The sequence below is a fragment of the Marmota flaviventris genome, chromosome 18, assembly GCF_047511675.1.
Source record: "Marmota flaviventris isolate mMarFla1 chromosome 18, mMarFla1.hap1, whole genome shotgun sequence".
Lineage (NCBI taxonomy): Eukaryota > Metazoa > Chordata > Mammalia > Rodentia > Sciuridae > Marmota > Marmota flaviventris.
Window position 1 is genome coordinate 13380715 of NC_092515.1, and position 279557 is coordinate 13660271.

The window sequence follows — 279557 nt, forward strand, 5'->3', positions numbered from 1 at the left end:
CCAAACCCCTGGAGTGGCACCTAAAAGTCCCCAGTCATTGCCCTACACTTTCCAGGAACAGGGGAGCCTTTCAGGAATGTCCCCATGATGAGACTGCCCCCACCCCCAGCAGAAATAATCATATCCTAGGAACCAATTTGTCTCTTTCTCAGGATCACAGTCTTGATAGACAGATGTCCTAAGCAGCTAATGGAGATCAGCTCCTCAAGCATTAAGGACTTCTCCAGAGCCACCTTAGAGAAACATGGCAAGACGCCTTAATTCTACATAGCTCTCACCCCCTGCCCCAGTCAATCCTTTATTTAAACCTATAGCTCCTTTAAGTACCCTGAAGACAGGGTTGAGATGCTGAGTCTCGCTTTGCCTTCCCAGTAAGACCATATTGATTAAAGTGCCTTACTTGCTTTTTATCATTCTTTTATCTGTTTGGTTTTGGGAGCAAGTAGACCTGGTTTGTCAACACCCCCAGAGTCAGGTCTTAAGCATAGAACTCTGATAACAGCACATCTATTACCCAGATGTTTAGGGGCTGTTCTTAACGACCACCCTTGCTCACCTTCCTTGCCCTTTCCCCAATCTACAGATGGAAAATGAGGGCACAGAGGTAAGAAATTCAAACTCCAAGGTACTTTCCCCAACACAGATCTCAAGTTGCAAACATTTCCCAATATGTGTTAGCAGCTTACATGTCGTTTGTTGGCTGTCTTCTACCCAGTAGCAATGGGGGAGGGAAGTATTGGGAAATGCTAAAGCATGTCATGTTTTGAAACTAGCACATGAATCAAGAAATATTCAGGTTGGATGGTAACCATCCATGTGTACTTTCTCTTGGAAAGAGACCAAAAACTTTGTTGTTGTTGTTGTTGTTGTTGTTGTTGTTTGGTGGGGTGGGGGGTACCAGGGATTGAACCCAGGAGTGCTTTATCACTGAGCCACATCCCAGTGCTTTTTATTTTTATTTTGAGACAGAGTCTTACTATGTTACTGATGCTGGCCTCAAACTTGCCAATCCTCCTGCCTCTGCCTCCTGAGTCAGTGGGATTATGGGTGTGCACCACTACATCTGGCAAGCCAGAAAACTTTTCACTCAGAGGTTCTTCAGTATCAGAAATTTCATGAATATTAGGACCACAGTCCCAGGATCAAAACTTTAGCTTTGAAGATCACTGGGCCCAGAATTGTGGTCTCTTTAAATCAAATAGAAATATCAAAAATCTTATGTAAGTGTTATGAGGTGAGGAAAAAAATACAGTCACTGATCATCTGTCAATCAGTTTCTCAAAATCCAGAGATAAATTCACCAGTGCTCACTCACATGCTCTCTTTCTCTCTCTCTCTCTCACCCCACTCCCCGACCATATACCCCACCCATGTTTCTCTCTCGTACCCCTTTCTGCAACACCTACCCCAGAGGTCCTGGAATGTAGGACTTTATATTTATTTCCAAAGAGCAATCCTTGCTTGCAATCATGAATAACAGAAATGTAAATTGGTACAAGTTCAGAAGACAACAACGCAACCATATTTGCCTAAATTTCATGACTGTGTAACTTCATTGCTTCTAGTCACATCTCCTATGATATACTTAAAAATGTGCAAAATGATTTCTGTGTAGTTATTCATCACAGGGTTGTTGTTCACATAGTAAAAAACTAGAAACAACCAAAATGCTTATCAAAGGATACTGGTTAAGTAAATTATGATACATCCATTCAATGAAATATGTTCATCAGAATATCAGCCAAAAATATGAGAATTTAAGGAAGGAACTATTTACAAATTTGAGGACAGTGTTGAAGGACATCTACAAGATGTCAAAGCACTCTGTGACTTACAAGGAGACATTGCCATCCTAGGCCTTAAGGTGTAGTGAGAGGGGGCAATTTCTGAAACTGAGACTGGCTCTGTAGAGGTAAAAGAAAGTCCCCCATTTGCAGTCTGTTCTGGCAGAGGACTTCAACTACCACCACTTCATAGTCCATCAAAAATGAAGCTAGAGAACAAATAATCTGCTATTGCTCTCCTCTCAACCATCTATTGGCCAAATTCAAATAAGAGCAGAGCTCAAGGGAGCTGGGGTGATAGCATTCATTTCACCCTTCAAAAAGTCGGACCTTGGTGGAGAGTGGAGAGAGCAGAACAAATAAAATATCCAACACAAATGCCAAGCAACTGCAAAAATGATTGCAGAAAGGATGCCTTTTCCAAAATATTCTACCCAGTGAACAAAGCCAGAGGCAGAAAAGCAATGTACAGTCCGTAATGCCATTCATCCAATCTGATTCTCCTCTCCTTCCAGGCGTACAGGAAACTGAACTTCCTGGATCTGTGTCATTTAATAAGGCCATGGGGCTATTTCTGGTTGGTGGGTAGTGAGTAATAATGTGTGCATTTTGAGCCAGAGAATTTAATTGCTGACCCAAGACCTTCCAGCATCCTCTTGCTCCTGTGGAGGTGACCATGGCAGTACGTGATCAGATGGAGCCTAGGTAATCACGAGCAGTCATGGACCACACAATTCAGATTTGAGTAATTAACTTTTGTTGTTAGACAAAAATTCAACCATTTTTGGGCTGGGGATGTGGCTCAAGCGGTAGCGCACTCGCCTGGCATGCATGCGGCTCGGGTTCAATCCTCAGCACCACATACAAACAAAGATGTTGTGTCTGCCGAAAACTAAAAAATAAATATTAAAAAATTCTCTCTCTCTCTCTCTCTCTCTCTCTCTCTCTCTCTCTCTCTCTCTCTCTTTAAAAAAAATTCAACCTCTGCTGACAGAGGCATGACTGGAAACGGAAAACATTAATACCCCCTGGGCAGGGTTAGTGGGTGGAACAGTTTTCACTTTAAATCACTTTGTACTTTTGGAATTTTGGATCATGTGAATGCATTACCTGTTTGAGAAGAGAGGGTGGGGAGGGGAGTTAAGCCTGGTAGAAAGGGAATCTACATCTGCTTCCAAATTTAAGCCAGGAGAACAGCAGGGCATGACCAGCACAGTATTGACATGTATCTGTCACAGCTTAAGTTTCTGCTCACACAGGCTAAGGGACACTTTCCATTCACACAGGCTGAGGGACACTTAGTCACAGTGATAGTGAGCGTCATGTTTATCTGAGAATAACTAACATTCACAGAACTCAAAGTGTGTACGTTTAATGTGTTTGTCCTGCCAGTCCTGTCAATATCCCTCTAAAGTAAATACTCTTACATCCATCTTCCAAATAATGACATTCCAGTACAGAGATCAATTTGCCCAAGTTCACTCAGCTAGCAAGTGGTGACCTAAGCAGCTTGGTTCCAGAAGCTCAGCCCTTAACCACTATTTTTTCATCTCCCCCAAGCCCCCCGACACTTTTAAGTGATACCTGCCCCCCACCAGCATCTTTCTTGCAGAAGTTTCCAATCTTGCACTTCCAAGGTTGGTGTATTCCCATATCTTTAGCTATGGTTCCCAAACCCATGACTTTAGCACAAAAGCTTGGGTCTGAAGATTTTCAACCTCAGCCTCAGCCTTTGTCTATGCCAGCATCTTCTCACTAACTCTCAAGCCCTTTTTTTTAAGGGAATTCTTTCCACATTCAGAACTATGCCCTATCATTTCAAGTGACAACAGAAGTTCTAAAAACAGTAAGCTTCAAAAAGTAGAAGCTATAATTTCAATTCTGAACAGGATGTAGCAGGTAGAAGCAGTGCAACACTCCTACTTCAACCAGTAGTAAAAGTCCACACGACATTTTTCTTTTTTTGAGAAATGACAAACTGTGGAAGAAAACAAGAACAAAATGAATAGGGATTCCCGAGGTGGAGTGTTCCAATTACAAATTGTCTTTTTTTCTTGGTGTTTTTCAAATCTATCTAGAATTCAGGATCAGACTTGGCCCATGGATCCATGCAGAGGATCTTTATTAGGGAAAAAAAAAAACAGCAATGCTTCCTTAGAAACACAGAGATGGTATGACAAGTTAGAAATCTGGGGAAACACAAACATAAAATCAGTGTTTCACAGGGAACATTTGCTGAATTCAGGGGTCAAGACAAAAGGATTGGGAACTAGCCTAACAGCAATTTTAGAAGTGAACTCTCATGTATTCTTGTAATGTACAAAAAATATCACTATAGGGAAGGATTCTACCTCAAACACTCAACTTAGAAGTACATATCTAAACACAAATATTCCAACTGAGAGCATTAATGCAGAATTTCAGGGCTTAAGTAGGTGGAAACCTTTCAGATGATGATCAAAAGCCCAAGGTTTAGAATGAGATCCTAGTGACCCTGGATGAAACAACAGTAAACTCAGTCTTACTAAAACTGGAAATCTAGTTTCAACACAGATCAATTCCTAATCACATTAATAAGATCCACTCTTCCTCCTATCTGCCTAGAAGACAAATGTGAAACCCTCTCTATTGATAGCTAAAATCATCCAGTGTGTACCATCAATTCATTTATTCATAATATCTGTCAGGATAAAAATAGCTAGATATATGAAGACGGAGAATGAACTTGATAATTTTAAGGGAGAAACAAAACTAAACTAAAAAAATAAAAAGCAAACCTATAGGGCTGGGATTGTCGCTCAGTGGTAGAGCACTTGCCTGGCATGTGTGAGGCACTAGGTTCAGTCCTCAGCACTGCATATAAATAAATGAATAAAATAAAGGCCCATCAACATCTAAAAAAAAAATTTAAAAATCAGACATATAAGCAACCCAGACAAGTAGTATAATGTGGCTTTAATAAAAGTGGTGAGGAAAATATGGAGAAATATATAAAAAATTAGAGATTTCAAAAGAGAATTAGAATTTACAAAAAAGTCAATAAACTATCATTATTATGCAATTCTCTTCATAAAAGTAGAAGTTAGGAAAGAAAAGGTAGTTCTGTACTTTAAACATTCTTGCCGAATAGATTTTATTCATATTCTTTATTTCTTTGTATTGATTCAAATTATCTCCTGGCATTATTTCCTTTCAACCTAAAGAATTTCCTTTAGTGCTTCTTGTAAGGCAAGTCTGCTATCAATGAATTGTCTGTTTTGTTTATCTGGCAACATCTTTGTTTCACTTACATTGTTGGAGTTAGTTTTTTTGCATATAGAATTTTTATTCTTGTACAGGGTCAGAATCCAGGGGTGCTTAACCACTAAGCCACATCTTCAGCCCTTTTAATTTTTTGAGACAAGTTCTCACTAAATTGCTTAGCCCTCACTAAATTGCTGAGGCTGTCTTTCAACTTGAGATTCTTCTGCCTCAGCCTCCCCAGCCACTGGGATTACAGGCATACACCCCAGTTGTATGTAGAATTCTTGATCCACAGGGGTGTTTTCCTTTCAGTTCTTTGAATGTCAACCCCATTGCTTTCTGGCCTCCAGAGTTTCTGTTGAGAAGTCTGCTTTTTATCTTATTATAGTTTCCTTAATGTTGCAAATTAGATTTCTCTTGCTGCTTTCAAAATTTTCTCCTTGCCCTTGGCAGTTAACAGTTTGTTTATTTTATATATACACATACATACACACACACACACATACACACACACACGTGTGTGTGTGCAAATCTCTTTAAATGTATACTACTTGAAGTAAATTAGGATTCTTGTATGTATACATAATGTTTTCCATCAAATCTAGAAAGTTTATATTCATCATTTCTTCAAATATCTTTTTCTACCCCTTTCTTTCTGAGACTCTATGGTTTCCATTACAGATTTGAAGTTTATATTCATCATTTCTTCAAATATCTTTTTCTACCCCTTTCTTTCTGAGATTCTATGGTTTCCATTACATGTATATTAGTTTCCTCCTCCTCCTCCTCTTCTTATTCCTCTTCCTCTTCCTCTTAGTCCATCAGGTTGAATAATCTGTATCTACTTTCAAATTTTAAATTCACTTACTCCTTTTTCTGCTACCTTGTATCTTCTATTGAGTCCCTCTACTGAATTTTTTCTTTCACTTATTAAACTTTTCAACTCAAGAACTCCATTTAGTTCTTTTTTATAATTTCTCTTCGCTACTAATCTCTACTTTCTTATTACCATACTTTCCTTTAATTCTTCAAACATGGTTTCCTAAAGTTCTTTTAATAGCCATTTTGAGGTCTTTGTCTGCTGTGTCCAATATCTCTGTGCCCTGCAGAGATAGTTCTTATCAAATGGTTGTTTTCACACTCCCATTTCTTTGAATGTCTTAGAAAGTTTTGCTAAATCCTAGATATTTTATATTATATATTAATTAGCAACACAGGATTTTGATCTCTTTCCCTGAGGGTGGTTGTTGTTGTGAGTTTTGTTATTGGACCCAAGTCTGTCTGCTTGCAACTTGAGAGTCAACTCAGAAGATGAGAGTTCATAGGAAATAAATCACACTTTATTCAAATGGATTGGCACCCTGAGAAGATGGGGGAGCTATTATCCCCAAAATAATGACCATCTTAGGAGACTCAGGTATACAAAAGAGTTTTTATAAGGAGGGAAAGGAAGAGCAGAGAGGCAATGGGCAGGAAAAGCACATGCTGTGTTGTTCATCCAGGCTTGATAACCATCTCTGTCACACAGGGTATGTTTTACTTTCTCTTTTCTGCTGGGACATCCCTGTGAAAATAATTGACCTTTATCTCCTAGACCAGTCCCTGTAATTCTTTATATAAAAACATTATTTCCCCCAAGTTAACCATTATTTATACTTCCTCTTTCAATTAAAGAACAGAATTGGCGTGTTGTGTATCATTTGTTAGGTGATGCACATTCTGGTGTTATCCAAAGATCATCAGATGTTCTGCGTTTTTACTATTGGTAGTTGTTTTAGTCAACTTTTTCACTGCTGTGACTAAAAGACCTGAGCAGAAAAATTGAAGTAGAGGAAAAGCTTATTTGGGGAGTCACAGTTTCAGAGGTCTCAGTCCATGGATAACAGGCTCCATTCCTTGGGGCTCCAGGTAAGGCTGAACATCATGGCAGTGTATGAGGGAAGCAGCTCACATGATGAGCAGAAAGCAGAAAGAGAGGTCTCCACTTGGCAGTTACAAAATATATAACCCAAAGCCATGCCCCCAATTCCTACCTCCTCCAGTCATACCCTACCATTTCAGTTAACACTCAGTTAATCCCTAGCAGGGGATTAATTCAGTGATTGGGTTAAGACTCTCACAAACCAAGCATTTCTCCTCTGAACCTTCTTACATTGTGTCACACACATGAGCTTTTGGGGTCACCTCACATCCCAACCTAACAGTAGTTTCTATGACTCATGTCTTTTTAGTTTATTTTCCCAGGAAGAACTAACCTTGAAGTTCAATATACAAAACTAGGGAGGAAAGCAGAAAGCAACTTCTGTTGGAGAAGTTTTAAGCCTATATATGTTTCAATCACATGTGTTATTTACAACAAAGCTAGTGGGAGATTAATAATATATTGCTTGGTTGTACAGCATCCAAAATTAGTGTCATTTAAAGTCAAATAAGTGCAAGTGAACATAGAGGGCTTACCTAGGTTTTCCCTCAGCTACAGTTTTGTTTACCTATTGTCTGGATTAATCTATGGAGTCTGTTTTTCTCACAGTGTGTGGCTGTCATATCTGTTCAATTTCTTATTTTAGTCTTACTTTTATATACCCAGCAAGAGCTCTCCTATCACTCACACCAGAGCTCAAATAGTAGGGGGGCACTGCAGAGCTGGGCCCTAGAGAGGCAGGGACGTATGCCCTTCCACCCAGCTACTTGGGACACTGAGGCAGGAGGATTGCAAGCTCAAAGCTGTTTGGCAACCTAGTGAGACCTATTGCAAGGTTTAAAAGGTGGGAGTTGGGAACAAAACGCAATGGCATGTGCCTGTAATCCCAGAGACTTAGGAAGCTGAGGAAAGAGAATCGCAAATTTGAGGCCAGCCTCAGCAATTTAGTGAGACCTGTTTCAATATAAAAAAGGCTGGAGATGTGGCTCAGTGGTACAGTGCCCTGGATTCAGTCCCTAGGACTATAATTTTTTTTAAAAAAGTGGATGGGGAGGTAGTTTTGTTTCACCCCAGTACCACAAAAAAAGACATACTCCTGTTGCAAAGCATGCAAAGCATTAGTAATACTAGGTAGCATTTTTGAGCACTGACTGTGCTAGGTACTCTTTGTATGTGTGTGTGCATAATTATACACAGTACTGGGATTCATTATGACATACTGATACATGCACATAATATAATTTGGTCAATTTTATTTCCTAGGCATTAATTTTTTAATAAACACTATTTCAGACATGATCTCATTTAATCCTCATGATAGTCATATCATGAGTCCCATTCAACAGATGAGGACACTGGAACACAAAGCAAAGTCACATATTCAAGGTCGAACATAGAACAAATGGTAGAACTGGCCAAGGTTCACACCCAACCATTCTGATGCCAGAGCCAGCCTCTGACCACTGTGCTGTCCTGCCAACTAAGTGGGCTTGAAAGGCTCTCTTAGTAAACGCCTTTGAGGCTGGGTGAGCAGGGGGAGGTGGCGAGGCAGTGCCTTTTTGAAATGTTAGTAGAAATGAACAGGGTAAGGGAGGGTAGGATGGCTTTTCCAAGTCATGGTGACATGGCATGACCCTAGTTGAGGCGAGGGGCCATGACTCAACCTCAGGGTGGCCAGGCCCCTTCATCAGGCATTAGTTAGAGCTGCCATGGAATGTCACAAGTGTCAGCAGAGTGGGGATGAAGCCTGTAATCCCAGGAGTGCCCAGCTCTCTGGTACCATGTGCACATCAGTTACCCCCCCACCCCGCCCAGGCTATTTTCCCCACAGTTAATGTCGATGTCTTGGTCAGCCTGCCTAGGAACTCGTAACAACCTGGGAAGATAGAAAGATAGGAGGGCATTTCCAGGGAATTCTGGCAACCTGAGATGCCTTGGACCTCCTTTTCCAGTCTTAGAGCACCATAGTTCCTGGATCCCTGTTGGGAGAATATATTAATAATGACAATTCTAGTTTAAAAATATTGGTCCCTGCCAGGCACAGTAATATATACCTGTAATCCCAGTGACTTGTGAGGTTGAGGCAGCAGGATGGTGAGTTCCAAGCCAGCCTCTACAACTTAGCAAGGCCCTGTCTCAAAATAAAAAATAAAAAAGGCCTGGGGATGTAGCTCAGTGGTTAAGTGCCCCTGGGTTCAATCCCCAGTACAAAAATTAAAAATTAAAAAATACTGCATGTTGGGCTGGGGTTGTGGCTTAGTGGCAGAGTGCTTGCCTAGCATGTGTGAGGCACCAGGTTCAAGCCTCAGCACCATGTAACAAATAAAATAAAGGCATTCTGGGGGATATGAATGAGTTGGTAGAGTGCTTGCCTTGCATGCATAAGGCCCTGGGTTCAATCCCTAGCACCAAAATAATAAATAAATAAAGGCATTTTATCCATCTACAACTACAAAAAAAATTTTTTGTTTAAAATACTGCATGTAATTAATTGTATATTTCAAAATAGCTAGTAGAGAAGATTTTAAATTTTCCTAACAAAAAAAATGATAAATGTTTAAATTGGTAGATACGTTATGGGAAACAAGATCTACTACTTGTTTAAATCGCGCTACTTCACCAAAGAATTAACAGAATAAAGCATCAAAATTTACCCGAAAATACTGATAAGATATGGGGCTGGGGTTGTGGCTCAGTGGTAGAGCACTTGCCTAGCATGCGTGAGGCACTGGGTTCGATCCTTAGCACCACATAAAAATAAAACAAAGGTATTATGTTCACCTACAACTAAAAAATATATTTTTCTAATTGATAAGATATACTGATTGCTCTGATCTGATCATTACACATTGTACAAATTCAATGAAATGTCACAATGTACCACACAAACATGTATAACTATTATGTACCAATTTTACTTTTAAAATTTTTATTTAAAAAGAAAAAAAAAGATTTCATGAGGATGTACTCTCAACTTCTGGTATAATTCTTTTTTTTTTTTTTAAGAGAGAGAGAGAATTTTAATATTTTTTTTTTTTTTTAGTTATTGGCGGACACAACATCTTTGTTTGTATGTGGTGCTGAGGATCGAACCCGGGCCGCACGCATGCCAGGCGAGCGCGCTACCACTTGAGCCACATCCCCAGCCCCACTCTGGTATAATTCTTGTACCCACACAATTAAGTTCTGTGTCTAATTTTCACCCTGTAACAAGAAGAAATAAGAGATTCCTATAGGGTTAGATAGAAGCTGCCTGGTTCACTGACTTCAACTGGGAACTTAAAGCTGAACTTCGCTTTTTCTTCCTATAATCCTTAAATACACCAGAAACAGCCACTATAATCCACTTCTACTATCATTGTTATTATCATTATTCCCAGCTTTCAGGTAAGAAAGCTAAGTCTCAGAGGCATTGACAGACATGTCCACAGTTACACAGCTAAAGAAGTAAAGCAGCACTCAGAGCTGAACCATGTATGGCTGACTCTTTCCTGCTTTTCCCCCATTCTACTGACAGGGTAATAAAATCAAATGTGAAGTAGCCAGGCGATTCAGGAGGCTGAGGCAGGAGGATCACAAGTTCAAAAGCCAGCCTCAGCAACTTAACAAGTCCCTAAGCAACTGAGCAAGACCCTGTCTCAGTATAAACCAAAAAAAAAGGGCTGGGAACCTGGGGTTATGGCTTAGTGGTAGAGCATTTGCCTTGCATATGTGAGGCACCAGTTTAGATTCTCAGCACCGAATATAAATAAATGAATAAAATAAAGGTCCATCAACAACTAAAAAAAAAATTTTAAAAAGGACTAGAGATGTAACTCAGTGGTAAAATGCCTCCTAGTTCAACCTCCAGTACCAAAAACAAATGTGAAATAATCTAATCCATAAAGCCCTGTGTATTTCATAATATGCCACCGTAATCAAGTTCCAAACACTTTCAGATTTGTGTTGACAGCTTAGATTCCACTATTGGCTGCTTTTCTCTAGCTGCAGGGAGGTATGGAAGGACAATAGCGAACCTAAAAGTCACTTGTCATGTTTCATAGCAAACACATTAATAGCAAGTGCACAGACTCCAGCCATCCATGGGCGCCACCCCTCGGGAGGAGGCTGAAAATCTTTGACTTATATAATAAAGATTCATGCACTCTTGGAAACCAGTATCAAAGATCTGAAATATTACAATATTACAATCCCAGTATGTAGAATCATGGTCTCAAAACTTTGAGAATCAAAACTTTCTAATATGAACCTTTAAAAACTTCTATAACTCTTATGATCAGAGATTCCAAGATGGAAAACAAATAAAATCACACATCTCATGTATTCATTTAATTTTTCAAGGTACACTCTCCTAAACCTATCAGCCAGAAATCTGGTTCTCTGGTCTTGAGTACTCTCTTGGCAGCCCTCACGTGTGGTTGTTGGAACATTGAGGGCTCTGGGTTTACCTCAAAGGACCAATCCTCACTCTTACTCAGCTCTGGTGGGGCTGGAAATTGGTATAGTGTGATCTGACACTAGGGTCAAAATTATAAAGGAAATGTGTCATTTGACTCAGCAATTCCACTGATAATAATCCATCCTATAGATGTGCTCAAGCAAGTAAATGTAAAAAAGTTAAATGACCTACATACAAGCTATTCACTGCAGCTTAAACAGTGAAAGATTGGATGTAACCCACATGTTCATGATAGATGAGTAAATAGTGGTTTGTGCATACAGTGCAAAGTGGTACCCGTTAGGATCCCAGCAGAAAAAATAACATATACACAAATGGGATAATTGAGAGTTTAAAAAAAGTTGAGGGGGGCCAGGGTTGTGGCTCAGTGGTACAGCACTTGCCTAGCATGTGTGAGGCACTAGGTTCAATCCCCAGCACCACATAAAAAATAAACAAATAAAGGTATTGTGTCCATCTAAAACTAAAATATATATATATATATAAAAATTTTTTGAAGGCCAGGTTAAGGGAAATCCAAGAGGGGATGGTCATGCCTAGGAGCTAGCAGCATTGTGATTCAGTTGCCACCCCTACCCCTGGAAAGGACAGCAGTTACCCAGGGAGGAAGCAGTTTCTGGAACCCAGTGAGACCCGTAGGTTTAAAATGAGAAGTCCTGGCCAAAGCCATTGTACGGCCAAGCTTGTCCCTGGGGAGGGAGGAAGTATAATCCTAAGGAAAGGACCAATGGGAGAAGGAAATATTTTTTGAACAATTGAACCCACCACAGACAAGGTCAACACAGACTTTCAGCAACCCTCCTGTAACTATGAATATAGTTATATTCTCCTATAACAAAATCATGTCAAAGAATAAAACCATAGGCTAGGTTTGTAGCTCAGTGGTAGACAGCTTACCTAGCATGTGCCCTGGGTTGAACCACAGCACAAAGAAAGACAGAGAGAGGGGTAAAAGAAAAAAGGAGAACACATTGAGAGAAATTGTTCTAACATCATCATTTAACGACTGAATCTAGCATTTCCGCCTTGGCCTGCCCACCGGCTCCCAAAAGTAGATTCCCACTTCTACTTAAACTAGTTTGAGCTAGACTCCAACCACTTCAAAGGCAGAAGTCCTAACCCAGGAATGTTGGAGAGAAAGCCTCCTCAAGCTCTGTCACACCCTCCCACCAGACTTGTGTGGTGACTCGGCCCACATTTGGATTCTCCCAAAGGAATCAGCTAGCCCCACTAAGAGACATGGAAACATCCTATTTCCCCAGTGTCGTACTGTGGCGATTTGGAAACGTATAGAAACATTGAAAGAATTGTCTGGAAAACCACCCCCTAAATTTTATCATGAGCATTTACTGTACAGTGATGCTTAGGGACACAGCAGTCAATGAGGGGCCACATATACAACTGTGATCCCATAAATTACCAGCACGCTGAAAAGTTCCGGGTCACTGTGGTCATCCTAAAGTCACAGCACAAAGAATTCCTCACAGGCTTATGGAAATGCTGGTATAATCACACACAGTAGGCAGATGGCAGTCACACATACAAGTATCGTGGATAACATTTGATAATGGTGATCAGCAACATGTTTGTAGACTTGGGATGCTATGTTATCTTAGAGTGAACGCCTTCTACTTATTTTTTTTAAAGTTCACTGTAAAACACTAGGCGTGTCACACAGGCAAGAGCCTTACACATCTGGTGTTTATCACGTCCTTTGATGTATCAAGAGGCTGCACTGAATGATTGACCTACAGCACCTAGGCTGTGATGTCCCCACAATGACAGACTCACCTCAAAACGCATTTCTCAGAATGTGTCCCTGTCATTAAGTGACGCACGACTGTCCTTGCTTTGTTACCTGTGTATCCACCTGTCCATCCTACAATCCATCTGGGTTTTGAAGTAGTTCACAATACACTGCAGACATGACTGCGGCCCATCCCTTGAACAATTCCGCAAATAGCATCGTTTAACTAGGATACGAATATGAGAATCTCAGACTCCCCAAATCTTAAAAGTCAGCGACACCACAAAATTTTAAATCTGAGATTCTTCTGCATGCTATGGCTGGCATCCTCAGCTACCCCATGGCAACAAGGCCACCCTGAGAGGGCGAGACTTCTTTCCACCAGTAATGGTCAGTCACTCCAGCCACAGCTTGTGAGAAAGAACTAGCTTGTTTTAGGTTTGTTTTATTTGGAGTAAACAGTTCCTCCAAGGGGAGGGTGTGACGGTGGCAGACTGCCACACAGAGAAGTGACAGAGGTGGAATAGTGACAGAGGTGGAATGAAGGTTAATCCCCATAATCACAAAGCTAACAGAGAAAACGGGCCTGACTACAAACAGTACCAGAGACAACAACAGGAATCTCCATCTGCCAACTTCCCGGTTTCACTTGTCCAAACCCATGTTGTTGAATCCCCACCCCGGATTCTGAAAGGATCGCTTCCCACTCAGCAACCAAGCCAAACTCAGCTCTCAATTGAGAGGCATCTTTAGGATCTGGGAGAGGCAGGGAGTGGGATTCTCTGCCCAATTCTGGACCTCATTGTGGGAATGGTGTTTGCTGTGGCTCCCTCGTTCATAGGCACACTACAAAAGCCAACAGAACATGTGGACGAGAGCTTGGAAACCGTCAGGGGCTGCAGAGGTTGCAACAGATGGCCTGCGCTGAATGCTCCTCAGAGGTCAAACCCTGTTCTAAGCACTTTACATTTTTCAATTGATTTAATTCTTACAACCACCTCACAAGTTGGATGCTGCTCTTATCCTCATTGTACAGATGAGTAAAATGAGGCAAAGAGAAATCAACTAACCTACTACCTGATGTAGTCTGGCTCCAGAGCCATGCTCTTACCCATTATGCTATCCTGAGATAATACTGAGCAAAAGAAGAAAGACACATGAGGATATTCTGCATGATCCCATTATATAAAGGACAGAACTGGTTAAACTAATGAATGATGCCTGAAGCCAAGACTGGGGCTTCTGCAGTGGCAGGGTGGGGAGAGGGAGCATTTGGGCATCTCAAGTGCTGATAAAAAGTGTTTCTTAGCTGGACACAGTAGCTCACACCTGTAATCCCAGCAGCTTGGGAAGCTGAGACAGGAGGATCCCAAGTTCAAAGCCAGCATCAGTAATGGCAGGGTGCTAAGCAACTCAGTGAGACCCTATCTCTAAATCAAATACAAAATAGGGCTGGGGTTGTGGCTCAGTGGTCAGGTGCAGAAAATCAAGGGCAGGAGCAGGAAAAAAGCAAGATGATCCAGAGACTGTGGTTCCACATAAAAATAAATAAATAAAATAAAGGTATTATGTCCCAACTACAGGTTAAAAAAAAAAAAGTAAGATGATCCAGAAATATCCTATAGTCTTACAAAGTAGTGGTCAAAAAAAGGATGGGGTACATCAAAAGGACATAGGAATCAACAGAAAGAGCTCCTCGTGGTCAAAGCTATAATAACCTGAGCAAAAAAAAAAAAAAAAAGATAGTATTGGATTATAACTCATGAAATAAAAGAAATACCCATACAAAAATGATAATTGTAAGGCAGTACATACAATAGTAATCTAGATTAGTCATTCAACAATGTATTCTTCAAAACAATATGTTATACCTGAAAAATGCATACAACTTTATCTATCCATTTTTTAATAAATAAATCTTACATTATCCATTAACTTCTCATTGCTGTGACCAAATACTGGACAAGGATGACTTAGAGGAGGAAAAGTTTATTTTGACTCATGGTTTCAGAGATTTACTCCATGGTCAGCCAATTCCATTGCTCTGGGCCAAGTGAGGCAGAACATCACGGAGGAAGGATGTAGCAAGGAGCACTGCTCCACTCAAGGTAGCCAGGAAGCAGAAAGAGAGAGGAAGGGGCTTCAGGAAAGATGCACCCTTCCAGGGCTTGCCCCCAGTGACCACCTCCTCCAGTCACTCCCCACCTAAGGACAGTTACCATCCAGTTAGTCCGCTCAAACTAGGATGAACTGATTAGGTACAACTCTCATAATCTGATCGTTTTACTTCTGACTATTCTTATATTAACACAGGAGATTTGTAGGGATAACTCATATCCAAACCATAATGCACACCTTAAAATAAATAAATGAATACCCAAGAGACCACAGTGATATAATTGGATAAACTGGGAGCAGTGGTCAGCACACCTGTAATCCCTGCAACTCAGGAGGCTAAGGCGGGAGGATTACAAATTCAAGGTAGACTCAGCAACATAGTCAGATCCTGTCTGAAAATAAAAAATAAAAAGGGCTGGGCATGTAGGTCAGAGGTAGAGCACCTCTGGGTTCAATCCCCAGTACCAAATAAATAAATAAAAATAAATAATTGTATAAAGAAATAAACACAGAAGAAGAGACAATTATATCTTACAGAAGGATTCCAATTAATAAATGCAAAAGGAATGAGACAGAATGGTGCACACCTTAATCTCAGCAACTCCAGAGGCTGAGGCAAAAGGATTGCAAGTTTGAGGCCAGCCTGGGCAACTTAGCAACTTAGTGAGACCCTGTCTCAAAATTTTCTAAAAAGGACTGGGAATGTAGTTCAGTGGTAAAGCACTTCCTTAGCATGTGTGAAGCCCTAGGTTCCATCCCCAATGCCATTTAAAAAAAAAAAAAGACTAACCTTCAAGGATAAGTTGAACCTTTTACAATCCCCTTCTGTAATTTAGTTGCATGCAAATAAAAACACAACTGATCAGGAAAAAGATAAAGATGATATATAAGTGATAACTTAAAGAAATCTCTCAATTTATAGGAAATAGGCTGCTGAAAAGTTTGAAAATACAGAAAAATTTTAATGCTTCAGTCCTTGAAGACAGAACTTCAGGACTTGGAGACAGGATATATGAACTTGAATATACAGACTGCAATAAAGGGAAAAAATGATAGAATATATAAAAACTCTGGGATAATATCAAGAGATCAAACCAAACCTGAGAATCATCAGGATAGAGGCGAACATGGAGATACAAGCTAAAGGCTTTAATAATTTTTTTTTGATACTGAAGATTGAATCCAGGGACATTTAACACTGAGCTACATCCCCAACCACTTTTATTTTTTATTTGAGACTGGATCTTGCTAAGTTGCTTAGGGCCACACTAAATTGCCCAAGCTGGCCTCAAACTTGAGATCCTCTTGCCTCAGCCTCCAAAGCCACGGGAATTACAGGCGTGTGCCACCATGCCTGGCCACTAAGAACATTTTTAATGAGCTAGTTACTTTAGAAACATCCACATCCATGAGGCATACAGGACCCCAAATAGCCCTAAACAAATGACACATCCTCCAAGACACATCCTAATCAGAACACCTAACATAGAAAATAAGGAAAGAATATTAAAAACTGCAAGAGAAACATCAGGTCACATGTAAAGACTGAATGGTCCAGGTAAAATGTTCTTTGTACCTGTTTCACTCTCAATGATTCAGACACCCTCCAGGATTTTTGTTTGTTTGTTTTTGTTTTGTTTTGTTTTTTGTTTTTGTTTTTGTGGTCTGCTGGTAACTTCCTTATGAAGTCCCAATCCCCGCTTTGTTAGCAGCTGCCCAAGCTATGCAGGCAACAGCTTTCAGCTTTCCTCACCTACCCCTCAGAACACTTCCCCTACCAACTCTGTGTCCATTAAAATCAGCCTTCCTTGCAGGGCACGATGGCGCATGCCTGTAATCCCAGCGGCTCAGGAGGCTGAGGCAGGAGGATCGCGAGTTCAAAGCCAGCCTCAGCAACTTAGTGAGACCCTGTCTTCAAATAAAATAAGAAAAAGGGCTGGGGATGTGGCATACTGATTAAGTATTCCTGGGTTCAATCCCTGGTGTATGTATGTATGTATGTATGTATATATATATATATATATATATATATATATATATATATATATATATATATATATATATATCTTCTTCCTCTGTAAACCACAACCTTCCCCAAGTCGATTTCTCCTCATTTTTTAATTTCTTGGTCCTCCAGCCACGCGCCTCTTGCCCGCGCTGGCGACGGGCGCCAGGGCTTCCCTAGGGTTGTCCTTCTGCTCCAGTTACCCACTTTCGGCAGCTCTGGGAATTGGTTTGTGTGGCTCAGTGTTGTGTCTCAGGCGGTTCCTCGGCTACTCACCTCACGAAGGAGCCTTCCCGGCCTCCGGCTCCCTGCGGCCGGTGCTGAGGAGCTTCCTTTCTCCACTCGGCCATCTTCTTTTTCTAGATTCTTAAGGAAGAAATGGGCACTGGTAAAACGAACGGCGCGAGGGTTGACTTGAGGCTTTTCCTTCCCCGCCCCCCATTGAGATTATTTTTAAGCGTACATGTTTAGGGGGTTAAAAAAAATGGGGGGAAAAAGAACTGTCCAAATACCTGTCATTTTTAATCTTCCCTCAGCCTTTCTGTGAGAAATAAATTCCAGGGGTCCACTTTCAGAATACGGTGTTCAGCCGTAATTGGATCCCTTTTAACTGTAGCCCTTTCCTTTTGCCCGCCCTAATTTTAAAATTAGCCAATCGCATACATTGTGCCCATGAGTCCTCCAATCAGGGCAAAGGGCGGTGCTGCAGTTAGGTATATAAATAGGGGACAGCGGCCTACAAGGGATAGTGCGGCATGGTTTTCTTCAGAAGTAGAAGTTCACCTTGCCCTCCCACTTTCAAGCAGGTGTTTGACTTCTGTGTCACCTCAGTAGTATTTATAACACTTCACGCTACGTGGATGCTTTTAATTGGACAATAAAAAGGACTTCCAAAGCTAAGTAAAGTCACATCTGTCATTAATCACCCACCCTAAGCCATAACTCCTTGGTTTTTTGCTTGTTTGTTTGTTTTTTAGGTGTAGATGGACACAACACAATGCCTTTATTTTTATGTGGTGCTGAGGATGAACCCGGATCCCGCCCCTGCTAGGCCAGCCATCTACTGCTGAGCCACAATCTCAGCCCCACTCCTTGGTTCTTAACTGCACCAGGAAAGTCTAGTTATATCTGAAGATGCACTTTTGTACTTTTTAAATTGAAGTACACATATATGTAATAAATATACCATTAAGTTTGCAGCTTAATGAATATGTGCATATGTATATACCCCCTACAAAATCATTTCACAAATCAATCCATTAAGCATTTTCAACCCCCAGAAAGTTTTCTTACACCCCTCCTCTGTCACCCCTGACGAAGGAATCACTATGGTGATTTTTGAAATTCCCTAAAATTCCAAGCTTTTGTTGTTTGTTCCCCCACTCCCATCCCAGTACCAGGAATTGAATCCAGGGGTGCTCTATCTCCGGACCAATCCCCAGCCCTTTTTAATTTATTTTGAGACAGGGTCTCACTAAATTGCCCACACTGACTTTGAACTTACCATCCTCCTGCCTCACCCTCACAAGTCACTGGGATTACAGGTTTGCACTACCACACCCAGCAAGACTAAATTTTTAAGCAGACCATCCTCTGAACTCAATCCACGCACTTGCTTAGATGGTAACTCAACGTAGTTACTGGTCATCTACTTCCTGTTCTTGCCCTGTGAGCAAAACAGATAAAAAGCATCCATCCTCCCCGTTGCTGGGAGGCTGAGGCAGGAGGATCACAAGTTCAAACCCAGCCTCCACAACAGCGAGACGATAAGCAACTCAGTGAGACCCTGTCTCTAATAAAATACAAAATTGGGTTGGGGATGTGGCTCAGTGGTCCAGTGCCCCTGAGTTCAATCCCTGGTACACAAAGGGGGGTAATCCATCCTCAGGGAGTTAATATTTTAGTGTGCTTGAAATTTACTGTCTTAGTTATTTTAAAATATATAATACATTACCATTGGCTATAGTCACCCTGCTGTGCAAGAGAGGGCAAAATCTATTCCTCCTATCTGAAATTTAGTACCCTTTGATCAACAATTCCCTATTCTCTCACTCCTCACCCCTGCCCAGCATCAGATAACCATCATTCCACCCTCTATTTTTGCCTGGGAATGTAGCTCAGTGGCAGGACACTTGCCCAGCTTGCACGAAGCCCTGGATTTGATCCCCAGCACCAAAAACAAAGAAAAAAGAAAAACACTAGTCTTTACTTCTATGCGTTCAACTTTATTAGATTTCACATATAATTGAGATCATGTGGCATTATTATTTTCACTTAGCATAATGTCCTCTGAGTACCCCTATATATATGCAGTTATGATGTCATTCAAAAATAATGCTAATAATAAAATTTTAAAATGATATTAATAACACAAATAACATAGTAACAATTATTATGAAGAAAAAAATAAAAGAAGCAGGGCAAGGGGAGGGACAACAACAGAGACTGATCATTTAGGCAGCGTCACCAGGAAAGCTTTTCTGAAGAGGAGGTGTTTGAAATGAGGCTCAGATGATGTGAGGGAGCAAACTGCCAATATCAGGGGGAAGAATGTGGAAACAACAATTGGAAAAGGCCCTGGGCTTGAATCAGCTTCACACATTGGAGAAAGAATAGGAATTTCATGTGGAAGAAACAAACAAAAGAGGATAGACACAAATCCAAAGAACTTGAGAGGGCCCAGATGATGAAAGGCTTTGTGGGTTCCATCACTGAGAAGAAACCTGGGGAAGGGGAAGTGGTAGGTGAGGCATGGGGAGTTCTGTTTGGGGCAGATATTACTTAAAGTCATAGGCCTGGAATAGAGCAACCAAGGAATGAATATTCCTGGGAAGAGAAGATTCAAGGGCTGAACTTCAACATTTGGAGGTTGGGAAGATGAGGGAAAGAGGATAAAGGGCAGTACTGATATAGAAGAATAAGGGCCAGGCACAAAGTGAACCAAGCAGGAGGGAATTGTGTTCAATAAAAAAGCGTACACCCACTTTACACTGAAGAATCTTGGCAGTCTCCACCTTAGCCACGTGATCAAAGTTGACATCACCAGTAATTGATCAAACCTTCCAATAGGACGCACAGAGGAGAACCCAGCACTTCCGTGATTTTTTCCTACCCAAATTGCATCATCTGAATTTAACTATGAAAAAATAATTCAGATAAACCCAATAGAAGAGCTGGGTGTGGTGGTACACACCTGTAATCCCAGCGACTCTGGAGGCCGAGGCAGGAGGATCACAAATTCAAAGCCAACCTGGGCAATGTTTTGAGACCCTGACTCAAAGTAAAAAATAAAAAAGTACTGGGGATGGAGCTCAGTGGTAGAATACACCTGGGCTCAATCCCAAATATCACAATAAATAAATAAATACTAAAAATAAATTGCGAGCATCTAAATAAGTGCAGGTGGATGTTTCTCTGACAAAAATCCAACATCCAAACTCTCAAACTAGGGCTGGGGCTGGGGCTCAGTGATAGAGCACTTGCCTAACACATGTGAGGCACTGGGTTTGATACTCAGCACCAGCCCTTTTTAGTTTATTTGGAGATAAGGTTTTGTTAGAGAAAATAAATAAAGGTATTGTGCTTATCTACAACTAAAAAAAAAAACCTCTCAAATAGAAGGGAACTTTCTCAACCTGGTGAAAAAGCATGTATGAAAAATCAATCACTAACACTTTATGGTAAAAGGCTAAATAAATTGCTCCTAAGATCAGGAACAAAGTGAGAAAAAAGCAAAGAGCCAGACATGGTGGCAAATGCCTATAACCTCAGTGGCTCAGGAGGCTGAGTAAGAAGATTGCAAGTTTAAAGCCATCCCCAACCACTTAGCAATGCTATAAGCAACCTAGCAAGACCCTATTTCAAATAAAAAATAAAAAGGGCTGGGGATGTGACTCAGTGGTTAAGCATCCCTGGATTTAATCCCTGATATCGAAGGAGAAGAAGAAGAAACAGCAAAGAGAGAGTACCTACTGTATACCTTCATTTACATAAAACTCTAGAAAATGCAAACCAAGCAACAAAAAGCACATCTGTGGTTTCTCGGGGTGGGGGAAAGCATGGAGAAGTGTCTGAGGGAGGGATTACAAAAGGAGCATGAGGAAACTTTTGTGGATGATGGATATTTAGGTGATAGTTTCAAAGGAGGGTATGTGTATACCATGTTCATGGTAGCACTGTTCACAATAGCCAGCAGGCAGAAGCAGCCCAAGTGTCTTATCAGCAGATGACAGGTAAGCAAATTGTGTCATGTACATATAATACAATATGATTCAGCCTTCAAAAGAAATTCTATACAGGCTATAACGTGGGTAAACCTTGAGGACATTACACTACGTGAAATAATCAGTCACAAATACTGATGATCTACTTGTATGAGGAACGTCGTTTGGTCAAATTCATCAAGAAAGAAAGTAGACTGGAGGTTTTCCAAGGGCTGCAAAGAAGGAGATATGGGAGCTGTGTTTGATGGGTATTGAGTTTCAGCTTTGACAGTAAAAAGAGTTCTGGAGATTGTCTGTACACACTGTGCAGGTAATAAACACTATGCAACTGCACACTTTAAGATGGTGAAGATGTATCCTGGTGCTGTGGTGCACACCTGTAATCCCAGTGGCTTGGGAGGCTGAGGCAGGAAGATCACAATTTCATACCAGCCTCAGCAATTCAATGAGGCCCTGTCTCATAAGTAAAATAAAATTAAAAACTAAAAAGGACTGGGGATGTGGCTTAGTAGTTAAGCACCCCTGGGTTCAACCATAGTACCAAAAAAATGTGGGGGAGGGCAGGGAAGAAGTAGGTGAAGAAATGAAAGAAGATCGGTTGCACCTTGAAAAATAAGGGATGGATTGGTTCGTGGGCATTTGTTAAGTTTTTTCCTGCCTTTGTATGGCTTTGAAAATGTAATAGAAAAAAGCTGAAGAGGGGCTGGGGTTGTGGCTCAGTGGTAGAGTGAGCGCTCACTTAGCATTCACAAGACACTGGGTTCAATCCTCAGCACCACATAAATGTAAAATAAAGATATCGTGTCCACCTAAAACTTAAGAATAAATATTAAAAAAAAAAAAAAAGAAAAAAGCTGGGCTGAGACTGTGGCTCAGTGGTAGAGCACTTGCCTGGCATGTGTGAGGCACTGGGTTCAATTCTCAGCACCACATAAAAATAAATAAAATAAAGGTCCATCAACAACTAAAAATATATATATATAAATTTTAAAAAAAGAAAAAGAAAAAAAATCTGAAGATTTATAAATAAAAAAGATGAGAGAACTCAGCAGCAACTAAAGGATGGTACCAGGTCAGGAGAGGGTCTTGTAAATTGGTAAGCCACTTTGAAGAACCGTTTGGCAGTATGTTTTATCCCTTTGGAATTGGTGGATGGAGCTGCCCCAAAGGCAGCCGAAGGGAGATTCCCATAAGGAGTGCCCCAAACCATCCCAAGATAGGGCCCATTGGGATTCCAAAGAAAGAAGCCCTCCATACCAGGGCGATTCTTGCAAAGCCTTTTTAGGAAACTCACTTACAAGTGAGCTAAGATGTCCTCACCACCAACAGCAAGAGAAAGGGATATTGTACCTACGTGGGTCTGAAAGGAAAGTGACCACAACACTCGGAGTGACCAAGATGTCTTTATTGCTGCAGTGAGAAAGAGGAGAAAAGAGAGAGAGAGAGAAAGTGAGAGAAGAAAGAGAGAACAAGAGAGAGGGTGAGAGGGAGAGAGAGAGAGAGAGAGAGAGAGAGAGAACAAAAGCAAGAGAGAGGGGCCCAGCAGGAGGGAGTTTTTATAGCCAAAGTCTAATGGGGTCTCTGGGTCTGCAAGCTGCCTTGTTGGCATACAGTGATTGGATCATACAGTAGTTGCTAAGGGTGTCATCTTCTGCCTTCAAGCAGACCAGGTAGGGGTAAGATGTGGGTTTCCGTTGCACCAAACGGGTGGGGGTCAAGTGTTCAGCCTTCAGTGGGGTTGAGTGTTCAGGACGCAAACAGGTGATAAAGGACCAGACAGAGTGGGGTTTGAGTGTGTGGGTTATCCTGCAGCTAACATTCGTTCAGCCCACCCAGCAAACAATTTAGTTCAGCCTGCCCTGCACCTAACAGGGTCACAGCGAGTGTCAGTGTACAGACAGCATTTGTATAAAGGCTTAAGGACTTTGGCTCAGGGTCAGGGACAGTTTCTTTCCGTGCTTTGGGCAACTATCTAAATTCTTTTATCAATGCCTGGGTGTTAAGGCCCCAGGTTGGGCTCTAACCAGCCAGGAAAAAAACATTCCACTGGCAGGTCACAGAGCAATCAAAGCACTCTGACTTTTGGTCACAGAAATAAAGCAGGGCAAGGGACAGGGTGCAGCTCAGTGATAGAGCACATGCTTAGCGTGCATGAACCCCTAGGTTCTATCCCCAGTACAAAACGATAGAAAGGGCGGGGGAGTAAAGAAGAAAGAGAGAAAGCAGGGTAAACTGAGGGAGCCTCCATCCACTTCCCTGACTGGCTTTTGTAATTGCACATGCCCACCTCTTCCTCCATGATCCCAGTGGACAAGTAAGAGTGGGGTCGCTTGCAAAGTTCTTTTCCCCATCTTACGAAACACTGCAAACAAAGCCCACACCTACTGTCAATACAGGTGCACAGTGCAAGACCTGAAATCACAATATCTAAAAGTTTACCAACAGAGCTTCCATGAAGAATGCCTACCAAAAACCACGGTTTTACTGTAGACTCTCAGGAATCAACCCCACCCCACCCCTGTGGGTCAATTAACTATAACTGCTTTTACAAATAAAAGAGGAATTGGTTAACTTCAGCTTCTTTATCTGGGACATATACACAACATTCAGTTTTCAGAAGGGCCCAGGTTCCCCCTTAAGCAGCAGTCAGCATGGCCAGAGCGCTCTGATTCTGTAGAACTTTCCTCACTACAGCTTTTTGAATGTTCAGGGCCTCCAAACCAGGCTCACTGCCACTCACAGTTGTGGAGACAAATCTCTGAAGGACTTTCCACCTTTTGCATGATATCGATGAATGACCCAGAGGCACAGATAGAATTAATAAGACATATCAGACCTATTGTGCCCGCCCCTCCAGAAGGGCTCATAGAGGGTCAGGGATGGTGTCAAAGGCTCTAGAATTACTCACAGGAAGTTAAAGGTGCACTATACAAGCCACCCAGGGGACCACAGAGTTACTCAGTGCCAAGTGGGGCAAACTAGTATATACCTGGACCATGAGACTGAACTGTGGCAAACCAATCTATGTCATTAAGTGTAATTATGTACTGACATTGGGCTTAGAAGGGACCCTGGGTACCTTATCCAGGTTTGCGCAGAGATCCAGTCATTGCCCAGTAGTGGCTCAGTCAATCAGGGAGTCACGAAGACTTGAGATCAGCCTTACAGACAAGTTGTGTGATGGGCCCAGGCCAGCAAGATCTTCTCCATGGATATCCAGTTGCTAGTGGGAATGTTTTAACAGCAAAGGAGAACGCAGCTCAAGTTAGCAAGAGACAAAAATTCATTAAGAGTGCTTAGGAAAGTGGAGTTTCTTGTCCCCCTTGTATAATAAAACTGGTATTCAATACCTCTCCACTCCTCTGCAATAATCTTGACAACCATGTGAATCTTCCTGGGAGGACTGTACCAGCCCTTCTGTCCCCAAATTGAAGAGCTGGGTGAAATCCATCTGTGGGTGGGGGGCACTGTCTGCCCATGGCCAAAGTGTCTCCCTGGACCCTTTATCAACAAGGAAAGTGGGGTCATGCCCAGGGTAGTGGTGGCCTCCTGCCTGAATCCAGCTCTGTGGAACCATTTACCCCAGAATCTCTCAGAGTGCCCAGCCCAGATATTATAGGAGAAAGGAGTGCAAAATCAAGTGTCCCTTGTGGAACTGAGTTCTGACTTTCCTCCATAGTCATAGCCTCATTCAAGGCACATACAGCTTCTGTTAAACCACAGCCCAATCCATCAATGGGGAGATTCCTGTCAAGGTCTTAATTTGATTCTTTAAGAGGTCATTTTTCCCCTCTGTAAATCCTGCTGTCTGTGGGTTGTAGGGTAGATGAAATTGCCACGGAAGACCCTCCTTTTTTGCCCAACCTTGAGTTAGAGAGCCTAGAAAGGTAATGGTTTGGGGTACCACATATTAGTTGTAAGCATTGCAAACCTGAAAAGGTTTATTCTTCCTTAACCATTTGAGGTCATGGGTAGGCCTGTATCTTTCCAGTCACACTGTCAGGTCTTATCCTACCAGACCAAACCCATCATTTTATAGTGCTCCCTTGTCCAGGACATTCTGTGGGTTGCTCATCCATCTTGGATGGCAGATGCTTTAGGACTTTCTGGGTAAGTTTCTTCTAAAGATTTAAATATGTAGAGATGAGCAAAATATCACCCACATAATGTCCCCAATGAATTTCAGGCAAGTCACTCCAAGTGGCCAGGTCTCTTACCACTAAACCTTAACAAATAATGGGGTTGCCTAGGTTCAACTTAATAAGTGTCCTGGGACTTCAGGACTAAGAGTACACTGCAGAGAGCATTTCCAGATCCAGGACAGTGAACTAAGAACCTAAACAAGTTGTCAAGACTTTCCAGAATTTGAGCCACCTTTGGGATAATAGCAAGAATGATGAAAGTTACTTTTTTAAGTTCCCAGGAACCAATCATCACTTGAGACCTGAAGCTGCTGCTGCACCCTAAAAATACCCAGGTAGCACCACTGATCCTGTGGGAAAATCAAAATCAAACAGGTAAAGGCAGAGGAGGCACCCCAAAATACCAGGCCAAGAGGACCTGCAACCAGGCATCAGCCATGGCTACCTCTGAATAAATTTCTGACCCTGTGCAAGTTGTACATCCTGTCATTTCTGTGCTGAGAGCCCTAGTTTCCATTAGAGCAAACAGTCCAGTCCCACAGATAGTCACCAGCGTTACATCACCTCTCACTTCCTTCTTTTCCCAAGAATTTCTTTGTCCTTGTCCATTCTTTTAATGATTTTTATTTGCAATGCAGCTTCAGTGTAAAAGCAAAGAAATTCACGTTTTGTTCTGTTTGGAATTTTCTCAAGCATCATTCACCATTGCAAAATGAATAGCAGGAAGAAAATAATAAAACATACATGCATACAAAAACAAATGAAAAAATGGCAGCCGGGCATGGTGGCACACACCTGTAATCCCAGTGGCTCGGAGGCTGACACAGGAAGAATTGCAAGTTCAAACCAACCTCAGCCAAAGGGAGATGCTAAGCAACTCAGTGAGACCCTGACTCTAAATAAAATACAAAAAAATGGCTGGGGATGTGACTCAGTGGTTGAGTGCCCCCAAGTTCAATCCCCAGTACCCCACCCCCACAAAAAAAATGGCAGCAATTTAAAGGTCATTCATGGTTGCTTATGTTACTCACATGGCACGCCCACGGGGATCTGCATTTATAATGGTCTCATTTATGATGTATTTATATTCAGGGACAAACCCCTGACTGCTTTATTTTGATTCAAACACAAATATATATTTGCCCCCTAATAATGAAATATTGAGTTTTGTTATTTTATATTACTTTTTTCTCTATGTATATAAATAATTAAATTGTATTGATTCTTTTGCAATCCCATGCATATTGATTCAATTATTTTTTAATATTTTTTAGTTGTCAATGGATCTTTTTTTTTTTTTAAAGAGAGAGAGAGAGGGAGAGAGAGTTTTTCAATATTTATTTTTTAGTTTTCAGCAGACACAACATCTTTGTTTGTATGTGGTGCTGAGGATCGAACCCGGGCCGCACGCATGCCAGGCAAGTACTTTACCACTGAGCCACAACCTCAGCCATGTTTTTTTTTGTTTGTTTTTTGTTTTGAGACAGGGTTTAACTATGTTGCTCAGACCAGTTTTAAACTCCCAGGCTCACTGGGCATAATGATTTATGCCTGTAATCCCAGTGGCTTGGGAGGCTGAAGCAGGAGGATCGCAAGTTCAAAGCCAGCCTCGGCAACTTAGCAAGGCCCTAAGCAACTCAGTGAGACTCTGTCTCAAATAAAATGCATAAAAGGGCTGGTGATATGATTCAGTGCTTAAGTACCCCTGGGTTCAATACCCCATACCAAAAAAAAAAAAAAAACTCCTGGGCTCCAGCAATCCTCCTGCCTCAACTTCCCAAGTATCTGGGTTTAATCCACAGTACCCAAAAAATATAGAAATAAATAAACAAACAAACATACAAACACATATTTCTATATATGCATGGTGGTTCACGCTTGTAATCCTAACGACGTAGGAGGCTGAGGAAGGAGGATCAAAAGTTCAAAGCCAACCTCAGCAACTTAGCAAGGCTCTGAGCAATTTAGCAAGAAGTCTCAAAATAAAAAGGGCTGGGGATGTGGCTCAGTGGTTAAGAACCCCTGAGTGTGACCCCCCAGTACCATCAATAAATAAATAAATACCAGAGGAAGAATGGGGGTCGGGAGAGGGGGAGGTGAGGCCCTGGAGACTGAAATGGAGTAAATCAACTTCTGTGCCTGTGTGAGTTTGTCAAAATAAACCCAACTATTATGCATAAATATAATGCACTAATCAAATAAAAAATAATAACTTATGTAATCCTCTTCCCCATTTGTAATATTTGCCCTTTAAAACTTGTTTTAAATCTGAAAGACCCCAGAGGACATTTCAGCCTGCCTGAAATTTGTGTCTTTCGAGTTGCAACTCTTTATCAGCCCAGATAAACTTCACTGGATTTTTTGTTGTTGTTGTTGTTTGTTTGTTTGTTTCTTTTTGTGGTGCTGGGGATCAAATCCAGGGCCTTATGCATGCTAGGCAAGTGCTCTACCACTGAGCAACATCCATAGCCCCCTCTATTTCTCAATCAATTTGTGTCTCAGTTTCTCTAAAAGGTTTAGATTCTCAATGTAGTCAGCAGGATCCAGAGTGACCCTACTTGGAGACAGCTAAGACTGAGTCTCTACAATTCCCCAGGAAATTCCTCTTGGATTTGGGCCTCCCAGTCTAGATTTCTATATTTGACTCAGGCTTTCTAGGACTATTCCATTAGGGTAGAGAGTCTATCTCTACAGCAGAATGTTTGGGTAAAAGGCTGACTTCCAACTCCCAAGAGGATACTCAGGTTGTGGGCACTGATGAACTAAGGTACTTACTGTTTTAAAACTTGTGATATGGGTTGGAGGCGGTGGAGCGCTTGCCTAGCACATGTGAGGCACTGGGTTTGATCCTCAGCACCACATAAAAAATAAATAAAGGTATTGTGTCCAACTACAACTAAAAAAATAAAAAACAAAACTTGTGATGCATCAAACTAAGAATGCTGAGGACCAGCCTGGCCCCCCAGAATCCTACTGGTCTTATGCATAACACCTATGGGGCTTCTTTCTGCAAAATCATAAGGAGAGGAACCCAAATAACCTGGGACAATTTAAAATTACAGTGGGCCAAAACAGGGGATTTTTATCTCCCCAAGTTTGTTTATTTGCATGCACAACCCAAGAGAAATGAGATTTTAGAACCACACAAATTGAATTGGAGTGTTACTTGCAGTTGTACTTAGAAGCTTCAAAACCCAGGGCAAAATAAAATTGCTTCTCTCTCCAAGTAGGAAAATCAAAAATTAATTGAGGCTATTTCCGAGTTAAAGAGATATTCTGGAGCCTCAGCATTCCCTCTGTCCCCTTCCTTGGGGGCACCTCGTAGCCTGCCCCTTCCTCCTATCACCCAGGCTCCTCCTCTTCCTACTGCCCTGCTGTGCCCCTCTGTTTTGCAGCTTCTTTGCCTTCTCCCCCAAAACTTCCACCAATACTGTCATCTCTGGACCCCACATTCCACCACCAAACCCACCCTAACAGTCTTGTCCACCCAATAATGTCTTGAAGGACAACTCAAAGATGCCCCCTCCCTTTTTTTGTTTTTTCCTGATACTGGGGGTTGCACCCAGGGGTGTTTTACCACCAAGCCACATCCCCAGCCCTTTTCATTTTTTATTTTGAGACAGGGTCTTACTAAGTTGCTTTGGGCCTCGCTAAGTTGCTGTGGCTGACTTTGAACTTGAGATCCCCCGTCTCAGGCTTCAGAGCTGCGGGGATTACAGGCCTGCAGCACCACACCCAGAATCAAAGATGCCCCTGATTCCTCCATCCTTGCAGAGCTTTTCAAAGTCAAGCTGGTAATAGCTGAGGCGAAGCTCCTATTGTGTGTACTCCTTGGACAAAAGCTGAGCTCAGGGCATACTAAAGAATTCCCCAGTGCTGTTACACACCCCAACAGAGAGAGCTAAAGAATTTAATCGGGTAATACAGACCCATGGAGGGAGTTTCTCTGACCTTTATTACTTTGTCCCCACGCTGGTAACTGAAGACAGAGCAAATGAATGGCTAAATGGAAAAGCTAAATAGGTAAATCCTATGGGAGGATTTTAATAAATATACACCCAAGGACTGAACTGAAGCCCAAGATCTAGCCCAGACTCTTTACCAGGTCACTCCTCAAATTTTTCCTAAAGTAATTGATTGGATTAAAATTCAGTGGTGTAGGGCTGGGGGTTGTGGCTCAGTGGTAAAGCACTTGCCTAGCATGTGTAAGGCACGGGGTTCTATTCTCAGCACCACATATAAATAAATGAATAAAATAAAAGTCCATCAACACCTAAATTTTTTTTTAATTTAGTGGTGTGCTCAAGGACCTGATGAATCTGTTCGTAACTATTTCAGAAGGTCTTTAAACGCTCTTCAGGAGTGCAAGGCATAAATTTCCAAACACTCACAACATCTTTCTTTTTAATACCACCTTCTTAAACCAGCTAGACCAAGAACTTGCTATACTTGTAAAGTGACAGCATTAAACTGGGCCACTGAAAAAACCCCAGCAGTTGTTGCTGACAGACTTTGTACAACCCTCCAAAGATAGCAAAGAAACAAGCCATTCGGATTATGAATTTGTAAACTCCAACAATTTACGTCAGGCTAAATCTCCTGTCCTTTCCAAGGGACATAAATCAAAGGGAGAGGCTGCTTTTATTGCAAACACCTTTGCTACTTTAAGAAGGACAGCTGTTGGCTTCAAATAGCAGCCAGGGCAAACACAGCTAAAGTCCCTTCTCCCACCAACACAGCCCTTTAAAACACCCCAGGGTGCCCAGGGATCTAAAGGGGACTTCCTAAAATCAAATAAATAAATAAATAAAAAGGGAAGTCTCTGTCTTCTCCTTATACCTTAGAAGAGATTGACACGTTTGTTAAAAACAGACTCTAACAGCCACTCTGTTCTCCACCCCACCACCTTAAAACGTCCCCTTCCTCCAAGTACTGAAACTATTCCCATGGTGGGGTCTCTAATCACCCAGTAACCATTTGTAAATCTCAGCCCATGACATTCCAAGCAGGGTCCCTGGTGGCCTCCCACTCCTTTCTGCTGGCTCCTTCCACAGGACACCTCTCCTTGGAAGAGATTTTTTTAGAGGTTCATAATGCAAGATCTCCCTCTCTCAAAAGGAGAAATGTTTTTAAATCTTGAACAAGCAGGACAGCAAACAAAGCACCTAGAATTAAACTATGAGCCACAGAAAAGATCCCTTCCTCAGGCTGCTGTCCATGTGCAAGAGCTTCTGTCAAAATGTCAGAAGATGGTACTTGACAGATCATTTGCAGTTCCAATCTTTTACAGATAGTGGGAGAATTCACTCAGCCGCCCCAACTAAGAGAGGAGTTCATCTGTCCAGAGTCCTTCTTAGTCTTAAACAGTATGGCTTCAACGCAGTTTCCTTTTGTTCACACATAAATAGGGAGAATTGCAATTTATAGCTGAGTTGTCCTATTGTTGGGGTGTTAGCAAGATTTTTTTTTCCTTTTGGTGCCAGGGATTGAACCCAAGGGCGCTGAACTACTCAGCCACATCCCCAGTCGTTTTTATTTTTTATTTGGGGACAGGGTCTCACTAGGTTGCTTACAGCCTCACTAAGTTGCTGAGGCTGGCTTTGTAATTGCAGTCCTCCTGCCTCAGCCTCCTGAGCCACTGAGATTACAGGCATGTGCCACCATGCCCAGTAATTTTTTTCTTAAATCTGAGATATTGTAGAGTGGTCTCCTATAATCCATTCAAGAGGGTCAGGTGTCAGGTTGTATTTTTTTTTCTTTTCAGTATTGGGGGTTGAACCCAGGGATGCTCTACCCTTGAACATAACCACAGCTCTTTTTATTTTCTGAGAGAGGGTCTTACTAAATTGCCCAGGCTGGCCTTGAACTTGAGATCCTCCTGCCTCTGCCTCCGGAGTCACTGGGATTACAGTGTGTGCCACCATGGCCAGCCCAGGTTGTCCCATTTTGAAAAGGGAATACAGTGGTGGAGCCGTTAAGGAAAAGTTAGGAATCAAGTTTCTGTAATATCCAGCTAGTCTGAAAAACTCAAGGGTTATTTCTTTGTTTGGGGGGGGGTTTGGGAAAACTAAACTTTCTCCTGAATTTCTCCTTAATTCTTTCTCTCTTAAAACTGTCTCCTTAATTCTCCTTAATTCTGATGAATCAATTCCCTTGCTGAAGCTAGTAGATGTTCCGAATATTTGACTTGAGTCTGGTACAACTGAAGTTTATCTCAGGAGAGCTTGTGTCCCTTTAATGCTAAGTGCCATAATAACACATGGAGGCTGTCCTCTAGAGAGGTAAATAGAAGAGAAGGTCACACACGTGTTCCAAGAACATGGATCTTTAAGGTCACACACGTGTTCCAAGAGCATGGATCTTTAAGTGAGAGAAGTTGTGGGTACAGTCCTGAGCTTGCAGAGCTATCCAGAGTAAAACCAAGGAGGTTCTGGCTACATGGGCCCACAGGTTGCTGAAGAGGCTCTCTGTAGATCGCCTGCTGCCAATGGCTTGCTGTCTTTTGGGATGGCAGATAAGAGAATCCAAGGTGTATACTGGGTGCTGGGGTATAGACGATGTTGCTAATTGCTCTCAAATCTTCAACAAAATATCTCTGCCATTTGACTTTTTAACATGGAGAACAGGAGGTGCAACAGGGCCTAGTGGATGGAATTGTTAGTCTCTGTTTAATATATTCTTCTATGATGGGTTTGATCCAGCAAACTGTCTTCATTAATCCAGACATAATTAAGGAAGGAAGTTTAGTTTTCCCAACCCCAAGAGTAAACAAACAACCCCTTGGGTTGTTTTTGTGTTTGGTACCAGGGATTGAACCCAGGGGCATTTAACCACTGAGCCATATCCCCAGTTTCTTTTTTATCTTCTTGAGAGACAGGGTCTTGCTGAGTTGCTTAGGGCCTCACTAAATTGCTGAGGCTGGCCTCAGACATGCGATCCTCCTGCCTCAGCCGCCCTAGTCACTGGGATTACAGGCCTGAGCCACCACGACTGGCCCTCTTGGGTTTTTTAAACCAATTGGATATTACAGAAACCTGATTCCTAATTTTTTCTTAATGGCTAAACTACTGTATTCCCTTTTCAAAATGGGACAACCTGGGCTAGCCAAGATGGCACACACCTGTAATCCCAGTGATTTGGGAGATTGAAGCTGGAGGATTAAAAGTTCAAGGCCAATGTGGGCAATTTAGTGAGACCCTCTATCAAAATAAAAATTAAAAAGAGCTGGGGATGTAGCTCAGAGGTAAAGCACCCATGTTCTATTCCTGGTACTGGGGGTTGGGGGAAAGAAACAACCTGATTCCCTTGAATGGACTCCAGGAGACCACTCTGTAGTGTCACAGATTTAAGAAAAAAATAAAATAAAATCTTGTGAACACTCCAGGAATAGGGCACCTCAGCTATAAATTGCAATTCTCTCTATTGTACATGAGCAAAAGGGAAATATCTGGGGGTACTAGTCCAAAAGCACAGAGGTCAAAATAAAGCAATAGGATTCTATAGTCAACAACGGGATACTGTGCCGCAGTCCGGCTGCAGCAAACTAACCGGGGGGTGACGAACAACTTGTGTAGATTGATAAAGCAGGAGTGGAAGCCCTTTATTGTAGGACAGGAGCAGTATTTATACATTCCACACAGCTTATCTAATTAGCATAAACTAGATACATCAGTCAACCAATAAGGAATCTCCACACTTAATGGCTCGCTTTTGTTACTTCTCAAACCACTCCCTCTGGCATTTTACCAGGCACCATCCAGACTTGTTTACGAACTTTAACATTCCCCTGACAAAATGCCAGGTGTTATTTTGACTTGTTTACAGACTCTAACAATACTGTTTCTAGGGATCCACTCCCATGCATGAGAGCTACCTCAGCCTCCACAGGCCCCTTAAAGCCGCTCAGGAATTTGCCATGGGGTCGCCCTTAACATTGATGTTCCCCATTGAGCAGAATCCCTCCCAATTCTCATCAGACCCAGCATTTCTCTGTCAGCTGAGCAGCCTCTTGTGAAATCCTCCTGTCATCTTCTAATGTTGCCATCTGTCCTTAACAGCTGGCCTTAACCCTGAAACTCTCGTCCTTGCCTTCTGATGAGACGCCACGTGACTGTATTACTCTGACTAACCAACTTCTCATTCCAAGATAGGATTTACAAGAGATGCCTATAGATAATGCTAAGATAATTTGGTTCACCAATGGGCTTGATCTTAAGGATGTCACTGTCCCTTTGAAAGAAATAATTGAAAGTATCCCTCTCCCAGAAACCCAATCAGTTCAAAGGGCTGAATGGCTGGCTCTCACAAGGCATGTCAGTTGGCAAAAGCAAAATCCGCTAACATTATACAGATAGCAGATAGGCTTTTGGTACAGCCACATGATTTCAGAACATTATAGAAACAGCAAGGATTTTTAACCTCTATCAACAATCTATTAAAAACAACCAACGAGTTTTAGAACATTAGTAACTATTTAGGAGACAAAAACTCTGAGCACCATAAAATTTCCTTGGACATTCCAAATCAGACATACCAGAAAACACAGTTAATTATTTTGTTGATAACTCTGCTAAAAAGGTGACCCTGAGGCCCACATCTAACTCTTTGGGGGGGGGGGGGGGGGTTGTTTGTTTGTTGTTTGTTTTTGTTTTTGTTTTTTGGTACTGGGGATTGAACTCAGGGACACTCAATCACATCCCCAGCCTTTTTTGTACTTTATTTAGAGACAAGGTCTCACTGAGTTGCTTAGCGCCTCATTATTGCTGAGGCTGGCTTTGAAACTGCAATCCTCCTGCCTCAACCTCCCAGCCTCAAAAAAGGAATAAAAGCACTGGGCAAGTCAAGGGTAGATTTTTTTTTTTCCAAAGGAAAAGACATCTGGTATGGCCCAAAGGGCTAACCTGTCCTCTCAGAGGGACACAAACAACCTTCATCAAAATATACATGAGAGCTGGGGATATAGCTCAGTTGGCATTGTGCTTACCTCGCATGCACAATGCCTGGGTCCAATCCCCAGTACCACAAAAAAAATATATATATATATATATATATAATTTATACCATGCCCAGTGCAGTGGCACACACCTATAATCCCAGCTTGGGAAGCTGAGGCAGGAAGATCTCGAGTTCAAAGCCAGCCTCGGCAACTTAATGAGGCCCTAAGCAACTCAGCGAGCCCTGTCTCTAAATAAAATACATAAAAAAGCTGGGGATGTGGCTCGGTGGTTAAGTGCCCCTGGGTGCAATCCCTGGTACAAAAAAAAAAAAAAAACCATACATGACGTCATTCATTGGAACCCAGACCAAATGATTGCTTAGGGTAAACAGTATTACTGGAAGCCCTTTCCAGGAATTGCTCAGAAGGTATATTTAAAATGCCAAATATGTCCTAAACATAATCCTGGTAAGCCATGATGACATAGCTCACAAGGATACAAACGTCTTTTTTTGGGCCCTTTGAAGTACAGCCAATAGACTTTATCCAACTATCCCCATCCCAAGGATACAAATATGTTTTGATAATGGTTTGTATGTTTTTTCATGATCGAAGCATTTCCATGCCAAAAAGCTACAGCCAACATTGCAGGTAAAATTCTTTTAGAAGAAATACTAATTCTCCCTTTAACTTGAGCACCTCTCTCTCAGTCGCCAGATGAGCATCTGACAAGCCTGCTGTGGCGCTTGGAGCACCTCCACATTCCCCAGGCAGCCTGCAGTCACCTAGCATGCAGGTCACAGAGCCCCCACATAGGCCCTGCAGCCTCCCCAGGTCTCTCTGGCCCATTCCTCTTTTCCCCAGTTCCTTTCTTTGGCATCCTGCCATCTACATCAGTTGTCTCATCCCCCACCAACTGCTGATGGAGTCACCACAGAAGAGGGGCAAAGGAGTGTTCCCACCAGGCAGTGCCCTAAACCATCCAATACAGGTGGTCAAGATTCCAAAGATAGGGGATCCGTCCAAAGCATGCATTAGGGGAACTTACTTACAAAGTGGGCTACAATGCCCTCATTAAGGACAGCAAGAGAAAGATGTCCTCCTTAGATATCCTCAGGTATTCCATACTCTGACAGCTATGTGACTCCTTGGGGTCAGTGTGTGGGGTTTATCTGACGGTTTCAGCAAATTGGCTCAGAGCCTCAACCAGATTCTGTCAGTGTTTGGGCAACAAGCTAAGTGCCCAGATTTTATCAGTGTCTTGGAATGCTCAAAGCCCCAGCTTGAACTTGGAGCTGCCATAAAAACATGCAGCTGGAGGAGTCACAGTGAGGGGGTGCTTTTCCAGGAAGCCATAGAAGGAAAGCAGGAGCAGCTGATAGACCCCTACTCAGGACCTCCTAAGTCTAAAACATAACCTGTCATCCAATAATTCTACTTTGTACCCCAAAAAAACTAAATGCACAATTTCAGAAGGATCTGTAGAAGGCTGTTCAGAGCAGCTTAGGGCCAAAAACTGGAAAAAAAAAAAAAAAAATCCCTTTCACAGGCAAAATGAAAAAAAAAAAAAAAATGATGACACAGTCAACCTGTAGAATTCTATTATCTTCCTAGGGATTTGAACTACACACAAATATGCACTCAAAATTCAGGAAGTGTTTGCTTAAGATTTATGTATTTCATCATTATGTACATTCTACCTCCAAAAAAATATACACAGACAATAATTCATCCACACAAAGCATAAGAAAAGTCAAGGGAAGAAAGTCCTCTGGTTGGTTGGGTGGGGTTTGAGCAGGGAGGGGCTCAGTCAAGGTGGAAACTGGAAGGAAGGCCTCATATGTCACCCACATGCTAGTAGGAGGCCAGCACAGCAAAAATACATAATCCAATTAATAAATGGGAAAATTAAGCAAACAGATATTTTTCCAAAGAAAAAATACAGGGGCTGGGGATGTGGCTCAAGAGGTAGCGCGCTCGCCTGGCATGCGTGTGACCCGGGTTCGATCCTCAGCACCACATACAAACAAAGATGTTGTGTCCACTGAAAACTAAAAAAAAAAAAAAAAAAAAAAAATACTAAAAAACCTCTCTCTCTCTCTCTCTCTTAAAAAAAGAAAAAATACAAATGGTCAACAAATTTATGAAAAAATATTCAACATAGTTAGCAATTAGGAAAAAGCAAATCAAAATAATAGTGAGATTTTATCTCACTCCAGATGAATGGCAGCCATTAAGAATACAAACAATAAGGGCTGAGGCTATGGCTCAGTGATAGAGAGCTTGCACACATGGGGTACTGGGTTTGATCTCCAGCACCGCGGACAAAAATAAACAAATAAAATAAAGGTATTTGAAAAAAATACAAACAATAATAAATACGGTAGAGGATATGGAGAAGAGGAACACTTTTACATTGTTGGTGGGATTATAAATTAATACAACCACTGTGGAAGTCAGTATGGAGGCTCCTCAAAAGATTAGGAATGGAAACGCCATATGACCCAGCTAGACCACTCCTCAGTATAATCATAAAAAATTAAAGTCGGGCTTGGGTTGTGGCTCAGTGCAGAGTGTTTCCTTGCACATGTGAGGCACCTGGGTTTGATCTTCAGCACCACATAAAAATAAACAAAATAAAGACATTGTGTCCAAGTATAACTAAAAAGTATTTTTAAAAAAAGAATTAGGGCTGGGGTTGTGGCTCAGCAGTAGAGCGCTCGCCTTGCACGTGCGAGACCCTGGGTTTGATCCTCAGCACCACATAAAAATAAATTAATAAAATAAAGGTATTGTGTTCAACTACAACTAAAAAATTAAAAAAAAAAAGAATTGACGTCAACATACTATACTGATACCTGCATACCCAGGTTTATGGCAGCACAATTCACAATAGTCAAACATGGAACCAGCCTAAGTGTCCACCAATGGATGAATGGGTTAAGGAAAATGTGGAATATATGCACAATGGAGTTTTATTCAGTCATGAAGAAGAATAAAATGATATTATTTGCTGGGAAAAGGATGAAACTTTAGCGAATTGTGTCAAGCAAACTAAGCCAAACTCAGAAAGTCAAGGGTCATAGGTTTTCACTCATATCTGGAAACTAGAGAGGAAAAGGGGGGAAAAAAATCAGTAGGAGGTGAAGAGGTGATCCCACGAAAATAAGAGGGAGACCCAAAGGATGGAGGAAGGGGACCAGTAAGAGGAAAAAGGAGAGGAAAAGGGAAAATACTGGGAATCGATTTTGACCCAATTATATCTTTATATTGCACACGTGTGTGAATATATAACAACAACCTCCACAATGCATGATTATAATGCACCAATAAAAAGATATGGGGGAAACCTCATCAGCTGATGCCAAATGCCATGTTCTTGGGCTTCCCAGCCTCTAGAATCAAGATCCAAATAAAGAGCGTGGGGGGCTGGGGATGTGGCTCAAGCGGTAGCACGCTCACCTGGCATGCGTGCAGCCCGGGTTCGATCCTCAGCACCACATACAAACAAAGATGTGCCGAAAACTAAAAAAAAATAAATATTAAAAAATTCTCTCTCTCTCTCTCTCTCTTTCTCTCTCCCTCTCTCTTTTTAAAAAATAAAGAGCGTGGGGTGGTAGCTCAAGGGTGGAGCACTCACCTGGCACATGTTACGCACTGGGTTCCAGCCTCAGCACCATGTAAAAATAAAATAAATGATTTGTGTCCACCTACACCTAAAATATATACTTTTAAAAAAGTATTTCCAAATAAAGTACTCTTCATAAACACAAAAATAAAATTAAAATGGATACAATCTTCTGGGGGAAAAAAAGAGCCACCTTTGGGTCTGCTTTGTTTGGGTCTAGTATAACAATGGTTCTCAACTGGGTTAATTTTTTCCCCTAAGGGGACATTCAGTAATGTCGAGAGCCATTTTTAGTTGCCACAGCTTGAGAGAGAGTTGGTGAAAGGGCTTCTGGAACCTAGTGGTGGAAGCCAGGGATGGTGCTCAACACGCAACCCTGCAGGGCACAGCCTCCCACTTGAATTATCAGGCCCCAGATGTCAATGGTTGAGAAACTGCATTACACTCCTCCTTGGCCCCATTCCCTCTGTAGCGGGGAGCAAGTCAGACTCTAAGAACTGAAAGCCCCCCAAAAAATCTCCTTCTGGTGAGTTCCTGGTTTCCCCAATGAGGCAGTTTCATTAGGCACCTCTCAGCCCAGCTCCAGGGTCAGGGAAAAGCTGTTCGTGGGGCTGGAATAGATCCAGCCCTGCACCCTTCTCAGAAGTAAGAGGTGATGCCAAGGGAAATTGAAGGTGTGTAATTCCATAACCAAGCCTTCACGCCTCTCCCAGAACCTGCCCTAACCGGCCTGTCCTGGACTTGAACAATAGCATTGCCCACCCAGCATCTCACCGTGTGCCTGGGACCAGGGTGTCAAATTCCCCAGGCCCTCCTAGCACTTCCTCCCCCACCCCATAGGAACAGCAGATTTTGTGCACACCCAGAGGCCCAGGGAGCCACACCTCCACTAGGACTCCCAGACCCTTGGCCTCTTTCTCCCACCCCACCCCAGCTCTGCTTTTGACAATCTGCCCTTCTGACACGAACAGAAGTTGGGTAACGAGGACCAGTTTCTAAGACGGGAGCCAAGAATAGACATGGCTGAGGGGAGCTGAGAAGGGCAGGAAGACAGTATATGAACTTGGAGGAGAGAAGGGGGAGGCCAGTCATTCAAGTTTGAGGCCTTCCTCCCCGTAGCTTCCAGCTGCCTGTCCCTCTAACTGTCCTTCAACTCCATCCTGGCTTCAGTCACCCTGGCTGCAGTCTGAGTCACGGAAGCATGAGAGAGACACCACAGGAGAGGTGGGAGAGGGACTTACTCATTGAGAAAGAGATGAGGTTAGAAAGAAAGAAGGGAAGACAGGGACCCAGAGGCACACAGGGAGAGGGAATAGAGACAGAGACACTTAGACAAAAAGACACGGTGATAGAGATCTCAGAGACAACGGCAAAGTGAGACATACACAATCTCAGAGATAAAACCTAAGAGATGGAGAACTGGGGGGGAAAAAAGACAGCCATAAAAAATAGACCCCACCCCAGACCTGAGAAAACTCCAGAGAAGGTAAGGTGTTTGCCCAGTATCTCATGACCAGTCAGTGCCAGGGTTGGACTTGAACCCAGAGAAACAGAACCAAGCACCCAAAACACCAGAGGGACTCAGACCCATCATTTTGCCAAAGCCCCGCAACCTCACCCCACCCCTCCTGGCCCTAGAAGGGAACCTTTGCTCCATTCCAGGGCAAACAACCACCACAGGCCACAATGAGGGAAGCTGAGGTCAGCCTGAGGCCAGAGGCCCCGGCAGGAGGAGGAGGGTTCCCAAGGTGCAGCCCCCACCCACTGGCCGGGAGCCCAGGGGCCACGTGAAGGGTAGAGTGAGAAGGTGGGAAGGTGGAAAGATGGGAAGGTCCACCTCACCCGGAGGACCAGGGAAGGGGGTAGAGCGAAGGAGGGGTGTGGACAGAGGCAACTTAAGAGCAGCTTCTCCAAGCACACTCAGAGCTCGAGAACACACTTCAGCTGTCCCACAACAGGTAAAGGGCCCTGAGTAGGGGACACTGGGAGCCTCTAGGGAGTCCACGGGTGTGTGTGTGCACGTGTTCCTGTGCTTGTTGCTCCCTCTTCTGAGTGCCCCCTCCCTCCCTCCTGTTTCTATCCTGTGGCCTCCACCTGTGTCAGCCGGTGAGTGCACAACTCTGTCTTTTCACCTCAGTCTCTCTGTGCCTCTCCAGTTCTGCCTCTTTCTCTAGTCTGCGTCAGCCCCTGTCTGTGATGTTCTCTCTGCCTGACTCTGTGTCTTGATTTGTGTCTCTGTGTGTCTCTATCATTAGCACTGTCTCCTGTGAGAGAATCTTGACAGATAGATGATTGATAAATAGATAGATGATAGATAGACATCTAAGGATATAAAGATATTACTCTGTGTTTTTCTGTGTCCCTCACTACCTGTGTGTATCTCTCGGTATCTCTCTCGGTCTCTGTCTCTATATCTCTTGTCTCTGTCTCTGTCTCTCTTGCCATCTGTTGTCTATTGTCTGTCGTCTGTCTATAGATTTTGTGTCTCCATGTCCATCTTCATCCCCTTTCTTTCTCCTTCGTCTTCATCCCTCCATCTCTCCCTAGCTCTCTTTCTTCTTCCTGTCTTTTCTCTACCTGCCCCCATTTCCAGGACCTGGGGGAGGAAAATTCCAGAAGGAGATGAAGAGTGAAGGGACCCTACTCTCTCCCTAGCTCTGCCCTCCGGACATCCGTGGCTGCCTTCACCATGGACAGTATGAGCACAGCCATCCTGCTCCTGCTCCTGGCTCTCATCTGCCTCTTCCTGACCCACAGCTCAAGAGGCAAAGGGAGGGCTGGGGATGTGGCTCAAGCGGTAGCGTGCTGGTCTGGCATGCGTGCGGCCCGGGTTCGATCCTCCGTACCACATACAAACAAAGATGTTGTGTCCGCCGAGAACAAAAAAATAAATATTAAAATTCTCTCTCTCTCTTTAAAAAAAAAAAAAAAAAAGAGGCAAAGGGAAACTGCCCCCAGGACCCAGACCCCTCCCGCTCCTGGGAAACCTGCTGCAGCTTCGCTCCCAAGACTTGCTGACCTCCCTCACCAAGGTGCAGAGGCCTGCCATGGGCGGAGGGGGTTCCATGGCCCTAGAGCCTCCCATAACCTCTGCTTTCTGCCCCAGCTGAGCAAGAAGTATGGCTCCGTATACACAGTGTACCTGGGGCCCAGGCAGGTGGTAGTCCTCAGCGGGTACGAAGCTGTGAAGGAAGCCCTTGTGGATCAAGGGGAGGAGTTCAGCGGCCGAGGCAAATACCCTGTTTTTTTCAACTTCACTAAGGGCAATGGTAAGCCTGCTTCCCATGTCCTCCTCTCCTCCCACCTCTTCCACATTTAGGGAAGAAATAAGAGTGCACGACTCTGATCCTAATCTTGGTGCCACTCAGGGTCACAGATCTCACTGATGACACCAAGTAGGATGGAGCCAGACAGTCCTTCTTTAGGGTGAAGTTTGTCCCACCTTCCCCACCTCCAAATCCCTCCACCATCTTGAATTATATCTCCATACCAGTGCCCATGTTCATCTAACCCAACCCCATTCTCATCCAAATCCCTACCTCTATTCAAACCACATCACCTAGTTTCCAACTCAGTCAAGCAGCCAAGTCATCTGGGCCCAGTCCCCAGGATCCAATTTATCCCAGTCCCAATCCCCATTAACCCCATCCCCAGTCTCCATTCTTAACCTTCATCCCTCTACCTTCACCAAAACCAACCCCGTCACAGATCTACCTGACCCCAAGCTCTAACTCATGACTAATCTACTGGTCCTTCTCATTTTCCCCAACTCCATCTCCATCACCAGCCTCAAACCTAATTTATCATCAGTCTCATAATCTTCCCTCATATACCATTGTCACCTTCATTCCAACCCATGCCCAGCTCTGTCCCCACCCAACCAGCAACCTACACCATTTTCTCCAAACCTCTCCTATGACAATATTCTGCCCTCCTTAGGCCTTGAAATCACCTATGTTTATGGTTTTCAATCTCCTTTTTAAACAAAATTCTCTATGTGCTGGGCATGGTGATACAACCTATAATCCTAGTGACTAGGGAGGCTGAGACAGGAAGATCGAAAGTTCAAAGCCAGCCTCAGCAATTTAGTGAGGCCCCAAGCAACTTTGCAAGATCGTGTCTTAAAATAAAAAACAAAAAGGGTTGCGGATGTTGCTCGGTGGTTAAGCACCCCCAGATTCAATCCCCAGAACCAAAAACAGTAAGGAAAAAAAAAAATTTTTTTTTAAGGAAACTAGCCAGGCACAGTGGTGCATACCTGTAATCCCAGCAGTTTAGCAGGAGAATCATGAGTTCAAAGCCAGCCTCAGCAATTTAGAGAGGCCCTAAACAACTCAGTGAGACCCTGTCTCTAAATAAAATATAAAATAGGGCTGGGGATGTGGCTCAGTGGTAGAGTGCCCCTGAGTTCAATCCCCAAGTTACCACCCCCAAAAAAGGAAACTATGTGACAAGGCACTATAATTGAGGGGGGAAGCTTCTCCAATTGAGAAGGGGTCCTGGAGGCTTGCATCCTCTACTACACATCCCCTAAAGAATGCCTAAAGCTCCCCCTGCACAGGATGAATCCCAGATGACCCAAACTTGGAATCAGAGAGCCCTGATAAAGTTCAACTACCATGTATTAAATACACTTTCTACTCTTCATTCCCCTTCCCTGGGCTTGATTTTTTTTTTAAACCAGGGATTGAACCCAGGTTAACCACTGAACCACAACCCCAGCCCTTTTTATTTTTTCTTTTGACACAAGTTCTCACTAAGTTGCTTAGAGCCTCCTTAAGTTGCAGAGGCTGGCTTTAAACCTGCAGTTCTCCTGCCTTAGCCTCCTGAGCCACTGGGATTCCAGGTGTACACCACTGCACCCAGCCTGGGCTTGATCTTATAAATTCACCTGTCAAGGTACACCAGATGCAAGGAGGTGGCAGACAGGGCACTTGAGAAAGTCATCTTACTGCTTCTGTACAGAAAACTTCTGAATGCATACACCATTTGTTACTAAAAAATAGCCAACAAGCAATCAGACAATACACAGCACAGAACAGGACAGCAGGGTTCTGCTACTTACTAGGTGAGTTCAAGCCTTGGACAAATGGCCTCCCTTCTCTGACCCTCAGTCGGCTTCAAAGAAAAGATTGTTACAAAGAATCAATGAGACAATGAATACAATGCAAAGAAATATACTATAGGGTTTCTCTCTCTCCTTTTTAATTTTTTTTTAGTTTTTGATAGACCTTTTTTAAAAAAATGTGTATTTTTTTTAATCAGCCCCATTTGCAGGAGAGAAAACCAAAGCACAGAATGCTAAATAACCCTCTACTCTGATTTCCAAGTCTTACTGGCTTTGGGTAAAAATAATAATAATGTGGCAGGTGATAATTAAAGAATTAAATGATACACTGTAAGTGAAATTCAAGGACATAATACCTTGATTTGATTTTTTTATTTATTTATTTTTATGTGGTGCTGAGGACCAAACCCAGTGCCTCACTCTTGCAGGGCAAGAGGGCTACCACTGAGCCCCAGCCCCAGCCCCTCTCTCTTTCTTCTTTACATCTAGATCTCTGGTATGTAAGAGAAATCAGAGATAAAGGGGAAAAAAATCCAAGTCCTTATCCTCTTGCAGCTTCCAGATCAGTAGGCAACACAGGCCATCACTAGACTATGACATCCCAGAGTGCTCAGGGCAGGGATCAGGGTAGCCTGGGAGCTGGGGAGGCCGGAAGTAAGTACCTGACTTCACCAGTGAGAGAGGAGCCAGGGAAGGCTTCCTGGAGGAAGGGAACCCAAACCTGAGATCTGAACAATGAAGATGAAGAGTCAGAAGAAGACCAGGGGTAGAGTGTTCTAGGAAGACCAGAGGACTTACAAGAACAGGGCAGGGACCCAGAGTTCAGGCTCATTCTGCGATGTTCTTGGTGCCCTAAGGTTCACTGCTCTTGCTTAACTCTCATATTTGCACATTCAATGAGCAATCCCAGCACTACCCATGTAACAGGATCTGCACTGGGCAATGTCAAGGTCACGCTGGTGACTAACACGGGCCCTCATCCTTCCCTCCCAGTTCAATGAAGAAGATGACCTCATCAACAGACAGTGCTGTCACTGGTCCCCCAAAGGGACCAGATCCCTTAAAGAGGGAAACAAAGGTAGAGAGATCAGGACCATGGAGAGGCAAGCCCAGAGCCCATGGAAGTTCAAGGGAGGCACCTGACCCAGCCTGAAGGGTCAGGGAGGGCTGGCTGGAAGGGGCTGGGGAAATTCCAAACATCAGGAAGGGGTCCGCCGACATTCATCTTGGAGATGAGTTACCAGTGGAGCTGGCCCTTCCTCTTCTCCCCAGGCATCGCCTTCTCCAATGGCGAACGATGGAAGGTCCTGAGAAGGTTCTCTGTCCAGATTCTGCGGAACTTCGGGATGGGGAAGAGGAGCATTGAGGAGTGGATCCTGGAGGAAGGCGGCTTTCTGCTGGAGGAACTGCGGAAAACTGAAGGTCAGGGTCCCTGAATGCAGTCTGCACTCCCAGTTCCCATCCATCACGGGTGGGCAGGGCTGCCAGGTACCAGAGCATGGTGTGAACCCAGAGCTCCTTCACTTGGCCCACAAGGAGCATGGTGTCCACTGGAGGTGGGTCTGCTTGTGGCTCTGTGTTCCTCTAGGTATGGTGGTATTCCTGAGCCCGGTTTGTATAATCCTGGTAGACGACGATGATGATGACATTCTTTTTGGGGGGAGGTGGGTACCATGGATTGAACTCAGGCCACTGAGCCACATCCCCAGCCCTTTTTTGTATTTTATGTAATTTAAAGACAGGGTCTCACTGAGTTGCTTTATGCCTCGCTTTTGCTGAGGCTGGTTTGAATGCAATCCCCCTTCCTCAGCCTCCTGAGCTGCTGGGAGTGTACCACCACACCCAGCTGATGATGACATCCTTAAGAACTCACCTACAGAGCTATATGCTAGCACATTTTCACACATGATCCCCGTAAGCTTTAGAACAATCCATTTTGCACATGAGGAAATAGAGGCACAGAGCAGTTAAGCAAATACCTTGGAGTAATCAAGCTAGTAAGCCGAGGAGTCAGGATTTAAATCTATGTCTGACACTTGAGTCCATTTTCAATAAACTAATGTCATTTATTGAGTGCTTACTGGATACCAAGCATTGTGATAACTCTTTCTGTGCTTCACCCACCAGCAACCATACAAAATCAGTGTTATTCCAAGTGAATAAGAAGAGGCCCAGAAAGGTTAAGTCACATGCCCAGAGAGTGAGTTGGGATAGAAACCCAGGCTGAGGCCTCTGACCTATGAAACAAAGTTACAAAAAAAAAAAAAAAAAAAACAGAGATCTGGAGATGCTATAGCACACTTGTCAAGCATGCCCTGGGTTCCATCCCGGCACCACAAAAAGATACATAAATAAATAAAATAACATAAATAACCAACAATTACACAATGCCCACCATATACCAGGACTTTTGCAAGAACTTTGAATATCTCTTTGAAAAATCAGTCAAGGGGCCAAGTGCAATGTTCACAAATGTAATCCCAGTTTCTTGTGAGGGAGGCTGAGACAGGAGGATTTCAAGTTCAAGACCAGCCTGCACAATCCAGTGAGGCTCTGTCTCAAAACTTTTTAAAAGCCAAATGCAGTGTTGCACACCTGTATCCCCAGAGACTTGGGAGGCTGAGCCAAGAGAATCACAAGTTCAAGGCCAGCCTCAGCAACTTTATCAAGGACCTAAGCAATTTAGTAAGAACCTCCCTGAAAATAAAAAATACCAAAAAAAAAAAAAAAAAAAAAAAGGCCAGGGACTTAGCTCAGTGATAAAGTGTCCCTGGGTTCAATCCCTAGTGCCAAAACTTTTTTAAAAAAATTTAAAGGGCTGGGAATATAGTTCAGAGGTAAAATATTACGAGGGTCAATCCTCAGTACAAAAAAAAAAAAAAAATCAGTCAAGCTTAGGAAGCAGGTCCTGTAATCAGCCCCATTTTGCAGGAGAGAAAACTGAGGCACAGATTGCTAAATAGCCCTCTACCCTGATTTCCAAGTGGGCTTTGGGCAAAAATAATAATGTGGCAGGTGATAGTTAAGGAATTAAATGATACAATGTAAGTGAAATCACAATAGCTGCCTTATTAATTTATTATAATTATTAACACACTCATTGTACATCTTGATGGGTTCCACTGTGACATTTCTGTGCACATATATATCCTGCTTTGCTCATGTCTACCTTCTCTTCTGCCCTGTCTTGTCCTCCTCTCTCCTCCTGCTCCAGGCTAGAACTTTAGCTAAGGACATATTAATTTCTCTCTTCTTTTTTTTTTGGTATCAGGGCTTGACCCAGGGGCACTTAACCACTGAGTCACATTCCCAGACCTTTTTTATATTTTATTTAGAGACAGGGTCTTGCTAAGTTGCTTAGGGACTCACTAAATTGCTGAGGCTGGCTTTGAACTCATGATCCTCCTGAGTTGCTAGAAATACTGGGTGGGCCACCCATGCCCAACTCCATATTAATTTCTTATTGCCGCTGTAACAAATTGCCACAAATGTAGTGGCTTAAAACAATATACATTCATTCTCTTATATTTCTGTAGGTCTGAAGTAGACAGTGGGTCAGCAGGGCTGCACTCCTTGAGAAGGTTTTGGATAGCATTCATGTCCTGGCCTTTTCCAGTTTCCGCATTACTAGGACCTTCCTCTATATTCAAAGCCATAAAAGGTAGTAGCAGCTTCCAGTCTCTCTCTCATCACATAACCCTTATTTATTTAGATGCACCTACTTTCCTCTTCTAAGGAGCCTGATAATAACATTGGGCCCACCTGGGCAATCCAGAGTCATCTTCTCATCTCAAAATCCTTAATTTATGGCTGAAAAATCCTTAATTTATGGTGCAGTGGTACACACCTGTAATCCAAGTGACTTGGGTGGCTGAGTCAGGTCAGCCTCTGCAACTTAGCAAGGCTCTGTCTCAAAATTAAAAGGGCTGGGATTTGGCTCAATAATAAACTGCCCTGGATTCAATTCCCAATACAAAAAAAAAAAAAAAAGTATTTTTTTTTTTCCAAGTAAAGTAAATTTCTATTCACAGATTCTAGGAACAGGAATGTGGACATCTTTGGGGTGGTCATTAGTCAATCCATCGTAGCACCACAGTTTGTAACAGCCTCATAATGGGCCAGACCTTAACTAAGGACTTCCCAGTCACTAACTTATAACAACCCCATGAGGGCTGTCATTGAGCCCATTGTATAGATGTGAAAATTGAGGCTCAGAAACAGGAATCAGTAGTCCAGGTCGCATAAAGACTAAGAAGCCAGTTTCAAACTAAGTCTATCTAATCCCAGCCCTGGTTTTCTGGCCTGTCCTATTGTGTCTTGGCTGCTTTGTTGAAATGTGCTGCTTGTTATAATGTTTTCTGTAGTCTGGTTGTTGGATTGTGGGGTGTTAGGTGTGATTCTTTGGGTTATTTCTGGATAAGATTGTAGTGTTATCATGCCATGATTGATATGTGGTATTGCAGTATTATCTGCTGTGCTGCCAAAGATGTTGTGTTGGTGTGCATGGTGTGTCATCTCTTCAGTTGCCTGGTTATGTGTGTTGTGATGACACATCCTGTGTTCTCTACTGTCTGCTGGGTTGCTGTGTTTTATTGTTGTGCATTGTGTCAAAGGAAGATTTAGCTGTGAGCTGGTATTATGTGTTTAAGTATATTGTTACCATGTCTTGGAATGTTTCTGAGTGGGCTATGTGTAGTTTCTAAATCGCTATGTGTAGTTGTGTGTGTTGGCATGTATTGTGGTTGTATTTACTGGGTGTTTTATGGCAGTGTCTATGTTTTCTGTGATGCCTGATGATTGCACTGTGCTGTATTGTGTGTGTGGTGTACTGTCACCGAGAATAGCCTGTTCTGTTACTGAGTATTGAAGTGGATGCGGAACTGCAGGATGTTGTGGGTTCTATGCTAGCTGTTGCGTTATGAAGTACTTGAGGTGTTAGGCTGCAAGACGGTATCATGGTTGGGTCAGATGCTATGCAAATTAGAGCTGTGTCTGCTGCACCATGGTCTGGTGCGTTTGAGTCCCCAGAGCTGGGCCCCTGACCCATTCCACCCCTCCACCTCAGGTGAGCCCTTCAACCCCCTGTTTATGCTGAGCCGCTCAGTGTCGAACATTATCTGTTCGGTGATATTCGGCAAACGTTTCGACTACGACGATGAGCGTCTGCTCACCATCATCCACGTCATCAACGACAACTTTCAAATCATGAGCAGCCCCTGGGGCGAGGTCAGCAAGACTGAGTCCTGTGGGAGACAGGATGGCAGCGGGAGCAGGAGGGGGCGTGGCCAACAGGGTCTAGGGGTACCTGGGGATGTCAGTAGGCCCTGACTGGTCATGCGTTTTCCTTCTGACCCCTGCCCGCCCCCTACCCCGAGTTACATGATTCAAGAAGACACACAGCCCCCTTCCCCTGCCCCTCCGTCCCACTCCCCTCCAGCCTCTCCAGAACTCCATTGTCCTCCAATGCCCCGTCCTTGCCTACCGAATTCACTTGCCTTACCCTACTTAGCCCCGAACACATACCCTGCCTGCTCTTCCAAGCCCCTCCAACTCTGCCCGCTCTCCAGCTGTACAACCTCTTCCCGAGCCTCCTGGACTGGGTGCCTGGGCCGCACCAACGCATCTTCCAGAACTTCGGAAACCTGAGAGATCTCATCTCCTGCAGCGTCCGCGAACACCAGGCCACCCTAGACCCCAACTCTCCCCGGGACTTCATAGATTGCTTCCTCACCAAAATAGCACAGGTAAACTCTGTCTGGAAATTGCACCTCTGGCCTGACCTGAATGCCTCCTGCTGCTCCTGTCTCAAACTCAATAGGGATCCCAGATTGGGCAGGACTGGCCCAGATTGGGCAGGACTGGGGGATTTTCTCCGGGAGAAGCTGGGGCACCTGGCTGCTCAGGGTTGTTGCCCAGAGCCACCACCAATTATCAGCTCTTGAAGTGATTGGGTTTTTTTTGTTTGTTTGTTTGTTTTTTGTTTGTTTTTGGCGGACACAACATCTTTGTTTGTATGTGGTGCTGAGGATCGAACCCGGGTCGCACGCATGCCAGGCGAGCGCGCTACCGCTTGAGCCACATCCCCAGCCCTTGAAGTGATTGTTAAAGTGCTAAAATATTATTTGTCCGCCCTGCGGCAGAGATTTTTCCCTACCCCACCATTCCACGCTCCCCAGCTTCCCTGAGGAAAGGAAGTTAAACAGAGGAGGGACCGAACTGGCACCCAGTATCAGTTGCGCAAGTCTGGGGTGAACGGTCGCACGGACTTTGAGTCCACAATATGCATCTGGTCCTGGTTCATATCCCCACCGCTCAACCCGGGTAGGAGAAAGAGAACCCGCTGAGCCACTTCCATATGGACACCCTGTTGATGACCACACAAAACCTGATCTTCGGAGGCACAGAGACGGTGGGCACCACGCTGTGCCACGCCTTCCTCGCCCTCATGAAATACCCCAAAATTCAAGGTGCGCCCGCAGCTACCTAGCCCTGAGACCTGCCCACACCGCGCCGTCGAGCCAACCGGCCCGATCCAGAGGGTCGGTCAGAGTCTAGGTGGGAAAACCAAACTCACACATAGCTCGACCCCAACCACATACCCCTTAGGGTCCACACAGCATGCCCAATCCTCCTCCAGATCCCTCCCGCATAGTCATGACCCTGCCTGCACAGCTCGCATCCAGCCCCAGAGCTCTTCCTTGAAGTCCCACCCAGAGCCACTCCCCAAGCTCCAGCCACTTGATTTGCCCAAGACCCCAACCCCTCCTACACAGACTGACCTGCCCATACAGCACCTTCCGCCGGTCCACCTCCTCAAGCCCCTCCTCTGGATGATGTGTCCCCGCCCCTGATCTCCAGCCCTTTGCCCACTGGATCCAACAATCAGTCATCCAGGTCCCTGTCACCTCTTCCGAAATCCCATCAGGGACCTGAGCTACTGAGATCCCTGAAGCCCTGACCACATAATCTCACCCTCTGGAGCCCTTGCGCCAACCAAAATTTTGCCCCCCACCTCCCCAAGATCTGGCTGATCTTTACACGCCCCTCGGCAGTGGGCGGGGCTCGCGATGGGAGGATTGGAGCCGACTCGCGACAGTTCCCAGCTTAGTCTCGCCTACCGATACCCTCAGCTATCTTCCTTCTCCACCTCCAGCCCGTGTGCAGGAGGAGATTGACCGCGTGGTGGGACGCTCCCGGCTGCCCACCCTGGAGGACCGCGCAGCCATGCCGTACACAGATGCGGTGATACACGAGGTGCAGCGTTTCGCAGATGTCATCCCGATGAACTTGCCGCACCGCGTCATTCGGGACACGGCCTTCCGCTGCTTCCTGATACCTGAGGTGTGCTGGGCACCTGGCAAAGGACCTTGGGCATCCTAGGAAGAAGCATCTCATTCTTGCAACCAGCAAGGGGTACCTTAGTCCCTGGCTGGGAACTCCCCAAGCCTTAGCAACTGGCATCACGAGCCCTAGCAACAGATATTTGAGATTATAAATCCAGAACTTCAGCCCCTTCCCAGGCCCCCCCATCCCATATCATAGCGGACAAGACCCCTTCCTGAACCTCACACCCCTTCCCTACCACAAGACCCATCTCAAGAATCTCCCAAGTATTGCCGGGCGCGGTGGCACACGCCTGTAATCTCAGCGGTTTGGGAGGCTGAGGCAGGAGGATCGCGAGTTCAAAGCCAGCCTTAGCAGCTGCGAGGCGCTAAGCAACTCAGTGAGACCCTGTCTCTAAATATAATACAAAATAGGGCTGGGGATGTGGCTCAGTGGCCAAGTGCCCCTGAGTTCAATCCCCGGTAACCGTCCCCCAAAAAATCTCCAGAATATAGGGCTTCATCCTGAGGTTCCCCCCTGTAGCCAAATACTGCCCTCTGAGACCTCTTGCCTTCCCAGAAATCCCTCATCTGCTTTCACAAGGAGGGCGAGGGAGGGTGGGATGCTCGTTCCTTTCTCAGACCCCAGCAACACAGCCTCTAGCAGACATCACTGAAAACCCCAGATGGGGTCCTATGCCCTCTTCCACCCCTTTTTCCAGTCCCCAGGACCTCTAATTTGGAAACCTCCCAGCTCTTTTATACCACTAACTCCGCTTTCTCCTTTCCCCACACAGGGTACAGATATCATCACCCTCCTTAACACGGTGCACTATGACCCCAGCCAGTTCCTGAAACCCCAGGAATTCAATCCCGAGCATTTCCTAGATGCCAATCAGTCTTTCAAGAAGAGCCCTGCCTTCATGCCCTTCTCAGCTGGTGAGGGCCACGGTCTTTTAAACCCTAGTCCTAATTAAGCTCTCCAAAGCCTCTCACTTCTTTATCCACCCCATCCTCAGACTTGGCTGCACAGACACACTTATTCCTTCCCTTACCTCTGCTTCTGGGGCTGGGGCTATAGCTCAGTTGGTAGAGTGCTTGCCTCACATGCACAAGGCCCTGGATTCAATCCCCAGCACCAAAAACAAAAAAACAAAAACACTCCGCGTCTATAGGCAGATAATGACTAAAAACCTTTGTTGCGGGAGGTGGGGAGATTATTAATTTAATTTGGGAGTGGTCATTTGTCAGACTTTCCACTAGGTGGCGCGGTTGAAATGGTTCCAGTTTTTCGTTACCCTGCTTGGGGGGGGGGGGGGGAGCACTCCTTTACTCAGTAACAGGAAAAACGGGAGGAGGGTCATAATAGATAAATTACCACAGTGCCTACTGTGTGCCAGATGCTGCCTCTGAGAATAGTTGTAAGGGTAATGACTGAATTCTGCAGCCAGATTGCACAGGGTTTGCACCCCAGCTCCAGTCACCTCCTAGCTGTGTGACCTTGGTTATGTTATGAACTTCTGTGCCTCAATTTTCAAGTTTCCCTTTTTTTATTCTTTTGATGCTGGGTATTGAACCCAGGGCCTTGTGCATGCAAGGCAAGCACTCTACCTTGCTAAGCTATATCCCCAGCCCCTCAATTTCCACTTCTATAAAATGCAGATAATATTAAGACCCACCCCTTGGAGTTGTTGGGAGGATTAAGTTAATTAAGAATAGTATAAAGCTTGGAGAGCGCATGGTACATGGTTAGAGTTACATTAAGGGTTTTTGTTTGCTTGCTTTTGGTTTTGTTTACATTGAGCATTACGTTCTCACTGCTATACCTATACTTACCATTCACAACAACCTCCTAAGCTACAAGTATCGTCCCCATTTCAAATACCCAGAAATTGCGGCATTCCAAGAGCACAAGACCAGCCTTAACAGAGCAGGATCTGAACCCAGGAGGCTGCACGTGCATTGGCTGACTCATTCTGTTCTGAAGTTTACTCAAGGCATTCTTTCCAAACTTTTAGCTGCATAGGTCTTTGATGTCCCCAGTCATTATCTTCATGTCCTCATGTTTTCCTCAAAAAATTTGGGGCGCAGCTCCTCACCCACTTTATCTCACTGCTCCTTCCCCACCCTTCCCAAGGGCGCCGACTGTGTCTCGGAGAATCGCTGGCACGCATGGAGCTCTTCCTCTACCTCACCGCCATCCTACAGAGCTTCTCATTGCAGCCGCTGGGGGAACCCGAGGACATCGACCTGCCCCCATTGGGGTCAGGTCTGGGTAATTTGCCACGGCCTTTCCAGCTCCGCCTGCTGGAGCGCTGAGCCCTCGGCCCTTCACGATTAGCCTGTAAGCGCCAGGCCCGCGCCCACGAGTTGCTCCGTTTGTTGGCATAACCACAGCCATCTTCCTTTCCCCACCCCGACTTTATGAATACTGTTCTTATTCTCTAGGAATAGAAACTTGCCGGTCTCTATTGTCTCCTTGAGAGATAAAGACTTTCTGGTCTCTGTCCTCTCCTTGAGAGATAAATACTTGCCCATCTCTGTTCCCAAGAAACAGTAACTTGCCTTCCGCAAAATCAGGTGATGCTTGCTATGCCAGTCGCAAGGGCTAAACCGGCCCCTAAGGGGCGGCCATGATTCTGATCTATAAAAGGTAATCCTCAAGAGGGAGTTGTTGCTGCTCTTTCTCTCTCTGTGCCAAGCAGCCTGTCAGGGGCCCCACAATAAATCTGCTTCTGCCTCTGTCCTTGGTGAGTGTCTGTGTGATCAGCCCTGTGCCAGTTTTCTTTCACCGTTGGTGTGTTGTTCACTCTCTGTCACCCTCTGTCTGGCTGCCACATTCTCTTCCCTGTACCCTGGGCCTGCTTACCTGCCAGTAACTCAACTTTTCTTATTTTAAACCGACCTGCACACAAAGAAAGACATTAGGGATGGGAATTGTATGTCTTGGACCCAAAGAACTTGTTCTGTGATGTGCCTTTTCTGGGCTTTTTGTATCATTTCCTAGAAAATTATCTTTATAATAGTCAAACCTATTTAAACTGAATTAAAGTTTTTCTTGCATCACAAACTGCATTGAGCCAGATGAAGACAGTATCTAGGAGGCCCTAGATATTTCCCCAAAAGTCATTCAGAGGCGAGAGTGCTTTCCTAGTGTGTACAGGGCCCTGGTTTTAATCCCCACTACTGGAAAAAAGAAAAATCTTACAATCAGAGGTCATCCAGAAGTTGAGACAGGTTGTGCTGAACACATCATAGACCCACATGTGACATCAGCCCTTTAATCCACACAGGTGAAGCATAGAGTCTGCCCCAGGGCCCAACCAGGGACAAAAACACAGGGAAAGATGGAGAGAGTCAGCTCTCTCCCGCAGATGGAGAACCAGCAAAGAGAAACACATGGAGTTACTGAAAAGATGGAGAAAAACCCTGAAAAACAAAGACTGGGAGTGAGACAGAGAAAGTGAGAGGAAGACAAAGAGAGGCACTGAGCAGAAAGAGAGTCAGATACCCAGGGAGAGGGAGGACAAGAAATTCTAAAACAGAAATTAAGAGAGGGCGTGTTCATTCAACACATTTCCTGGGCACCTAGTATGTTCTGAGAACTATTTTAGGGCACAGAAGTGAACAAGACGGAATCCCTCTCTTAAAGAGCTGGGATTCCAGGGGCAACCCTACAGAATTGGAAGAAAATCAAGAGGGTAGAGAAAAGGCTCTGACCCTAACACAGAGCACCCATCATGGACTTTACTGCATGCAGATGCACCCCAGCCATTAATGGAGTTAGCACCTCTGAGAAGGGGTCCTGCCCCTCAGCCCCTGCCAGGTAGGAAGACCCTGCAGAGGTAGAGACAGAGAGCTACAGAGAGAGACATAGACAAACACTGGAAAGAGAGAGATCTCACAGACATAGAGACGAGACGAGCAGGGACAGAGAGGGAGACAGAGGCAGAAAGAGTGAAAGATGAACAGGGGAACAGACAGACTGAGGGAGATACTGAGAAATGAAACAAAAATAGAGATGCTGAGAGACAATCCCAGAAAAAACTCCAGGCTCAGCCTCTGCAGACTTCCCCCATTTAACTCCACCCAGGTCTGGGCCCTGAGCCAGGCAGGAAGGCTGGATCTGGCAAGACCAGGAGGGGTGGGAAGGTGGGCCATATTCTGGAACAGCCTGTCCCAAGTCCTAATTCAACCCCCACTCCCACCCCTGACTCCCTGACTCGTCAGGCTGGAGTCAGACCCCTCCAGCCTGTGCCGCCCAAGCAAAGGGGAAGATGTAGGTTCAGTTTGCCTGCTGTCATGGCCTGACCTCAAACAGTGATGTCTACTGAGGGATTTGGGGGACTGGACACCAAGGAGCACAGCAGCAGTGTCACAGGACATTTGAGAATCACGATGACAGGAATTCTGAGCAGGACATAGGTAGGGGTACCAAGGGGTCGACATATGAAAAGGCACCCAGAAGTCACAATGATAGGCACAGAAGTTCCACGCTGATGGGCACCATGAGGTTGGAGGAGTCAAATGCAAAGGAGACCAGTGCAACATACTGGGTTCCAAGAGCGATTGAAGTGACAAAGGCTCAAGAGTAAGTCCTTGAAAATCACAGGCATAAGGTAAAGGAGTGTCAGGTCAATGGACACATGGCCAAGAATGGTTTTAGAGACATATTCTGGATTCAAGAGTGTATTTAGCCACAAGAGGTACCGTGTACAGCATTTGGGACACTGGTCCAGAGGTGGTCAGGGGATTGAGGAGTACACATCTACAGGCCAAGTAAGATGGACCCAAAGGTGACAGGGGCTCAAGAGGGTGCACTTGGTCAGTTGTTTTGAATGAGAATGGCAGACTGACATTAAATGGGGAAGCGGGGGTGTGGCTCAGTTGTGCAAGTGCTTGCCTCCTATACAGGAGGCCACGGGTTCAATCCCCAGCACCACATTAAAAAAAAAAAAAAAAAAAAAAAGTCAAAGAGACACACATCAGCAGGAGCCAGGACACAGAAGAGCTAGTGCTAGGGCTGGGGGTGGGAGTGGAGTGGAGACTGGGGATTGGAAAATCTTTAGAAAGAGCAGCTGCTGAGAGACAATCCCAGAAAAAACTCCAGGGCTCATCCTCTGTAGGCTTGCCCATTTTACTCCACCCAGGTCTGGGCCCTATGCCAGGAAGGAAGGCTGGATCTGGCAAGACCAGGAGGGGTGGGAAGGTGGGCCACATTCTGGAACAGCCTGTCCCAAGTCCTAATTCAGTTTTTTCCGGGATTGTCTCTCAGCAGACACTTGCCCCTCCCACCGCCAATCAACCTAATAGCGAGTCAACCTAATAGCAGCGAAGGATCTCAGGCAGGTGCAGGCGGCAAAGGTCTCAGGCATGCTGATCACTGGAGTCGCAACGTTGCTATTATCACTCCTGGTGCTGGCGCTGGCCTGGTGGGGTTGGGGCATCCGCAGAGTTCAAATAGGGAGGGGCTTACCCCCCGGGCCCAGGCCGCTTGGATTGCTGGGGAACTTGCTGCAGCTGGAGTCCGGAGGCCTGGACCGTGCGCTCATGAAGGTAGCCCGACGGCGGGTGGTGAAACAGAATTCTGGATTCTTGGAGGTGGGATTGAGGGTTACAACTCCTGGTCGGCTGAATGAAGACAGCTGAAGGGATGGGGACCTGGACTCTTGGATCCGAGGGAGGAGGAAGTTGTGGAGCTAGGGAGCTGAACTCCTCGACCCGCGGAAAGAGGGGCTGAAATGGGGACTTCTGGGTCTGAGGGAGAGAGATGGGGTCTTGGTGGAGGGGGAGGATCAGGAGCCTGGAGCACGTCTCGCTGAGCACTGATTCCCCGCAGCTCTCCCGCAGCTGGGGTCCAGTGTTCACTGTGTGGCTGGGCCCGCGCCCTGCCGTGGTGCTGTGTGGCTATGAAGCGCTGCGGGATGCATTGGTGCTACAGGCGGATACCTTCTCTGGCCGCGGAGCCATGCCGGTCTTCCAACGCTTCACACGCGGAAACGGTGAGGCCCACGGGGTAGAAGACCTGGACCAGCCAGTTTGGGTGGATAAAGGGTGCAACCGGGCAACTGGGGCGGGGGCCAATAGAGAACGATGGTAACCAAACAGTGCAGACAGGGTGGGGCACACGCAGGGGCCCGATCTAGGTTCCTCATGCCAATGGGAGAGAAGAGGCAACGAGTCAAAATTTAAAAGAGCAAATCCAGATCAAGGATCCAGGTGGGATCAATATGTAAATAGGGCCCATAAGGTTGACAACTGAGTGGTCTGATACAGAATCAAAGCAAGACCTGGCGGTGTCGTCAGTGTAGAGCGCTCTCCTAGCGTCTGTGAGGCCTTGGGTTCCATACCTAGCACCACAAAAATAGGCGCTGCGGGCTGGGGTTGTGGCTCAGTGGCACAGCGTTTGCATCACACATGTGAGGCACTGGATTTGATCCTCAGCACCACATAAAAATAAATTTTATATATATATATATATATATATATATATATATATATATATTTTTTTTTTTTTTTTTTTTTTTTTTTTTTTTAATCAGCGCTGCGACGCTCGCCTGGAATCCCAGCACTCAGGAGGCCAGGGCGGGAAGACAAATACATGAGGCTCTGGGTTCAATTCCAATATAGGGAGGAGTGGGGGAACCATGAAGTATTATGAGGAAGTAGGATTATCCTCGAGTTGGAGGCCCCAAAAGGGGCCTAGTAACTAGTGACAGGGCGTGTCCTAGATGCAGCGAGGCCACCACCACCATCCCCACCTCCCCTTTTTTGTAGTACTGGAGGTTGAACGCAAGGGGCACTCTACCACTGAGCTTCATCCCCATCCCTTTTTAAAATTTTGAATAAGGTTCTCAATAAGTTGCTCAGGCTGGTCTCGAACTTGTGATCCTCCTGCCTCAGTTTTCTGAGTCTTTGGGATTACAAACTGCATCATGCCCAGCCACTCCCCCTTTTCTGTCTTCACCTTAGGCATAGTGTTTTCCAACGGACCACGCTGGCGAACACTGCGCAATTTTGCACTTGGAGCGCTCAAGGAGTTTGGGATGGGTACACGATCCATCGAGGAGCACATCCTGGAGGAGGCGGCTTGTCTGCTTGGAGAATTTCAAGCTACCTTTGGTGGGGCCTGACAGGAAAAGCAGAAGGGCCTGGGAATGGGGGGTGGCCAATGGACTGCCAAGAAGGTTAAGAAAAGGTTTGGGTAGAGCAAGTTCAAGGAGCTCCTGTAGGCCCAAGGAGCTAGCTGGTGGCTGCACCAGAGTTATTACCCATGGTTCTTCCCATCCAACTCCAGGAACCCCGTTCGACCCCCGCCAGCTACTGGATAATGCTGTATCCAACGTTATCTGTTCCGTTGTCTTCGGAAAGCGCTATGGCTATGGGGATCCAGAGTTCCTGAGGCTCCTGGAGCTCTTCCATGACAATTTTCGAATCATGAGTTCCAGATGGGGTGAGGTGAGAGAGTATGCACATAGCCTTACCTACAATGGATCATTAGAATGGGAGTCTTAGATTCTTGGAAGAGTTCTAGAAACCTACTAACACCAAAGTCCTGGTCCAATCTCCCCACAAGGGAAACGAAGGCCTAGCGGCCTTGTCCAAAGCCCTGTTGAGCCCTGTCTCCCCAGATGTACAACATTTTCCCCTCCCTCCTGGACTGGCTTCCTGGCCCCCATCATCAAATCTTCCGAAACTTTGAAGAGCTTCGAGTCTTCATTTCTGAGCAAATCCAGCAGCATCAGGAGACAAGACAGTTTGGGGAGCCTCGGGACTTCATTGATTGCTTCCTTGATCAGATGGATAAGGTGCTGGCCCCAGCTATCCTAAACTCTATCCACTGGGCCCACCAGCAGATATCTGACACATGACAGCACTCATCTGTGCCCACAGGAACAGCAGGACCCAGAAAGTCATTTCCAGGAGGAAACCCTGGTGATGACCACACACAACCTTTTCTTTGGTGGCACGGAGACCACTAGCACCACCCTGCGCTATGGGCTCCTCATTCTGCTCAAGTACCCAGAGGTGGCAGGTCTGTGAGCTGTAGATACCCAATATGAGAAGCTGGGAGGGGGGTTGACTCTGGGTCTGGATAGTGTGTCTCAAACATCTGTCCAGCCAAAGTGCAGGCGGAGCTGGATGCCGTGGTAGGTCGGGCCCGTGCCCCCCGCCTGGAGGACCGGGTGCATCTACCCTACACCAATGCAGTGCTGCACGAGATTCAGCGCTTCATTAGCGTGCTGCCCCTGGGGCTGCCTCGCGCCCTCACACAGGACACCCACCTCCGGAGCCACTTTCTGCCCAAGGTGAGCTCAGAGCTTGGGACTTCTGTACAGGACTGGGCAGGGTAAGCACCTGTCCTAGACTATTGTGGGAGTGACTGTTTTCAGAGGGTAGTGTCAAATGACACGCCAAAAAACAGGAGAAAAAAAAAAAGACAAGCTTTCCCGCATACTTGTTTTCATGGGGTTGGTGCTGGGACTGAACTCAGGGACTCTCGCACACCAGACAAGTGAGGGGCTCTCGCACACCAGACAATTGCTCTACCACAGAGCCACATCCAGCTCCCCAATGGGGTTTTTAGAACCAGCCTTAGGACAGGCATGGTGACCTGTACCTGTAGTCCCAGATAATCTGGAGGCTAAGGTGGGATCTGAAGCCAGCCTTGGCAACACAGGGAGACCCCCCCCATCTCTAAAAAATAAAAGGGTCTTTTGTGGACTGGGGACGTTTACAGCTGTGGTAGAACCCGTACCTAACATGCATGAGGCTCTAGGTTCCGTCCCCAGTAGGGGCAGAGTGCAAAAGGATGAGGCAAGGGCAGTGGCTAATTCTGCTGGTAACCTGAGCTGTGTGAACCTCCTAGGGCACCGTGGTGATTCCCTTGCTTGTTTCTGCCCACCGGGACTCCACCCAATTCAAGGACCCTGACTGTTTCAACCCCAACAATTTCCTGGATGAAAAGGGAGAGTTCCAGAGCAATGAAGCCTTCATGCCTTTTGCTCCAGGTCTGAGTGGGTCTGGGCCAAGAGGGGACCAGCCTCGACAGGCTCTAGGAAGCATGAGATGCTCACCATGCACCCATGTCCCTAGGAAAGCGCATGTGCCTGGGCGCAGGCCTTGCCCGCTCAGAGATCTTCCTCTTCCTTACGGCCATCCTGCAGAGGTTCCGCCTGCTCCCTGTGGAGAGCCCCAGCAACATCAACCTCACCCCACAGTGCACTGGCCTGGGCAACGTGCCCCCAACCTTCCAGCTCCACCTGATGGCACGCTGAAGTCAGATTCCATCCCACTGGCCTCACTGGCCCTCACATCTCTTTCCCCACCTTGGTCAATAAAGGGCCCAAATCACAGATGGAGATGGTCTCATTATGAGGGAGTCAGACATTTGCAGCTCTGAGGTAAATTTTTATTTATTTCTTGGCTGTCAGGACTTCCATACCCATGCTCCTCTTGGCACCTTATCCTGCCCAAGCAGTGGCAGCCCAGTCCAAAAGGTGCCATGACCAAAGGGATTGGGGAGTCACTTCACATTCCAGGCTGGAGGAATGGGGGACTTGGGGATACCTCCCCAAACCTTTGCCAGCGAGAGGCCATGACTCACCTCAACCCCAAATCCTGCCTCTTCCCAGCTCTTACACCCAGTAGGGTAATGACCACACAGGACAGGACACAGGTCTCCGCTTCAGTAATGGTAGCCCCCAACACTGGCCACTGCCCAGGTCATAACCCCAGCTCTCCTCAAAGAGCAGCAGAGATCACTCCTCCTTCTTGGTCCTCAGCGATGCACAGAGCCCTCCATGCCCGGCAGGACAGAGGCAAGCCAGAAGCAGCAGCAGTGGCAGGGAAGGAGCAGGCACTAAGACTGTGGGCTGCCGCGGGGCCCGGGCTCTCCTGAAGTCGGGCGAGCTGTCGGTCCATGCAGCTCCAGGGCCGGCCACTAGGTGGGCGTGGTTGACTGTGATACAGGTACTTGAACACCTTTCTGTCCAGATGCTGAGGGTGACAGGGGGACAAGAGAATGTGAGGCATCAGGGAAGGGTCAAAGAGGCCAAGGAAAACCCTGGAAGACAGGGAGAGGATCAGGAAGAAATAAGGCACATTTTGGGGTTACCAGGAAAGCAAGCTAAGGAAAGATGAGGAAGAATGAGTGTTGGGACTCAAATTTAAGAGACTCAAAATTGGGCTGGGGTGGTGGCTCAGCAGTACAGCGCTTGCCTAACACGTGCGAGGCCCTGGGTCTGCTCCTCAGCACCAAATATAAAATAATTAAAATAAAGGTATTGTGGGCTGGGAATGTGGCTCAAGAGGTAGCGCGCTCGCCTGGCATGCGTGCGGCCCGGGTTCGATCCTCAGCACCACATACAAACAAATATATTGTGTCCGCCGAAAACTAAAAAAAAATATTAAAAATTTCTCTCTTTAAAAAAAATAAATAAAGGTATTGTGCCCAACTACAATTAAAATAAATAAATAAATAAGACTCAAAATTAGTGGGGCAGGGGATGCAGCTCAGTGACCAAGCATAGGTTCCACCTCGAGCATCATCACCACCAGCAGCAAAAAACTGAGAAGGCATATGGGTAGCTTGAGGCCAAGGGGGTATAGGGAACAGGAAGGATATGAGGGAAGAGGAAGCAAATACCTAGCTGATACTTGTCTTTGGCTGCTGCCCGCTCCTTGGCATCAAAATACCAGACAGTGATGGCGTACCTGGGGACCAGGACAGTTGAAATCAGTTTTCTTCAATTTCAGTCACCATATCCAGTGACGCTGGAGTCCACCCTTTTGAGCCACCTGCTTCTATTCCCACCTAGGACTTCTCTCGGCAATTCATCACTCCCTGGTCACTCTGAGAGACAGTGAAGACTGGCACAAAGGGAGTACAGGTGGAGCACTAGGCACATCCCCATAAGTAAGAGTCATACCTGGTGGCATAGGCTGGTTTCACCTCATGGGGGTTCCGTCGATCAGACCAGAAAATGAGCAACCGATCAAAGAGAGGCTCGATGTTGGCTACCACAGGCCTGCCCTCAGGAAAGATCTGCAGCAGGCCACCATGCACCTGGGGGGGGAGAGGACCAGGCTGGCTCATCTAAGTTGGAGCCTCTGCTTTGCACTGCACCCAGGTGCCCACAAGGGGGCGTAGTGCCAGCACATTATCACTCCCACCACTCAGGCTCTTAAAAAGAATGACAGCCCAGAGTCTGCATCACCATGGAGATGGGCAGGAAGCTACTAAAGACAGGAAAAGGGGGAGAGAGCTCACTACAAGGTTGGGTGGGGCTGGGCAGACAGCACCATTCCCGGAAAGGGGGGGAGTTCCCACCACACAGTTAGCTAGGGAAGGAGGTGCTATTTCCCAGGAAGAGCCCACAGATTGTACCACCCCACCTGTAGGCTGAGAAGAGGAATAGAAGGCTACAATCTGAGCTGGGAGTGGAACGGAGTGGAAAGCAAGTCCCACGCCCACATCCTACCTTAACATCCCAGTTCTGGTTCAGGTAATAGATACAGGTGATGCAGCGCCCATCGCCGTGGGGATTGTCAACGTGCCTCACGTACCCTAGCCCGTTGCCTGGGTAACACGCCACCATGGCCTGGCAGAGATGGAGGGAGGTGGTTTACTGAGACTAGGCAAGGACATCTTGGGAAACAGCCTTGTTCACGCCATTCCTGCTCCTTATCTTCCCCTGGATTCCTTGAGTGTACTGGGCTCCAAGGACTTTCTTCTATTTCCGCCAAGACTGCATTCCCAAGTCCATCAAAAGCCTCAGTTCCCCCACCACACACACACCCAGGACATGGTACCCAGATGGAGTCCAGTAAATAAATATGGTATAATTTCTTAAAGATATTCTAACCCTACCTCAGACATTTCAATATAGCAAAAACCAATTTAATCATTTTTAAATGGGCCCAAACACAGTCTCACAGCGCTAGGCCACGGCATCTCACCCTTTGCTGTGAAGTGCTATCTCCTCAGAGGCCTTGAGACACAGAGGCCCAGGTTGCCCTAATTTCAGAAGTTTTGATGGTTTGGTCTAAGATGGGGCCTGCAATTTTAAAAGTTCCTGGGGGTAATTCTAACATACAGCAACACTGAGAACCACTGCCCTTGACTACAAAGAATTTGGCTAAAGTGATCCGTTTCATATATCTGAACAGGAACGAAAACCTTGAACCTCAAGAAAAATGAGACCTAATTCCAATTCCAAATTTGCTAAGTGACCCTGGAGAGTCCCACCATCTGAATGGGCCTCAAGTACAACTGTAAAATGGAGTTAATCAACACCTTGTTTCCAGCAACACAATTAATCTCTCCGAACACAGAACTTTGCAAATTCTAGACCACAGATCTAACAAGACTCGCCCTGGGTCTTGGCTACTGAGGGCACTGGTCTAGCTACAGAGTTCTTGCTTCCTCTGCCTGATGGCTACTAGTCCCCTTGCCGAGGCCTCACCATCTGTAGCCAGTATCCTGGGATCTTTGTCACTAGGGAGCTAAGAGGTAGGTGTGATATAAAGGAAAGGGTCATACTACTGCTGCAGACCCAATTCCCATGTTCAAGTCTCAGTGCTGCCACACAGGCTGGGACTTCAGGAAGGTAACTTAGCTTCTCTGCCTAAGGTTACACAGCCTGGGAATGAAGCTGACTTCACAGGTTGTTGTGGGAATGGAATAAGATAACCAATGTCTAGGAAGACACTCAGCACCTGTGGCCACATGATGGAAGAACTAAAGAGTACAGAGTGAAATGCCACTTAAAAAAAAAAAAGTCCCTACCCCCCCCCCCTTCTCCCCAAACCCATTCCACTGGGAGAGTTGGAGGAGGTTTTAAGCAAATGGGAGAACTAGCTAAAACAAGACCCTTCAGCTTCTTCCAGGTCAGCACCATCTGTCTTGACCCCACCACCCAGATACAACTCTGCTGGCTAGGGCACCCCACCAATGCTCAGCTACACCTACAGGCCTCACCCGGAAGGACAACCCTGAGATAAACACTCATAATCAAACAGATCAGCATCTGCTGCCAAAACAGGTTTGCCAAGCACTCCGTAACAGGCCAGTTCAACTCAATCCCACTTCTTCCTCCCAGGACCCCTTCTCAAATATTCCCAGGGCTCATCTGGAATATGTGTGGATGTTAAACTCTCTTATCAAACATGTGCACCTGATCTAGCACAAATGCTGCCCTGGGAAAGAGGCCAGGAGGGATACCACCACCTAAGGCTCCCCAGCAGTGGAGAACCAATCTTCTCTCTGGCAGCACCGGGGTACCACAGTGAAAAGAGGCCCCCAGGAAAACCCTGGCCCCTGGGCCCACAAAGAGAATCCTTTTTGTGCTGCTTACTCCCTGCAGATAGTATGACACTATGAGTGACCATTCACTGGCAAGAAAGAACATGGCTGTGGCCATGGCCTGGTGGCTTGGAATCAGTGAGTCACTGAATAGAGATGGACAAGGCCTGCCCATTTGGGAATCCAACCAGAGATCATGCTGGTTCTGCACATGGATGGATGGGGGAGGACAGAGCATACCCTCTTCCCCACACAGCAGTCAGAGACCCTTTCCCCCAGCTCTCCACCGTATTCTGAGAAAAAACAAATTCCCAATTGTGACCTCCACAGCCACGAAACTGTGTGTCATCCCCGTTATCTGCCCCAAGCCTCAACAGATCTACCTCATCCCCATCACAAAGCCTGTATAGCACCTGACTGGAGCACTCTTCCCCTGGTGGTCCTGGCTATTCAAGACCTGGATTGAGTCACCTGAAGTACTCTAGCTGACTGTCCATTCCACTCCTGTCAACGTGAAGGCAGCACAGGTTCCTGTTTACCTAGTACTGATCTGAAAAGCAGCCCCATTAGGCCTCTGGGGCCAGGCCTGCCTCCCGGGTGCCTAGTGCTCGTTCTGCTGACTGGGAGCACTCCCCTGAATCCTACTCTCAAGAGGAAAAGCCTTGCCCACAAGGACAACATAGTGGTGGTGAGGAAACTTGCTCTTCCATCTCAGGGAACAAGCAGGTATAATCTCAGCCAGGACACTAAAAGTTAAAAGACTACTGATGACAAGAACCCTACCACCACCAGACAGACACACAGAGATACACACACACATGCACGCGCACAAAGTCCAAAGCAACGAACCCAGCTAATGACAGCAGGTCCCATATCCAAGCTGCTCTTAAATAGGCAAATAGGGGCCAGCTAGACCTTCCCTAGGGTCTCCTTGGGTAGCCTGTGATGCCAGCAGGAGCCAACTCTCTCCCAGCTGCAGGTCAACCGAGCAGTGGGACCAAGGAGAGAAGGCAAGGTAGGACAGAGGAATTCTACTCAGGAATGACAGAGGAACAGGTTACTACTGGCTGTAGCCACACTGGTGATCTATGTTCCCATTGCCACCCACCTCAGGACCCCACAGTCTCACTCCAGAGCCTAGGGAAAGGAGCCCAGACATGGTCCTTTGGAGGCACTGGGCTGGCTCCTCCCCTTCCTTCCCCACCAGCTTGGCCTATTCTTACCTCCACAGGAATAAGGGTCACCCAAACCTTTAAAAAGTCCAACAACTTCCTCCCCCCTAATCCTAGCTGAGGTCCTGTCCCCAAGCACATCCAGATGGGTTCCAGAGGCAAAGAGAAACAACCTGTTCCCTCAAACCTTCTTCCCCAAACTACCTGGGGACTAGCCTGATTTTCCTATTGAGTAAACTGGGGCTTGGAGCAGTGTCCCACCCTAGGCCACTCGGCTCTCCTGGACTTCCCTCCTCCAAGGGCTGACACCAGAGTGAAGCTGCTGAGACAGGAGGCCCCATTGATGTGGCCTGCACAGGAGCCAAGCCCAGGGAGGGGCCGATCTGGCTCTCCAGCTATCAAGTAACGGGAGGGAGAGGGAAGTAGGACAAGTTCCAGCTGGGGTGGGGAGGAAATAAGCCTGGGCCCCGGGGGAGCCCTGGACCCTGAGCCAGCTCTAGCCTGAGAGGAAAGCCACAGAGGAAGAACCCAAGAAGGGACGGACATGAGAGGAGAGAGGAGACGCAAGGAGCACAGCCTCCCACTCACAGGGCAGAACACAGTCAGCGCCATCAGCCAGGATTTGCCAGTGCTGAGTAGCGAGCACTCCCCATAGACCTTGTCCAAACAACACCAAGCCTTGAACTCAAGGCCAGGGCCCTCATGCCCTTCCAGGGAGAGAATGATCACGTCAGCAGGCCAGAAAGGCCTATGGACCATTGTCTGTACAGGGATCCTGACCCCTGGGTCTTGAATGGGCAGCTAGGGGCCCATGAGGCCCTGACAACTGCCCACAAACTCCAACCAAATGGGCACTTTTCTTAAGGGAGGGTCTGGAGCTTTTGGCAGACTTTCAAAAAGGCTCAGACTCCCAAAAGAGAGGACTACTATACTACAGCAAGAAAAGACACATAAGGACAGAGGGTCATGGGAGGAGACCAGAGACAGACAAGTATGAAGTGACACACAAGACAGAGATGGAGGAGAGAAACTAGGGCAGGAAGGGCTGGGAAAGATGGTAACAGGAGGCCACCATGCAGTCACCCAATGCCATCTACAGAATTAGAGTGGCACTGAGTCCTCAATGCAGCAGGCTCACAGGGCATAATGCAACCCAGGGTAGCCTGTCAGAATGGCAGGCAGTGCCCCCTCTTCGGCCAGGGTTCACCTTACCACTGCCACCCTCCAGCTCCATCTTCAGGTATTCCCACCTGGGAGACAGGATGGACGAGATAGGCCAGCAAAGGGGCAGATGAGAGGACAAGACAACAAGGAAGGATAAGGACAGAGACTGCTAGAGGCAGGAACATGGGACTGTCTACACTGATTATTTTCAGTCTGTGGCCCCACAGTAAGACACTAAGGGCCAGGGACCCCAACACGGCCCAAGTACAGGTACGAGTCGGCAAGTGTCAGTTCTCATTGGGTCCTCCAGGAGGATTCCTGGAATATCAAGAACCATGTGGCTTTAGGTCAGATCTCTGGTTGGTAAATGCACAAATCAAGCCCCCACAGGGAAGGCAGAGACCCCTCCCCTCAGCGTCTTCCCCACAGATGAGTATGTCCTTTGTGCTGTAGCTGCCTAAACCTACGGGGTCCCCAGAAGTCCGTGTCCAAATCCACTCATTGCCACAGCGCTAGGCATTCAACAAACAAAAGTGCTATCAAGTTCCTCCACAGAAGGCTCAACTAGCCTTACCTTGGTGCGCCCATTGATGACGTAGCTGCCCAGCCGCCCAGCACAGTGGCGGATTACAGCATCCACATGGGACATCAGGGCACCGATGCTCCGACAGCCCGGCTCATGGCCTTCCACCCAGGCAATCTGGTCCCCACGAATGCTGCGCGGTGGGATTGCCCGCTGGCTCACTAGCTGCCCATCACGCAGGCGCCCACCCCACTTCAGGGCCTCCACCTCAGCCAGCACACGGCCTCCCAGTGTTGCCCCCAAGAAATTGTCCTTGACGCAGATGCCATAGTACCGCATGCAAGGCACAATGTAGTCCAGGGCCAGGCGTTCAGGTGTGGAGGGCAGGGCTTCTTCCCTCATCCTAGCATTTGTCTCACGGCTGCCATTGCCACTGCCACTGCCACTGCCACAACCCCTGACATCCTCCTCCTTTGCCTCCTGGTTCTCTTGCCTGGCCCAGGGCCGCTTGCCTGGTGAAGGGGCATCCCCACCATCCTCTGCCCATTTCCGTTTTGGGGCCTCAGGTCGGGCTCCCTGGGCTGCCAGTCGCTGGCACTCCTTGGTGACCAGCGCCGCAGCACCTTCACTCTGTAGCGGCCACAGCTCACCACCATCATGTCCACCAAAGCCCTCCTGCAAGGGACTGGCAGTGGTGGAGGTGGCTGTGGCTCTGGAGGTCCCACTCCCTGCCGAGGCCTCAACAGGCGCTCCTGGACGGTGGTAAGAGGGTAGCAGAGAACAGGGCAGGTAACTCTCTACCCCCATCCTGACTGGGCTGGGCTCCAAGGGCTCTGACACAGACCCCGGCAACTGAGGGAGAGCCTGACTCAGGGGCTGCGGCTGGCACGGGCTGTCCATGGCAGCAATGTCTTCATCTCCCGGGCATGGAGGGCACGGCCCAGGCCCATGGTGCCACCCTCCTCCGCCTCCTCCTCCTCCACTTGATGCAGATGGGGGCCCCTGGGCCTGGTGTGGGGCAGGGTGAGGCAGGGCAGGCAGCAGAGGCTCCTCTTGTGCCCTGGGGGTGCTCGCTGGTCCCCAAGTCCACTGTTGTCCCTAGAGGCTTGGGAAGGGACACGTCAGGGTGGCTGGAGAGAAAGGGAGAAAAAAAGGGAGGTGAGACGAGTTAGAGGCAGGTAGGTTGGGGAAGGGGTGGAAATGCTGAGGGCATTAATGAAGATGCCAGGAGACTTGGCTACAGAGACCCCCCACAATCTGAGGTCAAGTTGGGGAAAAGAACAGTGAGAGGCGAGAGAGTCTGTGTAGATGACCCAGAGAGGACAGCAGCGGGAGGTTTGGGGGAGGAAGAGCATCCACAATCAGAGAAGAGGGAGGGGACCCGGGATAGAATAGGAATGGTGGAGGGGGGAGTAGAAGCCTGGAAGCTTCAGAGACACAAAAATGTGGGGTCTACGGAAACAGAATAGGGGAGCTGGATAAACTCAAGAGTTCAGGGGATCAACAGGCAAAAAAATGAGGGAGTCCGGAGGCAGAAAAACAGACCGGAGGGAAACTGGGAAGGAAGGCCCAAGACGACCAGACAGAACAAGGTGGTGGGGTCGACCTGCGCCCAAGAGGAAGCCTGCTGGGGGCGGACACACACCCAGACGGAAGGGAGGTCCTGAGACAGGACGAAGGGAGCCTCAAGGAGGGTCCACACAGCGACAGTCGCAAGGACAGAGAAGAATGTCTGTACTCGGGTACAGACAGGACAAGGAAAAAGAGTCCTGCTCCCAAGCCCCTTGGGTGCAAGCGCTGAGGCCCTTCGGGGAGCAGTGGGTGACGAAAGCAGGGCCTAGAAGTCACTCGGACCCCGTACCCCTCCCCTTCCCCCACCCCGTACGCATTCCCCGCCGCCCCCCCCCCACAACGGCCGGCACCCAACGTGCCCGGCGCGCGTTTCCTCCCCCACCCACCCTCCCCCTCCCCAGGTCGCCGGGGCTCGCCACCGCGTGTCCGGCGCGCGTCCCCACACCAAGCCCCGCGCGCGCCGACGCCCCGACTCCGGCTCCGGCTCCTTCTCCTTTCCTCTCCGTTCCTCTCCGGAGACCTCCTCACCGAGCTTTTTCCTCCGACCCCGGCGCCGCCGTTTGTGCCAGCCGCCCAGCGCCGCACAGCGCGCCATACCCCGCCCCCACCACCCGCGACGCTCCGCCCCCGTCTCGCCCGGTAGGCACGTGACCGCGCCCCGGCGAAAGAGACGGTGCGTGCGCAGGCGCAAGCTCCGCGGGGCAATGCGAAAAAATCCAGAACACCCCTCTCCAGAAAGTAAAAGTGGGCCGGTCGCCGACGCCAGACTCATTTGCATTCTCCGCCTCGCCCCTTTCTCCTGGGAGGAGTAACAGTCTGAGGGGAGGGATGAGGGAGGGGGCATTTCTGTGCTTGTTAAAACCAGAGTCATGGGCGGGGCATGCAAATGAAATTATTTACATGGCAGGGCCCACCCCTCCCAGCTGAGATACTGCGGGAAAAGGAGCAGCTGGGTTGGTCAGCGACTTGCACATAACTCACTTACATAGGCAGATACCTCCTTCTCACAGCCTAAGAATGGGGATACTGAGAAATGGCTGTGCAGCTAGTTGGAAAATGCATGTAAATTTGCAAGTCACTTTTTATATCGGAGGGGGAAAGTGCGGGACGTCCTTAAGTAGACTAAAACAGATGTGCAAAATGTATATTTCCATGACCCGCTGCGCCCTGCCCTCTCGGAACACTTGTGAAAGTCGGAATAAAGAAATCTGGGAAAGCTATGCAGAGGAGACATTGGTACAACCAAGCCCATCTTTTTTATAATATTGGGCCACACCTCCCGGGAGGAGTACTCAGATAAGGTTATTTGAATGCTCCACCCCCCTCCGCCAGCGCCCTGGCAGAGCAACTGGGGAGCTCAGGCAGGGGGCCAGGGGGGGCAAGGGAGGCTGGATAAAGCTGACTAGGTGGGAGAGCAGCTGGCACTGTCCTCAGAGGGCTACACCTTTCTTTGGCAGGCCACAAGACGGTGTCAATGATTCATCTGGACCGGGGGGGGGGGGGGGGGGGGGGGGGGGGGGGATACACACCCATATCAAGTATGCTTATGAGTCAGGGTTGCACAAAGGTCCACGGTCCTCAGATACACACACACGGTGTATAAGAGAAACTAAATTCACACCAAAACACACTCAAGACTTCATGTGGCAAGGAACAGAACAGTGAGTCACTGCCTCCAACTTTCAGGCCTCGAGCATTCATATATAAAACCAGGCACACACCCAGGGTGCACTCATAGGCCCCAATTCCCCTACCTTGGCCTTGGTTTCTCAAACTTCACCTATATAATCACCAAAGATACAGAATACTCACAAGCAACAGTGTCACACATTCCAAAGACGCTGTCCTCCACACAGGACTCACTCACACATCACAATCACAGCAACATTAGTGTTACACACGTGATGCTCAAGCACTATCACAAAGTATGCCATGACAAACTCCCTCCACAAGGAACATCTAAGCCATGGTGCAAGCAGTGTATCCCACACCATGTCCAACCCAGAGACATGGCTCCCAAAATCACAACCCAAAATTCTTCCAACAAGACCTCTTCCCAACATCCCAAAATGACAGAGGCCAAGACACAGGTGTAAACAATGCTTTATGGGGGTAGGATGGGGATGGGACAGGCCTCCAGGTAATAAATAACACGTACTCGCAACAGCAGGGCCAGGCAGGAAGTTGGGGCCAAATGGCCCTGGTCTCAGGCTTTGGGAGCTCTTGGGGTATGGTTAGGGGCTGGGGGGTGGGGGGCAGAGGTTAGCCAAGACAGAGGAAGCAGCAGCAGGTATGGGTTCCCCCTTCCCCCGTGGCTCAGTCTTGCCCCAAAGCCAGGCCCCACCAGGCCAGGGAAGGAGGACAGGTGGCGGGGCAGCTTCTCCAGGGCTGGGGCAGTTGGGGCACGGCCTCCTGGGGCCTGGGTCTAGGCCCCAGCCGGAAGGGCAGGGCTGGTCCTGGAGAACAGGTGAGCTGTAAGAGAAGGGTGTGATGATCTAGAGAGGCCCTGGGTCTCTCCAGCTTGTGTCTCTCTCATTCCTGGATATCTTCCTGACTTCCCACCTGTATCTGGTGGCCCATACCACTCCCCCACCAAGGGTGTCTTTCTCCTCTGCAGGTCATTCTGAGTTCTCTCTCTCTGAAGACACCTGTACCTCCTTGTTTTTTTTCATCAGAAAGCTGTAACGGGACATTTCAGTGTCTAAATATCATGTCCCTATTTCTGTATTTGTATCCCCTTAACATCCCTGATCATCCTGGCTTTAGGCCTCATTCTAATGTTTCCAAAACTAAGAGACATATTAGATTAGTGGGTTTTGCTTTGGCTGTTCATAACATTACCTAGCAGCTTCTAGAAATTCTGAAATTACTTCAGAATCTCTGGGGTAAGGCCTGGGAATCGGTATCTTTTAAAGCTCTCCAGATGATTCCAATATCAGCACTGCATGTAAGGGGGAATTAATTTGGTAGGACTTTACTATTTTTTATTCAAATAGAAATAAAGTAGAAAACATAGGAGTACATCATATGAAGTAAGAATACTGATCAATAGGAACAGAAAGCAGATTGTGGTTGCCAGGGGCTAAAGGAATGGGGAATGACTGCTTAACGGGTGTGCAGTTTCCTTTCAGGATAATGAACATGTTCTGCAACTAGACAAGAGGAGGTGGTTGCTCAACCTTGTGAATGTACTGAATGCCAATGAACTGTACACTTTGAAATGCCTAAATTTATGTTATGTGGGTTTAACCTCAACTAAAAAAAATACTGATAGCAGGCAAACATGAGCTGGAGTTTTATATGTGGGTGTGACTGTATTAGATCAACATATAAAATGGCTGCCAACAAAGTTTGTGAAAGTATTGCTTATTGCATCTGATCCACTGAGAGCAAATCCTGAAAGAAAATATGCTAAGCCCCAAGGTGAATAATATATTCCCATACACCTCTGCACAGCCCAGACTCCTTAAGAAGGATAAGAAGAAAAATAAGGAACAGCCCTATGATAAATAGTCTTTTTTTTTTTTTTTTTGAGATAGGGTCTTACTATGTTACTAATTGCCCAGGCTGCTCTCAAACTCCTGGACTAAGTTTACAGATAAGGAAACTGAGGCCCAGGCACAGCAGGTAAAGGCCTGGAAGGATAAGATAGCACTGTCCAAAGATCTCATCCTTGTCTCTCCTCTCTGTCTCTCCCTCCCCCACCCTCACTCAAATTCCATATTCATTCCATCAGGAAACAAAGTGGTTCTACCTTCAAAGTGGGTTCAAAGGGCTACAAATGGGGCTTAGTGCTAGAGCACTTACCTAGCATGTGTGAGGTCCTGATACCATCCACATACCACAAAAATAAAAACAAAAAGCAGATCCAAAGTCTAACATTTCCCCCAGCCACCCTGGAGATGGAAGGGGGCTGGGCATGAAGTACAAAGGGGAGAATTGGCAAGACACACACATACCCACAGAGATGGGGACAGGACCAAACTCTGCAGGGTACTGCAAGCCTGTCAAGGAGTTTGGATCAAGCATAGAAAATGAAACAAGGCTTTCTGAGAGGGGAGGTGCTCACCAGGGCAAAAGGGAAGGAGTGGTGTTCCAGGCAAAGGGCACAGCATGAAAAAAAGAGTCAGAGAAACAAAATGAATTCAATGTGGCTGAAGCAGCTAAGGGGTGGGGAGAGGAACACGGTGAGGCTGGGGAGGCTGGCAGGAGCCATTCCTGCACAGGGTCAAATGCCAGGCTGAGCAGCTTCAGGTGTGTCCAATGGACCCTGGGAGAAATGGGTAGTTTTAAACAGGGAGGAACAGGAAACAAATTGTGTTTCAGAAAGACCCAATGGCTGCATCAAGAGGGGACAAGCTGGGCATGGCGGTCTGTGCCTGTAATCTCACTGACTGTAATCCCAGTGATTCAGGAGGCTGAGGAAGGAGGATCATGAATTCAAGTCCAGCCTGGGGCACTCAGCAAGACTCTGGCTCAAAGTAAAATAAAGGGTTGGGGATGGATATAGGGATACAGCTTAGTGGTAGAGCACTTGCCTAGAATGCACGAGGTGCTGGGCTCAATCTCGTAACCAAAAAGAGAAAGAGAAAAGGAGGTGGGTGGAGACAAGACTGGAGAAGACTAGCAAGGAAAAAGAACCTATCTACTTCTCAACAACCTGTCCACCATCCACTCTTACCTCAGATTAGCAGCAGCCCAGCCCCCTCAATGATGTCTGTGCCCTTCCCTACCTGCAGCCAGAGTGACCCTGTGAATCTATGAATCGGCTCCAGTCCCTGCTCTGCTCAGAAGCTTCCTGTGGCTCCCATCCCACCCCCAGTATGAGTTAAGAGTCCTCCCCAGGGCCACAGGCACCAACTGATCAGCTCCCTTCTCATCTCTGGCTGTTCCCACAATATACACACACTCTCCATTCCAGCCACACTGGCTTCCTCGGTCTTCCTCACCCATGCTAGGGCTTTTGCATTTGCTGTTCTCTCTGCTGAGAACATTCTTGGTTCAGATGCCCACAGGACCCTCTCCCTCCGTCCTTCCGGTTTTGGCTCCAATGTCACCTTCTTGGTAAGGTGTCCCTCATTGTTGTTTAGAAGTGTATCCACTCTGTCCACTTTACCCGACTCACAGTTCCTCCATAGCTCTTATGGCCCTATTATATAATTTACTTAATGTTATGATTTGGATGTAAGGTATCCCCAAAAAGCTCATGGATGAGACAACGCAAGAAGGTTTAGAGGAGAAATGCTGGGTTATGAGAGCCTTAACCTAATCAGTGAATTAATCCTAATGGTTTTAAGTAAGTGGTAACTGAAGACAGGGAGGTTGTGGCTGGAGGAGGTGGGTCACTGGGAGCATGCCTTTGGGATATATAGTTATATCTGGCAAGTGGAGTCTATCTCTCTGCTGATGCCTGATCATCAGTGAGCTGCTTCCCTCCATCACACTCTTCCGCCATGATGTTCAGCCTCACCTTGAGCCCTAAGGAATGGAGCCTACTGTCTATCGATTGAGACCTCTGAAAATGTGAGCCCCCAAATAAACTTTTCCTCTTGTATGATTGTTCTAGTCAGGTCTTTTAGTCACAACAGTGAAAAAGCTGAATAAAATATTTATATATCTTGTTTCTTGTCCATCTCCTCCCAAGAGAATGAGGGCTCCATGAGGCTGGGGATTTTTGTCTGTTTTTACCCACTGCTGTCTCTCCAGAGCCCTAAAAAGGACCCAAATACAGTATGTGCTCAATACATAGGTGAGAACAATGAACAGGAGGGTCAGGTCCAGGGTTGAGGGCTGGCAGAGGGCTGGGGCTGGAGAAGACAGGTGGGTTTCTTGAAGCCGAGAAGATGGCTCCTTTAGCTCCTGTGCTTTTGCGTCTTTCTGTTCCTCTTGTTACATTTTTTGTGCCTCTGTGTCTGTTCTACACCCCTCTTCCCAGGAGACCACCCCTGCCTCCCGAAGACCCAGTGTCGCACCTGGCTCTGCACGTCTCAGCAGCCACAGGGTTGAGGGGCCACGGCCTGGGCACTCCGAGGCTGCCGCAGCTGGCGGAGAGAAGCATCACCATACTGAATGCCTGAGCCCATCCTCTCAGGGTCTAGCTCACCTGTGGACAGGGGGAGAAGTCAGGACTGGTCCCTTGGGAACCTTTGAGCCCTGCTTCCCACTCCCACTTGGGTCAGTCCAGGCCGCACCTGAGTCGATCTTGTTGAGGATGGTGCGGGCACACTTCAGGAAGGCCTCCTCCACGTTCTCGCCTGTGAGAGCGCTGGTCTCCAGGAACATTAGCTCTGAGGGGCAGGGCCTCTGTCAGTCCCCATCCTCCATTCAGCCACCGACTGCCTCTCAGTCCATTCTTTTTTTTTGGTCAGGGGGCACCAGGGATTGAACTCAGGGGCACTCAACCACTGAGCCACATCCCCAGCCCTATTTTGTATTTTATTTAGAGACAGGGTCTCACTGAGTTGCTTAGTGCCTCACAGTTGCTGAGGCTGCCTTTGAACTCACGATCCTCCTGCCTCATCCATACCAAGCCGTTGGGATGACAGGTGTGCGCCACAGCATCTGGCTCATCTGTTCTTCAAACGTCCCACCCACCCTTACCCTCATCTCAGGCCTCTGCACATGGCATCCCCTTGCAGAGAACACCGCCTCCTCCCCATGTAGCCCTCTAGCTCCTCTTTCCAGAATCAGCTCACAATGCTCCTTCCCAGAAAACCTCCCTGACCTCCCCACCTGGGTCACGTGCCTCTCTTGGGCTCCTACAGGCTCTTGTGCCTTCTCTACCCTGGCTCCAACCTCTCTAGAGTGTCACTGTCTACAAATGGGTCTATCCCCTAACCATCACAGACTGCAATGTGAGCACCATGAAGGCCAGACCTAAGGTGACTTCCTGTGTCCTCAGCACCATCCAGCCCAGCCTGGGCCCACTAGGAGTCTACCTATTACCTACATCACAAGACCTCACAGTGGGGAAGTAACAGCCAGGATGCAAACAGTATCTATCTCTGATGGCAAAATCTCTTCTAAATCTGGAGGTCACAAAATAGGGGAACATGGGCAGATCCCAAGCCAGCAGATATGTTTGATCTGGCCAGAAAAATGAATTTATACTTGCAGATCTTTTTTTTTTTGTTTGTTACTAGGGATTGAACCCAGAGGCACTTTAGCACACAGATACATGTCATTCTATTTAGAGACAGTATCTCACTAAGTTTCTGAGGCTGGCCTTGATCCTCCTGCCTTAGCCACCCCCCAGCAAAGCGCTGGGATTACAGTGACGCGCCATCACATCCAGTGATCCGTGCAAACCTTCTGATTGGGCCTGTCAGTCCTCTCCATTCCCCTCAGCACCAGTGCCTCTTCCTCTGGGGTTCATCCCAGCCCATCTCCCTTATTTACAAAATGCATCTGTCCATAGGCCACATAAGTTTACAATCTCTACCTTATTTTTATTCTATTTACTTATTTATTTAGTGTTACTGGCGATTAAATCCAAGATTGCTCTACCACTGAGTACCTGTCCTTTTTATTTCGAGACAGGGTCTCACTAAGTTGCCCAGGCTGGCCTTGAACTTGTGACTCTCCTGCCTCAGACTCCCAAGTCACTGGTGCAATCTCTACCTTAAACCAGTAAGTACCATGAGCTGCCTCCCACGTGGTGGAAATGTCCCAGCAGCCAACGTTCGTCTAGCACCCACTCTGCCAAAGTATACTGAGGGCTTTCCACGGTGGTGGCCTCCTTACCCAGCACACGTGAGACAGAAACATTTTGACTGCACTTTACAGCTGAGGAAGTTGAGGACCAGAGTGATCACACAGCCCAACACTCACATTTGAACCCAGACCTCTGAACCTCCACCTATAGGGCACAGCCATTGACAGCTAGGAGACACACGGGCCACAGTGACCAATCCCGTCCCTCCTCCCCCACCCAGTCCACAGCAGAGCCCTCACCATTCTCCTGGGCAAAGCGGGAAGCCTCCAGGAAAGTGACCTCGCGCTCAGGGTCCAGGTCCTTCTTGTTGCCACAGAGGATGACCACAATGTTGGGGCTGGCCAGTGTGCGGGCATCCGTCAGCCAGGCAGCCAGTGAATTGTATGTCTCCCGGCTATGGAGAAGGGACAGAGAAGGAAGGTGGCACAGGAGAGAGGCCACCCATGTCCCACCCCAACCACGCTGCTCATGCTGAGTAGCCCACACCCACCTTGTGATGTCATACACCAGCAGGGCTCCAGCCGCCCCTCGGTAATAACTCCGTGTCACCGACCTGTGGGGCCAGGGGGACCCAGTCATCCCCAAGGCTGGGGTGTGCCCCAAGACTGCACCCCTTTGCACAGAGAGACTGATGATTCGGAGGACCCTCTCACTGATGGCCCAGCCCCCAAACCTAGCTTTGGTGGAGATAATTTCTCTACCTGGAAGTCTGTCTGCCTGTCTCTCTCTCTTTCAACTTCTCTCTCACTCAGCTCTTTGTCTACCTACTTCTGTGGATCTCTCCCTGTCTCTGTGTCCCTGTCTTTCTGAACCTGTGCATTGGTCTGTTTCTTTTTCTGCATATGGTTTACGTGTGTAGTGTCTAGCTTTTCTCCTTGCAGTGCTGGGGATCTGGCTCAGGGCCTCACTAGGCAAGCACTCTGCCGCTGAGCTTCACTCCAGCTATGTGCCTTTAACTCTGTTTCCTCCTGTCTCTCGCTGACTCTGGCTCTCATACTTATTTTTGCCTTCGCCTTCATTCATTCAGCATTTTCTGAGCATCTCCCCTCTACCCAGCCCTACCCAGTGCGATGCAATATCTACTTGTCCCTCTTCTGTGTCTGATGGAGGCCTCCTTCCCAGCATGGCCAACTCTTTTCTTTTTTTTTTTTTTTTTTTATTAGTTATTGATGGACCTTTATTTATTTATTTAATTGCTTATATGTGGTGCTGAGAATCAAACCCAGTGCCTCACACATGCTAGGCAAGCGCTCTACCACTGAGCCACATCCCCAGCCATGGCCAACTTTATTGCCCTGTCTCATCAATCTGGATCCCTCTGCAACTCAGGCAATCATTCCACAACATTTATTGAGCACTTACTGTAAGTCCAACCCATATCACACACCTGTTTCTCCTTCCCCATCTCTGTCTCTGGGCTCTCCGCAGCTCATGCGGTCTGTCAACACTCAGCACCTATTAAGTGTTGCCGAGAGAGCATGTTCTCCATGGACTGAACTCCTTGTTTCTCTCTCTGCCCTGTCTGTTTCTCAGACTCTCAGAATTTCTATGTCTATCAACTTTTCTACAGACATTTTTCTGAAGACCTACTCATCTATCTCCCTCTCCCCTAGACGTCCATTTCTCCATCCTCCTGGCTACAACTGTCCACCCTCCCTGTCCTTCTCCCACTCTGACCTGTTTCTCTTTGCATCTCCTTACCTGCTTTATCATTCTTTTCATCTGCATCTTTCTCAGTCTCCCTTTCTCTTGCCTTTCTTTTCTGAATGTGTCTCTCTTTCATGCTTCTGCTTCTATTTCTGTTTTAGGGTCTCTCAAACTCTACTCCTCAACCTCAAGTCTTCCTTTCTTTTTTTCCCTTCCTTTCTCTTCCCTTCCCATTCCTTCCCTTTCTTGTGGTGCTGTGGATGGAACCCAGGACCTTATGCAAGCTCTCTCCTCTGCCTTGCCTTCTCAGCGTCTTTTTACTCCTATTACTGTGTCTTGGAGTGCATACACCTCTCTCTCCCCCTCCTCCCCTCCCTCCCTCCTTGGAAGCCCGGCCCACCTACCGAAACCGCTCCTGGCCAGCAGTGTCCCAAATCTGTAGCTTCACAGTCTTCCCACCCACGTTGACCACCCGGGATCCAAACTCCACACCGATTGTGTGGTTGGAGTCCTGTTTGACTGGGAATGGGAAGGAGAGAGGAGGCATGCAGAGGCTCAGAGGATCCCCTATCCTCCAAGGCCTCTTGTCTCTACAAACCCATTCTCATTGCTGGGGTGACTGTGAATCTAGCAAACAGCACACCAAGGCAAGGCCCAGCAATGGAGTTGGATCTATGGCCAATCATGCCCAACCCATCAGCTGCCCACCTACCCACAGCTCAGTGCTGCTAATACCACTGCCGGAAACTCACACTTATTCTCAATGAACTGATGAAGGAGACATGATTTGCCAGTTCCTGCACTGCCGATCACCAGGAATTTGAAGAGGAAGTCTGAGCAGATGGAGTCAAAATCAAGGATACCCACAGGAAGAGAAAGATAAAGAGAAAAAGGGAGAAATTGAGAAGAGTTAGAAAGAAACAGACACAGAAACAGAAGCATAGACAACAATTGTAACAGATCACCTGTTTTTTATCTTTTGGGGTGCTTTCTGTGAGGTGGGGATAGTACCCAGGGCCTTGCACATGCTAAGCAAGTACTCTACCACTGACCCACACCCCCAGTCCAAGAAGATTATCTTTTTTTGTTGTTATTGTTACTGGGGATTAAACCCAGGGATTTTACCACTGAGCCACATCTCCAACCCTTTATATATATACATATACATATATATATAAATATATATTATACATATATTTTAGTTATAGTTGGTCACAATACCTTTATTTATTTATTTATTTTTATGGAGTTCTGAGGATTGAACCCAGTGCCTTGCACATGCTAGGTAAGTGCTCTACCACTGAGCCACAACCCCAGCCTCCCTTTTTATTTTTTTGAGACAGGTTCTCACTAATTTAATCAGGTTCTTACTCAATTGCTGAGGTTGACCTCAAACTTGCAATCCTCCTGCCTCAGCCTCCCAAGTTGCTAGGACTGCATCCCATGCCTGGCCCAAGATTATTCTTTATAGAGTTTACCATAGGCACAGTTCTAAAGATTTTTATATTACCAGCTCACTTAATCTTTGAGAAAACTCTAGGAGAGAGGTATACTAATAATTATCCCTGTTTTCCAGATGTGGTAACTGAGTCCAAAGAGGTTATCTGACTTGCCCAAGATCACACATCTAGGACAGAATTGAGACTGAAACCCTGGCCAAAGATCTCCAGAGTCTAAGATATTTGCTATTACATTGCTAATTCCTCTTGAAATTCGTCTAATCAAGGGAAATCTAGCCTCGGTCCCTCCTTTTTGGTTGGCACTCGGAATTAAACCCAATAGCACTTTACCTCTGAGTTATAGCCCCAGCCTTTTTTTTTTTTTTTTTTTTGAGACATGGTCTTGCTAAGTTGCTTAGGGCCTCACCAAGTTGCTGAGGCTGGCCTCCAATTTGTGATCTCCTGCCTCATCTTCATGATTTCCTGGATCTACAGGTATAGGCCATCTGTGTCTCTCTTGATTTCACCTCCTCCTACCCTCTCAACTCATGTCTCTGGCCTTCAGTCTATACCCTCAAAATGACAAGCTGGTTCCCACTTCTGAATTTTTGCATTTGATAACTCTGCTTTTGTGGATGTTCTAACAATGCAGCTCTCTCTGAATCCTAATCCAAAGCTTTCTATAGCCCCTTTTCCCTCAACCACCTGGTATTGTACACTCATACTGATTTTTCAATTCCCAACCTCTTTTTCCCATTCTCTCCCAGAATCCTGGCCCCTAATCTCAAGCTTAAACCCGATCCTTTGCCATTACATTCCAACCCTAACTTAGGGATAACGCATCCCAATCCATTCCGGACCTCTCAAACCAGTTCAGCCTCACAGTTCAGAGCATCTTGCTCTTCAGTGTTCCCTCTAACCAGTAGAGCACGACCCCTGCCAGTCACGGTTAGCCCCGCCCCACTCACTCAGGCTCCGCCCCAATACATGAAGGCCCACCTCTTCCCTCAAGGCCAACCCAGAACCCATTCGAGAGAGACCCGCTCTCTCGAATCCCGTCCCGTATCTATTTAACGCACGCACCAGACCCTCAGGCTCCACCCAAATCGATTAAGCTCAGCCCTAGACCCACGAAACCCCTCCCAGCATCCACTTAGGCCCTGCCCCCATAGAGGCAGACCCCGCCCCCAGGTACATAAGGCCCCGCCCCATTCCCACAGGCCGCATCCTCTTTGGGCCCAGACCCCAGACCCCAGCTTCGGCCCACCACCCTCACCGTAGGTCTCGGCCATGACTTGGTCGCGGCCGCTGAGGGCCGCAATATGGCGCCGCGGCCGCGCCTGCTCCTCGGCTGGCAGCCGCTCCACTCCGGCTGCAGCCCCGGCTCCTTCCTACTCCCGGACCCGGCGCCGCCACTTCCGCCTCCACCCCCCGCCCGCTCCGGGGCGACCCGCTAGAGCTGCGGGATACCAGGCCACGCTTTCCAAAAGGAGGGATTGGCGGACTCGGCAGGCAGAGGGCGGGACAAAGGGTGCGGATTGGTGGCCTGAGAGGGGCTGAGCCGAAGGGGGCGGGAGCAAGGCGAGCAATTGGCAGAGCAAGTGGGAAGGGGCGGTTCCAAGATGCATCGCCCGGCGGAGGAACGGATTTGGTCAGGAGTCCGAGGGCAGAGTAGAGACTCCGGATTGGACAGGAGCAGACTTGGGGCGGAGATATGGATGCAAACAAGGGACAAGGGCAGGATTGGAGCAATCTTGAGCTGGTGGGTGAATTTCTGACCCCAAAGGCAGAAAGAAGGAAAACTGGGAGGACACGCACAGGTTACTTCCCACCCGGCTTTGCAGATGCACTCCAAGAAAACACCTGCTTTGCGATTTATGTTCTCTGGTCCGATTGGCGCATTCCCAATAGTTCCAACTCCCTCTCATTGGTCAGGAGAGGACACAGTCCCTCAGTTGGGTGTTTGATTCCGTCTTCTCTCTTGCTTGTGTGCAAGATCTAATCTTAGGAGCCCGCCTAGGGTACCTAAGAGCGGGCTTAGAGCGAAAAGCTTTCATCAAACTCTGCCTAGCAACCATTGACGATGCCACATTCAGGGAGTTGATTGGCTAGATTCAGAAACCTGCAAAGCATTTCCTTTATACAGCCCCACTCCACCCCCCAAAACCACAGAGACAGGCAGTTTGCACTAACTAATGTATTTGCATACGGCTAGGAGGGAAAAACAGCAGGAACCGCGGTAGGTTGAGCTCAGTGACAGTAGAAATCCCATTTCTGAAAAAGAGAAAGGGAAAACAGTGAAGAGAAAACCAGCATCAGATCTAGTGGTTTAAGCAAAAGCTGCAGCCTAGGGGCCAGGTTTGGCCACACAGGAGCTATGCAAATTAGCCTAGAGCCCTATATCTTTGCACCTTTCAAGTAGATCCCGGTGTAGAAATCACTCCCTGTTAAAGATGAGAAATTTGAGGCAAGAAAAGAATTTATCCCAGCACACACAGCAAGGCTACCAGAGAGCATAGACGTTATATTTGCCCACCATCACAACCAAAGGGTCCTCCTCCTCCAGGAAACTTGCCACCCCTCAGGACACTCACATCTGTCTTCACATCAATTTTGCCAGGTTTCAGAGTCTGGTCCTCCCGAACAATGCTACTGGGGAAATAGCCTAGGCGGGCAGCCAGGTCTCCATAGTAATCACCCTGAACCTGGGAAACAGGAGTTAAAAGCTGGGTCTGAGAGAACCATCATTCCTGCTGGAAGCTTCTGCACTGCCTCCTATGGGATCCCCACATACCTGGCTCTAACCCTGTCATTTGGATCTGTTTAAATGTCACCTACTCATACCCCTCCCAGAGCATAAATGATTTAAAGTAGCCACCCATTCATTCAATATAAATGTTCATAGAAGCACATATTTGCTGACATTTTTGATGGCTTATTGCTCATCTCCCTTCATTAAAGGAATCTCTTGTAGTATTTTAGGTGTCTACAAAAGCAGGTGTACTTTCTAAACAAAGTAAAAATAAACTAAGTCACAGAACGTACCCTTCCCCAAGTATCTGGATATCAGTTTACCCCAAATTTGCTCTTTAGGTGGAGAAGTGGGGTCAACTCCCATCTAACCCCATAGTCCTCCCTCTTCCATTCTCCCAAGACTCACACTGCCTCCCCAGAAAAGCCGCCCTCGGCCCTTCAGCTTTGAGAAGACATAGACAATTTGACCCCTGTGTATGGTCAAGAAACGGCAGTCAGGAGCCACGTAGTCCTGAAGGGCCACAGCCATGGATATGGGGTCTGGAGAAGAAATAAAAGGGAATAACAGCACTCCATCCACAGACTGCAACCTAAGTCCCCAGCCCGCCCCCCCCTTCCCGCTCTTACGGCTGCATTCCTCATCAGCACACAGCTTCCGATCAGCCAGTTTGGGCATGGAACGGCCTGCGACAGTAGACCCTGGAAAGGCAGTCAGCAAGAGGATGACACCAAGGAGCACTGGGGACCACGCCATCATGGACTATGGAACAACAGTGACCAGGTGGGGGATGGGGTCTCCAATTTCTTCCTGCCCTCCCTCTCCCCAGAAACAAGGAAACCTGTGTTCTCAGTCCTGTCCCCGCCCAAAACCAGTCCCCAATTTTACCCACACTACCTAGAGGCTGCTATCCAGCCAAAACCATTTCAAGGACAGGGTGAGGGCTGTAGGCCCCAGGAAATGCCCAGATAGGCCCCAAGTAACCCAAGCCACTACAAGTGACAGCCACCCCCCAGCAGAGGCCCAGACATGCAGGTATGAGATATTTGAATCCCTGGAGTCAGCTCAGGTAACTGGACGCCTTCACTCTCCCTCCAGGTACAGAACCAGAGGAGCTAATGTGGAAAACCACCTTGGAATTTCCTGCGCTGAGGGGCAGAACAAAGCAACCTTTTGATTACCAGGCCCACCTCTCAGATGATCCAGTGAATACTTTATGTTGGGCCTCGGGATAGGTAATGTCCCACCATGTTCACTATTCATCCCCAACTGCCACTTCCTGACTGGATGACCTGGACTAAGCTACAGAAATACAGCCTCACCTTGCTCATACATACAATGGGGATAGGAATAAAAGCAAAAGTTACAGAGCATTCATAAAGTAAATTTTTATTTTGTTAACTCAAACAGATATTCTGCATCACCTCAGAAAGGACTGTGATAACCCCATGTGCATGGAAATGGAAGTGCAGAAAGTTAAGGAACTTGGTCCCTGCACGATGGCACACATCTGTAATTCCTATTAACTCACTGAAGTAAGAGGATTCAAGTTCAAGACCAGCCTAGACAACTTAGTGAGGACCTTGTCTCAAAAAAACAAAAAGGGCTGGGGATGTGGCTCAGTGCTTAAGCACCCTGGATTCAATCCCTAGTGCCAAAAAAAGAGACTTGTCTAAGCCAACACAGCCTTAGCCTTGACTAGAGGAGTCAAGATTTGCCTGCAGGCCCACAGGTATCTCTGTTCTCCGACCTCATTGGGCTCTTGTGAGGGTTAAACACTCTCATCCAAATTCAAAATGGATCTTGGAGAACCCAAGAATGTTGAGTGACCTGACAAAGATGCAGTCAACAAAATCCAGACCATCATATCTTTTTCGTTTTTGTTTTTATTTTCTTATTGCTTCTTTTTAGTTATGACAGAAGAATCAATTTTGATAAAATTATACAAGCATAGGATCAGACCATCATATCTTAACAAGGAATAAACTAACAAAGAAAGCAGGGGGGACAGAATGTAACTGAGGAGTGGCCTAGAACTTTTTTATTTTATTTTTATTGTACTGGGGATTGAACCCGGGGTTACTGAGTTACATCCCCAGTCCTCTTTTCATTTTGAGTTTCAAATTGGTGAGGCTAGCCTCGAATTTGCCTCAGACTCCCCAACTGGGATTACAGGTGTGGCCACACCCTGTTCTCTGTGTGGCCTACATTTAAAAAGATTTAAGAAGCTATCAACCAGTTACCATATGTAAACTTCTTCTGAATTCTGACTCTAAGTGTATACAGAGGTATGTATACAAATTTTGAAAATCTAATCAGGTATTGAGTGTGGTTTAAAAGCTTATTTAGGCATGATCATGGCATTGTGTTTGGTTTGTATATTTTAGAAAATGCTTAAATACAAAGCTGATAGTGGGCTAATAGACTATTTGGGATTTGCTTCAAAATAATTTGAGGAGTAGAATCTATCTTGAAAAAAATAAGCAAAACTGAAGGAAATATGGGAGTTCAGTATACTCTTTATATGTCTTCTTTTACCAGGTATACGAGATAGTGTACTAAGTATATTTAAAGGGGTTCAGAGTATAGCTCAGTGGTACAGAGCATGCTCAGCATATACCAGTTTGTGGGACTCAATACCTAGCACCACTCCCCCCACCAAAAAAATGGTATTTAGAACACACTCCACCTGTAATTCTAGAGAATGAAACAGAAGAATCACAAGTTCAAGGATCGCCTGGGAACTTAGTGAGCACCTGTCTCAAAATAAAAAGGGTGGGGATGTAGCTCAGTGGTAGAGCATCCCTGGGCTCAATTCTCAGTACTGCTGAGGCGAGAGGGAGGAAGAGGAAAGGGGATGGGGGGAGGAAAGAGAAGGAGAAGAGAATATGCTCAATACTGTGGCCCCAGTATTACTGATGAAGTCACAAAGTTATAGAAATGACTTTATTTTCCAAAGCCCAATTTACTTACCCATTGCTGGATAATAATTATCCCAAAATGTAGTAGCTTAAAACCACATTATAGCTATTTCTCTGGGTCAGAAGTCTAAACATGGCTTAGCTAGTTGCCTATGGGCCTACAAGGCTACAATCAATCTGTCAGCCAGGGGTGCAGGTCCATCGACAGCTGGACTTGGGGAAGATCTGATTCCAAGCTCTCAGACAATGGTTGGAAAGATTCAGTTCCTTGTGGAAACCGGACTGTGGGCCTCTGTCCTCATTAGCTGTTGGCTAGAGGTTTCCCTCAGCTTCTTGCCACATGTATCTCTTCAAAGACAGCTAGCAACAAGAAGCCATTCTTTATAATCTTATCATGGAAGTGACATCCCATTATTTTTGCTGTAGTGTCCACTCCCCACCATCAGCAGTTTTCAATTTCTGTGGTTTCAGTTACCAGCCTTCTGAAAATATTAAATGGAAAATTCCAGAAATAAACAATGACTTTAAAAGTCACCCTTATTTTGTTTAATAGTAGCCCCAAAGCTTAAGAGTAATGATTCTGCTTACTATAGTGATATATGCGTACCCACATTTATAGCAGCATAATTCATAATAGCCAAGTTATAGAACCAGCGTAGATGTGCCTCAACAGATGAATGAATAATGAATGTCTGATATATACACACAACGGCATTCTACTCAGTCATAAAGAACAAAATTACGTCTTTTGCAGGAAAATGGATGAAACTGGAGCTAATGAAATGAGTCAAACTCAGAAAGTCAAGGGTCATGTTTTCTCTTCTATGTGGAAACTAGAGAGAAAAAAGAAAAAAGGGAACGAAGACAGGATCTCATGCAAATAAGAGGAAGACCATTAGAGTAGAGGATGGGGACTAGGGAAAAGGAAGGGAAAGAAAAGTAGAGGAAAATACACCAAATTATGCGATGTGCATGTACACATATATCACAATAAATCTCACTATTAGGTAGTTATGATGTAGCAATTAAAAAAGCAGCAATGATGCTGAGAGGCCATAAAGTGCCATAAAGTTAAAAAGTGATAATGAGGAAAGGAAATGAAATCAGGATGAGGTTGCTAAGATCCATGGTTAAGAATGACTCTTGTGTGAAATTATGAAGGAAAAGGAAATACATGTGAGTTTTGCTATCACACCTTAAACAGCAAGTTACAGCCTCAGTGCATGACAAATACTTACAGATGGAAAAAGCACTGCACGGTTTGGTACAGCTCCTGGCTTCAGGAGTGTACAGGAGGTCTTAGAATGCATTCTTCACAGAAAAATGCGGGGCTGCTATATTCACTTGAAGCAGGTCACTAGGTCCAGCTCATGCTCAAAGGGGATTTCAGCTGGGTGCAGTAGCATATGCCTGTAATACCAGCTGCTCGGGAGGCTGAGACAGGAGGATCCAGTTCAAAGCCAGCCTCAGCAAAAGACAGGCACTAAGCAACTCAGCGAGACCCTGTCTCTAAAATACAAAATAGGGCTGGGGATGTGGCTCAGTGGCCGAGTGCCCCCGAGTTCAATCCCCAGTATCCGTGCCCCAAAAGGGTGGGGGGGCGGGGAGAGGATTTCACAAAAGTGAGAATATCAGAGGCTGGTCATTATCAGAAACAATCTTAGAGGCTAGCTACCACACCCAAGCTTTATCCATGACCCAGAGGCAGCCACGGCAAGCCCCACAGTCCATCCTATATCCTTCTCGCTCCAATTGTATCCACATAAACAGGGCCACCAAAGCACAGGTCTATGGAACACAATGCACACTGCATTCCCTGGAGGTCTTCCTTCTCCCTAGTCCCCAACACTCACTCCCACCACGGAACCATCACACTGCTTCCAGATATTCACATGGGAGGCTGTTCCTTGTCTTTTGGGGTTCAGACCCCAAATCGCCTCTCTGCAATGCTTCCCCCTCAGCTTTCTCTTCTGTCCTGCTGAGGAGAAATCAGGCTCTGGGGTTGTCACCAGCCAGAAACAAAATGAGGTAGTAGAGGATCTGACTCATGTCTCACCTGTAAACTTGTTTCCACTAGAGACCCACACGCAGAAGACCATTCTCCAGAGGATCCACACCACTCCCAGGGCCCTCAACTCTGTACTGAGTGATCCAAACTTTTTTTTTGCTGGGCAGAGGCGGGACACAAAACAAGTTTGTGGTCAGGGAGGAGTCTGTCAAATGGCTTCAGCCATTTCTACAAACCCAGCACCCATCACCACAGGCCATGAGCCTAAGTCACTTCTACTCAGATACACCTTCTGAGGGCCTTTTCTTGACACCCACAACTGTTCCCAGTCCTGCTACCCCACCCCAGCACTTGTGCTTCCATTAAAATACTTGAAACTAGCTCATCTACTTATTTCATTACATTCTCTAACTCTAGAATCTAAAGTGTTTATTTAGTACCTAATAGGTACTACTAAGCAAAAATGCTGATTTGGGTGCTTGCTAAGTACCTGGTAGCATAAGTGTGTATGTGAATGTGTGGGTTTTGGGAGGAGAGTGAGTACTAACCTTATTGCAGTATTAACAGGATTCCTCTTCACATAGGAACAAAATGAAGCTCAGGGGAGGGACATCAATTGCACATGGGGTAACAGGGACTTCCCAGAGTGGAAACCAGGACTGGTTGGCCACAAAAGCCACACATCATAGCCACTAGGCTGTGGTGCCCAAAGTGGTAGGTGAGATGTCTCCACTGACCTGCTGCAGTAACACCGCATCATTTAACAAAGATGGCAATCCCTCTCTTCTTCCTCTTCAGACCACACAGGAAAAATTCTGCATTTGATGATGCACGACTTCAATTTTTTTTTTTTTTTTAAGTGTTGGGGAGCCTCACGCTTGTCAGGCAAATGCTCTACCACTGAGCCACATCCCAGTCCTTTTTATTTAATGACAGGGTCTTGCTACGTTGCCCCGGCCAGCCTTCAACTTGGGATCCTCCTGCCTCAGTCTCCAAAGTAGGATTACAGGCGTGCACCTCTGCACCCACTTACTTTGTCTCTTCTAACAAGACTTTTTTTGGAGCACTCTACAACTGAACTACATCCCCAGCCCTTTTTTATTTTTGAGACAAAGTCTTGCTAAGATGCCCAGGCTGGCCTTGATCTTGCAATCTTCCTGCCTGTGGAGGCAGGAAGACATTCCTCTTTAATGGAGAGAGCAAAGCAGGAGCAGAATTAGGCTTAAAGCCTTAAGCGGGAGATGACATCCAGATAAAATGGTGTGTCGCTGGAGGTGCATCCTTGTGCAATACACAACCTGCCAGTACATGGCAGGCCTCCATTTCTACTTCTTGCCCCAAACGCTGACTTGAGACAACAGAAAATTGCCAAAGCAGTATTAACATTATTATACTACTGTGTTTCCCCAAGTTTGCAAACCCCAAAATGCCAAGAGGTCCAAAAGCCCATGATGTGCTGATGTGGAGAGAAGGGAACCATGGAAAGCAAGAAAATAAAGAGACAAACGGTTGCGAAAAACCAAACCTCAAAAAACCACTTTAATTCCAGCCTTACAGCGCCAGGTGCAATGTCTGGGGACAGACTCTGGGTACAATGCTGTGTGGCGACCACGCACTCACACACGGCTCTGAGAAGGCCCCCAAAGGGGGACTTACCTTCAGGGGCTGAGCCAAGGGGGAAGGGACAGCCCCAGAACAGGGGTTAAGGACAGGCCTAGGGAAAAGGTGCTACTTCTTGGCAAAGGAGATCTTCATGGCGTTGTTCTGGGTGATCTTAAAGCCCTGGAGGGCATCCCGAGCTGCCCCTGCCTGCACCTCGTTGTCAAACTCCACAAAGGCGATGTCATGCCGCCCAGGGACCAAGCGGACCTCCTTGAAGCCAGGGAACCTGAGAGAAGGAAATGACAGACCTCAGACATGTCTGTCCCCCTAACATTTTGGCAGGTAGAGTGCAGAGGCCAGGAAGATGCTGAACATCTTACAATGCTCAGGACAGGCCCCCACGACAAAGGAGTAGCCCATACAGAACATGCAGCGCTGAGCTGAGAAACCCAATGTAAACAAGCTGCTTAATGAAAAATCTTAACATGACACCCGGGAAACCACAACCTTGATGACGACACCGAATGCGGAAACCCCATCCTTCCCCCATCACAACCCACTTCCAGCTTCGAAAAGAATCGCTACTCTCACTTTTCCAATACGCTGATGTGCTGCTGCTTTAATCTCCCTTTTCTCATTCCTTACTGCCTTCTCAGCTAGAAAACCTTCCTCAGTTTACCGGGCATCTTCTTCCACCAGTATTTTCACAAAATACACACTGTTTTGTGGACATGGCATACAAGTGATATTGTTTCAATTTTGTTCAGTTTCTCAAAAATTCCTCAGCATTATCATAAAGCAACTATTACATTGCCGTCTCCACTTCTCCAAATGGCCACACTGTAGGCCATGGTAAGTATCGGCATGAGCCATCCCATCTTCAGGGCTGCCTCCTACTCCCCACAGTGACACTGTGACGATTACCCCTTTCACAGCTACTTGGAACTGACTTGTTTTAAGACTTTCTGTGGGACACACGAAGCAGAACCACTAGGTGAACTTGCCCACATCCACAACACCCATTTAACAGTCGCTCCACCTGATGGCCACACAGTCTCGTCCTCCTCAGCTTGGCACCAGGGTTCACACACCTCCACCTCCACCTTTTTGTCAGCTAGCCAGTGATCAATGAGGTCTTGCTATCATATACACCTTGCACGGCTGAACACAGATCTCATCCATTTTTCCATTTTAAAGATTAGAAAAATGAACCAAAACCTGGGTTGACAAAGGCCAGCATGTGCTGGCCATGGTTACCCAATCTGTCTCATCACCAGCTTTGGCTTCCTCCTCCTCCTCCTCCTCCTCCACCTTCAGTTGCTATCCCTACTGCCAAGCCTGAGTTGGCTTGGGGCTCTGCCAGCACAATTCCAAGGCTCACTCCCCTGGTGACACCTTCTGGCCATCACCCTCTAGCTCTAGCCCAGCTACTAGCCCTACTTACTGGTTGAAAAGCATGGACAGCATGAGCTCGTTGGTCTCCTCTGGCAGATTGGTAAGGAACAAGATGTGATTTGGTGGATTCTCGGAAAGCTGCAGGAGAGGAAAGGAAGCCCATGAGCATGAAGTGCTGAGTGGACTGGAGGGATCCATGGTGTTGCCCTCTACTCACCACCCCTCCCACTGGTTGGATTCTGTCTAGCACCTCTGAAACATGCTGTTGCCCCTCTACCCACACCCTGTACCCCTATAAACTGCAGGCCATAAAACAGCAGAGGTTTCTGTTTTATCCCTTGAGTACAGCATAAGTGCTGGTACACGAGCAGGTGCTCAATAGAAGTTTACAAAATGAACCTAGATGCTGGGCACCGCTCCAGCCTCGACCTGCCCTACCAGACCTCCACCAAACATGCCAATTCCTCTCTACCCCAGGGTCCAAGCCCATTGCTATGAGCTCACTACTGAGGTATCTCTGCTTCAGTACCAACTCCTTGGGAGTCTGCCCAAACCACCCAATCTAAAGCAGCCCCTGCACGGTCCCCTTCTATCCTATATTTCATATGAAACCCTGGAGGGACTGAACACTTACAGGTTGGGCAGGTGGCATCTGCCCTGGCATAAGCTGTTGTGGGGGCATGGCCCCTGGTGGGATCTGGCCTGGTGCAAGGCCTGGTGGCGGGATCATGCCAGGGGGTGGCATGTAGGGAGGCTGGCCGGGCATGTGGTGCATGATGCGGGGTGCCTGAGTCATCGGAGGCATGCCCTGTGGAGAAAGAGCAGGACTGAGGACAGGAGAAGGCGCGGCTACAGTGCCCGCAGGAGACAAAGGAGCAAAGGCTGTTAGAAGAAACCCTGTAGGTAAGAAATAAAAGAGAAGGAGGCCAAAACAAAGGCACCAAGATACCAGATTGAGCAAAAGGGACCTGGGCTCAAGGGTAACAGTACATCAGAAAACAAATTTTCTAAAAGAATTTTTAAGGTATAAAAATTAGTGGGCCCCAACCTTGTTTACAGATATATAAATAGAAAAAAAGACGGAGGTGGAAATGCAAACAACTGTGAACTCACAAGTGTAGAAACATGCTAAGGAGCATCCTGTACTTTCGCTTCTAAGAAACAAAAACTAAATAAAGAAACAGACCCAGAGACGTGGGGAGAAACAAAGATAATGGAGGGCTGGAATGTGGCTCAGTGGTAGAGCCTTAGCTTTAGCATGAACAGGCTCCGGCATGCATCCCCAGCACCACAGCAAAAGAAAGGTGGGGTGGGCATGGAAGACAGCAATGGAAAGAGACGGTCAGGGAAGGTACAAATGGTTGCCAGAGAGGTGATGTGGGAGCCAGCCCAGGGCGCACAGCACACAGTGTAGCCCAGAGCAAGCCTCCAACCTTAGAAGTCAAATATGGAGGGAAGGCTAGGCCCCCAAGAGACTGGTAACAACGGAAAAGCCCAACAGAGACTCAAGACACCATCACCGACTCCAGACAAAATGTGACACAGCCTGAGCACCATAAGACTCTGAGGACATTTTCCTGTTTTCTTAACTCTTCTTCTGTTAGTTGTCACATTCAGGTCTATGACTCAGCTGAAACTACTTTTTATATACAATATGAGGGGACAATAATTTTTTTCTCTTATAGATCCAACTGCCCAGCATCACTTACTGGGGAAAAAATAAGTTCCACTGAACTGCAGTGGCACCCTCATCATACATCAAGTGGCCAACGTGTGTGACTATTTCTAGACTTTGTTCCACCCACTGGTCCATCTTTCTACTATTTTGCCAACAGTACATCATCTCGATCGCTGCAACTTCATAACGAGTCTTCTGCCCCAGCTTTAATCATCTTGCCTGCCTTGGCCTGGCCTTTCCAAGCATTGTCTACTGATCTCTTACTGGGATTTGGACTGCAGCAATTGTGTTTAATACTCAGATCAGCTGGGCACAGTGGCACACACCAGTAATCCAAGTGGCTCGCAAAGCTAAAGCAGGAGGATCGTGAGTTCAAAGCCAGCCTCAGCAAAAGTAAGGCGCCAAGTAATTCAGTGAGACCCTGTCTCTAAATAAAACACAAAATAGGGCTAGAGATGTGGCTCAATGGTCAAGGGTTCAATCCCTGGTACCCAAAACAAACAAACAACAACAAAAAAAAAACACTTAGATCAAGTGTAGAGAGAACCAATCTCTTAACAAGATGGCACTGAGTCTTCTCATCGGTTGCTGAAGTCTCCTATTTCTCCCAGCAACCTTCTGTTGTTTCAGGTAGCAATTTTACGCGTTTTTCCCTTGGTAATATGAACTTTGTTACAAGCACATAGAAATAGAACTTTTTTCACATGGATCTTATATGCAGCAACCTTTCCAAATTAAATTCATTTATTTGTCCCAACAGTCAGTAGATTCTTTTGGATTTTCTACATAACTGGTGACTTAAAAAGACACATAATAGGTGGTGTTGTAATTCCAGCTACTCAGGAGACTGAGACAAGGATCAAATTTGAGGCCAGGTTCAGCAACTTAGCAAAACCCTGTCTCAGAATAAAAATTAAAAAGGGATGAGAAAGCCAGGCATGGTGGTACAGGCCTAGAATCCCAGCAACTCACGAGGCTGAGACAGAAGGATAAGAGTTCAAGGCCAGCTTCAGGGCTTAACAAAATCCTGTCTCAATAAAAAAGGGTGGGGATGTAGCTCAGTGGTAGAGCACCCCTGGGTTCAACCCCAAATACCACCCCTGCCCCCAAAAAAGATACAGACATTAAAATCAAGGTCAAGGAGAGAAGTTAGATGACAGGCATGGAAAAAGATCTTCAGAAACAATCAAGCAGGGAGAGATCAGGAATTTCAACCCCACCAAAAGACACACAATCTCTGTAAGAAAATGGAATGGAAGCATCCGAGTCCCCACAGGGAGAACATCCCCCACATCAGGCCATGTGGCCAAGAAAGGCCTAGTGATGAGAGGGATGCGTCTCTGTGCCCTGCTTACCGGGACAGGCCCCTGGACAGCTCCCACCACGGGAGCAGCCGCCCCACCCTGCACAGCCTTCTTGGCAGCTGGGGTCTCCTGGCTCTTGGGCTTCCTCTTCTCCCGCTTGCGGTCCCTCTCCACAAAGGTGCCCTTCATCTTGGCAATGATATCTGAATCAGTCTTGGCATACTGGATACGCTACCAAACAGAGAACAGAAAGATTAAGGGCGGGGATTTCAGAGCCACATTGCCTAGGTTCAATTTTAAGAGCAGAGCACTTGCCTAGCATGCATGAGGCCCAGGGTTTGAAATCTAACACCACTTAAAAAAAAAAAAAAAAAAAGAGTTGCCTCAATATTCATCTATAAAATGGGGATTATGGAATTCCCCACATGGAAGGATTGCTATAAGAACTAGACACAGCAACTGCTCAGAAAATAAGTTATTGGTATTTTTAAAGAGAGATGGGACAGCCCCAAGTATCAGGCCAAAGACAGCCTGAGAAGGCAAAGCTAGGACACAAGGATTATGCAGGGGAGTTCCAGCCGCAAGAAGGATCAGTCATCCAGGCTAAATCTGATTCATGCCGCTGCCTGCAGAGAACCCACTGCACATCAGGCCCCATTTTAGGCTCTGAGAGCACAGCGGTGAGCAGATCAGACAAAAGCCCTGCCCAGATGGTGCCTTCTCAGTGAATGAAGGTACAATGAAGAGTCAAACACGAACTGAGATGGGGTTGTCATTGTTGAAAGGGAAATTTTCAGACAGGATAGCCAGGAATGCCACCCCTGTACCAAGATTGCACTAACTTGTGCACAGACAGAAAGGAAGGCAGGGAATGAGCCATAAGGACATCTGGTAATAGAGCCTTCTAGCAAAGGAACAGCCATACAAAGAGCTAAGGGCTCTGTGGTGTGTTCCAGGAATAGCAAAGAGACTCGAGAGATGAGAAGTAAATGTCATAAGGTCAACTGGGGACCACAGTGAAGGCTTTGTGTTTTCTTAGAAAGACGACAGCTAGGAGTATTGTGAGGACAGTGACAAGCCCTCACTGTCATAAAACAGAGGCTGTGGGGCTGGAGATGTAGCTCAGTGGTAGGGAACTTGCCTAGCACGTGCAAGGCCTGGGTTCCATCCCCAGCACCTCAAAAAAAGGATGGTGGTGATAGAGAATGGCCTGTGGAGAACAGGGATCAAAGCAGGGAGCCTAGGCCGGAAGCAGTGGTGCCCACCTATAATACCAGCGGCTTGGAAGGCTGAGGCAGGAGGATTGCGAGTTCAAAGCCAGCCTCAGAAAGGGAGAGGCGCTAAGCAATTCAGTGAGACCCTGCTCTTAAATAAAATACAAAATTGGTCTGGGGATGTGGCTCAGTGCCCTGAGTTCAATACCCAGTACCAAAATAAAAAATTTAAAAAAAAGAAAAGAAAAAAGAAAAAAGCAGGGAGCTTAGTAAGCAGACCACCACTGTTGTCCTGACGAGGGAAGGGGGTGTCTAGAACAGGTCAGCAACAGGGAGGGAGGGATGAGAAGCAGGCCACTGGTAGTTTTGAAGATAGAGACAACAGCACTTTCTGACAACTCACACATACCTGAGTGCTTAATATGCTCCAAGTAGTGACTTGGGAAAAATGCGAGAGAAGGAATGACATTGCAAAAACATTCATAATTTTAAATCCTCAAAAATCAATTCCTAAGCCTGAGATGTGGTGCACTCCTGTAACCCCAGCTATATGGGAGGCCAAAGCAAGAGGATCAAAAATTTGAGGCCATTCTTGCAACTGGCTCAAAATAAAAAAGAGGATGTGGTTCTGTAGTAACGTGCTCCAGGTTCAATGCCTAGTACCACCAAACAAACCAACCAACCCAATCCTGAGATGCTTGAGAAAGTAACTAGAAGATGTGACACCAGGCTCACACCCAGAAGTTACGAGTAGTAGGCTTCAACACTCTGTCCTCTCCAGACAGAGGGAAGGAGCCCACCAGTTCCTGGCGCCCACTGCCTCCCACAGGATCTGCCTGGACTTACCACACCCATAAACACACATAACCCACACATACATAACTGCTGTGCGAGTGCTCACCATGGGCTTGTCATAGAAGGGGAAACCCTGCATGGATCGCAGGGCATTGGTGGCGCTGCTGACCTCCTTGAAGATAACAAAGGCCTGACCTCTCATCTTGAGGCTCCGCGACACCAGAATATCCAGGATCTGGCCAAACTGGGAGAAAATGGCATACAGGGACTTCTTCAGCTCTGCAGTCAGGAAAAGAAAGAGCGGTCAGGAAAAGAAAGAGCAACGGAGAGCTTCTATTTTCAGAGAGGCACGGCCCAGGCACAAGGCCAACTGAGAAGGTACCCAGAATGCCACAGGCAGTAAACTCTGAAGACCTCCCAACAAGAGCAGCAGCCTGCCAAGGACCACTCAAGTGACTGAGTACATTCTTCTACAAGAAGTGGACCTCAAGACACCTGCCTGCTGAGCTGCCAGGAGGAACACGAATGCCCAGTGCACAGTGCTCCTTAAAGACAGGCACTTCTTTCCGTTGCCACTCACATCCTGACACAGGCCCTCTCAATGCCGTCCTGGTAAGTTTCCCAAACTCATGTCTGCCCAAACGCCAGCTCACCCCCAAGCCTCCAGTCACACTGGTCTCCCAGCCCTTTCTCAAGACAAACACACCCATCTACCACCAGGTATCTGTACTAGCTGGAGAAAGGAACCACCTTCTCCAGATGTTTCCACGGATGCCTCCTTCTAATCATTCAGGTCTCAACAGAAATGTTGCCACTTCCTAGAAGCCTTCTCTGACCACCGTGTCAACACATCACTCTGTGTCCCTCCTCCTGCCTCTCACCTTATCCTATTTGCCTTTACTTCATGACATTTTCCAACTCCTGACCTAATGTTTACTCACTGTCTTCACAGCTACAGGCCACTCTGAGTTGTTTGCTGCAGTCTCCCCATGCCTAGGTCAGACTCCAGCACACAAACATAGATGGGTAAAAATACCATATAATGTCGGGCATGATGGCACATGCCCGTAATCTCTAGTGGCTCGGGAGTTTAAAGCAGGAGGATGGCCCGTTCAAAGCCAGCCTTGGCAACTTAGAGAGGCCCTAAGCAACTAGCAAGACCCTGTCTCTAATTAATGTCGAAAAAAGGTCTGACTCAGTGGTTAAGTGGCCCCAGATTCAATCCCTGGTACAAAAAAAAAAAAAAAAAAAAGCCAGGCATGGTGGCACATGCCTGTAACCCCAGCAGCTTTGGGAGGCTGAGGAAGGAGGATTGTGAATTCAAAGCCAGCCTTGGCAAAAGCAAGGAACTTAGCAACTCAGTGAGACCCTGTCTCTAAATAAGATACAAAATAGGTCTAGTCAAGTGCCCCTCAGTTCAATTCCCGGTACCAAAAAGAAAAAGATACCGCGAAATGTTACATGGAAATTACTTCATAAATCCTCACTAAAGAGCTGGGCGGGGCTCAGTGGTACAGCCTTGCCTACCATGTGGAAGGCACTGGGTTCAATTTAGCCCCTCATACAAATAAATAAGGTAAAATAAAAATCCTCACAAAAATCCCACGAGGTGTCATCACTGACTTCCAATTTTACTAAGAAGAAACAGGCTGTCACAGGATCCAACACTGACAGTGCTGAGAACATGACAGCGCTAGCTCCACAACCCAATTTCATCTGAACCAGGTCCCCCAAACACCTCCCCAGCAAACTGTCTTGTTTTACAGCAAGTGGGACTTGAACAAAACACAGGAACTCTCTTGTGAAAACTGTAACAAGGTCTTAGGCAAAAAAAAAAAAAAAAAAAAAAGGTGCCAGAGACACAGCTGTGTGTGTGCTGGGGAAGACAAGGGTCAAGGATGTTTTGAAGCAATCTGCCAAAAATTCCCCTGGTGGGGACATTTCTGGTTTTCCTCTCGTGTTCCATCCCCTGAGGCAGTCTAGACATCCGTCACTCCCCTGGCCTCTGGACTTTTCCCTCTTCTGCCTCTACTCCTGCCCATTCAAATCTGCCTTCCAGTCAGGAAGACATTCTATAAGTGACACAACCAAGACAAGGAGCAGCGTGGCTTCCCAACACCCTCAGAATAAAGTTCCATGCCTCCCTCCCCACGGCCATGAGCCCTGTAAGCCATCAGTGCGCTGCTCACTGGGAAGTTTCTCCAATATTTACAGGCCTCTAAGCCTCAGATCCAAACTACCTGTAATTCCCAGAATGCTTCAGGCTCTTTCACCCTAGACATTTGCACATCCTGGTGCAAATATGACACAGTCTTCTATCTCATGGTAATATACATACCACTTCCTCTACCTGGAAAGTTCTTCCAAAATATTTCCTATCAAGCCAAATGAATCTACCTCTTTTCTAGGCTTCCAATCCCAGCTTTCCACTCTGCCTGAGCCTCCCGCCCCCATAATGGCCCTCCCAACTCTGAGCTTCAAAGACTAGTGGTGCAGAACCAGGACTCCTGGTCACCAGTGAGTCCACAGCACTGTGCAGTACAGGCTGAGCATGACATTCTGAAAGTATACATGGAATTTACATTCCTAGGTGTTTTGAGAGAGAGAGAGAGAGAGAGAGAGAGAGAGTGTGTGTGTGTGTGTGTGTGTAGTGCTGAGGATTGAACCCAGGGCCTTGAGTATGTGAGGCAAGCACTCTACCAACTGAGCTATAAACCCCAGCCTCATTCCTAGGTTTTAGTGGGTTTTACAGCACTTGGGACTGAACCCAGAGGTAGACAAGTACTTCAAAGAGATTATATCCCTAGTCCTTTCTAAAAAGTTGTTTTGAGACAGGGCCTCACTAAATTGCTCAAATTGGCCTCAAACTTGTAATCCTCCTGCCCCCAGCCTGCAGAGTTGCTGAGATTATAGGCACGCACCACCACCCAGCCCTTGTTTTGGTTTAACAAAAATGTTGTTGGTAATCTCTTATTTAATCCCAGTGACATTCTTTGGTTCTCCTAAAATTTTTCTGGAAGTCATGAGTTTGTTTTTTTGTTTTTGTTGTTTGTACCAAGGATTGAACATTGCTGAGGCTGGTCTCAAACCTGGCAATCTTCCTGCCTCAGTTTCCCAAGTGGCTGGGATTACAGCGGTGTGCCACCCAAGTCCGTTTAATAACAGCTTTTATTCCACCCCCACTAACTGCTGGGTACCATGAAATGAAGCACTACGCAAAGGTTTAGTTAATCTGATCCCAAAACATTCATTCAAAAAAAGTTATGATTTTACCCAGTTTTCAAATAAGATTCAGAGAAGGTGAAAATTGGATGGGGGTTGTGATTCAGTGGCAGAAGGCTTGCCTTGCACATGTAAGGCACTGGGTTCGATCCTCAGCACCGCATAAAAATGAATAAACAAAATAAAGATTAAAATAAATAAATAAAGGTGAAAATTTACTAAAGAAAGTGGAAGTGTCTTTCTGATTTCAAGAACTGATTAATTCAGTCCCGGGCACGGTGGCGCACACCTGCAATCCCAGTGGCTCTGGAGGCTGAGACAGAAGGATGGTGAGTTCAAAACTAGCCTCAGTAAAAAGCAAGGCACTAAGCAACTCAGTGAGACCCTGTCTCTAAGAGGGGCTGGGATGGGGCTCAGTGGTCGAGTGCCCCTGAGTTCAATCCCTGGTACAAAAAAAAAAAAACCTAAATTCCTAGGCTGGGGTTGTGACTCAGTGGCAGAACACCTGCCTCACAAGTGTGAGGCACTGGGTTCAATCCTAGCACCACATAAAAACAAATAAAGGCACGGACATACATAACTAAAAAAAATATTTTTAAAAATAAAGTTTAAGTCTCACTTTCCCAGTCTCAGAAATAAGAATGACAGTAGTGCCCTCCTACGGGTCTATTTTGAAAATTAAAAATTACACAAGTACATAAATTAGTCCCTGGTTCAGAGTGTTAACCATCACTAATATATATTTCCACAAATGACCAAGACAACCTCAGTATCAGCCCTTACAGAGCTTACAGGCCAGAGGGAAGACAGCATGACTGTAGAGTGATCCTGGCTTGAGTGGGCATACCCCGGACCTATGGGAAATCAGTGGCAGCCACGTGATGGGAGAGCAGATCCAGGAGGGCTTCCTGGAGGGGGAGTCCTGTAAGCTAAAATCTTAAAGGATTATCAACAGCGACCGGTTACAGGGAAGAGTGTTAGATGTATGCGGAAGACACAGGAAGCAGTATGTACAAAGACCACGGAGTTAACTTATTCGTTTGTCTGAAGAAGACGGAGAAAGAGAAGCAGGTACTTGAGGTGGAAAGGGACCAGCTCATGCGCGATAGACCATGGTCCAGCGCATCGCGAGCACTCACCATCCTTCTTGATCTTCTCATTGAGGTTGTTGATATAAATAGTGTGGTTGGGGCGGGTCTCGGGAACTGCCATGGAGAGAGGTACCGAGGTACGGCTTAAAGAAGGAAAAGGGTGAGTTAAGACTTAGGTTTTTTCAAATCCTTTCTCCCGAACGGAGAGAAAAAACTCTACTTAGGGATCTTCCTTCCAAGAGGAAGTCAGGTAAGACAGGAGTTGGGGGTGAAGGCACAGCTTGGGCAACAATGCGAGCCAGGGACTCCGCTCCTCCGGCCCGCGTGCTGAGAGAAATCTCGAGAAATTTACTACGAATCCCGGGATGCTCTACGCGGCCCGGCAGGCGGAGCGTCCCAAGTGGCAATTCCCATTGGCTCACGCACCCAAAGGGCGGTCCGAGGGGAAACCCGGATGTAAGAGCCAGTTTAAGAAAGCAGGGAAGCTTTTGGACATCCTGGCCTCGCACAGCGAGAACGCTTCCCCAACCGAGGTGCGGGAAGGCCGGACGCCAAGTGCTCCGCCCGCCTTCCTGGCGCCAATAGCCGCTTGGGCCCGAGAAAACTTACCGACAGGTCCTCAAGTCCCCCAAGTGGCGCCAGGTACGTTCTTCAAACCAGACCACAAGGATTCCTCTCCTGGCTCCGCCTTTCCTTTTATGCAATCCAATCCCTGCCGGGAAATTCAGTAGTTCGACCAATCGGAGGAAGCGTCGTCCCTGGGCCCTGAACTTGCCAATCAAAACCACACTTGGGTTCCCGCCTCAACAGAAAAGTCCCGCCCCTCTGCAAGGAGTCCGGCCTCAGTCGCGCCGGAGCCTACAGACCAATCAGCGAACGTCACGAGCTTTTTGCCAATCGGGACGCGGCTCGTGCCCTAGTCTCTTCCGGAGGCAGTCCTTTGAAAGTCCCACCTCTTCCCTACAGCCGCGTGTCTTCTGTCACGTGATCGCCAAAGGGGTGGGCACGCGCTGCGCGTTTTGCCCTACGACACAGGAAAATCTGTGTGCGGGGACGCCATTTCGCGTATAAGGAGACGAGTTTTGCTTCCCAGACGCCATTCCCTATCCCAGCGATATTGCGACTCCGTCGGGCCACCGAACTCAGCGTTCTCCTCAACTTACGGACTTTGCCCATTGTTGATTCCAGGACCTTCTCCGCACTAGACCATTTTCCCTACCCAGTGTCCGATTTGACCTCTTGACCTCTGGCTCAAAGGTCAGCTTCAAGCTTCTGAACTCGGGCTTGGGATGTGAAGGGGAGACAGAGTCTTAATTCCTCCATTCTCTAGCCCCAGGTTCTAGGTCTCACCATGCAGGCGCCCCATATCTCAAGATTGACCCAGGAATTCCCTAAATCCAGTCCCAGAGAATAAAATAATGCATGCACATTTTCCCTTAATAAGTCTCGAAATGCAGCCCAACCCACCTCAGTTCCATGCCATAAATCTGTTTCTGGATTTATGAACCCCACTCTGTTGACCCTGAGATACCTCAGGGTTTGAGTCAACCCTGGTTCTTCCTCCCATGGTTCCAGGTTTTAGCGCTGGTCTTTTCTGACCTGCTGCTCAGCTCCCAGACTCTAGAACTCAGTTCTAAAACCTTTCAAATCTAGGATCCTTTTGGAGGATCCTCCTTTCCCATTCTCCACCCCTCAGCCCATCTTATAGACCCCAAAATGACTTCTCCATGCTCGTCTTCCCTAGAACCCTCAATCCCACTTCGAAGATCTCCTGAACCTCAAGCCTCCATCGTCCCAACTCCTCCCCTACCCCCCAGTCCCTTGAACTTGGCCTTTCTACCCCAACCTTGTAGTCTCCAGTCCCATATTCCCCCACCACCCCCACTGCCTCCTCCACCTCCTGCCACTAGGGGTGCTCCCCCTCACGTCTACGGCCTGGAGAAGAGCCAGCTCCTGAAGGAGGCCTTGGAGAAGGCAGGCCCAGTCCCCACCGGCAGAGAAGATGTAAAGAGGCTCCTGAGGCTGCACAAGGACCGGTAGGGTCTTCCAGCCCCTCCCTATCCACCCAGGGTCTGACCAGACCACCTGTCCCCGGGTCCCTTCATCCATCTCCTCTCCAGTTTTCCCATTTGTCATGGTTCTAGTTCCCTGCCTAGGCCCTTCAGCAGTGGTGCGCCCCCCCACAGTGAAGAAAGCTGCTCTCAAAAGTGCCTACTCCAGAGGCAGAAATTTCCACAGCCTAGAATGATCAGGGCTGTGATGACAGAGCCTAAAGACACCGCCTGACCCAGGCTGAGAGATCACTGGGGGGCTTCTGGAGGGGGGGAACCCCAGCATAGCTGAGCAAGTCAGGTAGGAAGGATGTGATGAGAGTGTACTACTTGGGCAGAGGCCCAGAGTAAAATGAGGACATGTTCTTTTTCAGGTACTGCAAATGCTCCTTAACCAGACAGACACAGGGCAGAGATGGGCCTGGGAAGGTGGGCGAACCAGCTCACATGGGATATGGTGGGCCTTGTGAAGGGAGTTGGACTTTCCAGGACACTGGGGAGTCAAGGAGAGGCTTTGCCTCATGAGAAGAGTTCAGGGTCCCAGGGAGCATCCATGGACTCTGACAGTAGGGGAGGGAAGGGGGCTAGACATTTCCTAGGGACATGATTTAGAAAAGAGAAAAAAGAATTTGCCCAGATGCACAAAGGAACTCCTGAACTCTCCAGCCCTTACTACCCAAGCCACTGTGAGGCAAATTGAATGCAAAAACTGCTTGTCAGTGCATGTGCATGATTAGTATGTATCAGATATTATTGTGTTTTTAAGTATTAAGTTACTGTGACTCTCAGCAACCCCATAAGATAAGAACATCTCATTTCCACAATGAGAAAACTGAGGTTTATAGTGGTGAAGTCACTTAGCCACGGTGCAACGAGAAAGGCCCCTTTGAACTTTGGCAGGGGGTGTGGTGCTTCTAACCACCCTGCTGTGGTGTCATTCCCCTTTGCCAGGAGACATCCCATACTGGGAACCAGGGTGGGGCTGGTCAGGCCTGCAAAGATTGATTATCAAGGTGATCTCTTAGGCCTTAAGCTTGTTATTACCCAGTTTTATTCAAGGATGAATTTAGAGATTTTCATCTTGACTTTCACCTTGTTTAACAGACTTTTAGGAAAAAGAAAATATCACAGAATTTTGGTATAAGACACCTCTTTGAAACATTCCCTCAAATTTTTCTGACTCCTAGTTGCAAAGTTTATACATCTGCTCTTTGCCCTTCAACTCTAGGGAGAAAGCAGGGAGCAGGCAAAAGAACAATTCCCCCCAAACAGATGAGGAAACTGAGGCTCAGTGAAATTAAGTGCCTCATCGGGAGAGAAGGAAGTCAGTGACTGAGCCAGGATCAGCCCTCAGGCCTGTTCCTTGTGTTCCCTTTCCTGTCCACCTGCTGCCAGCTGGACCTCAAGGGGAACCCTCAGAGCTATTCCCTTGTGACCTTCATGTGGCTCTACTTCAGGTTCCGGAGTGACTTGCAGTGGATCCTCTTCTGTGGTGACCTGCCCTCCCTCATCCAAGAAGGCCCTCAGTAAGTGCCCCAGTGTGGGACCTGCCCTGGCTCTGCCCTCCCTGGGTTTCCTGAGGACTCACCTGGGAGTATGGAAGACTCCCAGCTTGGAGAGGAGAGGGAGAGGAGAACGTTGCCCTGCGGGGCCTGGGGCATGCTTAGTGAATAGTGGAACACACAAGCAAGCGAGTGAGCTCCAATTGAGGGAACAAATGAACCTGGTCCATTGGTCTAATTCTACTTTGGCCCCTATTCCCAATAAGCCTCCTTGACCTCTGTCCCCACCCTCTAGCCCTGGGCTCAGGCCTGGGCCATCCTCTGTCATAACAGGGAATCAGGTATCCTCGCCTGGCCTGGGAAGGGGAAAGAGAGCTCCCCCAGAGCAGCAAACCTGTTCCCCACTCCTGCTCCAGGGATAAAGGGAGCCCAGTAATGGCATGAAATAAGGGTTGAGGATCAAGACCTGTCTCTTCCAGATGTGGGTTGGTGGCCTTGTGGATGGCAGGCACTCTCCTATCACCCACCAGCGGCATCCCCCTGGAGAGACTGGTGCAGGTAGCCAAGGAGAGAGGCTACACTGCCCAGGGAGAGATGTTTTCTGGTGAGTTGGGTCGGGAAGGGTCCCAAGCCCCCAGCTTCATTGGCTTTCCCTAGGAAGGAACCAGGAAGTTGGTGGGTTGCTGTAGGCACGTGTGAGGGGGATCTCATTCCATTTCCTTGGCCTGTCTCTTTGCCTTCTGCCACCTCCTCTCTGTGACCATGAACTTGGGGCTGACCCCCTTTCTGGATTTGTGCCTCAGAGCTGATGGGCATGGTGAGGGATAGAAACATGGGTCTTGTTAACAGGGGGCCGGGCACGTGCTAAGCCATCTCTGTGTGTGCTCTCACCTACAGTGGCTGATATGGGCAGGCTGGCCCAGGAGACATTGAGCTGTCAAACCGAGCTGCTCTGTGGCGGCCTGGGTGGTCCCAACAGAGACCTTGTCCTGCAGCACCTTATCACTGGATATCCCCTGCTTATCCCGTATCCCAGGGTCTAGGAGTGAGCAGGGCAAGTATGGCAAGGGTGGGTCTCAGGACCGTCCCATGGTTTTGACCTTAACACCAGCACCAGCTACGATGAGGACTTCAACCACGAGCCGTGTCAGAAGAAGGGCCACAAGGCCCACTGGGCAGTGTGTGCAGGTGAGTGTCCCCTCCTTTGCCCCTGTGCCCCTCCCCCTGCATCTTCCCAGGCCCATTAACCCTCTCACATTCTCCCTCCTGGGCTGACACCTACACAGCCAGGCCATGCACTCACATCATGGACCAGTGCTGGGCCACCCTTCCCCACTGGGTTCTGAGCACAAGACCTGGCAGGCAGCAGGTGCCTCAGACAGCTGGCCATTGGGATTTCCACAAACAGGAACTCAGAGTGCAGACTCAAGTGTCAGGCATCCTGGGCTCTGGGCCCAGCCCAGCCACTTCTAGGCTTTGTGACTCTGGGCAAGTTTCTTCACCTCTCTGGGGCTCTGTTTCCCATCTGTAAATTGGTGACAGTAGAACCTACCTCATAAGGCAGCTTTATAGGAAGGCCACCTAAAACTCAAGAGTAGCACTTGGCACATTACATGGCTCAGTAAATGTCACCATTATTGTCATCATCATTCCATTTGCGTGAAAGACCAGATTTGTGCATGTCAGGATGCCAAGATCGAGGATGTGCTGGGCCTCTTCATGACTCTGTGGCCTTGAGACCTTCTCTCTCTAAACCTATCTTTCCCAGACAGCTGGAGATGATGGTGTTTCCTCTGTCAAGTGCTACCATGCCACCTGCCCTGAGCTTGTGGGAAGTGGGACTTAAAATGTCTGCAGCTTTGAAGCCAAGTGCCCCGGGTCTCAATCCAGCTCACCAGTGTGCCCACTGTTCTCCGTTCTCTGTTACATGGGGATTGAGGCAGCACATTCCTTGGAGGGTTGGAGGGAGAAGAAATCAGGGCATTGCCACTCATCTCTTCATATTTCCCAGGGGTACTGCTGGGTGTGCAGAGTGTGCCAAGCCTCGGCTACACTGAGGACCCTGAGCTGCCTGGCCTTTTCCATCCCGAGCCTGGCGTGCCCTGCCGGCCACCATCCATGCCAGAAGAAGGCTTCCCGGGAGCTGTCTTCCTTCTCTCCAAGCAGGGCAAGAGTTGGCACTACCAGCTGTGGGACTATGACCAAGTCCGGGATAGCAACCTGCAGCTGACAGACTTCTCACCCTCAAGGGCTACTGACGGACTGGTGTATGTGGTGCCCACTGGTGGGGTGCGGGCTGGCCTCTGTGGCCAGGCCCTGCTGCTCAGACCACGAGAGTCCAGCAACTAGCTGGGGTGTGGGTGCCTGACTGCCCCTTGGATCTGTCACCATTTAAAGAGTGCCCCAACTTCTCTTTCTGTGTGATACCTAAAGGTCTGGGCTGAATCTCTGAGAGCTTTCCACCTAGAGATCCTTCATCAGGGTCCCCCCACCCTTCCCATTCAAGCCTGGACATTGTCCCAAGTTCAAGCCCAAGCCTGTCTCTTCCAGATCAAATACCCATTGATTCCTATCTCCAGATCCTGTGTCCTGCACAGCCCACCTGAGTGTGCCATCCACCTCCTTCTCTCCAAGGACTACATTTTCTAAGCCACCATGACCTTGCTGGACATCTGCAGGAGCCTCCTTCCTGGACCCTTCTGCCCCGCTTCTGCTCACAGAACAGAAACTAAATGCTTCCCACTCAGCTCCCCTCTGCTTGTCCTAGGCTGTTCCTCATGCTCTGCCTACTGGCCTTACTGGTCTTTCAAGTCCCTAGAGTGTTAGGTACCACTTCCTCAGGGGAGAGTCCCAGGACCTAGGCTAGGTGCCTACCATGTCTTCTGGGTATTTCAAGTCCCATCTGAGAGCACGTAGGTCTGCCAACCCCCTTACCCGTGTTAATTCACAAGTTCTCCAGCCCTGTAAGGGAAGTACTTAGATTCCCTGTCTTAGTCCATTTTACACAAAATACTTGAAACCTTTGCAAAGAATAGGGTTTATTTGGCACTCTAGAGTGCTGGGAAGTCCAAGAGTGTGGCTGGCACCTGGTAAGAGCCTTCTTGCTCCTTTTTTTTTTTTTTTTTTTTTTTTTTTTGGTACCAAGGATCAAACCCAGGGGCATTTAACCACCAAGCCACATCCCAGCCTTTTTTGTTCTTTATTTTGAGACAAGGTCTCACTAAGTTGCTTAGGGTCTTGCTAAGTAGCTGGGGCTGGCTTTGAACTTACGATCCTTCTGCCTCAACCTTCCAGGTCTCTGGGATTACAGGCGTGCACTACCACAACAGGCTCCTTGCTCTTTCTTAACAAGGTGGAGGGCATCCTACAGCAAGACAGAGCAAGCTCAGCTCAGGTTTCTCTTCCTCTTAAAAAGCTGCTGCTGCTGCTCTCAGGGGGGCCTCAAGATCTCATCTAATTCCAATTATCTCTTAAAGGACCCACCTGCAGATGCCATTAACAGGAATTTGGGGATGAGGTTTCTCACACATGAACTTAGGAGGGATATATTCAAATCATAGCAAATCTTCCTTCCCAGTTTGACAAATACCCTGAGGCCTGAAGAAGTGGAGTCACTAACCCCAAAACTCACATGGCTGGCAAGTGGCAGAATCAAGATTCAAAACAGGTAGTGTCTAGCCACCAGTTAAGCTGCCTCAAAGCTCTCTGAACCTCATGGTGGTGCTGACCACAAACTGGTCTTTCCATCTATTGGTACAAACATACATGAGTGAGTGAGAGCTGTGATTTTGGGGGGCGGGGGGGCACTGCACCACTCATTTACCTCCCCAGCCCTTTTTTTTTTTTAAGTTGTAGTTGGACACGATACCTTTATTTTATTAATATTTTTTATGTGGTGCTGAGGATGGAACCCAGGACCTTGAACGTGCTAGGTGAGCACTCTACCTCTGAGCCACAATCCCAGCCCAATCCCCAACTCTTTTTATTTTTTGTTTTGAGACAGGGTCTTGCTGAGTTGCTAGACTGGCAATTCTGCCTCCGCCTCCTGAGTCACTGGGATTACGGGTGTGCACCACCTAGTGTTATGATTCTTAGGTTAATGAAAACCTATTATCTCCACTCTGAAAGGGAAGAACTGCAGTGTCCCTGCAGCACCCAGCAAAGTCACTTAGGGAAACTACAGTGCAGTGTTTCCAACCAGTGAATGGGATAAAGAAGAGGTGCATTCCCATCCCAGCCTGATATTTTGGTTGGCACTGTCCCTCTAGTGGCCTGTCCTGGGAGCCCCTGAGAGCAGAGCTGGGAGCTGTCTTTATCACCACTGTGTCCCCTGTATTGTCCAGCATAGAGCCAGGCATAAGAACAGCACTGAGTGGATGAACCAGCTGACCCAGAGCCTGCCTCTGTTCATTACCCCACCCAGCACTATGCTCAGAGTGTGTGGATTTGAGCCTACACTCCCAGATACAAAGAAGAATATCACAGCGTTTACTTTGTCCTGTTTATTGGGGTGTTGTCATGGGTGGGAGGCAGGGCGAAGCCATTTTGCCTCCTAACAGCTACCCCATCTAACAACTACCACGTGTATAAATAAGTATAAAGATGGTCAGTAGAAAAGGAGGACCAACCTCAGCCATGGAAGACATTAGGGCTCCAGCTTAGGAAGAGGTAGGTACCTGTCCTCCCCATGCCCATCCTCATGGGCCAGGAAACAAAAGTCACAGGTGCTGGGGCACTGGGACATGAGCTGTCTGCAATACCCCAGGGCTCTGGAGTCTTTGGTTTTGACCAAATTGCAAACCCAAGGTCATGCCAGAAGCTGCACCACTTGTGCTTCTGGGCCAACCTGGTGCTTCACTGGGTTGGGGGCTGGATTGGGTAAAGTCCCTGTGGAGCAAGGCAGCACTTATTCCCAAGGAGGAAACTCACTTCCTGTTGCTGCAGTCCACTAGAGGGAAGGAAACAGAAAAGCCCAGAGATAGGGGCAGGAGGAGGAGGAAGTCCTGAAGCTGGATCTGGTGCATCAAGGAACAAGGTTGTGCTGGTCACAGTGCTGGCACCCAGGCTGGATGTGGCTGTGGTTTGGGTCTGCAGCAGGTTGGCAGAATTCATTTGAGGAATAGGGAGGATCCCACAGAGTCCGTGGCAAGGCAGGATAGGTAAGCTGCCCCACCCAGCAGTATCAGCCCTAGGGCAGCATCAGCAGATGTCCCATGGTGTCACACCTTTGGCCTCTGTCACTTAGCACTTGGATGACTTCCAGATAGATATTGGGCCATCACTCCCTCAAATGGACAGGCAAATCCTGTACTTCATAAGTGATTTCCTGGCTCTCAAGGGCACCAAAGACGAACCTGACCAGGTCCAGGGCTCGGAGCCAGCTGGGAGCATGAGGAGGTTGACAAGGAGGCAGTTACAGGTCACTCACGTGTCCATGTGCACTGTCATGCCTGTACCCTTTGATGACTGATGTGAACTCAAGCAGTGTGGTTTAGCTGTGACCTCTGGCATCCCCTGGGAAGACACCTTGGCTAGTCAGGGGACCTGGTTCTGGTTCTGTTGACTCACTATGACCCTAACTGGTCACATTCCTCACATTGCAGGGAAGCCAGGTGCTGCCTGGTCTCCCAGGGCCCTTCAGACCTTCTACACTGGTCTTGCGCTACAATATAACCTCTCCCATCGCCAACCTCAGGCCGCCTCAGCATTTTGGGGCTCCTCCAGCCACACTGGCACCATCCAGTAAACCTGGCAGCCTTGGGTGGGTCAACTCTGGGTGAGCCCCTGAAGGAGATGGATCAAGTTGTCCAGGCCCCAGAGATAGCCGTCCTCCCGGTTGCCTTCAGTCCAGGGCAGCCTGTGGCTGAGCGTCCGGTGGTCAGGCAGAGCCACTGTCTTGCCAAAGTCTATCATCCAGACCTTGGCCAGGCCAGTGTGGTCGTGCACAAAGAGGAGGGAGCTGCCCACTACCTGCAGAGGAGAGAAGACAGTTAGCTGGAAGGAGCAGGCACTGCCCGGGGTCTGTTCCCGGCTAGCAGCAGAGCAGGGTGATGACAGTATGAAACCCGGAGCCAGGCTGTCAGAATTCAAATCTTGGCTCCACTCCTTACTGGCTGTGCACACTTAGGCAGTTTTTTTTTTTTTTTTTCTTTTGTTTTTTTTAAAGTTATATATGGACACAATATTTTATTTATTTTTATCTGGTGCTGAGGAGCGAACCCAGTGCCCCACACATGCAAGGCAAGCGCTCTGCCATTGAGCCACGATTCCAGCCCCTTGGGCAGGTATTTTAACCCTCTGTGGCTGCTTCCTCATACAAAATGAGAGTAATTGCATTTGTCTCAGAGACTGCTGTACATTCACACCTGTGTATACATATTTCACATTTATATGTCTATATGACCATACAGGGTATACTGCAATCTGAGGTAAATGAAGAAAAACTGGAAATCCCAATTTTGGCATGAAGTCCTACATCTTAAATTGTGGCAACTCTGTTTTTAAAATGTTAAATCACCAGGCAAAGGGAAACCAAACACAAGGACAGAAGAGATGGGGTGCCCACGGCTCCTCTTTGTGACTTCTGTGTAAACCCTAAAGGCAGTGACAAGAACAAGGGTGACATTTGATAAACAAACATGACAATGACAGCTGGCACATACTGATGGTTTACTATGGGCGGGGCTCCAGTGTATTAGCCCATTTAACGTGTGCAACATCTACGTGGCAGTGCTGCTGTTACTCATCCCATAGGTAGGGTCACTGAGGCCTCCAAGAATGGCTGCCCAGGCATAGGCGCCTTGGGAGCTGGGATCTAAACTGGAGTCAGCCTGACTCCCAGATCAGTGCTCCCTCAGCAGAGTCAGGGATGCTAGGAGAGGTGAGCAGGGTGGGAGGGGCAGACCGAAGTGCTGGAGAGAGGAAAGGATGCACATGGGTGACGCCACCACTTCACAGACTTCCCAGCACAGCCTCAGAGGATCCCTGTATCTCGAGAGAGAAGGGCTGGGAGCCAGGAGGAGGGCAAGAGCCACCACACAAGGAGGCATAAATAAACAACTATGGAAAACTATGACACCGGCTGGGGCTGGGGCTCCGTGGTAGAGCATGTGCCTAGTATGTGTAAGGCACTGAGTTTGATACTCAGCACTGCATATAAATAAATATATAAAAATAGAAGTACTGTGTCCATCCACAACTAAAAAATATATATATTTTTTATTGTAAATGGACACATTAACTTTATTTTATTTATTTATTTTTATGTGGTGCTGAGGATTGAACCCAGTGCCTCACACATGCAAGGCATGCACTCTGCCACTGAGCCACAATCCCAACCTAAAAAATATATATTTAAAAAAAAAAAAAAAAAAGAAAACTGTGACATCAACTGATGGTAAGAACAAGGAGTTACATGCCTTTGTATGTCCCAAACCTGTGGCACTCTCACACCTTCACAGCCCTGGGAGGAAAGTACTAGTGTTCCTGCCCATCTTGAAGAGGAGGAAACTGAAGCCTAAGAGTGTCAGTCAGTGGCCAGGGTCACACAGCAGAGACAGCCTTCATCTCCAGGCCACCTGACAAGTCCATGCTCCTCACTGTCCCACCTCCTGAAATCCCCTTTCCTGGGTCCCAACGTGGGGGCTTCCCTTTTATAACTTTGTCCTTCATGCCTGGACCCCAGTACCCCCAAGCCTATGTCAGCCAGGGCTCGCACCTCATGGGTCTTGAAGAAGGGAGAGTTCTCCAGAGCTTCGCGAAGTTCTTCTAGGCGTGTCACGTACTTTTTCTGAGTGTGAAAGGAAGAGTGCCTTGGTTAGCACAGAAACTCTATGAGCCCTTTGTGAGCCACCTTGAAATCTGACCTCGTCCTGTACCCTCAAAGGAATGGACACACTCTAGCCAGCAGGCAATACAGAGTGACATGGGGAAATGGGGGTGGGGGCAGGGGAGCCAGGGATGGAATGCGTTAAGGTGGCACAGACAAGAGCGAGGCAGATGACATGAATACCCATGAATTCCAAGAGGTAGAGTCGTGTTTTCCCCTTCCCTTGGAGCAAGGCTTGATTCTATGATATGACCAGCTTTGGCCAATGCAACATGGCCATTCTGACACCAGGCATCAAGAGGCCTTGTACTTTTCTCATTGTCTTAGCTCCCTGCTTCCAAGGAGAGGCAGCCACAGATGCCAAGTCCACAGCTAAAACAGAGGCCAGGCCACTGGACAAGCTGGCCTCAACCAAGCTACTGGATCACCGCAGACTCTGATCAAAGCTTGCCAGGGTCACCAAACCCAGCCAAAGCCAATATACTTTGACACATGGGCATCCCACTCACCAGGATTCCATGGTCCCTGTCCACAAAGTCCTCCAGCACCTTTGTCACCTGCTCCACTGCCTGTGTCTTCTTGAAGTTGGTGTTGCAGGTGCCATCAGCTTTCTGCAGGACAAGGGGTAAAGGGGCACTGTCAGGCTGTTTTCCTGCCCACCCCAGACACAAAGCGACCTCAGGCACCTCCCTGGCTACCAGCCTGCCTCCACGCTTGCCTGATGTTTGGGAAAAAACAGCCAGTGCAGCCCAGCCCCATGTCACTCTCCCAAGCAATCTGTCTTTCCAAGTCTAACCTTGAACCTCCTGGTTGAGCCAGTCTGACAAAGAGCTTTTAAGAGGAAGGGATCCAGGGTCATGAACCTGCCACTGCCTAGCTGGGTGGTCTTAAGCAAGTTAGTTCACCTGCGTCAGCACTGGACTCCTCATCTAGAAAATGGGAATTGTGTTGCAATCTACTTCCTAAAGCTGATGTAAGAATTAGAGGGGACTGGATGTGAGCACACAGCATGCAATGAATGAGGCAATTGTTACTTTTCATATTTGAGAGGGTCACAGAGAAGACACACTGGGGCACATTCTACCACACAGCCAGGTGCTACGTGGGCACTGCTACTTGAAGGTGAGAGGACAGACAAAGATGAGGGAGACAGTCAATGGTATCAAAACAAAGAAAGAATAATCAAGGTGAGCTGGGTGCGGTGGCGCACACCTGTAACCCAGCTCCTCAGGAGGCTAAGACAGGAAGATCAGAGGATGCCAGCCTCAATAACTTAGTTAGGCCCTGTCTCAAAAAAAATAAAAAATATGGCTGGGGATGTAGCTTAGTGGTAAAGCACCCCTGGGTTCAATTCCTGGTACCAGAAAAAGAAAGTGTAGCCAGGCACAGCAGCACACTCCTGTAATCCCAGGGACTTGAGAGGTTGAGGCAGGATTGCAAGTTTAAGGCCAGACTGGGCAACTTAGCAAGACCCTGTCTCAAAATAAATAAATAAATAAATAAAAAGGGCTGGGGATGTGGTTTAGTGTAGAGCACACCTCAGTTCAACCTGCAGAAAAAAGAAAAAAGAATAAGGAAGGAGTATAGGGAGCTAAGAGGAGCTAAAAAGGGGACCCTGATGTAGTGGGATGGAAATTAGTGAGGGTTTCTTTGAGGAAGTAGAAATTAAAAGAATACAGAAAAATGATGGAGAGTCAACCAGGGGACCAAGAGAGGGAACAGGGCTTGGATGTAGCTCAGTGGCAAAGCACTTTCCTCATACACGTGAAGCCCTGGGTTTAATCCCAGTTCCAAAAAAAGGAAAGACAAAAGAACAGAGGGAACAGCATTTCTGGCAGAAGGAACGGCATGTAGAGTCCCCATGGCAGGAAAAAGCAGGACCATTTCAAGGAAATGAAAGCGCTTCCCTGTGGCCTGAAGACAGATAGAGGAAGAGAGAGTTAAGAGATTCAGTGTAGACCCAGAGAACACTCTGGCCATGGCACTTCTGAGGTACTCAGAAGCCATGGAATGGTTTTGAACAGAAGGATGGTGAGGTCATATTTGTAACTTAGAAAGGCAGCTCAGGCCAGAGGATGCACAGCAACAGTAAAAGGAGTTTTGTCATCTCTAGCAAAATTGTCAATGTGTCTAACCTTTGACCCAATAGTCCTACTTCCAGAAACCTAGTCTGTAGCTAAATCTACATATCTGCAAAATGTCTTATGTACAAAGTGATTCATCAAGGCATCATAACGACAAAACATGGAAACAATCTGGTGTCCACTTATGGAAACCATGGCACATCCACAAAGAGAGAATTACCCAGCTGTAAAAAGGGAAGGAGCAGGGAAGGGGAGACTCTCTATGGGATGATACAGAAAACTCCCCAGGATTTTTTTTTTTCTTAATATTGTATCTATTTATTTATTTATTTAATGTGGTGCTGAGGATCAAACCCAGTGCCTCATACATGTGAGGCAGGTGCTGTACCACTGAGCCCCAGCCCAGCCCCGACTTCCCAGGATATTATTACTGTTAAGGGGGAAAAAGCAGAGTGCTAATCAGTGTGTGGACAGAGGAAAATTTAGGATAAACAATTTATGTGAATTTTCAGGAAAAACTACAGAAACTGACAAAGTGGTTCTGCGTAAGCAGGCGGGAAAGTCGACAGACAGGAGAAGCACAACAAAGAGCTGGAAGAGAAGGTTCTCCCTGTAGGCTCTTCTGAACTATGTGAACAGCTATTCAAACGATTAATTTTAAAAAGCAAAAATAGGCATGCATGAGGAAAAAGGAAAAACCTTCATAGCAGAGGAGAAAGGATCCCTCTCGCGATTGTGTTGGACAACAGATCACGGCTGGCCAGACTAGGGCCAGGAGCCCAGCAAGGCTAGGGCAGAAGAAAACAGGTCTAGACTTGAACATGGCCATGGGAAGGGAGAGAAGACGGCGTCTAAGACGCTCAAGGAGGCAGATACACAAAACGGGCTCTGATGGATGCAGGGACCAAGGAGAAGTGGGGCCTTGTCCAGGGCCGATCTTTCCATCCTCTGAAGTTCCCTGTTCTCTCTCCAGATCTGCTTCTTTCCTGAGTCCCCTGACACCCATTTTCCCTAAGAATCCACCCCCAGATCTCGTTCTAGGCCTGCTAGTGACAGGCCAGCCATCTCTTGGCCCTCACCTTGATGCCTTCGATTCGGAAGCCCAGGGTGGAAGTTGAGCTCATGGTTTCCCTCCACTGCATGTAGCGGGGCTTGGTGACCGCGCCCTGGGCATGCTCCTCAGGGGTGGGGGCCCCAGGGTCCACAGCCACCATCTTCTCATACATGTCCTTTCGGGGCCGGGGCCGTTCTCGCGCCTTCACCAACTCCTCTTCCAGGTAGGTCCTGAGCACAGAGAGAATGTGGCAAAGGAAATCATGAAGCACAGAGTGGGAGCTCACACTCCTGATATTAAGACAGACCAAACGAAAAAATGGACAGGACAGAACAGGTCCACAAACAGACACACGCACATATTCACCCAGTTTATGAAAGAAGCCACAGCAATTTAGTGGGAAAAGGGAAGTCCCTGTAATTAATGGTGCTGGGTCAACAGAATGTCCACATTCTAAAAATGATGAACCCCAGCTTCTGCCTCACACCACACAGACATTAACTCTAGATGGATTGCAGCTCTAAATGTGAAAGTTAAAAACAATAAAGCTTGCAGAAGAAGACAGGAGAATATCTTCATGAGGATCTCAAGTCACCTGTAATCCCAGCAAGTTAGAATGCTGAGGTGGGAGAATCACAAATTCAAGGCCAGCCTCAGAAATTCAGTGAGATCTCATCTCAGAATAAAGAGTAAAAAGGGGACTGGGGGACTGTGGCTGTGGCTCATCGGCAGAGTGCTTGCCTAGCATGCATGAGGCATTGGGTTCGATCCTCAGCACAACATAAAGAATAAACAAATAAAATAAAGGTATTCTGTCCATCTACAACTACAAAAAAAAAAAAAATTTAAAGTGGTGGTGGAGGGGCTGGGGTTGTGGCTCAGTGGTAGAGCGCTTGCCTAGCATGTGTGAGGCACTGGGTTTGATTCTCAGCACTGCATGTAAATAAATAAAATAAAGGTCCATTGACAACTAAAAAAGATTTTTAAAAAAGTAAAAAGGGGGGCTGGGGATGTGGCTCAAGCGGTAGCGCGCTCGCCTGGCATGCGTGCGGCTCGGGTTCAATCCTCAGCACCACATACAAACAAAGATGTTGTGTCCGCCAATAACTAAAAAATAAATATTAAAATTCTCTCTCTCTCTCTCAAAAAAAAATGTATATTAAAAAAAAAAAAAAAAGTAAAAAGGGTTAGGGATGTAGCTCAGTGGAAGAACACACCTGGTTCAATCCCCAGTCCTACCAAAAAAAAAATGTACTTCTATTTATCAAAAGTTTGATACCCCTTGATATTCAAATGGTTGGGACCAGAAGTTTTTCAGATTTCAAAGTTGTTTTTTTTTTTAATATTTGCATAGATATATGTTCATAAAATTGCAGATTTACAGAGCATTTCAGATTTCAGAGTTTTGTATTAGGAATGCTCAGCTGGTATCAGGAGAGTGAAGCAGGAGAGTTGGAGAATATATACACATATATTTTTGTGTGTATATATACAAAAAGAGACTATCCAGAATATATAAGGAATTATAAATCAAAAAGAAAAAAAGATGAATGGGAATCATGGTATATCTGTAATCCCAGCAACCTGGGAGACTGAGACAGGAGGATCGTAAGTTCAAGACCAGCCCCAGCAACTTAGTGAGGCCCTAAGCAACTTGGTGAGACCATGTCTCAAAAATAAAAACTAAGGCTGTGCATAGTGGAGCACACCTGTAATCCTAGCAGCTCAGGAGGCTGAGGCAGGAGGATCATGAGTTCAAAGCCACCTCAGCAAAAGTGAAGCTCTAAGCAACTCAGTGAGACCCTGTCTCTAAATCAAATATAAAATAGGGCTGCAATGTGGCTCAGTGGTCGAGTGCCCATGAGTTCAATCCCCAGTACCCCCCAAAAATAAATAAATAAATAAAACTAAAAAGGGCTGGGGATGTAGCTCAGTGGCAAAGTGTCCTGGGTTCAATCCCCAGTACCAAAAGAGAAAGGAAGAGAGAGAAATAGGCAAAAGATCTGATAGGTACTTCTCTCTCTCTTTTTTTTTTTTTTCTTATTTTTAAAAAAATGTTTTCCCTTTCCCAACTTTATTTTTGTTTATTTAATTTTTTTTATTTTTATGTTTTGGCAGTGCTGGGGATCAAACCCAGGGCCTTGAGCATCCTAGGCAAGCACTCTTCCACTGAGTTATACCCCTACCCGCTATTTGACAGGCACTTTTCAAAAGAAGATTTCCAATAGACAATCAACATATAAAAAGATGTTCAATTTCTTTAGTCATCAGAAAAATAGAAATTAAAACCAAAATGAATACCAGTACACACCCATCAAAAAGGTTTAAATTAGTAAGACAGAAGGCAATGCCAAGTCCTGGTACAAAGATGGAACAACTGGAACCATCACACACTCCTGGTATTGAAAACTGACTTGGCCCTGTTTTCAAAAATTCCCACCACATACTCTCTACTCCTGCCCCAGCAGTCCCAACCCCACCTGCTGCCCATTTTGCAGTCCATGATGGAGGGGCCCTCAAAGTCTGCCAGTAGATCTTCCATCTGGTTGAAGGCCTGGCCATCCCTCTGCACCATGCCATAGTAAGCTGGCACAAAAGGCCTCAGGGGGTCTCCCATCAGCTGTTCCAGGCTCTGCTGCTCACATTGACAGAAACGTTTCAGAATCCGACCATCCTCTCCTGCCTGGAAATTCCCTATGGGCAGCAGGACCAATGAGAGGGTCAGAAACTGGATCAGAAAGAAAATCCCTGCCCACCCCCACTCCCATCTCCCTGTATGCATCAGATCCAGGTCACACACAGGAGGGTGTGTGTGACCCTCCTGCAATGCGGTATCTCTTCCTCCCTGTGACTCTTTCAATCTTGGCCAGGAGTAGTCAGGGAAGGACCTATTTCTGCTCTCTGTTGCTTAAAGAGAGTCCTATACACAGCAGTGTGTCCTCATTTGTTTTGTAATTTGGGGTTGTGAGTTCATGATCTTCTGTGGGAATTTTGTGAGATCCGAGTTGAGAGCATGACTTTCTAGAGATCTACAGTTGCTTCTGCCTAGAGTTCCCAGATGCTAACAACCAGGGCCTACTTAAGTTAATTTATTTATTTATTCCCACATGTTTTTTATTGGTTTAAGTTAATTTATAAATCTGGTGTTTCCTGTATCATAGATAGCATAGGCTAGAATTCCAAATTTAAAAAAAAAATTCCAAATTTTATTGTGACAGTATGTTCAGATTATGTTTTCCAAAGAGGACCATGACAATATCTCCTGTTCTGCCTAAGATATTCTACTATCTGGCCCTTTATTAAAAGTGCTATGTGCTAGGCACTGAGTTTCTATGTGCTGCAAGAATTTGCTAGGTCCTGGGAGAAAACCATGCGGTTGCTGTTTACTGAGAGCCCACCATACTCTGACCATGGGGACAGGGCCAGGAATGATAATTTGCGTTTGTGAGAAGTCTGTATCCCCATCTCTCTATATATTTTGTTTTTGTTTTTGGTACTGGGCAGTGAACCCGGAGGCACTTAATCACTGAGCTATATTCCTAGCCCCTTCTATTTTTTATTTTGAGATGGGGTCTAACTAAGTTGCTTAGAGCCTTGCTAAGTTGCTGAGGCTGGACTCAAACTTGTGATTCTCCTGCCTCAGCCTCCAAGTTGCTGGGATTACATGCATGCACCACTGCACCTAGCATGTTTGGGTTTTAACTCTTCAGTTCACCTTGCAAGGGAGCCTCCATATTAACCAATAGGGAAATTGAGGCCCAATAAAAGAAAGTAACATGCCCAGGGTCACCTATGAATAAAGAACATAACTAAGATTTAAACCAGGCCCACCTATCCCAGAATTGAGGTTCCACCACCCACCAGAATAATAGGGAATCACTTCGCCCTGACATACAAATGTCCAGTCCCAGGCCCAAGGGTTTTTGGTAACAACCCCATGAGTTGGGTACTATCACCAAGCCCATTTTATAGGAAGAAAAACTACCTATAAAACTACCACGCACCTCTACCCAGCCCTGCCAGCCCCCAACCCACTCTCACCAGCATGTCCGGAAAGCTGGACCCAAGGGTAGTGTTTACGGAAGGAGACCACGAAGGGTGAATACTTCAGAACCGTCTTCAGCTTCTTCCATGGTTTGCTCTGTGTGGAGCAGAGCAAGGGTGGGGTCAGGGCAAAGCTAAGCAGAGGACAGGCTGCAAGAGATGAGCAGCCAAGGTGGACCTGGGGTCTTGCCAGGGCCTGGCGGCTTTCTGGAATCAGTGTTCCCAAGCTTGCTGGGGTGAACCCCAATCAATTCAGCAAGCGTGAGATCTCCAGAGGCCTCAACAAAGGTAGGGGAAACCCCTTGTCTCTGTCACCACTTTCTTTGTCCTTGTCTTATGAGTAAGGACAGGCTGGGTTTTGTCACTCTAACAACTGCCAAATCTCTTCCCTGCCCCAAAACATGGAAGCCTCATCTCTGCCCCCTAAATCAGATCAAATGATAGAGGTGGAGTGAACAGATTCGGATGACCACAGAGACAAAGAAACAGTGACAGATGACAAAGTGATGACAGAAACAGAGACTGCAGTCATGGGAGCTGTTCACGAGTAGCTCCAGTACTTCCCCTTCCAGAGATGTCCCTGCCCTCTTGAATTGAGGTTATTGACTTGCTTTGGCCAATAAATGGTGAGCAGAATTATCATTTTGGATGGAAAACTTCAGATGCAGTTCACGACTGTCTGTGTTCAGTCTCCTATTGAAGGGAAGAGGGGCAAAGAGTGGAAAGGAAAAGCTCCCTCAACCTGGACCCCTAAGTGAAGACAGCATGAGTCAGAGCCCCTCACCCACCATTGTGGCACTGCATTGTATGGACAAGAAAACTCTTCTTTTTCTAAGTTACTCAGATTGGGAACTATTTGTTACTGCAGCATCCTGATTTACCTGACTAACTCAGAGACAGGTACATCATGGCGAAAAGAGAAAGAAATATGGAAAGGCAAAAAGAAAAACACAGATACAAATGCCAGAGAAAGAAAAAGATGGCAGAGAAAGAAAGAGCAAGTGTGTGTGTGAGACAGAGGAAGCAATAGAAAACCAGAGAAGGTCTAGTGGTTTAGTTCAGTGGTACAGGCAGTGTGACATATGCACAGGGCCCTGGGTTTGATCCCCAGCACTTCAAAAAAGAAGCAAACAGAAAACAGGATTTAGTTGTATCACACTGCCTTAACCGAACACACTCTCTCTCTCTCTCTCTCTCTCTCTCTCTCTCTCTCTCTCTCTCTCTCTCCCTCTCTCTCACACACACACACACACACACCCCACAAACACTCTCTACCCCAGGTACATATCAGTCCTTAGCAAGTACTGGGAGAATGGGTTGCCTCCAGAGAAGGCAGCTATGTGGCTCATTCCCCTCCCATCTCAAGAGTCAATGGCATGTTCGCCCCACCCCTCCGAGCCCAGCTACCTAGCAGACATCTGACAGCAGGAGGGCAAACAGCAAGTCAGGGTGTAGGACCTTGGGATCCAGGAAGGCCTATTCCCTCTGCTGTGGAGGAGGTGATTAATCAAAGTTCCTGTTTACTAAGCACCTGGAACATTCCAGGCACAATAACAAAGACTCAGTGTGCCATACCCTATTTAATCCTAAAAACACAACCCCAGGAAGATCATTGTCTGTGTCACAGAGGAGGAAACAGACGCTCAGAGAGGTGAAACCAATTACCTAACATCACCCAGCACAGTGCTGGCGATCTGGCTCTGGTCTGATCTCACTCCTCTAGCTTATTCACTGCACTCCTGCTGGACAAGCTCATGAGGGCAGGGAGAAGGGCGCCATGGCCATGACTGTCCCCAGCACATGGCATGGCACACAGCAGGCACTCCAAAAACAAGTATCACTTGGAGGTTAGTTGAGACTGCTTTTGTGTTTTGTTTTATTACAAATAGATTAAGCATCTTCTCTCTTTTCTTCTTTCTTCTCCACACACACACACACACACTCTCTCTCTCTCTCTCTTTTTTTTTTTTTTTTTTTTTTTTGCAGTGCAGGGGATGGAACCAGTGCTCTACCAGAAGTGACATACCCAGCCAGCCCTCTTTCTTTTTCTCTTAGGTCCAAGGGCTAATCTGGGCTTTCTCAGAGGTTTCATGACATCTCAGCTCACATACCCTGCTCCAGGAAGCCCTCTGATGCTTCAGGTCTGGCCAGACATGCTCTCTGGGTACCCACACTCCCCTGGGCTTCCGCCATCCCAGCCCTGATCACTCTATCATCCAGAGATCAGTCTGTTTCCCCCACTGGCCTGGCCATGGGAGCCCCATGAAAGAAGTATCTTGGTCACTGCTGTGTCCCCTGCACAGGCAACAGAGGACTAGACATATAGCAGGATATCAGGGAAGAACTGCCATCAGATTAGGAAAACAGGATTATGGGAAGGAAGGAAGGATGCCTTTAAGGTCTGACGGGACTTCAAAATTGAGCGAGAAGGAAGCAAGAGCATTCTGGGCAGTGGGAACAGCTTGAGCAATGTGTGGAGGCAGGAAAGCAGCAGGGTGTTCAGGGGACACTGTGTGCTTAGGCTTAGTTACAGCAGAAGGGTCAGAAGGGGAAAGGGATGCGAACAGGGGAACAAGTCTGAGACAGGAGGCTCTGAATGCACGACTGAGCTACTGAAGGTTCTGGGGAGCCCCAGGGAGCCCCAGCAGGCACAGGCAGGGAAAGTATCTGGTCAGAGATGGGCCCCAGAGGCAGCTTCTGGAAAGATAAGGAAAACTGGACGTAGGGAGGTCTAGAAAGAAGGCATGTTAGGGACAGATCCACACACCACAGGGTTACAATGACAGGTTGGAAATTCAGCTAGAACCGAGTTAGACACCAGCTCTGATTTGACTTAGAAAACCCTAGGCAAATGATGTCATCTCTCTGGGCGTCAGTTTCTCCATCTGCAAAAGGGAGACAATAACAATCCCAATCTTCTAGTGCTGTTGTGAGGATTCAAAGAGGCAACACAAATAAAGCACTTAGATAGTGCCTGGTAGAGCTGGGTATGGTGGCGCACACCTGTAATCCCACCTACTCTGGAGGCTAAGGCAGGATCCCAAGTCTGAGGCCAACCTCGCAATTTAGCAAAGCCCTAAGCAACTTAGTGAGAACCTGTTTCAAAATATTTTTTAAAAAATTGAAAAGGGGAGCTGGGGAGTGTGGCTCGGTGGCTCAATCCCTGGTACCAAATTAAAAAATAATAAATAAATAAATAAAAATAATAGGGGCTGGGGATGTGGCTCAAGTGGTAGTGCGCTCGCCTGGCATGCCTGCAGCCCAGGTTCAATCCTCAGGACCATATACAAACAAAGATGTTGTGTCTGCCGAAAACTAAAAATTAAATATTAAAAATTCTCTCTCTCTCTCTTTCTCTCTCTCTTAAATAATAATAATAATAATAATAATAATAATAATAATAATAATAATAATAATAGTGGCTGGTACACAGAAAGGACTTGAATCTATACAGTATGTGATCTCCTTGGACAAATGACTTTCCCTCTCTGTGCCTCAGTTTCCTCATCTGGGGGACAATAGTATCAGTGACACAGAAGGTTGCTGTGAGGAGTAAATGATTTAACAGGACCAAAGAGCCTAGCAGGGGGTTGGGCTTGAGTGACAGCTAGCTACTGTCATTTTTGTTGATATTATTATTATCAGTCACCCACTTCCAGCTCAGCTGTGCATCAGCCAAGGAGATGAGAGGGCAAGTAGACAAGAGCAATGGCAGAAAGCCCGGCAGGGGGCTCAGCCCTTGCCCTTCGGCATAAGCACCAGCACGTCCAGGCAGGTCTGTTTTCTTACAGCTGTGGACACACACGTGTGTGAACACGTCCCTAGGAGAGGCATGTGGGGTGAGGGAGGCTCAGGGCAGACTCCAGTCAGTGGCCCCAGCTCAATGGGAGGACCCAGCAGGGAAGCTGACGAACCAGCGGGTAGACTGTGGACTGCATTCCCAGCCCCAGGTGAGGCTCCAGCTTCACATCTGTGCCTCCTCTGACCCTCCCTCCCTGAACCTGCCCAGCCAGCCCTTCTGATTCACCAGGGGAGAACCCCACCCAAGCTGGGGGTGAGGGTGGAGAATGTAAATAAGAGTCTGCAGGAGCTCCTTGGGGAGTTGCAGGGCAACAGGAGACCAGATGGGTCCCCAGCTGGGAACAAGGATTCCTGAGCATTTGGGGTTGGAACAGCCCTTGGAGAATCTGATGAAAGCTGGAAAGTTCAGTGCAGTCCCCAGGGTAGGGGAGGTTCATGACCCCTTAAGGGAGTCACAGAACCCAGGCTAAGACATTTGGGGAAGAAAGTGCACTCTCTCTATTCCAGTGTTCTTCAGATTTGGGAGGTCACAGACTCCCCTGGAGGATTCAACAGAAATCATAGAACCTTGCTGCAAAATTATGTGTGCACATATGACCATACAATTTCAGGAGTTGCTGAGCCCCATGAAGTCAGTCATTGTTGACCCCAGATCTAGAGACAAAGGAGGAAGGAGAAAGGAAAAAATACGGATATGGGGATGCCCAGAGTGGGTTAGTAACTTGGCATCAGAGGAAGATCAGTGGATAGAAGAGGTGCCTGGAGATGAAGTTGCTGACAGGTAGAGAATGTCCCAAGCAAAGACTGAGGGATGTGGCTCAGGAGCAAAATGGATCCCACTCACCCCAGACCTATCCTCAGGATCGCTGGTACCTCCGCCCCCAGCCACCAAGTCATCCTCAGATTCGTCGAAAGAAGAGGCAGAAGAGAAGCCACCACTGCCCCCCTCAATTCGGGAGGAGGGTCCCATTGGCTGAGCTTCAGGTTCAGGGGTTTCAGGGGTGATGATGAGGCGGGGCACAGGGCACAGGGAGCTACACTCCAAGTGAGGGTACAGGTGAGTCACCAACTCCCCAGGTTCTGGTTCCTCTAATGAGTCATGTTGGTTGGATTCCCCCAAAAGACATTCTGCTCCAGGTACTGTTTGGAGACCATCAGTGCAAGGCTGTGTCCAGGCTGATTCAGTATTCTGCTGTATCCGAGAGTCATGAGTCTGTGGCTCTGTCCAGGAGCCTTCGGTATCCTCTGGTGCTCTGAATTGTACATCAGTGTACAATTCTTTCCAAGAGCCATCAGCACTTGGTTCTATTGAGGGACAGGTTCCCTCTGAGTGAGTCCGGAGGTTGGACCTGCTCTTATGGGTCCAGAGGTTATCAGCCCAGGGCTTGACCCTCTCTGGCTGGGTCTGCCATCCAAGTATTTCTAGCTCTGTCCAGGGCTTATCAGCCTTTGGCTGTGTCCAGAGGCTGGCCCTCTCTGGCTGAGATTGGAGATCGGATCTGTGAGGATCAGTCCAAAAGCCATCTGTCTCCCTCCAGGGACCGGCGGTCTCCAGCCTTGACCAATGGCTCCTCCTTTCTGGATGTGTCCGGGAGCCCGACCGGTCTAGCTCCGTGTTTTGGCTGGGCCTTTCGGTCTCTGCTCCTAGGCCAGCTGCTTCAGGCTCAGCCTGTCCGTCTGTCCAAGATTTTGTCTGCGGGCCATCTGTCCCTAGTTCAGGCACAAGGCCCATCCTGTCGGGCTCGGGGTGCAGGCTGGACCCCTCAGTCCAGGCTCCGGGTCCGCCCCCCTCCGGCCGCCCCGCCGGGCCTCCAGCACCCGGCCCCGGTCGCTGTTGTCCTGGCTGCCGCCGCCGCCCCCCTCGCGGCGCCTCCAACCCCATGCGGGCCGCCGCGGGCAGCGCCCCGGCCTCCGCCTCGTTCAGGCTTCCCCTACACGGGCAGCGCCTCATGCCCGCTCCCTGGATTGGGGCTTCGGCGGGCCGGGCACCTCCTTCCCCTTTAAATCCTACGAGGGGTGTGGCTGGGGAGCCCCGACTCGCGGTTCCGGCCCACAGAGCTCCGGCCTGCCCCGCCACGCAGGGGTTAACCGATACTCCACCTCCAGGGAAAAGCCCCTAAGGCCCGCCCACAGGACGTGACGTAAATGGGAGAGGTCTTTTGTGGCTCCGCCCATCTACATCAGAGAAGGTTGTCTCCAAGTGCTGGACGGGAGACTAAGTCAGGTTTGCACCGCTACTGTCTGGTTGTACTCCTGTGGGTCCCCACCTCAGCCCCCGTGACCAACCCAGTCTCTCTATACCAGGTGACCCGTGGACGAATCCGATCGCACGTGCATTCTTCATGCACAAGCAGGACGGACTTTTCAAAAACTTGGGGATTTCACAGACGTGGGTTCGAGACCCGCCTCCGTGACTTAAACGCTCCATTGAATTTTCCGTAAGAAATCTCACGCATAAAAAGCACTTGTTCTGTACCAGGCCCTGACACTATTTCACTGCTTTTCTCTGTCGCTAAAACTAAGCAGGAAGGGATGCCCAGTTGACAAATGAGGAAGCTGAGGCTCAGAGTTCTGCCAGTTTCTAGTCTTTTTTAGCCCCAGAGCTATTTGGTATGACCTCATGTACGTGAAGCATGTGGTGTCAGACTTGGCACTGTCAGCCACAGCCCTGTAGAGTTAGTTGTCATTGGTGTTTTTTACATAGTTTGCCCCCAAAGGTGAACTGCCCCCAGCTCCTGAGTCAGATCCTCACTATTAGAGGGGGACAGGAGGTAGTTTCAATCTTGAAATTGAGTCACCCTGGGGAGGAACAATGGGCATAGACCCAAGGCTCTAGAAGGAGTCATCTCTTTACAGACCAATGAAAACTCAGAGGCAGGATCCCACCTGGTACATGATACACGTTGGGGAATTGAGGTCCAGAGCGGGAGCAGGGTTCTTCTGAGGTCACACAGCAGAGGGGATAGAGACAGGGAGGCCTGATTCCCGAAAAAGACGGTTGGATGGGAGAGCTGATTGCTGTGGGAGACACATCGGCATTCCCCCTTCTCCCAGTGGGAGATGCCCCCGCCAGCTGTTTCTATTCCAGACAGTGAGAAGAGGGGTGAGTCAGCCCCCAGCACACACACCGCGCGCGCGCGCGCACACACACACACACACACACACACACACACCCGCAGATGGACTGGGAGCTGATTTTCTGGGACACCAAGTTTCCTGACTCAGCACTGGGAATCTTGGCTGAGTGTGTTCTGGGAAATGTCAGGCCTACAGGAAACAGAGGACTCCCACTCGCGCCATCCCGCGGGTGGGTGGGGAGCAGAGAGAGCAGGGTGTGTGAGGGAACAGAGGCTCAGTGTGCAAGTGAGGGGGTTTATGTACACGGCAAAATTGAGGTTGTGAGTCGGAGACATTTGGCGAGCAAGGCAGAGGATTTATAAGCTCACGGAAGGAGGATGGGTGCCAGGATGTGGGTGTTTGTGCAAAGTGGAGGGGCTCTATGTACAGGAAAATGTTTGCTTGGTAGAAATGCCTTCCAAAGGAGAAACGTTGAGCCTGCCAGGAGGAAAAATAAGAAGGGAGGTTGGCAAGATGTTCCAGCAAAGAGGCGTGACGTTTGTAAGGAAAAGTGATGTTTCCAAGAAAGACAGTATAGGGAACTGAAAGGTCCGCCGCTTATAAGGCACTTTTAAGTGGGTGGAAAGGTAAAAGGGCTGGTGCGCGCCCAACAGCGCCCCTGCAATCCCGGTTAGCCCAGCGCCTGGGTCCCGCCCCTAGCCCCGCCTCCTGCGCACAGCGGGATGCGCTTCGTGCCTGTCAGCAATTCACTGTTTCGCCATTGGCTAACTGACCGGAGGGGGCGGGCGTGCAGATGTTCCCGGAAGCAGAGCAGGCCCCATGCGTCTCGGGCCTGGAGCTGAACCGTTGGTGCTTAGCAACTGGGGGAGGTGCCCAGTAACGCGGTGGGGGGACTCGGGAGGAATTGTGGGTGCCTAGCAACAGAGGGTAAGGTGGTGCCAAGCAACGAGGGGCTCAGAAAGGTAGAGAGGTAGCCCTGGAGGATCTGTGGGTGTCTAGCAACGGGGGAGGACCCTAGCAACAGCGGGGGTGGGAAGGCACCAGGGGAGAACTGTGAGTTCCTGCCAACCAGCAGGGGTAACCAAGAGAAACTGTGGGCATCTATTAGCAAAGGAGGAGGTCTTTGGTAGATGGCAGTCTTAGAGAAGGTGGACACGGGAATGTGGGGGACCCTGCAAAGAAGGGCAAAGCCGAGAGGCCAGTCCAAGAACTCTTATATATAATCCATCCTCCTGATCTGAGTTCAAAGCCAGCCTCAGCAACTTACCGAGGCCCTAAGCAATTTAATGAGACCCTGTCTCTAAATAAAATACAAAAAAGGGCTGGGGTGTGACTCAGTGGTTAAGCGCTCCTGGATTCAATCCCTGGTACCAATAATAATAATAATAATAATAATCCCTCCTCTTGTCTCTTAGGCAATGTGGCTAGAGGTGGTTGGTCTACTGCATGGGACCTGTGGACAACTGGGCCGGACTGTTGGTCTGCCTTTTTGGGGCCGGGTGCCTAGGCCCCACTGGTGGGTAAGAGACTGGAGAGATGGTCCCCAGGGGGAGGGGGCCGGAAGAGGGTTCAAGAGGTAAAAGAACAGGGAGGAGGACTGAGGGTGGCTCAGTGGTAGAGTGCTTGCCTAGCATGCATGAAGCCCTAGGTTCGATCCCCAGCACTACAAAAAAGTAAAAACAAAACAGGGAAGGGACCCAAAGGTCCAGGCAGACCCTATGTCCTCCACTTCTTACCAAAGTCCACATCTCTTGCAGGGACCATGTGGGGGTTCTTGGGCCCAAAAGTTTCATCAGGATGGGCCTGGAAGAGGCCTGCGGGAGGAGGATATTCGCAGAGCACGGGAGGCCCGTCTCAGAAAGACACCCCGGCCCCAGGTACCATTGCCCCTCATCCTGTAACACCCATGAAGGCTGCTGGCTCCCTGATCTTGAGGACATTGTTGGTGACAGGTTGGGTGGACTCCCCCAGCTCTGCGGCCACCTTCTCACCCTCAGACCTTTTCTCCATTTCCCAGCTGAGCAATCGCTCTCAAGAACGCAAGGTACCTGTCTCCCGCATCAGTCGACTGGCGAGCTTTGGGGGTAGGTGTGACTTTTGGGGATCTGGATATGACTTAGATCAGAAGAGGCAACATGAATGAAGAAAGGGAAAGATGAATCAGAAATGAAGAGGACAGAGAGACAGGGAAAGAGTGACAAAGGCCAAGGCCTGCAAGCCAAGAGAAATAGAGGAATGTAAATGATGGTAATATTTATTGAGAACCTTTAATGTATAAGGTCCCCTACACAGTGAACTCCTGTACTGAGTTGATGAGTAATTTATTTCCATTCCATAGATGAGGAAATAGCAGCTAAGAGAGGAGATTGCCTTGACTCTGGGTCATGCTACAGAGTTGTTCAAACCTGCACAAAATAATTTAATGGGTTGCAACTAACATTCTTTAAAAAGAATAAAGCCAGGTGTGGTGGTTCATGCCTTTAGTCCCAGCTAATTGGGAGGCTGAGGTGGGAGGATCGCTTCTCTCTCTTTCTCTCCCTCCCTCTCTCTCCCTCTCTCTCTCTCACTCTCATACACACACACACACACACACACACAAGTAAAGGCCAGGTGAGGTTACACACACTGTAATCCCAGCAATTTGGGAATCTGGAGCAGGAGGATCATAATTTTAAGGCTAGCCTCAGCAATTTAGCAAGATCCTATCTTAAAATACAAAATAAAAAGGGCTGGGGGTAGAGCTCAGTGGTAGAGCGTCCCTGTATTCAATTCCTAGTACTGGGAGAAAAAAAAACAACAACTCGCAGTTGAAAAAGGCAGTCAAGTGCACTGAGTTTTTGGCACCAGGCTACTGACAGTTCCAAGGGTGACTCTTCTGCGTCCTCACCTTGTCACTTTGGGCAAGTTACTTAACTTCTCTGAGCTTCAATTCCCTTTTCTGTAAAACAGAAGTTTTTCTGTAAAACATTTTTCCAAAGGTGAGAGGATGAAATGATTTAATGCATATGAGGTACTGAAAACAGTATTTGGTGTGTAGCAAGCACTCAGAAAATGCCATCCGCAATGATTTACAGTAATGGTGACAGTTAAAGAGGCACAGAGATTCAAGATGTCATGTAGATAAGGAGATGAAGCAGAGGAAATCAGAGCTGAAGAGAGAACATGAAAGGGAGGAACAGAGAGGAGACCTAGAAAGATGTGGAGGAAGGGGTAGAGATGGAGAAATAACTGCCACAGTAAAGGGGAGACAAACATGAAAGAGGTGTGGGCGATGAAACAGGAGTTGCCATCATTCCAGGGCATTCTTAACCCTAGGTGAACACTAGAATCAGCTGGGGTGCTTAAAAAACTGCAAATTCCCAGGCCGCATCTCAGACCAGTTTAATCAGAATCTCAGGGGTAGGTAAATCTGGGCCTCCAATGTACAAAAACCCTGCAGATGACTCTGATGTGCAGTCAGGGCTCCCAGTTGCTAGGAGGGAGGTAGAGACTTGACAGAGAAAGATAAAAGAAAAGGAGAGCATCACCTAGAAGGCATACCCAAGCAAAGAGAGAGTCAGAACCTCAGTTGGAGACAGAGATACAGAGAGCTCAATAAAGGGTCGGGAGACAAGCATTCAAGAGAGACCTAGAGCAGAGAGGGAGGGGGAGGCCTCAGGCAAGCAGGCACTATGGCTCCTTTCTCCCTGTCCAGGACTGGCCGTGAGCTTGGGGCTAGGAGCACTGGCCGAGGTAGCCAAGAAGTCCCTGCCAGGAGGACATCAGCAGTCAGGTAAGTGAGCCATACTGCCTGGGTTCAGATCCTTGCTAAGTGACCTGGGGTAAGTGGTGCCACCCTGAGCTGAATTTCCTCATCTGAAAATGAGGGTCATGATAATATTCTTCCCTCTTAGGGTCATTGTGCTCAGAACAGGGCTAAAGCCACAGTCAGGACTTTGATAAATAGGAGCACACCATCCAAGAAAAGGCGAGTTCCTAATTTTAAGCAGGAGAGAAAAGCTAAAAAGAGTAGGAGTGCTGACGGGTCTGTGGAACTAGATGTATAGCATTTTTGGGTGAGATGCCTCAACAAGTCAGGGCCCTGAAACAAAAACGAGGGTACATATTCAGTTTAGAACAAGACTGAAGCCAGGTGTGATGGTACACGCCTCTAATCCCAGCAATTTAGGAGGCTGAGGCAGGAGGATTAAAAGTTCCAGGCTAGCCTCCACAATTTAGCAAGCCTCTATCTCAAAATACAGTATAATAAAGGTCTGGGGATGTAGGTCAGTGGTAGAATGCTCTTGGATTCAATTCCCAGTATCACAGAAAACCAGAAGAAAACAATACCAATATAATCAGACAGTGTATTCTCATGTGTCTGGCTTCTTTTGTGAGAGGTGTCTATGAGTGCCTAGGAGGGGAAGCACATTGAGTTTAGGCATGTGCCTTATTAGAAACGTCCCGACTATTTTCCAGAAGCCGAGCCAGCACCCTCCCGTAAGCGTCCTTGTGAGCACTTGGTATCTCCATAATAATAAATTCATATTAGCCGTTCTAATAATTGTGTGCTGTGCTTATTGATTATTTTTTTGATTATAATACTAATGGTTATTCTCTCCTCCCCAGAGGGCGGCTCCAAGCTGGACTCCAGCCCTTTCCTGTCAGAGGCCAACGCTGAACGGATCGTGCAGACCTTGTGTACAGTCCGGGGGGCTGCCCTCAAGGTTGGCCAAATGCTCAGCATCCAGGGTACAGCTTTACTGGCAGCTCCCGACCCTTGACTTGACCTCCACCCCATCCCCACCCACCAACAAGCCCAAATTCAGATACTCACATGGACCCCTCCTCCTCTCTCCTCACTGTCCCCTGGTCCTGCTGTCTCCCAAGACAACAGCTTCATCAGCCCTCAGCTGCAGCGCATTTTTGAGCGGGTCCGCCAGAGTGCTGACTTCATGCCCCGCTGGCAGATGCTGGTGAGTGCCTGTGGGAGGGGCTGGCAAGGGGGCTCGATGCTCAGCACACACCTGACCCTCCCTTAATTGCTCTACTCCCTGTCCCTTGGCCTCAGTCTCCCCATATGTAAAATGGGTGTCACCAAAGTACACACCTCATACACACACCATTGTGATTAGGTGAGAGGATGCAGAGCACTTTATTCAGTCCCAGGCGGGACTCAGCCCTATCAAGGCAGCAAAGCACAATAGTTAGGGTTCAGAGCCCATCTCTGCCAGTCAGACATGTGCTTTGATCTCTCTGTGCCTCAGTTTACCTTATCTGGGAGATAACAATAGGGATAGGCACACCTGTGTCATGGGGTTACATAAATTAGTATGTAATTTGTATACTAGAGCACTTAGAACTACCCCGTCACACCCTGAGTGGTAGACAAGTTTTAGCTGTGATTACTACTTTTTTTTTGTAATGAAATATCTGTAGCTAGGCTGGCTCAGTCTATTGTGCCACCTGACACTGAGTCAGTGCCCAGGGAACGAGCTGTTCTGTGGACTCCAGAGTCTAGCTGTTGCCAGTCTTCAGTCTCTGTTCTGGTCACTACTGTGCCATCCTTGGTAGCTATTGCCTCTCTGAATAGGACTTGGCCCACAGGATGCTCTTCTTTATCATGTTAATATTCAGGTAATAATATATAGTTAGGAGTATAATAAACGATTATTATCAATCTTAACTAAAATCAAAGCGATTCCAAAAACTACCTGCACAGCTTAGGAAGTGTGGGCTCAGGAGAGCAGCTGGGCTGGCTTCTCTCTGGGCTTCAGTTTCTACACCTGCACAGAGGGGTAGCAGCCAAGCTTCCCCAAGGTTGTGAATACACCAGGCCCTCAGCGTGGGGAGTGATCTCAGCCACCCAGAAATGTGAAATGATTGTTTTGACCACTCCCCACAGAGAGTTCTCGAAGAGGAGCTGGGCAAGGATTGGCAGGCCAAGGTGGCCTCCCTGGAGGAGGTACCCTTTGCTGCTGCCTCAATCGGGCAGGTGCACCGGGGTTTGCTGACGGATGGGACAGAGGTGGCTGTGAAGATCCAGGTGAGTGGGGAGGCTGGGCAGGGTGGGGCGGTCACCCTGCTGTCCCAGAGCAGTGACTGCCAATCCCCTTTCCTCCCCTCGCAGTACCCAGGCGTTGCCCAGAGCATCCAGAGTGATGTGCAGAACCTGCTGGCTGTGCTCAAGATGAGCACGGCCCTGCCAGAGGGTGAGGCGCCCATTCTGTCCCTGACCAAGGGAGAGATGCCCGAAGAGAGAAAGCGGGGCTGGCCAGAGGGCAAGCACGGGGAGGGTGGGGGTGTGGTGTGCACACTAGTGTGTAAGCAACAGGAAGGAGGATGCTGAGCAGGGAGAGTCCAGAGAGCAGAGTATGTGGCACAGCCACGAAGAGACGAAGCCCAGACCAAAATCCCAGAAATACACACACAGGGTGATCAGTGTGGGGACACCAGCTGTAGGCACAGAAAAGCCGCAGAAGCAGAAAGGTAGAGCGAGTGGGACAGCTTGTTGTTGGAGCACATGAGACGGTGCCTGCAGAAGACGGAGCAGGAGGCTCGTGTGAGAGAGGGAGTGCAGGAGGCAGGTCTAGAAGGGAGAGGCAAGGAGAAATGTGGGAGTGTGAGCACAGTGCACTGCGGGACCGTGGAGTTGCTGCCGTGGAGTTGGGGTGTGCATGGGTACATTTTGTACCCAGGGGACACCACAAGTGGTGTGGTGGCGCATGCCACTCTGGAGGCTGAGACAGGAGGATTGCAAGTTTGAGGCCAACCTGGGCAACTTAGTGAGACCCAGTCTCAAAATAAAAAGGACTCGGGATGTAGCGCAGAGGTAAGTGCCCCTGGGTTCAATCTGCAAAAAAAGGATATGACTTAATGATAGAGCATTTGCCTATTTTGTGCCAGGAACAAGGCCTTGGGTTTTTTCTGCAGAGCACGTGCGTGCGCGCACACACAAACACACACACGTGTGCACGCACACACACACACAGAGACCACAATTGTGGGAAAGATAGGAAAAAGTGCCCAGAAAGTGATATAGGTGAAAGATCTGGATAGAAGGTGTGAGGGACACAGAGAGGGACAGAGGGAGGGTGGCATAACTGGCCAGGGAAGGCACCTGTTCCTGGGAGCCCCAGGGCTCAGGCAGGGGACGCAGGCTGTGGCCTTTCCTGACTGACATGGCTGCCTCTCAGGCCTGTTTGCGGAGCAGAGCTTACAGGCCCTGCAGCAGGAGCTGACGTGGGAGTGTGACTACCGTCGGGAGGCGGCTTGTGCCCAGAACTTCAGGTGAGCTGACTCCTCTGAAGGCCCGGGGGCCCCTTCCCTCCATCCTTTTTCCTTCCTTTATTCCTGCCCAACATGAGCCAGAAATGGATGTCCTCCAGCCTCTGGCAGCTGGAGCCCTGGGGTTTGACCAGCAAACTCTTTTTCTTTTTCTTCTATTGCTCCTTCACGTGTTCCCTTGTGTCCTCTGTGAGTGTGAACAGATCACTTCTCGCTGAGTGTCAGGATGTGGATCCACTGTGGTCTGACATAGGTACTTAACATACCCACTAGACTACCAAAGTTTTCTTGTTTGTTTTTGGTACTGGAGAATAAACCTAGGGGTGCTTTACCACTGAGCCATGTCCCCTGCCACCCCCTCTTTTAATTTTGAGTTAAGTTGCTAAATTGCTGAGGGCCTCGCTACATTGCTAAGGTAGGCCTCGAACTTGTGATTCTCTTGCCTCAGCCTCCTGGGTCACTGAGATTGCAGGTGTGTGCCATGGCGTCTTGCCGGACTGACCAAAATTGAACCATTTGGCAGCATCAACATTGGAGAGGATTGGACTTCAGAGCCTCCCTTACCCACTGTGGGCAGGAGGAGATATTGATACAAGCATTTGTTTTCATTTTTGGACAAGGGATTGAACCCAGGGCATTTTACCCCAGAGCCCTTACTACATCCCCAGTCCTTTTTGTTTGTGTGGTGCTGGGGATTGAACCCAGGGCCTTGTGAATGTAAGGTGAGCACTCTACCAACTGAGCTCTATCTCTAGCCCAATCCCCAGCCCTTTTTATTTTGTATTTTGAGACAGAGCATTGTTAAGTTGCTAAGTCTGACCTCAAGTTTGCAGTCCTCCTATCTCAGCCTCCCAGATCACTGAGATAGAGGTGTGCACCCTGCTTGAAACAGCCATTTTGGAGAACACTTTGGCACCATCCAATAAACCTTTGTATTCACACCTTCAACCTAGCTATTGCTTCTTCTGGAATACTATAGGGATACTCATGCCATTATACACTATCAGACTTTTCTAGAACGCTTAGAGCAGCATAGTTTCTAAATTCCCCACTATCAGACTTTTCTAGAACACTTAGAGCAACATAGTTTCTAAGATTCCCAAACTGGAAACAATCCAAATATTGAATCTATTCAGCAGGGCAGATAAACAAATTATGATGTATTCATCAGTGGCATAGAAAACAGTGAACATGAACAAACTACAGTTATATAGGACAGTGTGGCTATATCTTGGAAGTTTGGTGATGTGCAACAATTAATGATACCCCCACACACACAGTGGGGCTCACACATTTACTGAAGGTCTACAATGTACCAAGCTTAGTAGGCAGGAGTCAGCAGAAGGCAGTGTTTTGGGACATGTGCCCCAGACTCAAACAGGAATGGGATCCAGTCTTGGGTAAGCCCTTACCAGACTGGGCTGCTTCTATACAGGACCTCAGAAAAGTGTCCTCACTGGATGGTAATAATAAAAGGGATTTGTCCTAGCCAGGTGCGGTGGCACACACCTGTAATTCCAGCAACTCAGGATGCTGAGGCAGAAGGATCACAAGTTCAAGGCCAACCTTAGCAACTTAGCAAGACCCTAAGCAAATAAAAATAAAAAGGGCTGGGGATGTGGCACAGAGGTAAAGTCCCTCTGGGTTCAATCCCCAGGACCAAAAAAAAAAAAAAAAAAAAAAATGGACTTGTGCTGATTAAGTGCTCAGCACAGGGCCTGGCTCTTCAGAAGTAGTTCAAATATCAGAAATCTTACAAACAAGGACAAACATATCAGCTTGAAGCAGGGCCTTGAAGATGGGCATGCAAAGCAGGAGGAGGAGGCGGAGCACACCCCTGTGGGATCTGAGAATACCCTTCTCCCACAGGATTCCCCAGGGCTCTTAGGGGAAAAATCCACCTCATTCCCCTGGCCTCTGCCCATCTGCCTGTCCTTCCTCACTCTCCACCAAACCACGTGTCCTCAATGAGAGGCTTCACTCATATTTGCCTCCCAATTCTTAATTTGACACACTTTTCTAAATCTATAGTTGTCTTTTAGGGTGCGAGCTCTGGTTGGGCAGGCCAGCGCTGGCTCAGTCACTGATCTGTCCCCCAGCACTGGGCAGCACAAAAGCAGAGAAGGATTCCTTCCCTTTATTTACCAATGTTCAGAGTGCAACCCCACCTCACATCCACAGGGGACATATTCCAAGACCCCCAGTGGATGCCTGAAACTGGATAGTCCCAAACCCTACATCAGCTGTGCACACCTATGATAAAGTCTAGCTTAGGCGCAGCACTTTCTGAAGCAACATGGAACCATTAGTCAAAACACTTCTATTCAAATCTTCCACCCACAAATTTATGCCTTTTCCATCTTAACTAACTACTTATCATGCACTGTGGCCACAACTTTTACAGTTTGAGGTGTTACAGCAAAACTAACATGAATCTTTTTTCTTCACAGTTTCACAGATTTGATCTTACCATAGATCTTAGCAATTTCAACCTACAATTTTTTTTTCTTTCCTTATTAAGTCAAGAACTTTCTGCTTTTGGCTCAGAGAAAAGCACTTTATACTTCTCTTTGGCATATCTGAAATGCCATTATCACTCCTGCTTTGGGGCCATTGTTAAGTGTTACTTGAACATAAGCATTGCGATACCATGAAAATCAATCTGATAACTGAGATGGTTACTAAGTGACTAACGGGCGGGTAGTATATACAGTGTGTATATCCTAGACAAGATGATGATTCATGTCCCAGGCAGGATGGAGTGAGATTTTATCACACTAATCAGAATGGTATGCAGTTTGAAACTTGTGAATTGTTTACTTATGGAATTTTTCATTCAGACCATAGTTGACTACAAGTAACTGAAACCTTGGGAAATTAAACCACAAATTAAGGAGGGACTCCTGCCAGTCGCGGTGGTGCACACCTGTAATCCCAGCAACTCTGGAGGCTGAGACCTGAGGATTGCAAGTTCCAGGCCAGCCTGGGCAACTTAACGAGACTTTGTATCAAAATTGAAAAAAAGGACTGGGATATGGCTCAGTAGAAGATTGTCCCTGGGTTCAATCCCCCAGTACCACCAAAAAACATTAGGGGGCACTCCTGTGGTTACTCTTAAGGAGTGACCTATGAGTATCACTAAAGATACTCAGTGGTCTTAGAAGATAGATATTCAGTGACGATAGATATTCAGTGACGATCTTGGGGATGAATTAATAAAATGATTTTTAAATAGTAGTGCATAAGCTAAATACACTGAGTTTATCCTGGGACAACCAGAAGTCAGAGAAGGGTTTCCAGTAGGGAAGTGGTAGATGATCTCCAGCAATACCTGGTTAAAGGACAAGCTATTAGGCTACAGAGGTATTTGCTAAATGTCAGTCTGTTCAGGTATTGGCTGTTACCCAGGGCAGACCAAGGCCAGAGTAGCCCAGGAGAGAAGGAAAAGCTTAGAGAAGAGCTTCATGAAGGACATCTCGGAGGCCTGCTCAAACCAGGCCTCGGGGTTCTAAGCAAAAAAAAATTCATTACTTCCCTTCCTCCTGCCATAGGCAGCTGTTGGCAGATGACCCCTTCTTCCGGGTGCCAGCTGTGGTTAAGGAGCTGTGCACGAGGCGGGTGCTGGGCATGGAGCTGGCCGGAGGTGTCCCTCTGGATCAGTGCCAGGGACTGAGTCAGGATGTCCGGAACCAGGTAATTGCCTTGTGGGGCAGTAGGGAGGGCCAGGCCCTCGCTCCCTCTTCAGGCCAGGGAGGACTTTGCACAGGGTCACATCCCTTGAGGTGTCTTCTCCCTACCTCAGATCTGCTTCCAGCTCCTGAGGCTGTGTCTGCGAGAGCTGTTTGAGTTCAGATTCATGCAGACGGACCCCAACTGGGCCAACTTCCTGTATGATGCCTCCAGCCACCAGGTTGGTTCCTTCTGGTGAGAGTGGGGGTACATTAGCTGCCATAACAAATATTCCCTGATATTTCAGCCAGTGAACACACTCGTAGTTCATTGCTCATGCAGCAGGCTGGGATGGTCCTTCTGAGTGCAGTGATTCAGGCCACGCTTCTCCCCTTTTGTGGCCGTGCCTTCTGCTGGGCCTTGCCATGTTCTGCTTCCAGTGAAAGGAGGGGGTTGAGAGTCTAACCTCCTGCCTGCCTGCCTTGGCCAAGTGACATGGCATTTCCTCTGCCATTCCATTGGTGATGGCCTAGAGGAATTAGTGCCACAATGGGGAAGCAGAGTGACCACTAGGACAGAGTGGTCAGGGCTGGAAAGACAGGGACTAGGGAGGGAGATGTGGGACTCTAGGGATATGCCTGACCCAGCAAGGGGTAAGGCAAGGTTTCATGAAGGAAGTGCCATTAATTCTGAGACCAGAGAGAGAAGAAGACAGCCATGCAGGGAGCAGGAGGGTATAAAAAGGCTTAAAGGCGAGAGTTTAGACCTGCAGATTTTTTCTGTTTGTGGACACATCTTTGCTTTCACTAGAAGTTGCCCAGTTGACTCTCCAAAGTGGTCTGTCCCCAGAGGGATCTTTTCCAAATACAAATCTAGCCACAGTTTCTCTTCCTCAGGCCCCAGGGCCCTCCAGTTCAAGACTTAGCCCTTTACTGAACATCCTGTGGACCAAAAAAATAAAAGGCAGATCTTTTCAGCTACCACGCAGAGGTGGCTTGGAAGTATGGAGTCCAGAGACAAAGAGCCCTGGAGGCAGCTGGGCAGGGACCCTAGCAGGAGCCAGGAGGTCTGCGGGAGGGAGAGATGGGTCCTACCTGCCCCCATGGGGGTGTTGGTGGGCTCCAGTGTTCCTCTTACCACTCTTCATTCCCAGGTGACCTTGTTGGACTTTGGTGCAAGCCGAGAATTTGGGACAGAGTTCACAGATCATTATATTGAGGTGAGGAGTTGCCCTGACCCTGGGGCCTCTGAAGGTTCAAGGTTCAACCCAGCCACTGAGGCAAAGGGGTAAGAAGGAGAAATAGAGGGTCTAGAATGAAGAAATAATGATACTATTAAGAGCAGCTAATAAGTACCAAGCCCATAATTTTACATCAGGCACTATTTTAAGGATTTTACGTAGTAGACTGATTAGAAACCATACAGCAATTCTATGATCAAGACCATTTTTAGCCCCATTAGAGAGCTGGCTGAAGATACCAACAGACCTGGGAGTCACACTCAGATGGTCTGGGTTCAGAGCCCATGTTCCCAACCTCTACCTAGCCCCCCTTAGGAGAAGGGTCCATGATGGCCATCTGGTCCACACCCTTAGTGCCCAGCCTGCAGTCCCAGAACTCCCTGGTAGCCTATGCCCCACATCTGTGTTGCCTATCTCTTGCTGATGGTCAGTTTGTCTCAGAGGCCACACAGAACACCGTCTCATTAATTAGTTGAGTTGAACATTCAGCCTGGGTCTTGGAATCATCTAACCATCAATTCAAACATTCTCTGGCACCTTCTCTATGCTCAGGGATGATACCAGACACAACAGCCACCCAGGTCCAACTTAGGTCCCCATCTTCATAGAGTTTACTGTTCACTGACCAGACAGTGAGGACCCAAAGGGATCAGGGCTGAGCTGGAGGAAGTGCAGAGAACTGTGGGTGCCCCAGAGGGGGAGTCTGACCTGCTATGGGGGAATTCCTCCTGCTATGGGGGAATCAGGGAAGGCTTCCTGGAGGAGGAGACTTTGGAATTGGAGACCTGGGGGATGAGGACAGCCAATCAGGAAGAGGCTGGGTATTCCAGATACACATGTGCACAGTCAAGAGGCAGCAAAGCATAGCTCCACTGAGACAGTGCTTCTGGACATCAATGTGCAGGTAGCGATCCAGTTAAACCCTGGTGGTCCTGTGAAATGCAGCTTGTGGTCTGGATTTAGATGTAAGATGCTGCATCTCCCACAAGCTTCCAGATGGTGTCAATGTTGCCTGTACAGGGACTTCATTTTGCGTGGCAGGCCCTAGAGGACCAAAGGGAACTCAGGTCTGAGTTGGTTGGGGGTGGGGGTGTGGAGGCAAATTACTCCAGGTCTCAAGCCAGTTTTGCAGCTTATACTTTAGGCCTGTGCCCCGAGAAGCTGGGAGAGACTCTGAGCAGGAGGGCCACAGTCAGAATCAGAGAACTCCCACTAACAAGGGGTCTCTAAGAAGTGCTGTGAGCCCAGGAGGGTGGGAAGAGGGGCAGAGGAGCCACTGGGAGGGCTGCCTAATGGACAGTCCATGGGAGCTGACCAGCTGGAAATCAGGAGAGGGAGGTGACTGTGACCAGCCCATGGCACTGCCTTGGGAACTCCTGAGGCCACCCTTGAGCTGGTAACACTCCCCCACCAGGCCTCTTGGGGCCCTCTCTGCCGGGCACTTGAGGCCCCAAGCCAAGGCCTCTCTGTGTAGTTGGAATATCCCGCTTCCCACCAACACCTGCCGCTGCCCCCCAGGCCTACTTAGCCTTTTCCAGTTTACAAAAGCCCTGTCACATGGGCCCCTGAAGACCAGGACCTAACAGATGGTCAGACAGGCATGGGCAAGGGGAGCTGAGACAGAATAGAACAGCCAGATGAATCCCATGTTCCTCCTCCCTGCAAGAAAGCAACCCAGCAGGGGAGGGCTGAACCCAGGGTCCATCTTCTATACAGCAGGGACCCTCGCAGCCAGCTCCTAACAAGAAGACTAGCTCAGGATCCTTATGATGCGTCCTCTGTGCAGGCACAGTGCTGAGCCGAGCACTGCACAGGGGGAACAGTCCTTGACCTCACAACAACCCCATGAGGAAGAAACTTCCCATCCCCATCTCAGGTGAGGAAGCAGAGGCCTAAGGGCAAAGTGGCCTCCAGCAGGTGACCCATAGGGAGAGCTGGAAGTGAGCCCAGGCAGGCTGGTCCTGGTGGGGCTGGGGGATTCTTGGCCTCCCTGTGTGAGCACATGGCCAGACAGGGCCTTAGCTCCACACACTCATTTGCTAAAGCAAGGTTCACCAAGGCAGCCTGAGTACCAGGCCCAATACCCAGTGCAGCTACACCCAGCTGGGATCCCTGTGCCCACTGGGCTTAAAATCTAGTGCAAGAGATGTAGAGATGGCCTCCTGGCAACCTTGGACACAGTTTGGGGTCACAGTCACATCCTTGTCCAGTTGTATTTGGACCCATGACACTCTCCCCTGTGCCATTTCATTATGGTGGCCTCCAGACAGCTCTGCACTCCCAGCCAGATGCGCAGAACCCCTAATCAACTACCTGCCAGGCTCTAGAACAGTCTTGAAGGAGACACCGAAGGGCAGAGTGGGGAGGGAGAAGCTTTCAGGTGAGAGGGAAGGCCCAGGAAGGTGAGAAAAGAGGTAGACCTTGGTTGGCCAGGCTGAACCAGGTGGTACCTTTTCTCTAGAACTCCCTTAATCCCCCATTGGCCTCTGTTCCCTGCCCCACCCCCATCTTTCCAGGTGGTGAAGGCTGCTGCAGAGGGAAACCGAGACCAGGTCCTGCAGAAATCCCAGGACCTCAAATTCCTCACAGGATTCGAAACCAAGGTTGGGAGACATGGGAGTTACAGGGGGTTGGTGTCTGTTGGGGAACAAATAATGGGGATCAGCCTGTCCCTACTGAGGAACTGGGGATGGTGGGGAGAGGAGGGGGGTCTATCTTTCCTGGGGAAAATGGAGATTATATGTCTAGGGGACTGGACAACTTTAGGGGATGCCTATCGATATGGGGCGGGGGTCTGGGGAAGAGTGGAGGATGCAGCTGCCTGACTACTCGGGAACCCCTGGAAAACAGGTACCACCTATCTGTCCTGGGGTTACTGCTAATGCGTAATACATGGCAGGAAATGGATGGCTGCTTATTTAGGAGGCTCTGAGAAGAGGCCAGGACTGTTTGTTTAGAGTAAAGGGGGGGGGGGGGGGGCTGGGGTTATGGCTCAGTGGTAGAGTGCTTGCCTAGCAGACGTGAGACACTGGGTTCAATTCTCAGCACCACATATAAATAAATAAATAATGGTCAAGTAGAGTGAAAGTGGGCTGCTGCCTACTGGGGCTCTGGAAGGGGTGGAAGCTGCTTATTACTTTTGGGGGAGTTGGGGGCTTGTTTATACCTGAGTCTGCACGGAGTTGAGGTAGTCTCTTCTGGGATAAGTGAGCAGAAGACACTGTATCCATTTGGGTGCATCTGCTGTCCCCACCCCTAGGCATTCTCCGACGCCCATGTGGAGGCAGTGATGATCCTCGGGGAGCCCTTTGCTGCCCCTGGTCCTTATGATTTCGGGGCTGGGGACACTGCCCGCCGTATACAGGGTCTCATCCCCGTCCTGCTGCAGCACCGGCTGCGCCCACCACCCGAAGAGACCTACGCCCTGCATCGCAAACTGGCAGGGGCCTTTCTGGCCTGTGCCCGTCTCCACGCCCACATTGCCTGCCGGGACCTCTTCCAGGACACCTACCACCGATACTGGGCCAGTCGCCAGGCACAGCCACTGCCAGCAGCCTCCTGACCAGAGGGGCCCTCCTTGCAGACCCTATGACAGCCTCCATCTGGGGTTCCAGCTCCACAGCAGGCCATCCCTTTCCCCTTTATCCACCCCTTTTCCCTCTGTCCAGGACTGGGGAGCTCCCCCTGAGCTTCTAATCTTGCCTGGCTCCCCTTGTTGGCTCAGGAACTCCAGGACCCTGGGGCTAGGGAACTCCCAACTTCATAGCTCTTCCCAGGTCTGAACTGAGCACCCAGGAACTCTAGGCCAGGGAACCCTTTAACTGATTTCAGCCCACATCTGAGGGAGCCCGTGGCCCCTGCATGCCTTTCATGGAAACCAGACTCATCTAGAGGGGGTGCTCCTCATCTCCACTTGGGACTCCCAAGATCCAGTGGTGGAGAGATGGTTGAGCTCTCCTCACCTTTGCTTCCCTCACGCCTCCACCAGCTGCCTTCTCTATCCCAGCGTGTGTATTGGAGGGTGGGAGTGGGGGGGCGGGGTGAAACTTCCCTCCAAATAAAAGCAGCCCTCCCCTTTCCCCAGCTCTTTTCTCTGCGTTGAAGGGGAGGCGTTCACAGGCAGCCTCCAGGTGCAGATGGTCACCCCCCCCCAAAACCCCTTGTCTGAAAGCCCCAGCCCTGCCTAGACCATCTGTTGCTGGGAACCTCCTTCTCCCCCCTACCCCCACACGTGCTGACCACCTGCTCAAGGGCTGTGGCAGCTGAGAAGCGCCCCTCCCAACACACACACACACCACACCATCTCTTGCCCTCCCAGCTTCAGGCTCCCTCCCTTGCTTCCAGCAACCTCGCCTTTGCTAATGGGCCCTAATGCCCCTGCCAGCTGCTTTGCCAAGCGCACTGGGTGGGAGTGGGGACACAGAGGCGGCCAGAACCGCGCCCAGGTCCCAGCTCCGCGCCCCAGCCCCGCAAGCCAAACTGACCGCGCTCCTGGATGCCGGGGTCTGTTCATTCCCCCTCCCCTTCATGCAAAAAGTGCCTCGTCACCGCTTCTGCCCGCCCCCGCCGTGATGGGAGAATCGTAGGGTTAGCAAGATTTGGGGATAGGGGGCGGCAAGTCGCCTCCTATAGCAATTCTTTCGGACGCAGAACTGAAGGGGATCTGAGTCAGAGGTCACAGAAGGCAAGAGAATCCAGGCCTAAACGGACCTGCGGGAGAGTCTGCCCGGCCGGCCAGTGGGCGTGGCGGGGCGGTGGCTGTACCGGAGAAGGCGGGGTTGTTCGGGCTTGGGCGTGGCCTATGGGTGGGGCGGGGTCTTTTTTGCATATACAGCAGGCGGCCGGCCAATGGGCGGGGCCGAGGCGGGAGGGACGCTCCCCGCCCCCGGAACGGAATCCTCCGGGGAGTCGAGCTGGCTCGCGCGCGTGCATCCCGCACCATCCCCCGACCCCGGGCCGGGCCCGCGTCAGACCGAGCTGCCGTTGCCGCCGCCGCCACAGCAGCAGCAGCACTGGGGAAGCCGGGCCCAACTGGGGCCGCGGGAGGCGGGGGCGCCCGGGCCCTGGATGTCCCGCAGCGCGGCGGCCAGCGTGAGAAGGGCGGGCGAGGGGGGCTTGGGTCGGGGGCGGCGCCGCTGCTGATGTGGCGGAGGGTGGGAGGCGGCCGCGGCGCCCGGATGGAGTGAGGATGCCAAGGCTAGAGAGGGTGGTCCTGGGTGGGGGTCTAAGAAGAGAACCCCACTAAATCAAACCCTGGAAGATGGGGGGCTTGGGCACAGGCTCTTTCTTGGCAAGGCTGTGGAAATGGGGATTCTGGACACAGATCACCCCAAATCAAGGGCAGGGGTACCGAGAATCTAGGTACAACTCCCTAGGCAAGGTTTTGGGGTTGGGGTCTGGGACACAGACCCCATATCAAGCCAAAGCCTCCAGGAGGCAATTGCAGACATAATCCCTACCCCTTCTTACCAGAGTGGGTCTCTGAGCACAGCCACCCGCTAAGCAAGGTCTTGAGGATGGGGTCCCAGATTACGGTTTCCCCACCAAGCCAAGGCCTGGGGGATTCCAAGCACAGACTGCCCCACTGGCCTCAGAGGCTTCCTGGGCACAGACTCCCCCCAGGACTTGGACAGCGTCCCAGCACATCCCTTCTCAAAACAAGGTCCCTGTGCCTGGGACTCCATCCCACCCCACCCCACCCTGAATAAAATAAGGAGAATTTCAGGCATCCTCCCACCCCCGCTTGAACAAGGTCCCCTAGGCCATCCCCCTTTGTCCCTAAGGCTGCCCAGCTAGCTGTCCAAGAGAGGCCCCACCTGCAGACAATGCGTGGCCTCCCCCTCCCAGACCGGACCCCCCCAGGCTCCAAGGATTCAGGCTGGGCTGGGGGCGGCTCCCCTGGGACCCGGTGAAACCCTGTCTGTCTGCAGCTTCTGCGGTGTGAGGGCGGCTTTGTGTGTGGTACCTGGGGGGAAGGGGGGAAGCAAGGGATGGGGAGGTGGCTAGAAGTGTGACCCCATGTTTGTGTGACTGTGGCTGTGTGTGTGTGCATGGCGCTGCAGCTGGTGACTGAAGAATCAGCGTCATATGTCTGTATCCTTGTGTTTGTATGTAGTGGTGTCTGTGTGTGACCCCAGTATTTGTGTGACTATGTGTGAATGACAGTGGTTCACTGTGTAAAATCCTCTACTTTTTAGTCTGTTGGTGTTTGGGTGGGTACATGGTTGTGATTGTAGAGTTGTGGCTGTGGTTATGTCTTTTGTGACTCTGTATTTGTGTGCCTTGGTATGTGACAGTATATGTGTTGTCTTGGGTTGGGCATACGTGTGACTGACTGAAGAGGTGGGTGGAGTTGTGACTGTGTAAGTGGAGTTGTGTCTATGACCCCATATCAATGTGTGACTCTTCCAGTGACTGAGAATGTTATGGTTAGGCCTATAACTGATTTTATATACATATGAAACACACTACTATGTGTGTGACAGCCATACATCTGAAGTCACATTGTGCCTGTGTGACTAGGATTGTGCGAAGGCACTGTGCGTGACAGTGGTTGTATGTTCCTAGTGACTACATCTAGCTGTGTGTGTAAAACTGATTGTGTACTTACAGTCTTGCATTATGATTTTGATTATGCATTTGACTTGGTGTCTAAAACACAGGCTATTGTAAAGGGTCATTTAATTGTGTGGATGTGTCTGTGTATGCTGGTGTCAGATACCTGTGTGGATGTTCAGTGGGTGTGTATGTGACTGTGGCTTGTTTTCCTCTATGCACGTAACTTGTACGTCTGTTACCCCAGGTGACTATATATTCTTGTGTCCTAGTCTGTGAGAGTGTTTGTGTCTGTAACTGTATGTGTATGTGTGTGTGTGCACATGCGTGTGGTGGATCACCTGTTTTTCAAGTCTGTGGTTTGGTTATAAAGCAACTGGACCCTGACTGTGTACATGGCTCTGTCAAGAACCGAGACTTTTATGTAAAAACACTTATGAATGTATGTCTGGGTCACTGCATTTCTCTGTATACACTCAACTGTGTACGTGTGATGTAGGAAATTGAAACTGTGTTCTTGTCCCTATGTGTGAGATACTGTGTATGTAGGTGAGGTTGTGACTCTGTGTGCCTATTCTCATGGGGCTGCAATGATATGTGGCCACATACTTGTCTGTGTAACTGTGTGTCTGCATGAAGAGAGACTGTGTTCATGATGATGTGACATGGTACATCTATGTGTGGGACACTGACCATGACAGATGGCTGAGTAACTTGGATACTATGCGTATACCACCATTTCTGGAATGTGTGTGGCTATGTCTGAGGGTGGCCGTCCTTGGTGATATTTGTTTCTGGGTGGTTGCATGCCATGCCTTGTGTGTGTATGTCTGTTTCTCTGTAGTGTACCGGCTGTAGCCATCATTATCTCAGTGTGTGGTTACTTAGAGAGGACCATTGTATAAGAGTGGCCATCACAGAAGACTGACAGATACGGGGACCAAGTGTGAGCATCCAAGAGTGTATATGAGTGACTGTGTGACAGTGTGTAATAAAAAATAAAAAAGGTGTGTTGGCGTGATGGACACAGTAGGGCTTGAGTGTCCGTGTGCAGCTGTGGCTGTGTGGGACGTGTGTGAGTGTGGGCTTTTCAAGATCAAATGTGCGTCAGCCTGTTTCAGTGCACCCAGATGTCAGTGTGCATCAGTGGAGACAGTGTGCATGGTTGTGATGGTGTCAGTGTGTAATTGACTACTTACAGGTGACCAAATGCTGAACTCTGGCTGGGTGTGATTCTGTGGGGGGGCCTGTGATGTGGATTTCTTGGGTGGGTGCCTGAGGAAACACAAGTGTCACTGGGTGTGGTTGTACATGTGTCTCCCTCATGGGTGTGCCTACGCCCAGCTCTTTGTACGTGGCTGAAAAATAGGAGTGACCATTATCAGTCACTGGTGTAACCAGTGTCTGTGGTGGAGCCCATCACCACATATGTAGATGAGTGTCCAGGATAGAGCTATATGTATCTGCGAACATGAACATGTGACCAGATGTTCACAGTGACAGCTGTGGCCATGACTATTACGGTGTATCTCTGTGACTGGAGGTGTGTAGCTGTGATGGATGATGTCTGCGTGTAATTGAATGTACAGAATTGTGACCAGGTGCTAAGGACAAGTGTAGACATGAGTTGGCTGCATGTCTGACTGTATGTTTGTGCGTAGCCCTAGATATGTGTCTAGGACAAAGCCACTCCCCCAGCACCATCCCCTTGGGTATCAAGGGCCTCCTGAGGCCAGCACATCCCCAACGGTGCCCACCTACTCATTCCTGGGCCCTTAGAACCAGGTGGCTGATCTCCCTGGTAACAGTTGCCTTGACAACCAGGGCTCTCACCAGGGAGCCTAAGATGGAGGGGGCTGGCTGAAGTCCAAGGCAGGGTGAGGAGGGGACTGAACCCCACCCCAAACAAACTTCTCACCTTCTCCTCTCTCCCTTGGGCAGAGCGGACCCAGGAGGCCTGAGCAGCATTTGCCCCCAGCCCCCTGTGGGGCCCTGGGGCCCCCTGAAACCTTCAGGACGGAGTCAGGTGAGTGCCCAGTTTGGGAAAGGGCAGGGGCTCGTTGGGTTCCTGGGTCAACTAGCAGAACCAGAGGAACTGTCCCTGCAGTCACACAGGTTTAACTGCAAGTGTGAGTGGACACCCTCAAACATCACCTCTGCACGCTCATCAAAGCCCCCATCACAGACTCAGCCCAAAACTCTCTCACATATACCCTCTGGCATCTTCACGCTCATTGTGAGTGTGTCAGGATCACAGTCACAGAATCACATGTCCAAAGGTGCGCGCATGCATACACACACACACACACACAGGCAATGATCTCTTCAAATCCACAAACATGTTTACACAGTGACAGGCACACCTGAAGATATGATTAGGGAGCTCTTTGTTCACACTAGCATGCAGGCACATGTTCACATGGATGGATCTGCACATACATCCCCAGGCAACAGCAAGACACACAGGCAGCTACAGGCACTTGCCAGCCGCAACTCTCTGTTGCGTGACGCGCACTCTCTGATGCGTACTCTTGAGAGTGGTACATGGACACAGTCCCCCAGAAAACACACACAGACCCACAATTTATAGACAACAGCTACACTTTTAGAGACACACAGCCTCACAAATAGCACTCACAGACCCAAGCTCTCCAAAAAAGCTACATTTAAGCAGAGAGTCTCACAAACAACACTTAGCACTCTCATGGATAATAGTCACAACTGGGTTATGAACACAATCTCAAAAGTGTTCATGCACACCTTCACATAAGCCCCACTGAATTACAGACACACCCTCAGAACAACACTCATGTACCCACACTCTCTAATAAGACAACATCCACATACTTTGACACAAACACACCCTTAAAAACCATAGCCACAGCCATACAACCTCACCAACAACCGCTGTCCTCTTAGAAATGGCACAGTCTTGTGAATAATCATCACACATCCGTATTCAGAAGCTACAGTCATCAAGGACAATAGAACCAACCATTGGATACAGAACCCCTCACAGACGGTATTCACAGACATACACATTTATAAAACATCCACCCGCAGACACGGATGCTTCCGTACAGCCTTCTGTACAGTGTGGACACACACAGTCGTGGCTGCCTGCGCAGATACAGACACCCTCATGGATGCCATTCCAGATATACCATCATCCACTTGCAGTCATATGCATACAGAGTCCCCGTCTGCCTGCCGTTGGTGTTTCCAGTCCTGGGTGTCTCCTCACCCTCCTCCTGCAACTGTCAGCGTGGCTTATCAGCAGTGAATATTGTCCCAGCAGCTGGCCACCTCCACCCTCATCACCTGCACCCCACATACACACACAGTCTTACCTCTGGCTGTTGCAGGCACATACCACCCCAGAGGCCTTGCCTCATCTTGACACAGTTGCCTAGGAGGAGCTGTGTCTCAGAGGCACACAGACAGGCCCCCATCTCCCCACCCACACCCCAGACCTTCTGAGCCTCCAGACTCTCACACCTCCCACACCTGACTCCTGCACCCCTGAACCATGCAACCCCGGGGCCCTCTGATCACCCCATCACCTTGTGACCCCTGACCCCCATGCCCTCTAACCCCCATGCTCTCCAACGCCTTGACCTCCCTTCCTTTGGATCCTTGTGTCAGTCACATTCCCAAACTCCAAACCCAAGTCTGTGACCTTCAACCCCCTACCCCAGATCTCTGTGCCCCTTAGCCCCACATTTTTTAATCCCTATTGTGCAACTCTCAAATTCCTCTGCCTGGAGCTGCTAGTCGCATGTCCTAAAATGCCATGTCCTTCAACCCAGTGATCCCCTAGCCCCTTAAAACCCACTCTTATGTTATCTGACCCTATTTATGTTCTAACCTCCTTCCTTGACCCATACTGCTGCCCCACGTAGACGGGGCAGGCACCATGAACAAGTTACGGCAGAGCCTGCGGCGGAGAAAGCCAGCCTATGTGCCTGAGGCGTCTCGCCCGCACCAGTGGCAGGCAGATGAGGACGCGGTGCGCAAGGGCACCTGCAGCTTCCCAGTCAGGGTGAGTGGGCGGGGCACAACGAAGGTCGGGGCTTGCTGCTGCGCACATGCGCACTTTTGTAACCTGGGGTTCTAAGCAAGATCAACAAGGGCCCTATGCTATGAGCAGGAAACTTTACGTTCTCAATTAACTGTGGAGCCCATTGGAGTGGGATCCTGGATCCTTCGAAGCTAGTATTAAAAGCCAGGACCTCCTGCCGGGCGTCATCCTATTCAATGGGGGCTCATGATTTCCAGGGGAGTAACTTCCACTACTGGAATGTCACAGTTTTGTGGCATTTGCAAAGCTTCCTGCTTTTGAGGAGCTTTCTGGTTAGACAGCCTCAGTCCTTTATACTTTTGTAAGGTAGACAGCAAGATTCAGGGCATGGGCTATGGAGCTCAGCCTCTTCTGACGGGAGCTGATATCTTTCTCCCTTGCCTGATTTTTTTTTTTTTTCCCCAGAAGCAGGCCCTGAGTGTGAGAGGCTCATCTGGGAGGTGCAGGAAGTGCTGGTGAGAAGGATGGAGGGCCGTAAAAGCTGTGCTACTGAACTGTAGCTGGGGCAGCTCAGCTTCCCTCCTCTCCCTCTGCACTGGGGTTAAACCCAGGGGCACTCTACCACTGAGCTCCACCCCAGCCCTTTTTATATTTTGAGACAGGGTCTTGCTAAATTGAGAAGGCTGGCCTCAAATTTGTGAACCTCCTGTCTTGGCCTCTCAAATCACTGGGATTAGCACATCTCTGGGCCAGTCTGAGCAGCTGAACTTAATCCCCCTGGGGAACCTGAGAAGCAGCCACTCCACCTGCTCAGGAGGGAGCTGGGACATATGCCCCACCTCCCATCACTCACTGCATGGGGAGAGGGCACTGGCCCAAGCTCTTTCTACCTGCCTGACCGGCCAGGGGGCAGCAGCATGATGTCCTCAGGCAAAGAGATGCAAATACTTACACTCAATTCAACACTGAAGTGTTAAAGCCCAGGGACATACAAGGACAGGAACCATGACCATAAAAGGTTCTATAGTTTCTGGTCTGCTTATCTGGGTAGGAATAGGATGTCCTCCTTGTAGAGTTGAAGTGCAGAGTGAATTAATGTGTGACACGCTTAGAACATTGCCTGATGTGTGGCAGATGCTCAGCGAACACTGGGAATTATTGATTACTGTGCTTATCTCCTGTTCTCCCATCCCCCACCCAAGTACCTGGGCCATGTGGAGGTGGAGGAGTCCCGGGGGATGCACGTGTGTGAAGATGCTGTGAAGAAGCTGAAGGCGGTGAGTGAGGGGCTGGAGCCAGGGAGGGGACAGCCTGATGGGAAGAGGCAGGCCTAACCAGGCCCCTCTGTCCCCCACCCTACTCCAGATGGGCCGGAAGTCCGTGAAGTCTGTCCTGTGGGTGTCCGCCGATGGACTACGAGTGGTGGATGACAAGACCAAGGTAGGAGGCCCGTGGGGGTCGGGTGGGCACCAGTGGGCACCTCTCCTCCTCATATTGGGGCTGAGGACACCTTCCCACCCACTCTGGGATGTCCCTCCCTCAGGAGTCTCCTAGACTACACCATGTGTTCCTGCAACGACTTGGCTCTCCTCACAGTCCTAATTTAGGAATGAGGGCTATGGTTATTTGTGAGTTGGTATCCAGAGTGGGTGAGAGCATGGACCGGAGCAGCCACCTCAGCACCAGCCCTCCCACACACCAGCTGGGGGACCCTGGGCAGGAGATTAAACTGTTCTGGGCCTCCATTGCCTCATCTAAAAAGTGGGGCTCCTAACAGACCCCTCCTTCAAATGAGAAAGTATGTGCAAACTGTTTAAAACACTGCCTGGCACTCTGTAGCTGCTCATGCCCATAAATGTTAGCTGTTATGTATTGTCAGTCTGCCCCGCCAGACAGGAGCATCATGGGGCCAGGAACTCGGTATCTGGCTTTGTTTCTTTTTCACTGTTTTTATGGAGCTGGGAGTAGAACCCAGGGCATCTTGTATGCTAGACAAGGGCTCTACCACTGAGCTCCACCCCCAGTCCTGGGTATCTGTTTGCTTTCCATTGAATCCCCTGCTTCCAGGCCAAAGACTACTCGGGGAGGCACCCAGGATACTCTGGGAGTTGAGTTACTGACAGAACAGTTTTGCACAGACTGAATACTGTTCCCTGCCTTTTTGCCTCATTAATACCTCCCCCAGGAAATTCTGCCTAACTCCCCACAAGCACCTGTTCTTGGCTCCTGCAGGACGCTGTGCCTCCCATCCGGGCTGACCCACCTGTCTGTGCCTCCCTCATTATACTTTGGCTGTAACTGTGGGCTGGGCCATCTCCATCTCGTGGTGGATCTGACTTCCCCACTGAAGTGGGAGTCTCCACCAGGCAAGGCCCAGAGCTGTCTCAGTGACTGCTGGGTCCCCTCACCCTGTTCAGGATGATTCAGTGCAGATGCTAAGGGAGTTTTGAATGAATATGTGAAAGACAGTTCACACCCTCTCCTGGCCTCCCGGTCCCTCCTAGGATCTGCTGGTAGACCAGACCATTGAGAAGGTCTCCTTTTGTGCTCCTGACCGCAACCTGGACAAGGCCTTCTCCTATATCTGCCGGGATGGCACCACCCGCCGCTGGATCTGCCACTGTTTCTTGGCGCTCAAGGACTCCGTGAGTATGGCCAAAGGCCGTCGATTCCTCCCCCTTTGCTCTGGGGTGTCCTGGAGTCCCAGCAGGCTGCAAGGACTCGGCCAATTCGTTCTGTGCCCGGTTTCCTCATCTGGAGATGGGGTGTCCTCACAGTTTTTAGAGGATTCTTGTGGGACTTAAGTGGGTTAATACAAAGCACTGGGAACAGTGCCTAGCATATCCAAGTGCTTAGGAAAACATTATCATCACCCTTGTCACCACTAGTTCTTTATGTATGTCGTGAAGTGCACAGATGGCCGGTGCACAGCTGTGGATTTTTGCTTATGTATAAACCTGGCCCAGATCAAGTTATAGTTTCCTGCCCCCAGATGCTGTCTTGGGTCCTTCTCAAACAATACCCCAGGGCATCTGCTCTTCATTCAGCCTCAATACATTCACCCTGGCATTCTTCATATTTTAAGTCCCCTCTGAAAATTTGATGACAGCAAGAAAAGAATCCTCTTTTCAGAAGTATTCTCCAGAGTTAGGCTACTGAGGCTTATGACAGAAGACTCTCAGATACTATGATTCCAGCAAAATAGAAGTTTGTTTCTGTATCACGTCAGGGACATCCCCACACAGGGAGAGCATCACTGGTGTGGCCCCTCTGTGCTCATCTTGCTGCTCCTCCAGAGTGTGGCTCCTGCTTTGTGATCCAAGATGGATACATATGCTCCAGCCTTCATTCCAGTCAGCACAAAGGAGAGGGGCCTGAGGATAGGCACGCCTTCTTCTTTGTAGGAGGCATAGCCCTTCCAATGACATCCCACTGGACAGTATCTGGTCACGTGGAAATTCCTAGCTGCAAAAGATGGTGGAAAATTTAGTCTATTACATCCTATCCCCTGGTCCCTGACTTCAAACCCTACACAACTCTTGTAAGAAGCCCCAGTCTCTTTCTCCTACATTAGCCAGTATTACTTGGTTGCTAGCAATAAAAATTAATCTGGCTAATTAAAACCCAGAATGAGATTCATGGAAGGGTATGAGGAATCACACAAAATTGAAAGGTACTCAGAAGCAGCATGTGTCTGAGAAAGGCGCCTCGGGATGCTGTTCCAGCGGGAAGTTCCTTCAGGGCACCATGGTGAAAGAAATCTCCAATACTCTGGGTTCTAATTCTAATGAGAGAGCTTGGAATTGGCCTAGCTTGGGTCAGTCTTCTCCCAAGACGGAGTCCAGTGGCCACATGGTCCAGGGAGGGTGGAGCGCCTGGGTTGGCATATACAGTGTGAAAGGAGGTCCCCAAAGGGAAACTGGGAGCTGTTACCAAAAGCTGAGGAGTGGATGCTGCTGAGTGATGCAACAGCCGCCCATCACAGACCCTAGCACTCTCCACTCAAGTATTCTCCATTTTCTTTCCCTTCATATTTTAGAAATCTCCAACCTAAATAGCTTTAAGCCCCTACCCTCCCTGTTGCGCACATAAGTTCAGCACTGAAATCAGAGTGGAAAACAAATTTGAAAGTATCAGTATTGATTAGTTGGTATTGGTATTGAGTGGTGCCTACTGGGGGCTGGTATGGAGATATCAGAAACCCAGAGACCATGGCAACTGCTATTTGCTGAGCCCAGCAGAGCAAATAGTGGTCATATCAGTTATTGATTGCTTGGAAACATGTGGCTTAAACTTACACTCAGTTGTTATCTTTCATGGTTTCTGAAACAAATCTCATTCCAAAACATTTTCCTCACCCCTAAGAGAAATCCCATACCCATTAAGTTCTCACTCCTTGTCCCCACCCCTACCCCGAAGCCCCTGGCAGCTGCTAATCTGCTTCTTTCACTGTGGATTTACCTATTCTGGATATTTCACTCAATGGAATCATGTGGTATGTGACCTTTCATGTCTGTCTTCTTCACTTTGTATATGTTTTCAAAGTTCATCCTTCCTGTGGCATGAATCAGAGCTTCCATCCTTTTTATAGCTGAATAATATTCCATTGAATGGACATGTACTATGTTTTATTGATCTTTTCAGCCCTCCATGGACATTTGGATTGTTTTTGCCTTTTGGCCTTTGTGAACAATGCTGCTATGGACATTTAGGGACAAATATTTGCTTGAATACCTGATAGGTCAGGAATTTGGGGGAAAGTCCAGCCGGGTGGCTCTGGATCCAGGGTCTCTGAGGTCACTGTTTCAGACAGTGTCTGGGGCTGTAATACCAGACATTTTTCTCTCTTCCTGTGTTCTCAGGACTTTTCCACAGGTCTTCCTTTTCTTTTCCTTTTTTGAATCCAGGGATGCTCTACCACTGAGCTACATTCCCAGCCCTTTTTGAGACAAGATCTTGCTTAGTTGCCTGGGCTGGACTTGAACTTGTGGTCCTCCTACCTCAGCCTCCTGAGTAGTTAGGATTATAGGTGGGCCAGGGAGTCTTTCCAACATGGAGCATTCAGAAGAGCTCAGGGCTCCAAAGTGAGTCTCAAGAGAGGGAGAAAGAGAAAGGGGTAGGAGAGAGGAGGTGGGGGGAGAGAGAGACTTAGAGAGAATGAGGAGGAAGCCATGTGGCCACTGGACTCCGTCTTGGACATCACCTAGCATGGCTCCCATGGCACTCCATTTGTCCAGTCAATCACAGAGGTCTTCCCAGGTTAAGGGGAAAAGGACGCAGACTTCACTTCTGATGGGGGAGTGAAAAGTTCTGGAAGAACATGTGAAGCCAGAAATTTGTCATGGCTATTTTTGGAAAACCCACTGCCACATGGTTAGTGGTGTGCATTCAGTGTCCAAGCACCTGGCCGTGGGTGGGACAATGGGCACAAATGACGTCTCCCCTCTGGGGATAACAGCCGTGGTTCCTCACAGGTTCACTGTGGAAGCCTTCATTAAGATCACACGCAGAAAGTTCTAAGCAGAGTCCAGAAGCAAGTGTTCAATAAGTTGGAATTATTTAGCAATGAGACTCAAGCTATTTGGGGATGAGAGTCAAAGCTGGAGAAGAGCGGGGCCATCTGCTGTGGGTAGAGAATGTGACTGTGGGCGAATTCTTCCCACTTCCAAGCTTCAGGTTTTAAATATTAGCAGTGGAATCCCCAAGATTCCTCAAGTTCGACGTATTTTTTTTTTAGGTGAAATTCATATAAAGCCAGTCATTTTAAATTGTTACAGTGCAGTGGCATTTAGTACATTCACAATGGTGTTTAACTGTCAACTCTATCTAGTTCCAAAACATTTTCCTCACCCCTGAGGGAGACCCCATGCCCATTAAATACTTCTTTCCTGTCCCCACACCTACCGATGAAGCCCCTGGACACCGCTCATCTGCTGGCCTCCTCTGTGGATTTACCTATTCAGGATATGCCATTTAGTGGAATCATGTACCGTGTGACCTTTTGAGCCTGGCTTCCTTCACTTAGCACGGTTTCCAGGTTCATCCATGTTGTGGTATGAGTCAGAGCCCAGTCCTTTTATAGCTAAGTAACATTGCATTGTGTGTATATGGACCCATTTTGTTTATTGATTCATCCCTCCATGGACATTGTGTGTGCCTTTGCCTTTTAACTATTGTGAGCATTGCTGCTCTGGACATTTGTGTGCGTGTATTTGTTTGAATATCTGCTCAGGTCTTCGGGGTGTGTACCTAGTAGTGGAATAGATGGTTATATGAGAACTCCCTGTGTAACTTCTGGAGAAATGGTCAAATTATTTTCCACAGTAGCTACACCATTTTGCATCCACACTTACAGTGAATGAGAGTTCCAGTTTCTCTGCATCCTTACTGACACTTGTTATTTTCCTTTTATAAAATTATAACCATTCAGGGCTGGGGCTGGGGCTCAGTGGTAGCACACTTGCCTGGCATGTGTGAGGCACTGGGTTTGATTCTCAGCACCATGTATAAATAAATAAAATAAAAGTCTATCAACAACTAGAAAAAAAATGAAAATTATAACCATTCTATGAGGTATGAAGTAGCATCTCATTGTAGCTTGTTTTACATCTCTATGATGGTTAATGATGTTGAGCATCTTTTGTGTGTGTTTATTGGCTCTCATATCTTCTCTGGAGAAGATTCTATTCCAGTCCTTCACTCATTTTTAAATTGGGTCAATTTCATTTTTTAAAAAATAATTTTAGTTGTAATTGGACACAATACCTTTATTATATTTATTTTTATATGGTGCTAAGGATTAAACCCAGCACCTCACATGTGCTAGGCAAGCACTCTACCGCTGAGCCACAACCCCAGCCTGGGTCAATTTCATTTTGCTGTTCAATTGTAAGAGTTCTTTATATATTTGGATACTAGACCCTTATCAGATATATGACTTGCAAATATTTCACCCCATTTTGCCATTTTATTCTTACTTCCTTGAGTATCCTTTAATACACAAAGGTTTTTAATATTGCTCAAATAAAATTTGTCTGTTGTTTTCTTACATTTAGGTCTGTGATCCATTTTGAGTTCATTTTTGTTTTGCACTGGGGATTGAACTCAGGGCCTTATGCATGCTAGACAAACGCTGTACCACTCAGCTACATCTCTAGCCCTTAGAATTAATTTTTGCATATGATGTCAGTTATGGGTTCAACTTCATTTTTTTTTTCATATGGATATCCAATTTTCCAAGCACCATTTGTTGAAGAAACTATTTTTTCCCCATTGAATGGTCTTGGTACTGCTGTTGAAAATCAATTGACCATACACAGATGGGCTTATTTCTGGGCTCTCAACTCTATTTCATTCATTTGTGTGTCTGTCCTGATGCCAGTCTGTACTGTTTTGCCTAAGATAGTTTTATGTAGTAAGTTTTGAAATCAGGAAGTGTGATTCTTCTACTTTATTTTTTTTTCCAAATTATTTTGGCTATTCTGGATTCTTTGGAATTCTATATGAACTTTAGAATCAACTTTTCCATTTCTGAAAAGAGACCATTGAGGTGTTTTTGTTTCTGGTACTGAGGACTGAACCCAGGGACACTTAACCACTGAGCCATCTCCTGGCCCCATTTTTATTTTTTATTTTGAGACAGAGTCTCACTATTGCTTAGGGCCTTGATAAGGTGCTGTGAGACTGGCTTTGACCTTGCAATCCTCCCGCCTCAGCCTCCTGACCCAGTGGGATTACAGGCTTGTGCCACCGTGCCCAGCTCCCATTGGGATTTTGATAGGGATCTCATTAAATCTGTAGATCACTCTGGGGAATATTGCCATCTTAACCATATTAAACCTTTTAATTTAAGAGCATAGGATATCTTTCTATTTATTTAGATCATCTTTAATTTCTTTCAGCAATGTTTTATAGTTTTCAATGTATAAATGTAAAACATATACATTGAAAATATATTTATTCATAACCATTTTATTCTTTTAAATATTATTATAAATGGAATTGTCTTAATTTCATTTTTGGACTGTTCATTGCTGAGTGTGTTGATCTTATATTCTGCAGTGTTGCTAAATTTATTAGCAATAATTGTGGAATTTTTAGGATTTTCTATATAATACCATGTCATCTGCAAACAGGAATCATTTTACTTCTCCCTTTCCAGTTTGGATGCCTTTTCCTTTTCTTATCAAGTTACTCTTCTTTATTCCCCCCTTGCAGTACTGGAGATTGAGCCCAGTGCTTCACACATGCTGGGCAAGTGCTACATCCGAAGCCTTTTTTAGCTTTATTTTGAGATAGAGTCTCACTAAGCTGCCCAGGTTAGCCTCAAACTTGTGATCCTGCTGCCTAAACCTCCCAAGTCACTGGGATTACACTGCTCATGGCTCCCTCTAATTGCTCTTAGCAGAACTTAATAACAAATAGTGTGAGGAAATCGGAGCTGGGCATGGTGGGTGGCAAGCGATTATAGTCCAAGCTACTCCAGAGGCTGAGTCAGAGAACCACTTGAGCCCAGGAGTTCACGGCCAGTCTGTGAGACCTTTAAAAAGTGGGTTGGGAGAGGGCATCCTGTCTTGTTCCCAATCTTAGATGGAAAGTTTTTTGTTTGTTTGTTTTTTAAGCATTTATTGCCTTTTTAATGTGTTGCTGAGTCTACCCCAGGTGCAGATCTATTTTTTTTTCATGTGATGCTGGGGATTGAACCCAGGGCCTTGTGCATGCTAGGCATGCACTCTACCAACTGAGTGATGTCCCCAGCCCAGATAGGAAAGTTCTTAGTCTTTCACCCTGGAGTATGATATATACTGTGAGTTGTTTTTTGTTTTGTTTTGTTTTGTTTATATCACAGGTTGAACTCAGAGGCACTCAACCACTGAACCACATCCCCAGCCCCATTTTGTATTTTATTTAGAGACAGGGTCTCATTGAGTTGCTTAGCACTTCACCATTGCTGATGGCTGGCTTTGAACTTGAGATCCTCCTGCCTCGGCCTCCTGAGCCGCTGGGATGACAGGCATGTGTCACCGTATCTGGCTGTGAGTTTTTTATAGATATCCCTCATAAGGCTGAGAAAGTTTCCTTCTATTCCTGCTTTGTTGAGTGTCTATCATAAAAGGACATTGAGTTTTGTCAAGTGTTGTTTTTTTCCACATCAATTGAGATAGTTATCTTTCTTTCCCCCTGATGCGGTTTTCTTCCTCTTAACGTGGCACATTATATTGATTGACTTTCTCATATTGAACCAACCTTGCATTGCCAGGATAAATCCCACTTGGTGACAGTGTATAACCCTTTTAATATGCTATTGGGTTCAATTTACTATTATTTTATTGAGGATTTTGTTCTCAAGTTTTCTCAAGTTTAACTTTCAGAGGTGGCTGAGCATCTTAGTTAGAAAATCAAAGTCAGATAAAACGCATGTGAACCCCAACTCTGCCACTCTAGTCATTGCAATGGATGTGTTGATGTCCCATCTGAGCCCCAGTTTCCTCATCTGTAAAGTGGGTTCACAAGAGGGTTCACTGCCTGGCACTCTTGGGAGGATCCCATGAGAGGATGCGTATCAGGATTCAACCCAGGGCTGGACAGATTGATGCTGACATATATGTGGTATTTCCTGTGTCCAGCTTTGTGCTGAATGCCTGACATATATTAGTTCACCTAATTTTTGCTACAACCCTGTGGAATAGGTACTGTTAGCATCCACATTTTACCGAAAGAAGAAGTCCAATATTGGAAGGTGAAGTGATTTTCTTGAGAAAATCTTGGGAAGTGGGAAGCCAGTGTCAATCCCAGGCCACTGGGCCTTAGAACCTCACAGATAGGCTCTCAAGAACAGTGACCATCATTTTTCCCCAATATTTTATTGTAAAGTTTTTCCAAGCATGCAGCAAAGTTGATGGACTTGTACAGTCACCCACCCCATAGATTTTTTTTTTTTTTTTTGAGATAGGGTCTCACTGAGATGCTTATTAGCACCTTGCTAAGTTGCTGAGGCTGGCTTTGAACTCATGATCCACCTGCCTCAGCCTCCTGAGCTGCTGGAATTATAGGTGTGCCCCACCGTGGCTGGCTCACCCCAAATCTTACTGTTAACACTTGCCTGGGCTTGCTTCACCACATATGTATCCATCTTATTTGGAGGATGAATTTCAATGTTGCAGATGTTGCAGACATCAAAATCTTCACCCTAAACACTTTGGCATGTGTTCCATTAGATAAAATTCATATTTTTCTTTCAAAGTAAAACATGTTTGTCTTGATCAGTTCAGGCTACTGTAACCCAATACCACAGACTGGGTGGCTTAAAAAAACAAGCATTTATTTCTCACAGGCCTGGAGCCTGGAAGCCCAGATCAGAGTGCCAGTGTGGTGAGCGTTCTATTCCTGGTTTGCACATGGACTCCTTGCTCTGTCCCCACACGGAGGGGGTGGGTGGATCTTGTGTCTCTTGTTCTTTTTCTAAGGCCACTAATCCTATCACAGGGACCCCACCTCCAAGTACCATTGCATTGAGGTATTAGGGCTTCAACATATGAATCTGGAAGGGGACACAGACATTCAGTTCATAGCAACACTGTGCACATTTGCTGAGTTCTGACAACTGCATACATCTGTGAAACTCCAGCTCCTACCAAAGTCTAGAACACTGCCACCACCCAGAACAAACACTCCTGCCCCTGCCCGCTCTGGAAGAAACAATGATTGTCTTTCCTTTCCCATCGCAGTTTTGCCTTTTCTACAATTTCACATGAGTGGAGCTCTGGCTTCTTTTCATGAGGGGCCCCCCATCATTTGTCTTTTTTTTTTTTTCCTTTTCCCCTCTGAATTGGGGATTGCACCAGGGGCACTCTACCATTGAATACACCCCAAGCACTTCTGTTTTATTTTTATTTTGAGACCGGATCTCACTGAGTTGCTGGGGCTGGCCTTGAACTTAAGATAGCATAGAACCACAGTACCTGGGATATACCCAATATTTTAAAAACATTTAAAATATAGTTATATATAGTTATATATGGACACAATACTTTTATTTTATTTATTTATTTTTGTGTGGTGCTGAGGATCCGACCCAGTGCCTCACACATGCCAGGCAAGTGCCCCACCACTGAGCTATAACCCCAGCCCCACCTAATGTTTTCATTTTTTGTTTGATATTGGGGGATACCAGAGATTGAACCCAGGGATTGAACTCAGTGCTTAAGCACTGAGCTGCATTCCCAGCACCCTCACCCACTTTTAAAAAAATTTGGAGAGGTACCAGCGATTGAACTCAGGGGCACTTGACCACTGAGCCACATCCCCAGCCCTATTTTGTGTTTTATTTAGAGACAGGCTCTCACTGAGTTGCTTAGCGCCTCGCCATTGCTGAGGCTGGCTTTGAACTCACCTTCCTCTTGCCTCAGCCTCCCCAGCCGCTGCGATTACAGACTTGCCCTGGCTTTGCTTTTGAGAGGTGGTTTCTCTTTTGCTCAAGCTGGTCTGGAATTCCCAGGCTCAAGTAATCTTCCTGCCTCAGCCTCCTGAGTAGCTGGGACTACCCTCTCCAACATTTTTTTTTTCTTTTATTCTTTTTGTGGTGCTGGGGATGGAACCCAGCATCTTGACAAGCATTAGGCAAGCGTTCTACCACTGATCTAAACCGCCAACCCAAAGGACTGCTGTTTGTAATCCTGGTGCAGTTGAGCACGAGGCCCAGAGAGGGAGAGGGACTCATGTGAGGGGCAGATGAGCTCCAGCACCTAGTGGCAGGAACTCTACTCCTGGCTTCCAGTCCTTCAGCCTGTGGGATAGTGTCTCTAACCCTGGGACCTCTCCGCACAGGGTGAGAGGCTGAGCCACGCAGTGGGTTGCGCTTTCGCTGCATGCCTGGAGCGCAAACAGCGACGAGAGAAGGAATGCGGGGTCACGGCCGCCTTCGATGCCAGCCGCACCAGCTTCGCGCGCGAGGGCTCCTTCCGCCTGTCGGGGAGCGGGCGACCCACAGAGCGCGAGGCTGCGGACAAGAAGAAAGGTGGGTGCTGCCTGACATTGGGCGGATGCAAGTGGGCTCCCTATTTTGCGGGCGATTGGGGAGGGTGAGTAATGAAGCACAGGGACACAGAGACCCTGCTGCTGGCTGCAGAGTTTGGTTTTAGTTTATAAAACCAAAAATCTTCAGTCTAAAAGAGTTTATTGGAGCAAAGTGCTGCCGGCCAGGAACCAAAGTTCACCAAGTCCGGGTGCCCCAGAGTTTTCTGCCCTGTGTATCAAGACTTGCAAAGTTGGTTGGCCGAATTATGGCCAGGATTTTAAAAAATGAAATAGAATAGAAAATATCAGAGTACATTGACTGTTAAGTATAATATAATGATACATTTATTTCATTGTGTGTGTGATGGCTTCACACTTAAAAGATGCATCTTACTAGGAGTTGCTATCCAGAAAGAATGAGGGCAGGGCATGTGACAAAAATAATAAAAAGCAATGCTCAAGTATGCAGTGCTTCCATTTACAAACATTTCTCTTAGCATTTACATAGGATGTTAGAACTTAACAAAGAATGTTGTCAGGTGCAAACTCTATTACAAGTGCTTTTGAATTTGCAAAGAGTTTGTTCCCAAAGGATATGCTAATTTTCAGGGACTTTGCATTGCTGAAGGCACTTCACTGTTTGCACAGCCAAATAGGAGTTTACAGTGAAGTCTGATTTGCTGCACATCTCACAGTGTGCTGCTGCTGCTGCTTTTGCGGCTGCGCTGAATCACAGCCTGGAGGCACTACGTTTTCTCAGCGCTGGGGAGCAATGCACTGGCCACAGCAGAGTTGTTTATGAAGCTTTTGTCGGATTCCAGAGCACTGAACATTCACTACCTTAACTGACCTTTCCAGGAGGCTTGGGGAGGTAGCCTAGGGATGTTTATCCCAGGTTTCTAGTCGGGAAGCTGGAGCCCAGAGAGGGGAAGGGACTTCCTGAGGTCATAGAGTGAGATGGTGAAGAGAGGTAGATTCCCAGTCCAACCTGTCCTGGGCTATTTCCATGGCCCTGGGCCCTGTCTGGGTAGGCTTGTCACCTCATGATGGAAGAAATGCCCTGGGTGACATCCCTCCAGGGGATATAGCTCTGATGGGGTCGTGTTTGGAGGAAGAGTATATGTCTGTGGATTGGTGTGGAGAGTGGGAACCTGCCTTGAGAACACTGCCTGTGGTGCCAAGTGGGAAGCCAGGTGTCCCCAGACGACAATCCCAGAGTAGAGGGAGCTCAGAGGGAGGGGCTGGAACAATCTGGAAAGCTTCCCAGAGGATGAATCCTGCCAAGCCCTGACTAGGAAGGAAGAGGGTCCCTTGAGGTGGGAAGAATGGTGGGAAGTAGGGAAACAAGATAGGGACTGAGGGAGAGGGACAGAAAAACAGTACACTGAGGACAGACCAAGCCCAGACATGCAGGGGCTGGTGAGGGCAGGCAGGTGAAACAGACTCCAGAGGCAGCCTGCCCTGTCCTGGTGGTGTCACTGGCCTTTGTTGGACCTTGGTTTCCATCTCTGTAAAATGACAATGGTCTTGACCTCGTGGGTGGTCATGTGGGTTGAGCAAATTCTTGCAGAGCCCCTGGAACAATGCCTGATAAGTTGTTTGCACACCAAATAAGTGTTTGTAAATTATCAAAAAGGAAGATAATCTCCAAGGGAGAAATGGCCAGAGCAGGGGAGGAAAACAGATCAGGGACAGAAAGCTAGAGAGACACAGAGGGTCACTATGTGGGGGACAGTTCTCCAAGGGACTCCTAGGAAAGGTGATCTTAACTTGGATGGGGGTCAGGGACGTTTCAGGGCTCTGTTGAGGGCAGAATAGATCGGGGAATGGTCAAGAGGACTGGCGGGAGAGGTCCGAGCTGCAAGATGAGATGTCTAACCTGCTGTCTTCCCATGTCTCCAGCAGAGGCAGCAGCTGCCCCCACTGTGGCTCCCGGCCCTGCCCAGCCTGGGCATGTGTCCCCGACACCAGCCACCACATCCCCTGGTGAGAAGGGTGAGGCAGGCACCCCTGTGGCCACAGGCACCACTGCAGCTGCCATCCCCCGGCGCCACGCCCCTCTGGAGCAGCTGGTTCGCCAGGGCTCCTTCCGTGGGTTCCCAGCGCTCAGTCAGAAGAACTCGCCTTTCAAACGGCAGCTGAGCCTACGGCTGAATGAGCTGCCGTCCACACTGCAGCGCCGCACTGACTTCCAGGTGAAGGGCACAGGTGAGCCCTGGGTTCAGTGGAAAGGGGCTTCGGCATCAGCAGTATTTGGTGTGGGCAGGGCCAGAGGAGAGGTGGTACTCATCGTTCCTGATTAGCACTGTCTGCCAGAGAGGTGGAACGCATCATGATCAATTAACAGTGTCTGCCATGGGCAAGGAACAGAAGATGCGTAGCACAGATCATGATTGTTTAGCCATAGCTGCTATGGGAAGGGGTAGCAGAGAGGTATCACCCGTCATGATCAGTTAGCGGTGTCTGCTGTGGTTAAGGGAAGGGAGCAAGATGGCGCACACCACGATTGGTTAGAAAATCAGCTAGAGTACATTCACAATAGCCAAACTGTGGAACTAGCCTAGATGTCTGTCAATGGGTAAATGGATAAAGAAAATGTGGTACATATACCCAACGGAGTTTTATTCAACCATAAAGAAAAATGAAATTATGACATTTGCAGAACAATGAATGGAACTCAAGAACATTGTGTTAAGTGAAATAAGCCAAACTCAGAAAGTCAAAGATTGTATTTTTTTCCCTCATATGTGGAAGCTAGAGAGGAAAAAGAAAAGAAAGATAAAGAGGGATCAGTAGAGTGGAGGAAAACTAAATGGAGATCAGTAGACTGGAGGAAAGGGGGGAAACTGGGGAATTATATTGGCCAAATTATATTGCTACATCATGTGCACGTATGAATATATAACCATGATCCCACCATTATGTACAAATATAATACATCAATAAAAATATGTAAAAGGGGGGACTGGGGAAATAGCTCAGTTGGGAGAGTGCTTGCCTTGCATGCACAAGGCCCTGGGTTTGATCTCCAGCAAAACTCACACCCACACACACACAAAGAAAAAATATATGTGTGTGTGTGTGTGTGTGTGTAAAAGGTAAAAAAAAAGAAAAATCTGCTATAGGCAGAGAAGTCTACCATGGGCAAGGGAAAGAAGAGAAGCAGCACAGGTGTCCTCTTTTGCTCAGGAGTGGGCTAAAGCATCATGGTCTAATGCCCTTCCCAAGCATGTGGCCAGTAGAACCATGAGATCTGGCCAGGTGAAGGATAAAGGTCCTCCTCAGGATCACAGCAGAGGAGGATTGTGATAGATTAGCACTGTGTGCCTGAGGCAGGAAGAATAGAGGGATGGTGGCGTACATCATGAACTCCTGACAGTGTCTGCCATGAGCAAGAAAAAGAAGAGAGTCGGCCTGTTTGCTATATGATTAATTAGCAAAGTTTGCCATGGGCAGGGGAGAAGAGAGAGCAGCTGGGTGTTATGCCTTTGCCCAAAGGAAAAACTCCCAGAATTTGGTCAGTGGAGCCTTGAGGTCTGGCCAGGTAAAGAACTTAGTGAGAGAAAATGGCCTTGTATTCTGTTGTTGTCTGCCATGGGCCAGGGAAAGGAGAGAGGTGGCAGGGTACCATGTTTTTGCTCAAGAGAGACAGGCAGGAGGTCTACTTGCCCTCCTAGCAGTCTGGGAAGCCATGCGCTCTGGCCCACTCTCTTGCTTCCATATGTCAAATCTGGGACTTCTGTCCCTTATGGCTTGAGGATTGGTGTGGGAGGGTGTTGATTTGTATCCACTGTTGAGCAGATGCCAGTGCACATTGAGAATGACGCACACTTGCTCCGTGTCCTGCAGCATTCCCAAACTGTCACACACCCTCACATATGCTGTCCTCGCACAGCCTGACATTAAACGCCACTCAGGTCCCTCACACCGGCGCCCTGAGGAGCAGCAGGCTCCAGGGCTCTGTCCAGGAGCCTCACACTCCTGCAGCCAGCTGCACACTCACTTGAACTTGCCCCATAGAAATTTCAGACACCAAAGTCACACTCTCTCATACATGTCACACACACTTAGAGGTCACAGACTTAGAGGTACATATGTGCAGAAATCTCACATGCTCAGAAGTCACATACCCAGATGACACAAATACACATCTGGATCCACACAAACTTGGTAGCTACCATGTAGATTTGTGGAAATTCTCTCTCTCTCTCTCTCTCTCTCTCTCACACACACACACACACCCCTCTCCATCACACAAGCGAAATCACTCACATTCACACTTGGGAATGGCACGTCAGAATGCCTCACACTTGAACTTCAGTCCCACTCAGAGGCTCTACCCTCAGGCGCCACATGCCTGTTTCCACGAACACACAGTCTTCATGGACATTGACCTGGAAACCACACGGCCCCCACCTGGGACCCTATGTCACACATGCTTCTTTCTGATGCTCCCTAGAGCATCCCACGTGCCCCCTGGAGATAGTTACTTACTAAAATGTCACAGATGCTTGTCACACATCACACATGGCAGCTCTTTGCTTATTTGGATGGTACCTGCATTCCTCCCAAGCCCTCACAAGGCCACCATGCCTGCTCCACGCCTCCTGTCTTGCTGACATAGGTGCAGCACTGCCCTCATGACATAGGTGATAGGCCAGCTGCTTGGGTGGCGGGGGAGTCGCATCTTTACCCAAGTAGGATACATGATCCCCCCTGATGAACAGCGCGTGGCCCACCTTCATGCTGACCAGCCCATGCTCTTGCCATATAGGCAGTGGAACGCGTTTTCTAAATTAACATGTCTTTAAACATTTTATGTATTTCATGGGAGGAAAGCACACTGGGGATCGAACCCAGGGGCATTCTGCTATGAGCTGCATCCCCAGACCTTTTTATTTTTTTTAATTTAGAGACAGGGTTTCACTAAGTTGCTGGGGCTGGCCGCAAACTTGGGAGTAGCTGGGATTACAGGTGTTTTACTGTGCCCAGCTTGTTAAACATTTTAAACATCACTTGTGGTTTGTGGCCACTCATATATTTCTTGGGGTCCTTGGTTTGGGGTCTCTGCCACTGCCAGTCATCAGATGTCACATACTGACTTGTCTGTTTACCACTCAGATGTTTCTCTCTCACCCACACAGTTATTTTAGTGGCCATAGCCATCTAGTGACTATAGAGTGGCCCTGGTGCAGGGAAAGTGCAGGGCTGCAGCAGTGCCCAGGGCTATTTGTTGACCTCTGCCCTTCCTGACTTCCCAGTACCTGAGATGGAGCCTCCTGGTGCCAGTGACAGCGATGGCATCAATGCTCTGTGTACACAGATCAGCTCATCTTTCGCCAGTGCTGGGACAGCAGCATCAGGGCCCCCATCTGCCACAACAGGTAAGTCCTTTGGTGTCTTCCATCAGGACAGATCCCCTAAAGTGCCCTCCTGCATTCCTCTTCTCTGTTCAGGGCTACCTTGGAAACCTCAGGGATCTTGAATGGTCAAGTATTGGAATCAGCTTAGAGCCATGGATCAGCTCAGAGCCAAGGATCAGCTCTGAGCCATGGATCAACCTAGAACCATGGGATCAGCTTAGAACCATGGGTCAATTTGGAGCTATGAGATCAGCTCAGAGCCGTGGATCAACTCAGAGCCATGGGATCAGCTCAGAGCCATGGATCAGCTTAGAGCCATCGATCAATTTAGAGCCATGGGATTGGCTTAGAACCGTGGATCAGCTTAGTCCTCTAGGATTATCTTAGAACCATGGATGACACTCAAATGCATGCATGGCCTCCTCCTTGAAACAGGCGAGAACCTCAGGATCTCAAATAGTATAATTGTAGACCTCTAGACCCTTAGAAAACACAAACTTAAAACAATCGAATCTTCTGTGTTGGAACAGTAAACTCTGAGAAAGATCCATGCAACCTTGGAGTCTTAGCCTCATGATATATACTACATTCTCAAATGATTGGAATCCAAGTTGATGCTCAAAGTTACTACCAGGTATTGCGCTGACAGTGAGAAGAGCAGTGGAGCTGGGTGAGCATGGGGCCACAGAGCCTCAGAATTATGTAGAAACAGACCTGTTATGTGGTCCAGAGTGGTTAAGTCACTTTCCCAATGTCAGCACAGCCAGTAAGGAGCTGAGCTGGCACTCGAAGGCAGACACTGGCTCTAGAACCCGTGCTCTCATCCCAGGCCATCCCTGTTCCCAGCCTGCGATTCTTCCACTGCAGCCTTTGTCCCTCACCTGCTCCTCTCCCCTCTCTAGGGACTTCTGCCTGGGGCGAGCCCTCTGTGCCCCCTGCAGCTACCTTCCAGCCTGGGCACAAGCGGACCCCTTCGGAGGCTGAGCGATGGCTGGAGGAGGTGTCCCAGGTGGCCAAGGCCCAGCAGCAGCAGCAGCAACAGCAGCAGCAGCAGCAGCAGCAAGCGGCCTCAGTGCCCCCAGTGTCCACCCTCCCCCCTGCCCTACAGCCCTTCCCTGCCCCTATGGGGCCCTTTGACACAGCACCTGCCCAGGTGGCTGTGTTTTTGCCACCCCCACACATGCAGCCCCCATTCATACCTGCCTACCCAGGCCTGGGCTACCCGCCCATGCCCCGGGTGCCTGTGGTGGGCATCACACCCTCGCAGATGGTGGCCAACGCCTTCTGCTCAGCTGCCCAGCCCCAGCCTGCCACCCTGCTTGGGAAAGCTGGGGTCTTCCCACCCCCTGCTGCACCCAGTGCCCCTGGGGGCCAGGCCCGTCCACGCCCCAATGGGGCCTCCTGGCCCCCAGAGCCTGCACCGGCCCCTGCCCCTGAGTTGGACCCCTTTGAGGCCCAGTGGGCAGCATTAGAAGGCAAACCCACTGTGGAGAAGCCCTCCAATCCCTTCTCCGGAGACCTGCAGAAGACCTTCGAGATTGAACTGTAGCTCAAGCTGCCCTGCCCACCCCGTCACCCTGTCACCCCCAGGTGCACCACACCTGGGAATGGAGGCACAACCTCTCCCGTAGTCCTGCTCCTTGGGGCTGTGCCCCTCAATTCCCTGAGTCCTCTCTGCCACTCCCAAACCTCTACAGAACCAACATTGTGAAGGCCAGGTTGCGACAGGACGGAATTCAGGGGCGGACCCAGCCTGGCTAAGGGAGCCATGTCACTGCCAGATGTAGGCTGGCAATGCACCCTCTCGTGCCCCAGACACAAGGGGATGACCACAGTCCCAAGGATGTCCATGGTTCAAGTTCCACTCCCCAGTTTCTGTTGCTGACCTTTCACCTTCTAGTGTTGGGCAGGATGAAGGAGGGATGCCCTCATAGGGGCTCTCCTGGGCCCCACAAGAGTGCCCACCCCAAATCTGGTCATCTCCTCCCCCACACACAGCACAAGTAAGGGCTTCCCTCTGCCCTCGCTGCGTTCACTGCCAATGCTGTGCTCACCTCCACTCGGGGCCCACATCTGTCTTCCAGGGGGCCAAGGTCTCAAGGGGGCAAGGCCAAGCTGGGGGCCCAGAGGTGGGGGAGGGGGGAGGGAAGATGCTCAGTTACCTCATGTTGGTACCCGCTGGGGTGGGGTCCTGGAAGAATGGGAAGGGGTGCCTGGCGGGTACTTTTCTATCTTTTATTTCCAGATTTTTTTTGTATCTAAACTTGCAGATTTGTATTATACAAGGACAGCTAATAAAGGAAGAATATAATGGTGCCCCTCGGGAAGGCAGGGTGTGTGTGTGTAGGGGAATGATGTGGCCACAGAGCCTTTCCTCCTGAGTCATTGTCTAAAACAGGAGGGAGGAAAAGGGTCTCCCTGAGCAATAGCTTCTGAGTCATAAGTAGGGATCAGGTACCGCTGACACAGTACCCTCCACAGGGGTGCTAAGGGAAGCCCAGAATTAATCGCCCTATTTCTAGACCAAGGTATAAAAAACACAAGTTCTGAACACTGCTAATTGCTTCAGTATAAATATTCTAGAGCTGGGCATGGTGGCACCCGCCTTGTAAGCCCAATTACTTGGGAGGCTGAAGCAGGAGGATCCCTTGAGCCCAATGTTCAGGTTCAGCCTGGGCAACATAGGGAGACCCTGTGTCCAAAAAAAAAAAAACACCTAAATAACTAACTGGTTTGTAATAATGTTTCTTTGATCTTACTGGCAAATTCTTATTTTGTTAGTTGCATTTTCCATACTTAGAGCCAAACTTTTCACCTGACATGGCAGCATTTTATTTTTAAGTATTGTCTCCTGGGTTCCTTGATATAATCTATAAAATAGATTTTAAAAAAAAAACATGTAACAAACTATATGTTTAATTATAGCTCTTTAAAATGGGGTGATTGATTTTGTGCAACTCAATATCTTATCCCCATTTGAGAGATGGATAAGTGGAGTAAGTGGCCTAAGGTCTCATGAGCTGGAATTCAAACCCAGCCTCTGGCTGACCTTGACGCACATCAGTTAGCCACTGGACTAAGGAAGCAGCCTTAGAATCTGCCTCCCCCCACCCCTTTCTTTTCTCTGCCTGGACACCCACCCTTTCCCCACACTGTACCATTTCTGTGAAAACACACTTCAGGCCTCAATTCAAACATCTCTTCCAAGGCCTGGTGCCCCATCCCATCCTTTGAGCCTGGGTTCACACAGTCCTTAATTCTTCAGGCTGAATCAGGAGTGCCCTTTAGGCCCTGTGCCTCCCCCATCCCAACTGACCACTCCCTTGTGCTTCCTCCATTCCCACTGTGACCCCTTTGCTTGTACCTCCCCCATCCAGGGCCTGACTCACTCTAGGCTGTCCCTCACTATCTGGTGGTTTGTCTGTTCCACAGGACTGTGGAGAGGGGAGGGTCCTGGCTGTCCCAGTCTCTGCTGCGTCCCAGCACAGGGACAGGCACAGAAAATGCAGTCTCAGGTACACATCCATGCCAGTAACTAGGAACTGGATGGGCTAGAAAGGACCTAAAAGTAGATCAGAAATGGTTGGAGCTATGGGCCAGATGGGGAAAGGAGGACTGCAGCACCTGGCCATCAGGCCCCCACTAATCACAGGAACCATTCTTCCTGGGTCCGGGGTAGCTTTCCCAGAGCCCACAGGTGCAGGAGGGATGGGGAACAGCGCTGGGCACCGCACAGACCTGTTTCCCGAGGACCTCCCACGTGCTCCTGATCTTGCCCCTCACGCCCTAGGCAGAGACCCTCGCTCTTCACAGCGCAGCTCTGCAGAGGCCGCAGATCTGGGGATAACCTCCCGTGCCCCCTCCAGGCTTAGGCCCTGAGAATAGAACCAAGAAACCCGACTTAAGGCTCCAACTGACAAGGGTGGCCTCATCGCCCCGCAAACGCCTCGTGCTGCACCCTCGTAGGGTCTTTGGAGCGACGTTCTCCCGGCCAGGTCCGGCACCGTTTCTGGGCTCTTTGGAAAACCCCTCCCCTCGTGTCCCCTTTCTTCGGAGCCGCCAGGGACTGCGCGGGCTGCTTGGACTCGGTCCCGGGGACCCAGCTACGCGCGATGCCTGTGTTTCTGGCCTCCCCTGCGCCCTCTGACCCGCCGCTTCCACCGCCTCCAGCGTGGCCACCCCCACCCCAGCTGCTGCGATTGGGAGACGACATCCCACCCGCGACACGCACACCCAGCCTTGCGGGGCCGCGTGATTCCTGGGGCGCTCGCGGAGGCCACGGGACAGCGCCCCCTCGCGGAGGCTCCGGCGCCCGACTCGTGGCTCGGAGCTGGAGCCCCACCAGAGGCCGCCAAGGAGGAAAATCGTGGGCGGCCGGGCCGGGGACCAGGATGGGCATCGCAGCCATGAAGAACATTATCCTTCAGGCCCTAGCTCAGCCGTCCCCTCCTCGGGGAAGTCCTCCCTAAATCCCCCCATTTGACTCCTTTGGGCTCTCATGTTCCAACATGCTTGCCCTGGCCTCCCCACAGCATCTCTGACCTCGCCATCCCTCCCCCATGCCTCTAGCCTGTCACTGTCACCAAGAGTTGGGCCTTCACCCTACCATAGGAAGCCCCATGCGTACAGGGGCAAGGGCTGTCTCAGTCGCTGTGTCCCCAGCATCTCCCAGCACCAGTCACTGAGAGGCAGCGCACACCCTGGGGAGTATGACCCCCTCATCGCATCTTTTATTTTGTGCGTTTAACAGCTTCATTAAGGTATGATCTACTTGTAAAATGCTCTCATTTTTGAACGACTCTGGGTGATTTCACAGTTGAGAAACCATCACCATGATTCATTTTAGAACATTAACGTCGCTCTAAAAAGATCTCTTCTGCCCATGCGCAGTCACTCTCCCTCCTGCCCCCAGCCCCAGGCAACCGCTGATCCGCTTTCTCTCACTTACTATTCTTTTCTTCTTACAAGCCTTTTCCAAATTCTTATTTTTCTCAGCTGTTGAGTGCTGAGGATACACAATGACACACAGACCTTGCCCCTCAGGGAACTCAAAGTCTGTTTGAGGCCACAGCTAATGGGGAAATATATCCAATAACTCATTTATTCGTTTATTCATTCATTCAAAAAGATTTACAGGGCCAGGCACGGGTGGTGGCCCAGCCTGTAATCCCAGCTACTCCACAGTCTGAGGCAGGAGGATTGCAGGTTTAAAACCAGACTCCTCAACTTAGCGAGGCCCTAAGCAACTTATCTCAAAATAAAAAAATAAAAAGGACTGGGGATATGGTTCAGTGGTTGAGCACTCCTGGGCTCAATCCCTGGTACAAAAAAAAAAAGTGTGTGTAATATATATATATATATATATATATATATATATATATATATATATACACACACACACACACACACACGTATACATATATACATATACTCTCTCTATATATATATATGAGAGAGAGAGCGAGGGCATTTACCATCTGCCAGGCACTATTCTAGGCCTTGAGGATATAGCAATGGAGGAGAAAAAAAAAAGATAAAAGTCTCTGTTTAACTGGAGTTGATATTCTAACAGGAGGATGGAAAATGAAGGAAAAAGTATATAATATAATGACAGCTTATGATGAACATTATGAAGACAAAGAAGGAGAAAGAATGAAGTGAGATTTTAGACAGGGTAGTTAGTGAGCATGTCCCTGAGAAGTATGCATTTAATCAAGCTGGATTGAAGTGAGGGGTCATGGCCATGTCTGGGAAATGGTGTCCCTGGCAGGGGAACAGCCAGTGCCAATGGCCTGAGGTAGGAACAAGCAAAAGGTCAGTGTTCTGGAGTGTCATGAGGGACAGGGAGGACAATCAGAGTTGAAGTGAGCGTGCACAGTGAGCCATATCAGGTAGGGCCTTGGACACCATGGTAAGAGTCTGGGTTTGCCTTCTGATCCACAAATGAGAAGCCCTGGCAAGGTTTCAGCAGAGGAGTGGAGCACAGGCTTCATTCTCTGAGCAATGGGGCCAGAAAGCGCTTGGCTGGGATTGGCTGTGTTTTCCAGTGCTCTTTCTTCATACACATCTCCTGCTCACTACCCACTATGTGGTTTTTGCGCCTGCCATGCACACGAGAGAGAAACTCATTCACTTATTCATTCTTGAGGACCTCCAGGATCTTCATAGGCAGTTTGAAAATACCTACATTTACAACATTCGTGGCTGCACTATAACCTGTGTAATGACTCCATGATGATTGGGGTTTTTGCATGATTTGCTATTATAAGAGTGAAATAGTGGTTGCCAGGTGCGGTGGCGCACACCTGTAATCCCAGTGACTCCGGAGGCTGAGACATGAGGATCACGAGTTCAAAGCCAGCCTCAGCAATGGTGAAGTGCTAAGCAACTCAGTGAGACCCTCTAAACAAAGATACAAAATAGGGCTGGGATGCGTCTCAGGGGTCAAGTGGCCCTGAGTTCGATCCCTGCTACCAAAAAAAAGTAAAAAAAAAAAAAGTGATATAGGTGGAGATTGTGTTGCTAAGTTCTTCTGTACACATAATAAAACCATTTTAAGACTCCCATTTCCCCCACTTTCTAGCACCCCTGAAATGAGGACTGTCTTATAAACAATCATGTGTCACAGTTTAATTGACAGCTTTCCCTGTCTTGGCGATCAGAAGTATTATGCATCTCACCACAATGGCCTCTGGGATTTGAGTGAACACCAAAGGGACAGCAGTGCTCAGAGCAAATACGTAGTGACACCAAGTGCCACGTTAACTCCTGTAACAACCCTGGGATAGACACTACTTTTTCTTTTTTTTTCTTTTCTTTTTTGGTACTGAGGATTGAACCTAGAAAGGTTTTATCACTGAGCCACATCCCCAATTCTTTTTGACAGGGTCTTGCTAAGTTGCTGAGGCTGACCTCAAACTTGCTATCCTTCTGCCTCAGCCTCCCAGGTTACTGGGATTACAGGCATGCATCATTACACCCAGCCAAGACACTATTATTCCCCACTTTTCAGATAAGAAACTGAGTCTCAGAGTACCAAAGTCACACAGCTACAAAGCAATGGATGAGGATCAGAACCCAGCAGCAGCTCCAGAGTCTCTAAGTAATTTTAGTTCCCAGAGTACATGGTGAGCACTGTGGGTGAGATTCCTGCACTCCTTTCCCACCCTCAGCCCTCTTTTTGCATGAGACCCCTCCAGGCCACAGGGAACTGGGCCAAAGTATATCACTCACTGTGCTTTTGAGTTTTGGAGCTGTGCTGTCCCCTCTCCTCTGCATTCCAACTCATGGAGCAGGCCCTGTTATCCTAGGGTTATAAGTATCTTAACAGCAGCTATTGAAGTTTGGTCTAGGCTCCCTTGGGGATCACTAAGACCCTTTGTCCACAAAGGTAAAACTCTTTTCATGACAAAACCAGGACTTTTTGAAATTCCTATTTCATTCTCATTTTCTCACAAGTGCACAGTGGAGCTTTCCAGAGACCCCGTGACATGCAATGATGTCATTGCTCTACTGGCTGATGGAACATGTCATGTCAATTCTGTATTTAAAATCACCAGTTTTGGGCTGGAGTTGTGGCTCAGTGGCAGAGAATTTGCCTATCATGTGTGAGGCCCTGGGTTCGATCCTTAGCACTGCATAAAAATAAACAAATAAAATAAAGGCCTGCTAGTTGTAACCACAGCTACAAAAAAAAAATTAAAAATATAAAAATTAAAAAATTAAATCACCAGTGATTTTCAATATCAATAGTTTTAGCCCATATGAATAAAAGCTCTTTGGAGTCCTCTATATGTTTCAGAATGTAAAAGAGCCAGGCGTGATGGTGCACCCCTGTAATCCCAGTGACTCTGGAGGCTGAGGCAGGAGAATTGCAAGTTCAGGCACAGCCTCAAAAACTTAACGAGGCCCTAATCAACTTAGTGAGACATTGTCTCAAAATAAAAAGGGCTGGGGATGTGTCTCTGTGGTAAAGCACCACTGTGTTCAAAAACAAAACAAAAGATTCCAAAGACCAAAAGTTTCTAGAACTGAGTACAGGTTGTAGTTCCGTGGTAGGTAGAGCACTTGCCTAGCAGGCATGAGGTCCTTGGTTCAATCTACAGCCCAAAATTTCAGAACAGTCACCTCTAGATAGCAGTCCTTTTGCAAGTCACTGTGACAATCACCAGGACCCCATACACTTCTACATATTGCCCCAGCGACAGCCCTTGGGTGGGAATCACACACCAGTCTCTGGAGTTCAGGCTTCTGTTCTAAGGTGTTAAACTGGGTTTTTCCCAGGACTGGTACCAAAATAATAACAACAGGACATTCTCATATAGAAAGAACCACAGTACCACCATTACACTTTAAAAAAAGTGAGTGGCAGCTCTGCATTATGATCTAGTATCCAAGACTATATTTGTATTTATTTTATTTTTTGGTACCTGGGATTGAACCCAGGGACACTTAACCACTAAGCCGCATCCCCACACCCTTTTTAAAATATTTTATTTAGAAACAGGGACTTGCTGAGTTGCTAAGTGCCTCACTAAGTTGCTGAGACTGGCCTTGAACTCTCAATCCTCCTGCCTCAGTCTTCTGGGCCACTGGGATTACAAGTGTGAACCACCAGGTCTTTTAATTTTTAATGGGATCTCATTATGTTGCCCCGGACTGGCCTCAAACTCCAGGCCCCAAAGATCCTCCTACCTCAGCTTCCTGAGTAGCTGGGACTCCTGGCCTGGGTGACCAGCTAAGATTTTTTTTTTTTTTTTTTCATTCCTGGGACCTCATGTCTGCTAGGCAAGTAGTCTACCACTGAGCTGTACGCCCAACCCCAGAATGTACTTTTAAATAAATGATAATGAAATGAGACATTAGACAAATTGGTGAAATTGTCTTTACAACATATACATATATTGTAGTTGGAAACAATACCTTTATTTCATTTATTTCCCAGGGTCTGGCACGTGCTAGGTGAGCACTCTACCACTGAGTCACAACCCCAGCCCTCCCTGTAGTCTTTATCCAGCAGGAAAAAGGAAATGAGAATGAATGGCAGGTGGGAGGGGGAGGGCAATCACTAAAAAACAAAAGGAAACTTGGGAACATGTTTTTGATCCAAAGGAATCCAGACTGCTCAATAAACTTTTTCCATTTACAGTTGGGACTTGGCTCAGCCCCAGGTGGATGGAGTTGAATTGTATGGCTGAGATTTAATTGGTGCAAGCAGGAGCCAGATTGCAGTTTCCAAAGATGACTGTAACAACGTCTCCCATCTCATTTCTTCTAGAACCTCCACACTTACTCCAGAGAGGTGGTGTTTGTGTGCCCTCCCCTTGGGTCCAGATGGGCTTGTGACTTGCCTGTACCCAACCGCATGTGGCAGAGGTGATAAGTGATGGTTCCCAAGGTTGGATTGGAAGAGATGACCCTGCTTCTTGTGAACCACTTGCACTGGGGGCCTGAGCTCCAAGTAAGGAATCCGACCGTCCTGCAGAGGCCACCATGATGTGAGGGAGCCTGAATCAGTCCACACCAAGAGACCACATGGGGAAACCCTGAGACGCATGAAGGGAGGTAGAGAGGGAGGTGGTCCACTCGGAAACCAGCCTCTTCCCTGTCTAGTTCCCTCCACTAACTAATTGCAATCATAAAATTCCAAGTCTGAACTGCCCATCTGGGGCCGTCCCAAATATCTGATCATAGCCTTGCTGAGAGAGAACAGGATGGTGGTGGTTCTTTTAGGCTACCATGTTTTGGAGTGATCTGTTACCCAACAAAGTATCTAGAAAGAAAGTGGGATGCAGAAAATCAGGAGCTTGCAGGGAAAAGTAGCCTGGAGAACCGAGGATGACCATATAAGGGCAATGGCAGCAGCTACCCTTTGGACACTTGGCCATGTCTGAACTCCATCCTAGGTGCTCCGCCTCGACGAATGCAGTTGTCCTCACAGACACTCAGAAGGCAAGTGTCATTATCTCTGCTTTACTGACAGGAAACGGGGCAGAAAGGACAGCTAGGAACAGGCCAAGAATGGAACTGGAACCCAGGTGTGGCTTCAGCAGCCCTCTGTCAACTATGCCCCTTACTAGGGGAGTCCACTCCGGACCACGGTGATTGGCTCTGGCATGGGCACGTGACCTCAGCTGCCCAATCAGAGCCAGCCTCATTACTTAGGAGGGAAAATCTTTGCCCCAGATGCCCTCCGTTGACTGTGGGAGAACAAAAGAGGTTCCCTGTGGCAGAAGGCTGGTGGCAGTCATCCCGAGAGCTCCTACTGGAAAAGATGAAGCGGAGAGATGAAAACAAATGGGGTGTTTAGTGACATTGCTGAGCTGTTGTGTCAACTTTGGCGGAAGTCAGCCTAAGTGTGGATTTTCCGGTTGCAAACTCCCTTTACAATTTAAGCCCTTTGAGTCAGCTTTTCTGTTATTTGCATCTAGACAAATCATCAAAATATTTAACAACCAGTACTTCGGGCATTGAACAATTAGAATGATTCACCATGTGCCAAACATTTGCCCTTTTCTTGCTGAACTGTGGTAGTGGTGTGTGTGGGGTTGCTGGGAAGTCCTGGGACAGGGACCGGGATAGCTTGGTCATGGTGGGAGACACGTGAAGGGTTTGAGGCAGCATGTTTCACCAATCAATACAGGAATACTTTAATGTTTCAGTAATCAACATAGCCAAGATAGCTTATCCAAGCTGAATACAGGAGTTGCCCCTTATCTGCAGTTTCACTTTTCTTGGTTTTGTTACCTAGGGTCAACTATGGTGACAAGATATTATATTAAAAATTCCAGATATAAACAATTCATAAGTTTTAAACTGCCTGATGTTATGAGGAGCATAATGAATCTCACAAAATTCTCATGTTCCCTTGAATCTGGACAGTAACATCCCCTCTATCCAATGTATCTACCCTGTATACACTACCTGCCCGTTACTCACTTAGTAACCATCTCTGTTATCAAATCAGTTGTCCTGGTTTTGCAGTGTTGTGTATAGGTCTGTTACTATCTGCAATTTCAGGCATTTCTGGAAGGAATTAAAACTTGTCCCTAGTGGATAAGGGACTCTACTGTATCAGTGTTGCTTGCTAATAAATACAACTCCCTTTTGACATGATCTAGTGTGAATGAGTGTCTGTTTCTTGCAACTGAGCACATCCAGAAAGAAAGGAAGGAAGGAAGGAAGGAAGAAAAGAAAAGACATCCTTTCATGAACCTGAGTCATGAATCAAAGATGGAAATAACAAAAAGCAGTGTAATCTCACTTTAGCTGTATGAGGTCACTTTAGCTTCAGGTCAGGCAGAGACTCTGCCGAGATTTTGGTCTTGTGCTGCCAAAGCGTCCGCACCCTTTGGCGCACGAATCCCGCCTCTGGGACCCACAAGGATGTGCATTGGGGCATTATTTATAATGGGAGGAAATTGGGAACAGCTTCAATGTCTGGCAACGCTGCCCTGTTGAGTAAACATAGTGCAAACATTAGAGCTCATGTTTACACAGAGAGATTTTAACACGGGAACAGCTTACATTTTAAGAGGGGAAAAAACAGGATTTTATAAACAATTGGCTCACAGTTATGTAAAGCACACACACACACACTCACACACGTGCACATAGAAAAACTCACATAGCATAGAAAAGGCTGAATGGAAATACATCAAAATTTTAACAATAATAGAGATGGAGAATGGTGTGGGTGAAGGGCGCGTGTTTGTCTTTTTAGTTGCCTGCAGTTTCTAAGTTGTGCTTAATGAACCAAACTCTCCTCGTTTGTTTTTGTGGAGCTGAGGATCGAACCCAAGGCCTCATGCATGCTAAGCTAGAATTCTTCCACTGAGCTACACCACAGCCCTTGTTTTGTTTTAGAATATTTTAATGAGCACCTAAAAAAAAAAAAAAGAAGAAGAAGAAGAAGAAGGGGTTTGTTTCCTTACATAACCACAAGACATTCTCAAATCTAACAAAACTGACAGAAGTTCCTTAATATCATCTAACAGCCAGTCAGTGTTCAAATTTCTCCAATTGTCCCAGAAACAAACTTTTGCAATTGTTTTATTTAAATTGGGATCCAGACAAAGCATATTCATTTTACTGGGTTTCTATTATTATTATTATTACAAACAGTAAATTTCAAGTGTGCGTGTGTGTGCATGCACGCATGCACGTGCTGGGTTCTAGGAGTTTTGACACACACAGAATTATGCAATCACCAGCCACATCAGGGTTCCTGGCAGTTCTATTGCCTCAAAAATTCCCTCAGGTTTTGTAGTCAAGTGTATTTATTTTTAAATTCCTGTATTTCTTTTTCCAATGGGAGAAAAAATGATCACAGCAGATTGTTTGGGGCCTGAAGGGTCAAGATCCAGCGTCCAGCAGAAGAACCCAGAATTGGGCAGGAGGAGCCCGAGGCCTTACTTTCACTGAGTCTCAGTTTCCGCATCTGTCGGGTGGGTGCTGTGGGGCCCAGGGGAGTCAGGAAAGGCACCCAGGAAGCTCTCCATTACAGCAGCAGATGGTCTCGGTGCATTTCCTTCTTTGTTAGTAGACCCTGATGTTGCGTCCTCTCTTGGTTCAGGGCAAGCTCGGCCCCTCCTCCTCCCCACCCTCAACCTGACAGATCCATGTTTTCTGCCTTCAATACCATCCCACCTGGCTCCAGGCCTGGGGTCCCCGGGTCTGTCTCCTCTTCTCTCCCGGCCTCCGCCTGGCAGGCCTGTCCCTCTCTGCTGCCTGGTCCCTGCCCTGCCTGTCTCCTCCCTGGGCTCCTGCCCTCTCTCCGTTGTGTCTTTTGGGTCCCCTCCCACTCCGTCACCCACTGGGGCTTCCCAAATCTGACTTCATTCTCCCCTATCCCAAAGGATGACCCAGAGGGCTGCCAAGTGCCTCCCTTCCTTACATGACAAGATCATTTCCCATGATAACCAGAAAATAAGATGGACAATATTACTGTCTGGCAGAGAAAGGCAAACCGTGAGCATTTTCTGTTCTTGAACCTCATGGATACAAAGCTGTGCCAGTAAAAGAGAATTTTAAAATAAGCATTACTGTACCAAAATCATCATCACCATCATCATCATCATCATCAAAATCCAAAGTTTATTGAAAAATTCAAAGTCTGAACTTGGAGCCTTTGGTTATCGTCTAATATAACAAAACTTTATGTAAATAACTGTGAGGGTTTTTTGTTTTGTTTTTTGAGAGATCAGGGTCAGACCCTCAGACACCGGGCCCTGGGCACTTGAGGGCAGCCTGTGCAGTTCTCCACCCCTTATCAGAACTTAGCTCAGGACGGGGTGTCCAAGACACATAAATCCCCTGTCCCAGTTCCACGGGGAAGCCCAGTCGCCCCACCCCCATGGGCTGCCGCCTGAGTTCTTCCACCGCCCAGGTCTCTCCTGGACCTCCGTGGAGCGATGGGCCACGTGGAGTGACTGCTGAGCATGTGGAGGGGAGGCCCACCGGGTCCTCACTGATAGGAAAGCACATGGTGAAGGAGCGAGGTGCCTGGGGGCCGAGGATGTACTCTTTGTCAGCTGGTGGGAACAGCTTCTGGTTTTGCAACTGTTCAGTTCACTTGCAAAGGCACAGACCATCCGTGTAACCGCTGGAGGGAACTTGACCACTGAAGGTACCTGTGTCCCTAGTTCCCAGACCCAGAAACATTTCCAGAAGTCTCCTCTTGGCTCCTTTGAGTCCTCTCTCCTCCCTCCAAGGTCACTGTCATTTGGACTTCTGACAGCATAGATTGTGGCTGTTTTGAATTTTATATAAACAGAATCAGAAAATATGTCCTCTGTAGTGTCTGGGTTTTCTCACAACTCAACAAAGTGAAAAAATTCACCCTGGTTATTATGTGTTCTTATAGGTATTCTCATTGCCTCATGCAATTCTTCAGTAGGATTGTACCCACCGTATTTATCCATTCTCCTGTTGGTGGTGAGGAAGTGAGCCAAGGGAAGAGAGTCCCTCCACCATCTGCCACAGAGGCAACAGCTAGTGCAAAGGTCCTGAGGTAGGAACATGTCTGGTATTTTAGATCCATGTGACTGGAGAGGAGTGAGCAAGGAAGGATGTGGGGCGAGATGAGGTCAGAGAGGGAACAAGAAGCAGATGGTGCAGTCTTTTTCTTTTCTTTCTTTTCTTTTTTCTTTTTTTTTTCTTTTTGGCAGTGCTAGGGATGGTGCAGAGTCTTATAGGGACTTTGGCTTTCTCTCTGAGTGAGATGGAGCCATGGGAAGTTTCCAAGCAGGGGAGGAACTGTATCAAGTTGGATGCTCTTCTGTGCACATCTTCTAGCTGCATGAGGGGTGGGGGTGGCAGCCAGAAGCCCAGGAGGAGGGGCAAACAAGGATAGAAGCAGTAGAGGTGGTAAGAAGTGTTTGGACCCAGAATCCAGGTTTAGTGTATGTGATCAGTGATATATTTTATTTACTCCTATCATTTTCTTTTGATTTCTCATCATTTTTTATTTCTTTGCTTGCTTGCTCTTTGGCCGTGTTGGGAATCAAACCCAAGGCCATCTCAGCAAGTGTTCTACCAAGAGTCACACTCCCAACTTCTTTTTTTTTTTTTTTTTTTTTTTTTTTTTTTTTTTTTTTGGTACCAGGGATTGAATCCAGGGGCACTCTGAGCCACACCCCAGCCCCTTTTGAATATTTTATTTTTTATTCTATTTTAAAAATATTTTATTTAGAGACAGAGTCTCTCTGAGTTGCTTAGGGCCTCACTAAGTTGGTGAGGCTGGCTTTGAACTTGCAATCCTCCTGCCTCAGCCTCCTAGTCTCTGGAATTACAGGTGTTCACCACCGTGCCCTGTGGCTGCATCATTGTAGTATGCTGATTTTTTTTTTAATAGAGAGAGGAGAGAGAGAGAAAAAGAATTTTAATATTTATTTTTTAGTTTTTGGCAGACACAACATCTTTGTTTTTTGTATGTGGTGCTGAGGATCGAACCCAGGCCGCACGCATGCCAGGCAAGCGCGCTACCGCTTGAGCCACATCCCCAGCCCAAGTATGGTGACTTTAAGTCCTCTGGGTGTATACCAAGGATTGGGATAACTGAGTCAAATGGTGGGTCCATTTCCAGTTTTCTGAGGAATCCATATTGCTTTCCAGAGTGGTTGCACCAATTTACAGTCTCATAGGACTTCATTTTTTGTAGATAATACTGACAAAATTTGCTGACAGATTTCATGTGAAGAAAAATGTCACATTCCTAAAAAGTTCTGGGGGATGGCTGGACCCACAGGTCCTGATGACATGTGTCAGGTACAAGCCTCTCAGATCATCTCCAACACCTGGGAGTTTATTGCAAATACAAATTATCAGTCCTCACCTGGGAGCGACTGGGGTTGGAGCCAAAAATCTGGCTTCACAAGTCCTCCAGGTGAGTCTAGTATACTCATTTAAGGAATCGGCTGCTGTAACAAAGATTTCAAAACATGATGAGTCAAATTAAAAAGTTAATTTCTCTCTCACATGATACTCCAGGGCAAATGATTCAGGCTGGCCATGTGGGCATCCAGGGACTCGGGCTCTTTCTCTCTTGAGGCTCAGCTATTCCAGAGGATTTTCTTTTTAAAGATGAGATGTTGCTGTGTTGCCCAGGCTGGTCTTAAACTCAGTCCCCACTCAAGAGACTCTCCTGCCTCAGCCTCTCCAGTGCAGGGACTACAGACACACAGCACCCCACCCATTGTTCATGATTACTTTTGAATATTTCAATAAATGACTCTGCCTAAGTTCAATTCATGCTTTACTGCTTAGTAGCTGTGTGACCCTGGGTAAATTTCCTTACCCTTCTGTGCGCCAAGTGAGCAAACTAGGGATGACAAGAGTACCATCATCCCTCACCTATGGCTAATGTGAGGACTAAATGAGATAATTTTTTAAAATATTTATCTTTTAGTTTGACACAATATCTTTATTTCATTTATTTATTTTTATATGATGCTGAGGATTGAACCCTGGGCCTTGCACATGCCAGGCAAGCGCGCTACCGCTTGAGCCACAACCCCAGTCCTAAATGAGATGATTTTTTTAAAAAAATATCTTTTTGGGAAAGCTGGGAATGGAACCACCATTTGACCCAGCTATTGCCCTTCTCAGACTATTTCCTGAAGACCTTAAAAGAGTGTACTATAGGGATACTGCTACATCGATGGTCATAGCAGCACAATTCACAATAGCTAGACTGTGGAACCAACCTAGATGCCCTTCAATTGATGAATAGATTAAAAAAAATGTGGCATTTATACACAATGGAGTATTACTCTGCACTAAAAAATGACAAAATCATGGAATTTGCAGGGAAATGGATGGCACTAGAGCAGATTATGCTAAGTGAAGCTAGCCAATCCCTAAAAAACAAATGCCAAATGTCATCTTTGATATAAGGAGAGCAACTAAGAACAAAATAGGGAGGAAGAGCATGAGAAGAAGATCACCATTAAACAGGGTCGAGATGGAGGAGGGAAAGAGAGAGAGAAAGGAAATTGTATGGTAAAGGAAGGAGACCCTCATTGTTATACAAAATTACATATAAGAGGAAGTGAGGGGAAAGGGGGAAAAACAAGAGAGAGAAATGAATTACAGTAGATGGGGTAGAGAGAGAAGATGGGAGGAGAGGGGAGGGGAGGGGAGGGGGGATAGTAGAGGATAGGAAAGGCAGCAGAATACAACAGACACTAGTATGGCAGTATGTAAAAAAGTGGATGTGGAACCGCTGTGAATCTGCAATCTGTATACGGGGTAAAAATGGGAGTTCATAATCTGCTTGAATCAAATGTATGAAATATGATATGTCAAGAGTTTTGTAGTGTTTTGAACAACTAATAATAATAATAAAAAATAAAAAATATCTTTTAGTTGTTGATGGACCTTTATTTTATTTGTTTGTATGTGATGCTGAGAATGGAACCCAGTGCCTCCCACATGCTAGGCAAGCGCTCTACCACTGAGCCACAACCCCAGCCCCTAATGAGATGATATTTTAAAGCAGCACAGTGCCTGACACGTAGAAAGTGTTTTTATGTATTCGTTATTAAAGATGTTGGTGACGATGACCACCACCACGAGAAGGACCCCATTCTGTAGACCAAAGGGTCGTCCAGCTTAGCGCTCGCTGATGACTGTATGAGCATCGGCCAGTAGGGGCCGCTGCCGGCTTGGAATGCCACAGCGTGTTGCGACCATCAGGGGGCGCTGTGGAGCTCGTCCCGCGGGCGCAGTGACCGGCTGGACCAGTTCCCTTTGGACATTCCAGAGGAGTACGCGTCGATCCCGGCCAGTGCCAAAAGCCTCAGGGCCAGGGCTGGAGATTAATGTGGGGGACGTAGGCAGGAGAAAAACTAGACCCTTGGCACCACCTCCAGGCCCAGCGAGGGGTGTGAGGGATGTGTGGCTCAGCAGTGGGCTCCCACCTCTGCATCCATCCCCAGGAGGCTGAAATGAGAGCTCAAAAATTTTCTAGCACCGTTGGTCACCGGTCTGGTTCCTGGGGCATCCATACAACAAGTTGTGAGAGAAATGGGATGGCCCGGGAGTTTCCCAGGGAGGGAATGGGAATATTTGGAAATTACCTACAACATTCATTTGAGATTTTCTTCCGTGAATGTCCAGAGAGTTCCATGGATTCCCAAAGGAATCAAGGACCCCAGACTGAAGAAATGGGTCAGAGGAGATCAGCTACCTCCTCCCAGCACCAGTTGCCTCTGACCTTCCCCACACAGCCCTGACCTCTCTACCTGAGCCTCTGCCTTCACAGCACAGGTTATATGTGGCCATGTGGCTGCTTCCCCAACTGGAGCTCCATAAAAGCAGTGGCCAGGGATGGCTTAGACACCCCAGATGTCACTTACCAGCATTGTCCAACCCAGGACTGAGGCACCCAACAAGAGGCATTTATTTGCCTTTCTTACCTCCAGGTCTCTGTTGACTCTGGTCACACCACTGGAACACCATCCCCCACCCCTTCATCTGGCTCATTTCCCAACCTTGCTTAGGTCTCAGCCCAGACAGCCCCTCCAGGAACCCTCCCTAGCTCCCACCCCCTAGGGTTGGGTTAGAGTTTGTTTATGTTCCCAACACTCACAAAGCAAGTATTATGGAAAATATTTGTTGAATGAATGAGTGAGGGTTAGTGTTTGGGTTGGCTTCCCCCTGTCAGCTGCAGTCACTTCCTGGCCCCCTTTGTAGAGTGTTTTTTTTTTTTTTTCTTTCCCCATTTTTATTGAGTTATAATTCACACACGGCACAACTCACTCATTTGACGTGTAGAATTCCATGATTTTTAGTACCGGCTTGTGTACCCCACTTTGTGGAGCCTTGAGCTCTTGTGTCCTGACACCCCTCCCACCTCTGTCCCTGTGCTTGGTGTTTCTCACTGTTCTGTTGGAGGAGATAGAGTCTGGCCTCCTCCTCCACCCTGGGAGGGATAATTGGTAAAGAACAAGACCTAGCCATCTGCCCTCACCATCTGACCAGCGGCAGAACTCAGCCCTTCCTGGAGGCCCACCCAGTGACTGAGCCCTTCTGTGCTGGGTGACATTCTAGGCACTTAACATGTATAACCATTCATTTAGTCATCGCCAACCATCCTGGAGAGTAGCGCTTTGTAGTCACTGGGGTCTCTCAGAAATTCAACTCTTCCCCAAAGCTTGGGAGGTAGGCAGGGGGTGGGGTTCAGAAGGAGCCCCCTTTCCACTTATGCAAACTGAGTTAGACTCCTAGCATTAAAACTGGTGCCTCACAGGCCAGATTGTTGTAAAAAATACATTATTATTTAAAATGAGATTTCCCTTTCTGCTCCACCCCCATCCCTAGGCGGAATGTCCTTCATTATACTTTGATTTTCCCATCCAGCTTGGTCACATCACTTGTGAGGACCCTCAGGCAACTGAGTTTGAAACCTTGGGGAAAGAGGCATCAAAGGTGGGTGAACTCTTGGGTTCAGCCTGACCCGTGCCAGGGGCCCCTGCACTCCCCTACCCCACACCCCCCATCCCTGCCCTGAGCTTTTTTGAGATCAAGCTGTTGTTTTTTTCAGAGAGGAAGGAGTCGCCACATGGACAAGAAGTAGGCAGGGGACAAGGACTGCCGGGACTTGACCATCACACACAGCTCCTTCCCGCCTCCACGTGTCCTAGCACCGGCCACAGGCCAGGACTGCTGCTCCCTCATCTGTCCACAGCCAGCTCCCAGCTGGAGGGTCAGGTTCACCTCTCCTGGGACTCCTGTCCCTCTCTGTACCCCACTTGTCCCAGAATGGCTTAAGATGTCCTTGGGGAGTAGAGGAACTCTGGGCCCTCATCCAATTGAGAAAGCAGGATGTGAGGCTGCTCCCTTCTCTCCCTGCCTCAGGTTCCAGACATGGAAGAGGCGCCAGGGGGTTTACCAACAGGGCCAGGAGGAGGCATTAAAAACCCCGAGGCGAGATCTTTCTGGATATTAGAGAGAAACAAAGAAAGAGAATGATAGACAGGGAGAGATGTAAAGTCAGAGAGTTGGGCAGAGAAAATGAGGCAAAAAGACAGAGAGAAATATAGCTGGGAGACAGGCAAGGACCTGGACAGTTAAAGAGACAGAGGCTCTGATGGAAGGTAGTGGCCACTCAGGAGGTTGAGGCAGGCAGACTGTAAGTTCAAAGCCAGCCTCAGCAACTTAGCAAGACCCTGTCTCCAAATAAACAAGGGCTGGGGATGTGGCTGAGTGGTTCGGTGCCCTTGGGTCAGCCCGGTAGGAGAGAGAGGGGTGGGGGAGAAGACAGAGGGCAGGGGGTGTAGCTGAGTTGGCAGAATGCTCGCTGGCATGTGCGAGGCCCTGCGTTCAATCTCCAGCACCACATACATCAGATTGTAGATTCAGAGTCACGGAAATTGAGTCAGACATGTCATCAGTGTGTGTGTGTAATTTAGTGACTAAAGAACAAACTCTGGAGCCAGATTTTGAGAAAAAGAAAGGCAGAGGCAAAGGTACAAAATAGGTGTTTTTAATTGAACATTTTATAAAACAGAAAGGAAATGTGAAGGGAACCTAGGAAGAGACCAGGCCCAGGGCTCGGGCAAGAAGGGCTGGGGGTGGTGGGAAGAGTGAAGACCTTGCTCCTAGAGTCTATTAATCCTGTGTCCATTAGCGCAATCCCAGTGCGCATGCGCACTAACAGGCTGCAGGTGTGCCGGGCACCTTCCCAAGTGCAGGCGTGGGTAGGATTCAGGCGCGGGGCCGCGCAGGCGCACAGTGGTGTGGCTGGTGTGTGGGTGCAAATCCCGGGCGGCAAATACAGCGAAAGGAGCCATCGGTGTTGACACAGCGCGCGTTGACACAGAGTGGGGAGGCTGCCTCTGCCTCATCGCACTCGTTGATGTCTGGGGAGGGGGTTGAAGGAGTGCTGCTCAAGGCTGAGGACCCCGCATCTGGCCTCCCTGGTCCCTGAGACTCAGTGGGTCAGAAGTATGGATGTGGGATGTTGAGCCTGTCTGGTTTGGACTTAAATCCTACCACTGTGCTGGCTGTGTGAACCTTGGCAGGTAGCTTAACTGCTCTATGCCTCAATTTGAGCTTTCCAAGATGGGTATGGGAGCTACACCACTAGATTTTTGCTAGGAAAATAATACTGATAATATCAACAACAGTGAACACTTACCTTATACCAGATATTATTGTAAACACGTCACCTGTATTAACCTTATCTTCCTAATACCCCTATGAGGAAGCTCTTGTGATCCTGTTTGACCCGTATGCATAAACCAAGGCCCAGTGTGGAAAATCCCTTTGCCCAGTGTCTCACAGCAAGCCTACACCAGGCAGGTTCTCAGGCCAGGTCTCCCAGTCTCTGGGCGCCCAGCCCCCTGCTATTTCTTGGCTGTGAGACCTCAGGGGACTCAATTCTCTTCTCTGAGCCTCAGTTTACACATAGGTCTCAGTTATTAGGAAAGTGTTGATGATGTTCACAACTCTTCTGTGAACTGGGTTCTTTGACTATACCCATTTTCCAGATGAGAAAAGCTAAGCAAGGGACAGTGACCTCTCAAGGGTCACAAAGCAAGTTGCTGGACTGAGCCTGAGGTCTGTCAGATTCCCCTAGAGTTCCAGATTGTCATCACTTGGCTTTACCCTTGACTTGACAGACATGATTAATATTCCCACTTTACAGATGGAAAAACGGAGGCTTTCCAAAGAGGCCAGGCAAATCGTCCAAGGTACCATTGGCGGTCCTTAGAAATCACATCTACAGGCCTCTACTCCTCGTTCTGCTTCTAGGCCCAGCCCCACCCGCCCTGTGGTCAAGCCCTGTCTTCCTCCAACCCTGACTCACCCCTAATTAAGAATCACCCCCTTGGAGCTGGTTTTTCTCAGGTATTCTTGGCCACCTACCTCCACCAGAGTCCCCACCCTCTCTGGGCGAGCCCTGCCTCTCCCCACCGCCCCTCACCGACACAGGCCATGCGGGTTATGTCCAGGCGGTAGCCATCGAAGCAGTCGCAGGTGAAGCCTTCAGGAACGCGCACGCAGCGGCCGTGGGCACAGCCATCCAGGATCCCACACTCCTCGGCCTCCAGCCCCTCATAGGGCTCAGCCAGGGCATCTGTGGAGAGCCCAGGAAACGGGGCTTTGGTCTCCTCATTCCCCCACCCACCCACTCTACCCGAATGTCCCAGTGTTGGTGCCCCTGGCTCCTCCGTGGGTCTCATTCTAAACTGTCCCTCCTGCTCCAGAGCTCAGAGGCGCTGGGCGCCATGAGCTCCACCTCATTTGGCCCTCCTAGCTTTTCCGTCCCCTCCCCTCGGTTGGTCTAGGGGTCTTTCTCTGGTCCTCTTTATCGCTCCCATCTCTGCCCCTTCTCTCGGCCTATCTTCTTTTTCAGCTTCTCCCTCCCTCCCGTCTCTCTCGCCTCTGTTGGCCCCACTCCTCATCACTGGCCCAAAGCGCTCACCTGTGTAGCCTCGACCTTCAGAGGACTCCTCAGGCTCTGGGAAGGAGCCGCGGGTGTCACGGGACCGATAGGGCCAGCCCATGCCCCGGCTGGGTGGCGCAGGAGCCTCAGATTCACCATAGGGACCACCATCATCCTCAAAGTCCGGCATGTCAAAGGGTGGTGCCCCGTAAGGGGCTTCCCGGCGGGCAAAGGGTCCAGGGGGTGGTGGGTAGGGGTCATAGGGTAGCACAGGTGGTGGGTACAACTCAGGCCCGTAGGGGAGGCCCTGGTAAGGGGGGCCTATGTCTGGGCCATACTCATAGGGCAGCCCAAAGCCACCTGGCCGAGGGGGGCCATATGCAGGGGGACGCAGCACATTGCACAGGGCCTCAAAGTCATCTGTGAACAGAAGCAAAGCCACACAATCAGCTCTGTGTGCATCTGCACCCACCCCTCCACCCCCAGCCTGGGAAGAGAAGCCCTAGAGGATCGGAAGGACCCTGGGCTGAGGCCTGGGTGGGAAGCACTTGAAAGGAGGGTGCTGGATTGGAGGAGTAGGATTAGGGGTTTCTGGTGTCAGGACTGAGAGTCTGGAGGCTGAAGTTGTAATTCAGAGGTACTGGGATCAAGTACTGAATACTACAGCTAAGAATTAGAGTTTAGGGGGTCCATGGGAGTTAGAACTAGGGACCGGGAGCAATGAGATAAAGGTGTTTTGTGGATTAGGCCAGGATGCATGGGAGGGTCTCAGCCACCAGGACCTGGAAATCTGAAGACCTAGCAGTCTGTGGGCCAGGGTTGGGGGTCTGTGCAACTGGTGTATGAAGTCTAGGGTCCAGGATTAGGGAGAGGGCATCTCAAAGGTTGTATCTTGGGGTTTTAGAGACCAGGAGTTGAGGGTACAAGAGATCAGACCTATGGTGCTGGAACTCTGGGATCTGCTGAATCTGGCCTTAGGGTTTGTGTCACTGGAAATCTTTGGGATTTTATTTGGGAACTAAGATTTGGGCATGGACTGTGATAAGGGGGTTAAGGTGCCAACTGGGGGGATCTGTGGTTCTAAGACTGGGAAGTCCAAAGGCTTGGATTAGAAACCTAAGGGGCAGGGTCCGGAGTGCAGCTTAGGCCAGTGGCAGTACCTGAGTCCTGGGCAGGGCAGAGGGCACAGTCCATGCCCCAGGCTTCTCCATATAGACAACAGCACTCTGTGTAGGTGGCCTGCCGGTCCAGCCGTGGGCGACTACAAACGAGGTCAGGCCCCACTTCCTGCCAGCACACTCCTAGATTGTCATCTGCAGTTAGTGACAGGATGTATCAGGGTGGAAAGGCACTTGCATCCTCCCAAGTGCTGAGCCCCCTCCCCTGCTGGAGCCCAGCCACCTTCTGCCTATCAACAGATTCTTCTCAGCTGTGATGTGATTCTCAGAAGCCCTTTGAGGTAGGTCCAGGGTTCTGCATTAAGGACAGGACTTGTTTTGGCAGGAGATTGTTGTGTAGGAGGAGAGGACAGAAGAAGAGGCCTGGGAGATGGGATCTGAGAGGTGCTACCCAATTCCAGCCTCTAGAGAGCTTTATGAACTTGGGGCCCTTGCTTTCCTTCTCTGGGCATTGTTTGAAGTCTCATGGTGAGGGGGATGTTGTAGCAACACAGGAATTGTTTGAATTTTCAGGTTTCACTTGAAAATGAGAGAAGAGACTTTGGGCCAGAGGGCAAAAACAGAGATGGGGAGACACAGAGAGCCTATCCGAGAGAAACTCAAGAAAGATTGACAGAGGTCTACAAAGAGAGGGAGGAAAGTGCACAGAGACCAAAAGGGAGAAAGAAAAGACCAAGTGAGTTAGAGAGACCAAGAGAAAGAGGGATCTGGAAACAAAGACAGATTGAGAGAGTGTCAGATATGCATATAAAATCCAAAAGATAGCTGGGGATATAGCTCAGTTGGTAGTGTGCTCGCCTCGCATGCACAAGGCCCTGGGTTCAATTCCCAGCACTATATTAAAAAAAAAAAAAAGTTTCAAATCCAAAAGATAGAAACGCAGAGAGAATTGGAGAGACAGACACACAGAAAAATACTAACGGGTAGCAATCATTTAGCACTCAGTAAGGCTAGGCTCCCTTCTGTCATTACAAATAAAATAAAATTCTACACTGTAAGGTAAGAGCTAGTCACCCAACACGCAAGCGGGAAACTAGGTCCAAGAGGAGATATGCAACGTGCCAGTAAGTGGCAGTCTGCCTCTAAAAACTTCAACCACCAGGCAAGCTCGCCTCTGAGATCCACACAAAGACAGCCTGCAGGGCCGAGGGGGCGTGGCCTTCTCCAGGAGCGCGAGGGGCGTGACCCGACGAAGGCGTGGCCCGTGGGGTGGAGCCAAAGGAGATTGGCCCCCGGGCGGGGGCGGAGCCAGGGGGGCTGGAACACGTGGGGGCGGCCGGGGCGGAATTACCCAGGCTCTGGCTCTCGTTGGAGACGCAGCGGCGCCGCGAGCCGTCCAGCACAAGTGGGGGCTCGCATGTGCAGTGATAAGAGCCCACCGTGTTGACACAGCGGCCTCCTTCACAAGCTGGCTCCTCGTCGGCGCATTCGTCATTATCTAGGGAGCCATAGAGGGAGTGGTTAAGAGGCGGCCTTCTCCACCCACCCATCCCGGTTCAATTTCTCTTTCTCCCCATGCACTGACACTGTGATAGAAGGAGTCTAGACTCCAGGAAGGACTTCCCGCTGTGATGGGGCTGGCTTGGCCAGGGGTTGGGGAGAGGGAGGAAGATGGTAGAGGTGGGGCTCATACCAACACACTCCAGCCTCTGAGCGTGGTAGTAGTATCCGTTGCTGCAGTAACACGAGTAGCCTGGGGCTGTGTTCACGCAGACTCCGCTCTTGCATACTTGGTCTCGGAAGAGCTGGCATTCGTCCACATCTGCAGGAAGGGTGAGGAGAGATGGGGGAAGGCCCGGGTGAGGGATCAGCTGGGTGAGGGGAGTGTGTGACAGCGGGCGTATGACCAGGAAAGACAAACCAAGGCAGAGGAGAGGGCAGTAGAAACCCAGAAGTAAAGACAGGGGGAGCTGGAGACGGGAGGGAGTGGGGATGGGCATGGGGTTGGAGATGGATACAGAGAAACAAGGCCAAAGACAGAGAGAAACAGGAAGAGACACAGACAGGGTGGGACAGATCTGGGGTCTGATAGGGGGTGGGGGATGAAGTATGGCCTCACCTCTCCGTAGACTCAGGTCTCCACTGGGTGCCAGGTAGCCCCTGCCGTGGGGGCACAATGACTGGTATTCAGCTGCAAACAGAGAAAAGGCTGAGCTAGGACCTCAGATTCCCAGCCCCTGCCCTGGGGCGCCCGTGCTTACCTTTACCCCCTGCCTGTATGTTCAGGCCTCTGCCTGTTAGTGACCATTTCTCAGCTTCATGCCCACCCACAACCACCTGGTAGCTGGTGGTTCATTCCTTACCCTGGCAGTATCAGTACTCAATGACACGTCCAAATGTGCCCACCTTCCTACTCTCATGCCCCCCTATTCCTACTCAAACCTTCCGCCCTGTGTCCACCCACCAGCCTACCACCCACCTGTCTCGGTGCTTGGGCACTGCTGGATGCGGCAGCCGCTGCCCCAGCCCTCACCCACAGTACAGCAGCACTCCTGCCACGTCACGTTCCGTGCCAGAATGTTGTCACATGCATCTGGGGCTGCTGTGTCAAAGTAGCACTCCCGGCGCCCACTGCCCACAGGACCCTGCCTGGGTGTGCTGGGTCTGCGAGGTGGGGATGGTGGGGGAGGCCTGGCCGGCGGCAGGTTAGGGCTGGCAGGTGCTTGGGGCTGTGAACCTGGAAATGTACCTGGGGAACCACCAAGGGGCTTCACTTAGGATGGGTTGAGTCCCAGCACCCCACCCCCAGGCCCCGGATGTAAGAGGTGGGGAAACTGAGGCCCAGAGGGTGCCAGCCATCAGTGGCAGATTCAGACTCCACACCTCTCACCACCTATCGTTCTCTTTCTACCACTCTCACCCGTGTTTCTACATCTTTTGCCTCCAGGCCTTACAATTCCCCAGGTGTCTCGCCCATTGCTGTTGGGGAGGACATTTCCCTGGCCTGGGTGCCCCACCGTCTTCACATCTAACAAACTGGCTCCCAGTCTTCATCCCCAGACCTAGGCTTCCTCCTGGGTAGTCGCCCCACCAGGCAGCCCCACGGCTTGTCCCTACAGCCTCTTGGGTGTCTCTCCCACCCACTCTCCCTCCCCTTCCCTGGCCCCTGCCTTGGTCCAGCCCTGTCCTCTTCTCTCTGGATCCCTGTCCCAGCCTCCAGTGTCACCCCTCTTGGCTTTCACAGAGTAGTCAGAGGGAGGTTTCAAAATCTGTTATGCACCTTTCCTGCTTAAAACAGGTGCCACAATGCCCTGGGGCAAAGTTCAACCTCCTGGGTGAGCCAGTGTGTTCTGGCACCTGTCTCCCTGCCTTCATTTGCTCTCTACCTCATGCCATGTGAGCTTCTGCTGCTCCTTCAGCATGCCAGGTCCTTTCCTGCCTTTGTAGGCCTTTCCTCTTGCTGTGTCCTCTGCCTTCTCACACCTGCTCCTTTCCACTCATCCTCCTGCTCTCAGTTCAGACATTGTCTCCTCCAAGAAGCCCTCCCTCCTCTTTCTCAGGTCAGGCACCTCCTCCACAAGTCCCTAGGCTTTCCCCATCACAGCCAGTGTATTCCTGCTGGCCTTGCTTCCTTCCTCCCAGTCCTGATGCCTCTGGGTCATCACTATCTGGTGATATCTCTCTCTGCCCCATTGGATGGTGAGCCCCTTATGAACAGAGAATTATCTTTCTCAGTCATTGCTGTCCTCAGTTCCCAGAATAGGACCTGAACACAGCGTATGCCCTGTGAACATTGTTGAGTGAAGGAATGTGACAGAGTTCATCTAGTTCATCAAGGTAGCATTTAACTGGTGGCAGCTGTACAACAATTTTCCTGTACAACCAGCTACCACCAGTTAAACAGACATGTTAGTCTTACCAGCAGAAGTCCGTGGGGGAACACAGCGTCCAGTCATGGGGTCAAACTCCTCAGGGCTGGTAGGACAGACACAGAGGAAGGAACCTTCAACATTTTCACACAGGGCAGCTCCACAGACACCCTGTAGTGTTTCACACTCATTCACATCTGTGAGCAGGAAATAACAAGGGAAAGAGAATCAATGGTTATGACCTTTTGTGGTTCAAAAAATTTGAAAGTGTGAGCTTTCAAATAAATATAATGACTTTCTTTAATGGCCCAGATCCCATCCTGTACCTCCTTTTGGTAACAGATCCTGATTTTCCCTTGGGAACTCTGTGCTTCTCCAATTTCAACTAATTTATTTTGAATAGGACTAATTCTACTCTGAGGCAGAATCAACCAGATTACTGAATTTCTCTGGTTCAGACCCACACTGGGCCAGTTAAACCCAGTTTTGGGACTTTCACTGGAAATGTTGAAAAGGAACCTTCCCCTTTAGATCTAGCACAGTTCAACTAAGGATGCTAGCCCAGACTTGCTAGGGCCACCCTGGTCATTATGAAGAGAGAGTCTGCCTAAAAATAAACCCCATAGAGGACAGCAGAGCTGAGAGAGGGACACAGAGACAGAGATAGTCTTGGTATAGTCTTAGATCCAGTTATACCCAGATATAACTTAGATCCAGTTATACCCAGATATACTCCAATATATCCCAGAACTTTGCAATTTTAATTCTTTTTTAAAAGAAATAAAGCCTGTTTTTTAAAACCCACGGAATATGTGATTAAGATTCATGCACATTTCTGTATGTACATTGGACCTCAAATGAAAATATGTGTAAACACACATTGAATAGCTCTAGTTCATGATGTGAAGACTGAAGAATCAAGGAGGAAATGTATTGATGACCTTTTTTGTTTTATTTTGAGACTGAGGTCCCACCAAGTTGCCCATTGGTCTTGAACTTGTGATCTTCCTGACTCAGCCTCCTAAGTCACTGCAATTACAGGTGTGCACCACCATGCCAAGTTTACAATTTACTCAAATTTGCCCCCCAAAATTAAGATGGCTTCATGGATAGGTGTGTGAGAAAGCAATTATAAAGAAAGTGATAAAAAAAAAGAATCTAGATCACAGGCATACAGGTGTACATTCGTCAGTTCTTTCAATTTGTTATGTTTAGTAATTTTCCTCATAACATATTAGAAAAAGATGTATTTTTAAAAGTTCTCAGAAAAAAATAAAACTCAAATGAACAAGGCTTCTGTCACTTGCCACTAGCAGAGTTTTGACTGATATGGAACTGATCTTCTGTTGCAAGAGCTAAATTCTACAACCCTAAGTTCATGTTTCTCCAGATACACAGACAGGAGCAGGACCTGCTCCACCTCTCCCCCTACCCTTTGCTCTCGCCCACCCCCTGGAGCCCCGTACCCACGCAGTGACGCCCGTCCCGCGCCCCCTCGTAGCCCTGGTCACAGAGGCACTGGAAGGATCCAGGCAGGTTCTGGCACACAGCATGGGCACCACAGAAGGACCGGTTCCGGCACTCATCCACATCTGCAATCACCAGACAGTTAGGCCATTTCTGAACCTTCCACCCCTTCCACACATCTCAGCCAACATCTGGTGGGTACCCACCCTGGCATCCACCCCCTGGCATGGGCTGATAGCCGGGGTCACAGGCTGGTGTGCAGCGGTACGATCCAGGGGTGTTCTCACAGCGCTGAGCTCCACAAATTGCAGGGCCATATTCTTGGCATTCATCCACATCTGCAAGAAAGCAAGGAGGAATCAGACACACACACACACACACACACACACATACACACACACATGTGATTAGCCCAGCTCCTCCTGCCCCCATCAGTTCTCTGCCAGGGTCTGAAGGGGGGATGGGAGCCAGAGAGGAATGAGGGGTGGAGGAGAGTTAGGGGGAAGACCTGCAAAATAGAAGAGTACTCAAGGGGTAGGTCTGAAGGCAGAGGAGAGATGGGGAGGTGTGGGCCTATGTGTTTCCAAGGGCTGCAGAAGTCTGTGGAATGGGAAAGAACAGTCAAGAGGGATGGATGGAAGGGCCAGAGCTTAAAGGGGCAAAACCTAGTGCTTGAAGAAATTTGGGGGAATTTCACATGAGCAAAGGATGACAGCCAGGGCGGGGCCTCTTTGGAAGGACAGGTAGGAGCGGAGGAGTGGTAGAGGGTGGGAAGAAGGCATGTCCCTGTTTATGTTAGGAGGAAAAGTGGCTTTTAATCCATAGGTCCACTGGAAGGGGCAGGTCCCAACAGTTCTGGCAAGAGATATCTTTGTGGGTTATTTCCTTAAAAAATAGAGTAGGCTCAAACTACAGAGGGGGCACAGGTGGCTCTGGCTTGCCCTGGTTGGGGATAGGAGTATCTCCCCCATCCCCTGCCTCTATAAGAAAATACAAGGACACAATGGTAGCTTATTTCTGCCCCAGAGATACGGAGAGATGGGGTAAAGGGTGCTTTGGTTAGGGGCCCCTTCCCTTTCTCCAAGTTTTTTTTATTATTTATTTTTAAAATTTTGGTGGACACAATATCTTTATTTTATTTTTATGTGGTGCTGAGGATTGAAAACAGTGCCTCCTGCAGGCTAGGCGAGCGCTCTACCACTAAGCCACAACCCCAGCGCCCCCTTTCTCCAAGTTTATAGGGCAAGATGTCCTTCCTCGGTCCCCATGGGAGCGGATTCCAGGAGCCTCTCTTGGGGGATGGAGATGGGGGTTTCGTCTCACCATCACAGGTGCCCTCGGGTCCCGCGTGATAGCCCGGATCGCAGTCCCGGACACAGCGGTAGGAGCCAGGGGAGTTCTCACAGCGCTGAGACCCGCACAGGGCGGGGCCCCGCTCACGACATTCATCAATATCTGAAGAGGGAGGCAAGGAGGTCAGACGGGAGAAGCAAAGGAGGCAAGCAAGTTAAGGGAGTCAAGGAAGCAGCAGGAAGGAGAATGCCAGGGAGCAGAGAGGGGCAGTGAAAAAGCGGTGAGGAAGAGGCCAGGGTGCATGGCAAAAATAAGTGGTGGGGAGGGATCAAGTCGGGGCGCGGCCTCTCACCAAGGCAGGAGGCGAGGTCTGGGCCGGCCCGGTGTCCCGGAGGACAGACACACTCGAAGGAGCCGTCGGTGTTGGTACAGAGGCCGCTCTGGCAAAGGTCCTCCTCGCTGCACTCATCCACATCTGCGGATCAATCATAGAAAACCCAGACCCAACTCCTCCTCTGCCTACACCCAGGCCACACCCCTCCACCGCCCTTTCCCCGCCCCTCCACGCTCCAAGCCTTTAACGCCCTCCCCCACCCGCCTCAAGCACCCTCCTTCCCTGCAAGCCCCGAACCTGGGGTTTTAGGACTGTCCTTTCCAATCACTGCCCAACTTCACAGACTCCGCCCTTTCCCATGCCCCGCCCCTCCCCGTCACCACCTTGAGACTCCCCATAGCCCCGCCCCTGTGACTTAGGGAGACTCGGACAGAAAGTTCAGACCCCGGGATTCCACCTTCTTCTCCCTGTCCCGCCTTTTCCTGCTAGAAGGCCACCCACTCCTTGTCCAGGACCAGCCTGAGTACCGACCGAGACAAGACGCTCCGCGGGGTCCGGGCCGGTAGCCGGGGGCACAAGTACAGGCAAAGGAACCATCGGTGTTGAGGCACTCTCCGTGGGGGAAGCAGAAGTCGCCCTCCAGACACTCGTTTACATCTAAGGAATGCTCGAGATACAGCTGGGCTGCGGGGTCACCTGACCCGGTCCTCCAGAACTAGGTTCCGCCCCCAAACAGCACCCCACACAACCCAAGCCTAAACTCTTCCCACAGCCCCACTTTGTTTATTTATTTGGTACTGGGGATTGAACCCTGGGGCGCTCTACCATTGATCCACATCCCAATCCCTTTTTATTTTTTATTTTGAGACAGGGTCTCACTAAATTGCTGAGGCTGACCTTGAATTTGGGATTCTCCTGCCTCAGACACCCAAATCGCTGAGATTACACAAGTGCACTCCTCATGCCCAGATCCCACAGTCCTTTACTGCAACTTCTATGTCCCCAGTAGGCATATCTCAGTACTGACAGGCTCTCCTGTTGTCCCCATCCTGCCCACCTGCACAGGGCCCGGGCAGACCGGATGGCGCCCGGTACCCTGGTGCGCAGCTGCAGCGGAAGGAGCCTTCGGTGTTAGTGCAGTGACCATGGAGACCGCAGGGGGCGCCTGAACTGCATTCGTCCACATCTGTGGGAGCAGGGGAGGGGGGTTCAGAAGGGGTCCAGTCTAGGGGCACACTGAACACATCCCCTTGGAGCAGAGGGGTCTGGGGGAAGTGATGGAAAGTGCCTTGAGTAGAAAACAGGATGAGGACTTCATGACAGGTGTCAGCCCTGGGGACTGGGATTTGATTCCTGTGGGTTTGGGTGTCTGGAAATTCCCTGTGCCAGTATCCTGGAGTTAGGCAAAGGGACTCTGAAATGGCACATGGGTCATAAATCAAGACCATCTATGGGATTCTGCTGAATAATGGATCAGAGTCAATGAATGACTGGAAAATTCATTAGGATCACAGGCTACAGTGAGAATCCAGGATTCTGCCCAAATCAGGAGTCAGGGTCAGGGATAATGACCTAACTAGGTTCCAGGGAAGAGATTCTGAGATAGGACAGGGGCAGTAAGGGAGACAGGATCAAGGGACAGGGTTCTTGGCAGGGTTATGGTTAGGGTCACAGATACCATTCATGGTCAGAGGACAGTCAAGGGTCAGGAGATTAACTGCTATCAAAGTTGTCCTGGGTTATCAATAAAGATTAGGATGAAAAGTCACAGTCAAGTTTAGTGTTCAGAGTCAGGAGATCACATTCAGGGTTGAGAGTCATTGACCAGATAAGGGATTACAGCTTGCTCAGGGGTCTAGACAGGTCACAATCAGGTTGTGAGAGCTGTAGTCCAGGTAAGGTGATTGAGGTCCTGGTCAGGAGGTTACAGCTCAGGTCAGGGTCACCATCTGGGTCAGGGGGTCATGATACAGGTTGCAGGTCACAGTCAAGGCCTGATCTTACCAGTGCATCTGCCACGGTGCAGATGGTGGCCAGAAGGACAGGCCCTGCACTGGAAAGAGCCAGGTGAGTTCACACACTCCTGTCCAGGACATGCCAGGTGGTTCTCACATTCATTCACATCTGAGGAACAGGGGAGAAAGTGGTCTTGAAGGAACAATCCCACTCCAGCCTCACCCACCCCCATACCTCCCTCCCTCCCCGGCCTCACCCTCGCACTCAGAGCCAGCAGCATTGGGTTGGAAGCCTGTGGGGCAGACACACTGGAAGCTGCCCTCTGTGTTCTCACACCGGCCATAGGCACAAGGCGAGGGGCTACGGGCACACTCATCCACATCTGGAGCAGGGGAGATCAGTCAGGCGAGGGAAGGGGCCTGGATCCCCTGCCATCCCTACCCACCCCAACATTCCTGTCTTGACCCAGCCTGCTGAATGTTGCCAGACTGCCCCCTCCTCTCAGGACAAAGCCATTCCTTATTTCCATATTTAATGGTCTCTCCAGCTGATACAGAAGCTAAGGCACCAGCTCCTCTGTGTTGCCTTCCCTGCCTCAGTTTCCCCTCTTCAGGGTTCCCATAAGCACAAGCATATCCTTCAAAAAGGAAGAGGGATGGGGAGCAGTCTCATTTTAAGAAAGAGAAGACTTGAGTCATATCCTCCTGCCTTCTCAATATCCCACCTTTCTGCCCCCCAACCTCCATCACTGAGCATATCACTTGGTTTCTCTGACCTCCCCCCCCAATGACTATCTAGTCCCCACAGCAAGCAGCGGTGCTGCAGGGTTGGACCTAGCACCTCACCTTGGCAGGGGGCCCCAGGCCCTCTGGAGCGGAAGCCAGCTGGGCAGGCACAGTGAAAGGAGCCAGCCGTGTTGTCACAGCGGCCTGGCCCACAGGGTGGCGGCTCCTGGGCACACTCATCCACATCCTCTTCACACGCCGAACCCCGGAAGCCAGCCGGGCAAACACAGTGGAAAGAGCCGGACAGGTTCTCACACACTCCGCGGCCACATAGGCCTGGGCTCTGCGTGCATTCGTCCACATCTGTGTGGGGCAAGGGGACCCCATCACTGCTTTTCTTTGTCCCCTGTCCCCTTCCTGCCCCACGATCCACCCAGTGTACCTGGCCTCCATCACTGACTTTACACCCTCCATCATTCCTCCTCTCCATTCTCCATCAATCCCTATTAAGCTAGCTGACTGGCTCCTAGAATTCTGCCTCTCTAGCCTCCTCTATAGCCTCCATAACTCTGCTCCCCTTCCCAATTACTGACCTCTCCATCCCTCCTATTGTGCTTCTCCACCTTCCAGATTCAGTCTTTCTGTTTCTCATCACTTGGCCTTTTCCATGCCTGGGTCAGTCTAAGCCACACGTCTGGTTCTCAGAACCCAGCCTCAATCTCCCTGTAGTCAGCCTCCCTTCGCCCCATTGCTCAGTCTCCCCAATCTTCATTACTGCCCCTAAACCTTTCCCCTTGGGCCCCCTTTCCTTCTGACCCCCTCAGTTCCTCACCCTGGCAGCTGGCTCCGTGCGGTGCTGCCTGGTACCCAGCGGGGCACACGCAGAGGAAGCTGCCTGGCGTGTTCTCGCAGCGCCCGCGGTCACACGGCGGCGGCACGCGCTGGCACTCATCCACGTCTGTGGGCAGAACCGGGCAGCTGGGACTGAGACAGACAGTCCGCGGAGACTCGAGGCGTGGCGGAAGGTGAGTGTGGACAGGCGTAGGTAGTTGGGAAAATAGGGGCGAGCAAGGGCGGCGGGCGGGGCTTGGGGTGAGCGGGCTTCAAACCAAGACCGTGATTGAGCCGGGAGGGCTGGGCACGCTCTGGGGACTCCTCCAGGACAGAATCGGAAAAGGAGACCGTGAGAGGAGGCAAATTTGGGGAGGGTGGAGCCTGGGAAAGGTAAGGGTGGGAAGAGCAGCTTTGGGGACCCAACAAAGAAAGGAAAGGCAGGAGCGGGGCAAGAGAAGGGAGCGGCAGTTTGGGGATGAGGCTCTGGTGTGACAAGGGTGGAATCAGGGGTCGTGGTCTGGGAACTGGGTGCAGCAGTTGTAGGACAGAGGCGGGGCCTGAGGGCGGGAGCTCGCAGGAGATAGAAAAGGGGCGGAGCCAACGGGGGGCGGAGCCGGGCTGGGCAGTAGAACCCCGACTGGGCCTCGAAAGGAAGAGAAAATTGGCTGCAGGGCTGTCCTGTCGCCAAGAGAGAGCTGATCCAAGGCGGGCTGGGGCCACGGCAGGACAGGGCAGTAGAAGGACTAGACGGGTGTGGGGAGGCGAAGGAGGGAGGGGGCGGTTCTGGACCGAAAGCAGAAGCCACACCCAGGCTGGGTGGGGCCTGGAGCTGGGCTGCACGGATTTCTCACCCAGGCACTCGGTAGCCCGCGGGCCGGCTCGGAAGCCCGGGCCGCACACGCAGCGAAAACTGCCTGGCGTGTTCTCGCAGCGCCCGGGAGCACAAGGCGGGGGTATGCGGCGACATTCATCCACGTCTGAGGGCACGGAGGGAGGACTGGTCACGAGGTGACAGGGTAGAGCGCCCTCCCGGTCCAGTCTCCGCCCTTCAGCCCAGCTTACCGATGCAGCGGGTGCCCTGGGGGCTGAGCCGGAAACCCGAGTCACACGCGCAAGTGTAACCACTGGGCCGTGGTATGCAGCGACCTGGGCCACAGATCTGGGGATTGCGCTGACACACGATTGAGGAGGGACCTGGGGGGGGGGGGGAAGTCAGGCCAAGTTCCCACGATTCTGAACTCTTTGTCCCTTCTATCCTAGTACAATCCCCTCAAGTCCTCTTGCCTAAAACACCTTCTTGCATGTCTCCTCCCCAAACTCAGTCTTGGATAGGAATCTGCTCTCCTTTAACATAGGACGTTCTCATCAGGTCCTTGCCACAATCCTCTGCCCACAATGCCACCCAAAGTTATCCATCTTTGAATAGTTTACTTTCCAAAAAATAATGACTTATCTAACAGTAACAAGGCAGTTACTATGTGTCCAACACATCAGCAATCTCTCATGGAAAATTTCACAGTGATTCCCATTTTACAGAACAAAAAACTGACTCACACAGGGCTTAAATGACTTGCTCAATTAACAGAATTGAGCCCAGTTCATACTCCAGCACCTGATCTAACTGCCATCCAACCCTTTGCATTCTTATCTCTTCTGACCCATTTCTTTTCTTCCTTTTTTATTCATTTTTATTTTTATGTGATGCTGAGGATGGAACCCAGTGCCTCACATGTGCTAGGCAAGACTCTACCACTGAGTCACAACCCCAGCCCCCCCCCATTTCTTATTTCTCTCTTTTTTTCTTAGTATCTTTACCTTGGAGCCTCTTCCCCCAGAATCTCACCTGTCCCATCCCCATCAACACCCTCAAATCTTTCTGCCGCACCTGATTCAGGAATCTCAGGACCAGTCCAGGCAGGAATGCTGGGCAGGGGAAGCTCAGGGATAGGCCGGGGCTCAGGCCGAGGCTCAGGCCGGGGCTCAGGTCTATGTGTGGGCAGAGAGCCTGGGAAGGAAGGGATATCAGGAAGTGAAGACCTGAATTTGGGTGTCCTGGCTTCTCTCTTCCTTTCCCTGAGGAAACACCTTGAAAATGACACCCCTTCCTTCAGAAGCCACCTCACCTATGGGAGGCCGAAGGGTGACTTGTGGGGCACGTGGCTGGCTGAGGGACACTCTAGGTGGCTCCTGGCCCAAGGGTCTGGTGTTGTAGCGGAGGTCAGAGGCTGAGTAGTGGTAACCAGGGCCAGCTGGACAGATCTCTCGAAAACCCTCTGGGAACAGGAAACGGGGAGAGTTAGAAGAGGGCCCAAGAGGTGGGTATATGAGAAAGAGAGAATCTAAAGGTGGGCCTTGGCTGGGTGTGGGGTTTAGTCTGAGAATGCGTCAGGGGTTTGGCTTAGATGCTACAATGGCATGGTGCCCTAGCAAAAGAATTCAACATCTCAGAGGCTAAGGTGGGACCATGAGAGCTTTTCCCCATTTGGGATAGGCAGGGAGTGGGGTTGAGGGCAGAGTTTGGTTTGTGGCCTGTAGGGACCAAGTTGAGCGTCAGAAAACAGCTCTTGTGGGGCTGTTTTATCGAAGTTAGAATGCCAGGAAGGGTCATGTCTTAGGGGGCCCTAAAAGGGGAGCCCAAGCTGAAGGCAGTGTCTCAGGAGCCTGGGAGTTAGCCAAAGCTCTGAGATAGGGTTGCGTATTTCAGGGACTGAGGATGACTCTCAGGAGACAGCTCAGTTGCAGGATGGTGAGCCTCAGGGTGATGGAGCAGGTGTGGCTAAGGATGGAGGGGAAGTCCTCAGTGGAGTCCAGCGGGCCTCAGAGGTTGAGGGCCTGGCCAATGATAGGGCCCAGTGGGGTTAGAATGGTAGTGAGTCTCAGAATTAGAGGGCAGAGCTTAGACTGAGCACTGTGTGAGTGGGGCTAGGCTCATCAGAAGGCACTCACCTGAGCCAAAAGGTGGGCAGAGCTGGCAGCCTCGACCCCAGGCCTTACCCACACGGCTACAGCAGCAGATCTGCTTGGTGATGTTGCGCAGAATGGGCAGTGAGCAGCCGCCATCGCGGAGCACACGGAAGCAGGGCCCCTTAGCCTCTGAGATCACGTGTTGGGCTGGGGGAGGGGGAGGAAATTCTTCAGGGGCTAGGGAATGCTTCAGAACTGAGGGATTTGGGAGGTAGGGGATTGGTCCAAAGAGGGTTAGGTGGGGGTGTTGGGCATTTGGGGTAAGTCTAAAGGGTCTGAAGAAAAGCTGAGGGCTCTGGGGGCTATGGGATGAGTTTGAGGGGTCAAAGAGAGAATCTGAGAAAGATCTCAGGATCTGAAGGTGATGTAGTAGTCGAAGGGAAAGGCTGGATTTGGAGGTCTAAAAGGAACTCAAGACAGTTTGGAAATCTGAAGGGATCTGGATCCAAAAGCTTTGGATTTGAGGGACTGGTGGAGAGTTTGAAGACTCACAGGAAGTCATCTGAAGGTAGAGGAGAATCTGATAGGTTCTGAGTGTGATCTAAGACAAATAGAGGAGGGACAAGGGTTGGAAGGATCTGGGGGGTCTGAGGGAATTAAGCGTTCAGGAATGCTCTGAGATGTGGTTTGAGGTCAGGGATGGGGATGGTTTGGGACCCTGCTTCAGCCCCATACTGGCAGCTCACAGATGCAACTGCTGCGGGATGAGTCGAGCAGAAAGCCGTCGGGGCACACACACGTGTACCCGCCGCGTGTGTTGGCACACTCCCCGTGCTGGCAGCGCCCACCTGTGGCGCACTCATCCACGTCTGTAAAGGTTGGGGAAATCATCCTAAGTCGGGGACTTGATTCAGCCCGGTCCTTAGAGCCAAGACCCTCTCTCCCATGCTCCTCACCTTCGCAGGACCCATTAACCCTCTCGAAGCCGGCTGGACAAGGCCCATCTGGGACACCGACTCGGTTGGAGTTCCCTGTGGAAAAAGGCGAGAGATGGGCGGGGCGGTATGTGGGCGGGGCCTAAGTGGTGGGAGGGACTGAAAGGTGTTGGGTGTAGTTTGAAGCTCCTTAAATTGGCACTGAGAAGATAAATACCGAGGCTCCAGAGGTGAATGTATGGGGACAAAAGCAGGTTGAGAAAAGAAGTTGCCAGAGTTAGAAAACGAGGTGGTTGACACTGAAAGATATGGATAGATCTAGACTTGATCCCCACAACAGGGTAGAGATAGCTAGAATTTGTAAACAGGATTTATCTATGGGCAGAGTACGGAGAGAGAAGTTCGCCTCCCTCCTTGGTTCCGAGCACCTCGGAGACCTCTTGGGGCTTACCCAGGTGCTCTGAGCAAGGCTGACAGTCATGAACCCCCCAGGCCAAGCCGGTCTCTCGACAGCAGACCTCTTGAGTCCGGAGTCCGGGAAGCGGTGACGCACACTGTGGGGAAGTGTTGGGTGAGCGCGCCCCCGTGCGGTGGCATGCTTGGGACCCCTCCCCACCGGCCTACTCTCACTTCGCTTCCGCGCAGCTCCCGAAAACAGTAACCGTAGCCTGAAGCGTCGGAGTAGCCGTCCTCTCGTGGCGCGCTCTGTGCCAACACCGTGTAGGGCGCCGCCGCCTCCGCTCGCGCCACCGCCTCAGCCCTAGCCACCGCTTCGGCGTCCGTCTCTTCCCACGGCCCAGACACACGCTCCACCTGGTGCACCACCACCGAGGCCTCTTGTGGGTGTTCCACATGCACGCTCACCATAGACGCCACGCCTGGAAGGAGTCAGAGCGGGCAAAAGGATGTCCACAAGGGTTCTTACAGACTGAGTCTAGAAATGGATGAGTGAGCTGGTGAAAAGTACTTGAGAAGACAGCAAGATTTGGGTCCGAGGAACAATGAATGAGACGGTTTACAGAGGGATCCAGGGGACTTTGGCCACACTCTCCTCACCGTGTTCATCGTCGCGATGGTTGGCCAGTGGCATGGTGTACACGGAGCGGGTGAGGCCTGGCATGGCTGGGGCCGGGGGTCGGGCGCCCGAAGAGTGCAACTGGCAGAATTTGCCAGCGAAGTCCGGGGGACAGAGGCAGCGGTCGGGCTTCACGCATACGCCGCCGTTGTGACAGATCAGTGGACACAAAACTGGAACGGGGAGAAAGTGAGGACACTCAAAGTGAGCACTATGCCAGGCGGATACCCCTGAGGTCAATGCATCCAAGCTAGCTCAACATTATAAGCAGTCCCTCAAGATATCACTCATTATAAATCTCTCTGCCTTAGCGGTCTTGTGGTCCCGCCCCAACTCCGTCCATCTATGATATAGCTCCACCTAGTAGGTGGTATCCCCACGCCCTCTGGCTCTTCATTCACTTTCCTTCCATTTGTTTTCGAGTTCCACGAACCACTTTCTAGTGGAGTACACGGCGTTACAGCTCCGCCCAGACAGCTCTATTCCCGCCGATTGGCTCAGCCTCCCACAGCCCACGCTAGCTCTTCCTTAGCATTTAGCCCTGCCCCCCCCCCCCCCCCCCGTCGTCTGGCTGGGTCCTCTTCTATTTCAATCCCTCCAAGCCAGTTCTGGTCTCTTCCATCAACTCAAACCTCATTTTAGTTACTCCTTGGCATAATTCCCCGCTTCCAACTCTGTCCCCTTTGCACTCTATGCCCGCCCCCACTCTCTCAGAACCAGTGCACAAGGGTCCAGCTACACCCATTGGTCAGGCCCCCCTTCTAGTCCCGCCCACATCACCTTCCACCAGCCTGATTCTAAACCCCGCCTAATCAAGGCGCCTAACCTGACACCTTTAGCCCCGCCCACCCCCTTTCCTCACTCTGATTTGCCCGGGCTCGCTTACGCCCCTCCCGCTCCACCTCTAGGCTGGCTGGCGTCTTGGTCCCTCCCACCGCCCTTGTCTCCGCCCACTTCCCCTCGGACTCGGGTTCCAAAGTTCTAGCTCTGCCTTCCCGCCTCCAGTAGCACCGGGCGGGGCAGCACGCGGGAACGCGCCTCCTCTCCCCTCTGCGCGTCCTCGTTGGGCCCCAGGCCACCTCTGGGCGGGGCACTGCCAGCTGTGCGGCGGGGTAAACAAAGAGAGGGGTGCGGCGGGGGCAGGGCGGCGGCTCCGCATTCCGAACCCTTGGGGAGCCCCGGGACTGTTGAGCCAAAGGAGGCCGGACGTGTCTTTCGAGGGCACCCCCTCCCTTCCCCCCCCCACCCCCCCGTGTTGCCGAAAACAGCTGGAGACAGCTGTGCGCAGGGGAGGGGGCAGGCGGCCAGGCTGTCCAGGGAGGCGAGTATGGGATTCTGAGCCACAACTCTAGAGAGGAAAACACAGGGGAAGACACTTCAATTTAGAAGGGTCAGGGGACAGGAGTTCTGGGAAGAGATCAACTAGAGGGCAGTTCTCTGGGGTTCAAAGATGGTTCACGGATTCTGGGATGGATCAGGGAAAGGCTAGCTTAGAGGAAACTGAGGCTCTCATCCAAAGGAGTCTTTCAAGTCCTTTTGGGGAGAGTCACCTAGAGAACAGGACTCCGGTGCCTTCTAGGGGATGGCGTTTGAGGGTGCTGAGAACAGGGTTTAGATGAAGAAATGGAATTCCCGGATGTTTCCAGAACGTAAGACTCAACTGGCTGGGACCCTAAGATACTGGGGAAACCACCTCTCCTCACAGCTAAGGGATTAGATGCCCAAATCTTTTTATTAATGGCTGCATGGGGGAAGCACAATGTCTGGAGTCCTATTGGGAGAATCCCTGATACAGACCAACTCTAGGGTTCTTTGAGAATACATGAGATCTAAAGTTCCTGGGGAGGAGATCAGCTGAAAGTACAGGACTTAGACAGAAATCAGTAATGTGATGGAACTGGGGAAGGCTCAGCTGGAAATATAAGAAAATGGGAGCCTTTTGTTAGGAAGAGAATTCAGCTGGGGAGTGGAGTTATCACTGCATAAGGCTTGTGATATAGAGTTTCTCCTGGAGGTGGGGAGAAGTAGTGGAGGAACAATATTAGGGTTGTCTGATGAGGTGCACAGTTTGGGGAGATTGCCTCAAAAGACTGGGAGGGAACTTTACTGGAGGAACTGGTGTCTAGAATCTTCTGACAGGGGTGGGGAGGAAGCTTAGGATCTGGGCTCCCCTAGTTTGGAGAGTCAAACCAGAACTTCAGGTATTCTAATGGGGTCCTGGAGCTCTGGGCCTAGGAAGCAAGAATCTAAAATCGGAACATTCTCTGATGGGGTGGTAGCAACCCAGACAAGTCTAGGAGTATTTCCTAGCTTTGGAAGGCATTTCTCTGTCTTCTCTTAGCCTGAATGCAGGCCTCTAGCCCAGTTCTTTGAGAGTGCCCACACCCCAGGGTGCCACCAGAATGGTCAGGCCAACACCATGTCCCCAAACCCTGGAAGAACAGAGAGTTGAGGACACTGAGGTCCTACTGAGGTCAGTCCCCCTTCACATGCCCCTCCTTGCGCCTCCAAGGGCTTGGCACACGCCTGGGCAAGGCGCCTGGCACGGGCGCGTTGGGGCTGGGCCGGGAGGGAGTAAAGGAAGGAGGGAGGAAGGGGAGGAGAGAGGGAGTGGCAGCGGGCGGGGTCTCAGGCGGGAGATGAGCTCACGCCGGCCGGGCCGAGGTTGGGCTGGCTGGGGGCCAGGCTGGGCGAGTTCTCGGCGCCAGGGGCCCCCACTCCCCACTTCAGAGGGCCTAAGGGGTAGGGAGGGGGCAGGGAGGACCCGATCCTGGAGAGCCTACCTACTCCAGCACACTGGGACAACAGGTGGCACGCCCTCCCCACCTCACCTGAACCTCTTGATGGCTCCCCATGTTTAGGGGTGCCGGGTGCACACTTCTCTGGTCTCCTCTTCCCCCAGGGGGCGCCCCCTCCACAGATCTCCTATCTAGATTTCGGTCGCACGTGGGTTCCCTGCAACTCAGGTCTTGAGAGACACCCTCCCACACACATTTTCCCTGGGCCCTTTCCCTTTCAGCTCTTCTCATCCCAAATCCTTCCCTCACAGGCATCCCAAGCGGACTCTCCTAATCCTTCCCACCCTCACACAGAGACTGAGACTCCCCCATGCAACCCTGAAACTCTCCTTTGATCTCTGAGGTACCATTACGCAGAGGCTCAGAATTTGGGCTCCTTTTTCAAAGCTCCTAAGCTCCTCAATTCTGAGATCCCCACTTTGACTCAGGAAACCGTCCCCTACCCCCTCAGGTGGGACACCACAGGTCCCTGAGAATACGCATTGCTTGCAAAAGCAGGACCCTCCGGACCCACTCCCCCAAACAGGAATTAGGAGCCCCCTTCCGTAAGTTCCCAGAGCTTCCCCAGCACCACAGCACAAGGAGTCTGAACTCCTTCTCCCAGGGGGATTGTCTCCCCATCTCTGGGGATCCTTCTCCCTGAGGAAACCCTCCCTCGGGAGCACCAACTCGCACTCACAGGCGCGGAAGCCCGGTCCCCCGGGGGCCGCCCCGCCGGGCGCGCCGCTGTCCACGCTGGTGGCGTTGCGGGGCGCGCAGGTCGGGGTACAGTGGGAGCCGGTGGGCCCATGGATGCAGCGCAGGCCGCACACCGCCGGGGTGAAGCGCACGCGGAGACGCTCTCGGGGACGGCCCAGCCCGGGCTGCGGCCCGAGCTGCGCCAGCAGCACCAATAGCGGCACCCAGAGCAGCCGCGCGCCGCCCGCCATGGCTGCAGCGCCGCGCTCCGCCGCGACGCCGCCCCAGCCCGCCCGAGGGGCCCGGCCGCGCCCGCCCGCCCGCGGGGGAGGGCGGCCGCGCCCCCGCTCAGGCCCCCCCCTCCCCACCACTCCCTCCCCGGCGGCCGCGCGGGGGCGCGTGGGGCTGGGCGCTTAGCCAGAGGCGCAAAGGCTGGGCGCTAGACTCACAAGGGGGAGGGGGCGCCCCCCTCCCCACCCGTGCTTCAACAAGTGGATGGGGCCCGCAGGGGAGTGGCGGGGAAGGGAACAGGTGGGGGCGGGCAGGTTTTCCCCCCAGACGGAGCTGAATCCATAAAGGGGAAACTCATGAAGAGTAGTGGGGGCCGCATTTGGGGAGACAGCTAAAGGCTGATTCTCTACCCTAGGCACACAGAGAGACTTCTCTAGAGAGAGGGCTATTATGGCGCATCTGGGCAGCCAGGTGGCACATCTGAGGGAGAAGGGTCCGTGCACATGGGCATGTGAAGGAATTAGGAGTCCGGATCCTGGAGAGGAAGCTATGGGGGTGGGACACACTTGAAGATGCAGCCAAATCTGGCCAAGACCCCCACACCTGGTAGACGAAGTGAAAATGGATAAAGGGAAGAAATGGATTGAGGCTGTGGGCGCGGGTCCTCACATCTGGCTCGGGGCCCACATCTGGAAGACTTTAGGGAGGAGGGGACACATCTGGACTGAAGGCCACAGCAAGGAGGAGGACTTTTGAGGGTGGTTGAGACTAGAGGGTGTTCTAGCCTGGGGGTCTGGAGTTATAGAAGAAGGAAAGAGGTGCGGGGGCGGGGGAGCCTGTCGCCCCCAGACTCCCCGCAAGCTTGGGCATTAGGTGCTCCGGCAGGCGCCAACCCGCACAATCGCTTTTGTTGTCTGGACTGGTTCGGCCTTGCTCCCTTCTGGGCCAGCGCCCTTCTCTTCGGGAGCCCGGACGCCTGGCTTCCCGGCCCCACCCATCTCCACCCCGACGGGTCAGCACCTCTGGCCTGAATCTAGTCCTGTCCCGGGCTCACCTCGCACAGCCGGACGCGGGGGGTCCGTAGAGGTGGCCGCGTGCTGGGGGGTGGGGTGGTCTCAGCTACAGTGCTGAAGGGTGTGTGTGTGGGGGGGTACGGGTAGGCGGCGGCTAGACCGTGGGAACCAGACGGCTTTATCTGGCCCGGAACCCCCAGTCCCCCAGGCGGAGGAAGGGCGGATGTTCTTACCCTGGGTCTGGCCGGCAGGGGCGCGCTGTGGGGGCCTCCTTTTCCGCAGTGCCCGGCTCCCTGGCCCTCGGGGCCGCCGTCGGCTCAGCAGATCTCGGGCCTCCTGCAGTCTGGGTGGGAAGGGGAGGAGAAGCGACCGTCACCGCAGTTAAGTCGACCCCCACCCGCAAGGAAAGGGCATCCCACACTAGGAGAAGGTCTCCCAGTAGCGGCTCTGCCCAATATTCTGCCGGCAACCGGTTTATGGGGAACGGGCCTTGAGTGTTCTTCAGACTCTTGGAGAAGAAACTGAGACAAAAACTATGAAAGACAGAAAAGAGAGGAGAACAGAAGGAGAGAGGAAATGGTGGCAAAGCTAGCATTTCCCAAGGGAGGATCTAATAGAGGAGGAATCACAGACTCACGTCAGTGGCTGCCAGTTAAGGGACACCTGTCTCTTCCTTGTGCTGGGACTGGGACTTGGCACGGGAGGTATTGGGGAGAGGCACCGCTGAGGGTCTCTGCACTTTTCAGGCGGGCAGCTTCGGACCCTGCAGGAGGCTTTGGAGACAGCCAGGGACTAAGTGGGGAAAGAAGGGGTTGAGTCTCTCCCTCCATCAAGTGCATCCAGCTCTCCAACTCGGATGAGGGCTGAAAAAGGGAGCTCTCTCCCCTGCCCCTCTGCTGCTACCTCCTTTCACCCCCTGACATACTCCACTCATTCAGAAGAACCCACCTCGGATGCAGCGGCTCCTCCTGGGTGTCTGGCCTAGGCAGCAGCGACAAGCAGCAACGCTATCAATAGGGGCATGGAAGTTACTCAGACTTCTAGCACCCCAGAATTCCCCAAAGGAGATCTGGGGGGAACCAAGACAAGGCTTGAGGGAATCTCAGAATAATTGTGACTAACTTGGGGCACTTCTCTGCATGTCTAAGTTTCCCATCTATACAATGTTAAGAGGAATATTGGCTTAGATTCTCCAGCAGTGGAGAAAACTTACTTTTATGTGTCTTATGAAGTAGGTTTGGCACTTAGGCCTTATTGAGAAATATATTTTAAAATATTTTTTAAAAATAACAAAAGAACGTTTCTAAGTGCATTTCCAAGCCTCTGCTGTCTGGATCTAGAACTCCGCCCTCCCTTACGTCCCTAGCTGGGACTCAGCCGTCATCCTGAGTCTGGTCGGCAGGTGGCGCCACGTCCACAGACCTCAGCGGCATCCCTTTCGACTGTGGGTTCATCAGAGTGCTGAGGTGGAACGCGATACTGAAGAAGTCACAGCTCAGGACTAAGAATCCCAGGAACCGACTTAATAGCCCATTCCTGTTCTTGCACGCTGGGTGTCCTGCAACCAGCGTCTCCTGATCTTTGGGCCTGTTTTCTGATTGACGGGGAAGAAGGGGTCTTTCCTGGAAACATCTCCGCGCGCAGCGCGTCTCAGTGGCTCAGCCTCCAACTCCAGCAAAAGTGCGTCGCAAGGGCCCCCCAGACAAGTCCATTATCCCTAGGCTAAGGGGGGGGGGCGTTGGACAAGTGAGCCGGTTCAGGCCCTGGAAAATCAGTGGAGGATTCTGAGAAAGGGATATCCACCATGTGGAATCCTTTCACACGAGTGGGGCCCGGTGGTGGAGGCCGCCAGAGTGGGGGAAGCCTCCGAGACCCCCAATCCCGCCGTCATCCCTCCCGTGTTTTCTCCGGGTTAACCCCTTCCCGGCCCCGCCCCCCGGCCGGCTCGGGTTACTAAACGCATTCGCAGAGACCTAGGCGGGAGCAGAGCCCAGAGCCTTTGTAACCGAGCTCAAGGCCGCCGGGCGGGGGGTGAGGGTGTTGGGCAGATTTTCCTTCGAACTCGTCACCCGCAAACAGTAGGGGTGACTTTAATCCCCCAAATCTACAGTCTACAGGATAACCCAGATCTCTTGCCGCGAAATCACTGGTACCTAGAGTTCTCTAATTCTGGGAAATAGAGCATCCCCAACCTTAATAAAACCTGAAGAACTCCCCTTCCAACACACACACACCCCTCTCCTCAAGTCCCTCCGCCATCCACCCAAGCGTCCACGTCTTCCTACTCTATTAGAAAAATCCAAAGGTCCTTTTAAATTAATGCAGTACCCCCACCTTAGAAATCCAGAACATCTCAACTCCAGCATAAAGTCCCTTTGGAACCTCATAATTAATACCCTTCCTTTTTGAGCACCTAAAAAAACTTGGGGAACTCCATTCTAGCTCGAGAGCCCCACCCATCTCTCTTATTCTAAAATTCAAAACCTTTCCCCCAATAAACCCCAGTATTCCCTGGAGCCTTATCCATCTCCACACCATTGGAGGAGACCCTCCTCTTAGAGTCTCAGTACTCTCCGAATCCTCACTCCTACAAAATCGGGGTCCGAAATAGATCCAAGAATCATGGTCTTCGATTCCTCTCACTGAAGCAGTGGGTTCGTGTTCCCCTAAATCTGAATTTCTGGTTCCCCCAGATCACCAGACTTTGGAGTAGAGGGGGCACAAGGAAGAAGGGTCTGCAGTGCGGCTTACCCGGCAGGGCGACTCGAAACCAACGGGACCTGGACGGCCTGGCTGGGGCTGGGGCTGGGGCCCACGGTGGCAGCGGTGGCTGAGAGGAGCGGTAGCAGCAGCACCAGCAGGAGGGGGCGGCGGCCTCTGAGACCAGGGCGCCGCATCTTGTCGGGCGCGGAGTCCCGGGTCCTGGCTGGCGATCTGTCCAGCGGGTCCGGCTCCTCGCAGCCCCGCCCCCGCCCCCGCCCCCGCCCCCGCCCCAGGACGACTCACTTTCTCCATAATCCGCGCCGGGGGCTGCGAACTTCCCGCCAATCAGAACCCTGCACTGCTAGCGCTCCCCGAGCCGCCAATCCCGAGGTGGCAAGGGAGGGGATAGACTGACAGGTGCCGGCGGGGGCTCTGCGGTCTCGAGTTCGTCCGGAGGTGGGAGGAAGTCAAGAGTTAGGTACTGACTCTGTGAACCTTCTCGTGGAGCAGGGGCCCCAAATGAGGGGTGCGTACAATTGGTAGGGATAAGAGGGCGGAGCAAGGACCCCTAAGCAAGACTCCTGCTGGCAGGCGTCATCCCTCTCTCACAGTTCTGGGGCAACTTGGTCGGAATTGAGTTCTCTCGCTGCTGTAAAGGGTAGAAGCTCTCTTGTGAGCCCCCCTCCCACGATTAAGGTTCTGGGAATGAATGCCAATCCTGCACTAGACCCCAGGTCTGGCTGATATGAACGGCTCAGGTCCCCATTGGGCCTTTCCAAGGTCCTATCCTTCGTGGTTCCAGACTCACCACCTGTGAAAACTTGTTCCTCCAAACCTCTGCTATTCAGTCGACCCAGACTCCATCCCTGACCCACAAATCTGCTCCCAGGGGACTCCCAGCTCCGAACCCTCCTGCACCCATCTCCATTCCTGCCCCTAGAAGATACCAGACCCCCTTTCCTGCCCGAATCCTTAAAGTCTCCCAAGAGCATACTCCCATTCCCAGAATTGCAGACTTTCTCCTTCGAGAGTTCCAGGCCTAAGGACCTCCACTGTTAGAAATCCTAAGCCATAAGGAGCCGTAGGCCCGGTTCACACCCTCTTTAGTGAATAACAGGCTTCAAGTCCTGCTCACAACCTACAAACGCACAGCGTCTCAAGTTCAGTTCCTTCCTTTATAAAATTCCAGGTACTCGCGCTGTTTTCGCCAAACTACAAGCCCCGCCCCTTCCCCCAGGGCACAGCCCTAGACGTTCAGACCCCGCCCCCTAGTCACCTTTTTTGAGCTCCAAGCCACACCCCCCTTCTTACCGAAAACTGGGACACAGTCCCACACTTAGGATCCCAAGCCCCCCCCCCCCCTTTCCCTGTTTGTCCCACTTCTCAGTTCCAGGCCTCATTTCTTCAAAGCAGTTTAATTTTTAAGGTTTCTACATCTATAGAGTTAGCCCGGTACACCAGTGCCCAAACCAGGTAGTAGGCCACACACCCTGACAGCAGGGCTCATCTCAGAATAACAGAAAATGATTCAGCTTCGCTCCCACCCGCTACTCTGCTATTTCCAATGGAAGGTGTGCAGGACCAACGCGGACAGGAGATCCCTTTGCCACCCCCTCCCCCGTGAAGCAGCACACACATGACTCACATAGCCACACTTAGACCTGTCACTGCCACCTACAGCAATCCATGCCTTCATCCCACACTGACACCTAGAAATCTGGGCCCACCCACCGTCCAGAGACACAGCACCCTAGAGCAGTAAAGGTGGCAGTCAAGCCTCACTCACGGTCATTCGTGGACTGACCCAGTGCGATGATGGAGTGCTCCGCTCTGCCCACTGACTGTGCTCCGTCTCCCCTGCCTTTGTTTGGCCTCAAGATCCCTGCTCACGTGGCCCTGAGGGACATAGTATCCCTCACCTTTTCCTCCCTCCCCACCTCCTACCCTGTGGCTGGAGCATTTGCTGGGGGCGCTGCTGAAATTTCTCCCTTCTGCCTGGGATCCAGGGCATCTTCAATGCTCGTTGCTAGGCAACAGCCTCTGGCTCACCACTGCAACTTCCGGGGATGGAATCAGCTTCCCTTCCCCCCAGAATTTGGAGTCCCCGTTTCCCAATCTCTCACTATCTCCTGGGTTTGTGTGTATATTGTCCCTGGATCCTGATCTGATCTCAACCCTTTAGAAGTCCTCAAAGTTCTACATCCCTGGCATTCCAGAAGCTTCTTCCTATCCACACACTGTTTTATCCCTAATATTAGATTAAAAAAAAAAAAACAACTCTTCAGTGTTCTATATTTGACCACACTCCATAGCTCTATTACTTACAGAATCATGAGCATTCCAGAAATACAAGAGTTCCCTGGCATGGGAAAAATGACCTCAATATTCTAGTTCTGCAAACATTATTTGATATTCCCTGACATTCTAAGCCCCCCTCCCACACACACACACTCAAGAAATTCCTAACATTCAAACATCTCCCAGTGTTTTGAATATCCTGGCCCATGGGGGGAAAAAAAAGTTGACCTTGAGATACATAGGCATTCTGGAACACCCAGGTTTTCGAATCACTCACCTTTTAGGTCTCCCTTTGTGTTCTAAATTCTCTGACAATCTAAAACCTCATGCCATAGAGATTTCCTGGAATGCAAACAAACCCTCTAATGCTGTGGAAGGCTTAACGGTCCACAGCTTCTCCCATTCTCAAGATACCCTATTAATTCAGACTTTTTTCTGTATCCTATAGTAATTCATAGCATGCTAGAATCCAAGCGAAATATTCCTACTGGTGGAGAGTCACAGGCATTTCTTGATACTTTCCTATTCTAGAATCATTGACTTTCTTCCAGGTCTTTTTGTCAGAAGCATCACCAGTCTAGATTCCCTAATATGCAGTCGAGAACCCTAATATTGCTAATCCACTAGCACTCCAGGATAACCCTAGGTTCTAGATTCCCTAGCATTCTAGACCTCTCTCCAGTATGTTTCAGAAACTCTAATATTCCAGAAATTCTGGATTATCATATTCTAAAATTCCTTGCTCCTAGTCTGGCCCATTTTCTCTCCTCTTTAAGATGCAGAAAACCTCCCTGAGGATGTGACCAGAGGAACAGGCAAGATTTTGGAGGGAAAATTCAAAGCATCAGGCTAGATTGAGCTGAAACTGTCTCCCATACAGGAAAGGGACTGGGCATCCAGGGATGTTGGACAAGATGTTTGGAGTGTCGAGATCTGGGGTACGAATGTTAAGGACACAGCAATGACAGCTGCCATCAGTGTTTCTGACTGCCTGTAGCCATCCTTCCTTTTCTGAAGTAACATTACCCTAATTCTCTTTTCAGGAACTGCTTTTCTGCTCTGCTTACATGGGGCTGACATCACCTCCTAGCTCATGAGGGTTCGAGACCCAGGCTGGGACAACAGAAGCCCTTCCTCACACTGGCCAGGGTGATTGGCTTGGGAATACTTATCTGATTCAATTCAACCAATAAGAATCTATCCTGTGATTCTGATTCATGAGAGGGAGGGAGGGAGGGAGGGAGGGAGGGGAAGAGAGAGAGAGAGAGAGAGAGAGAGAGAGAGAGAGAGAAATGCTAAGGAGCTTCATGGAATCATCTTGCCCCAGAGAGAGACAGAGGACCTGACTGAAGATGATGCGTCCCAGAGGAAAGTAAAGGCAAGAGACAGAAAGACATTCTGAATCCCTGGATCCAGCCATGCCTGAAGCCAATACTTAAGTCAATACATTCCCTTTTTTGCTTAAATTGGGAGAGGTAGATTGTTCTGTTTACACTCAGGAAACTGATCAGGGCTCCCCCTCTTTCATCCTGTTCCTGGGGATCCCAAAACCCACCAAGAATGCAAACAAGGATTTGGCAATGAGGACTTTATTGGAAAGGACAGCTTTGGCTTCCAGAAAAGGGGGGAAGATTGGGACCTGGTAACAGTGACCACTCTGAGGAGGACCTGGCCCTGAACCCAGGGCTCCAACAGAAAGCCAGGAGGAGGCACCTGAGTTCCCTGGGGTCAGGGTATCCAAAGGCACCATGGCAGTGTTCAAAAGGCAGTTTCATTGAGATTCTTCTTCGGAGGCGTGAGGGGAGCCCCAAGCCCCGTGGAGGGCCGAGGGGCTGGTGTCGGTGGCCGGCGGGGCTCTGGCGCACTCCGCACGAGTTCCTGGCAGCGTTCCACGAAGCTGCCCCCACGGCGCCGCACTTCTGCCTGCGGGGGGCTTGGGCTGCCACGGCGGCCAGTCAGGGAGGTGTTGCTGGAGGCTGAGTGTAGACTGAGGGGTGGGAGAGTGAGGACCGGCACCCGGCAGTGGCCCCCCAGGCCTCCCGCTGTCCCCTTCCTCACTGCAGCTACCTGGTGAGGGAGGCCCGGGGCGAGGCGCTGGGCAGAGAGCCCCGAGAGGAAGCCAGGGGGGCCAGCTCGCACTGCTCCAGCTGTCCCATCAGCTCTTCCTCTGTCAGGCCACCTGCTGAGGGGCAAGGACGCAGGGTTCAGGGGGAGACAGGGCCTGGGGTGCAAGGGACAGGGCCACACCGCGAGCACCAGGGCTGGACAGGTGGGAGGGCACAGAGACTGATGGGCAGGGTCAGCGGCTGAGGGAAGGGCATGGAGGGGTTGGCGGGTGGGAAAAGGGGTCAAAGGAGAAGGCAGGGGGCCAGAGGGCAAGGGCGTGGGCAGGGAGCATGCCCAGGAAGGTTCCAGACGGCCTGGGTGGGTGAGGGCTAGCTGGGTTTGGGGTAGGGTGGCGAGTACCAGGGGCCTGGCCAAGGCCGTCCATGGCGGTGGTCAGATCCCACATGGCCAGGCTGCCGTTGGCTTGGCCAGTGAGCAGGTAGCGCCGGGGCCGGGAGCCCAGCCGCCGGGAGCCCTCGCACTCCAGCACGGTGAAGGCGGTGGTGGGTGAGCCGTCCACTGAGCGCACCGAGCACACGCTAAGGGGGCGCAAGGGGCGAGCGGTCACTCTGCACAGCCAGAACCCAGCTGGGTCCCTTGTCCCCGCATCCCTTTCCCAGGTGCCTCACCACATAGCTTCAGTTCCTGCCCCTCCAATCACCACCCCCAATCTTTACGGCTGCCAATCCATGTTTTCCTTGAGCACCTGCGGCCTCTTGGACACCCCGGCTCCGTCCACTCACCATGATGCCCACTGCACCTCAGAGTCTCCCCAGATCTGCTGCTTGTCCCTGTTCCCCTCTTCGAGCCTCATGCAGAGGCTTCCCCCACCTGCTACCCGCTGCCACCTGGCATCTCTCCACACCTGCCTCCTCCCTCTTGCACCAGGCACCTGGGTCTTGGCCTCTGAGGCGACTCCTGTTGGCCCTCAGGTCCCTGGGACGCTACTACACCGGGATGACACCTCGGCTCTCCCACATGACTGACAAGACCTGCCCTCTCCTGCCGCCCACCCCACCTCAGGCACCTGGCCTTTGGCCTTTGGGTCTTCTCAGTCCTTGCCCTCCTGCTTCCTCGCCGGCCACACTCTCTCCTGCCCTTCTTTCCTCTCTCCTGCTCAGAGTCCTCTCTTCAAGCCACCCTCCAGGCCGGAGTGAGCAGAGCTCTGGGATCCCACAGCTTCCTGGGCCCCATCCGGCCATGACTCTGCCCGCCCTGTCCCACCCGTGCACTGGCCTGAGAATCCTCCAGCTTCGCCTCCCCCAGGCCTTTCGCGCCTTTCATCCCTCCAGTCGCCAAGTCCACTGGGCCGTTCGCCCTGCCAGCCTTCACTCCTTCCATGTCCCTTGGCTAGGACCGCTTTCTGGCCTCCAAGACCCAGCTGCACCTTGTCCTCCCCCTGACCACCTCCCCATTTGGTGGACCAGTCTCACCGCTGTCCAGTGGATGAAAGACGCACAAAGAGCTGGCTGGCGTTGGGCACCACCTTCTGGATGAACACCTGCTGGTCGTCCCGCTCACCGTAGGGGCCTGGACAGGCAGAAGCAGGGGCAGGGCTGGCCAGGGCCCCCTGGGCCTCCAGACCCTAAGGCCCTGCCCCTTCCCACTGCGGAGCACCCTCCCAGACCTGGCCCCACCCCCCAGGCTCCTGGGTTGGCCAGGGTCTGGTAGGGTGGGGTAGGTCGCAAAGGTCAGTAGAGTTTAGGTCCATGAGGGGTCCTGGGCCAGGTGGCTGGCAGTAGGAATCAATGGGGATGACAGAGGTAAACAGGTATCATTTAGGAATCAAAGAAGGTTGAGAGGGGTCAGGTGCAACTCAGTAGAGGTCAACAGGGGTCAGCAATCAATGGAGTGGAAGTTGACCAGGTCAGCTGGTGGGTTAGTGGGAGCCCACTGGGTCCAGCACATTAGTGGGGAGGGGGCCAGGGGTCAGTAGGCACCGATGTCGTTGCCAGCACTGCAGCCACCGTGCCCATCGGCTGACTCTAGCGCCAGGATCTTGAAGGATGCGAGTGGGGTGGAGCCGGGCTGGGTGGAGATCATCCCTCGGAATCGCGTCACAGACCATGTCCGCACGTGATTGTTGTCAGCACAGACTGCGGAGACCAGACGTGTAAGGTCGGGCCTGGCTGTGGTGTCAACCCTGCCCAGCCTTCCTGAGCCTCAGGATGAGCCCTGCAGAGTTGCCAGGATCCAGCCCTCTCCTCATTCTTCCCTTCCAGAGAATTTTCTTTCCCCACAATTCCAAATGGCCAAAATTCTGCTGGCTCTTTCTCAAAAATGGTTCCAGAACCTAACCTCATGTTAGTCACCCTGTCCACAGCCTTCACCCTGGTCCTGTCTCATCTCCTGCTGGACCATCACAGCAGCCCCCTCCCTGGGCTCCCTGTTCCAATTCTGTCCCGACACTCTTCTCCCACATGCAGTCAGAAACGGCCTGGGAACACCTAAGTCAGCCACCTCCCTCCTCTGCTCAGAGGTCCCCCCCATCCCCCCCGCCTGGCTGCTGCCTGTCACCTCTCTGCCCTCATCTCGCATTTCCCTTGTTGCTTACCCCACCGCAGGCCCAGGGGCTCCCTGCTCTTCCCTCAGACACATCAAACATCCTCTCACCTCAGTCTTTGCAATGCCTGTTCCCTCTGCCTGGAATGCTTGTCCCTGCTGCTCTGCACAGCTCATCCCCTCAAGTTTGCTCAAAGGTCCTTCCTCAGACAGGCCCTGCCTGACCCATCCCTCTCCACAACCCCTGTGCTCTTGTGAAGGAAATGTGAAAGTTATCAGAGTGAAAACGGAGTCCCTGGGTCAACTCTAACACAAGAGTAAATAAAGCTGAGAGGCCGTGAAGGAAGGGTTCCTATGGCCGACTGCCTGACAGTAACCATAACAAAGACTCTGCCAATCCCAGGGACTCCGGAGGCTGAGGCAGGAGGATCACATGTTCAAGGCCAGCCTCAGCAACTTAGAAATACAGTCAATGGTAGGGCACCCCGGGTTCAATCCCCCGTAGGGTGGAGGAGCCGGGGGCCCCCTTGCTGCACCTCTTGGAATGTGCCCAGAGTTCACTAGGCCATGTGTTTCCATTGCAATGCTCTGCTATTCCTCTCTTTATTCTTTGAAGACTCTGTTTTATTTAGGTTGACATTTTATAGCCACATACCACTTCACCTTGCTTTTTGGTGACACTGGGGAATGAACCCAGGCGCACTCCACCACTGAGCAACATCCCCAGCCCTTTTTATTTTGAGACAGAGTTTTGCTAAAGTTGTCTAGGATGGCCTCAACTTGTGATCCTCCTGCCCCAGGCTCCCCAGTAGCCGGATTACAGGTGGGTGCCCCTGCACCTGGCTACCACTTCATTTTTATTCATGGCCCTTTTCATCACCCAGTGCTTATTTGTTACTATTTAGTTTTGTTTCTATTTTTTTGAGATAGGGTCTTACTACTTTGCCCAGGCTGGCCTTGAATTTGAGATTCTCTTGCCTCAGGCCCCTGGAGTAGCTGAGCCACCATGCCTGGTAAATTTCTTTCCTTATTTAGCAATGTTGGGGACAGAACCCAGGGCCTTGAGCATGCCAGGCAAAAACTCCAACAATGAGCTAAACCCAGCTACATGTTTACTTATTTATCTCCTGTGCCGTCCTCACTGCAATGTTAACTCCCCAAGGGCAGAGACTTGATCTGTCTTGTGCATCACTGTATCCCCTGTGCCTGACATATATTAGATGTTCAATAAACACTTGTTCAACTGCACTGCATCGAGTCCAATTCACTCCCTCTCAGGCCGGTTCCTTAACAGTCTTCTATCACTTCTGCAATCACCCTCCCTGGTGGGTTCTCCCCTGCACAGCATCCCCCTCCCACGGAAATCCTTAGCTTCCTGGCTTCATACTCCCACCTGAGCTGTCGCAGGTCACCTGTGGGTAGACCCACCTGAGATGAGGTGCTTCTCTGACAGCATGATTTTTGTGACGGGGCTGCGGTGCACAGTGAAGGTCTGGAAGAGCTGGGGCCCTGAGCCCACTGTCTCAGGGTGCTGCACGATGACCCGTACCCCCCCTGAGCTGGTGCCATAGGCGATCTCAATCCAGTTTCCACTGTCACCTGGTGAGGAGCCAAGGACAAAGAGAGGCCCCATGTCATGGAGAGACAGAAACCAGGGCAGAGAGAAAGACCCGGCTCAGAACACAGCCGAAGCCAGAAAGGAGAGGGCGAAGTGGTGAGCTGGTGTGGGCGACGGAGGCACCAGGAGCCAAAGGCCAGAGCAGAGACCCAGGGACAGAGACGGAGCCCGTAGAAGAGGGAAGAGAGGTGGGGAAACAGAGGCGTGGGGACTGAGAAGTGGAATCACATGGAGGGTTACAGAGACGGAGACAGAAAAACAGAGATGGCATCGGAGAAAGGGGCAGAACAGACAGACAGACAGACACGAGAATGTGGCCCAGTGAGTCTGAGGACTCCCGCTGCAGCCGACTTTCCATTTTGAGAGCCTTCGAAACTTAATGAACCAAGTTAAGGAACATGGTTTCCATATTTCACATTCATTTTATACCCACTGGCCATGGATTAGTGTTACACACAGTAACACAGATAGGCATCAAACCTTGGGCAGGCCAGGCCGGGGTTGCACACACCTGTAATCCCAGCTATGAGGGAGGCTGAGCCAGGAAGATTGCAAGTTCAAGGCCAGCCTAGGCAACTAAGGGAGACCTTTTTACCTGAGATACAAAGTTCAATTTGCAACCTGGGTAGGTGAAGATCAGAAAGCACAAACCATTAAAAAAATAACCATTATGTTAAGTGAGTAATGCCAGATACAGAAGGTCACGTACTGCAGGATTCGTGCCATTTACATGGAATGTCCAGAATGAGCAAATCCATAGGAACAGAGAGTAGATAAGTGGTGTCCAGGGCTGTCAGGAGGGAGGACTGGTGAGTTCTGGAATCGGATGGTGGTGACGGTCACACAACTTTCTAAATATACTAAAACACACTGAATTGTGCACTTCGAAATGGTGAATTTGGCTGGGGGTGTAACTCAGAAGAGTGCTTGCCTAGCAAATCCCTGGGTTTGATCTCTAGCTCTGCCAAAAACAAAAAAAGGTGAATTTTGTGGTATGCAAATTGTCTGAAAACCAAAGTGTACCTTTTTTCTACATTTAACATCAAGAAAACAAAACAAGCCAGGCACAGTGGCGCACACCTGTAATCCCAGCAGCTCGGGAGGCTGAGGTAGGAGGATCGAGAACTCAAAGTCATCCTCAGCAACTCAGTGAGGCCCTGAGCAACTCAGCAAGACACTGTCTCTAAATAAAATTCACATACAAGATAGGGCTGTGTATGGGGCTCAAGGGTTGAGTGCCCCTGAGTTCAATCATTGGTTCTCAAAAATAAATAAATAAATAGTACAAAAAAGGGGCTGGGGGGCTGGGGATGTAGCTCAGTGGTTAAGTGCCCCGGGTTCAATCCCTGGTACCAAAACAAAAAACAAAAAACTGTCCTAAATAAAAACTTGGATTTGTCCACTATAAAACATGCATCCTCTTGGTTTTATGAACATGCACATCATGCCCTGATCAGAGATGGAAAAGAAATACAAAGATGAATGGCCAGTGGTCCACTGTGCCTCTGGCAGAGAGGCAGGCCTGTTCAGCACCTGGAATAGTGCTTATGTACAAGAGATACTTAGGAAATGTTTGTTGAATGACTAAATGAGAACCGAATCTGTCCCTCCTCATAAATCCCATGACATATCACACAAGCTGGAAGAGAGCTGCAGGCTGGGCCTGGCTGGAAATGGCAGGGGTGGAAGCTGGTCAGAGCTTACTGGTTTTGGGAGTGAGGTAGACACTGAGGGCAGTGACCCCATCCTCTGCAGGGTCCCGGTAGAGCTCGCTGACAAGGAGGTCATTGTCCTTCATGCGCAGGGGGAACTTCTGCACATCTGGAATGGGCGGAGAGTGGGTTTGTTTGTGGGTGCCTAGTCTGGCCCTGCCCTCCCACATCCAGGGCTGCCTCTGCTCACCCACATAGTAGATGGAGCCGTTGCTGCATCCCAGGAGGAGGAAAGAGCCGGCTGCATCGTAGCTTGTGATGGGCTGCACCTCCTGAACCTGGGGCCAGGCAGCGCAGGGATGCAGGGCTGGGCCAGCCCGCCCTCCTCCCCAGAACCTACCCGGGCCCCGCGGCCCACTTCTCCCAGCCTCTCTCTGCCCATCTTCCTCTGGCTCTTCCTGTGACTCTGTCCCTGAGTGTCTCCTGGCCTCTCTTCTACTCTCTATTCCTGATTATAATCCATCCCCCCTGTGTCTCTATGTCCCCTGTCCCCTCAGTCAATCAGTCCTGGCTTTCCTCTGTGCCCTCTTTCTGATTTTCTGTTTCTGTTTGTTTCTCTTTGTCTCCTCTGCCTCCCAAACAATCAGTTTTGTAGGACAAAAAAAAAAATACTGCAGGTTTGTTGTTTTGGGGGGGGTGTTTTTTTTTTGTTTTGTTTTGTTTGTTTTTGGTACCAGGGATTGAACCCAGGGGCACTTAACCACTGAGCCACATCCCCAGCCCTTTTTTGTATTTTATTTAGAGGCAGGGTCTCACTGAGTTGCTGAGGTTGGCTTTGAACTTGGGATCCTCCTGCCTCAGCCTCCCCAGCCACCAGGATCACAGGCATGTGCCACCATGCCTGGCTGCAGATTTTTTTTTTTTTTAAACATTTTGGACATGGCCTGGGGTGAGTTCAGAGTGACAGATGTTCGCATGTCTCTCTCTGGGTTCCTGCCTCCTACATCACCTCCCAGCACCTGCTTCCCCATCCAGCGCCCAGAGAATCCCCTCTCCTTTCCAAAACCATCCAGCCTTCATGTGAACTCTGTCACCCCTCCTCAGTGCTCCACAGGTCTTTATCAGACACCTGCAGGCTCTGGCCCACCACTGGGTTTTCTGCCTCTCTCCAGGGACAGTGGGGCAGAAAAGAACCACGCCCTGAGTCCATAGAGTCTGGACACTTGGGAAGGGGACTGGCCAGAACTCTAACCTGCCAGTGCTTGGTGACAGCATTCCACACCCCGATGCGCCCTGTGTGGCTTGTGGCGATGAGCTGGTTCCCCACGAAGAACAAGGCCTCCACAGGCACCCCCAAGTGGAAGACCCCTGTGGGGGGAAAGGAGGACTTCAGCAGGGAGGAGAACGGCAGCAGGAACACAAGGTGCCAGAAGATTCCACTGGGCCACGGAATCCTCACAGGGTAGGAGATTCCAGCAGGAGTCACAGGGGATTTGTGACGGATGTGGGACTCCAGGGAGGTGTGGACTTCTAATACACTGAGATTTCCAACAAAGCAAAAACCTCTAGTGGTGACAGAGGATTCTTATGAGGATTGTTTCAGGGGGAAAGACTGGTCTAAAAAGTCAGAAGTTCTCAGCCACACAGACTGTCACAGGCTCGGAGAGTCTACTGTCACGCAGCATACCAACACAGCAAAGAGATCTAACAGGGCAGAGGCTCTAATGGAGAAGAGAATTACAAGTGGTGGATTTTCTGAATAGGCCAAGGAATTTCAAGAGGACATGGAATGCTGAAGGGTTAGGTTGTTCAATGGGGCAAACATATCAAACAGCATTCTTATGGGTTGGAGAATTTGTAACAGGCCACCGAATTCCACAGGGCAGAGGGTTCTAGAAAAGGTCTGGGGTCATACCTATCTCAGAGCCACCACCTTCTGCCTGTAGAGCCCACAACAGGATTTCGCTGCCAGTGGCTGCGGCCACCATCTTGTCATGTTCACCCAAAGCCCCACCAGGCACACGGGCTGTGAGTGCCAGGCGTTCGATGGGCCAGTCCAGGCGGGGGCTGGAAAACACCAGCTGCCAGCCAGATGCTTCCTTCAGCCTGTAGGATTGGAAGGATGTCATTGACCCTCATCGCCAGCCCTGACTGTCCATCCACAGTGCTCAGAGCCTCCTAGCCACCCCCTCCTCCCAGCACCTATAGCAGACAAGGAACTGGGTATAGGCCACTGCAATCCAGCTGTGGTGTCCACACACGAGGCGCACCATCCCCGGCTCCTCTGGTTGCCCTGAGGGGGAAAGAGAAGGATCAGAGCAGGTCACAGGGCCTCCCAGGAGCCTACCAGCTTTCCTGAGCTCCCAGAAGATAGAAACTCACCTGAGGGGGAGGGAGGGGCTTTCTCCTCCAGCATCCGACCCAGCAGCCCTGCATTACCCAGGTTGGGGGGCATCGTGTTGCTCCGTCGAACAGGGGCCGGGCGTCCGCCTAACTGCTGGGGCCCCACCAGGCTGTGCCTGTTTCTCCGTTTCACTGGGAATACTAGAGTGGGGGGAAGTGGCAGAGTGACAGTAATTGAAATCATGGCTTTCAGGTTGCAAGCATTTGAACTCTCACAAATACGGGTTTCCCTACATATGGAGCACAGTATCCTGGTGCTGGGACAAGCCATTCAATGCCACTGAGTCTCACAGTGGGTTACTTCTTTTTTCAGTGTCCTTGAGTCCATCACAGAGCAAGCTCAGTTTGGTGCTGCTCTTCAATATTTGCTAATCTTCCTCCTAATAAATAGAAACCTGCACCCTCGGCAGGCAATAGTATCTATCCGGAATCTAATGATGCTGCTATGTTTGGGTTTTATTTTCATGTCTGCCTTGTTATTGATGGTATAAAGGTAGTGCTATAAAGCTTCTGTTTAAAATGATATTTTTGAAAATGAAGACAAACCAAGGAAAATAATAGTATAAGTCTTACATTCAGCAAATTTCATGAAAGTAGTAGATATTGACTAAGGACAGGAAAATAAAACACATATTTAAATTTCCCCACTCTATTCCTTCTGCCAATCTGCCAGCAAAGCCTAGTAGATTAAAGTTCCCAACAACCTCTGAGCACAATTTTCACAACAGGTAGATTGGCTGATTTAGGTCTCCTGGGGATTCTAGTGGCCCCTTTAATGTTGCTCTCCACTCTATGCAAAACACCCTAGTTCTTTCAAAGTTTCCCACAAGGAAATCAAGCCTGGACTACAATACCCATCAGGCACTAGCACAGGTTTCGGAGTTTAGGATGACTAACTGGCCCATTGTCTTAAGGAAATTGCTGCTTCCTATTTCCTTTCCAAGAATCAGCCCAAGCATCTGATACAGAAATAACAACTCCCATCATGTCTAAGGATCACAGAACAGGTACCCAAGGGCTAGACTTGTGGGAAATGTAGTCTTTAGGCCACCCCCTCTTCCCTCCATCCATTGGGAGTGCATACCTGGCGGAGGCAGATAACCATTGAAGAGAACATTTCCACAAGAAGATCGATCCAACTCCTCCCTCAGCTGCAGACGACGAACTGCAATGCAAGAACTCAAAGCTGGGACTTGTGGGGTATGGAGGCAGACCCCTTTGACCCCTCTTTACCTCCTTCTCCGCAGAACACTCCCCTCAGAGCCAGGGATAAATCTAATGCTCTCAGCTCTAATCCAACCCTCTTGCAGGAGAGAAGATAAAGGCCAGGGAGAATTTAGGAAGCTTCAGTAAAGAGCTGGTTTTCCATACAATGAGGATGCTAACTGGGGGTCCCCACTTACCCAGTGGAGTGAGTCCATAGAACTGGGCTTCATGGAGCAGGCTGGAACCGTGGACACCCCTGAGTAGTAGAATTGACTAAAGATCAGCGTCTGGGGCATGGGAATGGGCAGAATTTTTTATTTTGTTTGTTTTGTCTTTAATACCAATATTTGAACTCAGGAGCACTTAACCACTAAGCCACATCCCCATCCCTTTTTATTTTTTATTTTGAGACAGGGTCTCGCTAAGTTTATGAACCTGGCTTTGTACTTTTGATGCTCCTGCCTCAGGGTCCCCAGCTGCTGAGATTACAGGCAGGCACCACTGTGCCTGGATTTTTTTTTCTCTTTTCTTTTTCTTTTTTTGGGTACCATGGGCACTTGATCATTGAGTCACATCCCCATCCCTATTTTGTATTTTATTTAGAGATGGGGGCTCATTGCTTAGCCCCTTGCTAAATGGCTGAGGCTGGCTTTGAACTTGTGATCCTCCTGCCTCAGCCTCTCTGGCCACTGGGATTACAGGTGTGCTGGTGTGCACCAGCTCAGCAGGGCTGAGAATTTTTAAGAGGAAGTTTTCAGAAATTGTATAGAGAATGATGAAGGGTAGCTAATTTTGACAGGATCAAGATTCTAAGGAGCAAAGATATGGATGGTGAAAATGTGTGGGTGTGTTGGGGGAATGCTAAATACAAAGCAATTTAAACTTGATCAAAACTCCATTCTAATAGAATGGAGCTTAAGTGAACATTCTGAAAGGGAGAAAAGACTTCATAGGAGGGCTAGACCGCAGGGGAACTCCCTGTTATTCACACCGACCTGGGATCCAGCTCTTTGGTGCGCAGAAAGTTGAGGATTGGGGCAAAGACGGTGGGGTCCCTGTCGATGAAGATCTGTGGGAAAGAGGAACAAAGGATGGACAAGGCAAAGAGCAAAACTGAGTGGGGGTCCTGTTCCTCCTCCAGTAGGCCACCCCATTTCAGCTCTTGCCATACTCACCGCTCCGGTCTCATCTTTCAGAGTTGAGATGCGCCCGCTCAGAAGACTACGGGAAGGGGAAACAAAGCAGGTGTCAGGGGCCCGGGCAGGGAGGTGATTGCGGTGGCAATTAGGGCTCTCCACAACTTCCCATTCAAAACCTGCCCCAAACTCGCTCTCCCGTTCACCTGGAGAAGAAGGAGTCTGGGATCCAGGTGAGAGTCTGGCGAGAGGTACTGAATCTAAGCGGGTAAGGTAAGTGGAGGCAAGGTACGACGATGGTGAGGGAGTGAGGAACCGTGCGGATTCGCGCCAAATCCAGTTGGTCCTCCCGTCTCCCAGGTGTTTTTCCAGGCTCCTCGCCTCCAGAAGAGGGCGGAGCAACTCTTGATGGACAGGGATTCCCCCCAGGAGAGGCGGGTACTCCCACCACGCTCCCAGCTGCCAAGGGTGAGGCCTAAAGGAGTTTCCCACACTCACCTCTTGCCTCCCACATTCAGATGAATCACTTCCCCTGGAGGCCCGCGAGCCGGGACCCCCTCGGCGGCAGTAGCCACCGCAGCCATGGCCCCCGGCGAGCCAGAAGGCCTGCGCCCACTTCCGGGTGTGTACCTAAACCCCGCCCTCACCGCGTCTTCATTGGACCGGAGACTCCCTGAGACACCGGCGATTGGACAAAGAGCTTGCTCATCGCAGTTAAGTTCTTCGCCTCCTTAAAGGAGCCGGCCTTTCCTGTCCTTTGACAGGGTGGGCAGGGCAGTTCCTTCGGGGAAGTTGAGTTACTTCTTCGTCCCGTTTTAGGTATGGCAGTAGGTGATTTGTCCATGTGCATACGTTTAGAATCCAAAATTAACCCATACCACAGGGTACATTTTGATGTTCTCTGAATCCCACCCCCAACCCCGCCACCTGCCCATCCTCACGGGTGCAGCCCAAGAAATGCAAACAAACCAGCATAGACCGTCAAAGCCAAAGGGTTTATTATAGGTACATACAGTGTGCGCCCGCCACACCGTCCCACACCCCCGGGCCCCAGCGGCTTCTCCAGGCGGCCATGGGGGGCTGCCCACAACCCGGTTCCCCCAAGTCCCAGGGAGGTGCTCCAGCCAGAAGCATGCAGGGGGGGAGGGCTTCCCCTCACCCCTCCCCTCGTTAAGTGTCATTTACAGTGGAGGGGGGAGGAGAGAGGAAGACAATTTTGAGCTTTGACGCCCCTCCCGTTAAAAGCCTTCGCGGATGCGGGGCGGGGGGGAGGGGGAGGTCGACGTTTTGCAAAAATAAACTAAAGAATTAACCGCATGGCTCTGAGGCGACAGAGTGAAGGGGCTAGGGCCCTTCACTCCCCCCTCCCAGACAGAGATCAAGGCAGCATTGGAAGTGAGGTAAAGGCAGGGAGGGACTGTCCCCTCCCCACCCCCTAGCACCCTGGATGGTCCAGGGGACCTCACCAGCGCCCCCGTGCCCATCCTTAGGGCGGAGAGGAGGCCAGGAATTATCACCCCCACCACCCCAGCTTCTTGGGGCAGGATCTGCAGATAGGGGCAGGGGGCTTGGCTCAACTGGCCCCCTATCCGCCCCCACCAAGCTCAGTTATTGCATAAAAATAATGGAGCCCCAGCACCTGGGGTAGGGATGTTGAGCGGGAAGGGGCCGAAATATGGCTATAGGGGTAGCAATCCCCCCCACCACATTTTGGGGTGCAGGAGAAATCCCCTCCTTTCCAGTGCCCATCGTGGCGCGTCCGCAGTGCTGGAACTAGGGACCCTGGCCCTGCCCTTGCGGAAGAGAAAGTGTCTTTGTGCCCACAGTGCAGAGAGGAGGGGCGGGGAGACTTGTCAGGTCCTGCGGGTAGGAGAGTCACTTCCGGCGTCCGCTGGCTCTGCGCTCCCCTCCCTCGCGCTTGGGGTTGCCCTCGTCTGTGGAGGACGTTGTGGGTAGTGTCTGGCCCCAGCGTGCAATCTCTGCGTGTTCTGTCACTGAGGCAGCCACAGCCTCTAGCCAACCGTTCATCTCCTCCTGAAGGAAGAAAATAGGGCACAGAGTCCATATTTGGAAGAGAGAAAATAGAGTAGTAGATCAATCTTGAATCAGACTGCCTTCTCTGAACTTCAGTTCCTTTCTCTATTAAATTGGGGTAATAATGAGGTTGCAAATAGTTAAATAGCATGTGCCAGGCTCTGTCTAAGCACTTATGTGGATTCATTCACTCAATCTTTTGCAATATGTAACTCCCACTACAAAGGTAAACAACAAAAACAGGGATAAGTACATTGTCCAAACACAGAGCACAGACACTTACCAAGCAATGTGCTAAGTGCTCTACATGTATCAACTCATTTCTCACAGAAACCCTATGATAAGAAACTATTTTTATCTCCATTTTACAGATAAGTAAAAGGAGGTAGGCAGAGGATAAGGCCTACTTCATAGCTTCCTATAAGGACTAATTGAGATAAGAAGTGTTATTTATTATTCTCAACATTTCCTGAAACCACCTCCATGACTGATCCTTCCCCCTGACCTCACTCCTTAGCCCAGTTCCAATGTCCATTTTGTTCTTATCTCCCCTATCTCTTCCCTCCTTTCCCCACAGGCCTGCATGTTCCAATTCTGTGCTTTCTTGGGTCCTGCCCAGCTGCTGGACAGGCTCCCCAACCCCACTGTTACCCGCTTCAATCTACCCTGAACATGGTAATTAAAAGGATCTTTATTACCCATCACTTCAACCTTCCTTGGCTCAAAACTCTGCCATGGCTCCCCAGTGCCCTTATAACAAAAATTCAACCTCTTCCAAGTGGCTCATAACAGGCTGGGAGATTCAGTTCCTGGGATCTTTCCTGGTACCATTTACCTCACTCCTTGAACTCTGTCCTCCAGCTGTTAAACTTGGACTTCACCATCAGGGCCTCCTTGAACTCCTCTTCACTACTCCTGGCTTAGGAACCTCCCCTCTGGGCTCTCACTGCCCATGGGCTTTCCCATTATATCCCTGAGAATTTTTGTCGGTGTGCTTCCCTTCTATAACCCATTACTCTGGGCCAGGAGCCAGCCAGGCAGTTATGTCATTTTGAGGTCACATATGGGGTTGAAAGGACCAGATCTCACCTCATCTTTAGCCTGGAGCAAAAATTCACTGCCATCCTGGGTCCTACAGGAGAGAACATAGGACTTGAGGAGATCCCAAGAGGCCAAGCCCCAGCCCCCAACGCAAATGGGCTCCAAGGGAGCCAGGGTCCTGCTGGGAGGGGAAGTTGGGCCTGGAATCCCTCCCTCCTGCCCACTGAGGGACTCACTGGAGCTTGAAGACATGCTTCTTTTTCTTGTAGTCACTAGCCACCTCGCTGGTGGCCTTGTGCAGGCTGAGCAGTGGCTCCCCACCATGTGTTCCCCCTGATGCTGGGCCTTTGGAGTCCTTGTAGAAGCCCAGCTCCCCCTTGCTGAGGACGCAGTACAGGCTCACCCACGACCTAGGGTAACAATACAGGGCTCAAGGCAGAGCTGTAGCACTCTGAAGGAGTACTCTTCATTAACATATTCATGGCCTAAATATGCTGAGACTTCCAACCTCTGGGCCTTTGCCTTAGCCAGTGAGGCCACAAGACCAGGAGGCTCTTCCTTATGGCTATCCCTGATCTAAGCCTGATCTAAGAGGTTCATCTAAAATTCCCAGAACCAAGCCTTCACCCAGGCTGGCCACTGTTGGGCTTGATCTTCCTTTTCCTCTCCATACTGAATTTCCTGAAGGCAAGACTTATCTCCTATGTAGCTTTTGTTCCACTCATCCCACACAAACCCCCACCCCATTCCTCCACCCCTACGGAGTTCCTTCAAGGAAAATCTATGGGTTTACTGTTTGGAATGAGGAATTCCTGCTCCCTATCTAGCCAAAGCCCCAATCCAGATGCCCCCGTTTATTCCCACTTTAGCCTAGAGACAAGGAAGAATGACTCCCTCCAGCCCCATCAGCACAGTCTGAACCGGCTCTGCCCACTTCTTGTCTTGGGTCTAAGCCTCACTCCACTCACTGGCCAGTCCTATCCTGTCTGGCTCCACCTGTCCCCAGAGTCTACCTCCAGTTGGCCAAAAATGTGTTGGACAAACAGAAACTGGAATCCAAGAGTAAACACACACACACACACACACACACACACACACACTGTTAGGCCCTCATTTGGAAACCTATTTCAGATTACCCCAACACACTCCACTCAGCCGAGAGTTTGGGCACCGCCCCTTCTCAGACACACCTTCCCCACTTAAAACCATCCCATTCTGGGTGGATGAGATTTTGAGGCTCAATTTCACACAACATTGGCACTTGATTACTCACTCCAGCTTATTCCTCAGCTGTACTCAGCTCCTGGGTTGGTCGCTCTAAGAGTTGAGTCCCAATTTGTTCGCTTTCATATTACCGTCCCTCTTCCGTTTAAGGTCCCCTATTCAGCCCGAAAACGCCTTAATCCTACACCGTGCCCCTCACGTACACAAGTTGGATTCCTTGAGGTTGAGCCCCGCCTTCCCTTGGGCTCCAACCTAACCCCCGCCGGTGGGAGGTTCTGAAGCTGAGCCCGCCCCTTCCCTGGCCCGACTATTCACTCATTGGACACTCTGCGCATGGCCCCCACCACCATTTTCCAAAGCCCCGCCCACGCGCTCACCGGTTGGATGACTTGCGGTTAGCGTCGAGCTCGCGCTTGCGCAGCAGGAAGCCCTCGTGCTGCACTGTGTGAGTGGGCGGTGGCGGAGGCGCGGGGGCGGAGCCGCCCTGGGCCGGGGCGGAGCGCGAGCGCCGGCTTCCCCCGCCCTCACCACCCTCTCGTGGCCGCGGCCGCCGTCGCGGCTTGGGCCGGTCCCGGGCCCGCGGCCGATCCGGCCGAGGTGTCCGCTCGGGCGGCTCAAGCCCGTTGGGCAGGCGGCCAGGGGGAAGCTCGCGAGGCTGAGGCAGCGACGGCTGTGTGAAGGGAGGGGGAAGAGGGGTTCTGTCCATGGGGAGGGGCTTCTGTCTGGGGGAACCCGTGGGTTTGGGGTCCCATCCGTCTGCAGGGTCATCGGCCTTGGAGGCGAGTATGGGAGGACTTCTGGGCTGGAGGCCCAACGGGTCTTGGTATCGGTTTGGACTTCCTCTCGTGGGAGGAAGACGCTACATCTAAGAGGTCGGGATGCAAGGAATTCCTGTGGGGAGAAATCTGGGCCTTCGGTGTGTATGTGGCCATCTATGATGAAAATTGGGACCCCGCTGGGCGGGGAACTAGACCCTATTTATGTATGTGTGGAGTGGCGGGGGAATGGAAGGGTTTCTTGGATCCGTGGTCCCATTTTTCTAAGGGAGAAATTTTCAGAATTGGAAGGATTTCTGGGGGTCCTGAGAGTCCATGCTGACTCTGCAGGGTCCAGGTAGAAGGATGGGCTCAGGGCGAGGCACTGGTTACTTCTGAAAACCTGACTCCTGCTCTGAGAGGGGGGTCCTCATACCCCCACCCATCCTCTGGTTCAACTTACCACCCCAACAGGGAGCCCTGGGCCCGCCTCTTTCTCCTGCAGCTGCTCCACAATGTCAGCCAGGGTGGCCTTCCTGGGGGAGGAGGGGACAGAAAGACCCAGTGGAACTCAGATGCCTTCTCCCAGGGACCTTCTTGGCTGTACAGAGGAGGCTTCATGCCTTAGCCTGAAATGCCAAGACCTTGTTCACTTCTCAGCTGTCCCCTGTAGATGTGCACCTTACACCCCATGAGTGTCCCAAGCACTGCTGCTGAATGGAAAACTGAACTCCCCCCACTTTTGAGTTTTAAGCAGCTTAAAAGCAAACTAGTTCCTTCAAGCTTTTGAACACAGTCACATTTCTGCATCCGCCTCCTGAATTACCAAGTCTCCTGGACTTCCCCCTATCCCCACTCTGGGTCATCACTGTCTGGTAACAAGTCTGTTTCTCCCACTAGACTGAGTGTCGTGAAGGTAGGACTGGGGCTAGTTTGGTCACTGTTACCCCAGCACATGCCACTCAGACACTTGCAAATGTTCATGAAACAGGCATTTTTTAAAGGGTAAAGAAGTCATTGTTTCTTGTCCTCTGGGGACATAGCAGGTTGGACTAATCTGCATATTATACTCTTGTTAACATTGGAATCTGAAAGACCTGGGCTCCAGCCCTGATTTATACAAGTTGAATGACTGGCCCTCTTTGTGTCTCAGTTGTCCTATCCATTTAATGGCAATGACAATATCCGCCAATTCATAATGCTGTTGAGAGAGTTGTAATAAAGGGTCTTCTCTCCAATTAGGCAGTGATGGTTCCACCCAGTGGAGAAACATAATCAGTGCAGAGACAGAATTCAGGCCAGGGGACACCCAGGGGATTTGATGCAGGACCCAGTGGCTGAAAAACTGCCCCTGGAGGAAGGCACTCTGCCTTTTCATTCTGCAGGAAGAGCTGCCCCTGTGGAACAATGGGCATATCTGCTACCCTCTTTCAGCCTCAGTTTACACCTCTGCAAAGTGGATACCAAGAAGGTCTGGACCCAGAAGCCTCGCCATTGGGCCTTCGCGGCTGTTGGAGCTGTTGCTAATCCCCTTCCCTCGCTCCCCGGATATAAGGGGCCTCACCCTTTGGCCAGCTCTCCTCTTATGGGCGTCTCCTGTTCGCTGGACTCCTGCCGCTCCAACCGCCGCTCGCGCCGCTCGCGCCGCCTCTCCATCTGCTCGTAGCGGCCCAGTGTAAGGCTATGTGCCACCTCGTGCTCCGCGGATTCCTGTCGTTCTGGTCTCCTCCTCCGCGCAGACTCCTCGGGTTGGTCAGCCGATTCTTGGCGCTCCGGCCGCCGCCTCCGGGGCAGCTCCTCCGCGCGATCCGCTGACTCCTGGCGCTCCGGTCTGGGCCGGACCTGCTCCGCAGCCGCAGGGGTCCCGGGAGTCTCCGCTGCAATGTTCTCCGGTGCGGCCGGAGGGGCCGCAGGCTCTACCCTCCCGGGGACCTCCGGCAGCCGGTCAATGCGCGGCTGGAGGCGCTCGGGCTTGAGCTCCTGGCGCACGTACCCCACCCGGGTCCGCACCTCGGCTGACAGCGTGTCCGAGGCCCGGCGGGCCAAGGGCTCCAAGCCCCTTTCATAGCCCCCTGGCCGCAGTAGAGGCGCCGCCTTGGCCGCCAGTTCCGTGGGGTCCCCAAAGAACTTGCGCCCCAGCAGGGGAGTGGGTGGTTGCTTGCTTTGTTCCGCCTTGAGTTTCTCAATCTGGGGACAGAAGGACCAGGGACAGGATGGGGCGGGAAGGTGCGGAGAGTGAGTGGTCTGACAGGCACTCTGGGTTTTCTGCTTCACCTCTAAACCTATTAGTTCCTTGAAGAAACAAGATACCCAACGCCCTGCCCCACTTTCTGCCAGGAGCTTGATCCCCATTCTTCCTGCAAACACCTCTTGCTCTTGTAGGAATCAGCTAAATCAACGTTTTCTCTGGGTGCTTTTCTAAACTTCTTCCTTCTTTAATGTTTCCCACCCAGGAACTCAAAACTTTTTATTAAAAATGGTCTCTTTGCCTCATTTCTTGCCACCCATGTCCTGGGGATTGAACTCAGGATGCTCTACTACTGAGCTACATATCCAGGCTTTATTATTATTATTGGGTACCCAGGATTGAACTCAGGGGCACTCAACCACTGAGCCATATCCCCAGCCCTATTTTGTATTTTATTTAGAGACAAGGTCTCACTGAGTTGCTTAGCCCCTGGCTTTTGCTGAGGCTGCCTTTGAATTCGGGATCCTCCTAGTCTCAGCCTCCTGAGCCCCTGGGATTATAGGCATGCACCACCTTGCCCTGCTTATTGTGTTTAATTTTGAAACAGGGTCTTTCTAAGTTGTGGAGGCTGGTCTTGAACTTCTGATCCTCCTACCTCAGCCTCCAGAATCACTGAGATTACAGTCATATGTCATAGCACTCTGCATTTCTTAACTGTGTTAAGTCTCAGATGGGACTCCCCCAGGCCAGGGCAAACATTTCTAGGCTCCCATGGTGCCCTATGCCTCCCCCATTCTAGCCCTTAGCCCTCTGCCTGTACTTCTGCATCACATCCCTGACCCTCTGTACTATCATTGTCTAGTGTCAGGTCTGTCCCCCAGCCCCACTGGGAGCACAGTATAGATCTCTTAGCCCTCATTCAACAAGGGACTCGGCACCAAGTCCAGGTGTGTCTCTCTCATGCAGGATGGGTGTGGGGCAGGAGGGCAGGATCTGGAGTGCTCACCGTGGTCAGGCGTCGCAGAGAGCTGAACCTCTCTTCCCAGGCTGCGGCTGCCTTGCGGAAGGCCTCGTGTCTCCGGATAAGCTGCTCTACCTCATCCACACTGCTGCCCAGCTCCCGGCTCTGCAGGAGTGGCTCCTGGGCTGTCAGCCAGGCATCAGCCACCACTGCCTCCTGGGCAAACTGATGCACTTCCAGCACTAGGGGCAGACACGCAGGGTAAGGGCACTGGGAGCACACAGGGACCATTTGGGGGGCAACAATTTTCCTCCCTGGCCCTCCACACCCTGCAGGTTCCCCATCCCAGTCCTGACCACTCTGGGCTCTGCAGGAGTGACAGGGGCTGGGGTTATTTTGAAGGTCCCAGTTTCTCCCCTAGGAGTCCGCCATGAAGGATTCAGTGGCACCCTGTCATCCACCCTCCCAGGCCTTTATGTTCACTTCTTGGGTGGTGTGCAAAATGTGGTCATATCATCCTCTGGGCCTTAACATGCTGGAGCATGTCTTTGTGTCCTTGAGCCACATGTGTCTGGATCCCCACTCACTCTGCTGCAGCCACTCCCAATGGCGGTCCCATTTGTCTGACACCTCCTCCTTCCTGGTTCCCAGTTTGTCCAGCTGTGCCTGGATCTGGGTGTGGTGGGTGGGTGGGAAGGGGTGTCAGGGGTGGCTTCCACCTCAAAGAACCTGGGGGGCAGAAGAGGACCCCAGGTGCCCCTCCCTACCTCATCAGCCATGGCACTCTTGTTGAGCAGAAGGGAGCGCCCCAGCTCCTGGCAGGCAGTCAGCTCAGGCACCCGTGCCTCCAGCTCAGTCTTCAGGCCCTGGTGGTAGTTCATGAGCACCTCCACCGATGACACATCCCTGCAGTGGGTAGTGACAGGGATTTGAGCCACTGGAAGTCACCCTCAGCCCAACCCATATATGCAGTTCCCATCAATTCCCTTGAGGCTGATGCTTCATAGCATCTCAGGATACCTACCTTCTATGGCCAAGTTCTGAGGGTCCAATGGTCTTCACTAAATCAATGATTCCAATTTTCCAAGGTGTCAAAGTTTCATACTTGTGATTCTAACCTTCTAGGATTTCAAGGTCCAATTTTTCTAACTTGCTAGAGCTATGCTTGTGAAATTTCCACCAGCTGATGATTCTAACCCTATAACTCTGTGCTGTCCAGTGTATTAAACACTAGACACGTGTTGCCACTTGAAATGTGGTAGTTCTGAACTGATATGTTGAAACGTAAAGTGCACACCAGATTTTGAGGACTTAGTGTAAAAATGAATATAAAATATCTTATTAATATTTTGTTTTGTTTTTGAGATGGGGTCTTACTATGTTGTCCAGGCTGGTCTCCAACTCCTGGGTCCAAGCTGTCCTCCAATTTCAGCCTCCTGAGTACCTGGGACTTTAAGCCCATACCACCACTGCCAGTCTAATTAACATTAATTGATAATGTTGATATTGACTATCTTGAGCACATAGGGTCAACCAATATGTATGACTGCCTAGGCACAGTGGCATATGTCTATAATCCCAGTGACTCAGGAGGCTGAGGCAGGAGGACTCCAAGTTTGAGGCCAGCCCCAGCAATTTAGTGAGATCCTGTCTCAAAACAAAAAAATAGAAATGGCGGGGGGGGGGGGATGTAGTTCAATGGTAGAGCACTCTGAATTCAGTCCTCAATACTGTGCAAAAAAAAAAAAAAAAAAGTATTGTTGCCCAGCAGGGTGGTGCGCACCTGTAATCCCAGAGACTCAGGAGACTGAGACAGGAGGTTAGGGTCAAGGTCAGGCTCAGCAACTCCAGGAGGCACTAAAGCAATTTAGCAAGACCCTGTCTCAAAAAGGGCTAGGGATGTGGCTCAATAGTAAAAGCACCTCAGGGTTCAATACCCGGTACAAAAAAAGAAAGGAAAAGTATTGCTAAAATTCATTTTAATTTGCTTCCTTTTACTTTGTTAATGTGGTTACAAGAAAATTTTAAATTATATATGTGGCTCACATTTGTGACTTGAAATATATAATTATTGGACAGGACCATTGTAAACTATCCAATGTCCAACACAAATTCTAAATTTCTGAAGGTTCCACCAGTTAGCAATTATAGTTTTATAATAATGTGTCCAAACTTATTTCTGAAGGCCCCACATTGTAATGAATTTTAATTTTAACATGTCAAGTGACCTTTCTGATTCTGTCCATCCCACAGATGTGCTCTCTCCTCTCCCTCTCAGTAGATTCATCTATCATTCATCCATGACTAGTCATTTCCTTTTCTCTCCCCCCTGACCATCAGTGAAGACTGGACACTTATAATTTTAAAATATATGCTGTGAAATGATACAAAGCCTGAGATTTGTTTTGAAACAACACAGCATAAATGGAGGGAGAGTAGCTGAAATGAGACTGGTAGGATGTTGATTATTCAAGTCACATGTTCTCAATACCCATGCAGCTTCACTATGTTGTTATATCTACTTCTGTATATTGGATACTTAAATTTTCTCATCATGAAGATATTTTAAGTCTGAAAATCGAGATTTCTTCTTCATCTTGACATAAACACCACTCTGGCCCAAGCCACCAATGGCTCTCGCCTGGACCAGCCAGGCTGGTCTACCTGTCTATTCCCCACTGATGCACTTTTCACTTTCCTCCCTGCTCTGAACTCTCCCATGGCTGCCAACTCAATCAGGGAAAAGGCAAAGCTTTTCCTGGTCTCCAGGTCCCTACTGGCCCTCTAGCCTCACTTCCTGCCACTCCTCACTCCTCCTCCTTTCCTTCCCTGCAGCCACGGTGAGACTCTGGCTCCTGCTCAGACATGCTTAGTCCACCTTAGGGTCTTGGAACTCTCCTTCTTCCCCAAACCTAACCTGACTCACCCAGCCCTTCATTCAAGTCTCCCTCCACTCAAACATCCTATCTTAAGGGAGATCTTGCCAGTGTCACCTGGTTCCCTTACCTTGCTTTATGCTTCCTGGTGGCACTTCTCACTCTCTGAAATGATATTAGGGGCTTGCTTGTTTACCAATTTGTTGCCTCTCTCCGCCCTTGGAGGGCAAGGGCTTGACCTTGTCCACTACATGGCCCACAACAAGTATTCAGTCAATATTTGCTAGGGGCTGGAGAGGAACGGCTCAGTGGTAGAGCATGTGCTTAGCATTGGCGAGGCCCTGGGTTCCATCTCCAGCACCTAATAAATATTCACTAAGTAAATGGATGAAGGCTCAAGGCCTACCAGCACAAAAACAATACCACATGTCACCCTCTCCAGATCCTTTTCTTCTTGGGCACACTGCTGGTCTCAGCCTTCAACCTCCCTGGGAGATAAACTGGCTAACTTACCAGCAGCGTGTGAGACCCTCCTGCTGTCTTTTTCCCTTTGAGAGGGTTGAGGAAATGACCCCCAGGGCCAAATGGCAGGATCCTGGTTCCCAATCACTGTGGGACAGGTTTGGCTTTTGCTGGACACTGACATAGTGCCACTATGTGAGCAGTAAATCAGTGCCTACTAGGTTAACCCCAAGATATGGGAATTGTCACAGTGTTCCTCCACCCTGACAGAGACCACACCTACCCTGCACCCAACCTGGCCTCAGCCCATCCCATACTGTAACACCTGGAGATGGAGGGCAGTCTTAGGCACCTGGGAAGGACAGAGAGCAGGAGGCTGCCCCATGCTCTGAGACCCCAATGCCAGTCCCCAAAGGGGTCCAAATGCATGTGAAGTTTCTAGAACAGTGACAGGCACACGGGGTGCCATGCAGATACTGGCTGTTGTGGTTTCCTATGGGTAGGGGATTGTTGGTGGGCGGGGGACAGCTGGCACGTAGGAAGCCCGAGGTGGGATGAGGGGCACCTGGGCTTGTCAGCTGCCCCGATCTGGCCCGCGATGCCGTCCATCCAGGAGAGCAGGTCGCGGGCCTGGCTGTGGAAGCGCAGGGCGTCGGCCGTGGAGCTGACGTGCAGGCGGGCGTCCTCGCAGGCTGCCAGCAGCTCTTTCCAGCCCTGCAGCACCTCTTGCTCCCGGCTGGCGATGGCCTCTGCGTGCTCGCCAGCGTACACGGTCCGCAGCTGGGCAGCGCCCTCCTGCAGCTGCCGTACCTGAAGGGTGAGCCACGTCTGGCGGCAGCCCTCGGCCCCGCCCAGGCCCCGCCCAGGCCCCGCCTCGCGAGCGACCTAGGCTCCACCCTCTCCTTCCCCAGTTGCAGGCTGAGTGCTGAGCCTGTTGCGCTCTGAGATCCCATGACCCGGCTTCCCTCCTACCTGCTGCCTGATCCTCTGGCCGCTGCTCTCTGACTTCTTGTACACTCACTACCAACTACTCATATCTGCTTCCTGATTCTTCTTCTGGGTTTTGACTTCTTTTAAATCTACCACTGCCTGACTTCTTTTGGTCTCGCACCTATTTTTTCAGGCAGGCCCACCTCCACCTCTCTCTTGTTTCAGAGCAATCTGATTTCTCCCAGGAAACCCCTTGCTGCCCTGATGTCCACTGGGTATGTTTCCCAACCTGCATTCTATTCATTCAGACCCACTGCCGACGAGTAGACCAGTTCCTTTAGAAACACTATTCAATTTACAGTCTCCTGTTCTCTCTCCCTCTCTTTCCTTCCTTGGCAGTGCTGGGGATGAAATCCGGGATCTTCCTCGTGCCAAGCAGTGCTTTACCACTAAGCTATATCCCCAACCCTTTTCATTTTTTATTTTGAGACAAGATCTCCGTAAGTTGCCCAGGTTGGCTTCGAACTTGTGATGCTTCTGCCTCTGTCTCCCAGTTGCTGGGATTATAGGCGTGTGCCACTGTGTCCTGCTTTCCCACTCCACCCCCATTTCTAACAGATCCATCACTTAATTGCTATCTCTCTGAGTCCTATGTCTAACAGTATGATTTGTAAAAACAATTGTCCAATTTCTATCTCCTTTTAGGCCTTCAAATCAGTTGCCTTCAGTCCTGCTGCCTGAGTTCTATTAGGCCCACAACTTCATTTCCACCCAATTTCTTAGGTCCACCTCCCAATTCCTGTCAGACCCTCCGCCTAATTTCTATTAGCTCTGTTGCCTTTTCCATTCAGCTCTTCCATATCAAAATAATTTCAGAAAAAATATTCTTAGCAGAGACCTGCTGTCTAATTTCTATCTGCCCACAGCCAAATTTCTCTTAAACCTCTCAAAATTATGCTTTAATCCTCCATCTAAATTTACCATACTGGGATCTTACCATTCACTTGGAACCATTGCCCAACTATATATGGAAACAGCATATCTTTTCCACCAGCCCTACTACCTCATTTTTTTTCTGTCACTACCCCATTTCCATGCACCATACAATCAGTCCAATTTCTTCCTCTTCTGAGGTCTACTTTCTATTTGTCCCACTGCCTCGTTTTGATCTCCTCCACAGTCTGACTTTTGTCTGCTCGGCTGCCCACATGCCTCCCACCTTGCCCAACGGCCACCATCGCCCCACCTGTGACACGAGGAGCTGCAGATCGTGCTCAAAGGCTCGCAAGGTCCTTTGCATGGAGCTGGCACTGGGTCTTGGCTCAGGTGGGGCAGTAAGGCGAGGCAGTCGCCTCCGCTTCTCCTCAATTTGTCCTTGAAGCTCTCGGGCATCACTGAAGAACTTATGCAGCTCCCGAGAGGCGGCCAGCAGCTGGGCCCGAGTACCCATGAGCTCCAGCAGCTCGGCCCAGGCCTCGTTCAGCCCATCCTTCCACTCAGCCATGGTGGCTGCTGCTGTATGGCCACACTCGATCAGCTCATCCACCATCTGGTTCACAGCTGCCAGCCGCTCACGTCCTGCCGTGCCCGTCTCACTGGCGAACTCTGAGAATTTCTCCTGCAGCACCTGCCACCAGGATGTATGGGGGGGGACACAGCAAGTGGGCAAAGGTGCTGCATGTACCCATCCCCTCCAACTTGCTATCATGTGAGGGGCATGAGTCATTACAAAAATAAATGTCATTATAATAAAAAACAACATCCAACACTCTGTAGCAACAATAGAAATGACAATAATAAAATAGTAATGATGGTACAGTATTAATAACTAATCCTGTGCAAGACCCTGAGTATGCTGTGCAGGGTTCTAAGTCCTTTACGTCATATTAATTCATTTGTCTCACAATGGAGCCATGAGGTGAGTGCTATTATTATGCCCATGCTACAGATGGGGAAACTGAGGCCCAGAGAATATTAGGAGCATACCCAGTGGTCACTGTTTTTCCTAATGATGCTTACCGAGACATGCTCGAAGTCCTGGCCCAGCTCTGGTGAACCAGCCACCACCTCCTTCTCAGCAATCCAGTGCTCTAGCTCATCCACCTGGCGACTGAGCTGGTACAGCCAGTACTGCTGCTCGAGGCCCACCCTTCGTTCCTCCCCAAGCTCCTTGAGCGCCACGTACAGGCGGTCCACCTGAGACTGCCGCCGGCTGATCTGCTCGCTAATGAAGGAGGGGGAGGGGCAGGGGGAGCCCCCTGAGACTTCTGGGGCAGTGCTGTGACCTCCTCATCTCCCCCTCCCAAGGTATTAACTCTCAGCTTCCCTCCAGCAGAGCTGTTTTCTGCCAAATCTCAGATTCAATTAGCTCTGGACTTGGATCTCAGCACCAGAGAAAGCTCTGCCTCCAGAGCTTGATAAGCTCACCTCCACTCCCCCGGAACTGCCTAATTTCTTTTATGCTTTTGTCCCTTTTGTTGTTGTTTTGCCCAGTTTCTTATCTTTGATCCCTTGTCCCTCTCATCCAGTGATCTGGGTGGCCAGCCAACCCACCCACCTCCAGTCCTAATCTCGGGATTCACTGGAACAGGGTTCCTGCTCAGTGCCCCTCTTAGATCCCACCCTTAGAAAAAGATTTTCAGAGGCTTGGTGAGGTGACACTAGCCATATCAGGAGGTCTCAGGTCCCATCCCTATGTCCAATCTCAGCGTTCCAGGCTTTTCTGTCCTCCAAAACACTGCCCAGACACTGAATAGAAAGAGGACCTTTTCTTTCCCTGGCTATGACTTCTCTAACTCAGTCACCCCCTCCCCACCCCCGCCCTTTACACCCAATAAGGCCCATTACAGCGCTCAAATCCCAAAGCTACTGGCCCCGCCCTCTAAACCATGCCTGTGCAGTGCCTTTTTATTCCGGTTCCTCCCAGTGGCCAAGATCCCAGGGCTCCAGCCCCAATGTCCAGTTCTGGCCCTGCCAAGAGCTAACCTTCGGATCCTGAATCTGCTGGACCATTCCCTACAAATTGGCCCCGCCCCCGCCCACCCACCTGTCCGGGTGCCCCATCTCCAGCAGCGCCCGGCATTGGCGCGACAGCTGCGCGATGCTCTCTTCGTAGTTCTCCACGCCCTGCTCCAGCTGCAGGTGCTTCTTCAGCAGCTGCAGGGTGCTCTGTTCATCCTGGGGGCACACGGCGCCCGCGATGAGGCGGCAGAGGCCGGCCCCGGGCTCCTGCGCCCCCAGGCCCCCAGCACCCCCAGCCTGGGCGCACCTTGCCCTTGTCCTCACTCATCATGAGCAGCTCCTGCTCGCCCAGCCACGCCTCCACCTCGGCCACGTCGAAGTAGTACTGTTCCACCTGGAAGGCGGCGTCCAGCACCTGCTGCCTCCGCTCAGCCGCCTCGCGCAGTCCTGCCCAGGCGCTCTGCAGTTGCTCCAGGCCACGGCGCACGGCCTCCGCCTCTGGGCTGCGCAGCGAGGCCAGCGCGCCCGCGCGCTCCAACACCTCCTCCAGGCGCGGCCCATGCGCCTGGATCTCCCGCCGCAGGCCCTGGGATTGGAAGGTCCGAGTGGAGACCAGGATTCAGAGATTCCTCAAGGCCATGATCACCTACCTCGGTGACCAGCACGGCCCGCGGAGCAATTAGCAAATATTCCGATCGCTTACCAGATAGATACATAAGCCAGTTACAACACCAGCGTCTTGCCATTACTCGCTCATACCCCCATGTTGTGGGTGGGAAAGCAAGCAATGAGAGAAGCTAGGATCCCAAGAACGAGTAGCTAGTTAAGGCTGCCAGGATTTGAACACAGAAGGCTGGCTCCAGACTGCTCCCTCAACCAATAAATTTGGTGATACAAGACAGCATCCAAAGGTTGAAACAGAGGCTTGCAAACCAGGCTGAAGTATAATTTATAAGTAGTTGGCCGTCCATATCTATCGATCCTGCATGTGTGGCTCAATCAATGTGAGCTTCGATGATTCCTTCGGCAGCCCCTATAGATCCAGCACTCTCGTTGCACACACAGCCCAGCCCAGCCCACCCCCCATTTTAAACATTAAGTGCTCTTGATTGGGTTTCCTCAACTGTGACGAGGACCATACAGTTCTGTTTGTTCCCAACACTGTCAAAGGCGTGCAGTATTTTCATTAAGATAAAAAAGTAAAGTCTAAGAAAGACTCCAATCTCTGAAAGAACTTCATTTAATGAAACACAATCTCATGATCATGAACTTCTCAAAAGAGTTTGTGGCCCCACCTCCCCGATATCCTTTGGTGTTGAATTCTACCAACTTATTTATGGGTAACATGGGGGAAATAAAATGACAATACCTGTCTCATAGGGTTGTTGAGGAAATTAAGTAATTCACATATCCCCTGCCACCATTCTCAGTGGGCAGTACTTAGCTACATATTCTTTCATCAAATATTATTACTATTATTTGCCTTACTTTGGGCTTTAGTCCTCCGCTACAGAGTTTGAGAGCCTCTTTTCTAGACCAACTGTCCTCTTATTTGGATATAGAAATGAGGTCACAAGAGGTGAACAGATATCCAGAGATTTGGGGGGCTCAAATGCTCCTTCCCCCAATTTGCTCAACTTAGGGGTCAGCACCCGCTCTCTAATTATCTATATCGTTTGCCCCTAAGGACATTTAAAAATTTTTTTTAGTTGTAGATGGACACCTTACCTTTATTTTATTTTTATGTGGTGCTGAGGATGGAACCCAGTGCCTCACGCAGGACAGGTGAGCACTGTGCTGCTGAGCCACAACCTCCCCTATGGGTATTTTGAGGTTTTGTTTGTTGGATTTTTTTCCTTGCTCCAAAGCCATTCCCCTTACTTCTAGTCACAAGACCTTCCTTTTCCTTTGGGGAACCCCCTTGTCTCCTTCTCAGGCCAGGTAATTTAATTGAGGCTCATTCCACCAGCAGGTTCCAGGCCCTCAGCCCTAGGTAGACTAAGGAACCAACCAAATCCCATCATGAATATCTGGGGGCAGGGGGGGGGGGTGTCACATGTCCCAAGTTGAGCCAATAAGAGTTATCCCTGGGACTAATGGAAATTTTTGAGAGGAAGGGATTCTCTTTGGTTTTTCTGCTGGGATGTAATCTGAACCTGCTAGAGGCCTTTCATCACCAGATAAAGAGAGGAAAGTTGACCTGAGAACAAAGCTAACACGAAAGGAAAAGAGAGAGACAGACAGACAGATAAGAGATTCATGGCACTATCTAGAGGCACCTGGATGTATCTGGACCTGCTGTCCAGTCTTTTCAATTACAAGAGCTAATAAATTCTTTCAGGGGTTTTTAGCCACTTGAGTTGTTTTCTGTCACTTGTTATCCAAATGTGTCCTAACTTCTCCCTCACCTGGCTCAGCTCACCTGGTTCTTTTTGATGTGCTGCTGGACAGCCTGTAAACCACTGCCTCGTTCTGTCTGCATGGCCAGTGGCAGCCGCTCCTGAACCCATGCCTGGAGAGGACACAAGGAGTTGGTCAAGGGGAAGATGCACCCAAAGACTGCTGTGTCCCACTAACACTCAAGCCCTCTGCATGGCATCCAGTGGCGTTCCTTGCCTAAAAGCTCAGATACATCTTTCGCCTCCTCTAGTGACATGCTTTGTCTTGCTCTCTGCACTTGGGCAGCCTCCTGCTTACTGCTGGCTCTTGCACATGCAGGTCTTGCTTCCTGGAATTCCCTTCCCATTTCTTCTCACTTGTGCTCTTCCTTCAGGTCTCAGCTCAGACATCCCCTCCTCCAGGAAGCTCTCCCTGACTTAGAACTTTGGTCAGTTGCCTTCTCTGGGCTCCTACTGACCCTTACACTCATCATCATGATCCTAACCACCCTGGGTTGTCACTGTCTGGGACAAGTCTGTTTTCCCCTTTGGATTCTGAACCTTCTATGGCCAGCAGCAGGGTCTGCGCTGGTTACCTGTGGACCCCAGGTCCACAGGCTGGGCCCAGACTGATAAGTCAGTAACAAATTAGTCAAAGTGAATGAATGAACAAGCCTATCAGGGAGTGTTTGAATAAGGAAATGAATAGATAGGAGAAAATGAGCGAATAATGAGTAATAAGTAAATAGTGGAGGAAGAAATAAAGAATCAACTGGTGAGTATATAAATGAGTGACTTCATGAATGATTCAATGAGTGGTTGAAAGTGAGCATGCATATGAAAGAGTGAATGACCAAGTGAATGAATGACAGTCTGTCGGTGCCCTCCACTCTCAGAGCCGCCCCTGTCCCCCACACCCAGCCCCCCGCTGGTCCTCGAACCTCGAGATCCCGGGTTCGTCCCACACCATTCTTGAAACTCCGCCCCTGATCCCGCCCGGGGTCCCGGAGCCCAGCCTCACCAGCTCGTCGTCTAGGTCGTGAGCCACCTGATGCAGCTCCTTGGAGGCCAGCAGCAAGCGGCGGCGCTCCTGCAACGGCTCCAGCAGGCGCACCAGCCGCTCGCCCACCGCGTTCTGCCGCTCGCCCACCAGCTCCTTGCTCGCCGGCTCCAAAGGAAGCGCCGCCGTCTGCGCCTGCAACTCTCCTACCTCGCGGTACCACTCCTCCACCTGTGACTCCATCGACTGCGGGAACAGGGGCAGGGTCAGCGGGGTCCACCTTCCCTCCGGATCCTCCTGTGGCTCTCCAGTACCTTTATGATGACGGCCAAACCACTCGCCTCCACCCACCGTTCCACTCAGTACCCTGCAGAAGCGCTGCCATCCCGGGGCGGGTGGGGAGGGGATCCTGCAACCCCCTAAACTACCTCCTGCCCCAGGGCTCGGCCTTATCTGCTCCCTCTGCCAGACACACTCCTCCTGGTCAGTCAGATTTCAGCTCAAATATTACCTTCACAAAAAGGCTTACCTGACCCCGGGACTCAAATGGTCCATTCATTCATTAATTGCCAGAACAACCCTTTAAGGTTGATAGTACCCCCGTTTTACAGAAGAGGAAACAGGCCCAGAGAAGTTAGGTAATTTGTCCAAGAGCTGATCTTGCCAGACATAAAAAATAAATACAAAGCTATAGTGGTTTGGATGGTCGATGTGCCATAGGGATAGACCAAAAGTGCAAAAGCAGTCCTAAATACACGGGAGAATTAACAGAGTTTATAGATGCCATTACAAATCCCCAAGGAAAAGATGGGCTGTTTAATGAACGGTCATAGGCCAACTGGCTAACCAATTTAGCTGGATCCCTTCCTTGCTCTTTATACTGAAAACAGTCCCAGATGGATTAAAGACGTAAATGGAATAAGTAAATCCACAAGAAAACCCGGGCAAGTTGCACTGATAATCTTGGGATGGAGAAAACTTTTCCAAGCATAAACCCATAAAGGGAAAGAGTTATAAATCTGACCACATAAAAACAAACAAAATTTTCATAGATGTAAGTTAGAAGGCAAATTACAACCCGAAAAAAAAATATTTGATAGGAATTAGAACAAGGAACTGATTTCTTTAATCAGATAATTCCCCTGTATTCTGCTTCCTCCACCTCCATATTTACCACCACCATTCAGTGACTGTCTTTACTCATGTGCATTATTATTATTATTATTATTATTATTATTATTATTATTATTTAGTACTGGGGATTGAACTCAGGAGCACTTTACCTTTGAGCTACACCCCAGCCCTTTTTTATTTTGAGATAGGGTCTCACTAAGTTGCTGAGGGTTCCACAAAGTTGCTGAGGCTGGCCTCAAACTTGCAATCCTCTTGCCTTAGCCTCCTGAGTTGCTGGGATTACTGAGGTGGGCTGCTGCATCTAGCTACTCATGAGCTTTTAATGCTCTCCTGCTTCTAGAATGTGACCTCCGGAAGACAGGGGTTGTGTCACATTCACTGCTGCATTCCTGAGTGCCCAGAACAGTTCCTGGCACACAATAGGCCTCCATTATGATTTATTCAAAGTGGGATATCAGCAAAGAAAAAAAGATGATAAATATTAAAAAAAAATTTTTTTTAAAAAGGCTGGGGATGTGGCTCAAGCGGTAGCGCGCTCGCCTGGCATGCATGCGGCCGGGTTCAATCCTCAGCACCACATACAAACAAAGATGTTGTGTCTGCCGATAACTAAAAAAATAAATATTAAAAAAAAAAAAAGATGGGACAAAAGAGAAATAGGTATCAGGGCTGGGGTTGTGGCTCAAAGGCAGAGCGCTTGCCTAGCACACAGGAGGCACTGGATTCGATCCTCAGCACCATATAAAAATCAATAAGTAAAATAAATGTATGTCTATCTACAACTAAAAATTTTTTTTACATGTTTAAAAAAATAAGCATCAGATGCAAACAGGGAACACACATGTGAAAAGATACCCAGTCTCTCCAGTCATCAGAAAAAAGAAAATTAAAACAAGATATCCTCTTGTACTCATCAGACTGGCAAAACTGTAAAAAACAGATAATATCTAGTGTTGGCAAAGATGCAGGGAGAAGAGCATGCTCTGCCACTGTGGGTGGTAGAGTAAATTGGCAGAGCTTTTTTGGAAGGCAATTTAGCAGGTCCTATCAAAATGTAATATATGCATACAACTGACCAACACTTGCACTTCCACTTCTATGAATCTATCTAAAGAAACACCGGCACATATGCACAAAGATGTGTGTCCAAGGATTTAACCATCATGAAGTTTATAATAGGGGAAAAAACTGGAAACAACCTCAATGCCCATCAAGAGTGAAATGGTTAAAGCTGGGGTTGTGGCTCAGGGGTAGAGTACTCCCCTAGCATGTGGGAGGCACTAGGTTCCAACCTCAGCACCACATAAAAAAAGTAAGTAAAATAAAGGTATTGTGTCTGTCTACAACTAAAAACAAATATTAAAAAAAGAAGAGTTAAATGGTTAAACAAATTTTCATGAGTAAGGAATAAATAAGAAGAGTTACTGTGAAGAGGAAAGAACAATTTAAATCCTCCATATGATATAAATTTGTAGTGAATTGCGCATGCATAAAAATTCCCTGGAGTAAACAAGAAATTAATAACAGATGGTACCTATCGTGGGGGCATAAGAACCTAATGAAAAGATAACGGGGATAGAAAAAATTTCATGTAGGATTTTTTTTGTACGGTTTTTTATGTCTGAAGCTTGAAAATTTATTTATTAAAAAATTCAAATTAAACATGAAAATAAATAAAACACAGGCACATTTGTAAATACATAGAAAAAGATCTAGGAAGATGTACACAAAATAATAACTAGGGTTCCTTTTGGAGTATGGGATTTGGAGGTGAATATTAGCCTCCTGAGTTGCTGGGGTTACTGAGGTGGTGTGCCGCTGCATCTAACTATTCATGAGCTTTTAATTTTTTTTTGTATTTTACTGAAGACTTCTAAGTTAGTAAGACATTTTGCCAAAAAGAATATATTTACATATTATGTGATTCTAAACAGATGAAAGAAGTCTAGAGAAGAAAACAAAATAATAATAAAATTAAGTGGTAACAGATTACAAGAAATGACTGTAAACCAAAACTCGAGAAGCAAGGCAGGACTTTTACTCCAAGGTTCTGTAGTGTACAGCTGTTGGCTTTGCTTGTCCAACATGAAGTCCCTCCTTCCCAGCGCCTGGGATCCTACTCTCAGGTCCTGAGGAGCCAACAGAATCTGGAGTCCCACTGTGGCCCAAGTGGGGCCAATCGGAACAATGAACTCCCCCTGGCCCCCAGGATTGGGTCGGGAATACCTAAACAGGGCCAAAGAAAACTCTTCCAGCTTCCTTAGGGGCTGAGGGAACCCTGTGGTCCAAGGACAGTCATGTGACTCAGGCCCAGCCAATGAGAACATGGAATCACTCTGGCCATCAGACTGACGTAACTGGGCATGTGACCTCAGATGAGGCAATGCAAACTCTTCCCACTTTTGCTGGGAAAACTGTGCGTCACAGCCGAGGCCCTCTTTCCTCACATGGAGCTCCTAAGCTGAGAGGGTGGAGGCCTGGGATACTAGGGACCGTCTTGTCACCCGGAGGGAAGAGACCCCCTGAGAGAGAATGAGCCCAACACAGAAAAGTGGGCCTCAGAAGTGAAGAGATTCCTGAGGCTATAATTTAAATGATCAATCCACCCGAGAGTCCCAGCTGATAGAGTTCACAATTCATAAGGAAATAAAAATGGGTTAAAAAATCAGACTTTATAACACATCAAAACCACACAAGATGGAAATTTAAAAGGTGCAATTACAAGAAGCAGAAGTGAAAGAAGGAACAGTCATCTTAGGATCTCCTTCACAAAGGATTATTCTTCCTAAAAATCATCATAGTGATGAATAGAAACAGTACAATGTATTAGAACTCAGGAAACTTAAATATGGTCTGAGATTTCATGGTTATAAGCTCCAACTTTTCATTAGAAGAAAACCCTCCAGCAAGTGGCCTCCTGACTTGAGATGGGCTAATTCCAGGGACTGATACTTTTCTACTTCTGCAAAAGATGCTACATTTCTTTTAATGCTACATATTTTGAACACCTATTCAATGTGTATCCTTTTTTTTCTGCAAACATGAGTATAAGATTCATAATACACTAAATACACAAAAAGACACTCAACCTCCACTATTAAGGAAAATACTAATAAAAATAATAACAATAGCTAAACTACAGAACCAACCTAGGTGTCCTTCAATAGATAAAGGGATAAAGAAAATGTGGTATATATATTCAATAGAATATTACTCAGCGTTAAAGAAGAATGAAATTATGGCATTTGCCAGTAAATGGGTGGAGCGGGGAAACATCATGCTAAGCAAAATAAGCCAATCCCAAAAAACCAAAGGCCAAATGCTTTCTCTGATAGGTGGATGCTAATTCACAATAAAGGCAGGGTCAGGTTGGGAAGAATAGAGTTACCTTAGATTAGGTAGCGGGGAGTGAAGGGAGGAGGGGAGGGGTGGGGATGTGGGGATAGGAAGGATAGTAGAATGAAAGAGACATTATTTCCTTATGTACATATATGACTGTATGATTGATGTGATTCTACAACACGTACAATCAGAAAAATGAGAAATTATACCCCATCTATGCATGATATACCAAAGTGCATAAGTGCATCCTAATGTCATGTATAACTAATTAAGATATATTTAAAAATTCAAAAAAAAATCACAAGCCAGGATCCCACCTCTCAAATTGGCAGAGATGAAAAGCTTGTGTCTAATGATGGTGAACATGTGGGGAGAAGACAGCTCTCAACCAACAGGTGTGGCCACTGTCTTTTCAGGAGAATATTTGGCAATATTGATCAAAAAAATAAAATGCATATCCTTTTGGTCTAGAGATTTTACTTTAAGGATCATTTTATACAGAAACACTTACTTGCACATGGGATCAAATATGTATGGACAGGAATGCTTGCTGCAGAAGGTTGGAACAGCCCAAAGGTCTCTGAACAGAAAGCTGGTTAGACAGACTGTCAGGATGGAGGTACAGCACTTGCCTAGCATGTGTGAGGCCCTGGGTTCCATCCCCAGCATCACACATGAGAGAGAGGGAGCCGGAGAGGGAGAGAGAGGAAGAAGAGGAGGAGAGGAGAAGAGAAAGGAGGGGAGGGGAGAACAGGGGAGGGGAGGGGGGAAGGAGAGAGGAGAGGAGATTGTCAAACCACCCTGTGGAATATTATGCAACAGTTTAAAAGAATAGGGTCCAGGGAATTAAATTGACTACATTATGTTATGTACATAGGCTACAATGAAACCCACTATTCAGTATAATTATTAAGCACCAATAAAAATTTTAAGAAGATCAGGGTATATCTATAATTTGGAACAAGGAAAGATGTCTGGGATATTTTGTGAAATAAGAAAGGCAAGTTCGGGCTGGGGTTGTAGCTCCGTAGCAGAGCGCTTGCCTAGCACATGCGAGGCCCTGGGTTTGATCCTCAGCACCACACAAAAATAAAATAAAGGTCCAATTACATCTAAATAAGCAAAATATTAAAAAAAAAAAGAAAGAAAGGCAAGTTCTAGTATGGGATACATACCGTGTGTGTGTGTGTGTGTGTGTGTGTGTGTGTGTACATTCACATGCATGGAATATTTTTAGAAGGACAGAGAAAAAAGTTTTAAAAGGCAATAAAACCCTGAGGAGTAGGACTACATATGGAGGATGTCTTACTTTTTATATAATGTCCTTCCATTTGAGCTTCTCACCACAACACTGAGAGAAGGCACCACAAAAAAAACAGTAAAAATAAGAAATAAAATCAGAGGAAACAGGAAGTAGTGATTCGTCCTACAACATGGATGACCCTTGAAAACATTTTGTAAAGTGAAAGAAGTCAGGCATGAAAGATCATATATTGTTTGGTTCCATTTATATGAAATGTCTAGAATGGGCAAATCCATAGAGATACAAATGACATTGGGAGGGGGAATATGGGCAGTGATTGCTAATGGATATGGGTTTCTTTGGGGGATGATGAAAATGTTCTAGAATTGCTAGTGGCGAGGGTCACACAACTTTGTGAATCTACCACAGACCACTGAATTGTGAGCTTTAAAACTTGCACTTTATGGTTATATGGTATATACAATATAAACTTCGTATTCATTTTCTGAAAAGCCATCAAAGTTTTAAAAACACAACAGAATCTGAAAAATGAGATTCTTGCTTACAATTATTTTAATTTGCATTATCCTTAGTGGCAAAGAAAGCTGAACATTTCTGTGCGTTTTTAATGACCATTGTGCTTCTGAATCTTTTATCCATGTTTAAAAGGAAAAAAAAAAAGATACACATTAAACAGGTGTTCAAAATGGACAGCCTCAGGTGGGAGGGACACCATAGGTAGGACACAGCAAGCCCTGACCCCCAGGTCAACCTTATTCCTACTTGGGCCTACCTTGCTGCCTTCCCAGTTTCCAGTTGAAGAAAGCGGTTGGCCCCAGAGTAGAAACTACCAGAGTCAAAATTTAAACCCAGGACCATCAGAGCACAAAACCCAACCTTCTCTATAACTGGGCAGTGTGGCTCATAGAAGTGTGGTCAGTGCCCTGGATCACACAATAGGGGAATGGAGATTCAAGCCCTGGATCACAGAGCTTGGGAAGTGGACTCTTGCCCCAAGACAGTGAGCTGGACATAGAAAGTGGGACAGAGAAGGAAAAGGGGACAGAGGGGGTTTCCTTGGCCAGAGAAAGAGCCTTAGGTAGGGTGGAGGTGGGCGTGGCCAGGGGTCTGCAGAGACTCCGCCCAGCAGCCTCGGAACCTCCAGTGAATTTTCCTGCTGGGGCCCCTCAGATGGCAGGAGACCGGCCCCCAGCCCTCCAAGCAGGAGTCTTTGGCTGAGCCAGACCAGCTGGCCGGCCCCTGAGGACTGGGAAGCAGGACTTGGGGCTCCACCATCTGGTCCCGCAACCAGGAAAGGACGGTTGGGCAGGGGCCCCTGAGAGAGGACTCTGGGTCACATGGCCTGGACCTGGAAGGTAGGGTCCCTGCTGCAGTGGCTGAGGGGAGAGGGGGGAGCCCAAAAAGGATAAAAGGGGATCAAGGGAGGGAGGTAGAGACAGAGAATTCAAATGAAATGAGACAGAAGAGCCTGAGAAAGCAGAATGGAAGGAAGAGACACCCGGACGGAGGCAGAAGGAGAGACTGAGTGGGGAGCTGGGACACGGGCCAAGCTGGACGGCCATGACCTCCCTCCTCAAACACCCAGTGCCTGGGCCTACAGGAAGGCCCCAGGGGGTAGCAGGGCTTTACGAGGCCCCTCCCTTCCCCAGTGCAGCTCCCAAAGCCCAGCTGGGCTCCATCTGGGGCCAGTGGCCCACTGGGTCACTCTCTGCCTTGGGCTCCCTCTGCTGGGGAAAAAGCCTGGGAGTCCTGTGCTGGAACTGCCTCCGGCCCCCACGGCTGTGACTGCTGGTCAGTCCTTTGTCCCATCTTCTTTGGACAAGGAGAACCCCATCTCATGGGCTGCTAGGTTTGGTTGGGACGAATGCTCCCACCCCCAGAGTACACTCTGGCTGAAACCAGAGACCTTAAATCCCCTTTCTAAAACCTAAATGGCCAAAAAGAGGGACAAGGATGCCCAAGATCACCAGGCCTGAAAAATACCCAAATGCACAGGCCACAGTGAATGATCACTGCCCACCCTCATACCCAGGAGAATCTAAAAAGTCTGATGATACCAAGCTTGGCCAGGATGGAGGAACCGGGAGCACCTGCACATGGGGGCGGGGGAGAGCCTCAGTTGGCAGAAGGACATGGGCATGGAGAAGGGGTAATGCCCTACATGGGATCTGAGCACAAACACAGTAACCAAGATCACATAAATAGAACCAAAGCAAAGGTGGGGAGATGACGAACTGGGGTAACTTCTGGATTCCATGTGGCAATGTCATATCCTCAGGTTGAAGGCAATTAACCTCAAAGACCTCTGCACACACTGAATCTCAGACTTGCTGGGGCTGCAATTCTGAAACTCTATATTCTGCATTTTCATCTTCGCAAGGTACATAGGAGGTCATGACCTTTATGAGTGTGTCCATTTGATTGAAGAAGAAACTGAGGCACAAAGATAAGTAATGTCTCCAGGCCATGCAGTTGGTGAGTCCCACAGTCAGGACTTGGCCCCAGGCCAGCATTCATGCCCTTGACTGTGATGTGGTATTGTCCACCACAGTTCTAGTGTCAAAGGGTGGATTAGCACTGGGGTCTTTGTCACTAATCAGAGGAAGTGCCTGAGGCTCAGAGAGAGAGGCAGTCACTTGCTCAGCATCACACAGATAGGGGTGGAGCCCAGTCAAACACAGGCCTGCCTGAGTCCTGAATCTGTGCCTGCAGCCACTATCATATGTTGCTGGAGGAGAATTAGTGATCGTGGTAAAATAAGCAATAACCCGAGAGTTAATGGTTGTCAGATGTCTTTCTTTGCCCCTTTTGACCTGCAATCTAGGTTTCCACACTGCTCTCTGCCCTGGGGTAGGGGGAGGGGAAGAGACAATTCCACTATTTGCAAGGCATGGACTGGCTCCTGGCTCTGGCCTCCAGGTAGGTTGGACTCTGGATTGGCTACAGCAGTTGCAGGGTCCAGTGCAAATTGAAAATGCAGGATCCCTCGTTCAAATAGCACTAAGAATTTTTAACCGGGCGTGGTGGCGCACACCTGTAATCTCAGAGGCACGGGAGGCTGAGGCAGGAGGATCTCAAGGCGCTAAGCAACTCATAAAAAAATAAATAAATAAAACACAAAAAGAAAGGGCTGGGGATGTGGCTCAGCGGTTAAATGCCCTGAGTTCAATCCCAGGTAACAAAAAAAAAAAAAAAAAGATGGGACTCAGGAGAGCCCAGCAAGAGACAGGGAAGAAAGAGGAGAGTCAAGTAAGATATTATTTCCGGGCTTTTCCCTGAGGTGGCACCATGGGCTGGCTGCTCTGCCTGACTAAGGGTCCCTGCTTCTGTCTTGGTGGCTGTCTTCTTCCTATTCCTGGAAGTTCCTTCCCTTCCTTCTCACGAGGAGGTCAAGGCTCCTGGCTGCTCTGCCTGTGGTTCCCCACCCCTCTTGCACCTTGGCACCGTACTGTGTCCTTTCTGTGCACAATCTCACCTGACCTGGGGAGCCCCACACAAGTATAGTCCTTTTTTGGTACCAGGGATTGAACTAGGGGACACTGAACCACTGAACCCCATCCCCAGCCCTTTTTTGTATTTTATTTAGAGACAGGGTCTCACTAAGTCGCTAAGCATCTGGCTTTTGCTGCGGCTGGCTTTGAACTCGTGATCCTCCTGCCTCAGCCTCCTGAGCTGCTGGGATTACGGCGTACGCCACTGTGCCAGTGATACAGTCCCTCTTAAGGTGGCAGATGAGGCTCAGGGAAGGACAGACACATGTCGGAGCTGGGACCGGAAACCCAGTCTGTCTGCTTCCTCCATGCAGGCTCTTGTCCTGTGGCCTTTGGCAGCTTTTTCTGGTTGCGCACTCCTGTCTGACCACCTAGGCCACTGGCCACTCTCGTCTCTGCCAACATTCTAGAACATTCCCTCAAAGCAGACTTGTGACTGAGTTACCCCTGTGTGTCCACTGCCTATCCAGCCAGTGGAGTCTGCACCTCCGTATGATTGATTTCTGAGACCAGTAAGAGGGTCACTACAGTTTGGCACTGTGGTCTGGGAGTATCAAGGGAGAACATGGACGGGAACTAAGCATGGTACTGAACGGTCACTTGGTAGCTGTGTGACCTTGGGCTAGTCATGGATCCTTTCTGTGCTGTGGCTTTCTCAAGGGTACCTGAGGATAACTGAAAAAGTGTCACTGGATTATAGCGTTCTCATTCTCACGAGGATACAGTGGGGTTTCTCAGAGACCAGAGGACCCAGGCAGTATCAATGGACTGGGCCTCGGAGCGGGTAGGAGAGGCTGGCTCTTCTACTCCGGACTTGCGAGTTGCCAACATAGAAATGCCAATCTTCTCACTATCTTTTTTTTATTTTTGGAAAATAAAGTTCTCGTCTATGAAAGAGGGCCATTGGGGTTAATGTGATGGATTTTAAATTGTTTAAAGTGAATCAATAATTGGAACATTTCTGTTTTCACTCTACACCTGGTAAATATCAATAGGTCTAATCCACACAAACAAGGGCTCTTTGAAGATCTGCTAACTCTTAAGCGTCTAAAGGAGGAGATAAAGATGTGAGAGCCTCAGTGTATCAAGTCCTGACCTCAAGGCCACCACATTCAGATCTGTTTTTCTCTGTGCTTCTTTCTTTGCTCGTCTTCCTCACCAGGACACCAGCCCTGTGAAGTCAGTGACCTTTCATCCAATTTATTTCCTGCTGTATTCCAACACCAGTGGGTGCCTAATAAATATTTGACGCATAAATGAATAAATAAATACTAATCAGTGACTTCTGCTTTTATTATCAGTCTATTTGTGTTCTTTTTTCTTTTTTATGGGAGGGAGATTGAGCCCAGTGGCATTCCACCACTGAGCTAATTCAGCCCTTCTACTTTTTTGTTTTGAGACAAGATCTTGCGAAATTGTCCAGGCTGGCCTCAAACTTGTGATCCTCCTGCCTCAGACTCCCAAGTCACTGGGATTATGAGCACACACTTGAGGTTTTTTCTTTTCTCTTTTTTTTTTGGGTACACTCTATGTCAAGTGCTTCTAGCTGAACAGTTGCAGAGGCACATCCAGAAGGTACAGCAAAGAACTGAGAGACCAGGATTGGAATCAGAGCTCTGCCACTACTACCCTAAGCAAGGACAGCCCCCTCTCAGGTCCTCGGTCTCTCCTTGGCCACAGTCAGGCATTGCTCCTGGCATATAAAGACAGGAGCCAGCACACTTCGGGAGGGAGAAGCAACACCTATATTCACACTTCAAGCCATATTCCACATCAGACCATCGTGCCCTGGGCATCGACCAGCTACCAAGCTGTGACTGTCACGGGGCCAAACATTTCACCTTCTGTGCCTGTTTCCCCATTGGTAAAATAGGGCTAATAATAGTATCAGTCTCCTAGGATTGGCGGGAGGGGTCAGTGGGGACTCAGCCCCTAGGCTGACAAGTGAGGAAGCTCTTGACTATGTTACATGACCCTGGGCAAAGCCACTCCCCCACCTCTGGACCAGGCTCCTGAGAAACCTTCAGTGTGCTGTTATTCACCCACCGATTCTTGGCCCTCAGTGGCCCCTCTTTCCCTTGTGCCCCAGGCCCAGGTGGGGGGTGGATGCTTCCCACAGTTTATTAGCTGGATCACCTAGGTACCCCCTTTCTGCTCTTCCAGCCCCGTCCACACATTTGAAATAGACTCCTGCATTTAATCCCCTCAGTTTGAAGTCTCTCTGGCGGGGCTTGACCTTTGCCTACCCCACAGTGGTGCAGGGAGCCCCCAGCTGGGCAGCCCGTCCATACCTGCAATTTCTTGAGCTGGCTGTTGACAGTAGCCAGGTCCCCACCAGGGTCCACATCTTGGAGCTGGCTTTCCATGTGAAGGAGCTTCTTGTCCAGCTCCGCGAAGCTCTGCACCAGCTGGTCTGCCTTGCTGGCTTCGAAGAGCTGCCGGGCCTTGGCCTGGGTGGTACTCTCCAGCTCTGCCCAGCACTGCCGGATCTCACCCAGCTTCTTCCGCACCGAGGCCGCCAACTCCGGCTTCTCCTGCATCAGTTGCTGGCCCTCCTGCCCCAGGTAAGCAGACAGCGGAAGGGGAGGAGAAAAGGGCAGGCGATGGGGAGGGACAGGAAAATGCGGAGCGGGGTAAGGGGACACAGGGAGATAATGGGGAGAGAGGGGGAGGTAGGGAGTTAGGGACAGAAGCGTGGATACAGAACTCAAAGCTCACTTCCCAGGCATGCTCCAGCCTGTCTCCTCGACCTTCTATCTTAGATATCCCAAGTGGTGTGGAAGGAAGTCTGGTGGAGGAGGTCATGAGAATGGGTAAAAGAGTTAACAAAAAGGATGCTATAAGCACCATTTAGAAGAGATCTGGCCATTTTATAGATAGGCAAACTGAGGCTTGAAGAGGTTACATGAATCACTTCAAGTCACAAAGCTAGGAGCAGACAGGAAGCAGCCTTGAACCAGTTCAGGGGTACTGAGGCCAGCAGGACAGCAGCAGAGAATGTAGGAAGTGATTCATGAGCTCCCAGGAGGCCTCCAGCATGTGGACAGAGAGGCCCCTCGCCTCCTCACCCTCTCGATCTTCTCCAGCCACTCCTTATTCTGAGCCAGCTCGGCCATGAACGCCTGGTGCCGGAGCCATCGCTTGTGCAGCTTGTGGCCATCTTCTCGAGAACCATCTCGCGCCATCAGCATCTTCTCATGGATCCAGCCATCCAGCTAGGCAGGGAGGGTAGGAGGGCTAAGCTGGTCCCCCTCCCTGCCACCCTGGCACAGTCCCCCCTCCCCTTCAGGAAGTCCCAGGTGCAGGTCCTGGGGTGCTAGGGGTGGGGAGTAGGGGGAGGAGGAAGAAATGGAAAAACCTTGGCAAGTGAGCTTTTATGTTGTGGGGGGGACTTAAGCTCTTCTTGGGAGTAAGATGAAGGGGAGGCCCCCAAACACAAAATCCTGTGGCTCTCCTGTTCTGGGGGCAGCATTCCTCTACCCTGCCAGCCCCCAGGTGGGACTCCTAAGTCAGTCAGCCTCCTATCACTGGAAGGACATCAATCCCCACGGTAAGTTCTCCAGTCCTAATTTAGCAAACTTCCCATTCAGCTCCAGCCCCACTCAGAGTAACACTTAGACCCTTCAACTCAGTGTTAGCCACCCCTAATGAGAACCAATTCAAGATCCTCAACCCCTTCCTGAGAGTATCCATTGAAGTTCCCACTGAAGAATCCAGTCTCAGCCCTCCATGATGGCTAGATCAACTCCCAGAACAACCTCCCAACTATTGCCAAACCTAGATCCCTAAGAAACCAGCCTTCCAATCTGGAGTGGGATCATCTCCTAAAATTAAGATCCAGTATCCCTAATGAGTATACAGGGCATTCCAAATCTAGCCTTGGGGTTTTAAGGCTACAGTTCCTCAAACCATGACCAGTTCATGCTTCTAACCTAAGCCAGTTCCCCAAATCTGAGTGACAAGGATGCCTTCCAGATCCCTGAACCTGCCTACCCCAAAATCTAGTCCTGGACTCCCCAGTACGGATCAGATCAAACCTCATAAGACAACCAACCCAAACCTAGAGCTAGTTCTAGTCCTCCTGTCCACCAACAAAACCCATCATCCAAAATGCAAGCACTGAGAGTGGTTCCTGTCACTACCTACAAGACCAATCACAGTGCTGCTTTCTGAACCTCCTTCCTATCAAGGAAAAACTTGTTCCCCAAGCTAGAACCTCCCCACTCATGACCAAACCTGGCACCTGGGGCAGTTGGCTCCTCCCTCTTCTCCTCCCCCCTCCAGTCACAAGATACTCCTCCTCCCTCTTGGAAAAAAAAAAAAAAAAACAGACTCCAGCTCAGCAGTCTAGGGAGGCAAATGCAGTCATAGCCAAGGACAAACCCCAAGCGGTCCAAACCCCACCCCATATCCTGGGCACAGGTCTCCCCAGGGGTCCGGGATAGCTTCACACTCATATAAAACACACACACACACACACACACACACACACACACACACTCCAAATTAAATGCTGAATTCCCGAACTCAATTCACAGGTTCCCAACAGGCAAGGAAAAGTCCATTGGCAACCACAGCCCACAGTAACGGCAAAGCCGCTAAGGGAGCTAGTACCCCATCCTCAAGGTAAATCCCCCCAAAAGCAATTGCCCCCTCTCATCACCAAAGGCAAAGTCTGACTCCCCAACAACCAAGGAAAAGCCCTCCAAATCAGAGCCCCTCAGACCTGGAGCAAATCCAAGACTTTCATAACCCAAAGAAGAGCTCCGCAAAAGTGACTAGTCCCCAACATCCAAGGCTGACAAACCCCGAAGGAACCAGGAATGCAAGTCCCCAAAGACCGAGAATCCCCCAACTCCAGGGCAAATATCAGGCCCCTGTCATCCCTCGGAGAAGTGCACCCTACAGACTCGAAAACCCCCTCGACCCCCAGGGCAAATCCAGACTACCCTAGGAGTAGCCTTGGAAGTCCCCCCTGTTCCTTTTCCCTCCCCTGGGGTCCGGCCCCTCAGTCCTGCCAGCACCAGCACCAGCACCGCGGACAGCTCCCGGCGTCCTTGCCCCTCCCCCAGGGCGGGGGTCCCGGCGCTGGCCTGGCCCGCCCCCGCGCCGCCCCCACCCTTCCCTCCCGCGGCACCGGCGGGCGGGCACGCGCCCTGAGCCCCCCTCCCCCGCCCATCTCGGCGGGGGCGCGCTCCAGCCCCCTGCCCTCGCGCCCCCGAGACCTGAAGCTGCGGAGGCGTTGGCGGGGCGTCCCTGCGGCGGGCGGGCGGGCACTCGCCCCTCCACTGCGACGGCGGCGGCTGCGGCGGCGGCGGCGACAGCTGAGCCTCCGGCGGACGCGCGCCCCCTCTTTCGCCCCCGCGCCGCGGCAACGCGCCCGCCCGCGCGCGCCCCCTGCCTGCCTCCTTGCCCGCCTCTTTGCGAGGCCCGGGTTGGGGGTGGAGGAGGAATCATCACCCTCTCCGAAATTCGGGTTGGGGGGGCTTCTGCACCATCTCAGATCATTGGTCCAGAATAATCTCATGGCGAGGAGGGCATCCTGGACTAATGGTGGGAGGGGGGCTTGAGTCCCGGACTATCTCAGCCTTGTGAGGGTGGGGACTCTGAATAGCAGCTGGAGGGGCCTCCCGAACCATCTCTAATGGGATGAGGCTTAGGTTTCTGGCCACCATATGGGGGTAGGGAATGGGAGGGCGACCTGGAACATCTCTTATGATACTTCAGTTCAGAGCAGTCTCCAGTGGGAAGGAGAGGGAACATGGATTCCTGGACTCCGCTCTAAGGGCTTCAATCCTGGCCTCCCTCGGCTATGGGGGAGGGGCGTGGAGGCACTAGTCTCTTTCATTTCTGGGGAGAATAATCTCCCATGGGGGTTCAACATGGAGAGGGTCAAACCGTCTTTAGTTAGGGGTGGAAAGAGGACAGGGATCTGGTTCCTGAACCATCTTTGGTTGGAGAAAACTTGGCTCCTGGGTCATCATGGGGGAGGAGATGATCCTGGATCCCATAGATAGAGGAATTGGGGGGCAGGCCCACCTCTTTTCGTGGAGTTAAGAAAATGGTTAGTGGGCCATCTGATGTGACTGGAGTCCAGAACGGTGTCTATGGGAAGGAGGGGAAAGCAGCGAGGCTCCTGAACAGTCTCCACTGGGAAAGGGAGTTTGGACCATCTCTGATTTGGGCCCATCCGTGTGTGTGTGTGTGTGTGTGTGTGTGTGTGTGTGTGTGTGTAGATCATCCCTAAGGAGAAAGAGCTTGATTCCTGGAGACCTTTAAAGGGGTTAAGGCATTGTTCAGGACCATCTGTCACAGAAGTGCTCTTGGCACTAGTCCACTCCCAAACTCCAGAGGCTCCAACCCCTACTCTCACCCCACTCTGCCCCTCTCCTGGAGCAGAGCACTTCTCACAGATCTCTGGAGAGAAAAGTGAGATCAGCGCTCGTCCCCGCGGGACCCGTTGTCGCGGACGCGCGCCGTTGCCAGGGGCGCCAGGGGCGCCAGGGGCCCCTCCCTTTCTCCACCCCAGAGCCCGCGTAGGCGGGCTGGGATCTGTGGAGCATGCGCATTGCGCCCCAGCTCCGCGCGCCTCCTGGCGGCAGAGAGTGAACATCGCACTGCGACCCACTTAGACGGGGCGTCCCCGCCCCCCATCTCTCCCTGGGAGCACTTATCTCCCTTTGAAAGGGGGCATCACTGTCCCCAGCACAGCTAGAGGTCCTACCTCGTGGCAGTCTCGGAGGAAATGCTGCAGCCCAAGCTGGTCATGGAGCTTCTGCATCCACTGCTGAGCCCGTAGCTGGTTTTCTTGGCTCCTGGGGATGGGGAGAGAAGGGCTGGGGAGAGGCCCAGGTAGAGGGAGGCACTGGCAGCGGGACCACAAGGGCAGCAGGTTGGGTAGGGGCATGGCAGAGAGGGGAAGAAGAGAGCAAGGTGGAAACGTGGGAAAAGGCAAAGAAACATTAGTGGGATAGAGCCAGGGACAGGACCAGAGAGAGACGAAAGAGAGGGAGAGAGAAAGAGATGGACGTCTGCAGAGAAAGTGATAGAGACAGAGATAGATTGATAGATAGACAGAGGCCCAGGGATAACAGGTCTTGAGACAGAGCAAGAGATACTCAGAGACAGGGGCTGAGGAAGAGTGCTTGCCTAGCACAAGGACCCTGGGTTCTATTTCCAACACACACACACACACACACACACACACACACACCCTGCCCACTCCTCCCACTCTCTCCCCACCCACCCACTCTTCCATGACTCTAGTGGCCTCCTTGCTACATCTTGAACAAGCTGCTCCCAGATCAGGGCCTGGCACAAGCTGTGTCTGCCTGGAATGGCCTTTCCCCAATGTCTAGTCAAATGCCACCTTCTTCAAGAGATCCCTCCTGACTACTCCCTGCCGCTTTCTGGTTTTCTTTCTTCGGTTTTCTCCTTGGCACACTGACACTATCTAACACACTGTAGATGTTCCTTTGTATCTGGTCCTTCTCCCACAGTAGGGTGTCACCTTCCTGAGGGCAGGGATTTTTGTCTGTTTTGTTCACCACTGAATGTCCCATGCCTAGAAAAGGGCCTGACACATAGTAGGTGCTCAATATATCTTTGTTGAATGAATGGATGCTGGAAGGCAGGCAGGAAGGAGAGATCCAGAGGCAGAAAGAAGGAGAGAAGAAAAAAATACAATATCTAAAAGAAGCAGCAGAAGAAAAGACATATGCAAATGAAAGGAAATGGAAATGGAGCGGGAGGAAACAGACACAGAAATAAACCGACAGGGCAAAGAGACGGTGTGTGGGAGACACTTCTAGAGAGCCAGAGGCAGACGGGAAGAAGTAGCAGGAAGGGACTGAGAGATCACAGCCTCCTACCCTGGCTCGGCTCAGGAGCCAGGAAATAGGAAATGCCTCTGAAATTGATCTGCAGCCAATCCTCCAGGGCTTCACCTGCCAGACTGTCACACAGCAGTCCTAGAGGTGAGGGAAAGAAAATCCTCCTCTCCATGATGCTGAGACAGCGACAGTGGCTAGGCCACATCCTGGCTGTAAGCTACTTCCCCTCTGAACCTCATGGGCAGAATCTGTAGCTAAGAAAGAGACTTCACACACTGGCTGGGCCAGGTCCCCAGAGCGCCGAGGTGCAAGAGACAGTGACTCACCCTGAATCTCAAGGGTTGTGCGCCCAGCACTGCCCCACACAGGGCTGGGCTCAGTGCGTTTAACTGATTGAAGATTAAGTGAATAAGCAGAAAGGTGGAAGGAGCAATTAATGAATGACTGAAAATGAATGAGTGAGCAGTCAGGGAATGACAGTCCCCTGGGCCCCTCCTGCTCATTCTGCAGAGCCTGGCATACACAGGTGCCCAAGCAATGTGGCTCAAAGGAAGGAAGGATCTGGGGCTGGAAAGAGGAACCTAGAAAACACGTCTGAAACCCCAGAGCCAGGATCCCCATAACAGTGTCCCTTAGATACCTCCAGCTTTAGACCCCTTTAGACGCCTCTCAGAGGCATTTGCGGGGAAGAATGCCTGAAACAGAGAAGGGCTCAGGTCTCAGGTCCATGAGTGGAGGAGTGAAGCGATAAGGTTCATTTGCCATCAGAAGACAGGAAGGCTGAAGGAGGGGCACTGGGCCCTCTTACAGCCTGGATCATGCCACAGAGAAGACAAATCTGGAGCCACCAGGGGGAGGGGGCAAGGAAAATTGACAGTGACAAGAGAGAAAGAGCTGGGCCTGAAGGGAGATGCTAGGAAGCTCTCTCTGAGACGGCAGGGATTTGGGAGAAGCAGTGGTACTGTGTGTTCAGGCCCAGAATAGCATCTGGGAACAGTAGATGCTCAATAAATGAATTGCTTGATTAGTGAAAGGACAAAAAGGGCAATGGTGACAGGTGGTGACAGAAGCAGAGAATTAAGTGCAAGAGAAGTGTGAAAGAGACACATGGAAACACTCTGGGTGCTTCCTAGAGAACTGAGTGCCTGGGGCCAAGGCAGGAGCACAGTCAAAATATTTCAACCAGCATGGCAAGGGACATCAGCATCCAATCACCATCTGGAAAACTGGAACCCACACTAAGGTGGTCTCTAGTTATGGGATCTGGAGAGTCAAGGGGTTCCAAGGGAGGAAGTACTGGGGTTGAATTCAGGGGTGCTCTACACTAAGCATCATCTCCAGCCCTGTTTTATTTTGAGACAGAGTCTCGCTAAATTGCTGATGCTGGCCTCCAACTTGTGAAGTTGCTGGGATTACAGGCATGCATCCTGGTGCCAGCTAATGGGTAGGGGTTTGTCGTGCTGAGGACAAGTTTTGGAGAGAAACTTGGCATTGTATATCCTCTATATCTTTCCGGTTTACAGCGTCCTGTTACCTTGTTACAAAACATCCACTTCAATGAAATCTAAGACAATATGGAATTAAATAAGAGAAGGGCAGAGAAGCAGAAAACTGTAATGGAAAGGAGGCAGATCCTGGTCTACCTCACCCCTCCCCTGTGCCAAGACCCCACCTTCCGTGTCCCTGGGATCTGGGGGACCTACTTCTCCAGCAGTCGGGCCACAGCCTCCTGGGCCTGTTCCCCGTAGGCGTTGCCCTGCCTCAGCAGGCCCTCAGCCGCCTGCACGGCCACCTGCATCTTCTGCTGGTTCAGCTCCATCGTGGTGAGAAAATCCCGGTGCCTTTTTATCGCCTCCTCCACGGACTCCACGGTGCCCGGGAGCTCCACACCAGACAGCGCCACCTCCTGGGAAGGCGGAGGGGTACGCAAGTCAGCCCCCTCCATTCCAGAACCCGGAGAGGCTGCCAGCCTGGCTCGCCACTCTGCTCCTTCCCCGCGCTGGTATGGATCGTGCCCGGCATGGGCCACCTCAGGGCCTTTGCTCACGCTGGTCCCTCTGCCCGGTCGTTTGTCCCTCCTTTCCTTTCTTCAGGTCTCTCACCATCCTGCCCAAACTGTCAACACCCCACTGGGCTCCTTTACCCTGCTTTATTTCTCATCTCGTGTAATGTGTAGGCGTTGCTTGGTTACTGTCCCCCCTCACTCACACACACACACACACACACACACACACACACACGCACTTGAATGTCAGCCCTATGAGGGTGGGATTTTGTGATTTGTTTCCTCTTTTTAAAATTTTTGGTAGTACTGGGGATTGAACCCAGAGCCTTGTGCATGTGAGGCAAGCACTCTACCAACTGAGTTATATCCCCAGCCCCCCATGATTTGTTTCCTGAGTTGTGTCCAGTGCAAAGATGGTACCTGGCACAGAGGGGGCACTTGGGAGACTTATGTGTGTGTGTTTGTTTTTGGTGGTTCTAAGACGGAACCCAGGGCATCTTACCACTGAGCCACATCCCCAGTTCATCAGATAATCTTTGGTTAATTGATGAGGACTAAAGGGGAGCTGTGTGACCTCAAGGAAAGCCCTCCCCTCTCTGGGGTTAGTTCTCTGACTGATGAGTGAATCCAAAAGGGCTTCATATTTAATAACCTCACCATTCAAGTGATGTCTAGCATTCCCCCTGCTACCTTCACAATACTCCCCCTGCGTGGGTCAGCATTGCCTAGATAACCAGCACAGGAGGTCACCCAAGATCACCCCTAAACATCAAGGTACTTCCTTTTGGACAATCTGAAAATTGGGTGTTCTATTGCCCAAATCCTCAATCTAGTTTGGGAATCATTCTGGTTTCTCTCCCAGAATGATCCCCAAACTGGAACAGCTGTCCCCAGATAACCACAACACTTAGTTCCTTAAGCTAGTCACTCTCTACAGAGAACCCACCATTGTCATTCCCAATGAGGACAACTTGCTAACTTGGGCACCCATGACCATATAATCCACAATCAGTTACTGACTCTCCTAACCTCCCACCTTCCTACCTACCTCCATAATCTAAGTCCTTTGTTATCTACCCCAGGTCATTTTTTAACCCTATTTAACCATTACCTACCAATCTCGTACTCTTATTTCCTTCCAAATAATCCACAAATCTAGGGAGCCATGCCAATAAATACCCCAATGCACTACTCATTTGGAATCGCCCACAAACTCACCTCCCATAAGCCCCAAGCCAGCCCACTCAACATGAACCTCGAAATCTGTTAACTTGCCGCCCGTACTCACACTGGTTGATCCAAAATCCAGTCTTTCGGATAAATGGCTACCACTCAACTCCCACCCATCTCGAATAAGCCTTGAGCCCAGTGGTCCCATCAATCACACTTCCCAAGCATTTCCTGCCCCCACAATCTCCCGAGACCTTGGGTCCCCACCCCGGAGCACCGCCAGCGGGCACCTGGTTGCGCAGCACAGCGAGCGCTTGGCGTAGGTCGCGCAGGAAGAGCTGGTAGACGTGCGCCTGGACCAGCGCCTCTCTGCGCGCCTCCCACAAGCCGAGCAGTTTGTGCCAGCCAAGTTCCAGGTGTGGCAGCCATTCGTCGAGCGCCAGGCCTGGGCCGAGCTCGCCGTCTGCCGCCAGCAGCGCTTCGCTGGCCGCCACAATGCGCGCATAGTCCTCCTCGCGCTGGTCCACCTCCTCCTTGAGCGCCGCGTGGCGCGCCAACAGCGCGTCCGCCTCTTCCAGGCTGCTGGGCAGGGGGCCCTCCCCGCCGCCCGCCGCCTCCTGGGCGCGCACGAGCCAGTCCAGGAAAGCGTCCAGGTCGTGCAGGAAACGCTGTAATCGTCCGGCCGCCGCCACCGCCTCGCCACAGGCCTGAGCTGAGCTGGCCAGGGCGCCCCACTCGGCACCTAGCTCCTCCGCGCCCTGGTGAAGCCGCGTCGCCTGTGCGGGGAAGCGCGCGGCCAGCAGGGCTGCCTCCTCCAGAAGGGCCGCCTGGCGCGGCTCGAGCGCTTGCAAAGCAGCCTCAAGGCCGCTGAGGCGCCACTGCAGGGCGCCGCCAGCGCGGGGTGCGCTCTCCACGGCTCGCCGCTTCTCGCGCACCTGGGCGCGTACCTCAGCTACCTCCAGCACGTGGTTCTCCACCAGCAGTACCGCGCTCATCTCCTCTTTCCGCTGTTCCACCAGCTCCACGATGCGGTTCCACCTGCCCAGGGGAGAGAGGACGACTTGAGGAGGATAGGGACTCCTCTTGGACGCGGAGGACCCAGCCACCCACGGTGGAATCCAGTCCCTGGCCGGACGGCCAGCCATTGTGCGACCTTGGAAAGTCGCTTTATCACACTGAGCCCCAGTTTCTGCCAGTGTAAAATGGAACCCCACCCAGCACATGTGCTTAGAGCAGTGGTTCTCAACGTGTAATACGAGAGGAGTCCTACGGTGGGTCTCCACGGTTACACCACAATTATACCACCACGCTAAGGACGCTTCTCTCTCTTTTCTCCCCGTGTTCTGGGTGCGGTCTTCCAGAGGCCGCATGTCAGAGAATGAATGCAGAAGCAGCCCTGAGAGCCGAGCTTCTTTCTCTCAAGCCAGACATTAAAGAGATTTGCAAAAGCACAAAACAATGCCACTCTTTTCACTATATTTTTGTGAAATACAAAATAATTTAAAGCGAAAAGTAATAGAATACTTGCCTAGCATGCCCCAGGTTCTGGTTCCATTCCCAGTACCAGAAAACCACAAGTAAATTTATGTATTATTTATTTTATCTGGGTAGGGTGGTGCATGCCTGTAATCCCAACTACTCAAGAGGCTGAGGCAGGAGGATGGGAACTTGGAGGCCAAGACCAGTCACTTAGCAGGACCCTCACTTAGTCACTTAGTGAGACCCTGCCTCAAAATATAAAATAAAAAGGACTGGGAATGTAGCTCAGTGATACAACACTCCTGGGTTCAATCCCCAGTATTCCTCCAGAAATAGCTTTATTAATTTTTAATGACAACAGTTTAAAATTTCTCAGTACTAAGTTCTAATATGGTATCTATTGAGAACTTGGTGGCTTACGACATCAGGGTCCAACAAATAGTTATTGAACACAACACCTACCTCAGAGGAACATTGTAAGGGTCAAAAGAGTTGGAATTTATGAAATGCTTATAGACGAACTTGTTGGCTACTATCATTGAGTGAGGATAATCTCTAGGAAGACAGGAAGCCCTTTTCTGCCTCAGGGCCTTTGCTTAGGCTGTGCTTGCTGCCTAGAATATTCTGTGCCCTCCCTTGTCTTCCCCCAATCCCTGGCATGCTCAACCCTTTCTTCCATAAAGCTTTACTATTCTTTAAATATTTTGTTCATTAATTAGTTTATTTAACTGTCTTCTCTAGAATGGACACACTAAAAGGGCAGAGATTAGGACTCTAAAGGGACTTGAGTTCAAGTTCTGTTCTGGCCAGATTTGCCACATGACCTTGGGTAAATAATTTCCCTCGCTGATCCTCAGTTTTCTCATCTGAAAAACAGAGACAACAATGTCCTCTTCATTTCATGTTCAATGAGAGCATATGGCTAGCGCTTGGCATATAGATCTCATTAAATCTATAATTTAGAGTTGCTGTTATCTTTTTAGGTCCTGATGCTGTGGGACTGTCAAAGCTACAGAGGCTTTTAAATTTCTTGATATTGGGATCATACAAGGCAGCAGTTAAGAGCAGTCTTTGGGGGATGGGGGCCTACCTCAGTGGTAGAGCACTTGCCTAGCATGTGAAAGGCCCTGGGTTCCATTCTCAGCACCAGAGTGGGGAAAAAGCAGTATCTGGAGTCAAACATATTCAATTTCAAATTCAGCTTTCATCCCCTAACTTGCTGTGTGACCTTGGGCCAGTATCTTCATCTCTCTGAGCCATATTTACACAGGCTAATTTCTATCCCATAGGGTTGCTGGGAAGACTGAATACATGTGATAAAGAACCCCAGCTCTGGATTCAGACAGAATTGGGTTTGACTCCTACTTATTAGATTGGTAGTCTTTGATGAGGATTTCACTTCTTTGGGTTTATTTTTTTCTTCTTCTTCTTCTTCTTTGTTTTGAGACTGCATCTTACTCTGTTGTTCAGGGGCCTAGAACCTCTGGGATGAAGTTGTCCTCTGGCCTCAGCTTCCCCATAGCTGGGACCACAGGCATGCACCCCCATGCCGCGCTGATTTCCCCTCTTCAGATCTGCATCTCCATCTATGAACCACATTCACACTGAGAGGATTGCTGGTTGTGTTTCAGGAGAAAAGATGATTTCATTACTACTCTTAAAGAGTTCTAAATTCTGAAGCTTTACTATGGAAATTGGGATACTGGGGGATAAAACAAGATTATCTAACGTGCCTGGGAAAACTCCTGGTGGATAGTGGATATGCAATAAATCCTTTCTGAACAACTCAGTTAGCAGACAACTGAAATGCATTGTATCTTCATTTCACTACATCATCACTGGCACAGGGTGTTGCTTTTTTTTTTTTTTGTCAAGATTTTGCTGATTTATCAGGTGGCCATTAACATCTCAGGTGTTTGAAATAACACATCTTTGATTTCTATGATTGAGTGACTGGTATGAGATACCAGGAAGGACTTCCAGCCCCAGCCCCACCTACCTGCTGTTGAGGTGGTCCTGGCAGGAGCGCACCTCATCTGAGCTGGGGTGACCCCCTTCCACTAGCTCCTGGACTGTGTGGTTCACATCCAGGACACGGCCCATCAGACTGTTCATCTCCTGGTCCAGACTCTCGAATCTGCAGAAGGAGGATGGAGGTGCTCAGAGGCCTGGCCCCTGGGGACCTGCCCACCTCTTGGCTTGTGCAAAACTACCTTCTCCTGGTTGTGCTCCTAGCTCTCCAGCCTCGCTTCTCAGACTCCCTTGCTGGCTCCTCCTTTTCTACAGGCTGCTTAAATATTAGATTCCTCAGCACTCTGTCCTGGGTCCCCAGGCTTTCCCTTACACCTCCTGGTGCTATCCCACCCTTCCCCAGTCTCCACCCAAGCCCCTGAATCCATGACCTCCACATCTCACTCTCAGCCTCAACCTCCTTTCTTGTGAACTTGTCTCCAACCTTAAATACCTCCCTGGGGCTCTCATACCCACTGTGACTCAACCTGTGACAACATCTCCCCACAATCTTGAGGGAATTGTCTTCCTCTGGGTCCCCAGGTAGGGGACAGTTCCACTATCTCCCAGATCTGACCCCTTGGCTTTGTTTTGGACAATAATCTAGCCTGTCAGCCCATGGCTTTTCCTCTTGGCCTCCTGCTCTGGCCGAGGCCTGTCCCCACCATCTGAGTCCCCAACCCAGTTGTTTCTCTGGGTTCCCAGACCCTCCTCTTTCCCCCTCCAGCCCCTCTCCCCATGGCAGCTTGGGAGATCTTTTTAAACCGGGCATAGTTCTCCCTGGTTCAAAACAGCTGGGCAGCTGTGGATGCAGCATGGGCAAGGGGCAGCCCGTGTTCCCAGCAACGCCCAGCACAAGACCTGGCGGGAGCAGACACTCAGTCCACTCCTGCTGAATGCATGGGTGGATGGATGGACAGGAGGCTCAGAGAGACAGAGGGAGAACAGGCCTTGTTCACCCATGAATTTAACACTGGTGACTAAGTCAGCCAGCACAAATCAGAGTGTGACATGTCACAGGGGGAGGGCTATGACGAAGTGTAAAGCAGGTGAGAGAAGCAAAAGTGACAGAGGTTGGAGCTATTTGATTAGCTAAAGATGACATTTGTGCAGGGGCAGGCTGAGGTGGGGTGTCTCTGGAGGACTTCAGGTGGGTAACTTCATGCCAGGTGAATATAACCTCATAGTAACAATAGCAAATGCTGTGGGTGGGTGTTCCCTGCCCCCCAGGCACTGGCTAAGTGTTTCATAGGTGTGTATGTGCTTCATGTTCATCATGAGCCTGTGACACAGGACTATCATCAACACCATTTTACAAATGGGCGAACAGGTTCAGAGAGGTTGGGTGAGTTGCAGAACTGTCAAAAGGCTGGTTAAGGGTGAAGCTGAGGTTGGAACCTCTGGTTCCACCTGAGAGAATGTGTTCACTGTGGACCCCAGGGAGGTTCCAACGGGGACAGGAACCCGGAAGTGCCACAAGCACGTGCTCACCGGTGCTGTACCACCTCCACGTCGTCCAGCGAGTCGGGCACACGCATGGCGAGTAACCACTGCTCCTTCTCACCGATCCACAGCTCACACGCGTGCACCTCCCCAAACATTCGGTACACGGCGAGCGCGTCCCGCAGCCACTGGCGCCGCAGTGCGGCCACCTCGGTCACCTCGGCGAACAACTGTTCGGCCTCCACCACACGCACCTGTAGTGCCACCACCAGAGGTCCGGCCCCGCTGGCGCCCCCCAGTGTCGCTAGCTGGCGCCGCAGGCCGCCCACCGGCCCGCGATGCGCCTCCACCTCCCCGGTGAGAGCGCGGTGCTGGCGTGCCAGGCGGCGACTGGACGCTTCGTCGTGACCGAAGTCGCCGGCGGCTGCCAGGCGGTAAGCGTCGCGGAGCCAGTCCAGCAGTGCGTCAAGGTCGGCACCAAACTGATGCAGGGCCCGCGCCTCCTGCAGCCGCCTCTCGCGCCGCGCCGCCGCCTCCTCCAGCCGCTGCCAGCGGCGCCGTGCGCTCGCCGCGCGCTCAGCCAGACCCGCCAGCTGCACGGTCTCTGCGCCCGGGCCCACGGAGCCGCCGGCCGCAGCCAGCTCCTCGCCACGCCGCAGGGCCTGCTGCAGCAGCGCCCGCCGCCCGCCCAGCTCGCCCTGCAAGATCTTGTGCTGCGCCAGAAGGCGCGCGGTGCTGGACAGGTCGTGCGCGCCACCCGCCGCGCCTGCCCCGCCGCCGCCGCCGCCGCCGCCCGCGGCCTCCAGGAGGCGCTCCTTGTCCCGGGCCCAGCTCTCTGCCTCCTCCAGCTCCTGCAGCAGCGCCCACAGGCTCCGCGAGGCCTCCAGCTCCGCGCGTCGCCGCGACGCCTGCTCCTGCAGCTCCGCTAGACAGCCATGCACGTGGTTCACGCGGTTGCAGATGACCTGCGGGTCGCAGGGTTGGTAGCCTGGGCCAGGAGAAGGGGAGGGTCCCAAGTCGAGCACCAGCCTAAGGGAAGGTGGTGCGGTGGGGGCTACCTAACCTGCCCTTGGCGTGATTTCCTCAATGGCCATGTCACGCCTTCCCTCCTTCAGGTGATTTTTTTGAAACCCCACGATTGGCGCAAGCACGTCCTCTGAACTTTCAGTTTCTCTGCTCCCCCCATCCCAGCCTGACTACTTGGTCCCTCCCACTGATTGGGAGCTTTCTTGGGTCATTTCCACCACTGTCCATCACAGATTGGAGCCCAGTTGCAGCCTAGTCAAAGGGTGACATATGGCTGAAAGATGAGTGGATTCTGAGCATCTCAGATTTTAATATTAGAGAGTAAATTGTGTTTCCATCGGAGCTGGGCCAAAGGAAACTTTCTTGCTCTTAAGCCATGTTTCTGGCTTCTCTCTGTAAGTCTCTGTTGCCTTATCTACTAACCCCAGTGATGACCTCAACTTTCCTTTTTTTCTGGAATATTTCAGAAAAAAAAGTCTTCCTCTTGGATCTCTGGTGTGTAACTAGACAACTCTGAAATTTATATACTGAGTCATAGCCAACCTTTCTTTAGTGGATTAGAATAGAACAAATACACAATCAGGATTCAATACACAAGGTAAGGAGAAGTATTGAATAATAATAATGATGATTATTATTAATATTATTGGCACTGGGGATTGAACCCAGGAGTACTTTATCACTGAGCTACATCCCCAGCCCTCTTTATTTTATTTTATTTTATTTTTTTGAGTTTTGAGACAGAGTCTCACTCAGTTGTTGAGACTGGCTTTGAATTTGTGATCCTTCTGCCTCTGCCTCTGAATTGCTGGGATTACAGGTGTGTGCCACCATGCTCAGCTAGTTCTGTATTGTTTTATAAAACTTTTGTATCAGTGTGTGCACTTGTGTACACACAAGCACATGCGCACATGTGTGAACTCTGGATAATAAGGGAGGTGCATTATGGAGTCAAAACAGTGTGGGAGACAGTGCCCTAGATAGAATGCAGCATTTCTGTAGTTATGGACATTCACAGATGTTTGCAAATGTCACGGCATCTGACTGAACAACAGTTAAAGCAATACCCCTTCCATGTATCCAGCCCTTACTCTGATACACAGTCACTTAATCCTCATAGCCATCCTAAGGGACCAGTATCCTTGCTGATTCCATTTTATAGAGAGGGAAACTGAGGCTCAAGGGAGAGAAATAGCTTGCTGATGACCAGGTAATAAGTGGCCAATCAGGAGATCACACTCTGGACCACAAATCAGGCAGGGCTGCCTCCAGGCATGGGGACAGCATATGCTCCACCCTGCTGCCTTCTCAATGCTACTTGAAATTCCAAAAGGAGAATGACAGAAGGAGCCTCCTGGGACAAACATCCTTCAGACAAAGAAGGTCCCAACAGCTTCCCCTGGGGGTGTGATGCAGGTGAGTGGGGGCTAAGCCAAAATGGGGATATCCTCTCCTGGACTCGGAAGGAAACCTCAACATTTGTTCTTAGGAATGTGACATGGCCCCAGGTGGATTAGAAACCCTCAGCACCCACAGCCTCTAATGAGTACCAGGAATCTCGCAGATCACCATCAGATAAGGCCATCTGTGATGGCAGGGAGTGGGACAAAACCAAGCCCATACCACAGTCATGCCTGGCCACAGACAAAACCCAAGTCACAGAGCAAACCACAAAAGTGACCACGTATTTCCCTTGCCCCACTAGGGCGAATAACCACCGCCAATCAGGTGCACTCTCCTTCTGTTCCTCCCACGGTTCAGACAAAATGATTAAGATCTGGACCACTTGATTCCCCCATGTCCTGACAGCTTCCGGTTCACAGCAAAACACACTGCATTGAGTCACCTTCAAGTCACCTAACCCAAGCCCAGAGCCTACCAGCAAGCCCCTGTAGCACTCTTTTAATGAAATGTCCCAGGGTTCCCCGTGGTCGATGCAAAGACCCAACTGGTAACCTTCTAGAGCCAGTCCTGGTTTTGCCCATCAGCATCCATACCCTGCATCTTCCTCTTTCTCAGGCCAAGTCTTTGAGGGGATTGATACCACGATGATTGGATGAGCAATGGGGATAGAATTCAGGGGGCCAAAGCTTTCCTTGGACCTTTTGCTAGAACAAGGGAAAAGGGGCTTCTGGTCTGTTAAGTTGTTGGGTTATGGACATGAGGGCTGAATGATCCCAGATTTACAGTACAAGGGGAGGGACTGCCCAACAGCGACACTAAAACAGACACCAGGGACAGAGAGAGGGTCTTCAAATCAACAAGAACCATTCCTGGATTCAGCCATGCCTGAAGTCCAAGCATCCCTTCCCAGACACTTTAGTTATATAAGCTAATACTGTCTCACCACTCCTTAAGCCAATTGAACTGAGTTTCTATCGCTTGCGGCTGAATTGGCCCTGACTTTACATTACTTTACAGAGTTTTTCTGGTGTCTGTTTTGCAGTGCTGTGGACCAGATCCAGGGCCTTGAACATCCTAGGCCAGAGCTCTACCACTGAACCACATCTCCAACCCCTTACACAGGTTTTTGTTCCTCTTACACAGTTTTTTTTTTAAATGGTATTCATCAAGCTGGTACACGTCTATAATCTGGTGGCTAGGGAGGCTAAGATAGGAGGATCACGAGTTCAAAGCCAGCCTCAGCAATGGCGAGGTACTAAGCAACTCAGTGAGACCCTGTCTCTAAATAAAATACAAAATAGGGCTGGGGATGTGGCTCAGTGGTCAAGTGCCTTTGAGTTCAATTCCCGGTACCAAAAAAAAAAAGTATTCACTGAGATCAGGCCATGAAGGGCCTAGTACATAAATGCTCAATAAATGTGGTATGTTATTGCAGAATCTCAAAGCCAGAAGAATTTGAGTAGTAGTCCAATGTCCCACTCAGGGCACTAATCAGGGCACCAATCCCCACCCTATGATTTTCCTAATGGTGTGTGGCCCTCACCTCCATTCAGATGCTCACCCACTCCTTGCTTCCACATTTCAGAAGTCATTATTGCCTCTATTAGCACCATCCTGTGAGTCTCCATCCCGACCCCGTCCCCGGACTCACCCTGCAGCTGGGAGAAACGCAGGGCTGCAGCGTTGAGAGCCTCCACTCTCTCGCTCTGGGCAGCGATGTCCCCCTCCAGCAGGCCGTGCTTCTGCAACAGGTCGTCCGCCTCCACCAGGTGCTGCCCACACTCCCGGGACAGCAGCTGAGCCTGCAAGTGAGGGCAGTGTCACACACACACTTCTGACTGGCCCTGTCCCCGCACCACCGCCAGCCCTCTGCTGCCCGACCCACTGTCTGGAACTCTGATCTCTGTCTCGTGCTCCCTGTGGCTGCTGTCCCCTGTCTGCCTGACTCTCTTTCTCAATGCTTTCATTTCGCGTCATCTCCACATTTCTGGGATCCATCTCTGTCCCAATGTCCCGTCTCTGCCTTCCTCTCTCCGTCTCTCCGTCTCTCTCTGCTCCGTCTCCCACTCTGTCTCCACTCCCGTGTCTTTATCTTTGTCATTTTGTCTTTATCTCTCTGCTTCCCTCTTTTTCTATCTCCCAAACGGTCACTATTTCCCTTTGGATTAATCTGTCCCTGTCCCTGGATTTCTCCATTTCAGTATCTCTGTCTCTCTTTCTCTGTCTCTCTTCTCTCTTCTTCCTTTCCTGGCTTTCCCTCTCCCCCTCCATCTCAACCTCTCTGCCAATCCTTTCAGGGTCTACACCCCTCCCTGTGCTCCTGGCACCCACCCCCATGCTTGGCCCTCACTCTCACCTGCATCTCCTCCATCCAGTCCACCATGTAGACCATCTCCTGGAAGACCTTCTGCAGGGCCAGGTTCTGCTCCAGCCGGGTCCGCCGGGCACCTACCAGCCCAGTCAGCAGGGCCCACTGACGCAGGACGCTGTCACGCTGGGCTGCCACCCGCCGGGCATCATAGTAGCCTTCAGCTGCCAACGCCTGGGCCAGTTCTGCCACACCCTGCACCCGCTCCTCGTAGGCTGCAATGTCCGCCTCAATTGCTTCGTGCTTCTTCATGGCTGCCTCCACTGCTGGCAACTCATACCCAAAGTTGTCCTGGGGCAGTGTAGGCCAGACTCTCACCTGTGCTGCCTCAGCAGGCCACTTGTTACCTTGACCCTGAGAGACCCTGGAACCTCTCCCCTTCATTGCTCTAGAGGGACCAGGTCTGCCTGCCTCATTACCCTAGAGACCAGCTGACCTTTCCCAGTTACCCTGGAGACCAGTCCCACCTTTCTCTGTTACCCAGAAAAACAGCCAAACCCTCTCCAGTTACCCCCAAACTCAGTGCCACTTCCCCTTCTACCTTGGAGACCAGTCCTATCCTCCCCTGTTAATCTAGACACCAGCCTACCTTTCCAGTTGCCCCGGAGACCCATCCCACCCTTCCCTGTTACATTTCTAACCCTTAACTTGTTACCCAGGAAACAGACCCCATGTTTCCATTGTTCTGGAGACTGGGGACCAGGTCTACACTATTCTGTTACTTAGGAAATCAGTTCTACCCTCCTAAGTTACCCTGGGCAACAGATACAACCTCCCTTCTCACTTCTGAGCTGAGTTAAACACTTCCCCTATTTCCAAAGAGATGAATTCTGCCCTCTCTAGTTACCCTGGAGACCAGCCTCACTCTCCTGTTACCTTGGAGATCAGATTCACTCCCTTTACCCACCATTCACTTAGGATTCCCTGCCTGCCCTCATTTGTCACCTAAGAGACTGAACCAACCCTTCCCTGTTGCTCAGGAGATCAAGCCTCGCTTTCTAGTCACAGAGACATCAGCCCATCCTCCCTCCCTTTCCCCCGGAGCCAAGCCCTATACCTGTACCTGAGAGACCAGGCGCTGGTTCTCATTCAGCCAGCTCTCCCTCATGGCCACCTTGTGGTCAAACCTCTGAGCTAGGAGTTCCAGCTTCTCCTGCCGGATCAGCTCAGCCCGTAGGGCAGCCTCCCGCTCATGCTCTGCCTTCTCCAATTGGCCCCAAGCCTAGAGGAGGCAGGCAGTCAGATTTCAACAACTCCCCCCAGTTTAAAGAGCCTCCTTCTCTGACCGAGGCCATTCATAGTATATCTATGGCAACTTTATGAAAAATATGTTGCTTCCTCATGGAAAATTGTCAGAATAATAGACAATCCATATTATCTACAATGTTACACCTCCCTTGAGTAGTACACAACATATACAACTACACAAAGCAATCTTGGTTCTCTCCTACATCCACAACCTCACCTTGTCAATATCCCAGATGCCACAGCCCTCTCGAGGCACAAAGAGGCGACGGTTGCAGGCACGCAGTTTGCTCTGGATGCTGAAGAGCAGTACCTCCAAGTTCCCCTTTTCCTGAAACCTGAAGGGGCATGAGCTCAGTGGCCTTGTCCTGAGCCTTCTAGCCGCCACCCCCGTTCTGTGCTGGGTCTCACTTGACGGGCTTCTCCAAGGTGCAATAGGCCGTGAAAGCTTGCAGCTGCTGCTGCACCCCACTCAGCGAGTTGGCAAACTTCTGGTTGCTGATGAGGCCCACGGTGCGGTGGATCCACGCTAGCAGCTCAGCTGCCAGCTCCTCGTAGCGCTCTATGATCTTCCCCACCTCCAACACCTGGTCCAGAACCTGACCCGGCAAAGGAGTCTCCGTCAGCCTCATCCCACATGTTCCCCCAGCTGGGGTCCCACCTACCCCACCCCTTAACTCCTCGTACCTTCCCAATCCGCTTCCCCTCTACGGCCAGGGCCTTCATCTTGGAGAAGTAGTGGTAGAAAGAGACCACATAGGTGATGATAGACTTCTCATCGGGAGCCTCCATGTTCACGTCTGGAGGGCAGGGGGGCATGATAATGACTTTTTCTAGGTGTGTGACCTTGGGAATCTCTGTTGCTCGGTGTTTGTTTCTGCCCAATGTGCCAGACTCTGAGCACAGAGTGCAGCTCTCAGAGGCAGGGTAGAGGACCCACTGAGACTGTGCATTCTGGGGTCATCAAGCCCTGATCACTACTTCTCAATGTGACTCAGGGAAAGTGACCTGACTTCTCTGCGTGTTCAATTCTCAGAGCCAGGCAGCAAGAGGACAAAAGGGAACAGTTCTGATAACATCCCCAGCCTGTGCTCGGCACACAGTCGATGCTCAGAAAAAGGGAGCGGCCATTACCTCGGAGCCGGGGTTGGTGTTGGGAGTGACTGTAGACTGGGAGTGAGGCTGAAGTCAGGGAAGGGGTGAGAAGAGACTGAGATTGGGGAAGGAGTCGAGCTGCGGATCAGACTAGACAGGCACTGGATAGGGGAGTAGGAATGGAGTTGGAATTTGAAGATGTGCTGGAGGATGGGGACAATTTTGAAAATGGGGTCGGAGGATTGGGTTGGGTCAGAGATGGTGTTGGGTTTGGAACTGGGATTGGGGAAAAAGGGGGGTCGGGTCTGGGGGAGATGGTTGAGGACGAGGTTGGGTAGAAAACTGGTGATGGGGAGAAGAGGAGTTAGTTGGGATTGGGATGGGATGGGGCTGGGGTTGAGGACAGAGAGAGGGAGAGGTGTGGGTATGGGAAGGGGGAGAGGCTGGAAGTGAGGAAGGGGCGGGCTTGGGGATGGCGATGGATTTGGAATGGCCTTAGGACTTGGGATAAAGGTAGCCATGGAGTTGGGCGTCCTCCAAAGCAGCAGCCTGGGCTGGGCTCATGCAGGGCTCACCTTCGGGGTCCAGCAGACGCGCCAGCCCCAGGTGCTGCTCAGCTGTGCGGAAGGCTCTCTGCAGGTTGTAGTTGGCGTTGGATTTGGTGAGTTTGCCGAAGTCCACAAGGTCAGGCCTGGGCAGGGACACAGAGCGGGCAGGCAGCAGGGGGCCTCCAGGGCCAGTGGGCAAACAAGTGAAGAGTATCCTCATCTGACCCACCAGGCGCGAGGGTGGGAGTGGGGACACCAGCAAAGGGCAGAGCTGTGCGTGCTGGGACAGAACTGTGCAGCACTTCCTGTGTGTGAGCGACCTGCGAACCTGTGTGTGTGTGTGTGTGTGTGTTTGCATTCGTCACTGGACACGAGTGAGCCGGCCAATGTGCACAGGTGTGTGGTGGGTCAGCCCTTGTGCTCTTGGAATAGACTGAGCCCACATGGCGCCTGCCTGTGTGTGAAACGACCCAACAGTGCAAATGCCTTCAGCCCTGACGTGGGTCACATGATGGCCACGTACATGTGCCACACACACGCCTACCTGCATATATTAATATACACTATTGTGGAGTGATTACAAGGGTGAGATCTGGAGCCAGCCCGTTGGTATTTGAGCCCCAGTTTGGTCACATCTTCACTGTCACCTGGGCACGTGCCTCATTTCCCTGTGTCTTGGTTTTCTCATTTGCAAAATATGAATAATAATAGCAGAGGCCAACCAGGTGCGGTGGCACTCGCCTGTAATCCCATCGACTGGGAGGCTGAGGCAGGAGGATCATGAGTTCAAAACCAGCCTCAGCAACAGTGAGGCACTAAGCAACTCAGTGAGACCGTGTCTTTAAATAAAATACAAAACAGGGCTGGGAGGTAGCTCAGTGGCTGAGTACCCCTGAGTTCAATCCCCAGTACCCACCCCCCAATAATAATAATAATAGCAAAGACCTTGTAGGGTCTTTGACTGCTCAATGACTTGGTGAAGAGCACTAGAACAATGCCTGGTATACAGACAGCGCTGGGTAAGCGTTGTTAGCATGACCCAGGTTACAGCTTGTGAGTTTCCGTGGGGCAGTGAGGGCCTCCCCATGCAGATGAGTATGTGTCCACGTGAGAGACGAGGGTTTGAGGGAACATGTGGTCCCAGCAGGAGAAGGTGAGCACTGGCTTCTGCCACACATGAGCAAGCTCCTCCCAGCCTCTGGCCTCGGTTTCCCCAATCTGTCATGGAGACGATCGTGACATGGGGTAATTTTTTGGGTGCCTGACCCACACTCAGTTTGGGCCGAGCCCTGAGGTATGAATATGTGAGTGTGCAAGAACCAGGAAGGGGGATTCTGGCGCTCCCCTTGAGGAGGGATTTCCTTTTTTAGATATTTTTTATTTGTCCTTATTAGTTATACTGGCAGTAGAATGTATTTTGACATATTATACACATACGGAGTGTAACTGCTCATTCTTCTGGGCATACATAATGTAGAATTACGTTGGCCGTGGAATCATATATGCATATCAGATAGTAACAGCCAATCCATTCTACTATGTTTCCTATTCCCATCCCCCTCCCTTCCCTTCATTCTCCTTTGCTAATCCAAAGTACCTCTATTCTTCCTCACCGCACCACCCTTATTGTGTGTTAGCATCCACATAACAGAGAAAACATTTGGCCTTTGGGTTTTGAGGATTGGCTTATTTCACATAAGATGATATTCCCCAGTTCCATCCATTTATTGGCAAATGCCATAATTTCATTCTTTTTTATGGCTGAGTAATGTTCCATTGTGTATATGTACCCCTTGAGGAGGGACTTTCTGATGGGGAAAGCACTGCATATACACCAGAATGGACAGAGTACAACATCGTGAGCTCCCCACTCTGGGACATCTAAGCAGTAGGTTCTGGCTACCTGTGTGTGTGCCTCGGCAACTACATTTGTGTGCACATTCTGTGCAACAGCACACATGTTCACAGGGTATGTGGCCTAGACAAAAGTGTGTGTGTGTATGTGTGTGTGTATGTGTGTGTACCTGTGTGAAAATGTGAAAGGCACATACATAAAAGGAAGTAAGTGTGTATGCATGCCGAGAGGCGGAGGGACGAGCCCTCTGTGTGTGCAGTTGCGCACAGCAGTTGTGGGGACATGGGGTAGGGTAGAGTAGGGTACAGGGCGGGGCCGCACTGCCCCAGGCCAGCTGGTACCTGTGCCGATGAATGAGGGCATTGAAGGCCAAGCCGTCCCGCCAGCTGGTGGTGAAATTCTGGATGTTGACCTCGGGGTAACTGGCAGAGAGGGAAAGAGTCAGGAGAGAGGGAGCGAGGATATGGATGGACACACAGACAGACAGGAAGGACAGGCGAGATGGATGGGAAGGGACGGGGAGATGAGCAAACAGGAGGGCAGAGAAAAGGAGGCAAGGGAGGTAAGGAGAGAGGGAAGAGGGAGAGAGACGGCCATGTGGAGAG

General features: G+C 49.6%; 13 protein-coding genes, 1 long non-coding RNA gene and 1 other non-coding gene across 21 annotated transcripts in view; 6 read left to right on the forward strand and 9 right to left on the reverse strand.

The window, feature by feature from the left end:
- Positions 1–40894: 40894 nt before the first annotated feature.
- On the forward strand, positions 40895–52914 carry LOC114097483 (cytochrome P450 2F5). Its single transcript, XM_027941436.2, has 10 exons — positions 40895–40970; positions 41143–41237; positions 41312–41474; positions 44546–44695; positions 48339–48499; positions 48841–49017; positions 49599–49740; positions 50427–50614; positions 51393–51534; positions 52733–52914. Exons 1-10 carry the CDS (start codon positions 40895–40897, stop codon positions 52912–52914), a joined length of 1476 nt encoding a protein of 491 aa, XP_027797237.2.
- Positions 52915–55877: 2963 nt separating this feature from the next.
- Positions 55878–59974, forward strand: LOC114097484 (cytochrome P450 2F2-like). Of its 2 annotated transcripts, XM_034636636.2 has the most exons (9): positions 55878–56151; positions 56435–56597; positions 57568–57717; positions 57893–58053; positions 58227–58403; positions 58489–58630; positions 58717–58904; positions 59465–59606; positions 59692–59974. In XM_034636636.2, the coding sequence occupies exons 1-9, from the start codon at positions 55969–55971 to the stop codon at positions 59871–59873; spliced, it is 1488 nt and encodes a 495-aa protein (XP_034492527.2). In that variant the 5' UTR covers positions 55878–55968; the 3' UTR covers positions 59874–59974. The 2 variants fall into 2 exon arrangements, with proteins under 2 accessions (XP_034492527.2, XP_071460905.1); XM_071604804.1 differs by lacking the exon at positions 57568–57717.
- An 11-nt stretch (positions 59975–59985) lies between these two features.
- Positions 59986–68949, reverse strand: Egln2 (egl-9 family hypoxia inducible factor 2). Of its 2 annotated transcripts, XM_027941377.2 has the most exons (6): positions 68861–68949; positions 66812–67890; positions 62079–62198; positions 61527–61663; positions 61244–61311; positions 59986–60594 (listed from the first exon to the last, which is right to left on the reverse strand). In XM_027941377.2, exons 2-6 carry the CDS (start codon positions 67658–67660, stop codon positions 60539–60541), a joined length of 1230 nt encoding a protein of 409 aa, XP_027797178.2. In that variant the 5' UTR covers positions 67661–67890; positions 68861–68949; the 3' UTR covers positions 59986–60538. The 2 variants fall into 2 exon arrangements, with proteins under 2 accessions (XP_027797178.2, XP_027797179.2); XM_027941378.3 differs by lacking the exon at positions 68861–68949 and having other exon boundaries at positions 66812–68602.
- A 1470-nt stretch (positions 68950–70419) lies between these two features.
- Rab4b (RAB4B, member RAS oncogene family) lies at positions 70420–80567 on the reverse strand. 3 transcript variants are annotated; one of them, XM_027941422.2, is made up of 8 exons: positions 80409–80564; positions 78446–78526; positions 78098–78212; positions 76537–76599; positions 76286–76440; positions 74524–74619; positions 74305–74435; positions 70420–70804 (listed from the first exon to the last, which is right to left on the reverse strand). In XM_027941422.2, the coding sequence occupies exons 1-7, from the start codon at positions 80422–80424 to the stop codon at positions 74320–74322; spliced, it is 642 nt and encodes a 213-aa protein (XP_027797223.1). In that variant the 5' UTR covers positions 80425–80564; the 3' UTR covers positions 70420–70804; positions 74305–74319. The 3 variants fall into 3 exon arrangements, with proteins under 3 accessions (XP_027797223.1, XP_071461204.1, XP_027797224.1); XM_027941423.3 differs by lacking the exon at positions 70420–70804 and adding an exon at positions 73921–74042 and having other exon boundaries at positions 80409–80565; XM_071605103.1 differs by lacking the exon at positions 76537–76599 and having other exon boundaries at positions 80409–80567.
- A 174-nt stretch (positions 80568–80741) lies between these two features.
- Positions 80742–83070, forward strand: LOC114097475 (uncharacterized). The gene is made up of 3 exons (XR_003583587.3): positions 80742–80894; positions 82532–82667; positions 82983–83070. It is a non-coding gene; the product is annotated as an uncharacterized lncRNA (long non-coding RNA).
- On the reverse strand, positions 81315–82643 carry Mia (MIA SH3 domain containing). The gene is made up of 4 exons (XM_071605104.1): positions 82514–82643; positions 82293–82426; positions 81727–81837; positions 81315–81406 (listed from the first exon to the last, which is right to left on the reverse strand). Exons 1-4 carry the CDS (start codon positions 82641–82643, stop codon positions 81383–81385), a joined length of 399 nt encoding a protein of 132 aa, XP_071461205.1. The 3' UTR covers positions 81315–81382.
- A 682-nt stretch (positions 83071–83752) lies between the features above and the next one.
- Snrpa (small nuclear ribonucleoprotein polypeptide A) lies at positions 83753–99826 on the reverse strand. Of its 3 annotated transcripts, XR_011705378.1 has the most exons (8): positions 99163–99454; positions 94908–95080; positions 92844–93023; positions 90445–90618; positions 89860–89948; positions 88470–88701; positions 86862–87628; positions 83753–85165 (listed from the first exon to the last, which is right to left on the reverse strand). XR_011705378.1 is itself a non-coding variant. In XM_027941421.2 (7 exons), the coding sequence occupies exons 2-7, from the start codon at positions 99233–99235 to the stop codon at positions 88542–88544; spliced, it is 849 nt and encodes a 282-aa protein (XP_027797222.1). In that variant the 5' UTR covers positions 99236–99257; positions 99724–99826; the 3' UTR covers positions 88323–88541. The 3 variants fall into 3 exon arrangements, 1 of the variants encoding a protein (XP_027797222.1); XR_011705379.1 differs by lacking the exon at positions 86862–87628; XM_027941421.2 differs by lacking the exons at positions 83753–85165; positions 86862–87628 and adding an exon at positions 99724–99826 and having other exon boundaries at positions 88323–88701; positions 99163–99257.
- Positions 99827–100073: 247 nt separating this feature from the next.
- On the forward strand, positions 100074–107149 carry Actmap (actin maturation protease). Its single transcript, XM_027941417.2, has 6 exons — positions 100074–101150; positions 102623–102691; positions 103147–103271; positions 103565–103694; positions 103785–103855; positions 104679–107149. The coding sequence occupies exons 1-6, from the start codon at positions 100831–100833 to the stop codon at positions 105014–105016; spliced, it is 1053 nt and encodes a 350-aa protein (XP_027797218.2). The 5' UTR covers positions 100074–100830; the 3' UTR covers positions 105017–107149.
- A 5-nt stretch (positions 107150–107154) lies between these two features.
- Itpkc (inositol-trisphosphate 3-kinase C) lies at positions 107155–123570 on the reverse strand. Its single transcript, XM_071605102.1, has 7 exons — positions 122323–123570; positions 117675–117774; positions 116114–116327; positions 113659–113863; positions 111005–111106; positions 110385–110456; positions 107155–108637 (listed from the first exon to the last, which is right to left on the reverse strand). The coding sequence occupies exons 1-7, from the start codon at positions 123427–123429 to the stop codon at positions 108434–108436; spliced, it is 2004 nt and encodes a 667-aa protein (XP_071461203.1). The 5' UTR covers positions 123430–123570; the 3' UTR covers positions 107155–108433.
- Positions 123571–125334: 1764 nt separating this feature from the next.
- On the forward strand, positions 125335–140810 carry Coq8b (coenzyme Q8B). The gene is given in 16 exon segments (XM_027941438.3): positions 125335–125405; positions 125972–126076; positions 126314–126433; positions 126574–126640; positions 128251–128328; positions 129165–129287; positions 129426–129511; positions 130441–130581; positions 130666–130747; positions 131732–131825; positions 135374–135515; positions 135625–135732; positions 136645–136710; positions 139248–139334; positions 139991–140264; positions 140267–140810. Coding segments are annotated over 16 exon segments (1764 nt in total). The 5' UTR covers positions 125335–125375; the 3' UTR covers positions 140428–140810.
- Positions 140811–141725: 915 nt separating this feature from the next.
- Numbl (NUMB like endocytic adaptor protein) lies at positions 141726–166786 on the forward strand. Its single transcript, XM_027941431.2, has 10 exons — positions 141726–141822; positions 145228–145312; positions 147189–147328; positions 148510–148584; positions 148673–148747; positions 149812–149952; positions 159134–159323; positions 161225–161530; positions 164584–164706; positions 165588–166786. Exons 1-10 carry the CDS (start codon positions 141799–141801, stop codon positions 166232–166234), a joined length of 1806 nt encoding a protein of 601 aa, XP_027797232.2. The 5' UTR covers positions 141726–141798; the 3' UTR covers positions 166235–166786.
- A 17865-nt stretch (positions 166787–184651) lies between these two features.
- Ltbp4 (latent transforming growth factor beta binding protein 4) lies at positions 184652–206846 on the reverse strand. The gene is made up of 30 exons (XM_071605220.1): positions 206565–206846; positions 203069–203260; positions 202643–202890; positions 202464–202566; positions 202034–202108; positions 201824–201946; positions 201120–201284; positions 200297–200446; positions 200059–200178; positions 199236–199367; positions 199025–199150; positions 198172–198297; positions 197460–197702; positions 196871–196996; positions 196663–196782; positions 195716–195844; positions 195190–195315; positions 194677–194799; positions 194355–194486; positions 193238–193369; positions 193031–193156; positions 191615–191761; positions 190175–190444; positions 189815–189886; positions 189389–189517; positions 189047–189193; positions 187738–187890; positions 186617–186997; positions 186116–186268; positions 184652–185048 (listed from the first exon to the last, which is right to left on the reverse strand). Exons 1-30 carry the CDS (start codon positions 206812–206814, stop codon positions 184894–184896), a joined length of 4674 nt encoding a protein of 1557 aa, XP_071461321.1. The 5' UTR covers positions 206815–206846; the 3' UTR covers positions 184652–184893.
- Positions 206847–214381: 7535 nt separating this feature from the next.
- On the reverse strand, positions 214382–226047 carry Shkbp1 (SH3KBP1 binding protein 1). Its single transcript, XM_027941369.2, has 18 exons — positions 225930–226047; positions 225638–225691; positions 225471–225516; positions 225291–225364; positions 224493–224551; positions 224174–224254; positions 223069–223230; positions 222889–222979; positions 222602–222792; positions 221939–222054; positions 220937–221024; positions 220739–220855; positions 218845–219015; positions 216855–217010; positions 216348–216444; positions 215275–215453; positions 214876–214990; positions 214382–214795 (listed from the first exon to the last, which is right to left on the reverse strand). The coding sequence occupies exons 1-18, from the start codon at positions 226013–226015 to the stop codon at positions 214567–214569; spliced, it is 2112 nt and encodes a 703-aa protein (XP_027797170.2). The 5' UTR covers positions 226016–226047; the 3' UTR covers positions 214382–214566.
- A 360-nt stretch (positions 226048–226407) lies between these two features.
- The window catches only part of Sptbn4 (spectrin beta, non-erythrocytic 4), a 72051-nt gene continuing 18901 nt past the window's right edge, over positions 226408–279557 (reverse strand). Inside the window, exons 5-35 of the mRNA XM_071604335.1 lie at positions 279294–279374; positions 277125–277240; positions 276142–276254; positions 275866–276053; positions 275675–275792; positions 275273–275431; positions 274198–274500; positions 273493–273643; positions 269460–270399; positions 267958–268095; positions 264770–265517; positions 263008–263210; positions 260197–260287; positions 256541–256687; positions 255764–256027; positions 244263–244487; positions 243286–243375; positions 241171–241449; positions 240949–241079; positions 239922–240126; positions 239149–239529; positions 237538–237782; positions 234402–234540; positions 234222–234306; positions 233680–233876; positions 232050–232672; positions 230952–231021; positions 230108–230400; positions 228743–228916; positions 228555–228597; positions 226408–227465 (exon numbers count right to left, since the gene is read on the reverse strand). Of these exons, the coding sequence (XP_071460436.1) occupies positions 227307–227465; positions 228555–228597; positions 228743–228916; positions 230108–230400; positions 230952–231021; positions 232050–232672; positions 233680–233876; positions 234222–234306; positions 234402–234540; positions 237538–237782; positions 239149–239529; positions 239922–240126; positions 240949–241079; positions 241171–241449; positions 243286–243375; positions 244263–244487; positions 255764–256027; positions 256541–256687; positions 260197–260287; positions 263008–263210; positions 264770–265517; positions 267958–268095; positions 269460–270399; positions 273493–273643; positions 274198–274500; positions 275273–275431; positions 275675–275792; positions 275866–276053; positions 276142–276254; positions 277125–277240; positions 279294–279374 (7099 nt within the window). The 3' untranslated portion in view covers positions 226408–227306. The remainder of the gene's footprint in view (positions 227466–228554; positions 228598–228742; positions 228917–230107; positions 230401–230951; positions 231022–232049; positions 232673–233679; positions 233877–234221; positions 234307–234401; positions 234541–237537; positions 237783–239148; positions 239530–239921; positions 240127–240948; positions 241080–241170; positions 241450–243285; positions 243376–244262; positions 244488–255763; positions 256028–256540; positions 256688–260196; positions 260288–263007; positions 263211–264769; positions 265518–267957; positions 268096–269459; positions 270400–273492; positions 273644–274197; positions 274501–275272; positions 275432–275674; positions 275793–275865; positions 276054–276141; positions 276255–277124; positions 277241–279293; positions 279375–279557) is intronic.
- On the reverse strand, positions 263608–263680 carry Trnav-cac (transfer RNA valine (anticodon CAC)). Its single transcript has one exon. It is a non-coding gene; the product is annotated as a tRNA-Val (tRNA).

Coding starts and splice junctions, on each gene's coding strand:
- Itpkc (XM_071605102.1), bottom strand. CDS start 123,429: ATGAGGCGCTGCCCGTGTAGGGGAAGCCTGAACGAGGCGGAGGCCGGG. Junction 117,775..122,322: donor ATCCTGAGGATAGGTCTGGG/GTGAGTGGGATC, acceptor TGCTCCACACAG/AGCAAACCATGGAAGAAGCT. Junction 113,864..116,113: donor GACTGCAAAATGGGCAGCAG/GTGGGGTTGGGA, acceptor CTCTGTGCTCAG/GACCTACCTGGAAGAGGAGT.
- Numbl (XM_027941431.2), top strand. CDS start 141,799: ATGTCCCGCAGCGCGGCGGCCAGC. Junction 145,313..147,188: donor AACCTTCAGGACGGAGTCAG/GTGAGTGCCCAG, acceptor TGCCCCACGTAG/ACGGGGCAGGCACCATGAAC. Junction 148,748..149,811: donor TGGTGGATGACAAGACCAAG/GTAGGAGGCCCG, acceptor GGTCCCTCCTAG/GATCTGCTGGTAGACCAGAC.
- Shkbp1 (XM_027941369.2), bottom strand. CDS start 226,015: ATGGCTGCGGTGGCTACTGCCGCCGAGGGGGTCCCGGCTCGCGGGCCT. Junction 220,856..220,936: donor CGGCTCCATCTACTATGTGG/GTGAGCAGAGGC, acceptor CGCCCATTCCAG/ATGTGCAGAAGTTCCCCCTG. Junction 217,011..218,844: donor AGAGAAGCACCTCATCTCAG/GTGGGTCTACCC, acceptor TGGTCTCCGCAG/TCTGTGCTGACAACAATCAC.
- Mia (XM_071605104.1), bottom strand. CDS start 82,643: ATGATGGCGTGGTCCCCAGTGCTCCTTGGTGTCATCCTCTTGCTGACT. Junction 82,427..82,513: donor TGCTGATGAGGAATGCAGCC/GTAAGAGCGGGA, acceptor TTTCTTCTCCAG/ACCCCATATCCATGGCTGTG. Junction 81,407..81,726: donor AAATTGATGTGAAGACAGAT/GTGAGTGTCCTG, acceptor TCTCTTTTTCAG/AAATGGGATTTCTACTGTCA.
- Egln2 (XM_027941377.2), bottom strand. CDS start 67,660: ATGGACAGCCCGTGCCAGCCGCAGCCCCTGAGTCAGGCTCTCCCTCAG. Junction 61,664..62,078: donor ACCAGAACTGGGATGTTAAG/GTAGGATGTGGG, acceptor CTCCCCCCCCAG/GTGCATGGTGGCCTGCTGCA. Junction 61,312..61,526: donor AAACCAGCCTATGCCACCAG/GTATGACTCTTA, acceptor CCTGGTCCCCAG/GTACGCCATCACTGTCTGGT.
- Rab4b (XM_027941422.2), bottom strand. Junction 78,213..78,445: donor TCAGTTCATTGAGAATAAGT/GTGAGTTTCCGG, acceptor TCCCATTCCCAG/TCAAACAGGACTCCAACCAC. Junction 76,600..78,097: donor GCTGGCCAGGAGCGGTTTCG/GTAGGTGGGCCG, acceptor CTGGCCCCACAG/GTCGGTGACACGGAGTTATT.
- Actmap (XM_027941417.2), top strand. CDS start 100,831: ATGACTTCTCCATGCTCGTCTTCCCTAGAACCCTCAATCCCACTTCGA. Junction 101,151..102,622: donor CTGAGGCTGCACAAGGACCG/GTAGGGTCTTCC, acceptor GCTCTACTTCAG/GTTCCGGAGTGACTTGCAGT. Junction 103,856..104,678: donor CCACTGGGCAGTGTGTGCAG/GTGAGTGTCCCC, acceptor CATATTTCCCAG/GGGTACTGCTGGGTGTGCAG.
- Snrpa (XM_027941421.2), bottom strand. CDS start 99,235: ATGGCAGTTCCCGAGACCCGCCCCAACCACACTATTTATATCAACAAC. Junction 95,081..99,162: donor TGAGAAGATCAAGAAGGATG/GTGAGTGCTCGC, acceptor TCCTGACTGCAG/AGCTGAAGAAGTCCCTGTAT. Junction 88,702..89,859: donor CTGTCCATGCTTTTCAACCA/GTAAGTAGGGCT, acceptor TCCTTCTCTCAG/GTTCCCTGGCTTCAAGGAGG.
- LOC114097484 (XM_034636636.2), top strand. CDS start 55,969: ATGCTGATCACTGGAGTCGCAACGTTGCTATTATCACTCCTGGTGCTG. Junction 58,905..59,464: donor GGAGCCACTTTCTGCCCAAG/GTGAGCTCAGAG, acceptor TGAACCTCCTAG/GGCACCGTGGTGATTCCCTT. Junction 59,607..59,691: donor CTTCATGCCTTTTGCTCCAG/GTCTGAGTGGGT, acceptor CCATGTCCCTAG/GAAAGCGCATGTGCCTGGGC.
- LOC114097483 (XM_027941436.2), top strand. CDS start 40,895: ATGGACAGTATGAGCACAGCCATCCTGCTCCTGCTCCTGGCTCTCATC. Junction 41,475..44,545: donor CAACTTCACTAAGGGCAATG/GTAAGCCTGCTT, acceptor TCTTCTCCCCAG/GCATCGCCTTCTCCAATGGC. Junction 49,018..49,598: donor TCCTCACCAAAATAGCACAG/GTAAACTCTGTC, acceptor CAACCCGGGTAG/GAGAAAGAGAACCCGCTGAG.
- Ltbp4 (XM_071605220.1), bottom strand. CDS start 206,814: ATGGCGGGCGGCGCGCGGCTGCTCTGGGTGCCGCTATTGGTGCTGCTG. Junction 202,567..202,642: donor GGGAGCTGCGCGGAAGCGAA/GTGAGAGTAGGC, acceptor ACTTCCCCACAG/TGTGCGTCACCGCTTCCCGG. Junction 198,298..199,024: donor GCGGGCTACCGAGTGCCTGG/GTGAGAAATCCG, acceptor TTCTGCCCACAG/ACGTGGATGAGTGCCAGCGC.